The 228,733-nt window shown below is 39.3% G+C and overlaps 26 protein-coding genes, 2 long non-coding RNA genes and 1 pseudogene across 58 annotated transcripts in view; 18 read left to right on the forward strand and 11 right to left on the reverse strand.

Annotated features, from left to right (window-relative positions):
• The window catches only part of LOC103991008 (ABC transporter B family member 25), an 11,000-nt gene extending 4,033 nt beyond the window's left edge, over positions 1-6,967 (forward strand). Inside the window, exons 5-17 of the mRNA XM_009410354.3 lie at positions 208-332; positions 600-699; positions 787-958; positions 1,757-1,875; positions 2,531-2,641; positions 2,727-2,871; positions 3,239-3,371; positions 3,462-3,537; positions 4,992-5,057; positions 5,193-5,300; positions 5,882-5,989; positions 6,068-6,265; positions 6,506-6,967. Coding sequence (XP_009408629.2) covers positions 208-332; positions 600-699; positions 787-958; positions 1,757-1,875; positions 2,531-2,641; positions 2,727-2,871; positions 3,239-3,371; positions 3,462-3,537; positions 4,992-5,057; positions 5,193-5,300; positions 5,882-5,989; positions 6,068-6,265; positions 6,506-6,742 — 1,698 coding nt within the window. The 3' untranslated portion in view covers positions 6,743-6,967. The remainder of the gene's footprint in view (positions 1-207; positions 333-599; positions 700-786; positions 959-1,756; positions 1,876-2,530; positions 2,642-2,726; positions 2,872-3,238; positions 3,372-3,461; positions 3,538-4,991; positions 5,058-5,192; positions 5,301-5,881; positions 5,990-6,067; positions 6,266-6,505) is intronic.
• A 1,922-nt stretch (positions 6,968-8,889) lies between these two features.
• On the reverse strand, positions 8,890-11,359 carry LOC135679802 (transcription factor TCP5-like). Its single transcript, XM_065193783.1, has 2 exons — positions 11,136-11,359; positions 8,890-10,370 (listed from the first exon to the last, which is right to left on the reverse strand). Exon 2 carries the CDS (start codon positions 10,213-10,215, stop codon positions 9,160-9,162), a length of 1,056 nt encoding a protein of 351 aa, XP_065049855.1. The 5' UTR covers positions 10,216-10,370; positions 11,136-11,359; the 3' UTR covers positions 8,890-9,159.
• A 5,281-nt stretch (positions 11,360-16,640) lies between these two features.
• LOC135581971 (LRR receptor-like serine/threonine-protein kinase RPK2) lies at positions 16,641-26,520 on the reverse strand. 2 transcript variants are annotated; one of them, XM_065190396.1, is made up of 5 exons: positions 22,874-26,520; positions 22,365-22,408; positions 22,209-22,281; positions 21,108-21,391; positions 16,641-17,456 (listed from the first exon to the last, which is right to left on the reverse strand). In XM_065190396.1, the coding sequence occupies exon 1, from the start codon at positions 26,235-26,237 to the stop codon at positions 22,878-22,880; it is 3,360 nt and encodes a 1,119-aa protein (XP_065046468.1). In that variant the 5' UTR covers positions 26,238-26,520; the 3' UTR covers positions 16,641-17,456; positions 21,108-21,391; positions 22,209-22,281; positions 22,365-22,408; positions 22,874-22,877. The 2 variants fall into 2 exon arrangements, with proteins under 2 accessions (XP_065046468.1, XP_065046467.1); XM_065190395.1 differs by lacking the exon at positions 21,108-21,391.
• Positions 26,521-29,048: 2,528 nt separating this feature from the next.
• Positions 29,049-33,253, forward strand: LOC103991005 (exocyst complex component EXO70E2). 5 transcript variants are annotated; one of them, XM_009410346.3, is made up of 2 exons: positions 29,049-32,076; positions 32,886-33,253. In XM_009410346.3, the coding sequence occupies exon 1, from the start codon at positions 30,155-30,157 to the stop codon at positions 32,069-32,071; it is 1,917 nt and encodes a 638-aa protein (XP_009408621.2). In that variant the 5' UTR covers positions 29,049-30,154; the 3' UTR covers positions 32,072-32,076; positions 32,886-33,253. The 5 variants fall into 5 exon arrangements, with proteins under 5 accessions (XP_009408621.2, XP_009408620.2, XP_009408623.2 ...); XM_009410345.3 differs by lacking the exon at positions 32,886-33,253 and adding an exon at positions 32,633-32,858; XM_009410348.3 differs by lacking the exon at positions 32,886-33,253 and having other exon boundaries at positions 29,049-29,854; positions 29,972-32,364.
• A 3,284-nt stretch (positions 33,254-36,537) lies between these two features.
• Positions 36,538-39,277, reverse strand: LOC103991004 (14-3-3-like protein GF14 iota). The gene is made up of 6 exons (XM_009410343.3): positions 39,177-39,277; positions 38,614-38,998; positions 37,764-38,070; positions 37,283-37,370; positions 37,089-37,198; positions 36,538-36,970 (listed from the first exon to the last, which is right to left on the reverse strand). The coding sequence occupies exons 2-6, from the start codon at positions 38,684-38,686 to the stop codon at positions 36,748-36,750; spliced, it is 801 nt and encodes a 266-aa protein (XP_009408618.2). The 5' UTR covers positions 38,687-38,998; positions 39,177-39,277; the 3' UTR covers positions 36,538-36,747.
• Positions 39,278-39,329: 52 nt separating this feature from the next.
• Positions 39,330-46,845, reverse strand: LOC135678066 (probable mitochondrial-processing peptidase subunit beta, mitochondrial). Of its 2 annotated transcripts, XM_065190398.1 has the most exons (9): positions 46,159-46,844; positions 43,182-43,346; positions 42,899-43,036; positions 42,646-42,797; positions 42,443-42,551; positions 40,577-40,675; positions 40,312-40,377; positions 40,065-40,172; positions 39,330-39,692 (listed from the first exon to the last, which is right to left on the reverse strand). In XM_065190398.1, the coding sequence occupies exons 1-9, from the start codon at positions 46,801-46,803 to the stop codon at positions 39,606-39,608; spliced, it is 1,569 nt and encodes a 522-aa protein (XP_065046470.1). In that variant the 5' UTR covers positions 46,804-46,844; the 3' UTR covers positions 39,330-39,605. The 2 variants fall into 2 exon arrangements, with proteins under 2 accessions (XP_065046470.1, XP_065046471.1); XM_065190399.1 differs by lacking the exon at positions 43,182-43,346 and having other exon boundaries at positions 46,159-46,845.
• A 1,937-nt stretch (positions 46,846-48,782) lies between these two features.
• LOC135582126 (microtubule-destabilizing protein 60-like) lies at positions 48,783-53,046 on the reverse strand. 5 transcript variants are annotated; one of them, XM_018828885.2, is made up of 7 exons: positions 52,191-53,046; positions 52,062-52,101; positions 51,836-51,910; positions 50,913-51,029; positions 49,890-49,997; positions 49,706-49,810; positions 48,783-49,281 (listed from the first exon to the last, which is right to left on the reverse strand). In XM_018828885.2, the coding sequence occupies exons 1-6, from the start codon at positions 52,898-52,900 to the stop codon at positions 49,727-49,729; spliced, it is 1,134 nt and encodes a 377-aa protein (XP_018684430.2). In that variant the 5' UTR covers positions 52,901-53,046; the 3' UTR covers positions 48,783-49,281; positions 49,706-49,726. The 5 variants fall into 5 exon arrangements, with proteins under 5 accessions (XP_018684430.2, XP_065049859.1, XP_065049858.1 ...); XM_065193785.1 differs by having other exon boundaries at positions 48,784-49,281; positions 49,890-49,967; positions 51,836-51,913; XM_065193784.1 differs by having other exon boundaries at positions 48,784-49,281; positions 51,836-51,913.
• A 2,524-nt stretch (positions 53,047-55,570) lies between these two features.
• Positions 55,571-60,872, forward strand: LOC135678068 (uncharacterized). The gene is made up of 5 exons (XM_065190400.1): positions 55,571-55,952; positions 58,493-58,669; positions 58,777-58,950; positions 59,054-59,227; positions 60,026-60,872. Exons 1-5 carry the CDS (start codon positions 55,614-55,616, stop codon positions 60,515-60,517), a joined length of 1,356 nt encoding a protein of 451 aa, XP_065046472.1. The 5' UTR covers positions 55,571-55,613; the 3' UTR covers positions 60,518-60,872.
• A 949-nt stretch (positions 60,873-61,821) lies between these two features.
• On the reverse strand, positions 61,822-64,667 carry LOC135678069 (probable WRKY transcription factor 57). Its single transcript, XM_065190401.1, has 4 exons — positions 64,180-64,667; positions 63,512-63,655; positions 62,786-63,159; positions 61,822-62,490 (listed from the first exon to the last, which is right to left on the reverse strand). The coding sequence occupies exons 1-3, from the start codon at positions 64,458-64,460 to the stop codon at positions 62,799-62,801; spliced, it is 786 nt and encodes a 261-aa protein (XP_065046473.1). The 5' UTR covers positions 64,461-64,667; the 3' UTR covers positions 61,822-62,490; positions 62,786-62,798.
• A 7,496-nt stretch (positions 64,668-72,163) lies between these two features.
• Positions 72,164-80,001, forward strand: LOC103990998 (probable galacturonosyltransferase 13; annotated as a pseudogene).
• A 1,229-nt stretch (positions 80,002-81,230) lies between these two features.
• On the forward strand, positions 81,231-91,391 carry LOC135678070 (uncharacterized). Of its 7 annotated transcripts, XM_065190403.1 has the most exons (6): positions 81,231-82,252; positions 82,347-82,934; positions 83,597-83,909; positions 84,537-85,644; positions 87,116-87,908; positions 88,932-91,391. In XM_065190403.1, exons 4-6 carry the CDS (start codon positions 85,327-85,329, stop codon positions 91,172-91,174), a joined length of 3,354 nt encoding a protein of 1,117 aa, XP_065046475.1. In that variant the 5' UTR covers positions 81,231-82,252; positions 82,347-82,934; positions 83,597-83,909; positions 84,537-85,326; the 3' UTR covers positions 91,175-91,391. The 7 variants fall into 7 exon arrangements, with proteins under 7 accessions (XP_065046475.1, XP_065046474.1, XP_065046481.1 ...); XM_065190402.1 differs by having other exon boundaries at positions 81,231-82,934; positions 84,541-85,644; XM_065190409.1 differs by having other exon boundaries at positions 81,233-82,934; positions 83,597-83,940; positions 85,480-85,644.
• A 1,145-nt stretch (positions 91,392-92,536) lies between these two features.
• LOC135679804 (probable WRKY transcription factor 3) lies at positions 92,537-96,247 on the forward strand. The gene is made up of 4 exons (XM_065193788.1): positions 92,537-93,052; positions 93,781-94,466; positions 94,545-94,700; positions 95,655-96,247. The coding sequence occupies exons 1-4, from the start codon at positions 92,669-92,671 to the stop codon at positions 95,947-95,949; spliced, it is 1,521 nt and encodes a 506-aa protein (XP_065049860.1). The 5' UTR covers positions 92,537-92,668; the 3' UTR covers positions 95,950-96,247.
• Positions 96,248-105,562: 9,315 nt separating this feature from the next.
• LOC103991164 (uncharacterized) lies at positions 105,563-107,945 on the forward strand. The gene is made up of 3 exons (XM_009410523.3): positions 105,563-106,113; positions 106,355-106,702; positions 106,790-107,945. The coding sequence occupies exons 1-3, from the start codon at positions 105,730-105,732 to the stop codon at positions 107,417-107,419; spliced, it is 1,362 nt and encodes a 453-aa protein (XP_009408798.2). The 5' UTR covers positions 105,563-105,729; the 3' UTR covers positions 107,420-107,945.
• A 2,667-nt stretch (positions 107,946-110,612) lies between these two features.
• Positions 110,613-111,239, forward strand: LOC103990995 (uncharacterized). Its single transcript, XR_010515337.1, has 2 exons — positions 110,613-110,835; positions 110,907-111,239. It is a non-coding gene; the product is annotated as an uncharacterized LOC103990995 (long non-coding RNA).
• A 217-nt stretch (positions 111,240-111,456) lies between these two features.
• LOC135678072 (mitogen-activated protein kinase kinase kinase 5-like) lies at positions 111,457-121,637 on the reverse strand. Of its 3 annotated transcripts, none has more exons than XM_065190411.1 (11): positions 120,887-121,637; positions 118,509-119,096; positions 118,345-118,432; positions 117,839-117,901; positions 117,591-117,754; positions 116,863-116,938; positions 115,853-115,912; positions 114,317-114,436; positions 112,253-112,459; positions 112,087-112,163; positions 111,457-111,998 (listed from the first exon to the last, which is right to left on the reverse strand). In XM_065190411.1, exons 1-11 carry the CDS (start codon positions 121,357-121,359, stop codon positions 111,779-111,781), a joined length of 2,136 nt encoding a protein of 711 aa, XP_065046483.1. In that variant the 5' UTR covers positions 121,360-121,637; the 3' UTR covers positions 111,457-111,778. The 3 variants fall into 3 exon arrangements, with proteins under 3 accessions (XP_065046483.1, XP_065046482.1, XP_065046484.1); XM_065190410.1 differs by having other exon boundaries at positions 118,509-119,099; positions 120,887-121,636; XM_065190412.1 differs by lacking the exon at positions 115,853-115,912 and having other exon boundaries at positions 118,509-119,099.
• Positions 121,638-125,011: 3,374 nt separating this feature from the next.
• Positions 125,012-128,225, forward strand: LOC135678073 (protein OSB1, mitochondrial-like). Of its 4 annotated transcripts, none has more exons than XR_010514799.1 (5): positions 125,012-125,326; positions 126,105-126,246; positions 126,313-126,415; positions 126,598-127,413; positions 127,760-128,225. XR_010514799.1 is itself a non-coding variant. In XM_065190413.1 (4 exons), exons 1-4 carry the CDS (start codon positions 125,046-125,048, stop codon positions 126,861-126,863), a joined length of 792 nt encoding a protein of 263 aa, XP_065046485.1. In that variant the 5' UTR covers positions 125,012-125,045; the 3' UTR covers positions 126,864-127,667. The 4 variants fall into 4 exon arrangements, 2 of the variants coding, with proteins under 2 accessions (XP_065046485.1, XP_065046486.1); XR_010514800.1 differs by having other exon boundaries at positions 127,847-128,225; XM_065190413.1 differs by lacking the exon at positions 127,760-128,225 and having other exon boundaries at positions 126,598-127,667.
• Positions 128,226-129,555: 1,330 nt separating this feature from the next.
• LOC103990992 (transcription factor HHO5) lies at positions 129,556-131,770 on the reverse strand. The gene is made up of 5 exons (XM_009410326.3): positions 131,489-131,770; positions 131,137-131,366; positions 130,663-131,035; positions 130,297-130,373; positions 129,556-130,190 (listed from the first exon to the last, which is right to left on the reverse strand). The coding sequence occupies exons 1-5, from the start codon at positions 131,697-131,699 to the stop codon at positions 129,951-129,953; spliced, it is 1,131 nt and encodes a 376-aa protein (XP_009408601.2). The 5' UTR covers positions 131,700-131,770; the 3' UTR covers positions 129,556-129,950.
• A 5,285-nt stretch (positions 131,771-137,055) lies between these two features.
• On the reverse strand, positions 137,056-140,765 carry LOC103990990 (uncharacterized). Of its 7 annotated transcripts, none has more exons than XR_010514801.1 (4): positions 139,292-140,758; positions 139,052-139,201; positions 138,783-138,851; positions 137,056-137,308 (listed from the first exon to the last, which is right to left on the reverse strand). XR_010514801.1 is itself a non-coding variant. In XM_065190417.1 (4 exons), coding segments are annotated over exons 2-4 (300 nt in total). In that variant the 5' UTR covers positions 139,441-139,605; positions 140,649-140,765; the 3' UTR covers positions 137,056-137,307. The 7 variants fall into 7 exon arrangements, 6 of the variants coding, with proteins under 6 accessions (XP_065046489.1, XP_065046491.1, XP_065046490.1 ...); XM_065190417.1 differs by lacking the exon at positions 138,783-138,851 and having other exon boundaries at positions 139,292-139,605; positions 140,649-140,765; XM_065190419.1 differs by lacking the exon at positions 138,783-138,851 and having other exon boundaries at positions 139,292-139,588; positions 140,649-140,764.
• Positions 140,766-145,385: 4,620 nt separating this feature from the next.
• LOC135678074 (probable transcription factor KAN4) lies at positions 145,386-150,214 on the forward strand. Its single transcript, XM_065190422.1, has 6 exons — positions 145,386-146,259; positions 146,363-146,439; positions 146,648-146,687; positions 146,907-147,060; positions 148,621-148,687; positions 149,093-150,214. Exons 1-6 carry the CDS (start codon positions 145,824-145,826, stop codon positions 149,252-149,254), a joined length of 936 nt encoding a protein of 311 aa, XP_065046494.1. The 5' UTR covers positions 145,386-145,823; the 3' UTR covers positions 149,255-150,214.
• Positions 150,215-157,589: 7,375 nt separating this feature from the next.
• LOC135678075 (protein DA1-related 1-like) lies at positions 157,590-165,954 on the forward strand. The gene is made up of 12 exons (XM_065190423.1): positions 157,590-158,194; positions 158,788-158,934; positions 160,433-160,520; positions 161,287-161,419; positions 162,549-162,669; positions 162,740-162,823; positions 163,539-163,658; positions 163,850-164,062; positions 164,155-164,217; positions 164,318-164,436; positions 164,747-164,805; positions 165,410-165,954. Exons 2-12 carry the CDS (start codon positions 158,824-158,826, stop codon positions 165,712-165,714), a joined length of 1,416 nt encoding a protein of 471 aa, XP_065046495.1. The 5' UTR covers positions 157,590-158,194; positions 158,788-158,823; the 3' UTR covers positions 165,715-165,954.
• A 10,158-nt stretch (positions 165,955-176,112) lies between these two features.
• Positions 176,113-176,858, reverse strand: LOC135678076 (putative glycine-rich cell wall structural protein 1). The gene has a single exon (XM_065190424.1). It carries the CDS (start codon positions 176,732-176,734, stop codon positions 176,300-176,302), a length of 435 nt encoding a protein of 144 aa, XP_065046496.1. The 5' UTR covers positions 176,735-176,858; the 3' UTR covers positions 176,113-176,299.
• A 2,645-nt stretch (positions 176,859-179,503) lies between these two features.
• LOC108953325 (uncharacterized) lies at positions 179,504-180,172 on the forward strand. Its single transcript, XR_001978954.2, has 2 exons — positions 179,504-179,673; positions 179,758-180,172. It is a non-coding gene; the product is annotated as an uncharacterized LOC108953325 (long non-coding RNA).
• Positions 180,173-182,312: 2,140 nt separating this feature from the next.
• LOC103990986 (ocs element-binding factor 1) lies at positions 182,313-183,031 on the forward strand. Its single transcript, XM_009410318.3, has one exon. It carries the CDS (start codon positions 182,409-182,411, stop codon positions 182,838-182,840), a length of 432 nt encoding a protein of 143 aa, XP_009408593.2. The 5' UTR covers positions 182,313-182,408; the 3' UTR covers positions 182,841-183,031.
• Positions 183,032-185,825: 2,794 nt separating this feature from the next.
• Positions 185,826-187,100, forward strand: LOC135679805 (uncharacterized). The gene is made up of 2 exons (XM_065193789.1): positions 185,826-186,507; positions 186,619-187,100. The coding sequence occupies exons 1-2, from the start codon at positions 186,027-186,029 to the stop codon at positions 187,062-187,064; spliced, it is 927 nt and encodes a 308-aa protein (XP_065049861.1). The 5' UTR covers positions 185,826-186,026; the 3' UTR covers positions 187,065-187,100.
• A 2,492-nt stretch (positions 187,101-189,592) lies between these two features.
• Positions 189,593-193,289, forward strand: LOC135679806 (uncharacterized). The gene is made up of 3 exons (XM_065193790.1): positions 189,593-190,046; positions 190,565-191,295; positions 193,051-193,289. Exons 1-2 carry the CDS (start codon positions 189,648-189,650, stop codon positions 191,237-191,239), a joined length of 1,074 nt encoding a protein of 357 aa, XP_065049862.1. The 5' UTR covers positions 189,593-189,647; the 3' UTR covers positions 191,240-191,295; positions 193,051-193,289.
• A 5,544-nt stretch (positions 193,290-198,833) lies between these two features.
• On the forward strand, positions 198,834-200,424 carry LOC135680080 (heterogeneous nuclear ribonucleoprotein 1-like). Its single transcript, XM_065194071.1, has 2 exons — positions 198,834-199,229; positions 199,750-200,424. Exons 1-2 carry the CDS (start codon positions 198,834-198,836, stop codon positions 200,422-200,424), a joined length of 1,071 nt encoding a protein of 356 aa, XP_065050143.1.
• Positions 200,425-207,709: 7,285 nt separating this feature from the next.
• On the forward strand, positions 207,710-211,004 carry LOC135679807 (AP2-like ethylene-responsive transcription factor CRL5). Its single transcript, XM_065193791.1, has 9 exons — positions 207,710-208,236; positions 208,342-208,924; positions 209,033-209,115; positions 209,292-209,300; positions 209,385-209,473; positions 209,550-209,623; positions 209,707-209,757; positions 209,843-209,919; positions 210,284-211,004. Exons 1-9 carry the CDS (start codon positions 207,912-207,914, stop codon positions 210,742-210,744), a joined length of 1,752 nt encoding a protein of 583 aa, XP_065049863.1. The 5' UTR covers positions 207,710-207,911; the 3' UTR covers positions 210,745-211,004.
• Positions 211,005-212,741: 1,737 nt separating this feature from the next.
• Positions 212,742-217,507, reverse strand: LOC103990985 (probable xyloglucan glycosyltransferase 9). 4 transcript variants are annotated; one of them, XM_065190425.1, is made up of 7 exons: positions 217,392-217,507; positions 216,006-217,130; positions 215,614-215,922; positions 215,234-215,524; positions 215,021-215,134; positions 213,462-213,933; positions 212,742-213,366 (listed from the first exon to the last, which is right to left on the reverse strand). In XM_065190425.1, exons 2-7 carry the CDS (start codon positions 216,789-216,791, stop codon positions 213,326-213,328), a joined length of 2,013 nt encoding a protein of 670 aa, XP_065046497.1. In that variant the 5' UTR covers positions 216,792-217,130; positions 217,392-217,507; the 3' UTR covers positions 212,742-213,325. The 4 variants fall into 4 exon arrangements, with proteins under 4 accessions (XP_065046497.1, XP_018684094.2, XP_009408589.2 ...); XM_018828549.2 differs by having other exon boundaries at positions 212,742-213,933; positions 216,006-216,877; positions 216,958-217,130; positions 217,392-217,506; XM_009410314.3 differs by having other exon boundaries at positions 212,742-213,933; positions 216,006-216,880; positions 216,958-217,130; positions 217,392-217,506.
• A 6,861-nt stretch (positions 217,508-224,368) lies between these two features.
• LOC103990984 (EPIDERMAL PATTERNING FACTOR-like protein 2) lies at positions 224,369-225,520 on the forward strand. The gene is made up of 3 exons (XM_009410311.3): positions 224,369-224,534; positions 224,605-224,639; positions 224,715-225,520. The coding sequence occupies exons 1-3, from the start codon at positions 224,435-224,437 to the stop codon at positions 224,949-224,951; spliced, it is 372 nt and encodes a 123-aa protein (XP_009408586.2). The 5' UTR covers positions 224,369-224,434; the 3' UTR covers positions 224,952-225,520.
• Positions 225,521-228,733: the final 3,213 nt, after the last annotated feature.

Below are 228,733 nucleotides of genomic sequence, written 5' to 3' on the forward strand. Positions count from 1 at the left end.
GCATCTAGATTCTTGGCCTTTGATCAATTAATCCTCTGTTATAATATCCTTCTAAAATCAAAGGCTGTGGGTAAAATAGAATGGAAGAAAAAGCAATTTCATTGAATGCTTACCAAAAAATAACCATAAGTGGAATTCTATTTTTTTTACAATTTTTTTTATGAAAGACATATCATGCTTTATTCCGAATTTTTTTTTATGTTGCAGCCTAAATTTGGTGGGAAGATAATAGACATCGTATCAAGAGGGATCCAAGCGCCTGACCAGAAAGCTGAAGCTTTGGATGCTGTTAAAAATACCGTGCTGGAGATCATGGTGATTGTTGTCATAGGGTATGTGTAAATGTTCTCAAATCTTGAATTTCTTATGCTTATTGTGGATGCTTGTCATGAATTGAAAGTTCTGGTGGTGATCGCTACATATTATATTAGCCTTTTCTTTTCTTTTATGTTTAGAAGTTTATGTAACTCATTCTAACACAAATTTTTGTTTGGTGACTTCTTCAATTCTTTTGTATGGACCTTAGAAGTGTTGATAAAGCTGAAATGTTGAAACATATATGTTAATTGCTAAATGATAATTTTGATTTTATCTTTTAGTTCGATATGTACTACTTTGCGAGCATGGATGTTCAATTCTGCCAGTGAAAGGGTAGTTGCTCGATTGAGAAAAGACTTGTTTAGTCATCTTATGAACCAAGTGAGTAACAATTGTCTGTTCATATCATGTATAATGCTATACCCATCAAATGAATATTTGAGTGATCTTTTGATTTTGTTATGCTAGGAAATAGCCTTCTACGATGTAACTCGAACTGGGGAACTTCTAAGCAGACTATCTGAAGACACACAAATTATAAAAAATGCTGCAACAACCAATTTGTCAGAGGCTTTGCGTAATCTTACCACCACATTTATTGGTCTCGGTTTTATGTTCTCCACATCATGGAAATTAACACGTAAGTTCTTTAAATGCTTGATAATTAAGAATTGCTGCTTCTTACTTAATAATCACATCATAATTTCTTATCATAATAATTGCAATTGATTAATTTATAAATTCACTTTTTCTTTAATATTCCTCTTATCAGTAGCAAGAAATAAACAGCTATAGACATATTCATATGTCATTAATGATGAAAGCCAAAGTAATTTTATCATAAACTGCATGCTATAGACAAAAAAAAAGAAATAAACAGCTAAGGTATCAAGGAACTATAAAAGTGTCAATTGTATTCTGTATTTAAATAGCAAAAAATTTCAATTTGCATAAGAAAACTTTTCTGTTTAAAGACTATTTAAAAGAACCATACAAAATTTCAAGATTCTTGCCTGTCACATGGAAGGCTCTATTGTCTTGCAGAAGTTGCAAGCTTCAGCAGCAAAGACAATGGAATCCTGTATATGGATTTCAACTTCTACATATATCTTTATTACTCATGCTACTAGCATCTTGTGTTTGTTCCTGATAAGATTGCTACTTGTCATGGAGCAGTTCTGTTTGATTAGGAAAATTGTTCAGCAAGAAATGATACAATAAATCTCATTTAGACTCTAGCATTCACTTATTAACTGTTTTCCTAATGAATATTGTGTTAGATTTTTCTCTATAATTTCATATTTGTTCTTTACATCTTCACAAATTTCTTATGAAATCTCTTATCTGTTCTTGACAACTGTTATTCTTTAATTTTAATGAGGTAAATCTTATAGTTCTTTGCATGAATATAAAATCCAATGATATCTTCTTGGAGCAGTTTTGGCACTTGTTATTGTTCCTGTTGTCTCTGTCGCTGTCCGACAGTTTGGGCGTTATCTTCGTGAACTTTCCCACAAGACTCAAGCTGCAGCAGCTGTTGCAGCATCAATTGCTGAGGTTTGTTGGATCCTTATAACTGGTTCTTTAGGTAATTGTAGTAAAAGAAGTCATGATTCTATTAAAACCTCCTTTTTTCCTAAGTTTCCATGAGAGACTGCATCCAGGTTTACAATTGATTCTTTTGAGTAATGGTGGTAAACGAGTCATGATTTTATTAAAATCACCTTTTCCCTGAAGTTTCCTTGAGAGATTGTTGGTATCTGAAGCAAGCCATATATCCTGTTTCTGCGTCGATATTTTCATAAAATTAATTAAAAAGGCATAAAAATGATAAGTAACCTAAATCTCTTTCCATTTACTTGAGTTTGTAATGCTATGTGGTTTGATTATTTTTACCATTCTTTTTATTGTTCTCAAACAAATTCACATCTGATGATCATTACTTTTATTTGCTATGGTTGAGTTATGGTTATAACTTATAATACTACACAATGATATGGTAAAAGCTGACATGGATTTTTTAAAAAATAAAAGTGGATTTCTCCACCATAATTCTGTTTATGAAAGTGGATATGACGTTTAGAACTTTAGATAGTATTTTTCATATGACTCTATGGGTTTGCTTCTGTCAATCTGTCTATTTGTTTCATTCACTTTATCTGGTCTTTGACAAACAAAACCATAAAATCTAAAAATTGAATGTCCAATTCAGGAATCTTTTGGAGCCATTCGCACTGTGAGGTCCTTCGCTCAAGAAGATTATGAAATATCACGCTATTCTGTAAAAGTAGATGAAACTTTGAAGCTTGGACTCAACCAGGCTGTAAGATTCTTTTCTTTGCTTTATTTCTTAATAGTATGAAAATGATATTGTATTCCTAAATAATGAATTTTGCACACCTTGCCAGAAAGTTGTTGGTCTCTTTGCTGGAGGACTGAATGCAGCATCAACATTATCAGTTGTTATTGTTGTTATATATGGAGCTAACCTAACCATAAATGGATCTATGACAACTGGTGCTCTTACATCTTTCATTCTTTATAGTCTTACAGGTACTCCTTGAAGGTCTTACATTTATTTTAAAAAAGAATTAATAGTTCTGAGAAAAAGGATCTGATAATTTTTTTCTATTTTTAATCCATTTATAACTTATGCATTTTTGTTCTGTTATCCAGGAACTGATTAACCCATCATTCCTAATTAATCTGTAAATTTTTCCCTACTTTTAGGGAAGAAAGTAAATCTCTCAACTTGATAACTTCTCATGTATGACAAAATACAAGTGGCAAAACTGATTCCTATTAGATCTCAGCCATCAAATAAATATAAAATGGATGGCTAGAAAATTTTGCTTTTATTAAGCATCTGTATTACTTGAGAACCTTTGGAAAAGTTTTATCTATTCTTGCCCACCTGCAGTTGGCTCGTCAGTATCCGCCCTATCAGGATTATACACAACAGCAATGAAAGCTGCCGGTGCAAGCAGAAGAGTATTTCAGCTTCTGGATCGTGTCTCCTCTATGCCAAAATCTGGGGACTTGTGCCCCCTCAGGTCAGTTGTAGATGTTGAAAACATCTTTGTATCATACTTGAAGCAAGTTTGATAACTATTCTTGTGATAACGATATGACTTTTCGGACAGTGAGCAAGATGGAGATGTTGAGATAGATGATGTCTGGTTTGCTTATCCTTCTCGTCCGACTCATATGGTGCTTAAGGTATGATCAAAAATGTATTTTTAACACACTTTAAATTAATTCTTAGTTTAGTTGTTTATTCTAATTTAACCTCGATTTCAATTTTACCTATCTAGTTAACTATCAGCAGGTTCATTAAAATAGAAATATATAACTAATATGTTGTTTGTTTGGTAAAGTTTGTAAATATGTATTGCAAGCAAGGAGAGTGCACGCTGATTTCTGTAAAGGGTGGAGCTCCTTGCATTTCTTGACAACTAATTATGTCTTTGAGTGTGATACACCAACAGCCCAGGTTTACTTCCACAAAGGATGTGTTTTTGAGTTAGTTTATAAGGCTAGAGAGAATCTACTTGGATTTAAATATTTTTTACCAATGTTCAGACTCATCAAGTTAATGGGTTAGTTAATCCATTGGGTCAAATCATGACAAGTGGTATCAAAATGGACCTAGTATTTAGCATTGTAAGGGACCAAAGTAGGAAAGAACTATCCATGAATGAGGCTTCTTGAGGGGCTTAGGTTGGAATGAATTGCTCATGGATAAGGTTGAAGGCATATCATGGTTTGCGACACCAATAGGCAGGCCTCTCATGCACTATATTGGAACTATTCTAGGTTATGTTGGACCTTGAGAAGGAAGTTTAATCTAACATTGAATATGTGGCCAATTGAGTTAATTTATAGGGCTAGATTAAGTTTATTAATGTTAGCTTGGGCTTAATCATTTTGGACAACTAGTTCAAATTCATCAAGTTAATGAGTCACTTATCCGTCACGTTGGGTTATAACACTGAGTCAATATAAACTATTGTCATTGGTTAGAAACTCAGTATTATGCTAAAAGCTAAGGCAAAATTTTGTCTTTATCTGGTATAAGGAATTCTTGTAGAAGGTAAAGCCTTTTTGATGTTACTATGTTATTATAGTTACTTGAATAAACTATCAGTATAATTTTACAAGGAAAACTTGCATGTGTGCTCCTGCAAAAAAAAAAATCATGTGCCCCTATGAAACTTGAAACACATCTGCCACTTAAATATTAGATTCTAGAATTTGCAGCCTAATGGTGGTATGTTGATGTGCTTTGAAATGTTATATTCTTACATAAATATATATACATGATGTACAAAATTTCTAGGGCAATATGAAAAAGCCTTGTCCTAAAATGAATTCATGACCTAATTAGTGCATTCGGACTACTTTATCTCACATTGGTAGGAACCTCATGCATTAGGCCATTCTTTTTTCCAATATGAATAAAATCTTGCAGAGTTATGTACAATTTTTCATTTTAAAATGACATCACAATTTTTTGTTGTAATGTAGACTATTATTGTTCTAATTGTGTTCAGATGTTGTTTTATAAAATCCTAGTCAGCTGAAGCATGAGAAGGGCATCTGCATATATTATATACAAGTGGTGAAGTTTCATTAGAGGTTGAACTAAACCTGGGACTTTTCACAATTTGCAGGGTATTCAACTAAAGTTGAGGCCTGGTTCAAAGGTTGCACTTGTTGGGCCAAGCGGTGGTGGAAAAGTAATTTTCTGATAAGCACTAAATTTTAGATGTTTCTCTACCTATTTGTTTAACCCTGCCATTTGAGTTAGGTTGCTCGAGTCTTTTACTACCTGTGTGACATTTCTAATCATGCAAATTACATTCCTGATGCAGACTACAATAGCAAATTTAATTGAACGGTTCTATGACCCTCTTAAGGGAAAGATCTTACTAAATGGTGTTTCGTTGGTCGATATATCACATCGCTATCTCCACAGACAGGTAATTATTATTTATCATTGATAGATAGCCTGAAAATGTACAGATGTTTGTGATATCAAATACATAAGCGATATAGCATATTTTAGTCATGCAAACCAATTCTAGCATATGGCAGATGATGGCCATTTCAATGATTGTAATGTGTTTGTTATTAGTTTATGGCTATTCCTTATGTGATCTGTAGTGAACTTAAACATTTTTATAAGATTAATGACAGTGTCTCTGAATTTCTATCAGTTAGTTCTTCTTTTGAGTTCATTAGACTGACTACCTCCCATTTTTTGTATCAGAAAGAATAGTTAATAAACTGGGAGTCTATGATTTACAAGTCTATGTAACTACAGCAGTATTTTGTGTTTTCATAATCAATCACACAAATGAGAAGGGATTAAATAAAAGAAGTTCTAGCATTTTTGGTTACTGTGCTTTATAAACTATAACACATGCCATTCATGTAATAATACCTAATTCAGTTATCAGAAGAAAACTAAGAATTTTTATTTATGAATGATAATTTTAATGGATACGTATTGGATGAGTACTTATTGTATATGTTTTCACCATTAGTTACCAAATTGCAGGTTAGCATAGTTAGTCAAGAACCTGTTCTCTTCAATTGTTCTATTGAAGAAAATATTGCTTATGGTTACGATGGAAAAGCCACTAGCAGTGAGATAGAAAATGTTGCTGTAAGTTTTTATTCTTGGGCCAACTATCTTTTCAAGTGTTATAAGTTGCTAACTAAAGCTTTTTTGCTGAAATGACAGAAAATGGCAAATGCACATGAGTTCATTTCCAATTTTCCTGATAAATATCAGACAGTTGTTGGTGAACGAGGCATAAGGCTCTCTGGAGGCCAGAAACAGAGAGTTGCCATAGCAAGAGCCTTACTGATGAACCCACGAGTTCTTCTGTTGGATGAGGCCACAAGTGCTTTAGATGCTGAGAGTGAATATCTAGTGCAGGTAGATCAAACGAACTGCCTCTCTTCCATCTTTCTTCCAAGTTCTCTTATAAAATGATCAGAACAACCTTTGTTCCATTTGAAGAAATTTCTTCTTTCCTGCATGGGCCTCACAGTAAGCCCCAGTACAGGAATTTCTGTTGACCATGGTTTCTGGATTCATCAAAGAACCCAGTGGCAGAAATCTAGCTCGAGATTGATAAGTACAAACTTTGTCAAATAATTTTTCAAACTGGTGCAGGACGCAATGGATTCTCTAATGAAAGGAAGGACCGTTCTTGTGATAGCTCACAGGCTCTCGACCGTTAAAACCGCAGATACAGTTGCCGTCATATCTGATGGTCAGATAGCTGAGAGAGGTACTCACGATGAGCTTCTTAGCAAAAATGGCATTTATACTGCACTAGTGAAGAGGCAATTGCAAGGACCACGATTTGAAGATGAGACAGGTGACAAATCGAATGGAACCCAGGGCTGATTTTGCCCCATTTTAGATCACAAGCAATGCCAACAGTGCATTGCTGAAGATTCAGTCTTGCTTATCTTGATGTAATGGTGGTGATGATGATGATGAGGGCAATTGTCACCCGCGCTGTTTCAAAGCTTAGAACTTTTGCTTTTTGAAGTAACGGAAAAATATATGGTAATCCTGGTAGTCATTAACTGAGATGCTTTAATATCAGTTTGTCTGCAAGATTTGTTGTGGAGGGTGTTCAATACTGTGAATGCTTCTCGGATAAATCTAAGTTGGCACTTCCACCTTCAAAGTAAATTGATATATTTTTATTTTTTTGAAATTGTTCTAGGAATTTTTTTATCCTCTTTTTTTTTTTGAGGTAAGGCTTTAAGAATCATTAGTTGCCAATATTTCATTGCGCTCAATATAATTGGATTGGTTATTTTAGTATATGCTTTAATGGTATTAAAAAAGACTTTCCTGCATGTTCTTTTTTTTCTTATGTGTTTTTGACTATTGGTTCATAGGGTTATTTATTCTCATGATTATAGTTTTGTTTTCTTTAATATGCTAAATATGTTACTCATTTTTCTAAATGTGTAGATCTCTCCTTTTTCGTTTAGGATTTTGTTCTGAGGTGAGTAGGAGGGGAGTCAAAACATTTTATTTTTTCCAGACACGTGAAGTTTGTTAATTTTAAATTTTTAAGGAAAATGAGTAAGAATTATTTTGGTTTATCAAAATTCTGTCTTCAAAATCACGCTTTGAAAGATGTTGGTATTTCTGGGAGATCAGAAGGAACATTACACAAAAAAACAAAAAAAAGTTCTTCAGATGCATATCATTAATATGAGCCTGAGGTGCTTAAGCCAATGGATGCATTACTTTTATATTTGCTTAAGATGGAAGGATTTTAGTTTTAGAACATTCTAAAAGGAGGTACAGAGCATGAGTCAAATAAGGAATAAAAAGAAAAAAAGACAAAGATTGAGGTAATTTCTAGTCTAATTCTCTATATGATCTTTTGTTTTTCATATTTTTCTACTGTTATCTTTAAATTATTTTTCTGTTGTAAAAATCTTCATAATTTTTTTCTTAAGGAATAAAACAGAAAATTAACAAATACAAAACTAAACAAATATGAAGATGTAGTTTCTTTTCCTTCATCTAGAAGTTGTTTTTATGACTCCATACTTTTTTTTTAATTATTTAAAACAGAAGTAAATCGGATGGGTTTGAATAGTAAGATCGTGAGCTTACGTTCAATCTCATTTCTCAAGTTCCAGGTTGTAATGAAAAATAATGAATGTCGTGAACAATTTTATTATTATTATTATTATTATTATTATTATTATTATAAAAGAAAATTAGAATCACTCTGAGATCAAAAATTATTATTATAATTTATACCCATTAATCATCTTGTCCTATTTTTATCTAAAAAATTGATAATTCTCTCTTCTTCTTCTTCTTCTTCTTCTTCTTCTTCTTCTTCTTCTTCTTCTTTTTTTTGTCGACAAAAATATCGATGCTGCGTCGGCCAACAAGTAGTGGCCACGTTTGGCCACAGGTAAATGGAGGCCAGGTAGACACTGTCATGCCCTCGGACATAATGCCAATGCCCCCACCAGAATAAAGATACGATGCCAATGGCTCGAGGACTTGTTTCGAGAAAGATGGATGGCTACAATGGAAGCTCGTCTTGGGACCGTGTAAGAAAGCTTTGCCCTTCTGAAACAAAGTGGACCACCAAACCATGCAAAACCCTACAGGCCTATGCATGCATCTTTTTCCTCCATGGGACCATAAAAATCTGCCATCTTTCTGTGCTGTGCTGTGCTGTGCTGTGCTACACTGAGACCTCCACCAACAGCAGACTTTAGCTCCAGCTTTGGTATTTACTGCAAACTCCACCATGTCCCATTCCAACAGGCGCCTCCTCATCTCTCCATGCTTCCCCTCGATCTACACGGCGGCTTTCCACCGAGCATCATCCGGTCAGTAGCGATGCCTATAGCTGTCCTAAAAAAAGAGGTTGAAAGAAAGCAAGAAAAGAGGAGATGATTTGACAGTGCTGCGAGGAAACCAGTAATGCAAAGCTCAAAGTTTGCAGCAACAAGTTCTTTCGATCGAGTGGCTCGAGCAATCACATATGGTAGAGCAGGACCTTCCCATAAAAATCATTCTGCATAATGCATGTGGACATGGAGTTGTCCTTGATTTGAGCGAAGAACACTAAATAGCAAATGGGATACATCTAGAATATCCACACTCGAGATCTACCGGTTATGAAAGACAAAAGTAACTGGGTTGGATATGACAACCACACAGAGGAACAAAATGCCTGACATCTGAAGCCGTTCTTATCGACAGTTCGTTTGCATGACATGCTTGACATGGATCGCCTGGCTGCTCTCGCTTGCACCGAAAGATATCAGCTAGTTTGTTTGATGATTGTAAGGATTGTGGTGATCGGATGACGGCCTTGGGTGTGAAGGTCTCACCATTATTGGGCTGCCACTCTGAAGAAGATTGGCCGAACTCGATTGTGAAGCTGCCGCCTGAAAGTGGTTCAACTGCACCGGATTTAAGCCATTTAGAGTGGTCATATACGGTGAAAACACTGATGGCATTCCTCCGGATGCATAAAAGACTAGCTGAGATCCCGAAGACAGTGACAGCGGAGATGGCACGGAATGACCTCCGAGCTGATGGTCGTAGTATCCATCTAAGCTTGCAGAATCCAAGTGATAGCAGGAATCGTATGAGATCACATTACTTCCCAAGCCGGCGAGTGAAGAATCATTAGGCCTCGGAAGAGAGACATCAGCTGAAACTCGTGCATGATACCTTCCGACCCCATCGTTTTCCGACTCTATAACCCTGATGGAATTGCCTCCTTCCGTAGCATCTGTTCCGGCACGCGAGCTCAACGCAAAACTTGCAACTTTCACTGGCTCAAATACCTTATTCCCTATACCTTCATCGTTTGTCTTTGAAGAGAACAATGCCAGGTGACAGTCTCCGATTTCATCTGCTGCACACTTGACATTTCTATGAGTCGTACATGCAACATCCTCCGCCATCGTACATGCACCACTCAGATTCGCACCTTGAGAGATCGGCAGTGATCCACAGAACCGTGTGAAGCTCGCTGGTGGAAATGGAAGCGGAGGAAGCTTATCGATCTCATGCTGTGCAGCGTTCAGCAGCCAATCCACCACCTTACTGGGTTGGTTAACCCCGAGCTTATCTTGGAGATCATACAATTGGATTGCAGTCGGGACCGAAAGCCGAACACGCCGGTCTCTCAATCCTCTGATGGTGCTGACTTTGCTGTGCCGATCTTTTCCTCCGAACGCACGAGGAACACGCACGATTCTCGATTCCTTCAGTCCCGGCCATAGCCTTGATGAAGTGGCTGAGAGTATGTCATCGCTCGGAACACCTTCTTGTTTAGTCGTAATTTCCTTTTCTCTCGATCTATTTATCATCTTAAGCCTTTCATCATCCCTTCTTCGTTACTCAAAAGTTCGCAATAGAAGTCGCAGACGGATGCAATCCACCCAAATCTTCTTCGGCAGGATGAACTTCATCTACCGGTATTCCGAAATCAACATCTTGTTTGTTTATCGGCCGAGCTTGTGTTCTTTCATTAACAAAAAAATAAAAAGAAAAAAAAAAGGAGAGGTGAGATTTTTAGCAACAATCGTCTTTCATTCGTGAGAGGAGAATATAAAACATAGAAAAGATGCAATAACAAGTTGGAGAAATCGTTTCTATTCTTTTTTGTTAGTTTGATTAACATGGTGTATGTTCTACCGAAAGAAGAGTGGCAAATATGCATGCAACAAGAGCACGAACCGTATGCATATGTCGGTCATGGTAGCCATGTGAGAGCTCAGGATCGTGAGATGAACAACAAAATTTTGTGTTCATGCTTCTCAGATAAATATGAAATAGCAATTGCTTCGTAGAGTACGACAAGCTTTGTGTTCGCATCTCATGGTGTGGTGTGTTTAATGGAATGAAAAAAAAAGGAAAGGAAAAGAAAAGAAAAATGACTGAGTAAAACAATTAAAGATCCAGATATCATCAGTATCCGACTATAACAAAATTGGAGAAAATTAGATGACCTAAATAAATACTAGTCCAAAACAACATTGATAGATATCATCATATGTTCAAGAAATACACCAAAAATACTAGAAAACTGATACTGCCGTGGATCTCCCCCTCTTTCTGGTGCTTGCTTTTTTTTTTTGTTTGGCTTGCTTGCTTCGAGTCTTGGCTCGGAAACAATTCAAAGACCAGCAATCAGGAACCACAACGTTGTCGTCTTAATGGGATTAAGCATTCGAGAAAGATGGAACACGAAGAACACACTTGGGAAAGAGCACGGGCAGAGTTCTACCTTCGATTCGCGCCGAACCGTTTCGGAAATGATGAACGACGAGGAGAAAGGAGAGAGATGCTCGGTTTGTGCAAGCCCTAAGCAAAAGCCAGGGATTTCTCGCATCGATCGCCGAAGATGATGAACCCTAGTATATGCATGCTTGGTGAGGCAATAACATGTTGATGGACTGAATCGGCTAATTAAAGGGGAACGCTTTAGCACCTTCAGGAAAGGAAGCCACGAGGACATATTCTGGTGGTTGATGATCGACAGCAGTAAAATAATGGAGGTAGTACCCATTCAAGATGGGACCATCTTCATCGGTGTCTCGCGATGGCGTTGTCATCTCTTGAAATATCTCGACTTATTGCATTTTTTTTGTCTTGATCACAATCGAGGAAGATAAATGCAAACAAATACAGATGCCATCTGATGGTTCTAATCGTCGGTAAAAACCTTGCGAGTTTAACTGATTCACCCAGCTGAAAGCTCACGTTAGATAGATGAAGATCCTGAAAAGCCAAAGAGGAAAGAACTGGAATTTTAGCTCATTTATTTGATTTAAATCGACACAAAGATGCCGTCCCGTGCTTAAACCCTAGGGAGCTACCACATGTGTAGCACGAGGACCAATACGCCTTTCGAGCATCCTCTAGGTTTGGAGGACCACGCAACTTTGTGTCCTCATCGTGCTACATATCCTCGAAGCAGTGTGAGTACCAAAGATTTGCCGCTAAGCCGAACGCAGAATAAGAATATATGAAAGATCTAACGGTTCTCGTGCCGAAACACTTATCTCAAGCTGCTACGTACATGATGTTGCTCGGGGGGGACTTCGATCTTGAAGAACCATGTCATTTTGTGGTTGGCACTCTCGCTCTCCCTCTCCGGTGCTGCTGGTCCAAACAAAGAGTCGAATCCATTACCTGGGAAAGGAAAAGTCAACAACAAGACAGGTAATCTTCTTTGGTTATGAAATCTACTGCAGATGGACAGTGCTTTTTTCTTACTTTGATTGCAAAGAGCCAAGGAGAATATTCTTTCATGAGTTCGGTTGGAGCACACTAACCCAAACCCAGCAGCGTTCGAGTGCAGAAGGACAAGCAATATGTTTCCTCGGACATGCTGCGACATAAATGAAATCTTCTTGTGTTTCCTTCTTTTAGAGAAGCATGGGAGAATAGACCAAAGCCAACAACTCATACCTTTTCGTCGTTATAAACACAAGCCAAAAGAAGAACACAAAACCACCAAACGCGGCCTCTTTTCTTGATGTTGGATCGCAAAATCGCTCCTCCGAGATATTCTATGGTTCTATGATTGCGTAAATCCCCCTTGTGCACCTTTCATTCAGTCTTCTTGGATCACGGTTACCAAGCAGCGAAATCCCTACTGAACATCTCATATCAAGGACGTCAGGAACTAATTCCACCAGCTTGTTCACCGACTTCTTACCATCCTTGTCTCTTACGTTTTGGTTGTTGGATTAAAGTGCATGAAGGCCATAACACCATCACCTTCGGGGGGAGACGAAGAAGCGTGGTCGAGTAGGCTTTTCCATGGAAAGAGATGGTCGTAGAGGAAAAAGAAACGAGAGCCGTTCGTGGGAAACACCATTTATGTGTTCACTATCATTGAGCTTGAATCGGTTATAGGCAGTACAGCTGCAGGCATAGGCATTCATTCTGATGGCCGAATCTGGTGCAGCAGAGGAAGAGCTGTTGTGATCCAAGTAGCCACCCGATCACTGTGGATCATGAGACTACCGTGTAGGGTTTCGGTCCAGAGATTGGGCTGTGCTTGCGACATGGCACATTGTGTGTGATGTTAGCAGGTAAAGGGAACAAGGCATGCCAAAAAAGCAGCGGAGGATGTGCGATCCAAATCAGCAAGGAAAGTGACCCAGCCAGGCATGTAAGCAAACAAGTCTAGATTTCTAAGTTCGTCTTTTTTTTCTTTGACTCTCACATCAAAGTTACAACTTTAAATTGCACAAGGAGAAGCAGAAAAATCTGCGACTCGAAAGTTAGCTCGCGAGGAGCAATAACTGATGTCTTCAATTACATCAGCAAGCATGACAACAGATTTAGATTTTGATGCAAACTAAGTTTACGAGGCAAGGAAGTTCCCTCCAAGACTAGGATGATCTTGTGTGGGGGTTTTCATTCTGTGAGTCTTCTCATCATGGTTTACCAAGGATCATGCTTTCATCAATTTCTACCCTTCCCCCTCCTCTCTCTCTCTCTCTCTCTTTTCTTTTGATGGAAAACATGTTTCATCTTGTAATCTGAATCGGCTCGGCCAGACTTAAATCGACCACGAATTATATGAAAAATTAAAAATTGACTGATCAGTTCGGATCAGGTTTACGTGATATATTCCATGCGAACTCAACCCAAACATCACTGTTTACCTATAAATCTCAAATAAACTGATTCCAACAAACTTCAACCTCCCCTTCTTTAGAGGTGATCAATAACAGTGTCAATCCGAGAGAGCATATTATAATTTTTTATATCTAAATATTATTGTATGGTACTTCAAATGTCCTGATGTGTCACTCTTTTTTAATCATATTAAGAAGCCCAATATGAGAATAGTATACTTGACTAAAGTCACTCGACATGGTACCGACATCCTAAAAGCACTTGATAAGGCACTTCAATCCTTAACCATGGAACTCGACGAACCACACCACACTCTACTTTGCTTAAATCGGAGGCTAGGCCGATGAAGGATTCTTTGTAGACTGACGTTTAGAGGAGATGTGACGAGAGTTCCAATAATCAAAAGGGAAAACACTGGTTGACCACACCTCGAGTTGATCACCGTTCACTTAGAAAATCTAAGAGGAATTGATTCCAACGAACTTCAACCTCCTGTCCTTAGAGGTGTTCAATGACAATGCCAACCCAAGAAAGCACATTGCAGCATTTTGTACCTAAATGTCATTGTACAATATTTCAAATGCCCTTATGTGTCACACCTTTCTACCATGCTAAGAGGCCCAACACAAGACTAGTATACTTGCCTAAAGTCACTTTCCATTAATTCTTTTGCCCAGCTCACAAAGGAATTCAAATTTTACTTCCTCGAGAATATATTCCCATGGCCATTAGCAGCAATGCTCCTTAGACTCAAGCAGGGGGAGGAAGAAGCATTCGTAGACTTAGTCATTTGGTTCATGAGTAAGATCCAAGACGTACTAGATGCCCATCCGTTACTCATAGTATAGACCTTCATGATGGGGCTAAAGCCCTCGTTTTTTCTAGTCTTTGATAGAGAGACCATTGGTAATTATATTAGAGGCATTTCAAAGTACTCATCGAGTTTCGTCCAAGACCCCTTCTAATTCTTAAACACGTGTCCAAGTAGTCATGTGCATCGCAGGTGCATCCCGCGAGCTTTCCTCCATGAATTATATGGAAAATCGGCCCATTAGCAGATCAGTTCAAGTCAGGTTTGCATGATATATTCCATGTGGAACTCAATTCGAATGGCTCACATCTGATAGGGAATATTTTGGTATCACCCCCATAGCGATAGCCTATTAGCCACCTTAGAATCGACGTGACATCTCAAAGACAATGTGACGCACACGTGTGGTACAACCTTGACATGACGTAGCAAACTCAGAAGTAACACATAACTGCAACCGTGCCACTCGGGATCATACAAAGGTGTCTCCGCATGGCACGAAATCAGAAGAGTTATCTTATGTCATTCAAAGCAGACGAACCAACCGCCTGGAGTGTCGACGGTCATTAACAACTTGCGTAAGACCGATCGCTGAGGAGAGGTATAAACATCGATCCTTTGGCCATTGCTAGCAAGGAGGAAGCAATCAATAGCCTTTCCACTCTCTACTATCTTATTACACACTCTCATACTGTTGTCTTCCTCCCCCTCTATCTTTTACTAACCTAAACATCGAAGGGGTCGAGCCGAGAAGCTCCTAGCGCAGATCTATTGTGCAAGACTACCAACGGCCAAAAGACGACTACATAGCATAGAGGCGACCTCATGGCCTGAGAACCACCCATCCGCTAGGAGATTACTCGGCAGCAAGGAAGATCCTCGTTCCTCTACCTAACCTCTCCGTTTCTGTGACTTATCAACACTCGTGACGAATATATGAGGCCGGATATCTGAGTGTAAGGGTAAGCAAGGCGGGTTATGCTACGGCTGACGGTGAAAGCGTGTGTCCTTCCGTCGTCCAACCTAACCAAATCAAACGGGGCAGTTTCAGAAAGATTCTACGCGTAGATACGCGCCGTCGCTGACCCTTTCTAATTTTTGGACACGTGTTCAAGTAATCCTGGCCATCGCTGACGCTTTCCTCCACGAAGATCGATCGAGGAATCCCACAGCCAGACGTGGCCGCAAAACACGCGAATTCTAGGCCGCCCAAAGGACGACGCAGTTAGCGGTCGACCTCAGGCACGATAAGATTATGTGGACCCCCCACACTTCTCGGTACAGTCCAGTAGTGGCTGGTAGAATGTCGCGGTTGCGAACACCCAACTCATTCTGCTCGGGAGAATAATTCCCAGGACTCGGCAACATGTGGGACCCATCAGTTGTTATCTGCGACCGATTCGAAGTCGGGCGGTAACTTCTGCTTCGCAGGTCTCGAAGACGGAGGAGTCACGTTCGCAGGTCTCGAAGCACAGAATGATGTCAGGGGGATTAGTCTAAGACTCGGAATGTAGCGCTAATTCCTCCTAAAAGATTGGGCAGAACTGAAGGAAAATGGCGAAGGGAATACCTGAAAATTCGATGAAAGAATAGCAGGCAGGGGGGCAACGGTGATCGTCGATGTCCACCCGAGAAACAATTCCTGTCCAACTAAATTACAGAATCAAGTATGAGCCGCCATTAACATTAAAGAAATATTATGGCCGAGCAATCCAATAGAAGGATTTTAAGCACCGGTAGAAGTCAGCAGAACAAGGTAACAAAGGATCACCTCATAAAATTGGCCAAGCGATGTTCTACTGATAGAACATCTTAACATTTCAAGTGGTCTAAAATCAGGAAGCAGTAATGTTGATATAATCTTCTGTTTCTCTTTGACCTGCACCAACATTGAAATCTCCCATACAAAATTTAGCTGGATAATCTAGTCATTGAGGCATAGAAACTCCACAGTCATGTTGATATAATCTTCTGTTTCTCTTTGACCTGCACCAACATCTAGATATAAAAAATACCATGTGCCTCATCTCAAACTATCCTATTTACTTCTTCAAGGATATAAATACCCCACACATAAACTCTCATTCTATGCCCATGACAATGACTTTGAAAAATGAGTGCTAATAAAGTTAGCACGACATAAAATTTTAAGGCAACTTAAGACTGTACAAAATACTTACAATTTTCGCAGGGGCAATAAAACATGAGATTTGAATACACCACCCCGTCATGTCCACAAACCAACTCCATAACGATAATAGTAGCTTCAGACAATTTTAAATTTATAGTTACGACTGAAGAATCCTGAGAAAGGCAAATATGATCTAAGGTAATCAAACTTAAAGCAAATCAACTAATTGTTATCAGAAGTTACAGTTAATTATAACCCTGCATGATAGCAAGGTTTACAATCTTGGTTTCGCACTAGTCGATATGATTCTTATAAACTGGGTGATATATTGATCTGTACCAATGGAAATCGCCAAAAAATGATACACTGGTCAAGAACCTATGAGTACAATGGTAAGTATCAGTTTGGCCAACCCGATATTTGATGTGGTAGGCCTTGGTTGCAATATAATACCATCAGCTTAATGATAAAAAATGCAGCTATACTTGCACTTTCAAATTGACACTTCTTGCCGGATCAAAATGGAGGAAAGATCTACACCCTTACAATGAGATTTTCTTACATTAAGATTCTTTTGGTCTTTCAATGAGATCATGGTTTCATTATTTACAGATGCTGCAGCATTAGACCAACCTAGGTAGCCTTCTGTGCCAAAACCTGATACGGAGATTGACATGCCGCACAACCACTTGCACGATAAATCCAGAATCCATCTGCAATAAGCCAAGACTTCCATAAGCAACATAAAGCTTGCTGACCTGACTGGATTTGTGGAAAAGCATAATAGGCTTTGTCTCCTTTGTGCATTCCAAGATACAAGCCACTTAAATACTGTGGCTATGGTCCTAGAGAAGTTCCTCATTCATCTTCGACAGAGAAAACTTCTCTCAGTACAGGAACCAAAACCTGATATCAGGGAAATTGACCTGTAAAAGCATGACAAAGGATATGTACGCTGCTACACGCAAGAAAATGGCCACATTTGTCCCTTCAAAGAACTCTCAGATCATCTGCAGGAAGGAAGAACAAATAAGTATTGATTCATTATTTAATCAATTCAGTTTAAATGATAATTCTGTTTGTTACAACGAAGCATCACTGCCACTACTGGTTACTAAAATTTGCTAAAAGAAACAATCTGTAAGTCCATTGCACGGTTGCCTTTTCAATGTATATTCCCTGCAACATTACAAAATGCTTGCATATCACATTCAAAACAACCTACAAACATGAGTTTTACACCTTTGCTGTAGGTACAAAAATTGAATGAAAAGTCAAAAACATGGTCCCATATAATTTCTTTTAACAAACAAGATGGTAAGGGCAATTCACAACCTCACCTGTTTGTTTACTTATGATCTAATGAAACTATAGTTAATTCTAGGATATTGAATGTGAGGTAAATGCAGGGTTTTGCTCGCAATAAACAAGATTTATACGGTACAAAGTACAAACATTGTGAATTTGCAAGGTATCAAGCTAATAAGAAACTTTATAGAGATACATTTATAGAACACCCACTACAAATATCAATTAAAGAAATCTGTCCACGTTTCCAGATTATTATATGTTATAATATCTCAGTCTACCTTAGTCACAGGTCCTTTATCATTTCTCATCTCAATTTCAGCCCAACAACCCAAATCCACTCCCATTTCCATTTTATTATATACGAAGAGAATTAATTATGATAAGCAGCATCCATAGTAATGAGCTTCTAAAAGAATTTTAACAGGATCTGCTAATAGAAAAGATGCAGTTTACATAATATCTAATGTCAGAAGCTGCTTGTAAGATTGATATGATTGGCAGATCTTGTTTATTGATATAGCAAATCTAGTAACTAGGTCAAATACCAAAAGAATATTCATACTTTGCAATTGTAACATTCTCCCAGAATATTTTATAAGTAGGTTAGGCTACAGATTCTATACTGCCATGGCCACATGATGTAGGATGAGCTCATAATCAACAGATTAAGGTTTTTTCTGTGATAATACAAGACAAAAAATAGAGAAGAAAGATAATAACAAGAAGATAATAAGAACAGAAACCTGATAACTATCATACTATTTCTATCTCAATGAGAGAATTCTTGGAATGTAGATCTCACATCTTTGCACTTCTCATACGTTGATAATGGATTTATGTCATGAAATATGATCTAACACCACTAACATATAACGTGAGAAAAGGACTCATATTTCATTGATTCATCTCCCCGATGTTTCCATTATAATCTTTTGACTCTGTTTTTATTGACAAAAAAGAAAAAACAATCATATTAGTGCTAATCAAATAAACTATTTTTTACCTGCTTGAAGAAAAGTTTCCAGATTGGCTGGCCAAGTAATCTTCTTTCTCGATGTTTGATATTTTTCTTCTTAAAACTAAATAATTCTTTTTCTTTTTTCTTCATTTACTTTCATTTTCTTCTTACTAATCAATTTAGGAAACAAAATTAGAAATATTCTACGTGTTGCCACATGCCAAAGATTCCTTAAACTATAAAAAATCTTATTTAAATAAGAAAGGACTAAGAATATCCTGCATCATTCATTTTCGCTATGTAGGAATTGAACTGGCCATTTCAATTATGTGAACTTGGGGTGAATTTCTATGGAGTGAAAGCCCAAGATACAAAACATATTGCAGTACAGTTTTTATTAGTTTAAGGAATCTTGCAAATTCTACAAGTTGTTATGTGGCAATATCTAGGATACTTTAGTTTTATTTCTTAAATTGATTAAAGAGAAGAAAATGAAAGAAAATAAAAAAGAAAAGAATTATCTAGTTACAAAAAAGGAAAACTATCAACCAAGAAAAAAAAATTTGACATGGTGAATCTAAAAATTTATCTTCTATGGGGAAGATAAAGAATTATTTATTTGATTTACATTAATACGATTATATTTTATTCTTATTTTTTCTTCTTACACTTGTGTTGCAAAAAAAGGATAAGGTGATTGTAATGAGAACAATAACAATATGAATTAATGAAGAATAAATTATTTTCTCATGTTATTTATGAGCAGTGCAAGGTCATATATGTTTTCTCGATGAATCTATCGTACACATGCAATATGTATAAAGGTATGAGATCTTCATCCATGGAGTTCTCTCCTCGAGATAGAGCAAGGATTATAATTATCCTTTTGTTATTATCTTCTTCTTCCTCTATTTTTTTCATCTTTATTTAAATAGAAGAATCTTTCTTTGTCAAAGGTTATTTTATATCACCATGATTATAACCAAGGTTCACCACGCCACGGTATACCGCCTGATACGGGCAATATGTATCAGTCCAACAAGAGACCAATATAAGCGGTACATACCGGTCTATCAGTATGCCCCACCATACTGTGTGTCGATACGCTGATATGAATTGGTACATACCATACCGATGGTTGGTTGGTGCATCAGTAAGGATCAATAAAGCGAACCACAATTAGAACCTTGTCTTCCATGTCATAAAGTCTTACTATTGGACCAAAGCCCGCTACTTAGCTGGAATAATATATGCAACCAGAATTCCCATGGTTGGAAATGTTATAATTGCATATTAAATAGAAGAAAGAAAAGAAAGATTGTAGGGTAAACAAATCCATAGATCTTAACATCCTAAGTGTTCAGATTAGGGAGAAGAAATCCATAGATTTATAGAGTAAAATGCAGGCCACAATGATTAACTTCCACATGAAGTCTAGATAGATGGATTTCTTGATGCAGACTTTCCAACCTTGTGGAATTGGTAACCCTTCTTCCTATAAGCCCAATAGGCGAACCAATGGCTAGAGGGGCAGTATACTGTTAGTCAGTGAGCAGCACAATCATGTAACGGTTTTGTTTCCAAATTGGTAATAATTTCTATAGGTAATTGTCATTATTCAATGATACTGCAACAGAAGTTTCCCACACACTAATTTACAAGTTTCATATCTGGACTTTCCCGCTCAGTAATTGTCATTATTCAATGATACTCCACTAACAGCCTCTTGAAACCTTATGCACCATTATGAACTTCTGAAAAGTCCTGTCTTGATGATTCCCTTAATCATTACTTACTTCCTCTGGCTCCTATTACTCGCAACTCCTTTGTAAATTCCTATGCAGCAGGCAACTGAAAAATATATGGGGCATATTCATGATGACTCTTTTGTAAATTCCTAAGAAGCAGGCAACTGAAAAAATATATGGGGCATATTCATGATAAACCATCATAACCTAGGAAGCTTGACATCTTTAGACAAGATGTATGTATGTATGTATAATAATATGGGATTACGCAAGGAAGGCAACACCACCATGGCCAAACTTTTATCTCCCTGAGCTAATAGGGTCATAGGCTACCCAAGGTCATGATAATAGTTACTGTAGCAGCTTTGTGAGCCTCTTATGTGCACAAAAATGTTAGAATGGAGATTACCTTGTGTACTTCTGCAAAGAATGATTCTCAAGCCATGGACCAAAGAGATTGCAATATCTGAATAATCCCATTACAGGAGATTGTTCTCTGAGGGATGATTTTAAGTTTAAGCATTTATGACTTTTTAAATATGATTCTTGGTCTACATTAGTTAATGGACCAACAGGCTCCTTGGTCTAACAACTACACATTTAGGAGTAATAAACAACTGGCAGGAATCCTTCTTGCCACCCACCTTTTTAAATATGCTTCATTTGTCGAATTAGATGATTGTTGGAATCAAAATCATCATGGTTGGTGTACGTGGTTGCCATACTAACCAATCACTGCAGGTATCCAGCTGGGACCAATAGCTTTGTTACAATGCACACCTGTTGTCCAGGGGTATGCTATCAGGTCACAACCTGAAGTAGTCACCCATAGTCATTGACCATTTCAGATCATAGTCTATTCAGTGGTCGCTAATAGATTTTACATGATGCACATCTGCTGTCCAGAGGTATAGTATCAAATTGGGACCTGAATAAATAAAAAATAAACTGAATTGGACTGGAAAGTGCTCGTAATGTGTCGTGGGAAATGTCCAATAGCAAAAACTTAATATGATTTCAGAAGATTCAAGAAAATAGAGAAGTGAGAAATAGAAGAGAACAAAAAAGATAAGAGCTTGCTGACTAGTGAGCTTTAGATCATCAAAATATCATGCGCCGGACATGGTATAGTTTGTATATTAGATGTACATTAGTTTCAAAAAAACCTTGAGATGATGCTTGAATTCCATATAATATTAGCATGCTCAGATTTGTAAGAATACAATGGTAATGTTGCAAGCAATTCCCTACCTATGTTGATTTTATGGATCAGTCATGCTAGGGTAAAGAATTTTTTTAATCAAACAACATATGGTGTAACTAGATCAGAGAGCTTAAAAAAAGTGATTAGATTTTTAGAAATTAAAATTTAATTTTTACAATATATCAGAGAATGAAAAATCAAAACTTATGTAATATGCATAGGAGAGAATATAGAAATATATGAAGGTAAAAGTTACGGTTTGATTAAAGAAAGGTAGCACAAATGCATAAGATATAATGACAATTTAACTGTATAAATTAAGTGCATTTACATACATTTTCACATTTTTATCTATTTATAAGAGAACACGATCTTTTCACCACTTTCTCTGTAGAAAATATTTGAATAATGACTATTATAGCCCTTGTTACCAAGTAAATGTAGAGAAAGAAAAAAATGCACCCCACTCTGACAGGTTATATGAAGAAAAAACATCTGCAAGATGGTGACTATACCAGCAATATCATATAAAGAAACTTACTTGGACAAAACTCCTTGGTGTTGCAACCTTAAAACAGCTCAATTACTTCAGTGTGGAGAATGTCTCATATCACCTGTTATTGAATTTTAAGACACTTTTACTACTGATGAGAAACAAGAAGTAGAAATGGTGAAAAGTTTCCAGACAGATACGAACCATTACCCTCCCATATTATGCAGGACCCATCTTTGAAGTAGAGACTGCAAAAAAATATAAAAAATATATAGGCCATCATAATTCTTCATCAGTTTCATCTTCAAACTCTGCCTATATGTTCACTACCGATTGTACAAGTTGTCTAGATTTTATAGAATAAAAATAAGAGTTGTAATCATAAAAGCATTACAAAAATCTGTTTTCTTTTCTTCTTTGACAAAGTCTAATATCATCCACATATTTTTCCTGCGCATAAAGCTACACAGGGGAAAATTCTTTTTTACCTGCAAGAATTAAGAGTATAGTATCTCTAAAGCATGTATGATTTGGAAGTATGAAAATACACAAGCTTAATAATCGGTCTAGATAAAACATGGCTGCCCTATTTTCTAGTAATAGCCAAATGTAACAACAGTCGTCAGCACAGAATCAGCAACTGAAAAGATATATCATATGGTACACAAACTGTAGCTAAATCTTCGTATCCAAGAATATATAGCATGTCATACCTCTCTAAGTATGTTGATTGTGCCCAAAATGTGGAGGTTGGATTTCCTTCAAACGTTGAACAACTTGCTTCATAGTGGGTCTAATAGATAGTGAGTCAACAGTACACTTGACACCCAAGTGTAGGGTCTCTACCAAATCATCATGGGGAGCCACATCCCAAAGCCCCTCGGTGAAAAACTCACGAGCCCGGCCTTTTTGCAGCAGCATGCATGCCCAAGTAACTATGTTGAAACCATTACCATATGGAGAGAAGGAAGGATCTAGTGCTTTTTTATCTGAAATTAATTCCAGCAGTACCACACCGTAGCTATATACATCTGCTTTATCAGAAACACGACACGTCATGGCATACTCAGGAGCAACATAACCAAATGTTCCAGCGACACCAGTGGTTGCATGGGTCTCAGAATTTCCTAGAAGCCTAGCCAGTCCAAAGTCAGAGAGATAAGCATTGAATTCATTATCCAGCAATATATTGCTAGGTTTAACATCCCGGTGGAGGATACGAGGCACACATGTGTCATGCAGATAAGCAAGTGCACACGCCACGTCTAAAGCAATCTTGTGAAGCATCCTCCAATCCACAGGCCTTCTTGACCTTTCTTGTATAAATCTCTCCAAATTACCTCCAGGGAGATAATTATATATCAAAAACATCTCAGTGTCACTAATGTGATAACCTATTAGTGTCACAAGATTAGGATGCCGCCATCTTCCAAGTGTTTTGATCTCTGCATGGAACTGTTGAGCACCTTGAAATCTCCCTACTGCAAGCCTCTTTATAGCCACCAAGACCCCTGGTGAAATCTCAGCCTTGTATGTGGCCCCAAAACCTCCACTTCCAATGCAATTGCTTGCATTGAAACCCCCAGTGGCTCGCACAACACTCTCATAATTCAAAGGAACCCCAATATCGACAAAAACAGTCACTTCTTTTCTTCCAGAAGACCGAGTGGTGGACCTAGGTGCACACTTCCTTGTGTAAATATAGAGGACTATCAGAGCTAGGAGGACTGAGACTATAGCTGATGCTGATGCGATTGAAGCAATTTCGATAGAACTAAATCCACCACCACTGCTATCATTTGGTGAGCCGTTTGGTGGTGACTCAGAATATGATTGTGAGTTCTGGCTGCTTCCTTGCAAATCAGATGACGGAACAGAGAGAGAGTATATATGACAAGATTGGAGTAAAGGGTTGCCGAGGACACTATCACATCTCAGTGTACTGGCATTTAAAGGCAATGGTCCAGATAAATTATTATATGAAACATTGAACTTAGTAAGCGATGTCACATTAGCAAAAGCAGAAGGGATATTCCCAAAAAGTTTATTGTTGTTGAGTAACAGAGTAGTAAGATTTGACATCTTCACAAGGTCACTAGGAATATCACCTGTAAGGGAATTTGATGAGAGATCCAAAACCTTCAGTGATTGCAACTGATCAATGCCAGAAGGAATGCGGCCACTCAAATTGTTATCAGATAACGACAGATAAGTCAAGCTTTTTAATTGTTTAATGGTGGCAGGAATCTCACCCTGCATCTGATTCCTACTTAGATCCAGGCTAACAAGATTCCACAATAACCCAATAGTTGCAGGGATTGTTCCCGATATCTGATTATTGGCAACATCCAGAACCACAAGAGACTTGCATGTTGTACCTATTTCTTGTGTAAACCCACCACGCACCATGTTGTTGCTTAAGTCGATTATCAAATGATTCACTTTGTTGCACTTTTCTACAATAATGCCATTCAGCGACCCAAAAAGGTGGTTGTCATTAGCCAAAAATGCATAAACAGTCTGGTTAGCATACCCATTAGTGGCCAATGGTAAAGAAAGTAGACTACCCGTAAAATTGTTCTTTCCAAAATTATGATATATAGCAGATTCACCACCAGATTCAAATATGGGCAAGTCAAGTCCTGTGCGGCTCTTATACGCAAAAAATGAAAAATAAGCTGAGGATAGGTCATCTCTAGGGAACTGATATAAGAAGCATTCCTTGTAAGCAAACCTTGGGATGGAGGCAGACAACTGATTTCCACTGACATTAAAGAAATCCATACATGGCACAGGAAGATCCTCCTCAAGCCAACCTGTCAAACTGTTTGAGCTCAGATCAAGAAATCTAAGATTTCTGCACTGACCATAAGCTTTAGGTATTGGTCCTATAAAAAGATTCTGGCCCAAATTAACCATTTCCAAGTTCTCACAGGTACCCCAATTGCTAGGAATCTTGCCTTGAAATTTTGCCCTTGGGGCCCAAAGCACCCTAAGCTTTGGCAGAACAGTGATGTTTTCAGCAAGTCTCCCTTGGAAACAATTGAATTCATCTATATCAACAGAAGTCGAAGCTACCTCCTCCGGAATTGGATCATAAAGATTAAGAAGAACAATGACAGTCAATTCTAGGCAGTTCCCTAGGTCCTCAGGTACGAATCCACTCAAACTGTTCCTCGAGACATCCAAAACTTGAAGCTTATTCAATCGACCAAGATCAGAAGGAATGAGACCATCCAAAAGGTTGGAGAATAGCAATAGGACTCGCAACTCGGTGCAGTTGCCTAAATTGGACGGAATGCTTCCAAACAAGGAATTTCCAGACAAGTCCAAGATTTGGAGATTTCGGCACCCATCTCCAATCTCATCAGGAATTGACCCATCAAGCCGATTAAAAGCGAGATACAGTTCTTCAAGTTTGGAGAAACCACCAAGAAATCCTGGAATCGTTCCGTTGATCTGGTTGCCTGAGAGGTCTAGGGTTTCTAAATCTACACATCTCGAGAGGGAGGGAGGAATCTCACCTTTGATCAAATTGGAAGCCAGACTTAGCTCACGCAACCGGCGAGGGAAACGCGAGGGCAGGCCACCCGAGAGCGAGTTTCCTTCGAGATCAATCACTTCCAGCTTCTCCAAACCCCAGATCTCGTCAGGGATCTCGCCATCAAAACCATGGAAGGGCAAGGAGAACACCCTGAGCTCGGATAGGCTCCCGACGGCTGCGCTCAGCCTTCCGGCCATCCTCCGGCCGGGATCGCCGCAACTCAGCCGATAAGGACCGGATCGGGAGCAAGGGAGCGGGGAAGAGCCACCTTTCGCGGAGATGTTAAGGGAGACGACTCGGAATCGGCCGTCGCAGGAAACGCCGGGCCAGGAGCAGTGGTCCGCGGAGGAGCCCCATCCGTGGAGGAGACCAGCGGGGTCTGCCAGGACGGAGCTCTTGAACTGGAGAAGGGCGGATCTCTCCGCCTGGCGAGCGTCCAGATCCCCGCCGCCACCGGAGGCGGAGATCGAGACCAAGAGGAGGACTAGGTAGGACAAGGAGGATGAGGCGAGGGTTATCCGGCGGGACTTCATCTGCGTTGGGCAGCCAAGGATACGTCGCCAGAAATCGCAGGGAGACAAGAAGGTCGTCGTAGTCTCACAGAACTCCAACTCTAGCCTTACATGGGAGAGGAGGAGGAAAGCTCGGAAGAACCAAATTAAATCGAAGAAATCTTGGGTTTCTTTGAAGGAAGAAGCAGAAGGAGAGAAGTAGAAGAAGAAAGACGAGATTTTTCCCCTTTTTTTTTCTCACAGTTTCTTTTCTTTCTCCTCCCTCCCTGTCGAGTTTTCAATATAATAATAAGCTTCTTCGTTATTCTACTGACACAGACTTTACCGGCTGTGAAAATATTTTCTATTTCCGTTTTGGCGACTCGAATTTTATACATATTTATTTGATTTCGTTATTACCACTCTCATGATCGGCTGTAATCATCGAACGACGATGAGAACACGTGCCCGGATGAAGAACAGAGTTGCTACATGGGACCCACTCAAGTGCGTCGCGAGCGGAGGGAATCCGGTGTTTTTGGTGCTCTTGGAGATAAAAAAAGAGGGGAGGATGGGGCGCCGGGCGGCTCGGGGCACGTGGGGGCCGCTCTCGCACGTGTCCACGGGACCCAAGATGAGCCGTGTGGAGCCCGCGTCAACTCTCGAAATAAAATATATCCACCAGAGTGTGGTTTTTCCGCCTGTAAATGGTCCTCCGAAGAACACTTGCTAGTTTCGAATGATTTGGAGTTGATCAAGAACCATTTAATCTTTCTCGTGAGCTTCATATGGTAAGTGCAGCGTCGAGATTCCTCGTATCCAATTCACCTTCAAACCTAATTGATCGATCTTTTATATGACTAAATAAAATATCATAGACGTAGGTAGTATCTACAAATCAGGTAAATACAGATCCACCACGAAAATGAACCTTAATAATGAAGTCGATCAAAATGGAGAAGAAATATTAAATTTGCCCAAAAAGCGTCAGAGTTATCAAAAAAAATATTTGATAATTCCTTAGACAACTCAGAACAAAATTTTCCTCCCATGTTTTTTTTTTTTTTTTATACTTGTATATATATATTTCATCAACCAGGCAATAAATCTTATATTTTCTTTTCTTTCTATATTTTATATATATCTTTCACATGAAAAGAGGGGAGGGGGTATTTTGACATAATATGTTTCCATGTCATAATTGAGCATGCTGGACAACGAATGATGATCGAGCTACTACTACTCGAGCACATAGTGTAGCTGAAACATTTTATGAGGTTAACAAATAATAGACAGTGTTCTACCATCCACGATGCAGAGGGGAAGCTTATCATCTGAGTATTTGGACAGGTGGAAAGTTCAAGATGTAGCAGGAAACCAGCACCGGTCATCTAGTTGTTAGTCTTGCCGGAACTCTTTCTCTGGTCAACGTCAATCCCATAAATCAACCTTGAATGTTGCCCACTTTAGGTGTCCCACGATTGTTTGTCAGTGAAATGATATATGCCCAGCCAACCCCCATAACACTACTCTTCGTTATCCATTTGAGTTATTATATAAGAGTAGAGACACAAGGACAAGGTAGGGAGGAAGAGTGCTCCTCTTTAAGTAGTATCGAAGATGTCCTCTTAAGCAGAAAGAGATCGAGGAATATGCTTCTCAACCGGACAAGCTTTGGGTGTCCATGAGCCCCCTCGATACAGCTTGTTTTTGGTTGGTCATTCTAGTTAATTAAACAAGGGTTGTTGTAGAGCTAGAAGAGAACCTTTTACCAGGAGGAGTTCCTTATCTTCAATGGTTCCTTACACTGTTAACTTGCTCAAGGGGGTGGCATAATGCTCGTACACACAAGTCAAAACAACTGCAGTATTACTGCAACATGTGAGAACCAAGAGAGGAAGTCAGTCGTTCAAAGCAATCTTGTAAGATCTTTTTCCATGCTTGAATATTACTTCTTCCCCAGTCGAGATACATGCAGAGAGAGAGAGAGAGAGAGAGAGAGAGAGAGAGAGAGACAGAGAGAGTAGCTTTCTGACAGACCAATGAAGGTCATGGAAGATTTGTGGTGGAGAGAGAGAGAGAGAGACAGAGAGAGTAGCTTCTTGTAGAGGAAATTAGTGCTGGGTTGAGGTGATAGGGGATGCATCTGCGCTGTGCGCATCTTGGAAAGTTTCAGAGTGGTCTCATCTAAAGCACAAAAATAACGACGGATCAAAGAAGTTGCTTCGATCTAATTGGAACACACTGGAGATGGATTGGATCAACATCAATATATCATCCCTGATCTCAGATTGTCAACCCTAAATAGAAAGATAAAAGGACATTTGCCTGTCACAGACAGAGAGAGAGAGAGAGGTGTTCCGGTGACACAGGGCGGCCATACCGCCATTGGGCCCATCAGCACCCCGAATAACGACGAAGGTAGCCATGCGAGTAACTTAGTCAGGTAGGCCAAGAATATTCTCTTATTTGAGAGACGAAAGTATTTGGCCGAGTCAACGTTCCCTCCCGCGGTGGTCGCGACAACTCGCCACCACCAAACCGGTCGTCATGGTCCAACCGCGTCAGGCTCCGCGGCTGCCCGATCGGACGGTTAGATTTCTCCAACACGTCGACGGCTGTGATGGGAGCCTGCTGTTTCATCCTTTGTCCTCTTCTTCCCCATCCTTCATGCTTTCCATCCTTAAAACATTCTTATTACCACGAACATGAAGCTCTGTGAAAAAGGAGGGCCCGCTGTTCCAGCCAGTAAAAGGATTGGTAAAGTTGGAGTAGATATTGAACTGGTTGGCAAAACTACGATATTGTTCTTTTGTTTGTTATTTTTCTCTCCGTCGTCATAGTGATTGCGAGAGCCACAGAATCTAACGCGAAGGGAAGAGAAAGGCAAGAAGAGAGGAGAGAGGCCATCTTTTAGAGCAGTGGGAAGCTTCGTATCACCTTCCTCATCCCTCCTAAGTTCTCTCTAGGTTCTCCGCCATATTCCTCCGACAGAAAGCTAATTTTTTTGTGGGGGGGGTCTTTTTCATCTGATCACTCTCTCTCGGTTCGTGAAAAGGAGGGATTTTTAGTTCCATAGCTGTTTGCTCCACCTTTTCTTTTAATCTGATCACGATTTTCGAACGAAGAGTATAATCTTCCCGTCTCGTTGTTTGATTGACTTCCAGTCTTGCTGTTGCTACTTGTCCGAGTTGATCTTCGCTTTAGGAGGAGGAGGGAGGGTTTCGTTGCCCTAGAATACAGAAGATTCGATTTTTGAGTTGGAAATCATCTGTTCGATTCCGGTCTCTTGTTTGCTACTTTTTGTTTCTGTTGATAATTTCGCAACTCCATGTCTTCTTCCTTGTTTGCTTCTGATTATAAGTGACAGGATCGCATAATGATCGAACCTAAAAGAGAAGAACGGAGATGGGGAGTTTACGATCTATTCTGGCTTAAAATCTCATGAAACCCTCTTCCGGTTGTTGCTACAGTTACCACTTAGCTACAATTTCCATACGGTCTGCTACGGTTAGGGTTAGATGCTGTATTTGCTTATGTCCTGTCAGATTTCTTCTCCCTTTTCATTTGTTCGTGAGTTCATATGAGGTTGAAGATATCTAATCTTAAGTGCAATCCGATGAAGGTGTCAGTCAGCTTAACTGGTAAAGAATCGCAAGGTCCTCTTGCTACAATATCAATATTTCTCTTGTTATGCTCTAATATGAATTCTTGAAAATTTTCTTCAAGGTTCCTTTTTCATTGTGTCATTATTTCTTGTTGATCTGTGCAAATAGTGCCTCAATTTTGCATCAGTGGTACAAAGGATAAGACTCAGAAAAAAGTTTAGGATTTTGATTATGACAGCACGTTAAGGTGCTAAATGACATAGAAGAAGGATCTCAGAGGGGTTTTACTTTGCTGTTATCCTCTTTTCATGTTACTGTGGTGAAGTAGTGGGATCATAGCAACATCATTCTATGGAAGGTCAGGTCTCTGTAGGAACAGCTCAGGTGGAAGGAAGATGTGTTGTGGCGCAGAAAGAGACTCAAAATCTTACTGATGAAATGGTAGAAATGATTGCTGATATTGGCATCCGATACTCGGACTTGACAATTGCAGAAGAGGTGGGAACTGGTGACATTGAAGAGCAGCTGAAGGAACTGGAGAAGAAGATTCTGTTACGTGATTCTGATACGTTACCGATACAGGATCAAGTTCTGCCACAAGTATCCGAGTACTTAAAGGATGTGAATGAAGTCTGGGAACTTGGTGGAGTCTTAAGATTACTATGTTTGAGCAATGAAGATGAGAAACATAATGAACTCCTGAATTTTGCCGAAATCACTCTTCAGATGGCCATGGAAAGACTTGAGGATGAGTTTGTCCAACTTCTCACTCAATGCTGCAAACCTTTGGAACCTGACAGCATGTCTCTTCATTCTGCAGAAGAAGACAGCATGGACAACTTCTCAAACAGTTCTTTTGATGAGGAATCAGTTGAGGCCATGTCTCACAGTGATACCGCCAGAGAGTCAGAGAATGTTGTCATTGATTTGATCAATCATGGTTTAATTTCTGATATCACAGCCATTGCCAATTTCATGTGTCTATGCAATTATGAGAAGGAGTGTTGTCAGGCATATGTAATAGTCAGAAAAGATGCAGTCGAGGAGTGCCTGTCGGTTCTCCAATTCGATAGATTCAATATTGAAGAAGTTCTCAAAATGGGGTGGAATGTCTTGCATCGCACGATAGAGAAGTGGAAGCAAGCAATGCAGGTGTTTGTTCGGGTCTGTCTTGCTAGGGAAAGACATCTTTGTGATCTTGTCTTTGGAGAACTTCCAGGATCAATCAGAGAACCTTGTTTCGTCGATATCTCAAATAGTTCAATTCTTCAACTTCTCAGTATTGCTATGGCCATAGCCCTTGCACCTCGAAAGCCAGAAAGGCTATTTCAGACACTCAATACATACGAGGTTTTAAGTGATCTTCTTGTGGACATGGAGCATTTCCTCCCGGAAGACTATGGATCTGGCATACTAACTGAATGCCATGAAGTTTTACTGAGATTGAAAGAATCTGTGAGTGGGACTCTAGAGGAGTTCAAATATAATATTCAGTCAAGCATATCATATACTGCATTTCCTGGAGGCGGAGTCCATCATCTTACAAAGTATGTCATGAATTATATCAAAGCCCTTTCTGCTTATGCGGAGACACTTGGTTCTGTTCTTGAGGGCCAACAGGGCACAGACCAATCTTCAGTGATGGAAGATGGTGACAGAGAAACTTCTTCGAATCAATCCCCACTGGTTTGGCATCTGAAGTCAGTGACCAAAATTTTGGAAGCAAACCTTGCTCACAAGTCCCAGCTATACAGTGATGTCTCTCTGCAAAGCATTTTTATGATGAACAATGTCTGTTACATGGTTGACAAAGTTAAACAGTCTGACCTTAGAAACTTCTTTGGTGATGAATGGATTCGGGCGCACATTGTGATGTTCCAAAAGCATGCACGGGACTATGAGAGGGCCTCATGGACTTCTGTCCTCTCGTTCCTGAAGGAAGAGGGGATTCGCAGGACAAGTTCTAGAAATCCTTCCTCGACAGTCCTTAAGGACAGATTCAGAGGTTTCAACCATGCATTCGAAGAGGTTTACAATGCACAGACAGCATGGTCAGTTCCGAATGCTGGACTCCGGGATGATCTGAGGATCTCTGTATCCACCAAGTTGATACAAGCATATCGGATTTTTGAAAGTAGGCATGCTGGCTATCTGGATGGTGAGAGACATCGAGAAAAGTACATCAAGTACTCCCCAGATGAATTGGAGGAATACTTGCTGGATCTTTTTGCAGGGTCCCCAAGGTCATTGCAGAGCCAACGAAGGTGATATAGGTACATTCTTGAAGTCTCTGCCACTTGTTTTCTGTACAGCGTGTGAGATATGTGACCAAGTAGTTGTAGACAAAGTGTCTTATGGTGTTGGATGCCCGATATTGATGCTAGTAATATTTGTCCTTATATCCTAAGGATTCCTGGTTATCCAGACTGTCTTCACCTTTGAGGTGAAAGGTTTGTGACTTGACAAGTGCAATCACTTTCTAAATAGGTCGGTTGCCGAGTTACAGATGATTGACATAGACTAGACTCGTTATGCAACAATATTTCTATTTTGCTTGAGCAGCATTTGGCATCATTCATGTAGAAGAGACAATGGTATCAATAGGTGCATCATGTTTTTACCATGTTTATTGCTCTTCGTGTAGTAGAGACAACGGTATCATTCATGTGGAAGAGACTGATGATAATTATGGACAAAATTTTCGGACTCTTTGCTCTGTTTTAAGGTTAATTTGTACCGAACAATTTCAATACCCATGTATCTTTCTCTCCGATCCTAGTGAGGAAAGTTCAAGTCGAGTCAATAATATTGATCACTTTATATCGGCAGCCTATGACCCATTCATCAGCTCCGCTCCTTTCTTGGTTTATGGCCCCCTTGCGACCACCGCATGAAGAGATTTCATGGTAGCTTCCTCAACAACAATGTATCGATGTTTTCCTGCTTCTGGACAGCAACTGTAGTTCTAGCTCCTATCATAGAGCTAACTAACATTTCAACACCCCCCATTAAGTATATTTGCTTTATCCTAATGAGAAGCTTAAGTTTAGTCAAATTTGAGTATATCTGTATCTGTCGGCAGGCATGGACGGACAAACAGTTCCATCCATCTTTGTGCATTTTATCTTGGCTTGTGACACAGCAAGCACCAAGCGAAGAGAGCATGCATGCATCACCCACCACACCAAGGTAATGCCAACAAGAACTTGCATGTGAAGTTGTTCCAGTTAATTGCTCTCTTCGATCGTCATTGAAAGAAGAAAAAAACTATGATCGACAGTGATTCTAATCAGATGATGAAATCAAATTTGCCAACTTTGTCATCTGCATGTAGGCATGCTGAGTGGTGAAACTAGGCACCACCAACATGCTTCTTCTCTTGGTACTTTTTCATGTACATCATACTTGGATGTTTCGAAGAAGCTGCTCTCCATTTGCTGTTGATGTTTATTTAGCTGTATCTATCTTTAGAACATTCCAGAAGGAATTTTATAGGGATGCATGACACGATCGAAATGAAGAATAAAACAGGGTTGGTCGATTTGACAGTAAGAACAGCTCATCAGTGACAACAGAGAAGAGAACCCATGTGGCCCGGAATAGAAGAAGAAGAAGAAGAAGAAGAAGAAGAAGAAGAAGGAGAGACAAACCATTCCAGGGTTCCCCCAAGCACACTAACCTCTTACGAGAAGATATGCTTCTGCATCAACATCAGCAGAATCACATCTGTAGCGTCGAAGCCAATTCCCGAGCAAATGAGAGAGAGGAGGAGCCAACCTATCCCCGGCCTGAGGAGGAAACCACCGTGGTTAACGTCACTGGTCAAGCTACCGGACGGCCCCAATCCTCCCAGTACCCCATTGGTCGGAGTGAAGGTGGTGGGTGGGGTGCTTGTTGCCGGTGTCGAACTTGTGCCAGAAGCACTGGAGGAAGAAGAGCGAGCAGAGAGAAGAAGACATCGTAAAAGAGATGCTGGATTACGTTCCACAGCAAAGAAAATGGTCAGAGATGAACCTGGAAGATGCAGGGTAAGCGCAGCCACTGCTACCTGCGGTCAAACAGATGAAGATTATTGCTGCACTCGTTAGGGAATCAAGAAGATGCTGGTGACTTACTTGGATCCGTAGTGGTAAGGGTGGCGGTGCCTGAGAAATCACAAGCCCCCCTGTGCCTGCCCCTTCCTCTGGTAGTAGCTGTTAGCAGCATAAGAGCAGTGGGCTCTCACAGTGTTGGGATTGTAACAAGCTCCTCCGTTCTGGAGAATGGGGGTGCAATCAGCCCCAGCTCCACATGCATAGACCAGTGTTCTGCTGACCCAATAACTCGAGAAATTTCCTGCCCATAAAAAAACCTGATGCAGTGTATTATGATCTTCCAATATGAACTGCTCCTCTCTCTTATTAGCATTTATTCAGAAAACTAAGACGAATCACAAGTAAAAATCCTATCAACCCTTATGGTTATTACAAAACTTGAAATTATTTTCATAGATAATACTAGATTTCTCATCATGAGCCTAACAATAATGCTTACTTACAACAAGTCGGGATATCTGCCTGCGAAGTTAGTTATCACTCTAATTCATCATGAGCCTAACATTGCCATCTCTTGTAATACCTGATCTCCAAGTCCAAGTTCTTACACTACGATGAGTGTTCGTTGCTTACTCGATTGCCATTTTTATAATTTATAAGTGTTGGGATGTTAGATTATAAGATCATATCTAATTAAATTTTAATTATGATTATCGATCGATCAATTATGATAGAATTCATCTTTATACGAAGGACTTTTCTAATTACCTCTATGTTCTCATCAATAAAAGAATAAGATCTTTTAGAGATAAAATAATAAAATATTATAAATCTTTTTTAATCTTTTCTTTGTCCATAATCCATGATCAAAACGATTTTGTGAAGGAGAAAAATAAGACAAATCTAGTTCTTATTATAGATCGGCATCGTTGAAGTCTTTGCATCTAACAACGATATATCTGCAGATCGGATAAAAGCGTTCTAAATGATATCGAAAGCTACGTTTTGTATATTTAATTCGTTATTTGATTTCAGCTTTTGATATTACAGTTTTTATATTTACATGCAAATCTCAAACTCGTACGAAATATGAAATGATAATAACAAACGGAGATGGTTGAAGCTTAATGGCTCACATTTCTTTTTCCATTGTCATCACATACAAGAGGTATCTCATCGTTGTTCACGTGTCGTTCCAACAAATGTGCTTGACGAGGTTGTAGCATTTCCTTCGCCAGCTATCGCTCTATTTTCCGGTCATGACATTGACATTTGGGAGGTGGCATACAGTTCGAAAGATATATACATATATATGACGGATCGGAGACGACTCAAAATAAAATAAAATAAAACATCAAACGGCATAGAAAAATTTCTCGTATATCCGAATTAGATCTATTTGTGTGCCTGACCGGCGTTCCATAATTCGACCTCTTCGTTTGCATGTGGATTACTGGAATGAATCTGCTAACAGGTTGATTTTAACTTTTGATTGATTAGTAGGCAGAGACTTTAAACAAAGAATACCTTTTTTTAATTAGTAACGATGAACGATGTCGGGACGACAAACATCGTCAAGGCCCGCATGTGACTGTTGTGGATGAAGAGAAAGAGTAACGACGAGAGGTGATGGTCACTTTGTATTGGCGCTAACACAGTTATCAAGAAACCCTTTCGTCGCTTTGCAACTATATTGGTGTCGATGCAAGTGCAAAGATGCTTTGTATCTATGTCGGCGATGAAAGGATCGCTCTACATTGCATCATAACTACATTGATATATCGCTTAACAATTGTGTCGGCATCAATGCAGATACAAAGCAATCCTCACATCTCCTTATCGCTCTCACTTCTCATCCACAATAGTCACCCACACCCCCAACAGTATCATCGATCATCACCACTAATTAGAATATTGAAATTATATTTTTATTTATTATTTTTATATTTTTATCAGTAAAATCGATGAATAAATAAAATTAGATTTTTTTTACTTTCATAATTATAGAAATATTAATATGATTTTTTAAAAAAATTTAAAAACTGAAATACTAAAAAAATATCTGAGTGTATAATTAACAGTGGATTTATTTGCCAGCACAGGGAGGAGCAATTTTTTTTCCTTTCCTTTTTTTCCTTTTTTTATAATAAAAAAAATTCATTTGTCACCATCAATCAATGCATTCAGAATTGTAAGGATCGATTGGAAAATGGGTGTGGGCTCATCCTCCCTTTCCTTAAATGATCTTAGAAGTTGCTCAATCCAGTAGGTTCCCATTCGTAAGATGTTCTGTTGCAGGGAGGAGGAGGAGGTAAACCAGATATAAAAATTCTATGGCCTCGTCAAAGATAAAAATTGTTTTTAGGGATGTGTAGGATGTCCCATGATCGAGTTAACCCCAAGTGATGACATCCCATACATAACATCACCGACCGGGTGTTGTCATGTTTACGAATCTCCACAACAGGACGTGATAAGATTCGTAACGAGAATACGAATGATCCACTGCAGAGTTTTGGTGATTCATGAATAATACTTCAACAAAAAAAAAGAACCTCGGCAGAACAAAGCGAGAGCAGCAGCAGCAGCACAACCTCTTTTGGAGATTACGTACGTACGGATCGCTGCCAATGGTTTTGCAGCTGAACTGATGAAAGGGAAGTGATGGATGATGCAGCAAAAGACAAAAAGGGAAGAAGATAGCCAAACAAACAGAGGCTCGATTATTACATCAAACTTTATGCCTCCGTTCATGCATATAAATAAATGTAGCATCAAAGAAATAAATCACCGTCAGTGCTGAGAAGAGGATGGATGGATGGATGGATGGATGGTAGGTTAACAATAATTGGATTCTTCTGTGTCTCTAAATGGATAGATAATGCCATGGAAATGGATAGCCACAAAACATTAGGATCGAGCATCTTGTACCTCAGGCTTAGCAGCAGCTGCTACGCCCGCTTCATTCTTGACTGCACCATCACCTCCGTCCTCAGGTAACTCAGAAGTCCAAAGAGTAAGGTTGTCCCTCAGCAATTGCATGATCAAGGTGCTATCCTTGTATGACTCCTCGCTAAGGGTGTCTAATTCTGCAATCGCTTCATCGAAAGCTTGTTTTGCCAATTGACATGCCCTGAGATGAGATCCCACACACACACACACACCCACACACACAAAAAGAAAAAGGTTCCGAGCGCTTTAATTTTTTCGCACATCAAACAAAACAGAGAAATCGGAAGGAACGACTGTACCTCTCAGGAGAATTCAGGATTTCGTAGTAGAAAACTGAAAAGTTGAGAGCAAGACCGAGTCGAATTGGATGGGTTGGGGGCAGCTCAGTGTTGGCTTTTTCAGAGGCATCCTACAAAAATAATAAAAGAAGATAATAATAATAATAAAGAACAACACGATCAGAACCAAGAGAACAAACAAACACTGGACGTGCCTGATAGCCCTTCAAAGACTGATCGGCTGCTTCTTTCCTTTCTTCTTCGGTCTTGAACTCTGCAATGTAGCGGTAATAATCACCCTTCCTGTAAACAGAGTTGTTGTGCATGTTAAATAACAGGAAAGAGGACTCCGGAGACGATCACCACCAAATCAGCTATTCCATATCGTGATGAAACCGAGACAAGATTCGAATAGGCTACGACTCGGTCCAAGAACCAATAATACATAAATACCACTAGGAAAACCAGAGAAAGTGAATGATAGATATACCAGACGCATAACCAGAAAGCTAGAGATTATGTTTAGTTTTGATCTAGCACAAGGAAAATATTTATGTTTGTAACATATTGATACCATTGGCTTAACGATAAAGATGAACGAGTGAGCAATCAACACAAAAGTTCAAAAAGATACGAGACGGATGTAATAAACAGCATAAAATAGAAGAAACGTAAGCGAGCAGAAAAATCTCTTACATTTTGGCATAAAATACTTTAGATTCGACGCTGCTGGAGAACGGGATGAGATGCTGATCGATGATGGCCAAGATGTCATCACACATCTGGGTGAGTTCTTCCTCTATCTTCTGCCGATAGTCCTTGATCAGCTTAACATTCTGCTCGTTTCCCTTTGACTCTTCCTTCTGCTCGATGGACGACATGATGCGCCAGGACGCCCGGCGAGCCCCGATCACATTTTTGTAGCCCACCGAGAGGAGGTTTCTTTCTTCGGCTGTCAGCTCCACATCAAGCTTCGCAACTTTCTTCATGCTTTCAGCCATTTCTGGGTGGAGATCGTGACAAGCACCGGATCATTATTGTTACAATTCTCATCACCATCATTTTTTAATGCTTCGGGCATCAAAGAAAACCAAAGAAATCGTTTTCCCAGAAATAAATCCAAAATGAATTGCCTAAAATGGATATAGGGACGTGGACCTAAAGCAATCGATCCACCTGGTTAGGTATGATCGCCAGAAGAATCGCAAACCGCATGAGTCTTGCATGCAACAACCAAAAAATTAAAAGGCAAATGAGGGCTCGATGATCCAAATAATAATAATAATAACGTATTATTATAATCCATCAACGACTTACTAGATTTCAAAGAACAAAATTAAAGACGGAAGATGAAGATTAGAATAATCCCAAGGGACGAAATCTAACTGAAACCCTCAAAGTCTGTGGAGAAACGATCGTCTTTATCATCGGAAAACACACTTGTCAAGCTCTCATCTTTGGGATCGAAAAGAACAAGCTTTACAGGTAAAATCGAGGTAAGAAAAATAAATGAAGGGGAGGGGGGGGAGAAAGAAAGGTCTCTCACCTTCGTAGCGCTCGGCTTGCTCGGCGAGCTTGGCCATATAGACATGGCTCTCCCTCACCTTCTCCGTCGACATGGATTTTCTAGGGTGGAAGAGGAAAAGAAGAGAACGGGAAACTTCGAACCAGAGAAGGAGAACCAAAGGATCCGAGGAGGGAGGAGGGAAGAGGGAAGAGGGAAGAGGGAGAGGGAGGAGAGGCGGGTATTTATAGGTGCGGGTCGAGCGGGCGACGCGATAAAAGAGGCGGAGAAATGCTCCGGGGCTGCGGCTCGCCTGTATCGGCGGAGACAGGGAACGGAACCAGACCACCAATCACAGCATACTAACGTCATGGACCCCTCTATTTATCCTTGCCCCTGTTTCACGTGACGCACACCATCCAATAGGCTGTAAAGAGTCATGTTAGTAGCAATTTAAATACTACATCACGATATATATATATATATATATATATATAATAGTGTGATCTCGAAAACAGCTCAAGTTTATTACGAGATGTTAAGATGTAGTATTTACTCTTCCGCATAGAGAACAACTATTTATCAGGGGAGTATAATTAGCTCACCATTTAATCAGCAGATTTTTTTTGCTTGATCTCATCCTCAAGGCAGCAACGGCAATGATCCACGCGTGATCCTGTCGCGTGTCAGAGGCCTGATAAATAAGACCGGTGAATTATAATGACAAACAGGTTTATTTACCAAAGACTGCAGGAGGATCAAGGAATCCATTCTCCAATAAGATAGTAGTAACACGAAACATGATCCAAACTTGGAACAGGTTTTACAGGCAAAAAGAAAACGAATTCATGTATCTGGCATTCATTATTTCACTTGATCTTGGAATGTTACATCACAAGTACTGTGAACGGAAAGCAAAATCCTTCCAGACATCTGAAACTTTCATGGTGATTATGATAAACAGCAAAACAGGAAGGGCCAGTGAAGATCCCATTCTGAAGATCTAAAGAATAATTAAGAACTAGTGCCCACCATCAATAGCGGAGCAAATATGTGTGGCGCCTGAACCAGTTGTAATCTGGAAGGCTCTGGATTGGTCCCATGGCTGCAATTGCAACATCCTGCAAGGCCAAAGTCGCACCAGAGTTACATGATGATAATACAAAGGGTACCACAGACTGGAAAAGAATATAGACCTGTGGTGTTACACATTCTCACTATATCAGATTAGTGAAATATACAAGGGAGACTTTTTCAAGAAAAACTTCAAGGCTCACCAACTAGTAACACAAATCTTAAAAATTGGACATGATTCTAACACAAAACTTGCAGACAAAACTCCAATCACAGATGTTACCTAACACTGAAATGCAGGCTTGATTCTAGCATCATTTATGATACCACTCAAGTCCCCTACATCTATCTCGGTATCACTGACTTTTTTTTTATCAATCATAAAGCATCGCTTTGTAAATAAGAAAAGTAAGCTATACCTGATCAAATATAAAACGATTGGCAACACGCTTAACAGTGCTAGCATCGACTGCATCTATCCTTGCAAAGAGTTCAGCAACTGGGACTCTTCGTCTATATGTAAGCATCTGCAAGCATAAAAAAGTATTAATAAAGATATGAAAGAGAGCAGGGTACATGATGTAAGACTTATTGTGACCAAGTAAGCATTTTTTTATGAGAGAGTAACAGAAAAAAGCATGTTAACAAAATAAAACAACTCATTACCTGACGGCCAATATCCTCGGCAACAGGGCTGGTTCCATCGATGTGAAGTTGAAGAGAAGATTTGAGCTGTAAATAACCATCGATTGATTGTGGCTTATACTTATAGACCAGCTAAGAAATTCAATAGAACATTCTACCAGTATGTAATTTTTGCTTATTCATCATAGTTTGGACATATTCTTTAACATAAGATTCTCTGGTTATACTCCCGAGTCTCCATAGTACCACCATAATGGAAAATAAAGCACATGTGTCAATTAATTACCTGATTACGTGCACGAGTAACATCAGCCTCCGAAACTCTGTAAGACAGCTTGCTTATCTCAGACATAATTGCATAAGCCAAATCATCCAAACAATCCGGCTGCTCATGAAAGGTGGAGAAATTTTAGCCAACAAATTTTAACTTGCACAAACAAAATCATGATTCCTATATTTAAAGCCACTGTAAAACAGAATCCATATTCCAATGCTTTGATGTAATCACCATCTGGCCATTAATACCATTAGAACTGAGCCCATGTATACCACTAACAAACAGCATATTCTCATAAATAAGGCAAAGGTAAGATTCATGCTATTGAAATATCATGTGGTATCTATATGATGAACAGTATGAAATACTATGCATTTAAAAGAAATTCATTCTGAAAGACTGCTGCACAACTAAGGATGACACAAAGTTTAAGACTAGAAATTCAGGTAAAACTTGCATCAAGCTATCAAATAGAATTTGCATGACACATTTCAGTATGGGTAAAGCCAAATTGATTCATTTTCTACATAATGTCAACACATGCTTTAAACAGTTTCCTCATAGCAGTGATTCCGTACAAGCAATGTGAAAACTACCTTCTCAATGACTCATCATTGCAAAGTCAACTTGTTCAGAGACAAAGAACAATTCCTTTGTCATCCGCAAACAAACTACTTTAGTATCACAATTCCCATTGTACGGCCATATTTCATCAGTGCATATCATATACCATCTTATAGTGAAAAAAAGATTAAGTACACCTCAAAGTTCGGCAAGAACTAAGAAGCAGGTTTAACAGGAGGCTCTGGTAAGATTACTATAAATAACAACAATTTTTTTGAACAAAAACTTGCCAGCTACAAGGATCCATCCTTACATGCAATTTAGCGCTGACAGTGGAGCAGGTGTCATCCAAGAGCAAACATGTACATTGTGTAATTGATTGTGTCAAGTCTTACCCGATTTCATTCCTCACAAGGACACCTCAAGTTTCAATTACTCTTCCAACCAAAAATAAATCATGGCCATCCTACGTGGTGAAGAAGCAACCTTGTAGTTGCCCTCTATATCAGAACTAAACAATTGCAAGTCAAAATGTACAGGACTTTAATATTGTTGCCAGTATCTTTTGATGATTAAGGCAAATAAAACTACAGAATAGATACAGACTCATTTTTTTCCAGAGATATGATAAGGTGTTAGGATACTGTTCGTTCTTTAATTCACAGATTCACTTTGCTAAGAGCTTATTCAACATATTGTGGTTTTAAGATTTGACAAATTAGGATCAAGATCGAATTATGTAGACCACTTCAGAAACTTGTTATCTTACAATTTGTTCTCCCAACAGAAATTCGTAAAACTATTACTTGTTCTCAGTAATACTAGACAGCACAGGTGTATATATTGCTCAATATACTAGTCCAACCAGTTACCCAGACTGATACTGCTTCAAAATTTAAATCCTTGGAGTAAATATCTTCAAACTTAAATGATAAGCTAGAATCTTAATCATCGTTTGAATTATAAATGGTCAAAGTATTTATAAGCTTATTCAAATAAAAAGAACTCAAAATTAGACCATAAACTGCCTCTAACTGCTCCAATTAGATAACAGTAAAAATCAACAAATTGAAAGCAACTCTACTGAAATTGCAAGTTTCTGGACATAATCCTGTGCTTAATTTTCACAATTCACAAATCACCAAAAGCAATGAAACCTGAGGCGAAACTTTTAGACATCAGGCTGTATACATCTTTGAAAATGAAAATATGCTAGAAATATCGCTTTTAATGAACCAATCACCATTTATCAATATCCACTATCAACTTCAGCATTTCCTATCTGGATAAAAACATAAAAAGATCACTAACCTTGGCAACTGCATAAACACCAAACAGACCAGTGTCTTTATAGTTTGTATTGAAAGCCATCATGCTTTCAGCAATCTCATTAATGGCTATTCTTTGGGACAGCTCTGAACTGCTTAAAATCGGGCATGCGATCAATACAGGTCAAAACTTGGATTTAAATATTAATATCATCTGAGCCTATGAAGAAGACTATAACAACCCACCCCATGTGCTTTCCACCACCAGCGTTCTTGTTCCAAGAACCTAGCATAGACTGCATGACCATTAATGCGATAGAATCTGGGTCTGTCCAAGATGCTCCACTAAATGCAACCGCAAATTGCGCAAGTGGAATATCATCATCTATTATCCTAACCTGGACATGGCAAACTTTAGAGGCAAGAAAGAATATTGTAATAAAAAAAACAACATATCTAAGAGAGAATAATGGCCAAACATTTAAAATTGGGTTCCCACCTCAGAACCCGTGAAAATAGCTGGTTCCTTCGCGACCAATTCGGATGCTGTAGTAGGATCATTTGAAAGCTTTGTGAACACCTTTTTAACGTGCTCAACTATGTCCTCATGTTTAACAGCACCAGCAGCTGAGATGACCTAAACCATCATAAACAAAAACTAAAAGTTACACCAGCTAAAACTAGGGAAATTTGTAAAAAAAAAAAAAAAAGCAGGTGGCTGGGTCAGTCTAATACAATGATCACACAGAAAATCAAGAATGGTAATCCGAATAAAAACACACCATTCTAGGGGCTGTGTAATGAGTGGAAATGTAGTTCTTAAGGTGCTCTTTAGTAATAGTCTTGATGTTCTGAGCAGGTCCTAGAATGGTTCTGCCAAGTGGCGTATACTGGAATGCAGTTGCATGCAAATGATCAAAAATAACTTCTTCAGTTTGTCCCTCAACCTACATGACAGAGAAAGATGATATTAACATACAGTACCAACTAACAGTTCATATAAAAGTAATCATCAACAAGTTTACTGAGGTTTTCCTAAAACAAATGTTTAATGTGATGTCAAAAACACAAATCTGGGAGATCAGTATATCCAATGAACTCCATAAAATTAAAATGTGTTTCACTTTAAAAGTTTATATAAGGAAAATGGTATGCAAGTGATGACATGTTAAGATAAAATAACCTTAGGTTATCCTGGATAGCATGTTTACCTGACAAAAGGGAAGAAAAAAAAAAACAGGAACACAGCTTCCGGATCATTTTTCAAACTGCTAATATTAAACCAGCTACAGTAACATAACACAAGAAGCAGCAGCAACAACAAAGTCATAACACCCAACTACTTGGGATCAACTACGTAAATCTTTTGCTGCCATAACACAAGCAAACCAAAGTTTATGCATAGAGTAAGAAAATATTATACTGCTAAAAATTGTGGGCAGGACACATTTGGGTTACAAGCAATATAAATTACATAAGTTGCATCAAAGTTATATGCAAATAATTTATCACAAAGAACACATGAAGATGAACTCAATCAAATATTCCTCAGCTAAACCAACCAACAGGATTCAAAACAGAAATTGAAACAGACAGAAACAAGTAGTAAAAGAAATTCCAGGACTATAAATCATCATACTCAACTCATATTCAGTTCAAAATCTACAGACAGTATCCACGATTACAGGGACCAAATCTCAAATTTAAAGCAAGAACATTTCACTTGTTCGCTTTTGAACAGACTTCCTTTTTCTTGGGATTGGACAGACAGTTAAAATGATCAAATAATAGGCATAAATAGGCAGAATTATAACATCAATATAATTGTATATTTTGTACACCATGTTACCCATTATAAAAAAATATAAGCCGATAGAATCAACATCCTTCAACATTGACTTTAAAAACAGAAGACACATTTGACTACTAACAGATTTATGTTATAACAACACCAATAAATTAATGAAATAAGAAACATCAACAAGCAAATGTTTGAGTGAACCATTACAATAGATGATATGAAGATTAATAAAGAACAATAGGCACTTCTCCAATTGCTTATCCATAAACTACTTTGTCATTAATATCCATGTCAATAATAGCCATCAGACCCCTCTTCACTATTATATATCCATTTGCTGATATAGATACAAACAAACAGATATATGTACGCCAGAAAAAAAAGATACTGAATCAACAGAATCTTTTCCCAGCACCTCCCATGTCTACATTGTAGTGTACATTAAAACTCATAATTTATTTTGATGCACTAATTGATAGGTCATGTAAGACAAAACTTAAGATCGAGTAAAAGGCTCTGACCATACAAACACAGTAGCAACAGAGTCTGGTTTTTTAACTGAAAATTGTAAGATATCAATTAAATTACACTATTCACTCCACTCAATTTCAAAGACCATGCTCAAACCAACTTCTACTATTGGCAGCAGTTCTCCAATATATTTTTAATTGTCAGTATTACTTCATGACATGTTATCTACTGAAAATAAAAAAGGTCATTCCTCCTATGTAGCCCAAATAAGCACAAACAACAAATAGCATATAACTGACAACATTGTTGCTTCTTATGCATCTGTTGACTAAGTGTAAACATTTCTTAATCTTCCACATTAATTGCGTAACCTACTGGATAATTTTTGAACCCACATTCTCATCATGAATAAAAGAGTTTTTGAAGAGGGAACACTTCTTTAACATCAGTCATCTAATACAGTACCAGAATGGACACAAAGTTTGACACTATAATGCTTCTCATCCATTAATCTTGTAACATAAACATGAAAAATTCATTTATAAAGAAACAGCTACCAGAATATGCAACCTTCACAGCCACAGTTTATTGTTTTTACAAAAATTAATATAACCATAAACCCCTTGCAACATATTATTCATGTTTTCATTAATAACGTTATCGTAAATGCCAAACATGATGAACATGCAACTCTTTCATCTCCTTGGGTTGAAAAAAATATATATCCAGTGTGATTTTCTTGTTAGCTTCCTGTCATAACCTACTAAATTATTTTCACCAGAAAGCTAAGTGGTATCTAGACAGTAGATGTCTGACAGAAACGTAAGAAGATGCTAAATCACCAAGAACAGAGGCTTTTTAGGAACCCACTGTATCGTGTATTACCAACAACATACTATCGATGGACTTTCACTTATATTTCCTCAGTTGTATGATGATGCATGTAAAACCTCTAACACACACTGCTTATAAGTACCTAGCATCTTGATGCAGCAACATATTCAAAGTGTTTTATCTTAGCCAATTACTCATGTAAACTAATTATCTTCACCCTCAAGTTATTGCCTACAGTATCCAAATCTGTTTGCTAACAACTAATGGATCAGCGAATATATAAAATATAGATCAAATGTCTAAAAAATTAATATAAAATAACAACGCAATGAAAGCAGAAAGTATAATAAGAGACTGCCAGAACTGATGTCATCAATTTCAAGGTTAGTATAACTCATCAATTCAGTCTCTTGACCTACCTACTTTTGTTTTTTCTTTAAGCCATAAGATCTCTGATACAAATTAGTAACTGGCTGATATACAATCAAACTATAAACAAGAAGCAATCATAGTTGGATTAAAAGAGTAACTGTGAACTTTGTTCGAGGAAAAAAGTGTAATTAACAATGTTCATCGACTTTGAAGTGGATATTTTAGAAAAAGTTGGTCTTTTACAACCGAGGAGGTACAAGATACTAAATTCTGAATTATACCTCTTCCATCTCCCTGAGGATGACATCCCGCTCCCTCTCAATGCGCTTCTCATCGAAGCATGAATTCTGAAGTATGTCCGCAAGGATCTCGAGCGCCTTGGGCACATCCTTATCCAACACCTTGGCATAGTAGGTGGTCTGCTCCCTCGAGGTGTAAGCATTCAGATGCCCCCCCATGTTCTCGATCTCCTCCTCCAGCTGCCGCACCGTCCGTGACTGCGTGCCCTTGAAGATCATGTGCTCCAAGAAGTGCGCGGTCCCGTTGGTCTCGTCGGTCTCGAATCGGCTGCCGGCGTCGATCCACACGCCGACGGTGGCGGTGCGGGAGGAAAGGGTGGACTCGGTGGCGATGCGGAGACCGTTAGGGAGGGTGGTGACGCGGGTCTGCGGCGCGGCGAGCACGGACGTGTGGTCGGCGAGGGCGGGGTGGGGGGAGGCGTAGCGAAGGAAGCGGGGGTCGGGGTCGTCGAGGCGCTTGATCTTGGACCGGACGGCCTCGGCGAGGCGGTCGTAATGCATGACGGGGGGCCTGGCCGGGGCTGGGGCGGCCAGGTCTGGGAAGGCTAGGGCAGCGGCGGTGGAGGCGGATCGGCTGGAGAGGAGGAGGGGGCGGCGAGAGAGGGTGAGGAGCTTACGGATCGCCATGGCTAGGGTTAGGGGAAGGGAGAATGGGAAGAGAGAGAGAGGGAGAGAGAGAGAGCTTAATAGATTTCTCAGTGGCAGGTTCCTCATAGCCCACTGACTTCACCGGCCCAAAATTCTAAAAGTTGGGGAGCAAGGTCTCACTTGATGGATCTGACCCGAGACCATCGTGTGCCGATTAACCGCAGATCCTGGAATCGAAGGCCGGCCCAAAATTCTAGGCCCAAATTCTCACTAGATGGATCTGATCTGATTCATCGTTTGCCTGTAAATAGCCAGTCCTCACCGTTGTTTGATTTTGATTCCGGATCAATCGTTTTTTTATTTTTTTTTCTCAAAAACAAGAATCAGAGTGATTTTTTTAAATTAAAATTAAATTTTTTTTAATTATTATTTTATTATTTGAATCATCGATTTTTATTATTTTTAATTAAAAATAATTTTAAGTATGAAACAAAATTTATAAATTTATTTTTAAATTTAGATAAATATGTATAACTGTAATGAGTGTAATGACATGAAAAAAAAATTGATATAAAAAATAAAGGACGAATTCAAACTCCTAACTTTGAGAAATTCAAGTAGAGATTTTTTTTTTTTTCAAAATACTCATTCTACCCCTTTTGGCTATTGCCCTCGTGTCTTCACCCCATCAATCACCTCTCTCTGTCATACTAGTTATTCCTTTCTTATCACAAACAAATCTATACGAAGGGTATTCGATATAGTATTTGTATATATTTATATTTTTTATTTTGTTTATGCTTTATACAAAATGTAAAGAGCTTATAGTAGGCTTAACATCCCTATTTTAATTAGTTTTTATATTCATCTTAGTCATATAAGTATAAATTGTATAAAAATTGTTAACTCGATGAATTCAATACTTATGCAACGGCTTATACATGGACAATAGTCTATCCATGGCTATACTAAGGTAATCAAAATTGAATGCCATGAAGTATAAAGATTTTCTCTTCCGTATAGGAATGATGCATGTTTAACATATTACTAAGCCTTGAGGGATAGTAGTGCCGAAGAGTTGTAATATAGTAAGTGTGTTCATGGTGGAAGAACAATGCATAGTTTGTTTAAGAAGACAGAAAATAGTCTAAGAGGATAGTAGTATTGAAACTTCTAAAGAGAAAGATAATAAAAGAAAAACTGCTCCAATGGGACAGATATCCAAGAGTGATAAGTTTCAATTTTCTAAAGGGAGGATTATATGTAATAGACTGCACATGTTGATTAGGTACCTCAAGACAACAGCTCCATAAAGCTCAATAGATTTAGCGAGTGATGAGAAGTCATTGTATGATCTCGCACGAGGTAATACGTTGATAGACATTATAAGACACACTTAAAGCCAATGTAAGAATCAGACTTAACGGAGGGCTGACATGTGGAATAGTAAGCACGAGGACTACTATCAACTCAATGCAAACCGATTAGTGAAGCAACTTGTGTGAAACTTAGTGAAATACTCAAACCATATGAAGAGAGTCGATATATAAAACGAAATATAGAGTATATATATTAAGTTTTTCTTGGATAGAGGTTAACGCCATGAACTATTACAGAGATAAAAAAATAAAATTATATCATTATCATAACTATTTTAATTTTATTCTCCATAGATTATAACATTTTTTTTTGTCTCCCTATCCAACGTGAGACAAAGTAATTTATAAGAATTAGATGAGTATAATTTTGAGGATGATATCCTCTATATATGGGTAATTTAGTCATTCGATAGATGGAGGTGTTATTATTTTTCATTGGGTGGCACAAACTTTTGTATGTCATTCAGAAATCCCATTGTGGCATTATTATAGTCATCAAGTCAGGGGGGAACATATGCTCTATAAAATGTAGGAAAGCTTGGCTTCACTGTCTTGGCTTTTGACCTTCTGGCTTTGTGCATTACAGCTGAGCTCAATGTCTACAATCCTTCTTATTCTCTCCATAATAAAAGTTGTGATACAAATGACATTGTTCCTTACAATGATGCATAAAAATCTGGGCAATTGTGCTCAGTCGCAAGAGGTTTTCATGTAGTTCTGCTTACAAGCTCATAAGTTTATGCCAAGTGAGGCGAGAAACAATGAATGCATTTTAACCCTCTTCTAGGAACAAGGCTTGTCATTTGCCGTACAGTTGTTACAGTTATTTCTAATCGCAAGCAGTCAAATGTGCCAACATAAAGTTTTCACATTTGCTCAGACAAATATGTAAATGGATTATTCTTTGCATCGCAAACTGAAAAAACAAAGATCAAGGCAAAAAAAATAGAAGCTTCAAACGTTGCTTAGTCAGGCAAACAAAAGGGTCAGCTCCAAATGCTGAGAATTTTAGCTGAGAGTGCATCCTGCAATTTGAACTTGAGCCCTCACAAGTGCTAGAAGAATTTAGTTTACCAACGACAGTTGGGTATTTAAAAGAATTGGTCTGTCAGATACATCCACGCTTCGATTCATTTACCTGGCATTAGAACATGAACAAATGAGTGAGAACATACCATCATCGATAAATCTCAAGTGTTTGCTGATCATCAAATAGAATTTGTCTACATGCTAAACAAATGAATTGTATTAGCATCTCTTGTGGCTATCATCATATCCAGCCAGAAATTATTTTCTGACAAGCAAAGACTCAAAATAATCAATATCCACACGTTATTAGTCCTCCTTGATTGACTTGAGACACTGAGCTTACTGGTTCAAAGACGCTAATTGTTCCTTCACAATGCATATGATTAAATCTCGACTCTTTCGGAACTACCGTGCAGGGTTTTGTTGATCTCTATTACAAAAATGAAACATATAACGAAGGAGCTAAATAGGTTCCGTAAGAGTAGTAAGGTTTCAGAATACAGTGAAGAGCAAGAAACAAGTTAGATGCTTACTTTCTCGGGTTGAAGGGTTGATCAAAGTACAGCATGGGCTGGTCTCACAGTACTACATCTCTTTTGGATTCTGATTCTTCCTATTTCCTTGTCTTGATCTTTAAACTTTCAAACAGAACTCATATTAGCTAAGTGAGAAAAGGGAAACTGTAATGACACATGACAATGAAGAAAGGAAACGTACTTTATGTTCGGAAGCTATTCTGAGGTCTTCTGAATTTAGATCGTATACCTTATCCTGCCTCTCTCTCTCTAACGTTGTCTGCTTGATAAAATCCACATGCTCAGCAGCCTTTCACATTAATCACAATGTAATAATGAGGAAAATACAATTTTAAACCAAAGTGGCATTTGTTTGAACAAAAATTCTGTAGAAGCCTACGTGAAGATCAAACTCAACATGTTCACTATGAAGAACGAGATTAATTGGTTCAGTTAGCTCCTTTATGCCAGGCTTTGGCGGGCACCATTGCATCAAAGATCAATGTCACTATCGGTAGTTGATCTTGAGTTGAACTATCAGTGATGGAATATGTAAATACAATCAGATTGGCCAATTTTCAATATAAAACAGACCATATGTATCAATCCAGTAGCGTTTAAATCAGAATTTCCTATAAAATTTTGATCCATTTTAGTTCTTACAAAATCTAGGTTGAAACTAAATTGCACTCATATTTAAAATTCATTAGATTGTGTGTGTGTGTGTGTGTATATATATGCATATATACTTTCAGTTATTGCAAACTACATTTGGTTTGGTTGTGTGTGATCATTTCTTTTATGTTCTGAGATGTTTCAAGGTTGTTATTGTGATAATTTGCTAGCATAATTTCTTGTCACAATTAACTCTAACCAGACATCTTATGATGGTTTTGTTCAATCGTCACTGATCTAAATATGTATTGCATGAATATAATTCTTCAGTCTGCCGAATAATCAAATTGAAGATTAGTCATGTTCAATCGTCACTGATCTAAATATGTATTGCATGATGGTTTTGCTCAATCGTCACTGATCTAAATATGTATTGCATGAATATAATTCTTCAATCTGCCGAATAATCAAATTGAAGATAGGTAAAAAAAATTAGTCATGTTGTTATAGGACCTCTATTAGTGCCACTGAATATTCTACTAAATACTGCCTTCTGTTCTATGATATGCATGCAACTGATTAGAATTAAGAATGTGATTAAACGTGAAACCTCAGGTTCTTCCATATTCCATGTGAGCCTTTGCGTGAAGGGTTTTCTTTTCTCCTCCTCCAAAAGCACCCCTCTTATTTTCTTGGTAAAGTTCTCCTCTTTGCATCTTCCTCTTTGCTGTCAAAGAAAATTTTCAAACTGTTCAGATTCATTGAACAGTAATAAGCTTATAACCAAATCTATCTTGAAACTTCATATTAGCTGAGGCTGATTAGAAATTATGTACAGAATTTTAATTTTCAGGCATTACTAACCCTGATCTCGAGGAAGAGAAAAGGAACAAGGACAGATACGAAAGAAATTAGACACTTGTCTAGTAAATCCTTGCAACAGAAATAGCATGTTAAATGAACACAGATTTTGCATAATGCCTATCCAAGAAATGTGTAAAATTCTTGTATACATTTTTTATGACAAGGTGGATTTGAAGCAGGCGATATTGAGACTGAATATCCGACGAATTTCCAGATTACTTTCTGCTCCTTGCCAAGAAGAAGGAAGCCTCTTTGCACGATTGATTTACCACTACTTGAGGTTCAAATTCAAATGAATTACCTTGTTTCTCAAGGCTTTGTCATCAGTGATCTAAGCAGAGTAAACAACCCATGCAGATCCATAAAATTGAGGCCATGACATGTGCGCATGCAGCAAGCACCCACATTAGTCTCCTGCCTTTCATCTTTCTTAGACTAAAAGAATTCCAGGAAAAGAAAGGTCTCCTATGCATTTCATTCTTTCTTAAACTAAAAAGAGTACAAATAACTTTTAATCGGAAAAGAAGAATTGATTCTCTCAATACCGTGTTCGGATGAAATGTCAGATTCTAGGACCTCATTTCCATAAACTAATTTCAAACCCACTATATTCTCTATCATTTTCTATGTACAAAAAGAGAAGATATCAGTATCTAAACGTCGGAATACCTCAGTCCTCAGCTTGAGTGGTTGGTGTGTCACTTTAGGCTTCTTATTCAGGCTACTTCCCGGAGAACCAGTTCTCTTCTAGAATGCATAAATAGTTAATGCCAAAGAAACGAAACCTTACTTATCTACTAAAAAACATGATATAAAGAAGCAACACAAATTTGATATGCCAAACAGGATCTACACAATAGGAGATATAAAAGATTATGCATGGAAGAATTCATACATTGCATCTGTTAGCTCGGCCATCTGATTCACTATTCCATCTGTTGGCAACATTAAGAAGGCAACAAAATTAAATCGATGGTTACCGACAATAATCAGAAAGAAAAGATGTCTTGATAGTATCACTGACCTATCACCGTTGCTGTTCACCGAAGACTGCATGGTGGAATCTCCGTCGTCGTCCTCACCATGGAAAGAGGATGAGAAAGAGGCAACTGGGGAACAGGAGACCCCAGTGACATCCACCTTCGTCGGAAGCTGCAAAGCTGGCAGGGCCCAAGTCATCACCTTCCGCTTGCTCTGGCCTCCGCCGTCGACCTTGGTCTCCTTGGAGATTGAAAAGAGCCTCTCGAATGTCTTCACCAGATACATCACGCGCCCGGCCCCCGGCTCTGGTAAGCTACTCATGGCTTCTTCCAGCATCATTCTCCTCATCATCCTCATCTTCGAACTCCCCTCCAATTCTCCAGTCCCTGGTTCTTCCGCCAGCGAACACCAGATTTCTTCGCGATTCTTCTTCATTTTCTCTGTTCCATCTGCCTGAATTCTCGCAAAGGGCTTCTCCTGCGGTGTGCCGAGGCCATCGCTGGCGACTTGTCGACGTTTCGTGGACTTGAAATCCCTGTTTCCTTTCACCGAATCCTTCTCACCAGCAGCCGTTCGCTTCGCATTTGCTAGGGAAGGAGACGACGACATCTTCGGCACCGATTTCTTCGTTTTTGCGGACAGGATCGCCGGAGACTTGATTGATCTCGGCGGAGTGGAAGCGGCAACATTTGGATCGATGTTCTCCGAGAGAAAACATCTCGGGGCACGGTACTTCTTGACAGGGGTCGTCATGCTGCCGTTCCGGTCCCCGGAATCGATCACAGAGCTAGTCGGAAGCGGAAGAAGTGAATCTAAACACGAAGCTCGACGATCTGGAGATGGGTTTAAGTAGGCAGAGAGGAGCGGGAGATAGAAAAAGGTGGGAGTTTTGAGGTTGGATTGGGGCGGAGGGATTATAACGTTGTGGGTGCGGAGGCGTCGACCTCGCAACGGCTAGTTGGTGATGATTTAAGGTAAGTATTTAACATACGATTTAGCCGTTGGATTAAGCATCGTATTAAAGGTTTTTGCACATTTTAATTACTCAAGTTTTTAAGATATAAATAAATAAATAAATATATATATATATATGTATGATTTCACCTTTTGTATTTTAAATAGAAAAAAAAAACTATTGATCAAATGCTGAATTGCTTTTTTTTCATTTTTAACCCGTGCCACTAATTATAATGATTCATAAACTTTAGACAAGCTTTAATATCTCAATTGAGTAAAAAAAAAAAAATTCAATCATCATGTCCTACTTTCACTCTCAATACTTTATACTTTGTACTTTTGTTCCAACCATTTATACTTTTGTTCTTTTGAAGAGTTAGAGAATGTTACAATACTCTTGTTTTTCAACAAAGAATAACTCATATAAACAAGTTAAAGAGTTGGAACTCTTACCTTCACTCACCAACCTAAGGCCTCAACCACCCAAAATATGAAATATATAAAGGAAAATATCTGAAAGCATGGCTCTAAGCAATACTATACTAGTACGATTACGAAATTGTCAAAACGACATCGCTTGGGCTCTTCGGGATGATGCCACTATCAGAGTGTTAGATAGTACCATCGTTTGGAATAGGTTGCTAAACCCAATAAAACAATATATAATTCCTCGATACAATAATCTTTCACTATTCTCCAACTCGACATTTGGCTTTTTGATGGTCCGAATCTATAATACAAATATTTCTTGCATTATTCATAAGTTTATCTATTGATCTTATTATCTAAGGGGTCTATCAATAGATATCTATTGCTCATTTCATGCCGTGGACATGATGAAAAGGTGTTTATTAATAAAAACTCAAGATGTATGCACCGAAGAAAGAATCATTAGAAATAGAATATTTCTGAGCAGTGCAATTTTGATACAATATTTTTTGAAGTGCTGATTGGATCCAAAATCTACTTAAAAAGATATAATCTTTTAAATATAGTCAAAAGGATTATCGATTAATGAACCACGATACTCTAACTCGTTTTAAAAAAGTATTATAACCAATTTAATTTGACACTGAACCAATTTGTTTGGTTCAATTAGCTGAGATGGTGTGAATTCCTCGCTGTCAACAAGATAATTTTGTTATTTTGGAGAAAATTAGGTGTTTTACCTTAAAAAAATTATTATTATTGGGGGCTTTTAGCACAACGGTGAACCCTTTTTTATATTATTAATTTGATGAAAATACGCCTCCGTCTTTGACCAATTGCTCTTGATCGTTATCATTATCACTTCTCCTGACCATCATCGCCTTCGTCATTGTTGCCCCTGCTTCTACTACGAGAAACGTCTTTATTCTATCTTCTCTTTCTTTCTAGGGAAGGACAGCGGAGAGAGAGGACACAAAAGATAAGGAAAAGACAAAAGAGAAGAAATGAGGGGGACGAGGCAACAAATGATACGGAAGGGCAAGAAACGAGGGAAGAGGAGCATGAGAAGAAGAGGAATGGCGAAGGTGAGAAGATTCAACGGATGACATCGCTCGTGAAGAGAGTGAGGATAATGGTGGCAAAAGCAGACAAAAGTTAGGACTAATGACAAGGGAGGTGATAATGGTTGAGGAGGGGTTGGTAGAGGATGGAGAGTCATTTTTATCAAATTAACAAAAAAGACATGCTAAAGCAATTACGGGGATGTCATTTGGTAAAAGCAGGTAAAATATCTTAATTTTAAAAAAATAAAAACTTTTTGAAGAAAAACTTATATATTGTTATCTTAGAAAATTTAGGGAAAAAAAAAGACTTATTTAGGAAAGACTCAAAATTGGAGGTTTTTTTTTTTAATCATCCATATCTAGAATGTTAAAAAATATATTAAATAAGTAAATAATAAATTTTATTAATTATAAAAATGGAGGGAGGAGGAAAAAGGCGATAGATGACGGGGAAGGGCAAGCGACAAGAGAGGAGGAGGAGAAGAGAAATGAGTGAGGGAAGAAGGTTCGACGGGTGACATCGCCCCTGATCGGATCAGTGGTGACAGTGATAAAGGCAACGAAGGTTAAGACTAGGAATAGGTGAAGCGATAGTGGTCGAGAGCGATTGGTGAAGGATGGAGGAATATTTTCATCAAATTAATGATCAAGGATATCATTTTAAAAGCCCTGGTTAGATAAAATATTTTAAAAAATAAAAAAATATTAAAGAAAGACTCTTTTCTTGTTATCATAGAAAATAAAAAAAATTATTTAAGAAAGACTCATGGATTTTTTTTAAAAAATCATCCATATAAAGCATGTTAAAAATATATTAAGTGAGTAAATAATAAATTTTATTAATTTATGGGATTACATGTAATACTTTGGATGATTTAGTGTTCTTGGAGTGCTTTAGTGTTATACATACATACATACATACATAAATATATATATATATATAATGTGAAACAAATATAATATAATTGTGATGAGATCTCCTTTACTTCTCTTGGTCTATTGGTTTGTCCCGTCGAATGGATCGCCAATCCCAAGTTCCGGTTCCGGCAGCCGACCAGAACGATCAGCGCCGCCTCCACCACCTTCTCTACGAAGCGGCTCCGGTGTCGTACCAACCCCAATCCTACGCTTCCCCTCCGCTGTCTTACTTCACGTGCCCTAACCCCAATCCGAGCGCCGCCGATGCTGCGGCGGGGGTGAACCCCTTCGACGTCCGCGATCACCGGATCGCCACGCCCTATGCGATGACGGTTGCTGGTGGGATTGGCTTGGCGCCTTACTATAACATGGCCGGAGGGCAGGCGCAGGAGTTCCCCGCTCTGCCGTTTCATGTGGATCCCTCGAGCTATGGTCCCGTGAGTTGCCTCTTGCCTCGTCTCATTTTTTCGAGCTTGAGCCGTTCATTAATCTTCTTTTATGGGTTGGCCTTCGATTCGTCTTCTTTTCCTTATTGATAGATTGAAGTTCGTGCTGTTAAAAGAGGGTGATTTCTATCTGGAATTGGCAGAAATTGCACAATATTGGCCGTCATTCTAAGTCTTGCGTGGTGGCAAGAGGATCAAACAATTCCGTGTCTTGAAATATTAGAAATCCAAAGGGAAGGGAGTTCTGAAAGTTTTAGTGCTGAACTCCATCCTTGCTTGAGCTTTTAGCTGTTCCTTGTGGATCCTGGTCCTGAAACAAAACTTACTGACAGAAGTTCTCTTTTCACGTCAACTTCATCTTTGCTTCTTGAACATAGACAGATATTAATTTGTCTTGAATTAGGGTGGCAACTGCTGTCTGGAACACAAAACTTGGCTCGACTCTTTTTTTAGTTGATCGAGTCAAATTGAATTCTTGATTTAGTTTTTTTATTGCATTTTGAGTTTTACACTGTGAATTACATGAATTTGACTTAGTTTATTCATGCATGAGCGTCTTCGTTTTTTAATTTATATAGTGCCAATTTACCATATGTTAAGCACGTGGCATTTTAGAAAATATCAAGTTAAGTTGAATTTGAGATGCCACACAACCAAATTAAGTTGAGCTCATATATTGTTCCACTTGGTCTTATCAATGTAGATGCTTTTGTGCAACCAAGCTATTATTATAACAACAATAAAGTCGTAAAGCACAACTATTTGGGATTGGCTACATAGATTTTTTGCCACCATCGAGATATGTAAACAGTCATATGTTTAGTTAAATTCAGAATACTTAGATATTTATTTATGGTTTCTATTAAAGGCTTTTTAGGTCTTTCTCTATCTCTCCTTGTATCACTAACATTAATCATTTCATCTCTTCTATCTACCGCATCTGAAGGTCTCCTAAGCATATGTGCATACCATTCTAAATAATTCTTTCTCATCTTAATTTTTATCGTACCGATATATAGTTGTTCACGAATAAAAATATTTTTTTCCTATCTTTCCTAGTAAATCCACACATCTATCATAGCATTCTCATCTCAACAAGACAAAATTTTTGTATATGTTATTTTTTAATTATCCAACACTCGGATCCATAAAGTATTGTCAGTCTCACAACTCGTCTTGTTATTTTAACCATCATGTTTTTACTATATGAATAATATCTTTATCAATCTCTCTATCTTGTTGAATAATTGATTAAATATACCTAGAGCTTTTACCTAAAGGAACTTCTTGTCTATCCAACTAAATTATATTCTCTTGTCTATTCCTAGTATCACTAAAATTGCATCTCATATATTCAGTTTTAATCATACTTAATCTAAAACCTTTAGTTTCTAAGGATTGTCTCCATGGCTCAAGTTTATAATTAATTTCGCTTCGGTTTTTATCAACTAGGATAATATCATTGGAAAATAACATCATATTACTTGTTGTCAACTATAAAATGATAAAATTGACATCATATTACTTATTTTTCACTACAAAACAAAAAGATAAGTTCCTAAAATGAACGAAAGATAAAGCACTTTCGCATTGATGCACATCAGGTATGAGTCTGCTTTCAAACTTGAACTAGGGGATTGGGGGGTCTCTCCCATATGAAAGGCTACTTCAACTAGTAGTTTGATAGACTTTTCACCTTGGGCTCTAGTTTCATGATTAACTACTACATTTTCATTTATTACCATCATGGTTCACAGGAGTAAGGAAGTGAATGTTGGAGAAACATGGATGCAGGTAAGTGGAAACTGTTCCTATAGAGTTGGGAGGTCCAACTCACTGTAAATGCAGATAAGACTAATTGCTTTGATGAGTGTTGAGCTTTTCTCTATAGCTTTGCCCTTCTTCCACAAATATTCATTTTTTACTTCTCTCCTATGCCCCTCCATTTTCAATGGTTTTCTCATGAATTATTGCAAGTGATGGCATGGCCATCACTATTGGAGGATAAACCTTATTCTTGATGATTGTCTCCATGTGGACTTAAGAAGAAAAGGAGCATCTCGCTCTGTAAACTTGTTGTGGCTGCAATGGCTCTTTTCAGGGTTGGTGTTTGGACACCACATCACTGCATATGCTAGAAGGATGAGGGTACATGGAGACAGGTTGCACTTGGGAACTCAAACCTTTATGTACTTTTGGACTGAATATAATGCATCCTTTAGGTTTACAAAATGTGATATGTAGCAATGTAATTAACTGACTGCTCAATTGGCTTCTTCAAAGTTTTGAGGAATGCTTTTTATCAAGTAAAGCTAGGTTAGAGAACTGGCAATACTATGTGCTTTAATTCTGGGTACTTTCTTGTTCAGGCATTTGATTGCTCTAGTAATGATCTCTAAAATAGTTTATTAGCAAGGACAGACACAATTCTTGTTACACAGAACCTGCTAGCTTACAGCCACTTAGTTTTAGCTGGTAATGTGCATTATATCCAAAGTCACGTGCTTAGATATCATTATAATATCTACCAGATAAGAGTAGCCATTGATACCAAGGTAAAGGTCAAAGACTTGGAGATGAAGAAATCAAAAGTTATTCAAGGAGGCGCAGCTGCAGAATCTGTTAAAATTTGCACAGTATGCAATGTTGTTTGCAACAGTGACAAGGTTTTTACCTCCCATCTTGCAGGAGAAAAGCACGCCATCAAGGTAACAGATAATCAATAAAATTGAGTCGAATGCATTCTTATATGTATTGATGTGCATTATGTCAAAAGTGACATACTCCGATGTACATTTTGATATGTACATACCAGATGAAAGCCACTGGTACCATTCCGAAGGTCAAAGATGTCGAGACGAAGAAATCAAAAGTTATTCAAGGAGGCGCAGCAGCTGAATCTGTTAGAATTTGCAAATTGTGCAATGTTGTCTGCAACAGTGACAAGGTCTTTGCCTCGCATCTTGCAGGAGAAAAGCACATCATGAAGGTAAATAGATGCTCGACTGTACTTAAATACATTCTTGTCTGTGTTGACGTGCATTATATCAAAAGTTACATGTTCAGATATATATTTGATATGTATGTTCCAGATGAGTGCCACTGGTACCAAGACAAAGTTCAAAGATCTGGAGACTAAGAAATCAAAAGTAATTCAAGGAGGTGTAGCAGCTGAATCTGTTAGAGTTTGCACATTGTGTGATGTTGTATGCAACAGCGACAAGGCCTTTGCCTCCCATCTTGCAGGAGAAAAGCACGTCCTTAAGGTAACAGATGCTCAACCAATTTAATTGACTATAGTGGATCACAATCTATTTACATTGATATGCATGGAAATATGATGGTGCGTCTAGAATATCGAGCCTATACATGAGGAGGTTTCTGCATTCTTGTATATGATGTGTAAAGAAATTGGCATGATTTGTGTACTTATTTTTCTCTCAGCTTATATTCTTTGCTGACTGTTTTAATTTACAGCATATTTAGGATTTTTAATGCAGTAACATTTTTCTGTCCTTAACCAAGTCAGCAATAGCAGCACTTGTTCCTGTCATGATGTTATGGAAAAATAAAATTGACTGAGGGCCATATTTGGGTATACATTCTTGCTAAACTTACATGGAGCATTGAATACGGACATTGCAGAAGAGTGTTAGAAAGGTTGTTGACAGTCCCTAAAGTTGAAACTTGCATTAGGAGGTCTTCCTATGTATCAGAAAGGGATTGTGTTTCAAAAATATCATTATATTATGTACCAGAAGGAATCATCATTCCTCAGAAATGCTGTTTAAAAGTCTGGTAAGCATGGCTTAGTTTTTCTGTAAACTTCTCACAATTGTGGTCGTGGCTTAGACCAACTATTGAACCATAAGAGTGTGAATGAGCAGGCCTTTTGTATCTCGCTTTACATGTATCATGTGTTGCCTGCAAATATTACCTATCTGATTTACATAATCTTTTTATTCTCGATTTACAGCAATTAACTGTATCTTTTAACAATTCATGTTCGGTTCAAGATATAATGACTTTGTGACAACTGATTTCCTTAGCATTGCACGTTACAGGCCCAGGGAAGACTTTCCAATTCACCATCTATGGTTTCCCCCAATGAGACAATTTTTCCAGCCTGTACAAGTGGCTCACACACTGCCCCCTGGATTGTACAGCCTCTGTATTGTGAAATTTGTAATATCAGCTGTAATAGTGAAGATGTCCTTAACAAGCACAAAATGGGGAAAAAACATAAGAAAAACTTGGAAAAACTACAAGAGACCTTCACAGAAAAGCCTACAAATGATCAAGTTGTAGATTTACAGATGGAAAACCCAGCTGCTTTTGAGGAAGCAGAGAATAAGACCGGACCAGCATTGGAGCAGGATTTGGAGACCAAGAGACGGAAAGTCTTGGAACAAGGGGCGGCTGCAGATGCAATTAGAGGCTGTTATCTATGCAACGTTGTGTGCAACAGCCAAAAAGTCCTTGACATTCATATTGCTGGGCAGAAACACAAAGCCATGGTGAAGAAACAGCAGGAGATCTTAACTAGCAAGAGCTGATGGCAATAAGAATGCCCTTGCTCAATTCTGGGGTTATCGAACAACTTTGTTGCAACATGTTGACTTTTGTTATATATGGAAACACCAATCAATTTGGTCTGCAAAACCAGTGACGGGGTTATCGAACAACTTAGTTTCTGTTTTCTAAATGTAGGAAAGTGTTTTAGATAGTAATCTGTGCTTCAGACTTGTCGTGAGTTGATTTTGTTCTGAAACTGTCTTTTGTATGAACACCTGCCTGATCTGCTGCTATGCTTTATGCCTCCATTAACCAAGTGATGTATAGAGTTGTATGGTGATCGAATAGAGTGGTTGGCTCTTCTGAAATGATTCAGAGAAGCTTTTTATGTTTTAATGTGTTTTCCGTTAAATCGTATTTTATTCTTGTTCTATGTCATGTTTCCTTGGAGCTGGAATTTTCATCTGCAGCTGAAGGAACAAAAGAGCAAAACCCCGAATAATTTTTATGGGGCATATTGATCGGATACAAGACCTCATGTGGATGTTGATCTGCAAGTGGTAGCATTGCTTATTGAACGAGTGACATAGTGAAATTAGGAATTTATTTGTATCTGCTTTGTGACATATCTAACGCACGATGCTAATGAACTGAAATCCTAACATATGATTAGAATTCGAGACGCAACAGTTGATTTAGGATTTATTAGTTTGTCACATCAATGATCTTATTTCAACGGAAACAGTAAAATACGGATGATTTTCTTTATAAAAAACTCTCTTTTTTGGGTTTTTCACGGAAGGAATGGCTCTGTTTTTATTTTTATTTCATATGGTGCTCTTAAATCTAGTAATATCGTAAATGTCTTTTGTTCATTGTTCGGTGATTATTTCCTCCGCCCTGTCACCTTCATCATCTCGCCCTCCCTACCGAACACCCTTTTCTATCCGTTGTCCTTCCCCCTCATCTTGCCCCGTAGGGCCTCCTCCCTATAGCTGCTTGCTTGCCCTACCATCTCTTCTATTCTTATGGTGTTGTCGTGAATCTGTCGCCTACTTCCAATGTCACTTCCGCACTCACACTATCGAGAAGACAATAGTGAGCGGACACGCCGACGGCAATGAGGACGAGAGATATATTTATAGAATTATAAAAAAAAATAAACATACCGTTCCTTGAAAAAACACAGAGGTACTTTTACAATAAAAAACCTAAAAGGAAATTGCTCCATAGGATTGATTTAATAATTCGATATGGTGTCAGAAAATATCTCGTTTGAAGAAATGATGAATTGGTCACGTCATTAATCGTCCCATATGACTGTGAGCTAGATCGGACCAAATGTAGGTGCTATATTTATTGTTCTTTATATCTATCTAGGTTTCATATAATGTAACTGAAGCTAAAAGGAAGAGAGAGAATAGATAGGCAAAAGGCCCCAATTCCCTGTGATCTGCTTTAGATCTCTATTGGCTCTTCAAAAGGGCACATGACGTGCATGCCATGCAAATTGGTTCTGACGTACAACTCTTCCACGAAGGACAGTTCCTGTTCCCGAGGAAGCCAGCGTATTCTTTTCTCTCTCTCTCTCACTCTCACTTTTATCTGACCTTTAGATCAAGTTCAAAACGCCTATGAGAGAGAGGAGAAAGGAAAGAAACCGATGAGACAAGACAAGAAAAGTCGCCGTCATCATTGAGAACGCGGTTGTTTACCTTCTTTCTCTTCTCAGGTGCCGCAGGACCGGAGACGAACGAGGTAGGAAACAAAGAGGTTGAGATCTCGTTCTTCCCATGAATAGCTATGAGTTCTCTTTTTCTCCGACATGAACTCTTACAACAACAGAAGAAGATCTAGAAATTAAATGAGAAGAGCTACAAATGATTAGGAGAGGGAAGGAGCAGAGTCCGGATGGCAACACCTAAAACCTGCCAAGCATCAGTATGTCTAATAACCGAAAGAGGAGCCACGTAGATGAATATATATTTCCATGCTTCGATTTCTTCCGAAGAACCTGCAAGAAAGATCGTTGCCACGAAGAGAAGCAAACTTATGAGGACGAACATAGATAGATAGAAAAGGTGATCAGCTTGTGACATTAAAGAATCTACACATAGTGAATAAGATTTCATGTAGATCGAGTAAAATGTCCTAGAGATCCATGTTGCCACAACGAGTTCCTAAACTCATGCATCTTTCATCATGGATTCGCTGCTTTAGATTTATGCAGAATAATGAGGATAATATCGGTGATGTGTTGTAGCAGAACATAAACATGTATACCATAAGCAAGTTTAAAGTTTCGATACCAGATTACTTTCGTCATCTCCTTCTCATTCCAGATGGCACGACGTCATCCAGCAGGCCTTCGTCCGTGGGAGCCGGCGAGGTTCTCTCCATCGCCATCGGCGTTCGCTCCTCGTACCGTGGACCGATTACTTGGCCCGGACGGATGACAGGAAGCACGGGAGGGTTCCGATGGAACTGAATCGCCGGCAGACAAATCTGCGGTGCCGATGAGGCAAGCTGTTGAGATGGCGACGCGTCGGTGCGAGGGGAGGCGGAGACGGTGTGGTGACAGTGTTGGCCTTCGTAGGTGGTGATGACGATGCTGGGATCTTGCGAACAGCGCTCGACTCTCTTCTTTACATTGCACTTGCTGTGTGTGCACCGGTAGTAGCTCCTGCATGAGCGACGGCCAGTCGTGAGATCGGTTGTGATGTTTTCATCATCGCACATATTCATCGGCCATCGTCATCATAAATTCGTTGCAATCTTTGACTGTGTACTCCAACACGATCGAACGACTTTAGAAGAAAGAGAAAACCATTTGGAACTTCCTACTCGTGCGATCGAATGAGAACATGAAACTGCTTCAGCTGTGACAGCTACTTCAGCAGAAGGAATAAATAATATTGGATTGCTTTTACTTCTGAAAACAACAACTAGTCAAAGTTTACGACCGGAGCAAAAAACGACCATGCAACGAGGAACATATGATGATGAGCTTCTGCAGTAGGAGGACGTCGACTGACCTCGGAAATGGGCTGTTCTTGACGACTTTCTGTCCGTACTTTCTCCACCGATAGCCATCTTCCAGGTGATCCACTTCAGACTTGGTCATGAATGCAAACCTCGGTTGACGAGTTCCCGTTTGCACCCTTTCGGCACTTGTGTTCCTACAGCCGAGATGAGTTGACGTTTGACGCAAGTCTAAACAGATACAGTAGATAAAGAAAACGAAGATAAAAATTAATTGGCTTTTCTCATCATCGGTCTTCTCCGCCCACACGTCACTAAAATTGACTTCATAACCCAAAAAATGCTTATTATTCTATAAATTAATTACTTCGGAAAGAAAGTATTTATTATTATAAAAAAGAAAATCGCGTAATCTTCGAAATATTAAGTAATAAAACACGGAATTCCCGCCGCCATGGCGGCTTCGTTGCGATCCCAACCATGCCCCCGACACTTTACTTTATTTACGCGGTTGCCCCTCACCGTCACACGTCTCTACTTTTCTTCGTCTGAAACGAACCCTAAAAAGCGAAAAGGAGGCGAATTCCGATCGCCTTCGATTCCTTCCGCCGCTTGAATTCGCCCCCCTCTGAGTGCGACATAATCACGAGTCTGCCATTCGGAGGAGAGAGAGAGAGAGAGAGACGGGGGGGGGGTTCGGTTATGAAACGGAGCGACTCACGCTTTCTCGGCGGGCTTCCCGCCGGGACGCTCGTCGCTCGAGCTCGACGCCGCCACTGCCGCGGCTGCGTCGCTGGATCTCGGCTCCTCCGTCACCCATGACGGCAGATCGAACGCCGGCGTGAGTCCGTCCCCGATCCCGCCGGGCAGGCCCCAGTCGAGGCCCTCCCCGACGCAGAGGTCGTGGAGGGAGGCGATCGAGATGGAGGCGCCGTCGGCCGAGGATTTCCAGCTGGAAGACGCGTCGGATAGCGGCGGGAGGCCTTCCTCCTGTTCTTCCATGCGTTCCGATCGGCTGGCGCCGCCTCAGGGTTCCAATACCTATTGTTAAGGTAAGTGTTTCAGCCTCTCTCTTTCTCTCTCTCTCCTCCCCTCCCCCTCCCACCGCCAAAGTACTAAGAGCACGCTCGTCTTCCTTATTACGTTCTTTTGATCTTTTTAAGACGCGTTGAGGCTTTTGGGGTGTCCTTTTCGGAAGCTTCTCTACCGCCAAAGCAATCTCTCTGGACACAGTTTACTTTTTTTCTTGGCTGTCAGTTCGCGGCCGACCCGTCACAACTACCCGCTTCGTCATGGGGCTTGGAATAGTGGCCTCACGTGGGTCCGCGTGGGCCCAACAATACGTACTGGAAGTTTACTGTAACCGGGGAAGAAGAATATATATATATATATATATATATATATATATATATATATATATATATATATATATATATATATATATATATATATATATATATATATATATATATATATATATATGATACAAATTATGGTTGGAGCCAACACCAGTTCAGGACTTGATCTTGTCACAAGCTTTCGGGTAAAGGATAAGATAGTTCGGTGAAATTTTATATAAAATTATATTAGGGATGTGCTCCCTAAAATCTCTTTTGATATTTAAATGATTAAAAGAATAAAAAAAGTGTTGTATATTAATTATTTGGGAGTCTTGGAATCATGCTTAGGATCTTTTTATATGATTTTTTTTTATAATAGTTAGAATTAAGTAAGAAATTAATAGGATATTTATGTGGAATAGTTGGTCGATCAGAAAAAAAATCTATTAAAAATCTATTAACCTAATCTAACGTGTCGAGAGAATTGAATGCTCGAAGTTACATCAAGTAGATGCCAATGTGGATGTGACAGGAGGACCTAATTGACATGATGATGGTGTTGAATCATTTATATATCCTCTTATCGAGTTAAAATAACATAATTATCATTAATAAAAGAAAAATATTTTTAGCCACGAATAAAATTAATTTATTTGAGACTCATCATCGTAAAAAACTCCAGGATAGTACGAGGATCCCAGGCAGTAGTAGCAGGACGGTGGTGCACCATGAACTATTTATTATTTGAGACTCAGCATCTTGAAATCCCACTGTGACATGAGTTTGACTGTGTAGTACCATATACTTCACTCCCGGTTTGCTCGCCTATCACATTGTCGTTGCTCCAAAACCTTTAAGCGAAGAGGGTTTCATTAAATGAACTACTATTACCATGCGGATGGCGATTGATTACGGAATAAATGGTGTTGATGTGGAGGCTTCATTCTGCACCGTATATGTATGTTTGGGGGTGAAAGAAGGGAAAGGTAGGTGAGATGTGTCTAAAGATATCCTAACAACACAAAAAAATTCCTACTAATCTTTTAGACGAGTAATGATTCTTTCGTTCTATCCGTGCTCTATTCGATGACTACAAGGTAATCTAAGTATGTATGTATACACCTTCAGGCTAAGGTGGACTTGGTCAAGACAAAAAAGAAGTCTTTGTTGGATGGGTATATGCCCTGTAGATTTCTCGACAACTGGTTGATGCGATCTTCTTATCAGCTTGTCTCCTTCGTGTGCACCACATATTTGAAGAAAGACCTTTTAGCAATTTATGCGTGGCATGATGTGGGAAGGGAACATGTAAGCCATGCAAAAATCCTCAAGATCACAACCTAAGAAATCCTTGAGCATTTTATCTATCGAGTTTTACTTGGACAAATGGATGTTTTTCTGAGGAACAAATAGCATTTGTGTCACCTCCCAGTAGTGCAGCATCGTGAAATGTTCACAAAATTCCAACACATCATCGAGTATTCCTTTTTCTTTCTGATAACAAGTAAGGCGAGTTTAATACTGTCGAGTACAGTTTCTTTGGATATCTTCATTGGAAGGAAGATATCTTCTCCTCTTTGGTTAGTCGAGGATTTGGTGGGATTTGTAGCGATCTTATCATCGATTTGTTGCCGTGAAGGGGACAGTGGAGGAGATATCGTGGGGCCACAGCTCGAATCTTTCGAAACCTAACTTGGATCGCATTAAAGCACGTTCTCATTGGAGCCCCTTGACACAGTGCATCACCTCCATTGATGATGATTGACCTGCTCAGATGTTCCAAACGGTACACGTATTAGTATATACAAGTGCGGGCTCTTTTCCGTCTGGAGTATCATTAATATGGTTCGCATATGATGACTTCAGCGACGGCACTAATACTCCAGCAATAAGCTCCTACACTGTCGCCATTTCCCGTGGAGCGACTGCTTTCTCTCTGGCCATTTCTTTTAGTGGTGATGCTGCCTTGCTCTGGAAGATATCCCGCAATCTTGTCCGAAAGCAACATCAGGAGCCGTTTGGAAACCCTACACAGCGTGATGCACTGTTGGCCTGATTCAGGTCTCTCCGATTTAATTCTGATATCATAAAAATAAAAAAAAGACGAAGAGATATTTTATCTGTTAAAGCCGAAGAAGAAGAAGAAGACCATCTAAAATTCAATAGAAATGCATTCTTATTCTTTATGTTAGAATGCTTTCGCATCACATGCACCAGTCTTGAGATGATAATGAGGCCACAAAATCGTGTTACTCATTCTGCTTTCTTCCATTTCCGTTTTATTTGCCGCTGCAGCCCCACCATGGCCTAGAAAGAGAATGCTAAGGATAGAGTAAGAGGAGGACATCAATATGTTACAATTAATTATGTGACAACAAAGAAGAAGAGGAAAAAGGAAAAGAAAAGAAACAGTACATGCCGTGTTCTCATGTTCTTTACTCGTACCGCAGGTAAGCACTATATTTAGTGCTGTCGATGATGCAACAGTGTCTACGACAGAACATTGTCTGATTGATTTGGGCGAGTAAAAGGATAAGCTTAGAATCCCCTGTCAAGATTACTGAGCTTATCGAGTATAAACCCTTTTCTCATTAGGGTTTGACGTATCAGTTCCGGTGCTATTACACCGCTAGGAGTTTATGGAACTTACAAGGTAATTTTTCTCACTCGGGTTCTTGTCACTCAATCAACTTTTCTGTGGCTTGGTACTGCATAAATGCTGACATGATTGATATATACAGCATTCATCCGAACAAGAGTCTCTCTTTCATCACCCAGTGTGATGGAATGGAACCATGTTCTAGGGTTCTACTCTCCACCCTCACAGTCATGCCGACATGATGTATCAGTCAGCCAATCATCTGAGGCCATCAACACTCTTTCTAAAGATCAGATTTCATGAGAAGTAATTAAAATTAAAATTTAATCCTGAAACTTGATGAAACACCTCGCACTCAGTCCATCCCTTTCCATGTCTTCATCATCTCGTCTCAAGTAAGTTCAATTAAAATTTATCGACCCACTTCATCACAGGAGAAGAACTACATCCGATTATTTTAAATGATAATAATAATAATAATAATAATAATAATAATCATAATAATAATAATAATCATAATCATAATCATAATCATAATCATTTAAGGTTGGTTACATAAATATTTTTTCAACATATAATTTTGTAGAATGCGATATCATTAAAATATCGCATTCTTTTTAGCAAAATTTTTAAGGTCAATTATGATATCAATAATGAAATGTATTTGGAAATAACCCATTTTAATTTACAAATATTAATAAAATATATATCATGTACATGACCCTCTTATAAATAATATCTATCTAGAGAACTCATCGATCACGTCTAACTGTACATAGTTTGAATTTTATTAAATAAAATGATAACAATCTCTAATAATTTTATCACGATAACAAAAATTAAGTTTTTGTTTCAAGAATAAATACGAAAATAATTGACTTGGAAGAATTCACACGCAATTTTGTCTAATAGGAACTCCAACCTCGGATCATATCCACCACACGGAATCCGTCCAATCTGAATACAGTGGTACGGATCTCTTCCTCGGATCGAGGAGTAGCAATATTGCAATACTATTCCCCACGAAACTATTGACTTAGAAAGGACTCGTACCTAATTTTGCCCGATAATAATGGGAGATCACTATTTACTGTCTCAATTAAAAAAATATGAATATTTTTAAATTACTCTTTGTAAATAGACATAAATAATTTTTTTTCTTATTCACCGAATGATACCAATAATAAGTAGGGTCGATAACAATGACATCAACGTCGATAGAGAGAGGTGTTAACACTGAGGATGAAATTAAGGATGACAAGAAGGAAAAAAAGACAAAAGCAATAATATTAAGGTTATAAAATAATAAAATAATATTATATTATTTTCTTAAAGGGATTATCAATAGCGAGGGGTTATCCATAGTAATAAAAGAACTACTAATGATAACCTTCTAATATTAAGGGTGAGTTTTTTTAAAATTAATCTTTTTAAATTTGAAATACCTTTTTCCTTTCATTTTCTTATGTATTGATCTATAGAATGAGTTGATATAGTTATAATATTTTTTACATTGTGTTACAATATTTTTAGTAATAAATTTTATAAAAATATTATGTTTATAATGTATTTACACAACATCATAATATTTTCAATAATTTTAAGTTATAAGGTCATTTAGTCCAACATTGATCGAGGAGTATGAGAGCGAAGGGCTCATAACTTTGCCATGTCTCTTTTACTCTCAAAAGTATTTTTTGAAACTCAAATATTTTGAAAAGGATAAAATTGTGCGAGTACACTCATCGTCCAAAGCGGATAATTTCTTATAAACCTAATAAGTAGCTTAAGATACTTCTTGTATTAGAAAAAAAAAAGAAAAAAGAAAAAAAAGCGAGCTTTAGGGATTCAGGGGTGCCTTTAAAAAAGAAAAATCCCAAAAAAGAAGTTTTTCCTGCGAATTCGCCCTAATAATAACTCCAACCTGAGAGCCACCGAGATAGACTCATTCTTGGCCGTCCGATCTAAAAACAGCGGTACGGATCCCGTCACCAACAGGTTACGGAAAGGTAACTTTTGGAAATGGGCTACACATTTTGTTGTTTCTTTCGTTGGCCGATTCGTTTGTGTCTCCGAATTAGTGCTATAGAAATTTTTAACCAACTTTAAAGCTTGATCGTATGATTATCCAAATATTGAGTGCAAGTAAGGATTACGAGAAAAGTGAGTAATAATAAGTTTGGCTTTCTAATAGGCTCAATGGCTTTCTTGACAAGTAGGCCTTGTTTCGATCTAATATCAACTCAAATTGACCCAAAATGATCTCAATCAAGACTTTAACAAATCAACCATATATCCTGCACATTTACGAAGCTTTCGGCACGTTGTACTCTCTTTTGTTATCTCGTCCGATCTTTCAGCACTTCGTCCGAACCATCAGCACATCGCCCATTCTATCGTTATGCCGACTTTTTCACGACATCTAATCTTTCGATGCAATATCCGATGCTTACGACACGATGCCTAAGCCTATAGCATGAAGTTTGATCTCCGACACATTGACCAATCCTTTGGCTCGATAGTTGGCCCTTCGATGTTCCAAGTCCATGATCGAAGTATTTTCTGCGTCACTCATCTCAAAAACATATTTAGTCCAATAAACTCATCAATTGATTTCATTATCAGAATTCGTGATTCAACAAAGTCATACTTCTTACTCGTAAAGGTAAGACTACGTAGATTGACCCTTCCGAAATCCTGCATTAGAAGGAGCCTCAGCGCATTACTTTAGGTTTACTGTTATATCTTATCTGATAGAGTTCTAGTTCTTTTTCATCACCATTTGTTTTATGATTTACTTCCTATTCGTTTGCTATCATTAGTTTTATGGCATGCTTCTTGTACTTGTGCTCATAGTTCAACAAAAAAAAAAAAAAATATTGATGAATCATTTATACTTGTATTTTTCTCCCCTAGTTCAACATCATGTTGTCCAGGTTTTAATACTGCTTGTGTTGATATCTCTGTCTTCTTCATTCGATCACTGATTCCTTTTGAAGGTGAGCACTAGGACTCCTTTACCAGGCAATAGGCAACATCATGTGAAGCCTGGACTTTCTGGCTAAAACCCTTTGGATTCTGTTTCTGACTCGGAACTTGACCTAAACAGCAAGCCCACTAAATCTTTGCGGTCAACAAGTCAAAATTTAAGAACCATCAATTTGGCGATAATGAAGATCAAGGAATAGGGACAGCTTCTGCACCATCCTGGGGATTCTCAGATGCAAAAGACAGATACAAGTATGACTTTCGTGATTCAGGTGGCATTGAGAACCAATCAGTTCATGAATCGGAACATTATGCTGTGTACAAGGCTGAGGAGACCACAAATAAACTAAATGGCTGTCTGTCTAAGAATTGCTGAAGAAATTAGAGAAGATGCTTCAAAAACTCTTGTTATCTTGCATCAAACAAGGCGAGCGGATTACTACGACTCATCGAACTGCTGCCGACATTGAGCATGACCTTAGTAGGGTATGCTTTTCCCTGGTCGCATATTTAGTCACCATGATGCTAAATTAATTTAATGTAGGCATACCTAAATTAACTTGTAACTTGTGTTACATGATGTTGTAGATAAATTAATTTGCAGCACTACGGCAGCAATATTAGAATTAAACTGATATGTAGGTTGTGTTAGATGATCTTGTATGCTTTGCTTGCTCATAACCATCAAGTTATAAGGTCAATCGTTGAATTTAAGTTGATAATCACAGAACAAAGTGCCATTTTCTGTGGAAGGTTGTCACACACTTGTGGGATAAGAAGATATGCAGACAGAGTTCATTGTCCTGTTGGGGATGTAACAAAGCATCCACCTACTAAATTACAAAAAAGCAAAAAAATAAGATAATGATAACCTTCTCATTGGGTGAGCTAAATAAAATTCACTGATTTTTCTGAGAAGAAGCAATGGGTCATTTGAGCATACTGCAAATGTGTCGCTTGGATCTTGTCGTACAAGTTAAGAGGTGGCATGGAAGTGTTCTTGCTCCCTTCTCACCGCTTCACCCTCTCTTGTTCTCTCTTCCCAAGATTCTTGTTATGCTTCTCGAAGAGCATATGGTCTTCTTCTTCTTCTTCTTCTTCTTCTTCTTCTTCTTCTTCTTCTTCTTCTTCTTCTTCTTCTTGCCTTGGTTGTTTTAATATCACAATGGAGAAAATCTCAACAAACAATACTTTTTTGTTTTCATACAATAATATTATATAAAATTAAAATGCTGAGAGGGTTATGGTGGAATTATTTTTGAGATACTATACCAACAACAACAAAGTTATAACTTCCAACGAAAGAGTCAAACAGAAGAAAAAACAAAAACATGAGAAAATTGGGATTAGAGTCGAATATAATTTCACATTACAGATTGTCTCGCTACCGTCTTCCATTACAGTGACGATGGGATTTGCATGAGCTAGTAGTGCCAGAGCTAAAGCTAGCTGCATTCATGTTCGATGGACGTAGATTGCAACTACAGATGATAATGATCTTTAAATTCTATTCTAAGTAGATCCTGCATGGCATGGACCCCATTGGAGAATTAGAAATGCGATCTCTCAGTGCATGTTTGACCTCTCATACATGCATGTATACATACACATACTGTATGAAATTTATCCATTTTTTTAATAATATTAAAATAAGAGGGAAAATAATATTATATATATATATATATATATATATATATATATATATATATATATATATATATATATATATCCAAGGAACAGAAATTGGAATTTGTTACGAGACGCTCCAATTCCTTCCCCTCACCTCTCTCTCTCTCTCGCTCTCTCTCTCTCTCTCCATTTCTTGGACACCAAAGATCTCGGTGCAATATTTCTTGGACACCAAAGCCAAGAACGAGCACCGATTCTTCTCTTCTCGTCCTGATTCCGATCCGAAACCCAATGCCGGATCATGAACAGCTCCTACGATCAAATCTTGTAGCTGCCGGTAGCGCGATCTCCGCCTCTGAATCCCTCGGCGATTTGGTAGCGCGTTCTTTTGCTTAGAGGCGTCGGAATCTGGTGTCGCCGGCGCTGCCACGTGGACGGAGGCAGCTGGCGCGGCGGCGTCGGCTACGACGACGATGCAGGTTAGGTTCTCTCTTGGCACGAGAGGCATCAAGGTATTGAGCAGCAATGGTTCCTCGACTTGATGAAGGTGAAAGCTGCCGCGCGTTACTTCTCCAACCGGACCATCTTTTACACCGTCCTCGCCCTGGCCTTCCTCTTGCCGTTTGTCTTCATCCTTACCGCCGTCGACACTCTCGAGGGCGTCAACGATTGCTCTTCCTCGGGTAGGTTTCGGAAACCCCTTCTCGTGGGTCTTGAATTGGTTGCATTTCGATATCTTGGATTGGTTACGCCGGCGCTAAAGGATCTGACGTCGCAAGATTGGATGATTTGCATTTGGAATACTGAAAACACGTCATTCACATGATTCTATATTATACTTGCTGATTGCTAATCTGATTATTGGTGATTGTTGCCCCTTTGATCCGTTTTGGTCAATCTTGAAATTTTATTGCCTGTTGTTACGCTGACATATATATTTTCCCACCTTTCTCTCTGATTGACAAGTTAGTAATTCCGATACCTCACTCCATATCCAGGATTCGGTATAGGTCTAATGGTGGTGTTGCTTCGTGATATAGTTTCTTAGGTTGAACATTAGGTTTATTACATTGTCAATTTTAGGCTCTTTTTATACTTGACCTGATTAAATCTTTTCAACGATCCTTTAGTCGAATTTTGATGGGAATTGCTTATCCTTTTACCAGAACACAATTGATTGTTATAGGTGTTTTTACTTTCTAAGATCTCGCGAATTGATTTTTATACTAGTTTAGCAGTTGTGCATATGCATGGTTTTCTTTTCTTTTCTTTTTCACTTTTTGTGTGTGCATGGGCATAGTTTTCTTATTTTTCTTTTTTTTTCGTGCGTTTGGTGGAGCTCCCTTCTTCCCAGCTGAACAGTTGAGACTGTTCCATATCTTTCCTTTCTCCATATTTTTCTTCTTTTATGTATTTTCGTATTAGTTTTTGCAGGGTTAGCGTGGTCCCAATCAGGAACTTTTTTTGTACTCCCTACATATTTCTGAACTGTCACTGGATTAGCTATGTATGTTTTTCGTTAACTTCATGAGCTAATAGCTTGTCCATTTTCTTATTTCTTTGATGATTTTGTTAAGTAGCACCTATGGAGGTGCATGCCCTTTTAGTTTCAATTGTTTATTCTCAATTGATTTTTTGTTATGTTGTTTAAATTTTTTTTGTCTTCTCGATAGCATTCCTTTATAGCCAATTTTTTGCTATATTTTAGTTTCCATTACCAGTGCAATTTTAACATTGTGCTCTCTTTTAATTTTCATTTAAACATCTACCTTGCTGTCTTAGTTATCAAACTTATGCGTGCTGCTGTTTGTTTGAGATATTACTTTTTGCATTGATCTTTCCTCAACTGTCACTTTAAAGGAAATTCCACACGGAAACTCTGTTAACTTTGTTAGAAGTAAGGCTTGCTTGGATATTTTGTTCGTTCAGCATTATCCTTCATCATATGTGGCATCTTATCAGATTTTAAATCTGTGTTTCATATATATATGTTTTTCCTTATCTAAATTCTGCAGTGCTTACCAGCATTTCCTCATCCTTTTTTTTTTCTTTCAGCCGCCTGGATTTTGCCATGAAGTTGGTTACCATACTTCATTTGAAATTCAGACAATATTCACAAATGATGTTAATCGTGCTCTTAAGCAATCTGACAATGTTTGCATTGGAGCATCTTGTTTCGTTCTCCTATCATATCTACATAATTACTTGTATTGATATTTGGATTTCTATGTTTTGCAATTAGCTGTTGTCTCCACCTGTTTGCTATGGATTTCTCTTTAACCTGCTACTTGCAACATCTCTACTGCTTTACTCCAGCTGGGTTTCCTTGAAGATATGCCACAAGCATGTCCATATAGTGAATGGACACAAAAATTTAAGAAGATTATACCAAGCACCTAATTAGTTCCACTTTTCTGATTCTAATTTTTTGTTGCTGAAGAACATAATTTGAATGCAACGCTTATAGCTTTGACAAATATACATCAATTTTGTTGGTAATATTTTGTTTGTTTCAGATTGTTTGAGGAGGCGGCTAGGTCCGAGTTTTCTTGGTTGGAGTGGTGATGATTCCACGGTAGTGTTTTCTATTCTTTGCGATTTGAGTTGATGATTCATGGATAATTATCTCTTTCGTGAAGACGACGTCTTACATAGAATCACATGAATGCATTTACAGAAGCTTGTTAAAGAATTGTACAAGATACTTGAACAAGTAAACTCTCTGGATATTCCGGACAGTGAGAAATTTCCAGAATCTTTCAGTGAGTTTCTGTCTGACATGAAAGACAAAGAGTATGATGCCAAGAAATTTGCCATAAGACTAAAAGCGATGGTATGCTATTCATTATTCCTTTGTTTGTTACATTCCTTCCCAGAACAAAACTAAAGATGTTCAGCAAATCTAATCTTGCTGGATTAATTGGCCATTGAACTTTTGTGCTTTTAGATTCATCATATTAATGTAATTTTTATGAGATTATCCAGAGGAAAGTTATACTGCTTGTCATTCTTTGCAGGATTATCAGAACTATTCTTTGTTTCATTTTTCTTCTTTTGAAGATTTTATATTTTTGTCTTTTGTTTCTTCTTTAGATGTTGGGGTTCTCATTAGCCCTTGTGAATCTCTTCCTTGTTTATCTTTATTTAGTATGAGATACCTCCTCAATACCTATTTTGTAATGGACCTTCAAGCATGGATTCTTTGGATGATTTTTCATATTATATTCCCATATTGGTATTCATAAAATGTTTCTATGTTTAAGGTACAAATTTAAACGAAATAGTCTTTTTGTCATATTTCAAGAATGAATTTTTCGTATATTCTATATTCTGAATAAACTGTTTCTCTGTGTGTTTATTTTCTTTCAAGTCATTGAATGGAATATTAGCAATGTTTTTGTTATGGGCAGACAGTCTCTACTAGTTTTTACCTTTGAGATGTCCATCAATAATATATGTTTAGATGATCTTTGCATTAATTCTCCTCATGAACTACTAGATCAACCCTACCCTACCTATATAAACATACATGAAATGTACAAGAATAGATAAGAGTACGTAAAAAATGCATTTGCATTTTACAAGTGTCAACTGACTTGATATATAATACTGAATATTATCATCAATTTACTGCTATCATCCAACACAATGTTGAAACTTACATGATCATTGCATAAGTCCATGATCTTTGAAGGTACTTATGTGATTCTTATTTTAGAATTTATTGTCTAATCCAGCACAACTAAAAACTACCAGATCTACCTTCTTCAAGTTAGATGTTGTCTGTTCATAAGAAAAGTTACATGGTGTCTGCATTTTTGTCACAGGCACCAACAATGTGAGAGTTAGGTGAATCCTCTGTAGGGCCTTAGTGGATTGGGTTTGAAACCGAGCAGATCTGGGATGGAGAAGTCCTGTGTATATCCATGTCAACTGTTTACATATAATTGATATTCCTGTCAAGACTGAACTGGCATGCCTTTAACATCCATGTGACTGCATTTAATATTCTTTAGCATATCCATAATAAAAGTGATGTTTTTTTTAGATTTAGTTTAGAAAATATTGCAATTCTCAGAGCCAGAAAAAGTTCAAAGTTTCTTTCATTAATTGAGTTATTAGATTTAGAAATCCTAATAAAGACTTTTCTTTTCATCTGACTAAATAATATTTTTATCTGATCAGGTATTATTTTCTTTTTATTTTCACATAAATGTGGTCATTTTCATCTATTTTTATTTTGTAGATAAAAATGCTAGTCCTTCTCCGATCCAATCATTAAGAACTTATTTTGGGTGGTTTTCTAATTCTGACTTGTATGTCCTTTGCAGATTGAAAATATGGACAAAGAAGTTAAAAGATCAAGACTGGCAGAACAACTGCACAAACATTTTGTAGCAACTTCTATTCCAAAAGGCATACATTGTCTCACATTACGCTTGACTGATGAGTATTCATCCAATTCCCGAGCACGTAAACAGTTGCCAGCGCCAGAGTTGCTATCTTTGCTCTCTGATAACTCTTGTCACCATTTTGTTCTAGCCACTGATAACATTCTTGCAGCCTCTGTTGTGGTCACCTCGGTCGTAAGATCTTCATTGAATCCTGGAAGGGTTGTTTTCCATGTCATAACTGACAAGAAAACCTATCCGGGTATGCATGCATGGTTTGCCTTGAATCCTCTTTCCCCTGCTATAATTGAGGTGAAAGGTGTTCACCAGTTTCACTGGTTAAGGAGAGAAAGTATACCTATTCTTAAAGCTATTGCAAATTACCATGGTGTTAGAAATCACTATCATGGAAATCATATCGTGGGAACCAATGTTAGTGAAAATCCAAGGGTCTTCGCTTCTAAACTGCAGGCAAGGAGTCCAAAATATATATCTCTGCTCAACCATTTGCGCATATATCTGCCCGAGGTAAATTAGTCTATGTTTCTGAGATCCTTTTACTTTGATATATTTTCTACGGTTGAACCAATGATTCTGGAGAACCAATGTTGTAGTAAAGGAAAAAAGAAAGCTTTTCTACAGTTCAAAACTTAAAGCGATTTTATGAAAAATGTTAATAATATGCTCTTTCTAACCTTTTAAACAGATATTTCCAAACCTAAACAAGGTGGTGTTTCTGGATGATGATGTCGTTGTTCAACGTGACTTGTCACCACTATGGCTGATTGATCTTTCTGGAAAAGTAAATGGTGCTGTAGAAACTTGTAAAGGTGAAGATACGTGGGTGATGGCTAAGAGCTTCAGGACGTATTTCAACTTCTCTCATCCCCTCATAGCTGATGAATTGGATCCTGATGAATGTCCATGGGCATATGGGATGAATATTTTTGATTTGAATGCTTGGAGGAAGACGAACATCAGAGAGACATACCTTTTATGGGTGATGGAGGTAGTATTTGAACTCCATTGCCATCTCATCGTTTGTCTTCATCTGTCTTACTTTCCTTATACAAAGGAACATTAAGATTCTTTCTCTTTTCATATCTCATTGAATTTTACTCCATGTTGCTCACCAAACAAGTCTATAAATTTAGTTTAATTAACATTATGATTATTCTTGTTATCCTTCATAGAATGTCGACTAAATTTGGTTATCTTGGTACATATGGTTGGTGCTAATTTTGCAAGAAAGCATTTTATGGTAAGTGAAGACAAATGATCCTAGTAACATGTTGATATAAACATAAGGAGTTATTGACAGTTATATGGTCCGCCATGCTTTAGTTGGAATATTAGACAGTTAAGAAACAACATGTATAAAAAAGTTAGTATTATTGGGATGTGGAGATTGAGATGGATTATCAGAAAGGAAAAAAATATATAGGAAATTCACATTTATGAACAATTGGGTGTAGCTCCAAAAGAAAATAAGAAAAAATATTTTAAATGATATAGACATGACCAAGACGGATATATGGAAGTCCTAGTTAGACAAGATGAATCAATTAAGATTAGTGATATGTGCGGAGATCATGAGAGATGTTAAAATGGCCCCTTAATTTTTTTAAAAAATATGCTCTTAGTTTTAGTACATTGGCCCCAAATAGGGCTCAATGGGTGAGAAGATTCATGTAGTCGATCACAATTTAATGTGACATCATGACTAGTTATATGTAGGTTGATATAATGAGCCAATAGTAAGGTGACACTTGTTTATCAAACTTCTTACAGTTGTAAAGAAATTTATGGGAACTTGTACAAAGTATCATATGTCCTTCAGTTCTCTTCCAACTTTGGTTGAGCACTATGCTTTCTCTACCTTGCTGTAGGCTGCAGGCCTACATTTATATATGTTGTTCTCTATGTACTATCTGCCCCTTCCTTCAATTAGTTAATGACTGTATGGTGCATGGTTCTGTTATGTACCACTTGATTGTGCCGGTCTGTTGACCTATCGGCTCGACAATATGAACTCACTCCCGATACCATGTATACTCAAGTCTTAAAAAAATTCTATAATATATGCTGGCATACTGTGTGTATCGGTATGTACCGGACTCGTACTGGTCCTTACAGTATTCTGGCACATACAGGATCCACACCGGTCACTACAATACACCGGCACATAATGGACTTGTATAAATCCAATACAAGGTCAAATCATGATATAGTGGATATGCCAAGTTATTGATGTAAACCCAGAGATATTATTATTATGAAGGATGAACAAAGATGTTATGCAAAATTATATTTGATTTATCCCCCACTAGGAATTGCCAAAACATTTGACTGTTGACTCAATCCTAATGCAGGTTTTGATTTTAATTTTTATAACTGGGATAGGTTTGGGGCCTGCCTTAGCTGCTACTTTCCATAAAATTTCTGTGTTGGCCAGCTAGGATCAGTACAAGTAAAAAAAAAGCAGATTATCAATATGCTATATGATGGAACTACTTGAGGTGTTCCATGATTGCCCATGTATTTATCGTCCGATACAATTTTTGAATGCTTGATTGCTCTTTGTCAGTATTGGCAATACCCAATTCGTATTTTCCCTTCTGACCTGCAGTATATAAATGATCAAATGCTTAAACTGATTATTTTCATAAGTAAAGGCTTTCTAGATGTGTCAATGGCATATAAGTTACTGTTTTATCGGGCATCGCTGCTAACTTTTATCTCCTTTTTTTTTTTTTTTGGCAGAATCTAAAATCCAGTGTGACGCTGTGGAAGCTTGGAACACTGCCACCAGCCCTGATAGCATTCAGAGGTTATGTGCATCCTATAGACTCATCATGGCATATGTTAGGTTTGGGCTATCAGGAGATGACAAACACAGATAGTGTGAGGAAGGCTGCTGTAATTCACTACAATGGACAGTGCAAACCATGGCTAGAGATTGGATATAAGCACCTCCAGCCATTTTGGACGAGGCATGTAAACTATACCAATGACTTCATAAGGAGCTGTCATATCTTGGAGCCTCAAGAACGACACGAAAACTGGATGGCATAAACAATATCCGAAGACAACGTGATGACTCATAATTCACTCAAGATATTAGCAACCACTGATTAAATCAAGAATTCAGTTACCTTAGCAACGCAATCAAAATGGGATATACTTCTCATTGGCCTGTTTGAGTTACTTCTGCAACATGGAAGATTCTAACTATTTTTCAGGATAGTAATCAGTATTTCTCATATTGAAGGTGCTTCTTCAAAGTACTCTGGAGGGTGTATTACCCTGTTTTGGAACAAATGATGCTCTTATAGTGGTGGAACATCTGATTGCATGACCAGTACATACTGAAACCAGGATTATTTTGTCCTGTGAGGCATGCAGATTTTCTTTTCCTCTCTCTTTTTTTTTTTCAAGTCTTTGTATTAGTTTTTCTCAACCTTTTCTGGTTCTTTACTTGTCCTCTAAATTTAGAGGACATGCATATTAACTACACAGTAACCCATTTTCCATATTGGGAAACTTTAGGATGTCTTCATGAGATATTGAAATGTGCAGTTAATTCTTTTTGCATATATTCCGTTGACTATATTGTCCACTTATCTTAATGTCAGTTGTCTGTTAAAATGCGATCAATCCATATTTTTCTTCTTCCAAATTGATCAGATTTAGGATTGCAGCCTCCTAAATCTGTTTCTTACCAAATGATATCCAAACAAAAATGATGGAAAAGAAAATAAGAATGTTGACAATTAAAAAAAAAAAAGACAGGGATCAATTATTCTATAGAAGCATAAGAACAATGATATCCATCTAATAATAATAATAGATACCATCAACCAAAACAAAGAGAGTCATGTAACTCCTGAGAAGTTCAATGATTAGGAATAGCTGGTGAATAATTCAACCTCTTATTGCTACTCTAATACATGGAATCCAATTTTAGGCAGAAACATAGATCTGAAGTAGAGCCAAAGCGCTGCATGTTCTTATACTCTCATTTGACTCGATTGTTTTCTAATTTGAACTCCCATTAGAAATGGATTGTTTTAGGGTCCATTGATCATTGATGAAGTTTTCTTTTTCTTTTTTCTTTTTTCTTTTTTTAATACAAAGGAAGGAATATAGGTATGAAATTTTCCATGTTAATTCATAATGGGCCATCAAAACAATATACTGACCTGACCTTGTAAAACAATATAGTCACCATCTCTCACATCTATCGAAACCAGTGATCATAATAAAAATGCCTGTTGTAGTATTGTAAAGAGAAATTTAATGTTTTCATATGATTGATTAATCATTCTTCTTTGCTTACTAGTTCATGAACTCCTAAAATTAATGTGCAGGTCATTCAAGTTATTAAAGCACATATACTATATAATCCTTCAGCTATTCACATCCTTTTTAGATTCAAAAGGATACTATGATGTAAAGGATCAAAGAGAATCCTTCCGCCTATAATTTGAAGTATGCTGCTCAGTGCCACAGTCTTGAAGAAGAGATGGTTGAATGCTTTGGATGCAACACAGCCTTGGATTTCTGGCAAAACCAAAACAAGTATTATCACGCTTGAAATCGCAAACATGAGAATGGTAAACATAATTGCACTCCATCTACTCGTATGAGCACATCCCCAACCCTTTTGAAGTCACTTTTCCAGATCGACTTTTAACAGTCAGGACCGAAGACAGTAAATAAAGAATGGTTGCAGATGCTACTGCCTCGGTGGTCGTAGTAGAAGAATGAGAGGTGGGGGCAGTCGCTCGCCATTGTACCTCGGAGAGCTTCTGTTGCTCTCTCTCTCTCTCTCTCTCACATGCGGGCCAAAGGACTGTGAAATCATAAATAGAGCTTTTATGGTGGGTGGCCTGTGTGCCATCAGTGCCCGGCGCCATTCTGCTTCCTTCTGTGCCATGTCCACCACCACCACCATGTACATTATCCTTCCTCCGGTAGACCATCTAAAAGCTGGTGACCCATCCCTGAAATAAAGGCCCAACAACAATAGTTTCATGGCCGTGGCCAAGATTGCATGCCACTCTCTACCCACCTCCAACTCTCAACCATAAATTCCCGGAACGCAGCAGCCGGTTAAGAGCTTCATGCCTTCTCCGTGACTAGATTCGAGCATCGGGACCACTACTTCATGCTCTTACATCTAACGAGTTTGATCAGGGAACGCTGGTAAGAATGATCCAAGCTTTCAAGCCGATGCAGGCACCCACAAGAAGAAGAAGAAGAAGAAGAAGAAGATGATGAAGAACAGAGCTGTTGGATCTGAGAAATAATTCAGATGATTTTATATCACGCCTGAGAGATGGATAAATCGTGCCAATCTTTGGTTTCCAGTAAGATGAAGCAGCTGTTTGTGGTCCAGAGAGCAGTGCTTTTTCAGATGGCAAACCCACAGTGGCTGCATCATGTGCTTTCTGAGGACCTAAACAAGAGGCCTAAACCAAGTGTCAGTGTCAGATCACAGGCGAAGGAACCTCCATCAAACCTAGGATTTAAATCCAGCTTCGCTCTTACTCCATCAAAGATTTCCCGTCTTCCAATACCGGCTCCCCTGTGTAAACCGGAAGCAGGGTGGAAAAGACTCCGTTTTGGAGTCGCCACCAAGTTCTTGACTCGTTCGGCTGTCCTCGACTCTCCTCGAGATCTTTCTCTTCTTACGAAATCTGGGCCGCGCACAAATGGCATTCCCAGCATCCACCCAATCTCAGTGGCCCCCACACCAGTCCACAAATTGTCCGCTGGAAGGAACATGGGAGCCAACAAAGATGATCTTGTCAAAGATCCAGCGCTAGATCGCCTCACCTTCCAGTGAGAATAAGATTTGTTTGCAATAGGAAAAGAAAGGTAGAAGGATTTGTAGGTGTGTTCTCTGGGAATCTCGTTTGCTTGCTCGCAATTGCAGGGTTCGAGTGGCAGCGCGACTCGAGTGTCTCCATTCCCCCACACCCCAAGGCAACAAGGGAAGGAGAGAATCTCTGAGCCTATAAAGAAGGGAAATAAAAATGCCATCGTGACCGCTGCTGCCGAAACCCAATAAAGGATACTCACTGGAAGAGTACGAGAAGCCAATCACAGGAGAGAGAAATAGAGAGCGAAGGAATCAAAAGACCAGATGTTGACAAATTTCCTGTCACTGTTCTTAGAAAGTCGTTCGTTGTTGTGAGAGATTTTTCCTTTTATCTCGGATCTCTCTCCTCTCCCTTTCTTTGTGGCCCAGGGGGGATCGATATCCTTCGATCTGCGGCAGCGTCTCCTGCCAATGGCCAATTCCGGATGCCCGTCTCTTCACCTTTAGCGCCTTTTGATCCCAAAAATCCGGTCTTTTTGGCTGAGACCCTTGGCGCTTGTCGTCTCCTGTCGCTGGTACTGGTGCGGTACGACGAAAGTTGACGTTTACCATGGCGGAAGGCCCGCGGCCGCTTGGATTTTTGATGTTCCGCGTTCTGATGCTGAATCCACTGCAGCGATGTTCGCGGCGATGCGGGCGGAGGTAATTTTTCCTTCATCGTCGAAAAATTCCTGTTCTGTTCCTTATTTGGTTTCTTGATTTGGATTCCGATAGGTGGTCATTTGGCTTTTGTTAAAAATTTCTTCTGGTGGATTTGATTTCTGATGAGGGTTTTGATGTCTTCGAGAACATGCTTGACTCCAATTCTATTCTCAAAGAAATGGTTTTGTTGTTCTTATGTGATTGTATCGCAGTCTATGACCATGGAGTTTTAAGTCCTTTTTCCATTGAATGAAACCAAAAAGTTTCCCTTCGTGTCGATTAGTCATGTCTTCTTCTTCTTTCTTGTTCTTTTTCCCTCGGTGAACTTTGGACTCAGGGAAGAAGGGCTTATTCAGCTTCAGTTGCTGACCTTAAGGTTGGTAACTCTTGCACCCCTTCTGAGATTTTACAGATATCTTCTTTGTGCTTCCACTGGGCTAACCAATGCACCTCTTAGTGTTGATTCACATGATGTGCATGCCAGATTTCATTCTACTCTTTCTTTGGTGGATTTTCTATTTTTCAGTTTCTAGTCATGTGGGGACTGCAAGTTTCCAAATTCTGGCCTCGAGACTTATGATTCTTGTCACTGCTTTGACATATTATGTTTTAGCTTAATGCTTCTTATATGTTCCTTAATTCACTTGATACCGCATGGTTAGGTCTCTCCGTGACTGGGAAAGCTGAGGCTTTCTTCTGACTACAGTCTTCAAGAGCATGTTTTTGACCAAATTGATCAGCTTTGGTTGTGAAGTCGGGCATCAACTTGAGGGCGTTGAAGCCTAAACTCCAATTCGATTTTCGAAATCGTACTTTCTTCTAGCTAACGTGCTTCAGATAATTCGCTTGCTGATTGCTGCAGCCATGTTGAACAACTCTATCCAGGATTTAATGGGAATCACATTCAAGTGGCTGTAACCTGTTTTGCTAACTGGATTCGTATTCCCTCTTTCCAGTTCTCCAAGTAATACTCTGGTAACTACAACATCCTACATTAACTATTCATGTAAGTAAATTTTTTTTTTAATATTACAAATGTTGGTCTTGATGAAGCTGATGATTGCTATAAGTTCCCATTGGAACTATGATGATGATAGAAGATTAATGAAGTCCTGTTTTATTCTTTGCTATAGATATCATATTGATTTGTGCTTGTGATAGCCATTCAAGACAGCGATTTGTGTAGGCCGATTCGTCGACCTATCTTCTACCATTCATTTTCATCATGAAATAATGATCTTCAGTTACAAATGGAAAGCTTGTTGATTATTATGTTTTCAGTAAAAAAAAGCCTTTATGTGCATAGTTAAACCCTTTTTAGAAAACCCATGAATACGAGGGTTGCATTAGTTGCAGACAACTGGTATACATAATCTTATGAAATCCAGTATGGCTATAGATCTCTATTATTCGGCTTGTTTGTGGAGAAAAGACCATGTAGTGGACCCCAAATAGTCAGGGATTTTGTCATGCTGTTGTGTTGTTATTATATTGGAGAACTCAACATAGGAGTTCTAATTTTTTAGAGTTTAGTACCATTACTTCTGTGTACAATCTTTTCCATTTAAAATTATGCTATGATTGATATTCTTAATTTTTTAGGCAGATTCGAAATAGTTTGGATCTATTGCGATGGAGTTATTGCTGATGTTCTAGAGGCCTTTTCTCCTCCTTGAATAAGAGAACCAGGAACTACTTCTAATACAAAGACCCCTTCCTAATTTTTGCACAAGCGTGGACCTAGTTAACAGAATCTGCAGAAGCTCATGGTTCCAGCATTCCGTCTCACTGTGACTTCTTCTTTTATTTTATAAATAGATTTGTATGTTCCATTTCAGTGGAAACTATCCATCTTTTCATGCGTTTCTTGTGCCGTAACCTTTTTAGCGATCTTTAGTTGTGCCATTCCTGCTTTGGCAACATTTGTAAATTTGGAAGTCCCACATTGTTTCCTTGGCTACATATCTTTTCCATAGAGTCACACATTTTTATGTTCAATACTAAGTTAGTGACAGTTATTGGAGGCATAAATACCATATAGTCAATATTAAATCATGATATATGTACCCTGTCTTGTATCTTCTTTCTTGTTGAACAGACACTTGGTGAAGATATGTAAGCAATGTGATTGTTATCAACCTCATTTTCTATTTTAAGAAGAAATTACTAACTAATATTACTTTAGTTTGATGCTATTGCTACTGGTGGTGGCGGTGGTCCATCTCAACTGCAAATATCATTCTTGTTAACCACCAGCAGACGTTCCTTAAGGAGCGAGGAAAATCTTTTTATGTTGAACGTTAATTAATTCTAGAATTTGCATATAGGCATTACTTTGCTACTTCATATAGGGAAAATGAAAGCCCTTCTGACATTGCAGTGTACATGATTCATGTATTATCCATGTGTTTCCATAGATAGGAAATTTGTTGAGTCCCTTTGGCATCATATTCTTACTTTTCTTTGCCGACTATCTTTACAACTTTCTGGAATGGCAACAAAAGTGCAGATAAAAAGTTACCTTCCAGGCTATTATCCTTTGCAGGATGTTAAGGAGGATGCAAGTAGTTGGACTAGTTGCTATCAGGATGAGAAATTAAGTGAGCATCTCTATAATAGTTATATGCCAAAGTCAGTGAACGATTCAGCACAGGATAAAGAAATGTTGAAGCGGACAATGCTTGAACATGAAGCTATTTTTAGGAGGCAGGTAAAGGTTGAATGTTCTCAATTACAATTTTAGAGAGAAATTACCTTAGAGTTGAATTAATTTTTTTCATTTCAATTTTATCATTCTTGGGTGCACCTCATCTCTTTCCTGGGTGAAATAGCTTGGCTATTACATCCCATCTGTGCTTAATGGTTTTGATGACCAAGTAGTCCCAACAAAATTTAGTTGATTGTATCAAATTGTGTTTAAATACATGTCAACTGTCTTGTACTTTGGTTGATTTGGATCCCCAGAGCTCTAATATGTGACCCATGGATGAGATTTATCACATTTATTCTGAAGTTCTTTGTGGAAGTTGCCAAGTGACGAATTTCAACATCAAACACTTTTTCGATCACAATTGTTGATCACAAGGGAGGCATCTTTTTTAGCTACCAATATGCAATGAAAATCCTTCTCGATGTAATCTTAAATTGGTTTTTAGCCAGAAAATTTTCATTTACATGTCAAATAGATTTTGAGATTGTATTGTACCTTTAAAATCTTGATCCAATTTCTTCTAAAGCAAGAGGAGTTTACCATCATTTACATGAATTTGCTAAAGTTAATGCAGTTTGCTTAAATAATATTTTGATTGACATACCTTCCTCCATTTTGGCTTTTTGTCATCTGCAACTTTTGACCTCTTAATAACTTATATCTTGTAGATTATCTTGAATAGTTTTGATAAAATAATTTTCATTTCAAATTGAATCCTTTTCTAAAGATTTATAGTAATTTGAAAATTATAAGTTTCTTCAGTACTTCTTTGTTTGGAAGTTTTTTATAAACTCAAAAAGGCAGGAGTGTCCCCTGCTTTTTTTTATAAGTTAAACGATTAATTAAGGTTCAGAAGCTCAGACTTCAATGTGTAGGTCACTTGATTTAAAATTGATGATCTTCGAGTCTTTCTTACTGTGAAACTTTTATATTCTCAAGTTTCAGAAATAGTATGGACTCCTGCATATGCTGCTTCTGATTCCAAAATGGAGTAGAATGACTTTGTAATTTTTAATCTCATTGAAATTTGTTTTCCAGGTTATTATTAAGTTCAATTTAATTGAAAATTCTGCTAATTTCCCCTGGTCACTGCACTTAGAAACTGACAAAGAAAGGCCCAGGTTTTTTTTTGAAGGATAAGCAGTTAAGATATGATTTAACCCAAGACCTTGCTAATAACAGTCAAGGCTCTTACCAACCAAGCTAGTTGACATCTTTGGAAGGCTCAGCTTATCGGACAGTTTTTGTTCTGCCTTTTGTCCAAATATGGGACCAAGTTTAATCAATAAGGAAATCCAAGCCAAAATAATCTATGCTAGGGAACATGGAAAATGAGATTTGTTTGGGAAGAAGTAGGCTCTTCTTGTTGCATTTGTCAACTGCATTGAATTATTGTTGAATTTGTCTGTCTTGTTAATTTCAAGCCTTCCATGCAGTTTTTGTAATAATTATTGTTGCCTTTGTCATTCAGGTCTATGAACTTCATCGTCTTTATAGAATTCAGAAGGACCTAATGAATGAATATCAAACTAGAGGGTTTGATGGATCATCCATACTGGCAGAAGCATCACACTCAAACTCTTTTTCATCTCAAATGCATTACGAATGCAACAAAAAGATGTCATCACAGAAGTCTCACTTCCCTATAGGAAGGATCAGTTGCAGAAAGACACCTTTTGGGGGCACTGAGAAGAACCATTTTTGTTTCACAAGGGAAGGTAGCATTCGATCTGATCAGATCCCAGTATTGAATGAAGCTTCTCGAAAGGACACCAAGACGCTAGACTGCCAGTCTCTGAGAAGGAGAATGTTTGACCTTCAACTTCCAGCTGACGAGTATATAGATATTGAAGATACTGATGGATACGGTCTGACGAATATTGCTGAGGTATCACCTAGTGCTAGTATTCTCAAGAATGGAACTTGCTCTCTGTATTCTGAGAATGATGTGAAGCTCAGTCTAGGAAGCAATCACAGAGAAGACTGTCACATCTCGAACTCACCAACACAAATCTGTAAATCAGCCTACAGCATAGTTGATTTAAATAAACTTAAAACAGAAGTATGCTTTGAAGCACCAGTAAACTTGGAATCTGTTCAATTACTTGTCTTGAAGAATCACAGTTCACAGAATCAAGAGCATCATTTATCGATTGGATCAAATACTAGTTTCTTGGATGGGACAGGTGATCAACAGGCTATGTCGGACTTGGATGCAGATGTACACACAAAAAGAGAATGGCCATTCTTTATTGATGACTCTGGTAATTCTTCGATTCCTTGTCTTGTTTATGTAGTCCTATTCATCGACTTGGTCTAAACCATTATTTACTTGTCAGGTGTCTCATTAAAGATGGCACGATTACAAACATTTATCAATAAATATGATGTCCTTGTATTATTTGATGCTCATTAAGATGGCATGATTACATCTTCAGTATTAGATGTTCATTATCGTGCATTTGATTGAATGCTTACTTAACACCGTCTGTTTTGTATACATATAAGTTTTCATAATCAATCACAATTCGGAAGGATTTCACTAGTTAGCTGACAACCAGCTTAGGTTTTCATGAACATATTATTAACATGGATATATTTGTGGTGCATATCTGTTGGAGTATTGTATCTTACCCCCATTTGGCTTTTTGACAAATAGGAAGCAAGGTACCCAAAGTTTTAATTTTGCCAACACGGCACATGTCATGATGTGCTGGCATGATAAAGCATGAATTCCATGCTGGCTGCACAAGCCAGAAGTGTGCTAAATGTTGCAATCCTTTGGTATGACAAAAACATGCCTACACCATGCTGGCACAATAAGGCATGGATCAATTTTCCGAAACTCAAATCCATGATCATATGAACACCGAGATTGAGATGTGATGACAATTATTTCTTTTTTGCTGACGAGGCCAAGAGGTTCCGAGAATGTAAGATAAATTGATGGCTTGAATATAAGGACAGTATATCTCATGATTCAACTGGTTTCTTAGAATATCCACTGCAGAATGTTAAGAAAATATATATTTCAACCATAGAATTTTCAAGCAAATTATAAGGTTATCAACTGCACAATCATTTAATTTCTCTTATTAAACCACTATAATAACTTGTAAATTCTGCCTTACCTACCTTTTAGTTGCTTCAAATTTCTTTTATTGTCCTTTTTCTTTGTGTTATGCATGGTATAACTCCTGCTTTCAGAATTTGGATGGTTATACTTCTCTGACCTGTTCAAACTTCCTTTTTTTTCTCATCATTATTTCTTGGTTTTTGATATACAGGTAAGAAAAGGAGCACTGTAGAATTTTTTGCTCAGACCTGGAACAACGGAAATGTGGGAACATCATGTGAAACATTACAATCGAACATTAAGAAATGTCCAAAAATATTTTCACTTGATCATAGTAACCCAGTGACATGTTTTGGACAAGAGCCAACTCATAGTATCCAGACATCCGTAGGAGTCCCTCATTGCACCTGCTCAAATTCCACTTTGTTGTCTCCTTTAGTGTCTTCTTCAATCACAGCTAGTGAGATCGACTTAACCAGCCATGCATCTTCATTTGTTTCATCTTGGAGAAAACCTGCCACCGGCATAAACAACAAACTCATTGCGCTTCAAGCACTTCCATGCTTCAGCGGATCATCAAATCCTAGTAATGAGAACTTGAATTCCAAGATAGATGCTCCAACTCCCATTGATTGTGAAAAGTGGCAGAGTGATGGGTACCAGAACACAACCCTCCTTTCTGGTACTGGGGTGTCTCATACAAATGGATTTCACCATTATCTTCATCTGGATTCTAATTCAGCATCAGCACCACATCCAAAACTTGCATCCAAGCCAGACCAGATTGATGGCAGCAACAAAGATCTCCATGGTCATTTACCTGGAAGACATGTAAAGAGTTTCCTGAGCAGGGATATAGGCACTCCAATAAACATTAACCTAAACCAAGCATTTGCAACCGGTGTTGAAGCAAGGCTTGCTGTCAGACAGGATGCAGTTATTTGTGATGTTGACAGAAAATATGACAATTTGTCAGGGGGTCTATCTTGTCTTAGAATGAAACCATCTTCTAATGAGTCTGTTTACTTGAAGAAACATGCTGCCAAAGTGGATCTTAGCATCTGTGATAGACATCCTCCACTTAGTTCCAGCTTGATGGTTGTTGCACCGCAAATTGAGAGGAAAGGAGAAATGGAGCTAGATTTTTCTCTATGCAAACAACAGGATGTGGCATCAAATTCTCAGTTTAAGGATAACAAGATGCAGCAAAATCAAGTTTCTGATAGCTATGGGAAAAGAATTATTATTGATAATACAAGTCAGCAAAGCAGCATGCTTGCTTCTGTTCAACATATGAAACAACGACATTTAACTGACAATGCTAAGTCTATGGAAAATTATAACATGATTTTTTCAGACTTGGGACATGAAACAAAAGTTCTGAATTCACAGGAAAAGATTCACATTGGTTGTTCGTTTACAGAAATATGTTCTGGAAAAAACTGTGCAAGCTTTAGGAAACACATAAATGTGAATGCTGAGTTTGCACGTACTGATGATCCTGTATCTCCAGATATATTAACTCAAGGTGAGATCACAGTTCAGTCATCACACTACACACCAAGATTTGGTGTAAAAATTCCTTCTGGCATTGATTTGGAAGTACCCATATCTCAGGCTGAAACTGTTATTTATAATCAGCATAAATACATTCCTTTAAGCAAGAATGATGGTTCACAGGGAAAGGACTACTCTTGTGATATACTCGTTAGATTTGCTGCAGAGAATTTAGTTTCTATCTCTATGGATTGCAGGGGTCGTTCAGATGAAATCAGTTCCCACCAGTTATCTCTGCCTGGACTTGACACCTTGTCGTGGTTTGCAGAGGTTGTATCATTCAGTGCAGAAAATCCAAAGCTGCTGAGTGATGGAGGAGATTTCGGTACTCAATCTTCAGATGATCATGGTTATGATTTCTTTGAAGTCATGACGCTGAATCTTGAAGAGATTAAGATGGATAAGCATTCCTCTAGACCTAAGGAGCTTGAGAACAAAAATGAAAAAGAAGACAAAGACGATATAGGTGCAGCTTCACTGCTTTTCACAAAGCCTCGGCGTGGTCAGGCAAGAAAGAGGCGGCAGCGAAGGGACTTCCAGAAAGATATCCTGCCTGGTCTTGCATCACTGTCGAGACATGAAGTATCGGAGGACCTTCAAACCATTGGGGGGATGTTGAAAGCATCAGGTAGGCCTTGTCAGACAGGTTTAACTAGACGAAACACAAGTCGAAATGGCATGAACCCCCAAACAAAGGGAAGGAGGCAGCCTAGAAGTTTGGCCATTACCACTGAGGAGATTCAAGTCAGCCCCTCTACACATTCACAACCCAGCAATTGTGAGATAGGAGTCAGCGAAAGGTGTATGATCGGATGGGGAAGGACAACAAGGCGATGTCGTAGGCAGAGGTGCCCCCCGGCAGTCTCCCTGCTCCATAAGGTAGAAAGCAAGCACTAAATTTGTCATGATTGTTCTATAGAGGAATTCGGACCGAGTTCTTTGTAGTGCAGGTGGAAGATGCTTGCACTGGTGAAATGTGGTTTACATATGTTCTTGATAACAGCTTGTACATTTCATAATAAATGCTGCATTTTTACCTGAAACTGAGAAGAATTTGACTGTAAAGAACTTCATTAAAACAGTTAATTCCAGGAAGTCTAAGCTCATTAAATCAGTGCCGGTGAGGTCTGAACTGCTGGTATATATATATATATATATATATATATATATATATATATACACACACACACACACACCTATTTTTGTCTATAAGGTCTCATTGCAAAGCATCAGAAAGCTTTTCATGGTGGTCTTCATGATTCTTTGAGACTGTAATTTGATACCCAAGTATCTTAAAGATTGCATTCTGTTCAAAGATTCCTTACTGATATGATCTCCAGCGTGTGTATATGCATGCTTGCAGGATGAGACTATCTTAATGGAAAGAAGGTGATTGTTTTCAGAAATAAATCCCAGATTTTTGATACAGGCTTCAAAAATTGTTCTCCTAAAATTCAGCAATTTATTGCCATATAATAATCTGTCTTTTTTTTTTTGTATAATGTACAGAAACCAATTAGTATGGCTGATTGTTCAAACATCATCATCATCATCATCGATTGTTTGTACGATCCAATCTCAAAAGTTTGAACAACAACACGTCGTGATCATGTAGATTATTAATCTAAAAATACTCAACTTAGATGGCAAGGCACTAAATGTGATGTCAATGGCAGCAGAGTTTTGAAGCTGCAAATACGAAAAAACAAAGCGGAAACTTCACATCCAAGTAAATTAAACCCATTAATAACTAAATCATTCAATTCGACCATTGGCTAAATTTATCATGTGATCGATTTGAAAGAGAGTTGGCGAGAGTGTTTGATGAGCATGACTTTGGATCTTTATTTTATGGCTAGTCATCCAGCTTCATGGCATGCTCATATGAGCTAAGCATATATTTAAGGGAGAAAATATATTTTCCATCTTGCACTTTTACAAGGCTATATGATAGATATTATTGTGCATTCTTTGTTTCCATTATAATTATATTTTTATCTTATTGTTAACCCCCTTAAAGAAAAAAAAAGAGGAAATTATTATGAACGAGGTGTTAAACACTTCAGGCCGTAATAATCGTATTTTGTATTTTCGTCACCTGTTCTTAAAACACAAAACAGACAAATTTGATCCTAAAAAATCTAAAGTCAACGACTGCAATCACTGTCGTAGGGCCGGCATTTTCAAAGTCAACGAACGGGCATGCGTTTGACTTGACTTCGAAAGGGGAGGGTAGACCTTTCCCCCCGACCAAGAACTACCACGGCGTCGGCCGCCTCCCAGGATCTCCAACTGCCGATTCCACAACCGAATTTGTCGTAACGCCATCTCGATCGACGCACCGGTGAAGAGTCGAGGCCCAAAAGGTCGTTCCTTTTCCACTCAGCTGCCATGGCGGAGCCCGAAGGCGGGGCTCAGCGGCCTCCGCCACGGCCGGCGATAGCCCTCCCTTCACGCTCCTCCATGGAGAGCCTGTTCCGCCCCGCCGACGTCAGCCCCGGCCTGTCGAGCCTCTTAGCGGACCCCGACCTGGAGTATCCGTCCTTCTCGCAGCTCCTCGCCGGCGCCATAGGGCCTCTGGCGTCGGCGCCGCCGCCATTCTGGCACGAGGCGAGAAGGGAGTCCGGAGGAGGAGCAAATGAAGTGGCTTTGAGCCTCGGACAAAGCCGACCGGTAAATCTTACGGCAACGCGGCTGCCGCTCATCACGTTCCCTCCGGGGATCAGCCCATCGAGCTTGTTCCAATCTCCTCCTTCACTCTTCTCCCCTGTGCAGGTGAGTATTCGAAGCTTTTCCTGCAACAATTGTTGTTGCAGGTGAAGGATTGTTTGGATTAATGCTTTAGTTAAAGAAGAAGAATCTGTGCGTGGTTTTGCAAATCAGAATTGACTTTTTACTTTTGTCACTTCACAAGTTCTTAAGGGCGATCATATACTATTAAGTTAAAGAGACAGTCTAATAAATTTAACACGAAGATGGAGATGAAGTCCTCCTCATCCTTCATCTGTTCAGGTCACTTTTGGGTCTGATTAAAGTAGGCTTTAATAGGATTACTTGTTCTTTCTTCTTTTGGTTAGAGGATCTTTGACAGTTTGAGATCAGCAAAGACTGGTCTGATTCTGGAGGATGACAATGGCATGGACATTATCGAACAAAAAATTTGTGTTTTCCTCTGAAACGGGCAAATCATTAGCAAAGCCTAACCTGTGAATGTTGTTTGATGCTTTTTATGGATATTGTCAAACATACATACACTTTTTACATGAACAATATATTGAAGATGTTGTAAGATGTTTGAAATAGTCAGTATAATCATGTCATATATGAACATCAATTTTTTGGAACTACATGCATATTTGAGATACGAATGTGCTTGTATACATCATATTAACTTGCGAGATTGTTGTAGTTTAATCCATTGGTGTAGGATGAATATTATTTATGCTCATTTGGAAAAACAATGGCGAATAATTACATCTTGTTTGGATAATGAACTCATGCAGGGACAGTATGGAATATTGAATCAGCAGAACCAACCCCAAGCTACAGTTCAGGCTGCACGGTCTCATGCATATGATCCAACTTCATATTCTTCTACTCTCTCTGCAGCACCAGCAACAACAGCAGTAGCCTCCTTGAGACACCTGCCGACACCTTTTAATCTCTCCTCAGCGCAGCAGATGACCCAATATAACTCCACTTCTGAATCTGCACATGGTGATAGAAGATCTCAACCTTCAACCCTTGTTGTTGACAAACCTGCTGATGATGGCTACAATTGGCGAAAATATGGGCAGAAGCAGGTGAAAGGTGGTGAATATCCTCGGAGCTACTACAAATGTACGCATCAGAAATGCCCAGTTAAGAAGAAGGTCGAGCGTTCTTTTGATGGGCAAGTGACTGAAATAGTTTACAAGGGACAGCACAATCATCAGCCACCTCAGCAGAATCGGCATGCAAAGGAAGGTGGTAGCTTGGCAAGCGGGTCTAATGGTTCAAAACCTGAACCTGCTTCACAAGGTCTCTATGAAAGTTTCGGCAAATCAAGCGAGACTACATACAAGAGAAACTTGGAATCTGATCATGACTCAAGCAAGTATATATCGGATTCTAGTGATGATGAAGTAGCTGGAGAAATTGCAATGAGGACAGATGAATTGGGTGAAAATCAGCCAGATTTAAAGAGGAGGTAAGATTTGTGACTATATGATCTGATTGTGTGTATTTTCCAGTTCAATCCATGACAGCTTCTTGTTTAATTTGGCAGGAAAATGGACATCAGAAACAACCAATCAGCATCATACTGTACAGTGACAGAGCCTAAAGTTATTTTTCAAACAACAAGTGAAGTTGATCTTTTGGATGATGGTTATAGGTGGAGGAAATATGGGCAGAAAGTGGTGAAAGGAAATCCTCATCCCAGGTGATACATCCTCTCTGACACATGATATCTTTCCACTATAAACATTGTGGTTGGTGTGGAGAATGGAGTTCAGAATTCAGAATGTCTAAATCGATGCAGCTTTCTACAATAATTTTTAGGAATAATTGTCTCTTTCTTGTTTGATCAATCTACTGCTACCAAATGTTGAATCAAATATTATAATTTACTCTTGATGTAACCTTACCTTTTAGATTTTACTTTTATCAGGAAATTTTTCTTTCCATCTTGATATAACCTTAGCAACCTTCTCAAATACATTCCTTCTCATGATTTACCTTTTTTGTATAATCACATTTGTATCACATGTATGCTAATGCATTTTTTATCTTATGAAACTTCAATCTTTCAATTTATACTGCTTGATGGGACATCCTACCATGAAGAATCTCCTCTTTTTTGAATTAGCTTCAAAACCATTAACCTCCTCTGCATCTTTTACATGAAATCTATCTGTAGCTGCTATTACTTGAATTAATTTAGAATTTGATGGACGATCAATCAGCTAGATTACAGTTAAGCACAGGGGACAACCGCACAGCTATTTTCAAAACCATGGACTATTGCTTCTTCAGTTTCCTCTGTTTAATTTTGTAGAATGATTATTTCTTGGCATTAAGGTCTATTTTGCTGAAAACCGTCTCAGAACTTGTTTTCTGAGTCACCATAATCACAAGATTTGTGTAAATTTCATCATCTTTCAGTTGGCTTATCATGACACTCAAACTTTCTGATTGATCAAGATGGAGAGCAAATTGTCACATCCAACTAACTTTTCAGAAGGATTTCATGGACTAATGATCTTGAGGAGTCTTTTGAAATGATTGTTACTGTGCATGGCTCTGGCAACTGAACCACTATGGCGATGTGCCGGTTTCAAGTAGACTATATCTTGTAGTCCTCAGACTTCATCTAAAACTTCTGATGCAAATGCAGGAGCTACTACAAGTGCACTAATTCTGGATGCAACGTAAGGAAGCATGTCGAAAGAGCTTCAACGGATCCTAAAGCGGTTATAACAACATACGAGGGGAAACATAACCATGATGTGCCAGCAGCAAGAAGCAGCAACCACAGCATGCTGAATGCCAATGCTTCTGCAAGCATCATCTCTCCAAACACTCTTCATAACTATTCTAGAAATCAGATTTCCCTTGGTAGCACAGATTTAGGACACAATATCGAACGGCCAGTGGCGATCCAGCTGAAAAAAGAACGTGATGGTGTCTAGTTTTCCAAGTGACTTGCGTGAATACTTGTAGGATTATTATTGTCTTCCATTTTTTTTCTGAAGTGATGGACATCACGGGACGACCTCAATCATCATCCGCATCGAGGCATGTTTGAAAAACGAACATCAATCATCATCTAAATGGCGGCGGGGTTGGAAAACTTGATAAGATCTGCGTTTGAGAGTTGTGCAGCCTGTAACCAAAAAGTACAATATGTGTTGTTTGTACTAGTTGTTGTATTATTCTTGCCTTATATATCTTTTATCAGTATCGAGTTCAGAATACTAGTTTAGCATTTTTGTACAGCTTGCATGTTCTACACAGAAAAGTAATGGCATGTAAGTGAAGAATTCCTGAATCACTTGTCATCAGATATAAGACATGGATGATTGATTTATTTTTCTTCCTAGAATGGATGCATTTTAGGTTTTCCACTGACCCTATTTCTGAATATTGATCAGGATGTCAAGAATCCGTTTGTTTGGGTAACAGATGGCATTTTCTTTACTGTAACCCAATGGTTCCAGTATATATATATATACATATATATATATATATATACATATATATATATATACATATATATATATATATACATATATATAACATTATTGGGTAAATAAAATAAAAAGAACTCTTCATTTTGACTTTTTTTTCTTTTTTTATTCTTCCCAATAATCTCAAAAAATATCCCGATATCCAAAAGCAATCTCCTATCCTTTGCATTGGATTGACCCATAAGGGAAGCCAATCATAGTCCCTTTACAGTATTTAAAGATTAATCCTTGGATAAGTGAGTTGACGTGGCACTCACTACCTACCTCCATGGACGGCACAAGTACAGAATCTTGTGGCTGCCCCGTCTCTATCGCGGATTCGCTCGGCCCCTCCAGCAATTTGTTTGTTTGCTCGTCTCAGGCTCGCGACCTTCTTCTCGGCTGCGCTGCGGAACATCTTCTTTTGGTGGAACGATTTCCCGGCTTACCCGCTTGTCTGGTACCGAAGAAGAGGACTCGACCATCCATAAGATTCGTTTCCCAAAAGCTTCTTCGATCCCTCTGCTGTGGGCTGACCTCTCGTGATAGCCGAGAATGGTGGAAGAAACAAAATGTTCGGTGAGGTCACCTGAAGGTGAAAGAAGCCATCATTGCAGACCATGCCTTGATATTTTTTTGTTCTATCTCACACTCGTGTTTCCATGAGAAACAGTGTGTCAATTCGTCAAAACTTGCGTCGAGATGGCAGTGTGGTCGAAACATAATATGAGGGACTACTAAAAAGAAAGAGCACATGAACAACACTAGCCTTCATATCTCAAGTCGAATATAGTGTGCTACAACATTATACCAAGTTTTCTAATTTCTAATTCTCATTCCTATTTCCCACTCGCTGTTCGACATACAACACATGGCAATAACTTGTTTCTCTATGTTCTGGGGTGACTTGTATCAGCATCGTTTTCCTGAACTATTTTCATGTTTTCCCTTCTTTTCCTTCTCTTGATATAGTGGCATACTGCCAACAATGCCAGACCACATATTTGTGTAGAGGCCATGCTGTAGACAAAAATGTCACAAACTCGGTTCCAGCCTCCAGAAAACGAAAGATCCAAAGTCCAGTTCAAACCATACTTTTTATGTGGGAATATCATAGAGTTGGAAGCTTCAACTGAGAGAGTGAGAGAGAAGAAACACAGAGTCAAAGAGACAGACGGAGAAGACCTCGACCACTGCTCCTGAGAAGGCTTCGACACCCTTCTCTTGAACACTTTCCGAGTGTTCAGTGTTTGTTCAGTTGGATGATGCGAAGGCGAGGCGGTGGGTGAGAAGACCAGGACACTGTCCACTGATTGAGTTGACAACGCCGCTTTCATCTTTCATCTTTCATCTCTTCCGAGGTTGAAGTGTTCCTGCGGGGGAAGGAAGAAGAGGGGTTTTGACCACGTGGAGGAAAGAAGCTTTGTGGAGTTGTGGAGCTCGGGATGGAAAGAGGGAATCCTCTTTGACTCGCAGCTTTTTTTCCCATCTTATTCTTCTCCGACACCAGCGCAGATGCCGTTGTTTTGATTGGAAACCGAGTCACACTTGCTTTGTCTCGTCACTCTCCTCTTCGCCCATCCTCCGCCATCATTAATACCGCCAGCGGCAGTTGGAAGACATCAATGGTGTTTAAGCTCGCCCTTGTCGATCAACACTACAAATATGGTATTTAAGTTTGGTGGTGGGAAGAGCGGATGGGAAAGAAGCCGTAACCATGAGAAAGAAACCGAGGATAGTGAGTGGCATCTGCTTCTACTGGTCACGGCAGGTGCCTGGGATTCAATTGGTCCCGCTAACTCTTTCTTAACCTTACTGCTTCCATTTGATAAAACTGTGTTGACGAACACAGGTGAAGAAGGAGAAGCTGATGTCTCCCTCTGGCAAGGTAAGCTAATCGATCGATTGTCTCTTGCATCGATCCTCTTTCATATTCTTCCCTTCTCGAGGCCTGCCTGCCACAACCGAGCGTTGAAGGTCTTGAGCTCCACCTTGCTAGCTTTTGGTGCAATCATGCTGTGGTCTCAGTTTGACTTCAACGGTCAGAACGGAATGCAACAGTCTGACACGACCTCAGTTCTCAGTTCTCTATCTTTGTGGTGGTATAAACTCACTGGGTGTTCGAATTACCGGTTCACAGAAATTATCCGTTCCGTTTTGGGATAGAATTTATGAATCTTTGATTCGTCTACTTTTCAATCTGATTAAACGTATTTATTTAGACCTGTATTTTCATCTGATTTTTTATTATTATTTATTTCTCGAATTTGAGATGATGTCATACATAATTTTGTGTAATCCACTTGAGAGTTTGCTACTAAAATTTTTTCTCTTTAATTCAAATCTAAATTTACATGGAAAAGTCTGATGCAGCCACAGTTCGATTTCAGTTTAATTTACTGTTCTAACACCTACGAACAGAGGGGTTTCATGTAGCCTCTTTGACTTGGTGATCCAGAGATCTCTTTCGTTTGCCTGAGAACAGCTTCCGTCGTTTCTTCGAGGTATGTTCCATGGCCGAGATCTCAGCAATGCTATCCCACGAGAAGAAGGCAACCCACCCTCATATCTGAGGCACACCGACAACCCAGAAGAACCCATCTTTCTCTCACTCGGAAGGCTTGGGTTTGCGGACGACGCCGCTTCCTGCGCTCGACCTGTTTGTTTATTTGCCGCAACGGAACAACATGAGACACGAGCGGCGCCATAGGCCAAGGCTGGCGTTCCCATGCTGGAGGCCGGATGACGGGCTTTAGGCCCAACCGTCATCGACACAACGCTCGCCTTCGCTGCACGTAGGAATGGCAGCAGGTTGGATGCTTTCAGCAAGTCGGAATTTTTCAGGTAATTGCATCGATCTAACCCCATTTTTTATGTTGAATTATAGGATACCTCTGTTAATTGGGTTCATGACAGTAATGGATAGAGAAATAAGAACCCATGTCGGATTTGACACTAGTTGTTCGATGTTGTACATGACCGACCCAACACTATTATGATTGTACATTAGAACACTGAGCAAAATTCACATCTATGGCTGTAGTTCTAAACGAAACATATTTTCTTTTCAAAATCATTTTCTTTTTGGTGATGAAATTGTTTGTGTATATCGAAGGTCTTTATGAAGTAGGTAGCAAGATATTCATAAATGACTTGGTCCAGTTTTAGTTTTATGTTAGTAACTTGACTTTGAGATGTTGTCATTTGTCAGTGAACCCCATCCATTGGCAGATATGATGAGATATTGCGAACAAGAGTTTATCTCTTGTTGAAAGAAGAAAAAGTTTGGTGAATCCTCTATTACTATTATCGTATCTCCATCACCTGCTTTTGTTCATAAGCTTCCTGTGTACGACGGGCTACCCTGGAATGCCTCATTAGGCCCATCCAATTTTGCCACACCCTGTCCTCCTCCTCCTCCTCCTCCTCCTCCAATGCTGCTGCAAGATGCTTTCTGCTCGCTCTTCTTTACAAGAGCATCTGCAGCTTTGTGCACCTCTTTACACTCGAGACTCACACATGATGAGTGGGCAAAAGTGCACAGTATCTCTGACACGGTCACATTCCCAATCTTCTTTACCGGATTTCTTTTCCCTGTCAATTCCTGCTGAAAGTTGTTCTTCTGCTCGATATGATGCAGCACGCTCTTTATTTCTGCTTGTTGCTCTCGAGCAAGATTATGTGCGGTCACTGTACCTCCTTCTTTTCCAGACCAATTCATGCTGAAAGTTGTACTGCAAGTACAACCTTCCTATGATCCGTCTTAACACCGTGCTCCGAAAGAAGTACAGCCCAGTAGGACTTTGTTACGCTTCCACTCCAAGCATCATCAAAGCAGCACACAGTGGTGTGACACGGCAAACAACATGCATCTTGTTCATGCCCTTTGGGTACTTGTGCTTTCCCTGCAACAGTGTCTCTGGTCGATGGACTTGATGGCAAATGGCACAAAGGAAAGAGGGGTGGGATAAAGACTATGAGCATAGTAAATTCATGTGAAAGTGGTAGCCGGGGATGGTAGCATCTGATCTCCCACCCCGCTCGGGCCGACTCCCATGTGCTTCAAAGATAAGGGAGTCCATGCATCATCCATCATGAATGCTTTGTTTGTTACTCCCTCTCCCTTCCCTTTTCTTAGAGTAGAAGGTAGGGATGGTTTCTGAGAGAGGGGAATGACTGACTTGTATATTATTAAGTGAATATAAATTTTTAGAAAAAATTTATTTTGAGTTGAGAATGTATTTGATTTTAGTTAGTGGTCTGAACTGAGAGCACAAATAGGGTTGTAAAGGTGCTAGTCCTGTATGGGTTAATAGTTAGTTAATACAAGCTCAAATGCTAACATTTTTACTATTCTGTATGTACACTGAATCACCCCCGCAAAAAGAGGCTTGATCTAAAGTCGTAAGCAAATCGAATATGATCGATCAGCTCTGCAACAGTGTCATGTGCTGGTAATTTGTAGTGGAGAATTTTTATTTTGTTATTTACACTGACTGGATGCTTTGACTATTGGCGCTCCATTTAAGATAAAGACGCGGATGGTTTGACTGCTTGACATGTGATCGGAACTGATTCCACTGCCGATCGATCTATCTTATCGACGTGATGACCGGTGGCCACTGGAGGAGCTTCACTTAAAATTCTGGGATTCTCTTCATCCGACTCGAAGAGGAGAGTAAACCATCATCATCATAAATGGCATTCTCTCCTTTGGGGCCGTGTCTTGGATACAGCACGACTCATGAATCAGCGTCGTTGGGGCTGTCTGTCATTATAATTAGAGAGACCACTTGATGATTGACACAGGCCACTTGCTCACGAAGCCCCCACCCGACTCGTACGTCTTGGAAACCCATAGTTTCTTTCTGGGAGCAATGTCAGGTTGTGAGATTTCAAGTACATGGTTTCAGTCAGCAAGCCAGCTGGAAAAGTTGTACAGAAACAAACACTTGATGCAACTTGTCCATTATGATTTGTTGCTTCCTTAAGGTTTTATGCTGTTGCCTTCTGGGCACTGCTTTTTGACAGTGTGATTAAAGGAGCAAATGCATGTCCAGCATACATGCACAAACATTCACCACCCCTCTCTCTCTCTCTCTCTCTCTCTCTCTCTCTCGTAATGAGTGGATAACAGTCAGTGTGTCTAACTTGGTCTGTTGTTGTGATATTCCTCTACTTTTGACTCTTAACTAGAATTTGACTACGCATGGTTTGTATCTGGACTTTCTCGCTTCGTTCCGACTTCTGATTGCCAATCTTTTTCCTCCTTTTAATTTGAGTTGTCGATTTTCCATGTTAGAAAAATTAATCCTATAATTCTTAATCTGGTCGAGACGCATATGATCCATTGCATGTACTTTTTAGATAGATAGATACAACTGTTGCCAAATTATGTTGTTTATCCCCCTTTTTATCTCTCGAGGGTCCTTTTCGAATCTACTGCTCCTACTCTCTTAGGCTATACTTTGTTTCATTGACCGCAGCTTTGTCGGTTGTTTAAGAGACCACACAATGAGGGATGTCATTTTGCTTGGCTAGAAGATTAGGTTTTCGCACAGGATAAAGATGGCACTCCCTCCTTGATGTTAACTGCTGCTCTCTGCAGGAACTCTGGATGTTTGTTATTTCCTCACATTCTGGGTTTCCTAGTATAACACTGTGTGAAAGCTCCCTCGGCTCATCTTTAGAATGCAGCTGAGGAGCACACATTTGATCATGGACACTAAGAAAATTTACATCATTCGATCCTCGTTCCCTACTACTGTGAGATAGGCGTACCCGTTCTAACTTCATCTGTTCTCTCGATACTTGATATTTAGCATTGCAGACTTCCTGTTCATCGTAGATCTGTAGCAGTAACTTCAACCTTAGAACTGCCTCTATGCAGTCTCATGGATAGTATCTTATAACGATGTGATCGAGTACGTAAGGATGGCACGTCGCATTTCTGTCCATGTTTAAATGCTCATTGTGGTGTGTGCTTTGAGTAGGGGAATGATGGAAGAAGACACTCCAACAAGACAGCTATCCCCGCGAAACACGGCGAGATGCCACCTGAGGCTTCTGAACACCAAGGAAAGCTCTTCATGGAGGAGCAGGAGATCACAGAGGACCCAGCTTTGCAACTCAAAAGTACCCACCAGTGCAGCACTTCTTCTTCTTCTTCTGAGCTAGCATCCCATTGTTCCCGTGAAGCAACTCGATCAAGATTAACATCACATCTTTCTTCCAGACATGAGAGGCACAGAGCACCAAGAAATTTCACCGGTGAAAAGGATTTCTTTTAATGCCTCGATGTCTAATTTGATGGGGATTTGCGTAGAGGCAGGCAGACAAAAGGCATGACGTTGTTAGGTCATTCACCTACTACGGTCCTATCCATGGCATGTTGGGCAATAATTTCCACGTGTTAGTCCAACATATGCCATCACACTGTTCCTATCCGGATGAAAATAACATTTCAACCATATCAACAGTCAATGCGATTAGCTGATTTCTCTTTTATTAGCTCAAAAATGGGAGATGTTTGATATTGTTGTGCAAATTGGTTCAGATGATACATAAAATGGTTGAGATTTTTACCATATGTTTCTAATTGATAATAGATCATTTGATCAATCGACTATTGGTGTGACCCGTATGCTCACAAAAAATTATCTGCTTTTGCTTTGGGAGACGAGTGTATCAACACGATTTTATCCATTTGGAACTCGTAAACTCTAAAAGGCATATTTGAGGATAAGGAAGATCCAACGGTGGAGTAATACGTCTATCTATTATTTAAAATAAAAAATATATATAATAAATTTCATTCTCATTCGATCTTGGTACTTGATTTTCTGCATGTGATATAGGTAGCATGTATTAAACTGGATTCCTTTTTATTTTCAACTTATACATGTTACCTAGAATTCAAACTCTACATTCATAATGATTTATTTGTTAATTTAATTTTTTATTCAATTTAATCTTAGGCCTTGACTTTTTCTTAATGGTCGATGATCCTTATGGAGAAATCCTTAGATTTTTAGGGTATCACGTTATCGTTACTATTTACACGATTCAAATTGACATTTTCACTTTCGGACAAATAGGACTCCATAAATTTAAATATTACGATTTCAACAAATCGCATAACCCTGTTCATCTTTTGTATATTGTCCGAGAGCTTTCATTAAGTTTCTACCATTAATATATAAAACATCAAAAATAAGATGGTCCATCGTAATAGTATAGCCTACATTCTTTAAATTCTTAAATTCACCTAACATTTACCTATCCTATATCCGGGCTAATTACATATTACCCTTTGTAATTAGTTACTTTTAGCACAACGATCCCTATATTTTCAAAAATTATATTGTGATCCCTATACTTAGGAAAGTAAAATATTGAGATATCTTCTATACAGAATTAAAAAATATAATTTCATAAGATCAAAAATCAAGAAAGAAATATTTTATTGGAGTAACGAGATTAAATATTTCAAAAATACTAAAGATGACTAATTACAAAAGTAATAATTAACCCCCTATATCCTATTAATTATTTCAACCGAAGTTTCTCTTTATCTGTACCATAATAAATATACTGGTCCCCAATCTATTCTTTATTTTCTTCTATAAGAACAGATCCACCGATAGTAAAATACTTGTACCTTTCACGAAGTAAAATACGCTATATTCCACCAACGTATAGGTAATAATATATCTTTTTCGCACCTCGTATGTGCATGCATTTTCCACTGTGTCCGACCATCACTGCATACAAAGTTTTTTCTCTGGGAGTGTAGAGTGTAGAGACTTCAAATCATCCATATTCCCCTAATATGCAGTATGTTCCAGCGAAAGAAACCCTAGTTTAATATCACTCGGAGAAGATAGGACGAGAGATGGATGACGAAGACAAATGCACACAGGTTGGCCACCGCCCGCAGGGCCATCGGTTGTCTTCACACCCATAACCCTCGGGGCTGCATGAGGACAAGACTAATGAAAGCAGCAACTCGGACGGTCGATCCGGCCTCGGACGAGCACATGGCGTGGAGTTAATGGCGTTGATGGCGACGGATCACATGCGTGGAACCGATCCACTCGCACGAGTGCTCCCCCGATCCGATCGGTGGCATTTCGCATCATGGGCCATCCATCCCTTTTCGGACCGCCATGGATTGAAATAATTCTAACATATACATATATATATATATATATAGATAATTCTTTATAATCAAAAGTAATCAACAAATTAGCAACTCTTCATGGATTTTATAGTTTGTAGCCGAATAATCCAGAATTAGAGAAATTACTGCTTAAAATAAAAATATTAGGCTTTTAAATATGAAATTTGTATAGGAATGAATATCCAAATTTGCGCGAAATGAGAATTTACGATACTCTTAAATATTGTTCTAAAGCACTCAAAAATTCTAAATAAGATTTTAACTATCAATTTTAGTCTTAAATTCCTTTGAATGATTAAATATAATTTTGAGTTAATCGAATGGAATAGATCATGCTATCTTATGATAAATTCATCGTATAATAAAGATATAAATTAATTTAATTAATAAAGATCTTCATAATTCATGATAAAATCTTAAAAATCATTCAATCCGAGTTCATCTTCATAATTCAATTTTATTGTGCTTTCAATTTATATGAAAAGGAACAAGCGAAACAAATTAGTCTAAATTTGATATAATCGGATCATTTCCTCCATAAATTGTGTTCCTATATTATGTTTTTTTTATATTTTCAAATCAAACTAGGAAAGAGAAAAAATCAATGAGTTATCTTTTATGACTAAATGCTTCTTACAAAGTACAAAAGCATGTTGAATATGCGAGACCTCCAAAAAAATCGGCAAAATTTAATCCAACTTTGGCTATAGAATTCATTTCATCTTATAGTGCATATTAACTTTATTTACACTCCAATGCCAATAATTTGCATAAATAGGCCTAAAGTTGATCGAATTAGCCAAAGGAGAATAAAATTTAATCAAAAAGTTATATATATATATATATATATATATATATAATTTCTTTGGATTCGTTTCGGCTTTCATTCGAGACGTACATAGCCGCCTTCTCTCTCTATATCTCAACCAACCCACACGGTCGAAGTCACTGCAATCCCACTTCTTCTTCTTCTTCCTCTTCCTCGTCTCCCCACCCAACAGAAGAACGGTTCTTCGTTCTCTTTATCAGTGTTGCTCGAGGAGGAGGGAGGAGGGAGGGGAATGGAGAAGAAGCATGGTGTGCTTTCGGCGCGGGGGAGGTCCAGATCGGAAAGCCCCCGGCGGATGGCGGAGCTCTTCCTCTCGCCACGGCGGTGGAAGCGGCTCGGGCGTGCTGCTGATCCCGTGGCCCCGAGGTCTGGGAGCCTGGCGCCGTTGATGGAGGGTCCGGACCCCGGGGAGGCGGAAGCCGCGCGGAAGGACCGGGGGTGGGGGCAGTGGGTGAGGGGCCAGCTGTCGCGGGCGCCGTCCATCTCCGCTGCGACTGCCGCCTTCCGACGGACTGACCTCCGGCTGCTGCTCGGAGTCATGGCCGCGCCTCTCGCCCCCGTCCACGTCTGCTCCACCGAGCCGCTTCCGCACCTTAGCATCAAGGATACACCCATCGTGAGCATTCTTCTTCTCTTCCTCTGTTCTTTACATAAGCCTTCTACACGTGAACACTGCATATTACGTAGCGGTAATGGTAATTGTATTTGATGAAGCGCCTCATCACTCTTCCCGTCATGTATTTCATCTTTGTTCCGTTTATGGCTTCGTGATCGAGAGCATCTCTAAAAACTAAAAAAAAGATCATGTCTTTTGCTTTCGATTGTGACCAACTCTCTATGTCGATTTGTTGCGGCAGGAGACTTCGTCGGCGCAGTACATACTGCAGCAGTACATCGCCGCATCAGGAGGTTTGACGTTGTTGAGCTCCATCAGGAACGCGTACGCGATGGGGAAGGTGAAGATGGTAGCGACCGAGTTTGAGACGGCGACCAGGGTCATCAAGTACAGAAATGCAACCAGGGATGCCGAGGCCGGTGGCTTCGTGCTCTGGCAGATGGCGCCTGACATGTGGTACATTGAGCTCGCTGTCGGTGGCAGTAAGGTCCATGCCGGTTGCAATGGCGAACTAGTTTGGCGCCACGCACCATGGCTCGGCGCCCATGCTGCCAAGGGCCCCGTCCGACCCCTTCGCAGAGCTCTGCAGGTATAGAGCCGATCGATAGAGCGTCATACCCTGTTTCATGTTTCTACTGTATTAGTTGCTTGATGGTTCGGTGTTTGCCGTATGTAGGGGCTCGATCCATTGACCACAGCGAGCATGTTTACCAACGCACGGTGCATCGGGGAGAAGAAGGTCGATGGGGAAGATTGCTTCATCCTCAAGCTCTGTGCAGACCCGCAGACGCTCAAGGCAAACAGCGAAACACCTGCGGAGGTCATTAGGCACGTCTTATTTGGTTACTTTAGCCAGAGAAGTGGGCTTCTCGTCCACCTCGAGGATTCGCATCTAACTCGAATCCAGTCCGGTGCTGGTGGTGATGCGGTCTACTGGGAAACCTCCATCGACTCCTCCATCGATGATTACCGCCCGGTCGAGGGTACGATGATTGCTCACTCCGGCCATTCGGTCGTCACTCTTTTCCGGTTTGGGGAAGCAGCCCTGAGCCACAAGAAAACCAGGATGGAGGAGGCTTGGACCATAGAGGAGGTGGCTTTCAATGTCCCCGGACTCTCCATGGATTGTTTCATCCCTCCGTCTGATTTGAAGCGTGGGTCCATCAGCGAAGCCTTGGAGCTACCTCAAGGGGAGAGGGGGAAGAACGCCGTGGCCGGCGGTCTTCACGCTAAGGTCGCAGCTCTGAATAAGTCACACGACGACGACGTCATGTGGAGGTGGAAGTCTGATGCTAATACGATATAAGATTTGAAGTGGATTGAATTGAATTGTCGATACCGACGAATTCCCACTGACCGACTGACCACGAAAGATTGGTCTGTAGAAGCTAATTATTCAGGGATTACTCTGTAAATAGAGTCATAATGGTTCGGTGGTCTTTTAATATAGCAGCATTTATAGAAGAGTGCTCCATGAACAGTGCAGTTCCACCTCCTTGCCTCGATGACTGGTTTGGTCTGGCTCACCAGCTCCGATGGGATGGGGGACAGAGGGCTTCTTCCACCTCCTTGTTTTAGCATGGTGCTGCTGCTTCCATTCATGAAAGAAGCTGATTGTTATGGTGTCTGCAACAACTCGTGTATCGATCAGCATGTCATGTGTGCTTTTTCTTGTTTATTGGTGTGGAAACCATTCGGGTCGTATGAAGCTGATAGATGTAACAACACGATGCTCTTTTGTCTTAAGCTGATAGATGTAACCTTCCAATCCACTTCATCCATATTAAGATGATGTGAACCAAACCTATGCTCTTCTTATGCATTATTATTATTGCCTTTTGTCACCTTCCGAAGCACCTAACTCTTCTTTTCCTACTGTGTGACATGACACATCATCAACTTTACTGTCTTGATGTAGCTGGGTCCGGGATTCATTAAGAGGAGCCCTGCTGCCTCTCTCTCTCTCTCTCTCTCTCTATCTTGGTGATGTTAATTATGTCTTATTGGTAGCTAGAAAACTGGGGCCAGGAAGAATGGTAGATAGATAACTGGGGCCTGCTCTGCATCTCCTTTGACTCCAGGAAACGTGAAGATATCATTCATTACCTCGAAGCATGTGTGGGCTCTTCATCACTCTCACTCTCACCCTCTCTCTCTTTAATTCAGGTACCGATGGGTGGGAATTTGATATCTACCTGTCGACGCTAGCAGCAGTGCATCTCACCACCTACTGCTGTTATTAATTCTCAGAAACTTCCTCATCATGATGCGGCTTCCCAGCCGTGCTCATTGAAGACCATGCTCACCTTTTTCCTCACAGGTCGATTGATATAATGCTCGACGGGAGGTGTGTCCTGAGAGACAAAGGCTCCATGATTTAAGGAGCACAAGGATGTACGTACCATCACCCTTCACGTGAGCTTTAATATCCTTCTTCTCATCAGTAGGTTGCGCGACACCAAGACTAATAATGTCTCGAATCCATTCTACTTGTACGCTATACTTATTGACATGCTTGGCTGCCATAAACTTACTAGTGGGATACTAATCTCTGGTACTAGAGAAATGGACATCACACAAAGCATGCATGCATGCATGCATGCATGCCTTCTCTTCTGCTAACTTGACTGCTTTAGATGAAACAAGCGTGAGATTATTTATCAAGGCAATAAAGTGGGTAGAAATTGGGATATTATTTTTTATGCCATAATCTTAGTTAAACCATCTCATAGGCATGTATGTGTATTTGTTTGTCCATCCAGCTTGGGGATGCAATAAAGCAAACAAGATGCAGAAAATGGGTTTGGTAAAATGCTAAAGCAATTATTATTGGAAATTATTATTGTCCATTTTACATTAACTATCAACTGTGATGGAAGGAAGATTCATGAAGCTCTGAAGCATCAAAATAGTGGCCATCAGACAACAAAAGTGATTCCCTCTCAGTGGAGACTCAGCGTGGAGGTATTGAAAGTGATAAAACATGACATGCTGCCGAGACACCTTCGTATTAGGCAATATTTCATGGAAGATTCACATCGATACATGAAGCGATATATGATGTCATGAGTAAATCATGCAGAAAGAAATTTGCGTGTTGTTTATTGCCGAAACCCGAAATCTGATCACATGAACTTTTGATTAGTGAAAATACCATAATCTGATGGAAAATATGATGCAAAATAAGGCTCGAGGAAAGAATTATTTATTTATTAAGATATTAAAATCATGAGCCATACTATAAAACTTGAGGAAAGAATTATCAAAAGTAAAATAAGGCTTGAAATAAATATTTTTAGAAATTAATTTTATTTTATACTTGAAAGATTAATCATACAAGCTATTTATTTATTAAGATATTAAATAAAATATATATATAAGAAAGATTGGCATATAATTTTTATTGAATTAGAGAAAGCATATAATAGGGTTCCTAGAAATTTATTATAGTAAATTTTAGAAAAAAATGATGCATTTGATACTTCTAAAGATATATATGATAATATGGTTACTGTTGTTAGAACTACGGGGAGTATGTCTAGTGAGTTTCTATTAATATAAGGTTACATCAGGGATCCACGGCGAGTCTTTATCTTTTCACATATGTAATTGATAAATTTATTAATCACTTATATGATAGATCTCTTTGGTGCATATTATTTACTGATAATATTATCTTAATTGATAAAAGCTTAAGAAGAATTAATTATAAACTTGAGATATGGAAGCAAGTCTTAGAAATTAAAGGTTTTAAATTAAGTAGGAGAATATATAAAATATAATTTTAATAATTATAAAAATATAAAAAATAATTAAATTAGATGATCAAGAAGTTCATTTAAGTAAAGGCCTTAAGTATTTTAAATCAATTATTCAATAGAGAGATCGATGAAAATATTATTCATAAAATAAAAATATGATGATTAAAATGACGAGATACAGTCTTATGTGATCATTGGATACCTTTGAGATTGAAAAAAAATTTATAAGATAATTGTGAGACCAATAATACTTAATAGATTTGAGTGTTGGATAGTTTATATATATATATATATATATATATATATATATATATATATATATCGAGATAAAAAATATTGAAATAGATGTGTGGAATTAATAGATAAAAAATGAAATACTTTTATTTGTAAATAACTATGTATCGTTAAGATAAGATGAAAAAAATCTTTTAAAATGATATGGATATATGTTGAGAAAATCTTCGGATATAATATTCGTAAAATAATTAATAGCAGTGATATGGTAAAATATATTAAATTTTTTTTGATAAAAATTTAAATATTTTAAACTTAATCAAACATACGGCTATATATATATATATATATATATATATATATATATAGAGAGAGAGAGAGAGAGAGAGAGAGAGCGAGAAGAACCCCATAGAAGCCGCTCTGTCGGCTACAGCGACGTCACACAGTAATATCCATGCGTCGCGTGACGACCGACGTCGCGTCGTAAGTCGGCGTCACGCGGTCTTGGCAACCGGTCTCGCAGCGGAGTAAGAGACGCTTCTACCACAATCCAACTCTTCTCTCTCTCCGTCATCGGAGATGGATACGTGCTGCGTAACAAAGACGAGAGAGGAAGGGCATCGAGAGGCGCGCGCGTCGATGATTAAGTGGTGGGAGCGCGTGGTGGTGTTCCCAGCGCGGCGAGTCTGGATCGGCGTTGCCACCCGTCTCGGCATCCGAAGGACCGGTAAGATCGCAACCCGGCACTCCGGGCTACAAGCCTGTTGTCGGCTTCTTCTTATTGTCGCCTTGGAACAGGGCTGAGGAAGCTGAGGAAGGAGGTGAGGTCGTGCGACTACGAGGACGTGCACGTCATGTGGGAGTTGCTGCGAAAGGCCGACACCGAAATCGGAGGGCGTCCGTTCGGTTGCAGGGCGATCCAACGGGGGAGGCGGAGATGGAGGCGAGGTGGTGGCGAGCTGTGGGCCTCCCTCTGCCACTGGGCTCCTTGTAACCTGTGTCGCAACTTGTAATTCATTCCCCGTGTAATCTCTTCTCTTGCTTCCCAAGTATATACTCTCCTGTCAGGGCAAAAGTTGTAGTGGACTCCGTTTCTTGTACATATATAGTAACAATCCATCATCATCATCATCATCATCGTCTCTCAATTCTATGGCTCCATGCTTCGAGTTCACAAACATCTTCCTTGAAAACTTAAGCAGAGGGGATTAAGCAGATTCCAAACCCGATTAACACAGACCCTAATGGTGTCCGTCGATTCGTTCAAGATGACTTCCAAATTTCCTCCAGTTTTTCTCACCGATAAACAAGACAGAGTCGAGCACTTTTAAGATGCAACTATCAGTCGGACATAATTTTATGACTTCATAACCACAACATGTCAACAAAATGTATTAAGTATACATCATGATGTACAACAAATAATGTCAGATCTACATCTACAACTGAATTTGATGTTGACATTCAGTGTTAAAACGGCATAAATGTCATCGATGGAGTTGGAGAACACACAGAAAATAAGGCTATTGTGATTGCACGAGGTCGATTACGTCAACTATACATCTGAGCTCCACAAATGCCCAAATAATTGTAGTTACTTGTCTGTTAGTCTTCTAAATCCACGGATCCTTCAAACTAGATTAGCCTCGTGAGTGAACAGCCACTCTGTATCAGAAGAAATTTACCTCTTTTTTGTCATAAGGTCTGGGAAATGCACTGAGTGAAAAATAGTCCCCTCCACTGAATTGCACAACATCCTCAGTGTTCACCGAGGAGCAAAGTTGACTTGAGTGAGGGGATAGACTAGGAGAAACTTCGACGGTGAAACGTGATGAATAATGGGAGGAGGCTGCTGACTCAGAAACTTCAGGATGAGATTGCTTGTTCCCACTGTTGATAAAACCAAATAAAATTTAACTCCTTTGCGGTATGGAACCATAAAGAAACAATAGGACGTGCCCTAACTTAACAAACTTACTGGTCCGACGTATACTTCCTTTTCACGCTTGGCTCACTTTCAAATTTACCTTTATCTCTTGGGCTAAAAGCACTATCCTGTCATCATGAACATATTTTTCAGCCTTTCTAAACATATAAAGCTAGAATTACTTGGGAAAGAAAATAAAAGAGAACCTAACGCTTACAAATTTGATCCCCGCAAAAGTCTGAAGAGAACCATGAAAATTATGGTAGTGGCAGTTTCGTACGAATGGATGCTCAAGCAACATGCCAGCAGTTGGCCTCTCTGCAGGGTTCCTACAAAAGCAACGCTGGAGGAAGTCCTTGCCCTCAATGGACAATGTTTCAGGTATTGGTGGATCTTTATTCAATACCTTAAACATAGCTTGAGTCTGTGATCATCACAAATAAAATCAAATCAGATGCACAAGGAAAAGGAAACTACATCTTTATTTAAAAAAGTAAAGCAATAAGGACCGATTAAATATTTACATGCCAAGTTATATAGACATCTACCGTTTAGCAATAGGATTAAGAAAACACATCTAAAGTCTTGATACAGAAGGCATGGAAAAACACATGAGACAGAAAACTGGGATAACTGTGAATTGGAAGGGTTAAAAGTCACCTAGTAGTGATTTGAACAATGGGTAACACCAACCTCAAGAATAAATTATATTCAACTTATTTTTTTGTAATTATCTGGAAATGGAAAGCAACTGAAGTGGACAAAAGGAAACAAAACTTCTGCATGGCACTACAAAAGATAAATCTAGTTGGACACATAACATGTATGTGCCACATAATCATGCATAAATCTTTATGCACAACACCAGTGGTTCATTGTAACAGTATATCCATTGTCTATGGCTTCAAATGTTTGGAATCTGCAAACACAACTAAAATTGATGAGTACATATTATACTTAAGACAGCTTTGGCAGAGAAGTGTGATCAGAGTCAATCCAGCCCACCTTGACGCTGACTCAACTAATTTTCTTCCATGTATCAACAATAATTTATATATCCTAATGACGTTGAGTATATTATGGCTACCACTGTCGGGCAAGAGGGAAATTTCATGGTGATCCTTGCAGTATATGCACTTTGCTTCTTTTTTGTGGCAGGGCCTTCCATTAACTGCAAAAGAGGCTACAATTGTCACCATGCAACTTTAAACTAGATCTGCAGATCTCAAATTTGCAATTACTTCAATATTCGAGTAAGGTAACCCATCCTTCCTCAATCATAAATGTGACACAAACACTAGACCACAGCCTTACTCTGGCGCCTTGTTAAAATGGTGCCTTCTCTTTTTCTCTTTGTTCTCTCTTTGGAATGTGAACATTTTAACTGACATATGATCCAGATCTTTCCATTTGATATCCAAAAATCCACTTTGAATTATCTCCTCAAAGTTCCGAAGTCTACGCTTCCTCTTATTCATAAAGATCTCATAATCCTCCATTCTTCTTATTCAAGCACACTGAACTTCATAGATTTCAGGCAGCAGCGATGTTGGTGTCCCATGTCTGCTCAACCTGATTAGCCAAGCTGACCTTCAGATGATAAGCTCATTTAGGAGTTGGGTTGCATCCAGTTATGAGCATATGAGCATTAATCTGATCCCACTTGCCCAAATTGCATACCTTATTCCTCACCACTAAGTTAGTTTGCAAAGTGGTGTTCATCTAGTTGAAGCTAGACCACAAATAATTGCAAAAGCATTTAATTTTTAAAAAGCTGTGTCCCTTAATCTTCCATGAGGCAGGACATTTGCAGCATACACCATTTTCAAGCTAAAAGAAAAGATCTCATTTCCTTGAAATAAACACCATCTATGTCCAAGAAACAGAGCTGTTCCTGAGAGACTCTCGTATTAGGAGTGTTTCATATACCATTTTTGTATTTTGTTCCATCATAGTGTGGCTCCTTGTCATGATAACCTGTGACTGTAAGCGGATTGGTCAAATCACATTAATCTTTTATTGTGATGTGTGTTATTCTTCCTCCTATCCTCTTTACCCTACTCCATATTTTCTTTATGATACCTTCCTCTTTAGGCCCATTGCTATAGCAAACTAAGGGTATTTTTTATGACTAAGAGGCTAAAGAAACAGCAGGCATCCTTTTTCATATAATCAACATTTTGGGAAGCGGAGAATAGAACTTTTATATATAGCTAGAAAATTACAACTTAAATTGAAAGACCGCAAGATGTCAACAACTTTAATAAAAAAGCTTACGGACCCCTTCTAGGCCACTCCATGGGTGCTTCGCTGTGAACATCTCGATGATGGTACAACCCAAACTCCAAATGTCAACAGAAAGATCATAACCAGTTTCTTTGTTCATTGTAGCCTGCAACATCTGCAATTGAAAAGTAGATTGGTTACTAAAATGATATGAATATGACACAAAATGGCTGGACAACTATTTTAAACTTTCAGATACAAACCATATATACATTTGAAAGGTGCTTCTACTTGGTTTGGTTTCTAGGTGCTGTCAACATAAGATATGGGCCTGGATCAATTTCTTAAAAAGTTATTTTACCTCTTAGGAAGAAAGAACTTAGCTAATCAAGGAGCTGCTATATTTGCTACATTGTTGAATCAGTCAAGAAGAAATATCATCTACAGGTAATATAGAAAAGGATAAGGACCATCTACAGCTTTGTGATTCTATCTACAACCTATATTTTGATGGATTACGTAAGATAAGGAACTTTAACTAATGTTTTCAGGAATTGACATACATACACCTCCCTTTTTGAGATCTTCTGGACTAGCACCTCACTGTAGGAAGATTTAATTTCAACAAAAACTAGCTTTTAGTACAAAAAAGAAACACCTTATATTTACTACTATTAGATTATTTGAAATTATTAATTTTCAACTGTATATGATATAAAAAATTGAATGTCAAAATTGCTATCCCATCCCTTTCTCTCTTTGTATTCATGACACTGCAGAAACCGCAGACCGATCTTTTGCAACTACCACCTTAGGCAGCTACTTACTTCCTCTTCCAGTCCTTTTGCTGCCATCATAGGCCTTGTCACAAAGGTCTTATATCAATTTTTCTCTCTTTTGCAACCACCACCATGAGCCAATAATCATGACACTGCTTCCCCATATCATAAGGTTCCTTTTTGTGATTATTTGTCAATCTGGCAGCAGGCTTGATGAGGGACCACCATATGATGGATCGACATGACGAAAGCATAGACAAGGAAGAAAGTATAAGAGATATGAGGAGTCATCTCATCAATTAGGGCAAGAGAGGAACCTTAATATCCAAATGGAGAAATTAGGGAGAGAGAGTTACTTTGACTGATTATGACATCACAGGTTGATTAGGAAGGAAGATTTAAGGGATAGGAGACTTATCAATTAAAGCAAGAGAGAGGCTTGAATCTTAGATAGCAAAATTAGAGAGAGAGAGAGAGAGAGAGAGAGAGAGAGAGAGATTTGACTGAATATAACATCATATAGTCTTAAGTACCTCTTTTTTCCCCTTAACTACAGAAATCTCACAAAGTGCTACCTGATTAAGATAACCAGAACTGTTTCTCAATGAAAGGAGACCAGTAGATAATAATAACTAGTATCTAAATTTTTTGCAACTATACTAATTCTCAATAGGCAAACATGTCTAACCTCGTTGCTTATATAAGCATGATTATATCACCAAACAAACAAAAAAAAGAACAAAACACTCAGCCTATGAACAACAATTTATGTCAAAGGAGATAATGTAATGTTAACTAGAAGTGAAAAATACCTCTGGGGCCATCCAAAATGGTGAACCCTTTAATGAATTAGCAGGTGCTGCTCCACTTAACTGTTTGATAACAAGATCAAATTGATCACTAGTCAACTTGATACACTTAAGAAGTCGTGTAATTGTGTGTCTAACAGAACATATATGCATATTGAAAAATACAAGGGTCTCCTAAACAACAGGCTCATGATGTTGGGCAGAACTCATTCTGAAAATGATGATTCACAATCTAATCCAGTCCAAGGAATCAAGTTCTAATCATAGTTTGGACTTTGGATTGGTTGAGCCTACATCAAACTTTTCAAATTATTCATACATTTTCAGTTTTCTTCATATTTTTATGTTCTAATTTTGGGATTTTGTACTGTGTAGAATAAATTTCATCTCATCATTACTTTGGATTTCAGTTCCTATTTAGAAAAAATGATAAAAATAAGATTTCTACCTTATCATCTAGTAATTTGGGTAAAAGTAGTAGGTATCTAAGATGCAGTTAGAATAACCAATCTGGCAGAAGTGGCCAGTTTAAGTCTAGATCATGGTCCTTATCCAGCAAAGATTTGTAAAAGTTCAAACTACTGGTTCTAAGAGCCTGCAGGTCTTTTAAAAGTGGCTTATACAATAATTAGAGAAGAAAAGTTGTAAACAGACTCAAATGACACTCTTTCTCTTGCTTTTGTATTATCTATTTGACAATTCTTGATATTTTTTTCTGTTTTCTGCTGCAGAGCTGGTTATCTATTCTTTTCAACCCTATTTCAGTAAGTTGTTGACTGCTTTGAACTTCCACAGAATGGATGGCAGCTCTGAAAGAAAAGATTGCAAATTAAACTTTGATTGAAGCAATTTGGTGGAATGCACAGACTGCATAGCTACCAGGTGGTCACCTTAGAACTGTCCTACTCAATGAGAACAAAAAATTCAGATAGAACAGTTTACTATGGCAATAATTTTGTTAAAAAATACTTTGTGTGAGTTGGGGCAAATTTCAAATTAACAGACAAACTTACATGCTTTGCCATTCCAAAATCAGCCAGTTTAACAACACCATTCACGTCAACAAGCAAATTTGCTCCTTTGATATCCCTGCAGGAATCAATCACTGCTTTAAAATCCCACGCCACAAAAATAAATAAATAAATTCACTTCACAAATACATAAATAAATAAATCAATCATTGTTTACTATTTGTATCCTGCAAAGTCAATAATTGCTAATGGACCTCCTAAATTTTGATTCCTTTTTTCCTACAACTCCAATTTGGTCAACCATCAAAGTTTGTTTTTTAAATGAAATCCTAAATGGGGTTCAACAACAAGAATAACAAGTCATAATGTTCTGCGGTCAGTTATTTTCTCCATTATTGAGCTAGTTATCTTTACTGTTCCAACTTTAAGGAAATGTTTTCCTTTCCTTCATTAATCATCAAACTCCACCACCTTCTCATCTTCCTCATGCCACCCAACTTTATCCCCATTTTACTCAGCTAGGGTCGTTAATAATGTCTAGATTGAGTCCACCTTTGATTCCTCCTGACATCAAAATATATTTGCTTTTTCTTAGTAATTCTTAGACTAAATACCCAATGCTTCTTCCTCTTCAAGTGCAAAGGAAAACATTTTACTAAGCAAGAAATCACTGAATGGAATAAAATGATTATATACAATAATTAGTGCAAGGGAAAACATTTTCAAACAACAATATAACTAAATATATCTGCTTGCTTCCAAATACTGACCTGTGCATGATTTGTTTGCTATGCAAGTAAATCAGCCCATTAAGAATATGACGAGTAAAATTGCGCACCACCGATTCTGAAATAGCTCCGCAGTACTGACGAACATATTTATTAATCGAACCAGGATGAACATATTCTAGATATATGTAAAGCCGATTCGCAATCTGCATATACAAAAGTGAATGCATTTACAAAGTTGCAAATAGAAGAAACATAAGAGCTTCAGTATAATCCTAGATAACACTCACTGTTTCACTCCCATAGTATTGGACAATATTTGGATGCTTAAATTGACTAAGGAACCTTATTTCCTGTAGGACAGAGAACAAAGACCAATCAGATTAAAACAAAATAACAAATGCATAACTTTGCATTTACAGAAGGTGGAACAGCTAATATGAAGATAGTCATAGATGACATTTGTGTAATTTTAAATTATGAATTGTGCCACAGTTAGGACTTAGGACAAAGTTATATAATATAGACAGATAGAATTTTGCCATTAATATTAACTAAGACTCATGTTTATGGATCTGATCAAAAGCAAACCTAACCAATTATATAAAAAGAGTAAAGAAAGAGTGGTTATTAGCAACAAAAATACAGTATATTTTATAATTTATTAATTTATGTTGTCTGACCTTTTATCTATCTTTCAGGATTGGAAAATAATTAAGACAGAAGATCTTTTACATGAAATGGAAATTAAGCATTACTCACTTGACAGTGTCAGCTGTTGATATCAAGAACTAACCTGTTCCAACTGCTTCAAACATTCTGCTGATTTGGCATCATCAGGAATTATATTAACTTCTTTCATTGCACATAAAGCACCATTATGTCTGTTAAATGGAATCAATCATTATTAAGCATAAGGAAGTGAACTAAATCCTACCTATAAACAGTACATTTATATACCTGTTCGTGGCTTCATAAACATTTCCAAATGTTCCACTTCCGATAAGTTTTCCTTTCTTCCACTGATTTGCCTTCAGTGATGCCTCAGCTTTTGCTGCACTTTGGGGAGCAAAAGCTGACTGTGAACAAGGTGTGGCTCCAGGTGGGAGAGGAAGTGGATGGACGTTTATGTTACCACCATTGCCATGCCATGCAGCCGAGTTCTCTGGGAACATCTTTGCATGCAAGGGGGATGAAGGTGCACTAGGATTTCTAGATCTTAAGATAGGGCTTCTAGTTGTTGGACTACAAAGTGGAGAATGTTCAGGACTGGGAATCATTTTTCCAGGTAAAGTCTGTGAAGAGAAGATTGTCATCATACTCGGGGAAGGGCTTTTTGGTGCTGGCCAGAACTGAAGCCCTGAAGGGCTACGTACAGGACTTGATAACTTGCTGATTGGAATACTTCTGGCAGGAATTTTCAACCTGAAGTTTATAGTTTCAGAAGAATTTGAGTCTTGGAGCACCTTTCTCCTGTGACTAATAGTTGATTTATCCAATGATATGTTAACTTGCCCTGGACTTTTGCAATTTGTCTGGGAAGCTAACCTACTGCAACAGCACAATTGCAACTTATCAATATATCCTCATGTACCAAAACCAAAAATAAACCTAGCTGTCTTAGAGAACTATTGCCTGGCCAATCTAAAAGTAAATCAAATGGCTTCCTTCATTTATCGAAAATCATAAGCTGCCCTTGAAATAGCAAAAGTAGGCTAAGAGTTTACACAAACTATAAGGTGCATGAAAAAGAATAATAATAGTAACACTTTCTAGGTTCATACCACCACTCGCAGCCTCCCTCTACTGTCAGCAAAAGGTGAGGCCACAGCGATGCCGAATGAGCAAGGACCTAGAGAAAATTAAGGAGAAGGTATGTACTATGTAGTATATATCTTTTGCTTTGTCACCACATATTTTTCATTTTGTTCTTCCTCTTTTCTCTCTATTCTGTTGGTACACCAGCAGTACCAACTGACACAGCATATAGCTCCACCATGACAGCAAACCAGCACATAATGCTGCTAAAACTATCCTAAACAGCCACCAGTGCCTAAATGGTGGTTAGTAAGCAATTCACCCATCTATATAACCTACAATTTCTAAATAAATATTGCACCAGTGCCCAAATGGTGGTTAGTAAGCAACTCGCCCATCTAGAGCCTACAATTTCTAAATAAATATTGTAAGAATCAAAGCTATGATTGGTAAATTTATTACTTCAAAAGCATGGTAAACAAGGGATCATTGGACGACAGAGACAAGTTGAAGATAGAAACAGCTAGAACATAAAATTGTTAAAATGGCAACTTTTAGGGAAAATAGAACCAGTAGAAATTTTATTTGGTTCCTCAAAGTCACAGGAAATTAACAAAATTGAGCATCAAATGTCAATATGATCTATTTTATGTTATCATGCCTCAAAATATGGAAGATAAATGTGCTAAGGAACTTCATTCGATACGGATGCTTTCTCCTAGAAGCCTTAGGGAGAGAGATTTCATTATGCTCTGAACCAGCACTTGATTTGTACTTCATGCATCACCCGTTCATAGAGTTTTGTTTTGAAATATGAATTAGACTGACCCCTTGAGAATGGCTTTCTTACTCTAAATTTTGCATCAACCAGTTACTCTTGGGTTTTTGAGTGTTTTATTCCTTGCCAATAAATATTTCCTTTGTTATTCTCTAGTTTTCATCATACCAAGGCACTTCCCCCAGAGTGTGTAACTGTATGTACAATGCAATAACACCAGAATGAAGATGCTGCAATACAAACATTCTAACTCGAATTTGGTATGTAAACTGGAATAAAATTTATTGGATAAATAAAATAAAAAAGAGAATCACTAAACCATATCAAGTTTGTTCTTGTAACAGCAGTAACCACCATAACCACAACCAAGACAGTGCATTAAATACTGCAAGAAACCATCACAATTAAAGAATAATCAGGAAATGTTGTAAGATTAACAGAAAGCAGACAGTTACTCTACTCAAGCTTGTTATACTGCAATTGTGGAACATAATGGATAAAAGAAATGATATACCACCAGTATAGAGAAGCAGAAGATGGTGGAAAATATAATAAGAAAAATTCCATCAATTACCTATGCCAAGAATCTAAAGAATTATGGACAAGGTAAGCATTCACAAAAGTTACTTCCTTTATGAATTATTAGGAAACAGAAAGAGAATAATGACCATTTCTGACAGAGGATAAATAGGTCTTGTATAAAATGATGAAAGTGAGACATGATGGCATGTGATTAGGTTTATAATTACAACTTCCAAGCATGGATGTGTAGTTCAAGAAAGCTGAGAATAAGAATCTATACCTCCCTAGCGCAGATACTGGAGATGTGGGCGCAGCAGCTACTCCATTCCCTTGATCATCCTCCACCTTGTTCGAAGCCCCCGATGGCGAGGGCAAAGGGAAGCCCACGGAGTTCGGCGGCGAGAAACCGAGCCCTCGGCCCGAGACCGACTCTCGATGCGGCGAGGCCGCGGCGGCCTCCGGCAGGGGGAGTGGGCGCGGTAGCAGCATGGGCGATGACGCAGACCGCGAGGGCGTGGCGTCGAGGTTGCTGTGGGACCGGGACACCGGGGTGGAACTTGAGGTGGTGGCGACGGGGTCTTCGAGGGACAACGCCTCGATCTGGAGGTCGGTGAGGTGGCGCAGCTTGCGCTGGCGGGTGAGGCGGGGCTGGGGCTCCCGGCGGCTCCAGGGGAAGAAGCGGACGCCGCTGCTTGGGGAAGCAGAGGACGAGGAGAGAAGATGGTTGGTGCTTCTGCTCTTCCACCAAGGCATGTCGAGGAGGACATTGGCAATAGAGGGAGGCTTACAGTAGTATAAATGAAAGGGGGGGGGGGGGGGGGGGGGACACTTAACCCTAAGCGTCGAGGGGTGAGGTGGGATCGCCCGTGGGACGAGGACGGACGAAGAAGAAGGTCGAGGTCGCCGTCGAAGGAGGGTAGAAACGGAAGGAGCTCGATGCTCTCTCTCTCTCTCGATCTCTCGATCACTAGACACGCGGCATTCAGGCGAGCGGGGAAGGGCTGCGAGCAGAGTGAACAAGGTTTGCTTCTGTTTTGGCTTTTGTGTTTTTGACTTGGACCGTTGCGAGGAGTCTGACTTCAGAGACTGTTAGCAGAAGATATATCACACGGCAACATATCACCCGATATATTGACACATAGGGCCGAGAAGGATCACATTATATCGCGATATGCAGATATTATTAAAAGAGTAAAATTTTGATTTTATTCCTATTTTTTAAGCTGTAAACAAAAATTATTTTTTAAAAAAATGAAAAAAATTCAAAAGTCAACAACACCATTTTGTAGAAAAAAAAATTCAAACTATCCATGCAATCGATCAAACTATTACTGTATTACTGTATTTAAAATTACACAAATTCCATGATGGATGGAGTGAGTTTGATACACATAAATTAGATTAAAACATCATGAAATCGGATCATTAATAGAGAAGATTGACACTATGCTTCTTTTAGATTTAGATAGGATAAAATTTTCTCCACGGACACCGACACGGAGAAGAGGCGACCGTTTAATTGCAGTGGCATCATCGTCGACTTGGAAGTTTGGGGCACCCCAAACAAACATGCTTGACGGATGCCATCGTATCGCCAGCTGGAGATGTAGAATTGTGTGCGTGCCCATTGACTTCTCGGGTCAGACTTTATTTTTTTTTTTTTGTCTATTAATCCTCAAATATTTTGATTTTGATTTTTTTTGCATTCTTTTCTTCGATTATTCTTCCTCTCTCTACACACCCAAAATAACTCAAAATGTTTCACGACATGACGGAATACATATCACAACCGACTCCCTTTTGAAGGTTTTATTTTTTCGACATGACATTTATGTGTTCCTTCAGAAGACTGTGACATACTCTCTTCTCTAATGTGAGCTACAATGCTCAAAGTTGCACCCACAAAAAACAAAAATACTTGTCATCACCTGTCCTTAAACTCACTATTTGTATGATCGAGGCATATTTGACACTTGAAAAGAAATCAATAGAAAACATTTTCCACATGTTCTTGAAATTTGGGATGGAACTTTTGGGGAAGAGAGAGAGTCCCCCCAACAGAGACTGAAGACTTGAGATTTGACAACAAGATGTTTGAAAGTTTCATGGGACTTGGTCATTCACTCCTTGGGAGCAGATTTGGTCAGCCTTCAACATATGGATAAAGGAAGCGACAAATGGAGGAGATCTTGCTGTGGACTGCTTCAAGAAAGCTATTAGCTACTGAATCCATGGAGGATGATGATCCCATGGAGACCAAGTCTCTCACAACCTTTCACTGTTTTTGAGAACAGGTCAAGCTCAAAGATACATGTTTATTCTCTTTTGTCAGTAAGAACAGTCCATCTTAAAATCCCTTCTTTCATTGGACTCAATGGTTTGACAGGAGAAGAGAAAAAGGAATATTGACGTATTTAAATGAGCTCATACCTATGTGGGTCCATAAGCTGATATATCACCTCAAGGAGACACAATTGATGTCATTAAGTTAAGCAATTGTCATGCCAATTTAATGTTACCATCTTAAGCATTTATTTACGAGACTAGTTTATAGAGTGTGTAAAATAGCTTGAATATATTTCACGAGCTAATTACATATAGTCCATCTTTAAACATTTAATGTTTTTAGTATTTGGATCCTTATATTTTTAAAATTTATATTGAAATCTTTATAAATATTGATAGGAAAAATATCAGTACTACCAACTCATCCCGCCGTTCGAACCAAAGAGATCATCTAAGCAAAAGTATGAGAGTCCCCACCAATTCTTTGCAACCGTCGACAGGGATCAACCCATCATCCCCGTTTGTCTCGGCTTTCCAAAAAAAGCCTATAAAACCCACTCACCACTAACACCATGACTCAAGAAAAGGCCACGCTCCCGCACTAATGGTTGACAGCATGGTTCACCTCCCCTTTGGACGACTAAAGGAGGGACCACTCTCTACCTAACTAAAACTGGCTAAAAGGTCAGACATGGAACGTCATCTCGATCGCCTATCGTCGATGCTGGCCTTAGGACGATGCGTCAATAAGCCACCTCCATTAATAGCCCATGACGAGCAGCGTAGGGGGGACCTTCACCAATCCCCATCCTCGCCGTCAGGCGCCTAGGTATAAAAATCGAGCCCTAAGCCAAACAGGGGCAAGCGGGTGAATACTATATTTTCTTGAATACTGCTAACTCTCTCCTCCCCCATCCCTCTGACTTAAGCATCAGAGCATCCCCCTGCACTAACCTATTGTGTATGACCCCTAGGGCGACAAAGGAGATACTGCGAGATGACTCCCCCATGGGCAAGGCAGCCCGTCCTCCTAAACAAGTTCACTCCCTCTATAGGCAGAAAGCTCTCAACATTAGCTCTTTACATCGACACCCTACGCCAACTCTTTATGCCCATGCCTCACACCAACTCTCCACAACAGTTCTCCACATCAGCTCTCCAAGATGGACTTGCACTTTCGATGTTGAACCAAGTTGAGTTGACTCGTCGGTCATCGACCTTAGTGTAATAACATTTTGGTGTTAGAAGGAGGGTCGAATGTCGTAGGAACGTCCATCCATAATTCCTCCTAACGAGCGCTCCAACGATGAGGTTCTACCCTTAGTGCCCATCTCCTTCGAGCAAGGAGAGCACTTGCCCCCCTTTCAGCAAATCGATGTCTCCACTTCAACGCATTCACTAGCACGCTATTGGCGCCTGCTCAACAATCTAGGTCTTTCCCCCCCCCAGATCGAATGCGGGCTTCCTGCTCATCCTACCTAAGTCCTTCTTAGGCCTCGCCCAATGGGTCCATGCTCACACCAGTATGATGCAAGCCATCCCCCCACTCCTCCCCCAATTAACACAAACAGCGACCCTAGGATAGCCACCCGCTCTTCAATCATCATTCGCGCCCTCTCCTCCCGAACCTCGACCGACAAGCCCTTGCCGGGTGTCCCAAGGGTCCCCTTGGCAAGCCGGAGCGAATGTCGCAACATCACGGTCCTCGACGGCAAAATGCAGCACCCCGCCAAGCCGTGTCGTGACCCTATCCAAATCAGAAGCATAGTCCGTTGATTCGACATAAGACTCCTTCAAGGCGCGATTCCAAGCCATGAATCAACGGTTGGATGAGGTTCAATGGGAGATCCGACGCTCCCACGGTGAACTACTAATAGGTTCAATGGGAGATCCGCCGCCCCTTAATGGGCCCCGTTGGACTACTAATAGGTCCATTTAATAGTTATGTGGGGTCTAATGGGCCGGTACGTGGCCTAAGTTAGGGGAGTCAGAACACTACGTACAACAATATCATACTATCTCAATAATAATAATAATAATAATAATAATAATAATAATAATAATAATAATAATAATATACGCACGGAGATACTGCTCGGCTAAAACCCTAGTTTCTGACTATAAAGAACATACTGGTTTTGTGCCAAGTGGCCATGGAGTCGCGGAGTCTGTTCTTTCTGAAGAGATTTCTTCGTCCCTTCTCCGCTTACCGTTCGGCGAGCACCGGAGTTGGCGACGAGAGCTTCGTCTACCGGCGGTCGATGCTCCGCCGGCCGTCGACGGTGAGGCGAGAATCGGTGCCATGGAATTCGTGCAGCTTCATCGGGACGGTGATTTTCCCTGTGAAGAGGTACGTTAGTGACTTACCGCCGGCGGTTTACACTGTTATCGAGGTGAAGTGGCCTTCCTGCGATTCGAGTTCGTCGTCTTTCTGGTGAGATACTTGACCTTTCCCTCTCAATTTTTGATCGATCGACTGTCTTTGGGTGCTCCTGTTCAGTAATCGTTAACGTGCATGGTTAGTTCTTCAGCATCGCTGCAAAAACGTTAATTTTACTGTCTATGCTATCTATTATTCGATCTCACCGATGATGTTACTGCCGCTTTAGGAGATTTCAAGGAACCCTATGAAGCTTCCTACATTTCTTCTTATGGGTGCCTTACCATATATGAATGTGAATCATGACTTGTTAGGCCAACAAAAGAATTTACTAAGGCCAAAACTATGAATGCAGTGGACTTGATGAGGTGTTGTGAATAAACCACATCAATTTTACACTATCAGCAATACTGAGCTTGTGGAATTTTCAGCTAATGTCATTTTCTTCATATCTCATATTCCATGAAGTTTCTGCTTGGTGCAATTAACATTCTTCTCTAAGCACCTAATTAGATTTTTAATTTAGGGAACCCTATAACAAATCATTTCTGTGATCCCTGCATTCCATCTGTTTCCATCCATTTTTATGTTTAATACAAATTGCTCTTTTATTAGTTTGGGTTGTCATTACTGTCATATACATCAAACTACAAGCTTTCTTGGGGAATGTTAAATTTGGGAGCTAATCCTGCAATTTGCACAGCAATTGAGGTGTTCTTTCCACTTTTTTAGCTTTCACGTTGATGTATTTTTGTGGCTCTTGCAAGATTATCTGCTTAATTTTCCTTTATCACATTGTTCTGTCGGTTACTAAAAGTTTGTAATTCTGTAGCAGGATACACTTGCATTTGTCGGACAAGCTAGAAAAAGTATCACTAAAATACGTGAAACCAAATGATATAATTTATGTTCGTGGTCGTTTAGGTTCTTACAAGAAACACTTTGAAGATGGAAGTCATGCAATCTTTTACAAGGTTCGGAGGCCTTAAAAGCTACTTCTAACTTGCCCTTGATACATATTTAATACTTGTTCCTTTCAGGTTCACGTTGTAGATTTGAATTTCGTTAAACGTGATAGACAAATTCAGAAGTCCACGGAGATGGAGATTTCAGTAGTAGATGAGTTAACAGTACCCGTTTCCAGTAAGCTCTTTTATCCTTGATAAAGGAAACTTAGTCTAGCGGTATTGTAGCAAATAATTGAGTCATACTGGTCTCTATCTTTTGGTGCATTTGAATAGGAAGAACATATTCATCTTATCCGTGTCTTTGTATAATTAAAATCACATTGATATTATTCTTACTAGTCTCTCCTGCTTGAGTAGGTACAGCGGATGATGATAAAGAGTTGCGAGACCGCCTGCACTTATGGCAGGTGTTCTTTGCGAATCCATATGAATGGTGGGATAATAGGCAAAGGAAGTTATTTCCAGGTTCAGCAGATTTTAGACACAAGCATACTCATGATGGCCTGTGGCTCAGGCCGGATGACCCTTCTTGGGTAAGAAGGCAGCTGCAACTCTATGACTCGAATATTACAATGAATCATCACTCAAAGGTGCATGAATGGGAAATGAAGGATTTGTTGTGAAGTTTGTACTAAGCAGTAGATGCGTAATTATGGAGTTTATGTTGGTGGAACTGAATATTAAAACCATCGATCTGCCTGATACAAGTGGGGAAGGCTTTGATCTCCTTCCCAAAGTTGGAGATGAAATATTGAAAGCACCAACAAGGTCCAAAATACCGATGAAAATGAACTTCTGCAGAAATCCATAGAAGAACAGAAAGAGCTCATATGCCATAGTTACTGATAAGATAAAAGGGGGTAGCTTCTAATAGTAACCATCACATTTTTGGCTGCAAGTAGATGGTGAACTGACCAAAGTGGACTTATCAGGAGATGTATTGGTTGCCTATGGTTGGATAGCATAATATTGGGGATAGATATGGAGAATCTGGAGTTTAGCAAGTACTGAGGATGACACAGGTTTTAACATCATTATATATCTGATTAGACACGATGTACAAGTTCCAACTTTACATGCCTGCTACAGTATATCTTGATTGGTGGAATTAGACGGGATCAGAAGCAATAGTGGATTCTACAGATCTTCTGCACTGGCTAGCTGAAATCGCTGGTACACTCCCTTTTAAGCTCTTCTTTCTTTTGTTCCAGGATCTAGCTGTGGACAGACTGGTACTGCTAGTAGCAACGAGCGGTAGAGAATTTTTTTTTGTCATACAGAAGACAAACTGATCCTGTATATTTTCTGATGTTGAGATCTTTTTAATGAATTTCTTCAAGACCTAAGTTGCTACCTGGATGTATCATTTAAGTGGTTTTAGATGGTTCCTTCAATTATAGTTATCAGGAATTTATGCTGAAGTTTCATTTCTACTTAGAATCTGACAATAATTTCATCCGACCAATGTAATTTTTGATTTGAAACTATTTTTAGCTGACTTAGTAATCTAACTGCACAGTTTTTTAAGTTTTGTGCTGAGAGGAGGCAGAAACATGATGCAAACATGATTTGAAACATGTTAATCGTGTTTCATCTATCCTTGAAGCTATCACACGGGCAACTTTTCACTTTGAATGAGTTGAGGAGACACAACACAGTAGCTGCAGTGGGACTAGAAGCTTCATTGCAAAGATGTGATAGAACCAATGAAGGTCAGCTGGTGATATGTATCTTCTTTTTCATTTACCAAGAAAAGGCAAAGGAGGAGGATTATTATGTATGGTGAGGTTCATTCCCCAATGACACTGTTCGCCTGCATCTGAAGTGGATAGATAATGTATGCCCTTTGGCCCTTTGGACAGTAGCTATAAGCATGTTCCCAATGTGTGTGATGTAACTCTCAATGTGTTCAACATACATACAAGTGTGAAATCAAAGAACAGTGGGTGCCAATTTGCTCATTTTAATATGGTTGTCATTGTTTTATTCTTCGACTGTCCGGTTCCTTGTTACCATGGCACTTTTTTGCCTAGAACATCAATGTGAAAGTTGACGCTCCAGTTTTCTTGTGTTCAATCTACAATATTTGAATCAAACATGTAGCGTGCACATAAAGCTAAACACTACAAGTATTGTGACCTTGATAACAAGGTCAAATCGAGGATCAAAGTAAAAATAAATAATAATAATAATAATAATCAGAGGGGCATACATGCTCAATATCTGAATTTTCAGGCCTCATCAAATTCAAGTAAAGATGGAGGAGACAGCTTCAAAGTTTCCTTGCATCTAAACGGGGATCTGTTTCGCACCCAACATGTCTGAGAGGGAAAACTTTCCCGAGGTTGGACGGCAACATGAGGCCAAGAACAAGGTTGGAGGATCACTGATAGCGGACCATGAGATGCAGCCAAAACAAGTATTCGAGAAGGCAGCAGTGAATAAGGGAGACCGCTTTATGAAATCCAATTTCAGGAGTTGGATTTATCTGGCAAGTCGACCCAATTTAAACTCGTCTTCCTCGGTGTTGATAATGATTCGGTACCCCTCACGACTTTCTACTATAGCTGTAAAGATTTTTGATATTTGGTTTTTGTTTCAGGTGCAGAGAAAGGGACAATATGCTATCTATATGGATTCAGATGCAGCAGTCCACAATAACAAAGCCGAAAGCGCCCGTAAGACAAAGATGAAGTTAGATCCGGAGATGATGAAAATAATCCAGCTATGCTAGATTTTCGGATTTTGAATCTAGATATGGAGATACAGAACAAAGCATCCATCTAACCGAGGTTTTTGGTGGACTTGGATTCTCACAGGAAGGGCAACATGGGAAAAATGCCATGGAGGAAGGAAGCCTCTCTCTCATCTATTTACCAACGCCCACCTAACACTCTGATGCCGGTCAGTATGGAAAATAAAGCAGCATCTCCAAGTGATCCGGTGAAATCTACCTTCATGAATGCACAACAGAGTTGCAGCAACAGGAAGTCGGAACGATAAGGTGGTCCCTCAAAACAATAGCAACAACAGGACAGTGAACTCATGGATGAATGAAGCTCTCGATCGTAAACAGCAAAACGTGGGCAAAGCAGGAAGGCGAGTTCCAGCAATTGAATTTGAAGATGAGTTCCAGCAAGGTCCATAGTGGACCACTGATTCAGATGATAGATACACTGTTGGTCGTGCCCTGAGCCTCAGTGGTTGGTCGATGATCTATCCAGTGTTCCTTCGTGTGTCCTGCATATATATCCTGTGTCGGACGGATTACTCACAGGATGGTAAGAAAAAGATGTCAAATTTGAACTCCCCATGTTGTCGAAGAAAGAAAGAGGAACAACTACTTTATCATAGAAGAAATGATGACACTTTGATCGAACAGTGCCAAGATAACCCTCACGATGTCCAGAGATTGAAATGCAAGAACAAAAAAGAAAGAAACATATAATCCCAGAGGAGTTTCAATAATACTCCTCTCGTCAGCATAAGCTACACATCTTTTTTTGTATATATATATAACCTAGTATTACTACTACTGCTGCTACTACTAGGCAGCGGTCGTTCCCGGCGGTTGTATCAGCAAAATTGTTGTTCTCTCTTTACAATCGATCTCTTCTCATCACGTAGGCACCCACCCACCTAAAAGCCTCACTTCAGATTACTACACCTCTCCGACTTGAAGATCAACTGCCTGTACCCATAAATTTCCTTCATTTCCAGCTACAGCTCTCTGATTTGCCATCCTCCTCCGAGCTATCTCCGGCAGTAATTGAAAGTGCGTGAGCCGAGCCAGCTAAATGAAGCGGGCTTTGCGGAGAACCAGATCGTGACGCACTCCGCCGTGAGGAACCAGCGTATTGCTTCTGAGGAATCCATAGGCCTTCTCCGACGACTGGTCGGTCCGCTGTAGCTGAAGCATTATGCACCCTTCGAGCGTGCAGCCGATACTTCTGAAATAGCAGAATCGGAAGATGACATAAAAGCCATCTAACAACAAACAGATGAAAACTGGGATTAAGAAACCGTATGGCAATCCACACGGATTTCAGAACTCACCTGCAGATGGCTTTTCACTTCGTCGTTGGTGAGCCCATCCACCTTCATCTGTTCTCGTATCTGCTTGGGAGTAGCCACTGCATCGACAAACACAAGAGCCAAATCCAAGTAAAACAAGTGTTTCCTGCTAATATGGATCTTATTCTCCATCCAGGATTTAACAAGAAAGTTCAATTCCATTCAGAAAGAACGTGCACCCATATTCTGATTCCACTTCTACTGAACCAAATTTCTTCGACTCTTTTCATCCATCCACTTCGAATCAAAAGGTAAAACAACAAAGCTCACAAGCTTTTACAGATTCAACATCAAAAGGCAACTTCTTCTTTACTCCTACAGGAATTCAAATAGCAGCGATCGGCTCACCTTGAGCACCGCCGAGCTGTTGGATAGCGAGCACGAACCGACGATGCAGCTCCTGCGACCAGCACCTCCTCGCCTTCCTCGGTGGCTGCACGTTAAGGTGGGTGTTGGCGGTCGCCGGAGATGACTCCGATGCTTCGTCAACGGCTTTAGAGCCACATCCTCCGACACGGTGATCCTCGGCAGCACAGGTTACAAGGCCAGGGGTGTTCTCGATCGCAGGCGACTGCAGCGACAGGTCCGGCAGAGCGGGTGGAGGCTTCTCCTCTTCCTTGGAGCTCGCAGCAAACGACGACAGACGTTTGAAAGGCACAAATGCGCCCCCGCCGTTGCGATTCTTGCATTCCGAGAAGAAGTTGCGATGATAGCCTCCGTCCTTGTGCGATCAGAGACAGAGGCGACGCGTTTCAAAGATCTCGCAAAGGTATACACAAAAACCCATTTTTTCACCATAAAGATTCCTCCTTTTTTTTTTACCTCTTCGGAGATTATGTTGGCGTGGGCTTTGTCATCATCATCGTTGTCGCTGTGATTATCGTTCCAGAGTTGGGCGGAGCTCATCCAGTTCTTTTTATCTTTGCAGTCCGTTTCCGCTTTTACCCTTCCATCCTCCTCAACTTTACTCTTCATGGGTATGAATTCTTCGAAGACACACCCGAACCTGTCGCCGCGGCATCGCTGGATCTCCTTATTCAACCCCTCGATCACTGCAACCGACAAGAAATGACATCGAGATCGTAAAAAAAAATCGGATTTTTACATAACAGTAAGCCCCCCAAAAAAAAAAGATGAAGAAGAAAACGATGGAGAAAGGAGGCATCCAACGGACCCTCGCTGAGGAGAAGCATGCAGAGAGGGAGCTCGCGTTTGAAAGCTTCGATCTTTCTCTTCTCCTCCTCCAAGCTCTTGATAGACTCCTCGAGCCTCGCAGCCCGCCCGCCGTCCCCGCTCCCGCTCCCGATCGCTGACGCCTCCTTCACGAAGCCACCCACGATCCGCATGGCGCACAGCTTCAACTCCAGCCCCATCTCCTCCAGCATCGGCGCTCCACTTATCTTCTCCGAGATCTATCAGACGAGCACAAAGCCAGAGAGGAGAGGAGAGGAGAGGAGAGGAGACGAGCGGCGAGCATTATATATAGCCCAACGCGAAAGAAAGATGGGAACAGGGGCATCGGTCCGGTTCGAGCGAACCGGAGATTCGCGAGGTCGACTCGTCGCGAATCTGGACGCCACGCGACCGAACCGGGCGGGATGGAGATACCGTCTCCCACAGGGTGCTCTTTTATGGTTTTGTCGTGGTCAAAAAGACCACAAGATCCTTGCTAGAGGTCATTGTTACAATAAATCAATATTAAATTATGTAATTAAGATGATAAAAAAATCATTAATTTTGGACTATACAACAAATTAATTATTGCCAGTTTTATGATTATGATTGGTTGTGGGCATCAGAAACTAACTATAAAGATCCCAAGTAATTTCGTATCATCTCATGCAATGCATGGTCTTCAGAAGAAAGGAACCTTCCTTCAACGGCTGAGATGCAATCTTTCCTGCCGTACGTAATTGCATCACGAAAAGAGAGATGGTCGTATTTATCATCAACCATGCTAAATACCATGGCTCATCATCCTACAGCAGCCGTAATTGCGTACCCGTCCGTACTCGAAAGCATTCGTCGGTGGGAATTTGGGATCTGGTGTTTGGCACGTTGCAAGATGAAACAGCGCACTGAACCCTTAGACGAGGCATCCACGTTCTTTTGACCGACCAAAACTTACAATTCCATCCAGAGCTCGATACGTGGAGGGAAAAAAAAAGTAGAGGAAAAATTGGGACTCTATCGTCCCTTGGCTGCACAAATGTCTTACTTACTTTCACCGCATGTAGCCATTTTTCTTTCTTTTTCTTTTTCTTTTTTTCTCATATGATAGATACTTCGTATGAGAATCTTGGAACAAGACAAGCTTATTCCCACGTGAGCTAATCTAATGGAGATCAGAATCAATCCCTGCCGACGAGGACATTGGAGGATCATGGAGTGGATAACATTTTGTGGCTTCCTGTTAGCTCATCATCTTGTTGATACCCTTGGGGAACATGAAAGGTCACATCCAAGTACCTTTCTTCTGAATGCAAATTTAGGTAGGCACAGAGAGAGAGAGAGAGAGAGAGAGAGAGAGATTCCATGGCATCACAGGGGCTGGACAAACACCCCTCCCTTTCTCAAAAGCCAATTCAATGTGATTCAGGACCAAAAGATTCACAAAGAAAAAACATACACGTATATAAAGAGGAGGTGTTTTGATTCCATGGATTAGGTGGTTGAAGGAGAAGTAAAGAATTTCCACTTCTGCATGACTTTGATCGTTGTCCTTGTAAACTATCGAATCCGCTTTTCTTAATCAGAGATTTAGTAGAACTGCAAGCTCAGTTTACAGCCTGCACTGACTAATCTGCAAAGGCATACTCTTATCCTCGCAAGGCACCGACCGGATAATGTGGAAGTTTCTCGTGGGTGAGGAGGACAAAAGATTTCTGCAATCTATCGTGTGAGACATGTCTGATTTAATGATTGGGCATTGGATGCTGAATTAGATTCCAGCCAGCCCCCACAAAACCTGAAGCAGTGGTTAGGAAAGGAGAAAGCATTGCACGGAATGGAGTAGAGAGATAAGAACAGGAGATACCCAAGCAACCACCCCACGAAGATGTGCTCAGATTCCCTGGTTTGTATGCTTGTCATCTTTCATGTGATTCCAGGTGTAATGTTGGACTATTAGATTGGGACAACAGTGACCATATCGTGTGCTGTGCTGTGCTGTGCTGTGCTGTGGGATCATCACAAGGCTTCAGAAGGAAGGGAGTCTTCTTCTTCCTTGGAAAGAGTGGCCTTTTGAGTTTCTCATACTTGGTTTCTATAGAAGACTGAATTGTGTATTCTATGCCAACTTTGATCCACTGCTACCCTAAAGTATTCGTATTTTGATACAAAGTATGGAATCTGTGCCTTTGGAATACTTCCAAGGAAAGATTTGTATGGTCTCACCATCCATCGTACTCCAGCAACAATCCACAAGGCTTATTGTTTGTTTGCCGCTCGATGGCTTGAGCTGGGGACACAGTTGAAATGTGTATGTATGAAGTTGTAAACCTCTTCTACGAGCAAGTTTGCCACTGAACTAAACCTGATTTGTGTCCATGAATCACAAATATACTATGATCATGCATCATCATTTCTCTTGAATCCTGAATACAACTAACATTAATTAAAGAGTGGTGCAAGAAATTTGAGGGAATTAAATAGACACTTTTTCAGATTTTTCTCACAATGCAAATGGCAAATACAGAGGGCTTCTTCATGATTTGCAATATTAAAGAATAACTAAATCTACTCTCAAGAAAATAAATCACAGTGAAATTTTTTTTTTACATGATTCTACAAAGTCAACTTAATTACTGCAAATATATGCAAGTCTCAGTCAATTTATCATCACTGTAAAAGCAGAAACTTTTCCAGTGTCCGTCCACAGGAGGAGGACTGGGCGGGCCCATTTGGCAACACAAGATGAAGCAAATCTATATCAGATATTAATGTGTCTGAGAACATTTCCACCCTCTCCTCTCCTGCCCTTTTCCTCGTTCCACCACATCTAAGAGAAGTAGACATCATTTTTCCCACTTCCATTCTGGCACAAACGCAGATCATAATCAGAATCAAATGAGGCTCCATAGCAATCTTGCTTATATGTGCCAGAATCCTATCTTGGCTTTTGTGTTTCTGGAGTAGCACTTGTTTACCATTGTGGTCAACAATGGCGGCACAAGCGTTGCAGAGTCCATCGTCGCGTTACAGGTAGTAGTTCATGGGAAGGATGAAGTTGGCATGACCTGTGAGGGGACAGGATTCTTTGCTCGTAAAATGCTAGATTCTGCGTACTGGTTGGTTCCCCTCGTCCAGAGGGGAATATTAAAATCTGTCCAAGATGAGAAGGACATGTTTAAAGCACAGCCTGCTCGAACACAGCAACAACAACAACAACAACAGGGAATCCCATTGGATATTTTATCGTTTACTTTGGTTGCTGGATTCTAAACCAAGCGACACACCTGGTTGAAGATTAAGGAATAAACAGCTTGAAGGGACAGAAAGGTAACCCCATTCACAGACTGGTGCGTGTGGATTCATTCCATGGATGATTAGGTTGATTACATCTGCCAAAGGAGCGATAGGGTTTTTTCTTTTTTTGTTTTTAATCACTAGAGATGCTCTGCATGGAAAGATGGGATCGATTGTTCATCAGAATAATGTCTCCATCAGTTTGGCTCACAAATTAATCTTGTGCCATGAGATATCCTTCAAGATAGAGACTTAGGGCCAAATAACCTCAACATCAGCTTTTTCCGTCATGTCGTTTAGAGTGGGGGGTCTCTGCAAAAGTTGATGTTCTTGTGTAATCCTCAGAAAAGCTTGATCTCAAGAGACTCGGTGCTTAGGCATGTCCGTCCCTGATCAAAAGAATCCAAAGCCTCACTTTCCATGTTGTTTATAGGCGTCTTGTACCTTTCAAGACTTGGAACACGGTCCGTCCTTCCAATTCATTCATGACTCCTGGGCACTACTACCCAACTAACCATCTCCTTGGGGAAATCTGTCATCTCAGACGACCACAGCTGCTGCCATAGATTCCTCTCCTTTGACTTTGACAAAGACAAGGCCGAAAAGAGAGAGACAGAGAGTCTGACCATGATAGAAATAGCTGCAGGATTACATAAAAACACTGATGCCCACCCACCAATCTGATAGAAATTAGCTTCTTTGAGCTGTAATAATTGTTGTGCATCCGTCGATCACCCTGTGTCAGATATCCGAGTCTTCAAATGATGTCTTCACAAAATCTACTGCTCTAGTTTCGGTGTGCACAAATCAGTCCCTCATGGCTGGATGATCAAGTAGCCTAACCACAAACCCAATATGCTTCGACCTAAAAGACAGTCGATAAGGTTAGAGTATACAGAGACTGCAACTCGAGAAATGTTGGTGACGGGTAGGTAGGCCATGCACGATCTTGTGTGACAGTGGAGTTGTGATTCATTTGCTTTTTGACTTGTGAAGCACCGTTCGGCTTTTGGAGCAGGCAAAAGCCATCGATCCTTGAAGGACAAGCAGTCAGATCCGCACACAAACTTCAAGATTGTTTTCTGTACTGGTATAACTGGCTTGCTTCACCTTCAAGCTTGTTTTCTCTCTCTTCTGTCTCTTTCTTTAGTTGTTTTCTGTATTGGAATAACCTTTCTTTCTTTCTCCTTCTCTTCCTCATCCTCTATGGGATGCGTTTGTTAAACTGACATCATCTTGCAAAAAAAATATTGCCGAGTTGGAAACTTGGATGTTGCCATTATCAAATTCAGTTCAAAGGCTGGTGTGTGATCATGATGCTGACTCCTTCATTTATTCTTGGATGTCACACTTTTTCTTTTCGAGAGTATGCAAAGTACATTTAGATTTGCTCAAGTCAGCATATAAAAGGCATTCCGCACCAAGTTCATCACTGTCGTCATCTTAGACCTACGACTTAGAGCAATGCAAAACATGAGCATTCGGAGTGGAAAGCTCATGGTAATAATCCATTACTGCACCCACAGGAAACAAATTATTTCATTCGATGCAAACAAATATTATTTCGTATGATTAGTGGTTGAGACCATTTGCTCCATTATTAGAGATCAAAAGCTCGGATCTTTTCGAACAAAATATATTTAACAAGTCTTCTTTCTAACTTGGATATATTACCGTATTCTTCCGATAGTTTTTTCTCACATGAATCCTTCGTCATGCCAAGCAATAATATTAGATCGGTTTTGATATTAATTAATTGTTATGATATGAACGGGTAAGATAATTGATCAAGGCAAACACTAATCTCCATCAAGTTTGGACTTCTTTATGGGCCTTCACAATCGGAAACTTAGAACTATATATTGAACAAAACTCAACAGCTTCCTTGATTGATTCATACATAAATAAACCTGCTATTGTTGTCATGCAAATGAATAAAAGAAACATTAAAGCAAAAGGGACACCTCTTGATCGGGTGAATGGACGATGCTACCAAACATCAACGAGGAAGAATTTTGGGGAAAGTGCATGTAATTGCTGTTTCAGAAAATGTTGTTGCAAAGACTGGTTTTCAGAGAAGATCAAAAAAAAAAAAAAAAAAGTGTCCGTGAATACTACTCCGATGTCAACTGGTGATGATGACCTTCACAATGTCAGATCTTGCCGGCTGGGGCGGACAGGACGAAGGCAACACTGTCTCGTGACATGGTTAGCAGTTGACAAAGGTAATTGGGGGAGGAGGCAGCATACACATTCAGACATTTTAATAACAGATGATGAAAGCAGCCACTGAAAACCCGAGTGGAATGAACATGACATAATAATCCCAGAGGATTGTCTACCAGAAGCACAAGTGACACTTATTCTTGAACTCCTGGAAAATAAAACTCAAAACTGGTGAAACAATCAAAAAGCACTTGCAGTATCTCCTCATCTTCCAGTCAATCCTTAAGCAGGTTCTTGTTCTACACGTACCAAGAGTCATCCATTTACCATCCATGCAATTGATCCTTATTTCTTCAAGTACCTGCAAAAAATTATAATGTAACATGTTTTCAGGGACCAATTGGACCATAATAATGCCTAAAGACTAGTTTTATGCAACAATGTAACAGTTAATATCATTTGACCGGAGACAAAATAATATGCAGAAGATTAATCCTCAGATTGAAGGCATAAATGCAATCTAAAACGACAAGCATTCATGATCTGCACTTCAGGGGCAAGCTCCTGAGAAAAATGAATTCGAATTCTTGGTCCGGCGCTAAGCCCAGGATCCGAATTCTGGTTATTCAATTCAATTTTAAGTAATGGACCACAAGCACTCATCACAAGTTGAGGACTACCACTCAGTAGGAGAATTGAATTAGCCGGATTGCTCCCAAGCCCATGGATTCTCTTTCTTCCGGTTAGACATCGTAGAGAATTGAGAATTCTAATTTGTTTCAACTCTCATGATTGTCAACTATTTCATGACTTGAACACAATTACAAGATGTTTCGTAGGATCCATCTTGCTAGTAAAAATAAAAGTGCTGTGTTTATGTTTTAACTAGATTGGTCTAGGATTTCTTCTCAAACATTCATGCCAATCATAGAAATGCACTTTTTCCATACAGTAACCTTATGGATATAACTGAATTTGATAAAGTGGTTTTTCTGACTGTGAAAACGTGATATAACTGAATTTGATGGTCACAGATCAAGTTTTTTTCTGAGAGTAGCTGTTATCTCTTCTCACATAATACTAATGTCCTCATTGCATTCCCTGCGATCTAAGCTTCCCTTATGTGTTCTCGGTTATCATATTCCCCTACTACTTCCTATACCCTATAAAAGTATCTTGTGTACAAACTATTTCCTTGTTTCCCAACATCGTAGCACTATCCTTGCAAATTTTTGTCAAATTGATCTTTCGGTCCTAATGTTCAAAGATTGTCACCAGACTGATTGGGTAGATTTGCATCCAAAACCATCTGAAACAACCAAAAAAGAGTTTTAACAGAGAAAAGACATAAGCATTCTGACTCTAATGAAACCCATCTTAAAGGCATTAACAGATGCACGATGACAATGAGCAAGCTTAAGTTGACTTAGGAGACATCATATCAAAAGATGTAGGAGGGATCTTGAAAGAAAACAGTAGCTAATTTCATTAACTGTATAAACTGTAAAAAATGTTTCATAGGTCACCAAATCGTAACTAACTAAATGCGATGCATTAAAGAAGAATTAATGAGTCATCCCTTCATATTCAAAATGGAGTCAGAACAAATATTGCCTATATAAAGAAATAGGCAAAACCTAACTGTTACATTAGATTTCAAAGCACTATTTTGTAATACATACACTATCGTTAAAAACATATTTTGACCTATGTTATATAACATTGAGGTTTTCGTATTCATCAAATTATTCAATTTGATATCTTTCCTCTCCAATATAGCTCTCCTATTTATTAATTCACTACGGGAAGATCAACTGGGGAAAGAAGAAACCTACATCAGCTTAAACAGTGCTTCCCACTGAACGACGCCCTGTCTCTTCATCAACCATCTTTTCCATTTTTCCCTATCAAATCCCAATTCCAATTTTCTTATATCAACCGGATCTCGAAATCCAAATAGCGGAAAGAAACATGCACGATAAAGAATCAACAAAAAACAATTAAAACCCTAGTCATCGAACCACGGATCCTATGATGCATCGATCAATCTAAAGCGAAAAAAGTAGCATTTTTCCAATAAGAACTTCACAGCGAGAGGACTAACTAGCGATCTTGACAAATGCGACAGAAGGTACCCTGAGAGAGCTCACAGCACGCTCTCGCGCTGACCGACAGGTGAGAGGTGAGGCACGGAGCGGCCACCACGCTGTAAAGCGGAAGGAAGGACTGCGCGCATCCTAATGCTCCAAGAGATCTACGAAGCAATGCACGAACCAAGGAGATTAAAAAAAAAAGAGGAAAAATAACCGTGAAAATTAAAGGCTCTTAAGTTTGAGGTTCTTACCTGGGAGGGCCGAAGGAGAGGCGGTGGCGCTGGACGCGGGGACCGGAAACAAGCGCAGGGCGGAGGCGGGTTACCGGAGGCGGCGATCGGGGGGACGAGGACCGCGCAGCGGCAAGCATCGATCTCGAGATCGATCCGCGCCACGCCATTCGGAGCAACGGGAGAGAGATGGCGTGCAAGCACTGCGACTGAGGCGGCGAGCGTTAGGGCTTTAGAAAGGGCCGAGAGAACCGAAGGCGGAGCGCGGTAAGTGGCGGCGCAAGCTACGTCGCTTCAAGATTGAGGATACGATCCGACCTGGAAAGAATACAAATCTGGACCGTCCAGATAAGACCAAGGATCCTCTTCATATGATGTACAACGTTGAAGCGAATTAAGGCCTTGACATGCAATATAAATTGGTAGGAGTTAATGGGCCGAGTCATCGAAACTGAGGCCCATTACCAAGTCGGACGATGTGCATCATCATGGCTCTGTAGATCTCGGATACGTGTGACTCTTAAAGCATCAAGATGAGCCCTTTCGACGGATGCATTGTCGGTGTATCGTTTCAACTCCTACCTACGTGTTCCTTAACTCTAGTGGAGTGGGATTACATTACATGTGCTAAGCCAAAATAAAAAAATTCATTCTATTTACATGTGGATGTATCTTCTATTAACTTTGGTCGATGATTATTTTATTTATCTTTATTATTATTATCATTATTATTATTTAGATATACTAGTATATAAATAAAAAATATGAAGGGATCCTAAATTTGAACCGATATATTTACTTGTGATACGAATAAAGTATACTAGTAGACTAACACATGTAATACAATCGACTCCACCAACCCAAAGGAACACGTAGGTAGAAGTGAAACGATATACCCACCATGCATCCGTTGAATATAAAAAGAAATAAGAAAGCCTAATGAACAACTTAATTACTGACCTTGCCACGTGTTTCTCGGTTCATCCGATCCCATCATTGGACACATTATATTGTGAGTCGTATTATTCAATTTTTCTTGATAAAAACAGAAACCTACGTTTCTTAATTTTGCAACTTCAGAAATGCAGAAAGAGGTGGTTTTGACGACTGCACCTCCAACTCATCAAAACTCCTTTTTTTTTTTTTCTTTTCATTAGTGTCAGCGGTATAGATTTTAGAGTTGAGTTTTTGATAATAATAATAATACTAATAATAATAATAATAAAACACTAACATAATTAAAATGAAAAGACTAAAATAAAGTTTACAAAGACCCAAGGAAAGCTAAAAAAATCTTATGTTAGAGCAGAATTTAAAAAACTAACATGATTAAAATAAAATGAAAAACTAAATAAAAATTTGGAAGAAAGTTACATGCCGTTCTAAGACTAAATCTCGATCGGGAGCTGTCCTCCTATACCCACGAACGTAGGGATACTAAAAATAAATATAATTTAAATTTGGTAGGAGAGAAAAAAGGAAGCATAATCTTCAATCCTTTACTTTAGCCTATCAAGTTTGGTTAATATATAGGGGAGAGTACGGTAAGCAAATTCTAAATTGGCAATGTGGGACTAAAGAAACAATTAAGTTTTTTCCACCTTAGGTTCCAATAATCCGTCACAAAAGCTTAAAATTTTCTTTAAATAAATAATTAATTAAAACAAAAATAAGCAAATTGTGGGCTTAATGACATGTCTTTTCAAAAAATTAATCTCATTAAATGAAGTAAATATTCATATGAAAAAGATGAAGTGAATTAGATGTTGAGCTAAGTTACGGATCATATGTAATATATCTTTGTAGATTTGCACATTAATGATCATGCATGAATGAATATTTTATTTATTCATAATCATAATTATCTATACATTCTCTTATATACCAGAGTTTTACTATAGGAAAGTGTATAGAGTTACATCTTATGTGTTTTTTCAAAGTTATACTATTTTTATACCTCTATAAAAGAATAGTAAAAATAATCATCAAAGGGTTTGGGCCAAAGTTCAACTTTATTTATACTCTAATATATATTTTTTATTTTGTATTCTTTAATATGTTCATTGGTGAACTTATCAACTTATTATTACCACATAAACCACTTGTTGGAAATTATACAGAATTAAAATAAAAGAAACCAAAAAGACAAACCAGAGTATCATACTTGTTGGAAATTTGAAATAGCAAAGGGTCTGTTCCCTCTTGCCTTAAATAATGATGCCTAGGATTTTAATAGAAAGACATGCATGGATCACCATCAAAAAGCAAATGAAAGTGAGTGCCTAAAACTTCGGATTATAATGATAGATACATCTGTGGTTTCCACTGTTGTCCTCGCCAGTTCATGAAAACACTCATGTTAATCCTCATGAACACAAATAAATAAGATCGGAAAAACCCAGGCTGCTGCAGATGCTCCCAAGAACAAAACATCAACCGTCTACAAAGATATTGAGCTAAGGTATCGATGTATGTTAGTCAAGTAAAGTGCAGTGCAGGACAAGGGTAGTACAGGACGTGTTCGTGCAGTGACATTAACTTTACCTAAAGTCCAACGACAACTGCAAGAACATTGAGCTTTGCACCCTACAAAATTAATTACTTATTCTGCTCCAACCTTCGAGGCGGCAGATTGGCATGGAAACGAACGCATGCACCTTTGTTTTTACCCTATAAAAAGAAATAATAATATAGCAGATATATAAGTAGTCTGTTCCTTGCATTCGTAGGGTGTATGACTTCAGTGTTCGTAGCCATAGATTTCCGTGAGGCTTTTCAGGGCTAAGTTGAGGCAGGTAGAACGCATGGGATCTCCTTGTTTGGAGAGAAGACGAAGGTGGGGGTGGTGCAAAAAGGAGGCAACCTTTTGAGCTCAATTATTGAGTGCTTGATGTGTTCTAATTTGAAAAAAAAGATTTTTTTTATACGTTATGCTAAAAATATAAAATATATAGATAACATTAAAATATAGTACAAGGTTGATAAAGGATGACAAGAAGATGAGAGAGTAACGAGTCTGATAGGATGTCCATATCTTTCATTCTTACGGCGAAGAGACTTTGGACTTAAATACCATAGAGAAAAAAATATAAATATTTACAATAATAAAATAAAAGATTGGAACAGTTTGGTTGAGTGTCCGGTTCTTCAGTTGGTCCGGTCTGCACCTAATCATGCAAATGTTGTTTTTCTTCCTGTCTACATCTTATTTAGATTATGTTGTTCTCGAATATGCCTTGTGGTGGACCATTCTGTAGTCAAGACTCTCTCTCTCTCTCTCTCTCTCTCTCTCTCTCTCTCTCTCACTATTTGTGTTTTTGATTGCACCAAAAAGTTACAGAAAACCTGTTCTCCAATGTCTTGATACGAGAATAAAAGAATCTTCGAATAGATAATTCTCTGTTCTTTTAATTTGAGCTCTGGTCACAGAAAAACCACCAAATAGTTCTCCAGCTTAGTGCTTCAATGGAACTGTCAAATGCTTCCTTTGCATGGCCACAGCAGGGCATCTTAGATCTTTCCCAAGGGGCCAAACGATGCCTCAGCAGTTCCAACTGTGTCAGCAACTCAGCGCACCACTCAGCACCCCAAAGAGAGAGGATTCTTGTGCTGGTCTAAGAGTTAAAGGCTTGGTAAAAGAAACAGTAGGATTCCATCGAGCAAAAGAATCAGTGAAATCCTTGGAAGGGAGATTCACAACATCACCAGCTCTATGCACGACCACATGGTGAAACCAAAACGATGTGACAGCTTTAAAGATTCTACCTCCAACTTCACTCCAGGAAGCTTCGTATTCTCCGCAAGCTGAACGACTCATTCATGCACAACTTCCTCCTGTGTCAATACAGGATTAATCTTCCTCTGAAGGAGAATAATACTGCCACAAATCCACATGCCTCGTGGTAAATCAAAGCTGCATCTGACCACCTTTTCAAAAGCTCCCTTGTTGGTCTCTGACAAGGGCTAATGGGTAGAACCTTACACTGGATGGTCAGGCATGATGGTTCTGCACGTTGTACCAGTAATTTCCATCAATGGTACTTGGTAGAACTATTGATGGAATCATCTGATCCAATCCATGGTGCAATCTGTTTGCTATGAAGTTTGTAATTACAAAGTGAAGGAGGCTGCAGCTTTCTATCTTCAAAACTTTTGATGGGAGATATTCTTTATCTTTCACATTGATGTATCCAAACCTTATATGTTGCAATGAACAAGCTGGTCATGGAAACAGCCAATCTACTTATATCGATGAGATTGTACATGTACTGGTCCTTGCTGAATCCCATATCGACAGGGTTTCATGAACCTGCACTTATAATATTCTGATGTGAGGTGGAGAACCGAATCATTGTGTTGTAAAGAGCACTCTGCAAACCTGGAGATGGTATGATCCGTGCCAGTTCTCTGCGACTAAAGACATCTATCTCCATTTGCACAGGAAATCTGTCAAAACATGTTCTTACCATCAGCAGGCGTCACACTCCACTGGCTTTTTGTCAGTTGTTACGCTGGTCGCACTCTGATGTGTTCCCGGCGCCGGGACCCGGGGGGGGGGGGGGAGGGGGCGCGCGGTTGGGTCTCTGTCATGTCCCTCTCACATCCCTGAAGCGCAAACACATACCATCATTTCTCCTCGTGGGTTCTTATCCTGTTCACTGTAGAAAGTCCCAAAGCATAATGATAAGCTGAGACTAACGCGGTTCTTTATTTGCTCTTCCGGTGAATCTCATTCTACGTTCTTTTTCTTCCCTTAATATCATAAAAGGCAACCATGAAGAAGAAGGAGAAGAGAAAGAGTCAGAGTTCAAGCGAAAGGACGTAGTGCTGCCAACAAGGCATCGATCAATTAATGGCAGGCTTGTACTTGGTGACGGTGGTAATAAAGTTTGGATTTCCCGAGGAGATCACCGCGTCTGGCGCTGACCACAGCTTCGAAATCCATTAACAAATGATGCCACCTTTTGCTTGTTTAATCCCCACCACTCTGCTCGAAAAGTTCTTCCTCCATGCCTGCTACCCTCCCACTGCGGCAATGGAATAAAACAATACTACGATTGCCACCTTGTACAAGCCTGCAACCTTGCCACTTTGTGCTGGTCACCGAGGGATCATTGCTCTCAACCCCTAACAGTGCCTAAAGCCTCGGATTACGAAGTGGATTTATCGAGCCTTCAACTCGATCTGTATCACGTTTTGATGAGATCCATCTGTATCACGTGCGTGGGGCATGTGGGCCTCGAGAATATTGGGACAGGATGAGGGAATACAGGAGGAGAGGGAACGACGACGAATGCTAGCCGTCAGAGGGGCCGAGCGTAGGGCCCGGATCGACCGAGCCCCATGCACGTGGAGAAGCAGCTCCGGTGTCGCCGGGCATCCCAACCCGGTGTCAGCCATGGCGACAGGAAGATGAGCTGTGAAGCCATTGCCGTTGCCGATACCTCCAGGCTTCTCCTCCGCTTCTCCTGTCTCCACACACGTGTAGCCAGAACATGAATGGCGTCCATGCATGGGAGGAGATTAGAACAAGAAACTTAGACTCCCTTTTGATCTTAATGATGTTCTTCAATGAGTATATCAAGACTGCAAAACATCATGTACAAAAATGGCTGTGCCAGTGCGGGAAAACTGTAACTCAGGAAGATGATACATGCCCTTCATGTCACCAGGCGATCGAATAAGCTTGAAATAGATCACAGACCAGTTGGCTTTGGCTTTGGCTTGATGTCCCTGGTGATCGAAACGTTGCTAATACTTGCTTGATATCAGTTGTGGTGGAGGCTTCTTCACTTCTTTCTTTAATGTTCAGCTTAATGGCAGTTTCCCAATCCCTTCCACCATATCCCAACTCACGCAGCGCACCTCAAGAGACAAAGTGGGCAAATAAGGTCCAGTCTGTTGTTGTCAAATGAACAGTTCTCCTGCACTGTTCTCAAATACCAAGCACAGGAAAACCCCCTCTCTCTCTCTCTCTCTCTCTCTCTCTCTCTCCATTAATTACCTGCAACGCCCCTTCACAACCCTTTCCATGAAAGAGGAAAGAGATCTTACATTCTCTCTCTCTAGGTATCATACCTCTGCATCCTTCAAATATATACTCTCTTTCTCCCACTGGGTCAGTCTCTCTCATCTCATGCCTAGCTATCTGGGAACCCTGCAATTCCTTCGCCTCTTCCTGCCATCCTACAGCATTTATTATCCTCTTGCTAGCTCCTAGACATTTGCCATTCTCCTACCACCATCCTAGTCTTGTCACTCTCTCTCTCTAGCTTCTTTGTAGTTTATAGTCTGTAAACACAACACCTATGGAAATCATAACCCACTCATGACCTAATAATCACCCAAAAGCTTCTATTTATTCCACCATTCCACACCATCTCCTTTTCATTCGCCACTCTAGTCCACCACCTATCTCTGTCTCCCTTTCCCAGTATCAACCCTTCCTCGTTCTTCCAAAACGCTCTTCACCTAAACTTTAATTCTCAGCAGAAGAAAGACTCTCTTCATATTGGTTGTCTTGATCTTCCCGTGCCTGCTCCGTTGAGCTTAAATGGCAACCATCTTTCCTGATCTCTCACTCCACATCAGTCCACCAGCGATCTCCGTAGACGGAAGCTCGGTGACGGGGGTTTTCTTTGGGGAAGCAGCGACGTCCATCTCCGGCAGAAGCGAGGGCGACATGGGCCATGATCAAGCCTTCTTGCACCACGACCAAGGTCGGGAGTTCGACCATGCCGAACCGACGCTGAGCCTAGGGCTGGAGGCGCCGGGGTCAAGTGTCGCTGATCGCCATGACCTACACCACCGCGATCACCACCACCATCATCACCATGACCAACTTCGTCACCCTCAGACCTATGGATTTAAGAGGAACTCACGATCGGCTCAAGGAGGGAAGAGGAGCGTCAGGGCTCCAAGAATGAGGTGGACTACCACCCTCCACGCTCATTTTGTCCATGCGGTGGAGCTCCTCGGCGGCCACGAGAGTGAGCACACCAACTCAAGCTTCCTCACCGTAGAAGAAATCGTTCTTGTTATGGTTAGGAATAAGTAATGATATGACCCTCCTCGAAACATCGATCTTGTCAGGAGCTACGCCAAAATCGGTCTTGGAGCTGATGAACGTGAAGGACCTCACGCTAGCTCATGTAAAGAGCCATCTGCAGGTAGTTGCCTGCTGATCAATTATTCCCTTAATGTCCTGCACAAGACCTGATCATGCTACTAGGGTTAGGGTTTTGTGTTGGGTCGGGACATCCCTACAAGTGAAAAAGGACAAAATGGCATTTCTCGAAGTAAACTTAGCATGGTGGTCTGTTTGATCCTTTCCCTTTGGTTAGTCTGACATTAATCTTCATGTGCATGTGGTTGCAGATGTATAGAACAGTGAAGAGCACTGACAGGGGAGCGGCAGGTACTTGCATATTCCTTCTCTTTCACAAGAAACCTCCTACAAAATGTCTTTGGTGTTTGTTCTATAAGGGAGTCCGATACCATCACTCAGTCATCTCACTGATATCACAACCTCACTGGTGGTTGTGTTGGCCTTTCCTTGCTTGAATTATTAGTCTGCTGTCTGTCCCAGAAAGCACAACCATTTTGGATCTTAGTGGTGGGTAAAATTGTTTTGCAGGCCAAGGTCAGGCAGAAATGTGCTTCAACCAGAGGAGAGGGATGGAGGAAGTGGAGGGAGGACTGTCATTTGATAAAGCTGGGAATGAGATCACCCCTCCTTGTAGTTCCCTCAGCACGCCAACCCCACCAACACCACAATCCAAGTCTCCTAGGTCTGTCCACTCCATCCATCTCCTCCTTACTGCATCAATCTATCTATCTATCTATTTGTCGGATTTAAGTGTTTTCATGAATAGTTTCTTATTTTAGTTTGCCTGCGTCGGCAATGTGCTAACATAGTTTGTTTGGTGCATTGGAAGTAAACTTAGATCGAGTACCATTTCCTTGGTTTAATCAGATGGGTAAGGAGGTAGAGCAGTAAATAATGACAGGTTTCAGAAGCCTGTGTCTGTAGTTATTAGTTAATAGCTGTAGTCAAACAAAGTTGTCTTGATCCAGTTACCCTTGTATTCTTTTACTGAGGTTGTGGTGATTTAAGGACCAAGGAACAGAAGTGTATCATGTGTTTGACCATTGGATTTGGGCCCTATTGTTTTTGTCTTGCACTCATAGGGGGTTGCTTTCAATAATTTTAGCAAAGGTCATTTTTTGACCTTTAAGGAAGAGAGAGAATTTGACTGCGTTGTTCTAAATGTTCTGGACCCATTTATCCCTTAACCAGAATGAGAATCCAAGAATTAATTATCCTCTAGCTAACATTAAAAGGATATATTTATATATATTACGTAGTCAATGAAGAATGAGAATTTGTTCCAGAACTTTTCTCAGAATATCACTAAAACAAATGCAACTTCTGGCATACCAATAGAGAGAGAGAGAGAGAGAGAACAACAGTGCCTTCGAAGGAAGAAATGGACTTTAGCAAGTAAAAAGAGAGCAATGTAGTAACATATATGTCATCTCATCTCATGGAATTTCAATAAAAGGAAGAAAGAGTTCCAAGAATTGCCCAAGAAAACATAGTAAATATTGTTATACATTGCATCACACATTCCTTTTGAATGAATAACCAATTACACATGAATTAGACCTAACATTTCTGTGGAAATTCTAATACAAAATGAGGTTTTTTTACCTCATTTTCTATTATATAATTGTTCTATCTTGCCACTTGAATGTAATATCAGGTTTTCTGACCTTAAGTCTGAAAGTAGGAAATAGAATCTTATTTTGACCTTTTTTTTTTGGTGTGTTTTTCTGAGGCAAGGCTGATACTCATGTCTCACATATTTCTTATCTATGAGGTGCTTAGGATGCCGGATTGTCCCTGTCCCATTTGGATCGAATGTTGATTGTTGTAGCTAAAAACAATGACAAAAGACAAACACATGAATTGGTAACTTCCTGAGAGGGTGATGCAGATTCAACAGTGAATACTGTGCACACTGTTGCTGTTGAAATTGGATGTATCTGTCATAGCAACAAGCTCATTTATATATCACATCTTTTTCTATTTAACAAAAGCAGCAACTTGCCTGCCAATTAATTAAAAAGGTCTTAAAATAGTATAACCCAAAAGATCTGCTGAGTGTAACAGAGAAGAAAGCTCAGATTATTCCAAGTGAAATTAGTTCTACTGGTTCTCTGTTCCCCTCACGAAAGACTTGATTGAGAGAGTAAGCAACAAAAGTATAATCCAAAAGTCTTTATTGCCATATGGCATTTATCTTTGCCCACTATATTTCTGATTCGATTGTCTACTTTGTGTGCAGAAAGCTAAATCCATCTGGAGAGGGGTGTGCTTGGAACATTGCACGCTTGCTAAACAATGACAATAAGGTAAATAGACAAAAGTTTCAGAGTTTTTTTGGAGGAAATTATAATTCCACAGTCGATTCAAGCTTCAAGATACACAAAATTTTCTAGGGCTGAGTACTTCATATATAGAGCGAAGAAGAAGGGCTTGCCTTGTAAGTGTCTGAGTGCACACCAAACTCGGTGAGATAGTCTTTACATATACTAGTTTAGTGGAGGTGGTGGAGAACTTGTTTCAAATCAATAGTAAATCATGAGCTCATAAAGCATCAAAGAAACATAATTTTTTCTAGGTTATGAAGTCACAGGATGCAATTTCATCGTGTTTCAGCATATATGTATATATATATATATATATATATATATATCAATCACTATAGAATTAATCTCAAACAAGAAGATGCAATCTATTTTTTTTCCTGTGATTAGGTACTACTGATGGAGGATCAACCACAAGAACTGAGACCAACTCTGGTGCCACCCTCCATGCCTCCCCGGATGCCTAACCTTGAAATCACATTGGGCCGCCAGAGTTGGCAGATGCCGTACGCTGAAACTTCAAACGAGATGACTCTTCTCAGGTGTTTGTGAAGTTAGGAGGTGTCCAACTACATCATTTTTCATGTCGACGAAAAATGGAAAGAGAAAAAGGAAAGAAAGAGAAGAAATCCTGCTGTTTTTGAGCTTTCATCGAGGCTGGAGAACTTAGTGATGTGGATGTAAAATACTTTGGATAGCATTTGAGTCGACTACCGTGTGCTGCGAATGCTGGTTGGAGATTGCGCAGATCATTTTGAAAACATTTCACATCCCAAATAGTAGAAAAAAGATCTTCCAGATTAATCTGCGGATTTCCGATTACCAACAGAAGTCAAACCTCCTACCCTACAAGAAGACGACAGAAGTCAACCTTCCAATTCGCTGACGCAGTCATCGTTCAGCCGCAGGTTCCGAAAAAGAAAAGCCCACAGAAAAACGATGCAGGATTGAACTTCCGATATCATATCCATGAGAAAAGTAGATCATGGAAAAGAAGACTGTGGGCGAGTGAGAGCACACAGAAGGAACAGCGAAAGGCAAGCAGCATATCGTGTCCCTTGGTTTTCCTCCTGAAGCCGAGAGCTCTTTTTATACAAGAGCTCTCCAGCTTGTTTCTAGCTCAGGTCTCTCGTCTGCTACCTTGGCCATGTCGAGCTTGATAGAGATTTGGGGTGCAGGGCTCGAAAAGCTTCGCAAGAAACGCCATGAAGGCGTCTTCTCGTCCGGGGGTCGAGGCAGCGTCAAGAAAGAGGGGGAGACATCTCTTCTTGGCTTCCCACGCCTGAGTCAGGCCGTGAAAAGCAAGTTGCTGCAGCAATCAGAGGAATGCATCGACTCCGAAACCACTCTGTCGATTCTTGTAGATTGCTTTGGCCTTTAGATTCAGTTCTTGAGGCATGTTCAGCTAACAAAAGTTTTGTATGCATGTATCTGTCTCAGTACGCTCCCGTATGTACTCATGCTGTTATATTGGCGAACATTTGCAATCATCCGATCTCTTTCTCTGCAGAACACTATCTTTTAAACTTACCAGAAACATTACACTCCTGTGAAGTAGAAGGCGTTCTTGTTTTATACCCAGAAACATCATAACCGAGAATTTACATCACAATAAATCCTTGTTTTGAGAAGATACGATAGGCATCATGTTATTCAAAGTATTTCTAGTTCTACTATTATCTTCTTTCTTCATGAAGTTTGCAGAAAGTCAACAATCAGGACAAAAGTTTGCGTAAAGTCAACAAGAAAGACAAGGGAATCAAAGAGTGCCCATGCACACAAAAAGGAAGAAGAAGATGCGGTAGATCCTTGCCAAACAAGAAAAACCCTCCAACTCAGCCCAAATCGCCATCAATCATCTAGATCATTTCTAATCCGTGTCAAATTGTTTAGGCGTTGATGTGACACCTACGCGGTTCACCGAGCAATTCCCTGCAGCGGAAGCCAATGGGCTGGGAAAACCATTGCGTGACGCAGCCAATGTGGGGGGCAACAGAGATAAGAAGAGACGACCGTGGAGCTCAACCCCTGCTTTCTTCCTCCTCCTCTCGATATATACTTAGCGAAACCTGTGTAACTTTGAACAGGAGCATTCTGAGAAGAAGTAGCAGAGATGTCAGGCTTTGTGGGAATGTGGATGGGTGGAGTCATTGCCAAGCTCGGAAGTAAACAGCAGAGCACCGGGACTTGCAGCTCCGCCAGGCAGGAGGAAGACGAGGTGAAGGGAAACGAAGTACTGCTTACAGCGGAGGAGGAAGCTGTTCGGGAGAAGCGGCGGCAGAGGAGGACGACCACGCTCTCGGAAGCCACCGTTTGCATGCTCATGGATCGGTTCGCGCCCAGTTGATCCTTAAAACATGTATGTAAGTGAGGGCAGACTGCTTCCTACTGTTCTGCATCTGCTGCAACTGCAGAGCAGGAGATATACTCCCAAATCTGTGTGAAATATATAGGGAAATATTGATATTATGATCACAAGGTATAAAAATCTTGTCTACTGCGCACGATTGATGATGAAACAGAAGAGATCAGTACAAGCTAATGAACTCCTCTCTGCTGTCCTGATAAAAGGATTATTAGAAGAGATGACGAGGAACAGACCACACACACACCTCCCCTGCAACTCGAGCATCATCGCATTCCTCCGGTAACCCTGTCAAAGTCGGGGATTGCTGCCTGAATTCTTCTTATGTACGTAATTTTTGTTTGAATCCACGGACTTGACTCTTCAACTGTCCAATCAATATGTCACCAAACACAATTTCAAAAGTGCACTAAGATCTTTTCGGGAATGCCATTTAATATATACGAGGAATTATTGTTCACTCTGGGATGAACTCTTGTATAATTCTATTCTTCAGGATAAACCCGAAAAAGCACTTCTAGGAGAGAAGTAATTTTTTTACTGCTTATTAAAGCCTGAATCTTCAACTGTCCTTGTATCATCATATTTTAATCTCCAAGAGAAAGAAACCTACTACGCATGAAAACTCAACAGCGAGACCTCTTCCCACTCTTCTTTTCTTCTTGCCCACGCACAGTGAGACCTCTTCTTACCCATGCACCACTGGCTCCATTGCCGGACGACGAGCCGATCCACGTTCCCACTAGCACCTCGATGCCATCGATCTCCAGTGCTCCATGGCGCCTCTGTTGGGCTGATGGCCCATATTCAGCCCATGTGGGCTTTATCAGCCCACAGCTCACACCCCCTCTTAACCTAACCCTAATTAAGATTACGGGGGTGTGGTGGCTGCGTTTTAGAGGCAGATTAAAGCTATAAAAAGGCAGCAACGAGGCAGATCTTTGTAGCGACGAGATTCCAAAGAGAAGAAGGAGAACAAGGCAGAAGAGGAAGAGAAAGAAAGGGAAGAAGACAAGGACAACGCAGAGAGACTGTTCACAATCATCTAGCAGTGTTCTCATCTCAGGTTAGATCAAATCTACAGTATGCTCTTGCTGTGATTACTTAGGAGGTTTTAGATATTGTGGGCAGTAACGTGATCCTTGTATCCCAGTTATTCTCTTGTGGTTGTTGCTTGGGTTTTGGGCAAGAGATTGAGATTTGTATATTCATTATTCTCATAGTGGATTATCTCTAGTTTGCCCCGTGGTTTTTACCCTTCACATTGAAGGGGTTTTCCACGTATATCTTGGTGTTCTGTTTGATTGTGTTTCCATTTTATTCCGCTGCGTATTTTGGTCTTCTAGTATTTGTTCCTATACAAAGGTTATTCCTGTTTATATCCCCATCAACTGGTATCAGAGCAGGGTTTTGGTGATTTAATTTTTGTATTTGAACATGGAGGCCAGTAATATTTCTCGCATGATTAGTTTGAATGGAAATAATTGGATGATATGGAAACCAAGAATGGAAGATCTCTTGTATTGCAAAGATTTGTATGAACCTTTGCAAGGGGATAATGCAAAACCTACAACTATGATAGATGATGAGTGGAAGAGGTTAGATCGAAAAACAATTGGATTTATTAGACAGTGGCTTGATGATAGTGTATTTCACCATATTTCTACTGAAATTTCTGCATATTCTCTTTGGAAAAAATTGGAAAGTCTCTACGAAAGAAAAACAGCTGGCAACAAAGCTTTTTTGATCAGAAAACTTGTGAACCTAAAATATAGAGAGGGTGCTTCTATTGCTGAGCATTTGAATGAAATGCAGAGTATTACTAACCAGTTATCCTCTATGAGAATGTCTCTTGATGATGAGTTGCAGGCATTGTTACTTCTCAGTTCATTACCAGAAAGTTGGGAGACACTGGTGGTTTCCTTTAGTAATTCTGCGCTAGATGGTATTGTCACTATGAGTCAAGTAACAAGCAGTTTGTTGAATGAGGAGTTGAGAAAAAAGAGTTCGGCAACATCTCAGAATGATTCACAGGCACTTATCTCAGAGAACAAAGGAAGGTCAAAGTCTAGAAGCAGTTCACGTATGGGTAGGAGCAAGTCAAGATCAAGAAAAGATATTGTTTGCTATAACTGTGGTGAGAAAGGACATTACAAGAACCAATGTAAGCAACCTAAGAAAAACAAGAAAAAGGGAAAAGAAGTGGAGTCTACAGAGTCCAAGGATAATACTACAGCTACAGTGCAGGGTGGTGATTATTTGATTTTGTCTCCTTCTGATGATATTTTTTCTTGTGTGTGTCAGGATCTTGAGTGGGTGATTGACACAGGTGCTTCTTATCATGCTACACCACGGAGGGAGTTTTTTGCTACATACAGGTCTGGAAACTTTGGTGTTGTCAAGATGGGCAACTATGGCATAGCAGACATCATTGGCATGGGTGATATCCATTTAAAGACCAACCTTGGCTGTAAGTTGGTACTTAAGGATGTGAGGCATGTGGTTGACTTGAGGCTAAATTTAATTTCAGTTGGAAGACTAGATGATGAAGAGTATGAAAGCAGATTTCACAGAGGGCAATGGAAGCTTAGTAAGGGTTCTCTTGTTATAGCTAATGGAAAGAAATGTCATACTTTATACAGGTTGCAGGCTAAAGATTATGGTGAGCAGTTAAATGCTACAGAGAAAGACTTCAGTATGGAGTTGTGGCATAGGCGATTGGGACACATGAGCGAGAAGGAGCTGCAAGCTCTTTCCAAGAGAGAGGTATTACCAGATCTCAGAGGTATACATCTGAACCCTTGTATTGATTGTTTGGCTGGTAAACAACATAGAGTTTCATTTGCTAGTGCTGCTTTGTCTAGAAAAATGCATGCCTTAGACCGTGTTTATACAGATGTATGTGGTCCTTTGAGGACAAAAACTCCTGGTGGATCTGTTGATGTTCTTGGTATAAGTGGTGCACTTTATTTTGTCACTTTTATAGATGATTTTTCCAGGAAAGTTTGAGCTTATGCTTTGAAGACCAAAGATCAGGTTATTAATGTCTTCAAAGAGTTTCATGCCAGGGTTGAAAGGGAGACAGAAAGGAAATTGAAATGCATAAGATCAGATAATGGTGGTGAGTATATGGGATTGTTTAATGACTATTGCAGGTCGCATGGGATCCAACATGAGATGACAGTTCCTGGTACACCTCAGCATAATGCAATTGCAGAGAGGATGAACCGCACCATCATGGAAAAGATCAGATGTATGCTTTCACAGGCCAAGCTACCCAAAAGGTTTTGGGATGAGGCTTTGAGGACTGCAGTTGATGTGATCAACTTATCACCATGTACAGCCCTAGATGGTGATGTTGCAGAGCATGTATGGTCAGGAAAAGATGTTTCCTACAGGCATTTGAGAGTGTTTGGTTGTCGTGCATTTGCACATATTCCAGATAATGAGAGGTCCAAGCTAGATGGTAAGTCTAAAGAATGTATTTTTCTTGGTTACTCGCATGATCAGTTTGGTTACAGGCTTTGGGATCCAGAAAAGCAGAAGGTGTTCAGGAGTAGAGATGTGGTCTTCTTTGAGGATCAAACCTTTGAGGATTTGAAGAAGAAGGCACCAGCCAAGACTTCTGTAGAAGGATTAGCAGATTGTGACCCAGTTATTCCTCCAGTATATCAGGGTGATGGGGGAGATGTGCAGGAAAATAGTGTAGAGCCTGATATTGATTTACCTGCAGGACATGTTGAGCAAGAAGAAGTAGGAGAGCAAGTTCCCGCAGAACCTCAATTGAGAAGATCTTCTAGACAACGTCAACCTTCCAGAAGATACTCTACAGATGAGTATGTGATGCTTACTGATGCAGGTGAACCAGAGAGTTACCAGGAAGCAGTTGAGAGTGAGCAGAAAGAGAAGTGGTTAGTTGCTATGCAGGAAGAGATGGATGCTCTTCAGAAGAACCACACTTATGATTTGGTGCTGCTACCAAATGGAATGAAGGCCTTGAAGAACAAGTGGGTTTTTAGGTTGAAGACTCAAGAATATTGTTCTCAACCAAAGTACAAAGCTAGATTGGTTGTGAAAGGCTTTGGTCAAAAGAAAGGTATTGACTTTGAAGAGATATTTTCTCCTGTTGTTAAAATGTCTTCTATTCGTGTTGCTCTTGGTATTGCTGCTAGCCAGGACTTGGAGGTTGAGCAGTTAGATGTGAAGACTGCTTTCCTTCATGGTGATTTGGAGGAGGAAATTTATATGGAGCAACCAGAAGGCTTCAAAGTTAAAGGTAAAGATAATTTTGTCTGCAAGTTGAAGAAGAGCTTGTATGGGCTAAAGCAAGCTCCAAGACAGTGGTACAGAAAGTTTGATTCATTTATGACAGAAAATGGATACAAAAGAACGGCTTCAGATCATTGTGTGTACATCAAATGGTTTGGTGAGAATTTTATTATAAATTGACAAGTTGAAGAAGGAACTGAGTGAGTCTTTTGCAATGAAGGACATGGGGCCAGCAAAGCAAATACTAGGCATGCATATTTCTCGTGACAGGAAAAACAAGAAGATTTGGTTGTCACAGGAGAAATACATCGAGAAGGTATTGGAAAGATTTAGTATGAGCAATGCTAAGCCAGTTGGTTCTCCTCTTGCAGGTCACTTCAAGTTGTGCTCAGAACAGAGTCCGTCAAGTGATGAGGAGAAGGAGAAAATGCAAAAGGTTCCTTATGCTTCAGCAGTTGGAAGTTTAATGTATGCAATGGTATGTACGAGGCCGGACATCGCATATGCAGTGGGTGTTACTAGCAGATTTCTTGTAAATCCAGGCAAAGAGCACTGGGCAGCAGTGAAGTGGATTTTTAGATATCTCAGAGGGAGCTCTAAGGTTTGTTTAAGCTTTGGAGGTGGACCACCTGCGTTAACAGGTTACACAGATGCAGATATGGCAAAAGATATAGATACGAGGAAGTCTACTTCAGGTTATGTACTTACTTTTGCAGGGGGAGCTGTGTCATGGCAATCCAGGTTACAAAGGTGTATTGCTCTCTCCACCACAGAAGCAGAATATATTGCTGCTACAGAGGTATGCAAAGAAATGTTATGGATGAAAGAATTCTTACAATAATTGGGGCTGAAACAGGAAAATTATGTGATGCATTGTGACAGCCAGAGTGCCATCCATTTGTGTAAGAACCCAATGTTTCATTCCAAGTCAAAGCATATAGATGTCATATACCACTGGATTCGAAATGTATTTGAAGAGAAGCAGTTGCAGCTTCAGAAAATTCATACAGATGACAACGGAGCAGACATGTTGACGAAGACCTTAACAAAAGAAAGACAAGAGATATGCCGACAGTTGGTCGGTATGGCTTCACATTGAGGAGTCATGGGACAGCCTCCCTTATGGGCTAAAGGGGGAGGTTGTTGGGCTGATGGCCCATATTCAGCCCATGTGGGCTTTATCAGCCCACAGCTCACACCCCCTCTTAACCTAACCCTAATTAAGATTAGGGGGGTGTGGTGGCTACGTTTTAGAGACAGATTAAAGCTATAAAAAGGCAGCAACGAGGCAGATCTTTGTAGCGACGAGATTCCAAAGAGAAGAAGGAGAACAAGGCAGAAGAGGAAGAGAAAGAAAGGGAAGAAGACAAGGACAACGCAGAGAGACTGTTCACAATCATCTAGCAGTGTTCTCATCTCAGGTTAGATCAAATCTACAGTAGACTCTTGCTGTGATTACTTGGGAGGTTTTAGATATTGTGGGCAGTAACGTGATCCTTGTATCCCAGTTATTCTCTTGTGGTTGTTGCTTGGGTTTTGGGCAAGAGATTGAGATTTGTATATTCATTATTCTCATAGTGGATTATCTCTAGTTTGCCCCGTGGTTTTTACCCTTCACATTGAAGGGGTTTTCCACGTATATCTTGGTGTTCTGTTTGATTGTGTTTCCATTTTATTTCGCTACGTATTTTGGTCTTCTAGTATTTGTTCCTATACAAAGGTTATTCCTGTTTATATCCCCATCAGCCTCAGATTTAGGGAGGGAGACCAACCTCTGGAGCTTGTCGGAGCTTAAGCTGGAGCAGCCAGGGAACTCCTACGAGATCTCGAGGAGCTTGAAGTAGACGACGAAGTCGGTCAGGTTCTCAAACGGCGACGGAGGAGGAGGGGGCCGGGGCTGGGGCCGGGGCCAGGTCCAGGGCGAGCGGGGCGCTAGCGGAGGGATAGTGGTGGAAGAGGTAGGAGCGCAGTGTGTGCATGGGTGGCAGGGGGGAGTCAACGGTAATATCGTCTTTCAGAAACTATAGAAAATTATCTAAAAATATATTAATCAATTTATAAATAAATTGTACTTTTTTTTAAAATTAAAATGCTTCGGAGCTATAAAAAAAAAAAGAAAAGAAAAAGAAAAGTCGAGAAGAAAGTATGTGCGGGGAGGAGCATCGGCGAAATCCACCCGAGGCTGCGACATTAATTATTCTTCTCCGAAAGAATCGAATAGGAAGCCAACGATCAATTAAGCGCCGGAATGCAAACGGACGGGATGCTTGAGGCCGTGAAAGTGCTTTGATGCCGCCGCGTGCGGTAGTGGTCGGGAGGAGGGAGAGCGAGGCCCCACCTCCGACGCAGCTCCAGATCTGCGAAGGAGACGCCGCACCCTTTTCCGGACCACCCGAGACGTCTCTCCTACCCGGTTCTTCTCGCCCGAAAGCTACCTGCCCTACGATTGGAGGTGCCACACTTGTCACCGTCCCATCCTGCAGTCGCGAGGCGGGTGGACGCGCTGGTGTTCTGCAGTCACAAGCGTTGCTCTTTGGAACTTTCGACTAATTAGTCCAACGTCGTCTTCCCCAACCAAATCCCTTTCCTTTGGCACACTCTGACGCGGGTGATGGAGAAAGAAAAGCTAGAAAACAAAAAGGAATCGTCTTTCTTTTTTACTTAAGTCTGGATTGCCAATTAGAGAATTAGGTTTCACGGCCACCTTTCGATACTTTAGAACCTTCATGGTTGCCAGCAACAGAAAAGCACCTCCTTTTCGGTAGATGAGGAATATAAACAGGGGGATATGAGACTGGAACGAATTGATCTGGGCTTCGATTCTAACTATTTTTTTGCTCGATTGCCATCTTCCTGAGGTATTGATCACATCAACAATAAGTTCTTGGAATTCCTTTTTTGGTTTTGATTGCTTGGTTACCCAATCAAGGAATTGCAGGAAATCTTCTTTCGTCTTTCGGGTTCCTGTTTCATCGTGAAGGCTTGTGAATCTTAGATTATTTTCTTTTTTTGTTAGCATACTATTACGGATTTCAGTAAATCATTTATGCGATCAGTCGTGTCCTTCGCTCTATTGGATTTGGGGCAAGTGCTGTTGATGGAGCCGTCATGTATGGTTGATCTTGTTGATCGTGGTTCTATAAATGTGTTATGAGGTTTCATTCTGCGGGATATGATGTCTTTTTGTCCTCCTCTTGTAATTAATAAGCTTTTTTTCCTACCATCAGGCACAATTTTTAGATATGAGAGGCTTGTTGTTTAGGAGAGTTTGTTTTTGTAAATTATTTTGCTTCCTTCTTTCATTTATGGGTCTGCAATTTATGAAGCAAGGCTTTTGTTGCCTAAAAGATGAACCAATGCTTTGTTAAATTGCCCTACATATCAAAATTGTGATACCCATTTATTATTTTATTCTCAAATTTGTTTGCTAAGTTTGACTTACTTTGTGCAGGAAAAATCTGCTGGTGACAATTAAAAATCTAGCTTGATGGTTTGGTTAAACAAAATCTTTAAAGGTTCCAATCTTAAAATTTCAGCTGGTCAGAGTCATGGCAGTCATGCAGATGATGTCTTTTGGACCGAACCCTCTAGTTCGATAGTAATCCCTTTTACTTAAACTTTCCTCCCTTATGCTTTACTGAATTTCTCCATTATGTAATCTGATGTTTTGCGATACATAATAAATTCATTATGCAGTCATAGACACTTGTTATTTCTTTTTGAAAATGAGAATCTATGAAATTGCATACTTAGATCAAGCATTTGCAATGGAATTAATGCATAGATATTTTTTTGCGGCAGAAATAGGGATTGGTTGGTTAAGATTTAGAACTGCATTTCGGTTGATTTAATAATTTGAAGCATGGAGGTGGAAGTACTGTGACCTATATTGACCATAGCCAATAATGAAAATGTGGTTCATCCTTTCACGATCCACTAAATTCATCAATTCTTGTGATTACCTTTGAGATTTATCTCAAAGACTCTTCTATCTAAATTTAGGCACTTCTGTATATTGTATCCGTACCTGAGCCCATCTTTGATTTTCTTTATCTTTGTTAAGAGTAGAAAGAAAGAAGAAAAGCAAATAAATCATGTACTAATTTATAAAGATAAACAAGTAGGCAGAAAGGTACGACATGTCTATGGCTTGGTGCTGCTTCTTCAATATTGCAGAACTATTATCTTGTGAAGTCCCTCTCAATTAGTAACTTTAAGTTGCCGTGGTTAACAGTCCATGTAATATACAAACACCAGAAATAAAAAGTTGCATCATTACTTCAGATGAAATATCCATTACTTGTTCCCTAGTTAATGATAATATACCTAAATAATAGAGAAGAATAAAGAGGTTTGCATATAATTTTTAAATATGCAAAAGGATGTTGTATAAAACTACTTTGTTAATATGCCGAAGGATGTTGTATACAGTCAAAACATGAATCCTTAAAGTGCCAGCTGTAGCTGTGTTGGGATGTACCAATGACTCATTGGTTGCTTTTTACATATGTGTCAAGTACTTCAAGGAAGCATCTGATTCTTTGAGTTATATTAGTAAATATATATATTTTAATGTTTGGAATGAACTTCATGAGAACTTCTTGAAAAAAATAATTCTATGAATAATATTGGAAAAATTGATTGTTTGAAATATACTTTATTGGTACTTCTTAAAAAATATTGTTTTTCTTTAATGTTGATACCAAAAACAAACAAGATGAATAGTTAATTTCAGATAGATTGTTCACTGTTCTTCGATAATATCGTTAATGAAATGTTAATTTTGTTTTACTTCATTAAGGTTATTGTTAATTTTGTGGTGTTGATCCATGTTGGTAAGTGAATTTGTTCTTGATGAAAGTTCTTCAGGGTTGCTTGTGAAGCTAATGGTGTCAGATATAGAGTATGCAATTTCTATAGATTTTTGGAATATTGCACTTCTTCATAATTTGTGGGGTTCTTTACCTAAGTGAAATCAACTTCCACTCCTTACCTTTCTCCTTACCTTCCACTGCTGCATGTATTAATGATCTGAGTAGGCTATTTGTTCTATATCTTTGCTTGTTTATCTCACTTTATGAAATCCTGGATGTTAGGATGGCAGGCAGGGGTATGAAGATGAAGATGTTGATCATGCTATAGCAGTTTCACTATCAGAAGAAGACCAGAGGGGCAAAGCTGTTGGTAAGTACTCTCACTGCTATAGTAATCCAGCTATTCATTTGTATTTAGAAAGTTGTCTGTGTCAGTTAATTGTCCCCGTTTCTTATGGATGTGACATAAAGACAACTAGATTATCATGGAAGATCTTATCATTATAAGAGACTCCTTGATTTTATCCAACTTTGGGCCTTAACATTCTTAAGCATTTCTTCTGTTTTATTTTTAACTTTGAGGGGAGTGGATATGTTATTTATTGATTAGTCAACCAAGGGGAAGTAAAATCTGGATGTTTGTTACCGACATACCATACTCTGCAGAAATAGGAAATGTTGTAGGAATGTGGAGAATTCATTGGAGCTTAGCATCCTTTGGTCAAAAAAGGGAACATGATGGCTAGTCAGCAACTGATAAGTGGTAGCATAATTCATCAACCACTATGGTTTATACTTTATAGCTTAGGGACCCTTTTTTTTTCTTATTCTTTGGAAAACTATTGATTTTTGTTTAACAAGGACTTCTAGTTGCGAGCCTTCATCTACTGCATCACTACCGATGATTTTAGTCGTGACATCTCAAAATTAGTTCATATACAATATTTTTGTTTCTCAGCATTTACAGATCGGCAACTTGGTACTGAAATTCCATTATCCTTTTGCATTTATCTTTTTGCATTTACAGATCTGCGACTTGTTTCATTTATCTTTGTGCATGAGGCCATGGTATAATCTTAGTTTACTTATCTTTGATAGATAATTTTCTTCAAACACCATACGTTTCTTTTCTTTAGACAATAAATCTCATCTGGAGGAAGATGAACAGCTTGCAAGGGCTATGCAAGAGAGTTTATTTACAGAATCTCCTCCCCATCGAAATGGCCAAGTTTATCAACCTTATCCTTTTTTCTTTCCTTCATTCTCCAGGTACTTGTTTCAGAGCTGTTTGCCTACTTCTCTTATCATTTCATTAGTTTCACAATAAATCATGACAGTTATAAATCTCTGTGCTATAATGTTTTTGTAAGAATCAACCTTTAAAAAAGTTACTACCAGGAGTGCGCTAAAATTTTAGCCTCTTCGATTCCATTCAGAAGCTTAAGCCCCTAATAAAGGGTCCAACATGAATGACAACTTTTTTACAACCCCAATCTGATAGATGAGTCAGGATTTATTTGGTTGTGATGTTAGATTTTTTACCACTGCCAATCCATTTAAAACCTTAAGCCGTTAGAAAAGAGCCGTCAAACAGTGCATAAATGCCAATATGTTCTCAATTCTACTTCAACTAAAACTTGTCATCTTGAATGTTTAATTCAGCTGTTTGATGCAAACTCAACATGTGGCATGATAATTAAGGTTTAGAATTTCAGAATATACTGTTGAATGAATCACAACAACTGATTTTTGAGCCTTTTCTATTCTACCCACAATCTTGAAGGCCATTTTCAGGTCAAAGCATGGGATTCGGGATTCTCTACCAAGTCTATTGTAAAATGATCTATGATATTTCCTGCTTGCAAGGAAATGTATCACTAAGAGCAGAAATTTTGAAAACCCATCCTGAAACACATGAAATTAATCCTGAACAAGTATTAGGATTATTATCGCTTCTTATAGTTGATGATGTTGTTAACATTTTACTTGTTAAGACAGGATTTGACACCTAAATAACATTCTCATCCTGAAGACTGCTCTAAAAGTGTAAGCACCCAAATTGTTCTTATGGTGCTAGAACTGCTAAGTGGAAATCAAACTAAATAGTGTAAGATATTAAGTTGCAATTCAATTAATGTTCTTATGCATTCAATTAAGTTGCAAATCGACAAGTCACCAACTTGACCATCCAAGAAATGGCACCTATAGCTTTAAGCAAGATATATCATGCTATGTAATTTCCAGTTGAAATACACTCAATAGCAATTTGCATTCATCCTTGACAAACTCCTCTTGGCTTAGGATTGATTAAAGAAAGATAGTGCTTCATTATTTTGAGAAGTAGTAACCTTAGATTTTTAAGGTGCTAAATAATTGCTTTGATATATTTTTGGTTTAGGAGATGTGCGGGATGTAACAAAGAAGTTGGTCATGGTCGCTATTTGAGTGTTATGGGTGCTGTTTGGCATCCAGAGTGCTTTCGTTGCCATGAGTGTAATAAACCAATATATGACCATGAGGTGAAAAATTGGATATTTTATTGTTGTCATCTTTGGGTTAGATTACGTCTCACTGGCTTTTTTGATGCAGTTTTCTATGTACGAGAATCATCCTTATCACAAGTCTTGCTACAGGAAACTGTTCCACCCAAAATGTGATGTCTGCAAGCAATTTGTAAGTATTTATCTGGTTATTGAGAAGAGCATTCCATAGTGAATATAGGTAATTATCTATATAAAATGGAAGCAGATACAACCTATATATAAAATTATGATGTATATCATGTTTCAAGCATGTTCTAAAATACCAATCGGACTGCTATCTACCATGGGCAGTCCGGCCTAGTATTGGTAATGGAACATATGTCTTGGTTTGGCTTGATTCTTTTCACTTGTTATCTTGATACTGTACTAGCCCAACATGTTGAAATTGGTACAAATTAGTATTCAAGACCTTTATTTTATGTAATTTAGACATCTGATGATCATCACTGAAAAAACAATTTTACAGTACTTTTGTGGAATGAGAATTATATTCAACCACGAGAAATATTAGGTCATCCATGCATTCAAGGGACGTATATTTACAAGCAATTAGAACTATGCAAGTGATGTATGGACCAAAAGTTGCTCCTAATTGTCTAATTGTTGGATCCTTATGTTTCTTGAAGGTGTGATCAGTGAGCAAGGCATCTAATTGCTTTTATGAAAAAAAGATCTTTTATCCTAGGTCAAATGTCTCTCCAATTATCTATCTACCCAATTAAATAGGGTCCTGTCAAGCGGTTAAGGAAGCATGCCCATTAAATATTGTTCATGCTATTTATGCCAGTATTTATTTTTTTCTGAATTTATTTTTTCTGGATCTATTGTCATAAATGTTTCTGCAGATTCCAGAAATTAGAGATGGCCGAATTGAATACCGAGCTCATCCTTTTTGGGGACAAAAGTACTGTCCTTTGCATGAGCGTGATGGCACTCCTAGGTGCTGCAGTTGTGAAAGGATGGAGGTTGGTACAGATAGTCATTCTGAGATAGTCCTCCACTTCACAATAATTCATCTTTCTCCAAGATTTGTTATATTTTTTACATAATAATAGCTGTTGCTGAATGCCAATTTCATTATGCTTTATTTATTTTAACAGATGTTCCTTAACATCCTCATACAGTGTTACTTTCTTTTCCTTATGTTGAGTTTCAGTCAATGGACGCAAAATATGTGACTTTAGACGATGGCCGTAAGCTTTGTCTTGAGTGTCTTAATTTTTCAATAATGGATACAAGCGAGTGCCAACCCCTTTACCTTGATATACAAGAATTCTATGAAGGTTTAAATATGAAAGTGGAACAGCAGATTCCATTGCTTCTAGTTGAGAGACTAGCTCTTAATGAAGCCATGGAAGGTGAAAAGAATGTAAGTCAAAGAACAAAACCTTTGAGTTACAGAACATGAACTTTAGTTTCTTAGACTATTGCTAACAATTTTCTATGTGCTTTTGAGTGCAGGGGCATCATCACCTCCCTGAAACTAGAGGTCTTTGTCTTTCTGAAGAACAAATTGTTAGAACTGTAAGAATCTTAGGCATTTTTCTTGTCAATTTTCCAGTCGTTTTACAAGTTAGATATGATAGTTTTGTTTAATTTCATTGATGAAAGAAATGTCCATTAGATTTTGAGGAGGCCAATAATTGGACCTGGAAACAGACTCATAGATATGATAACAGGGCCATATAGACTGGTACGACGGTGTGAAGTAACAGCAATTCTTATACTCTATGGGCTACCAAGGTAATGTTTATTTATTTTCCACTGTTCAATATGATATTGTTAGCTTAATCACATCTCACAGTCATTTTCAAAAGATTATCACGTTTTGGCTGTAGTACCATAACTCTACTTACATATTCAACACTGAGCCTTTTCTTTTATCAAATTCTAAAACAATATTTACCAAGAGATTGTTGTCATACTCATATTGAAAAATGGTGGAATTTATAGAGATAATAATACTACACCAGCAAAACTAGTGAATGATGACATCTGTTTTTTTTTTCCTTGCAAATTTTGCTTTAATATTTGGATTTGTCTTCACATGCAGATTGCTAACAGGGTCAATACTGGCTCATGAGATGATGCATGCATGGTTACGCCTTAAAGGTATGTACCTCATTCTGGTTAAGCCATAGAATGGCAAATCATGCCATTCTAATTCTAGATATTAATTGAGCATGAGGATCAGACAATATAGCAGACAAATACATAGATATGAATGACTTAGCCAAAATGTTTGTGAGAGGCGTTGTTTCTTCTTGGGCTTCTGGCCTCACCTTGGTCCAGGGAAAGGATTTTATGAGGCCTACATTAGGAGGAGAAACCATACATTAGTTCCTGGCATAGTACTACATTTATCTCGTTCTCTCTCTCTCTCCCCCTCCCCACCCCAACATCAGAATTATTAGAGGAGGATACAGAAGCAGTAACAGTTAGGAAATCTTGAAAACCATGGTGATGATCCTAGCCATATGAACTTTTACTTACTGAGCAGTAACAGTTAGGAAATCTTGAAAACCATGGTGATGATCCTAGCCATATGAACTTTTACTTACTGTTATTCATCTTTCCTTGCTTGTTTTCTTGTTCCTCGTCTTAACAGTTAAATACCAGCAAGCTATTTCCGTTGTCTATCTTCATGAGTATACGTACTGGAAACATAAATCTGCTACTGCAATTTGTCCGAGGTTACTGCACTGTGAGTTTGCAGGATATCGAAATCTTGATCCTGACGTTGAAGAAGGCATCTGCCAGGTGCTGGCTCATATGTGGCTGGACTCTGAAATAATATCAGGGTCAGGTAGTAATGCTGCCTCCACTTCGTCCACCAGGCCCTCGAAAAAAGGTGCCCGAACTCAGTCCGAGAGAAAGCTAGGGGAATTTTTCAAACACCAAATTGAATCGGATGTTTCACCGGAATATGGAGATGGGTTCAGAGCAGCCAATAGAGCAGTCGATCAATACGGCCTCAGACGTACTCTCGACCATATTAGCTTAACAGGGAGATTTCCATAGTAACAAGCCTGATTTCGGTTGGTGACATCGGTCTCTTTACTGCTACGGAATTTGACAGATCAAAGCTACATATGATAAAAGCAAATGAATGTGACTCCAGCCAGATAAAAAGAAAGAGAGAAATACAAAGGTACAAAGTAAAGCAGTATGTTCCATTTGGAATTATGAGATCTTGATGGGTTGAGTGTTGTTTTCAACAATTCGCTAAATTATGCAAGTTTTATATACTCGTTTTTTACATTTGAGGTTTGTATCTTCTCAAGTTGTGTGTGCAATGATCATAGCAAGTTGTGGATGCAAGTATAAACATCTGCACCTGAGTTGAGTTTAGCAAGGAGAAGATTCTTTGCATCAAAAACATCGGCAAATTCTTGACTTGCGTGGTCTAAGTGTAAGCATAAAACTCTGTAATTATGCTATGTCAATAATGCGGAATTAACCTATATGCTAGGATTGAAATCAATACATAGATCTAATTATACGATGCATACCTTTTGATGTCATCCGTTCAGAGATCTTGTTTGATCTGCTCAACACTGTGATCCAAGATTGCTGCAGGCTCCGTCTTTAATCTGATCGCGCTGCGGAATCTGCAGGGAGTGCGAAGAGTGATCCTTTCTCCTCTCTTCCTGAGAGGGTTTTGGGGAGAGAGTCGAGGAGAATAACTGAATTCCTCAACGGAAAGATGCGTCTATCCGTGTTAAACGCTCTAACACACTAGGGACTTAGTTTATATTGGCTAAAATATCGCAACGGAACCCATTAGTTATTCTTTTATATATCTTATTCAATTATTAAAAAGGGCCACATATTCTAACATATCGCAACGGAACCCATTAGTTATTCTTTTATATATCTTATTCAATTATTAAAAAGGGTCACATATTCTAACATTCTCCCACTTGGCCCATTAATTGATAAGATATAAAAGAGATACAAAATCAAAACAAACAAAACAAAAATTTGTTTGAAAACAATTTTACCTAATTGGATTCCAAAAAAAAAATTGAAAAAAATTTTATACATGGCCATGTTTTTTTAAAAATAAGCCAATAAGTCCAATAAACACAATAATACTATATTAAGTCCAACTATCAATGCGAGTCATAGAGGTTGTATTTCATCAATGTTATACTCCCTTCTATGTACCACAACATTGTTAGTCTTTCCTAACATAGTCCATAATGACCCCTGTAATTTGTCTTGTCAAGACAATCCTGTTATTACATTCAACCATAATATGCATAAACATAAATGTAAACAGGATAGCAGAAACAGATAACTTTTATTAAAAATGTCAATAATAGCATCCACATAAACATGCATCACCATATCCTTTATGACTTGCTCACAAGCCCCATTCTAAGAACATATTCTTTGAATATTTTGCACTGTAAGGCTTTTGTCAATGGATCAGCAATCATCATAGTGGTGCTCAAGTTCTCAATAGACACTTGCTGTTTCTGGACTCTTTCTCTAACCACCAAGTACTTTAACTCAATGTGCTTGGAACCACTAGAGTACTTGCCATTCTTAGAGAAGAAAACTGCTGCGGTGTTATCACAAAATATCTTCAGCGGCTTGGCAATTGAGTCGACCACACCAAGTCCTGAGATAAAATTTCGCAGCCATAAAGCTTGATTTGTGGCCTCAAAACATGCCACAAATTCAGCTTCCATTGTTGATGATGCAATAAGCGATTGCTTTGCACTTTTCCAAGAAATTGCCCCACCAGCTAACATAAATACAAATCCTGAAGTGGACTTCCTGCTGTCGAGGCAATTTGCAAAATCAGCATCTGAATATCCAGTTACTTTAAGCTGATCAGATCTCCTGTATGTGAGCATATAATCTTTTGTCCCTTGTAGATATCTCATTACTTTCTTTGCAGCTTTCCAATGTTCCATTCCTGGGTTGCTTTGATATCTTCCCAGCATTGCAACTGCAAAACTGATATATGGTCTTGTATAGGTTTGAGCATATAGTAGACTTCCAACTGCGCATCCATAAGGAATATTCTTCATTTGATTCTTTTCTAAGTCATTTCTTGGGCACTGGTTTTGACTGAATTTTTCACCTTTAGTAATAGGTACATCATTGGTTGAGCAAAGCTGCATATTAAATCTCTCCAAGATACGATCAATATATCCTTTCTGAGACAATCCTAATAATCCTTGAGATTTATCCCTGAATATCTCAATGCCAATGACATAGGATGCCTCATTCATATCAACCATCTTAAAGTTCTTGTTGAGAAATATCTTGGTTTCGTGCAATAAACCAAGAACACTACTGGCAAGTAAAATATCATCCACATATAAGACCAATATAATAAACTTGCTCCCACTTACCTTCAGGTATATACACTGATCAACAGTGTTTTCCTTAAATCCGAAGGAAGTAATGGTATTATGAAACTTTATATACCATTGTCTGGAAGCTTGTTTAAGGCCATAAATGGATTTCTTAAGTTTACAAGCCCAACTTTCTTTTCCCTTTTCTATGAATCCTTCGGGTTGTTCCATATAGATTTCCTCATCCAGATCCCCATTTAGAAATGCTGTTTTCACATCCATCTGATGCAACTCAAGATCATAATGAGCTACTAATGCCATAACGATTCTCAACGAGTCCTTTTTAGAAATAGGAGAAAAAGTCTCATTATAGTCGATGCCTTCCTTCTGAGAAAAACCTTTGGCCACAAGTTTGGCTTTATATCGTTCGATATTGCCCGTTGAGTCGCGTTTTGTCTTAAAGACCTATTTACAACCGACTCTTTTACAATCATTGGGCAATTCAACGAGATCCCAGACATCATTCTATACCATTGATTTTAACTCTTCTTTCATTGCATCATACCATTTTTCAGAATCGTTACTTTCTATGGCTTGTGAAAACGATAAGGGGTCTCTTTTTATTCCTATATCATAATCTGATTCTTGTAGATATACAACATAATCATCAGAAATGGCATGTTTCCTTTTCCTTTGAGATCTTCTCAAATCTGCCAATTGTGATTGTTCTACAAGATCATCAGCGGCGACATCAACATCATGTGAGAGTTCTTGGATGTTATTTTGTTGTTCACTCTCATCAATACTCTCATTGATTTGAGGAACAACAATCTCTCGGACAGGAGATGATATGGGAGAATTAACCTGAATCTCCTCAATATCAAAATTAACCCTTTGAGATTTTTCACTCCCACTGATTTCGCCATTTTCTAGGAATTTTGCATTACCAGATTCTACTATTCTCATACTATGATTAGGGCAATAAAATCTATATCCCTTGGATTTTTCTGGATAACCAATAAAATATCTTGAAATAGTTCTTGGATCCAATTTCTTTTCATGTGGATTGAATACTCTTATCTCTGCAGGACATCCCCAAATATGTAAATGTCTCAGACTGGGCTTCCTACCAGTCCATAACTCAAATGGAGTCGATGAAACTGACTTGCTAGGAACCCTGTTCAAGATGTACATAGCTGTCCTAAGAGCTTCACCCCACATCGACTCAGGTACAGAGGAATAACTCATCATGCTCCTAACCATATCCATCAGAGTACGATTTCGCCTTTCAGCAACACCGTTCTGCTGTGGCACACCTGGTAATGTATATTGAGCACAAATACCCCGTTGTTCTAGGAATCTAGCAAAAGAACCAATATTCTGACTAGATCCATCATATCTGCCATAAAATTCACCACCTCTATCAGATCTGACAATTTTAACTTTTCTATCTAATTGTCTCTCAACCTCATTTATGTATACTTCAAGAGTATCAACGGCTTGAGACTTTTTATGTATTAGATAAACTTTGCCATATCTGGACAGATCATCTATAAATGTGATGAAATATTTTTCTCCACTAAAACAAGGAATATGGAGTGGTCCGCAGATATCAGTATGAATAATCTCAAGGAGTTCTTTACTTCTTGTGGCATTTTTCTTTATTTGTTTAGTTTGCTTTCCCTTAATGCAATCTATGCAAATATCAAAATCAGTGAAGTCTAAATGTTCCAAAATATTATCCTTCACTAATCTTTCAATTCTTTCCTTGGAGATATGCCCCAATTGTCTATGCCACAATATGGAAGATCTTTCATTATTGAAACTACGTTTCAATCCAACATTTGATTGCAGGGTCATTAGTGTCTTTGCAAACTCAAGATCCAAATTAATTCGGTACAAACCATCACACAGAATTCCAGAACTAACTTTTATTGAATCGTAAAATATGCTGAGTTTGCCACTACCAAAAGAAATATAATATCCCAACTCATCAATTCTAGAAAGAGAAATCAAATTTCTAGAAATTGTAGGGACATAACATGTGTCAACAAGATCCATCAAGTGACCCGTCTCTAAGCGTAGACGATAAGTTCCCATTGATATCACTTTCGCTTTAAGACGATTTCCTATAATGATGAATCTTTCATGTTCTTTTGGTTTCCGAATTGAAAGGAATCCCTGCATGTTATTTGTAATGTTTGATTCGAAACATACAGAGGTCGAGTTAATACCTTTCTTTTCGAACCAAATCTTACGTTTAATGCAATCCTTCTTCACATGTCCTTTCTTGCCACAAAAGAAGCACTTTACAGTAAAGGCTTTCTTTTCATTAGTCTGTTTAACATTTCCAGACTCAGCAAATCTCTTTGATGGATGATGCTTCAACTTTCTTTTCTTATTACCACCTCCTTGAGTAGTCGTTATGACATTATATGAATTTTCCTGCCTTAATCTCAATTCTTCCTGAACACACATGCTAATCAACTCATTCAAGTCCCATTTATCTTTATTTGTATTGTAGTGAATCTTGAATGAGCCAAACTGAGAAGGAAGAGAATTGAGAATAAATTGCACGAGGAAAGATTCATCAACATTCATGCCTAATGTTTTAAGTTTTGCAGCTTTGTCAGTCATATTGAGGATATGATCCTGAATTCCTCGAGTACCATCATACTGAGCTGTAGTCAGTTCTTTCATCAATGTGCCAGCCAATGACTTATCAGCAGATTTAAATCTGTCTTCAATAACCTTTAAATATTTCTTTGCACTAGTTGCAATCGGTAATGAAGTCTTTATATTATTTGCAATTGTCATTCTTATGAACATTAAACTAAGCCTATCAGATCTTTCCCAAGCCTTTATTTCATTAACTTGTTCTGCAATACTTTCATCAGTCAAGTCTGCAGGCTTTTCAACAAGTAATGCTAGATCAAGATCTAATACACCCAGTGTGAATTGCACATGCTCTAACCATTCTGAATAATTTGATCCAGATAGTACAGGGATACTTGAAGCATATGAATATATATGCGGAAGTACCATTGCAAAAAGATATATAACAACATTAATGCTTTGAGTTTGTCATAAAATTGATGAACTATTGATATCATCTATATTACACCTTTGGGTGAAATATTGACATATCTAGTGTTCACTCAAGAATATTTTGGAGGACTGATACCATCCTTGAGGAATAGGTATTGTTACCTTTGGGTATACAACCCTAAACTGCAAGGATATCTAAAATAGTATCATCTTACCCCATCACATAATTATTTGAATTAGATTCTCCTTTGGGATTATCTAAATCTTATAATTATATGTGTCATTATGAATATTATTTCTTTAATATCATTTAGGACTCATTCTTTAATATTATTTTATAAGTAATTAGTCTAGGTCACTTTGGTGACTTCAAGACTAATGCAATGATATAAAATAAAAATGTCCTGTAAATGACAAAACTTTTATTGTAATTCATATCACAAAAGTTTATCATCCTAGGCCACTTTGGCAGCTACTAGTCAGATAAAATTTAGGGAAATAAATTACAAATAAAATTCATCAATATTTTTTTAATTTTGCTAAACAGTTCAATAATAAAATAAAAATAATAATTATTGAACATTTATGTAAAGCAGTTCAATAATAAATAACCATAACAATTATTGAACATTTATGTAAAGTAATTCAATAAATAACCATAATAATTATTGAACATTTATGTAAAGCAGTTCAATAATAAATAACCATAACAATTATTGAACATTAAAGCAAAGTAATTCAATAATAAATAACAATAATAATTATTAAAATTTAATGTTAAGCAGTTCAATAATAAATAACCATAACAATTATTGAATATTAAAGCAAAACAATTCAATAATAAATAACAATAATAATTATTGAAATTTAATGCTAAGCAGTTCAATAATAAATAACCATAACAATTATTGAACTTTAATAAAACTCATATGATAATTTCAAGCATATACATGTGAATAAATAAATAAAAATTCCAAAAAAATAATAATTGGATTTTAATTTTATTTACCACATATATAATGAATAATTCATATGAGAAAACTATAAAATAAGCCATAATTTATAGTTTTTTTTAAAATCAAAATTAAATCCAATCAAATAATCAAAAAATATAATCATGATTAAAATTAATCATAATTATAATAAATGATATTTATCAATTTTATAATTGAGAATATAACCTAAATTTCTCAATTTCATAATGATAAAAAACGAAAATATTTGATAGGAAATAAATCGAAAATATGCGAATGGCAGAACTGTAATTTGGCAGAAATTAGACCCGAGGGCAAAACCGTAAATATGTTGACAGAACATAAACTGTAATTACGATATTTGCAAAGGGTAAAACTGTAAATTTTTTTAAACCCTAGCCTCGAGGACAAAAATGTAAATATGCCAAAACCCTAATCTGTCATCGCCGCCGCCGTTGCCTGCGCGAGCGGCGCTGCCGCTACAGCCTGCGGCCCGGCCGCCTGTGCGCGGCTGCGGGTTGCCGCCTGTACGCGGCTGCGGGCTACCGCCTGTGCGCGGCTGCCAGCGGTAGATCTAGCCTGTGCGCGGCCACTGCCGTCACGGCGCTGCCGCCGCGGGGCTGCTACTGCTCATGCGCGGCCGGTGCCGCTGCGGCGGTTCTTGCCCGCGGGTGGCTGCTGCCAGCACGCGGCCGCCGCCTGTGCACGGCCAACTCACTCATGGCCGCCACCTGGGCTGTCTGCCTGCGTGCGGCCGACCGTCGCATGGACGGATTCTGGCCGTGTGCGACCGGGATTCTGTGATGCCGTCGCACGGACGGAGTTCTGTGATGCCGTCACGTGGACGGGGTTATGTGATGCCGTCACGTGGACGGGGTTCTGTAATGTCCGTATATGGGACAGGTTCTGTGATGTCCGCATATGGGACAGGTTCTGTGATGTGCACGCTACTCGGCGTAACCGTAGATTTGCAGCGAGGTCGACGGTGACCATTACTGCTTAGCAGTTCTTAGAAAATAAAGGTAATTATGCATCGTAAATTAATTTACAGATCTAATGCATGATTTCAAAAACCGGGCTCTGATACCAATTGTAAGCATAAAACTCTGTAATTATGCTATGTCAATAATGCAGAATTAACCTATATGCCAGGATTGAAATCAATACATCGATCTAATTATACGATGCGTACCTTTTGATGTCATCCGTTCAGAGATCACACAGATTGATGGATTTGGGGAGAGGGTTTTGGGGAGAGAGTCGAGGAGAATAACTGAATTCCTCAACGGAAAGATGCGCTAACACCCCCTCAACCCGTAGATCCGAATCGTTCCGTAGTGGACTTAGTCCATAGGCTAAAATATCGCAACGGAACCCAATTAGTTATTCTTTTATATATCTTATTCAATTATTAAAAAGGGCCACATATTCTAACACTAAGGTTATAAAAAAATTCACTTGTACAATTTCATCTTATATCAAATTTAAATTATTAGAATAGCCATCCTTCATCCACTAAAAGTAAAAAAGCTAGCCCTCGAAACTAGGCAAGCGAGCTTTATTTAAACTCTTCTGAACTCTACTAAACTCTCTTCACCCATTTTATTAACTTAAATATCGGAGGGATCAGGTTAGGACATCCCCCGATACTGTTCGCTTATACATGACTCCAATAGATCTAAATAGCTCCTCGGGGTGATACTGAATGCTTCTAGGCAAGGCTAAGGTACACCTTGGGATGACCTCAAGCTTCCTTCAATAGACAAGTCTCTCCTCGAGATGATCGCAGGTCAGTCGTTGAGAACTTGTAATATTTCGGGAGTCCACTTATTAGCTCAGTGGCTCTCTCGGGTCGCACTCCAACCCAGGCTTGGGCCCCTAGGATGGATATGTGCCTTCGGGATCAAATCAGGTTGTGTTGACTCCCCGATCAATAGCACCAAGGTAATAACATTTTAGCATTGGCGATAGAACGAGGGCCATGAGCCCTTGGCTCCCTTATCGAGGGAGCAATGATAAGAATATTTAGTCCCATATTGGTTGAGGAATAGAGGAACCAAGGGTTATTAGTCCGTCGGATCACTCTTACTCTAATTTGGTACATTCTTTCTTTTTTTTTTCTAAATCTCTCAGCTTTTGCTCTCAAAAGATTGCCATATATATTATAGACCTTCCATATCGATATATCGGTGTATGTTTAATTGATGATTATAAGATTGGCAAGTCATTACGAAGAAAGTTTCTAAGTATAAAAATATGGTTATTTTACTCTCACGTAAAAAACTTTAATGTTAGAATCGAAATAAATCAAATAATAATATATGAATAGCATATCTTTCAATGTCATTTAAAAAATCTTTATTTGATTTACAAATGTGTTGTCATCAAATCTAAAAAGTATAGTGATGTCGATCATCAAGGAGAACTAAACGTATAATCTGATTCAGTTTCTTTAGTAACTATCATGTAATTATCAAAGTGGTCCTAAGGTTCTTAATTGATACTTATTGTTTCTATATTTTATCTTTAATCACTAAATGTTTTATCTCAATATGCTTGAAACTATTAGATACTTATCATTTAGAGAATAAAACTATAGGAGTATTATTACAAAATATCTTTAATGATCTATAATTGAGTTAACCACACTAAGTATTAAAATAAAATTTTGTAATCATAATGCTTGATTTATAGTCTCAAAATATGTTACAAATTCAACTTTCGTTATTGATGATGTAATAAATAATTACTTTGTATTTTTTAAAAAAATTACCCCTTTAGCTAATATGAATATTAATCCTAAGCTATCGATATAATTTGTAAAATCAACATTTGAATATACCGTTACATCAAGCTAATATGAGTTTTTTATGTCAGCATGTAGTATTTATTTTCTTTGCTTGTTTTTGTAGTGCCTGATTCTCACGTTGAACTAAAACTAGTATGTCAATAAAAGCTATATATATATATATATATATATATATATGAAACTTTAAATTTATTTTAAATTTTTGAATATGTTTTGTATGATTCTCTTATGGTACTAAGGCCTTAAGTATGATTTTAATTTGAGAGTAGTTCATAGAATAATTAATGTCCTAATTTGAGATACTTAGAATCCCTTATTTTCTAAAAATGAGTTTTATTCGAGTTAATTAACCCCCTTACAGGTTCAGTGAAATTTAGAATTGAGTAAATACCATCTTTGTACACCAACATATGAGGTTTATAAGTTCAGATTGTCACAATCTAGTTTCAACATAATAGAATAGGTATCAGTAATTAAATTATGAGGATAGTTTAGCTTCCAAATTATTCTATTTTAAGCTAAAATTTAATATGTATTTAGTTTTATATATTTTTATATTTTTATAAAATTTCATAACAATTCAAGATCATTTGGACAGTTAAAATAATCAAATAAAATTTCTTCACAAAATCATGCGATGGTTTGATTGATACTAACTAGTTTATTTTTTATTAGAGTGAATTATCAAAAAATTAATAATGAAATTTAGATGAATTTTTAGGTTAAGTATAATTTATTTTATAAGGGATTTTATAATATTTTTCTATGAATTATTACTATGAATTATTATAAATCAATAATTCGAGAGACAATGTTCTTAATTAAAACATATGATGCTTCCTAACATATTGGATTATTAAGGGGTCTGATCCATTCATAGCATATTTGTTCTTAATTTTAATTATAAGAGGTGAGATCATCAAGTCTAGCACCAAATTAGTGTTTGAATCCAATCATACCTCTCTGCCGATCTAGCATTATAGAGAGGATGATACAGCCAATTTATCGAGGATACAAAATGAATCTAAAAATGGACCGTTCTCGAAAACGCTTGCTTCACCAGAAATAATATATAGGAAAAGAAAACATTAGGAACAGTAAATGTTGCAGCAAGATGAAGCTATTTATTCTCATCACCATTAACAAAGCCTCACAAGATAAACGAAAGCCAATGATTTGTCGATCTGCTTCAGTTTATTAGTGGAGACTCGATGAAACTAAGGACACTTGTCTTCTATCATCCATCATATATGTATAAATATGTAATAATCCATACATAACTATTGTCTTCATAATTAAGAACCAACCTGAAGTGATAACACAGAGTACATGCCATTACCATATTACTAGTCTCACGTACCAATACAATATGCTGCAGCGAAGGGAAGATAACGTTCGATGTAATACATACGGACTACATACTGCAGAGAAGGGGGGAAACGCGTGAAGGCAGCAAACGCTCAGCAGTAGGCGACGCACCGCTTCTTGCAGTCGATGGTGCACCCGCCACCACCGCCGCCGCCGCCGTAGCCCTTGCCGGACCGGCTGAAGGAGGAGAAGCACTTCGCGGGGCACGTCACCCGCTTCTTGTAGCAGGGACCCTTGTCGGAGCACACGACGGAGGGCCGCACCACCCCGCCGCGCGCGTGCCCGCCGGAGGGACCGCCGAAGCCCGCGCCCCACCCGCCACCGAACCCTGGGACGTTGAACCCGCCGCCGGGGCCAAAGAACCCGCCCGGATCGGAGCCGAACCCAGGGATGCCCGCTCCGCCACCGCCGCCGCCACCGTGGCCCTTGCCCTTGGCTAGCTCCGCGTCCAGGTCGCGTGCAGCAAAGCAGAACCTGGCGGCGGCAGCGAGGAAGAGAAGGGAGAAGAGAAGGCTAGTTTTCTTCATGGTTCACACACACACACACTCTCTCTCTCTCTCGGCTTTTCTACTATATATTTGTGGTTTTAGCTTGGCTATGGAATCTGATACGGGAGTTCATGTTCTAGAGTAGAAAGTGATGGTTTATAGTGGGGGGGAGAGAGAGAGAGAGAGAGAGAGAGAGAGAGAATGTTGAATGCGCATTCGAAGGAAGAACTGTTGTTGACATTGACAAAGATCTACTATGGTTCAGACATGTAAATCTATCTCACAATGGCATTACTTTGTCTTTAATATTATAAGTATATATATTGCAATTTTTAAAGAGATATATATATAAGTACTATAATTTTAATAGGGAGCAACCACTTAAGCTTGATTATTTTTGTGTCCCACTGATCACAGAGATTATCTTATAAATCTTTTATGGTACACTGCAAACCTACTATTCCTTTCCCCCACACGCCCTCCCTCCCTATGAATAAAAGAACTGATTGGCAATCTTCTATTCCTCTCACTTTATGTATGTGTAAGCGAATCTAGAAAGTAGATTGACCATTGTTTTGTTGAAAGCAAGCACCCAATGGTACTTGAAGGAGCTCGGTGTCACACAATCTATGTGCTGTTCTACGAGAACCGGTTAGTCAAAGTTATATGGCTTAAGCTTATTAGGCTTATAGATTAAGCCTAATCTATAAGCTTAAGCTCGTGTGATAGGTATCTGAATGAACTCAATTTATGTGCTGTTCTACAAGAACCGGTATCACACAATCTATGTGCTGTTCTACAATTTAGTCCACAGCCTAATTAATCTCGATACATAGGTATGTGGATGAACTCAATAGCTTAAGCTTATTAGGCTGTGGACTAAATTCAATATATAGTCGGTTGACTCTTCTAGTCGTTAGTAACGTAAGATTATTATTTAATCATCTATGAATCTCTTATAAATAAATATTATCCTAACAATTAATTTATTATCATGAATAAGCGACCATTAAATAATTTTCATAATATTTTTTACGTACAATATAAATAATAATATTATATTGGTTGATATTTTTTCTCGTGTAATTTGGCCAACCATGCCAAGCAGTAATCCTCTCTCTCTTCCTCTTCCTCTTCCTCGAGTGGAGAGACAACTTTGTCTACTTTCTTTCTAATTTGTTGACTTACTTTTTTTCCTTTGGATTCCACGTAAAATATAGACCTCATCTCCAAGTGTTTGTCAAAAAGACACATCCAATCTTGCAATGCTTTTGTGATTGATGCCTTTCTTTCTTCTTGAATTGTGGTGGTTGGGAATCAACCACCCACATCTAATTCCAGGCTGCCACACCTTGCTGTATCCCACCCATTCTCACTTCACAAGTGGATGACAGAAAGAGGGACACAGATTAAAGGTGTTCACATTCTTGCCAGGACTAGTTGATCACTGGTCTCATAAATGCATCATGATCCCCTCTTCCTATCCATCCCAATTAAGATCTATATCTGCCCAAAGAAAATGAATATAATTGCACCCTTTTTTTTTGGTATATTACATTGCCATCCATGTAGTATTTGTTTCATTTTTTTTTGGTGGTTCTGCTGCTACATGCAATGCTCAAGGCTGGTTTATGAGGGAGGATAACAAATTGGACAACACTGATTCAAGCAGCAGATAGGAAGGATCATGGAATGCTTTTAACACATTTGTTGCCTTATAATTGTGATAGTATGAATATTAGCAAATTGTAAGAGGAATTCTTAAGTAGAGCAGATAGGTCTATAACTTTGTGTTTCATTGCCAAACCCAAGGGAAACTTTTCGGAGATCTTCGATCTTCTCATGTTGTAAGGAATATAAATGAAAGTACCAGATAGAGAACATAACTTTGTGTTTCATTACCGTCCATCGGTTTGATGTTTGCTTTTCCTTCTCCACTAAGCCTGAAAGTGCTGATGGAGTCATTCTCTCTGCTTCCACAGATGGCCTTGTCTGATGGACCTGACAAATAGATTTGTAGCCCAATCCTGTGCCTTCACACATCTCAACAAAGTACTTATACTTACGGAGGGTCGATGCCTATATCTTTGGTATCTGTTGTAAAGCTCAAGATACGCTGAGGCACTACGCCCTCGCAGGCTGCGGTTCTTTGCTTGGTCGACACATGAAGGCATCCTCCATACTGTGGTAATGCAGAAGATATCAGTGATCACATCCTTGCTGCATGTCTACTTGCAGTTTTTTATTGGCTGGTCTGCGCTGCTCTCCATGCGGGAGGCGCAGAGCCCTGGCAGAATGCAGCATGGCGAGGTTGGCTTCTTCTTGGATGGGATCTTTTGCCTGGAGAAGCTTATCGTCTTCGGCTATTAAGAGATTTCACGTGTTTAGAAGATATGCATGTGAGATGTAGTAGTATTCGATGCGTGTGTATGTATATTTTGAACCCGTCGACCTCTACTTTTGCTGTCCTTTCCACCTCGATCTCTGTAAGCTTAGCTGCCCTCTTTCCTCCGACGAATTATAAAACCGATCAGTATTGGGGACGGCACGATGACCGGAACAAGTCCTCGATGTTGACGAAGTCAAACCTCGAGGGTGCAGCAACGGTGTCTCGGCCGCGCGACCAACCACGGAAAGGTCTCTTTCCGTTGGATGTAAGCCATGGGTCCCACGAACAATAAGCCACCTGTCGCGTGCATGTTGAGCTCCTCCTTGTGAGGGACCCACGGCGAAGTCATCGATGCCCGTCAACTCGGTACGATTTTAGAGCAGAGGAAGACGCACCGAAGTCGCGTCGCTGCAGCTATTAATGGCTGTTCTCGTCGCTTCGGTTGAGCCATTCACTATTACAAGTAAACATCCACTCCTGTTCAATGTCCTCATTCCCTCTTCTTCTCGGTAGCTCTTTGAGATGGCTGGCTCTAGGACGAAATGCATCGACTTCCTCCTCAGTATCCTTCTGCTAACCCTAGTTTTGAGTCAGTATCTTCTGCACATGTTGTAAGATTTAGACTGATTCTTCGGTGACTGGTTGAAACATTGGCGAGTTTTGTGGGTGTCAGATGATGTTGGAAAGGCATCAGCCAAAGCTGAAGATGATGGAAGAGGGCGAGAGCTCGAGGAATATTCCATTCGCCGCCTGACAGGGTCATGGACCCAAAGCTGGAGGAGGCTGTATCTTCCACCACCGCCTGCCGGAAACACGTTCAAGGCACAAGTTGTCCCTTCGCCCCCTCCGCCGTCGCTTGAACGGAGGCCAGAAGCGCCACCACCTTCAGCTATGGCATGATGAGCGCCCACTCTGACTCTGATATGTTCATCAGCCTCGTTGCACTCCTGCACAATCCTCTTTTGGACAAATAGACATGGATGCATGCATGTTTCATAAGTGATTCTAAAGCATCATAGCAGCCAAGTAGATGCTCTAAATCACTCTTTCCTCATGATAATATCACGATACTAAGCTTTCGTCTACAAGTTGGCTCCTCTTTCGTGCTGGGATTCTTGATTTGACTTATATAAATTTCAAGAGTATCCCAAGAAATTCTTCCATGGATATTTCTCATGCTGCAAACGTTTCGCTTTTACAAGACTATGACCTCGACGGAAAAAGAAATCTAGGTTTCAGTACTATAAGGCACGCATAGTCAAAAATAATTAGGTGCCGGTCCTTTTCTTGCTCGTCACAACATGGTTGTCACATCGCTTTCAGCGCCATTAGATACATGTTGAATCAGACTGTCTTCCGTCGACATGCTTCACAAGTTGTCCATTCCCTACAGGAATTTTGAAGGTGACAATTCACCGAACTCTGTTTTGAGTCACTTGTTTTTATTCCCTTTCTCTTCCTGAAGTATATAATGCATGCCATATTGAAGACTTCAATCGTCGTACTCAACCTTGGTTGTCGACTTATGAAGGAGGAAAGATTTTGGCAGCTCGTCTGGTCAAGTGATTGGAGGTGTTGGTGATTGGGATGGATTTTTCCATTCCAGCATTTTAATCGTCTTACTCTTAAGGAAGCACTCTTTTGGACCGAATTCTTGATGTTAAAGAATAATGTATCCTTCCAATTCGTTCGATGATCTTTTGATCTTACAAAGATCATCTGATGCACCTACATAATTAGGCTCACAGAATAATGGCCATTCTGGATTTCATGAATATATACATCAGCCAAAGTACATGAACCTACTTCTTTTACTCATCATCTGATTTATCTGAATTGAAATTTAGTTAACACCATACAATTAGGTTCAGCATAGATGCTTATAAACAGCATGACATACCTAATTATATGCAAATAGGAGGAGAAAAGAATCAGGTCCTCATTTTAGAAACGAAAGAAAGCTCCTCTGAAGACATTATTTTCTTCAGTGACATGTATCTGTTGCAAGGGTTTCTAATAATAATAAAAAAAGAGAGAGTAAAAGAGTGATGTATTCAGCATCCCATGTTTATCTTGCTTTCGTAAACATCAAACACCTGTCCCTTCTCGCTCTAGAAGAGTGGAGATTCCATGGAAAACGTGGAGTATGCCTTCGAAGGATGCTTAAAGATAACTACTGTTCCTATAATAATCTCACCTAAAGGACAGCAGAATGATCCAACGTGCTTCGGATCGGTACTTTTCGTTCTCGTCTCCTTCCCTCTAGTACTGCAATGGCAGCTAGTTTATAGTGCTCCGTTCTGCATGGGTGTGGTTGGCATGCCTTCTAGCAGGGAAAAGAGAGGCCTCGGTACCGAAAGCAAGTTCTTTCTAATCCTCAGAAACTAAAGCAAATCGTTTCGGTGATGTCCTCGCATCTTTCATGTTGATCTCGTGTGAGTAATGGAATCTTTCTGTGTTAATTATGAGAGTTCTTCTTGTGTAGCTTTATGGTGTACCTGCGAGGTGCAGTTTTCAGGTTAAGATAAAAGTTGGAATCGACTCATTTTCTTTTACTTTTTTTTTTGGTGAATAAATTAAGATAAATATATAGGAATATTAGGCAATTTTATTCAGCTTAATTCACTCCTGGGTTTGATGATAACTATCATGAGTTTTGGATGACAGACGACGCATGAGAAGGCGATCTCTGCAGTACACCTTGTGCAGCAGCAATCGCTCTCTCTCTCTCTCTCTCCCCGTCAGTAGCTCTTTGGAGTATAAAGAGGACTTGAGAACCTAGCTTCATCAGTGAGGGGACAAGAAGCACCAAAGGTAGATTAGACAAAATGTGTAGAAGGATTAATGGATGAGTGCACGGGTTTGTCCAAATAATTGCTAAACGAAGTGTTCATGTTGCTCGCAAAACATAGTCGTCGGATGATCTATAGATCATTTTGGAAAATAGAAAGATATTAGAGTAACATAAGCAAGCTTACTTTCTCGGCTATTACGTAGTCAAAATTTGGTGCTTATGCCTTACTTAGCCGTCGGTCGCATCCGAGCCCTTCTTACCCAAGACTCACGAATCACGACGCGCTAAAACCTTCCTTTCCCCATAACCCACTGTGCGCATCATGACATGCGAATGACACCCGCATCAGTACTCAGCCCCACCCACCGCCCACCACGTCACATTCCCTGCACCAATCCTCTGGGTCACCTTCCTTTTGGCCTTTTAAATCTCGACCCACGCATCTGCCTTTCTTCCCTTTTCTCGCTCGTTCTCTCTCTCTCCTCTCCTCTTGCTGCTGTTGTTAGCACCCGTCGGTTGCCGAGATCACGATGCTGCCGCTCGTAAACCAAGCGTCCGTGCTCGTCGGCTTCAGGCCATCGTGGTCTGGTCCAGCGGAGCCCGAGCAGAACCTATCGGCCGTCTCCCCGGACGAGCGGCGGCGGCTCCGCCGCATGATCTCCAACCGCGAGTCCGCCCGCCGCTCCCGAGCGCGGAAGCAACGCCACCTAGAGGAACTCCGCGGCCAGGCGGGCCGACTCCGGTCCCAGAACCACGAGCTAGCGGACCGCCTCGGCGGCCTCGCTCGCCGCTGTCTCCTTCTCCGACAGGACAACGACCTCCTCCGCGCCGAGGCCTCCGCCCTGTGCCGGCGGCTCGCGGATCTCCGCCGCGAGGTGGCCCTCCGCCAGTTTCACCGCCTGGTTGCGCCGCCTCCTCTCGGCGCCCACCACGAGCTAGCTTGGGCATCGTTGATTGTCTAAGCCGTACGATGACGTATTTGCATGAGGAGCCGGCATCGATTTCCCGGTTCTTTTTCTTCTTCAGTGGCTAGCAGAGGGCGATGTCTTCCCTTCTCAAGGAACGATGAGAGTTGCTTCCACTAAATTTAATTTACTTCCTCCTCCTCCTCCTCCTGTTCCTAGAAATCAAATCATATCGCCATTAAGCCGAAGTGAAACTCCAAAATCACATCACGAGTGGACCGGCGACGTACTTGACGAACTTTCTTTTTTCTCTTTTTTTTTAATGCTGGAAGTCAACGACGGGGCCCGCATCGACGAGCACAACTTACTCTCACGCCGGAGGTGGATGGTGCCGTAACGAGGTAGAGCGGCTTCCCGTTGGCTAAACGACGTGAGTCCCACATCAATTGTAGCCTCGCATGGCCCCGCATGAACGAAGCCCACCTCACTCTTTCGCCGCAGTGGCTGATCCCCGTGCCACCCGACGCAGCAGAGCGGCCTCCCCGGCCGGGAAGACCATCCCCGCGTTGGGTGGTGGTCGATCATACGTCTTGGCGGACAATAATTAATCAGTTCTATCTGGTGATATAATAATAATAATAATAATAATAATAATAATAATAATAATAATAATAATAATAATAATAATAATAATAATAAATTATTACTGAATGGATTGCTTCACAATCCAACTTTGGTTTTTTGTTGATCGGCCATCGCAATTGCCACGTCGAAAGAAGAGGAGCATGCCAAATTGTAAATTGAGCTACTCGGCACCATGTTTGTCTTCGATGGTGGTGAAAGCAATGTCCATTTTCCACTTGAAGTCGACATTTTTGGCAGTTTAGAGACCAGTCTAGCTTATTGATGTGATTAAAGTTGGGGTTCTGATATGAATCCCCCTTCTCGTTCCCATTTCATGGCTCCTCTCGTAGCATAAGTCGCAACAGTTCCGATGATTCGATTAACCCACCGTCGTTTAACCGATCATCTCACTTGAATCTAGTAGTATTTTCACTCATTAAAAAATAACATAATATATAATATTCTTCGATATGAGAATGAATGAATGATGACGTGTGGAAGATTATTGATACATCATCAATGTGATCGACTTATTATCCTCCCTGAGCCAAGTCGATGGCATGGAATCAGACGTGTCACCGCAACATAACACTCTCTTTCGGATGACCTGTTGTGAAGCCAACAATGAATGAATGCCGAGTCTGAAGGATAGATATTAAGTTGATGGCAAGAAATCAGACGTGTCACAGATTGATTCGGTCGAACTTTGTGTTACCAGATGACCCGTCAAAGATTAATGTGTGAAAATAATTCGGTGATGTATTATTCACTGCAGGTTTACATCAGCAAAGTGTTTTGCTGTCTCTGTGCATCAAAAAGTGGCTTCTTTTGCTACACTCGATTCTTGCTGAAGTTGTTCTTTCTGCTTCCAATGATAGTTCTTGTTGCTTGTCTCGAAAAAGAACCATTTAATTCACAAGTTTTCCAACATGTATCAGAAGAGAAGTTCCTCTTGTCCAAGCTTTGAAGTCTTTTAGCAAGTTGTGGGAAAAAAAGAAAGATCATCTTTTTGACATAAGAGCAGAGTCCATCTTAATGAGATCTCCTCGATCTATTATTATACTTTTGCAATCCAATAAGATTTCTATATCCTGTTTTCTCTATATTCTATTTCCTCAAGTCGAACCGCATTTGAATACAATCTTCAAGAAGCCTGGTGGTGGGGCAGTGACACACACAAAAGTCAATTGCCATCTTCCATGGCTAGACTCGAACAAGTAATACACAACAATCCACATGGTTTTTGGATGTTGGTGTTAACAATGGTTCTTTCATTTTCTGATCTATCCATACAGAATATAATTCCCAAAATAATTCCTGGATGTGTATATATATATGTGAGCTATAATTTCCATATTTCTGGTGGACGATCAAATAAGATACCGCTACCTAATGCCGGTGGCATAGCCCAGCTATGTTTGAGGGGACAAAGCAATTAACTTTCTAGCATTAATTAGCTAATGGGTTTTGCTTCTATTAATAGTTCTTGTGGAACTGAGATGGTCTGCTTGCTGGTGGCCACCATGTCAAACTTGTAGATACGCAAAAGCTTCGAGAAGCCAAGCAGCACAGGTATATGCTATGAGAAATGTTGCTATCAGAAGCAACTTCAACTCAACAATCATCATTGCCCTTCAATATCCGATGAGCAGCTATATACCTGAGCATGTCAATGGTGAATCCACTGTGAACTCATGAAAAGAAGCTCGACTTGACAAAAAAAAGATATCTCACGACTTTCATCATGCAGAGGTTTTGATCTATCATGACTTCCGGAAAATTTGTTCTTGCAAGGACAGATTCAGGGTATCCTTGGATGATCAATATGTTGGCCGCTTTAGGGTCGTGTTGTATCCCAAGTAGTTCTTTTTAGCTGTTCCTCCACTTTTTGGTTGACCAACACGAGGATCGGTCAGTGAAGTATGCAAGCTGATCGTGCACCTCCTCGCTCATTCTCTTCATTGATCGGCTTCTAACCTTTGTTGAAAGATTGGAGATTCAAAATATATATGAAGAAAGGTTGAAGGCAGAAACAGTAGTATCTGGGAGAAATGCTATCGAGACCTTGAACAAGACTCACCCCATGACATGCGTAGGAGGAGAAGCCAAGCCAGGCCAAGCCAAGCCACCACCACCACCACCCAAACACAAATCCCAACAACAAATCGGTTCAATCTTTCCTACTCCACACTCTCTTGTCATGGACACATGGTTGCTCCTACAACCCAACAACAAGGTATGGACAAAGGAACAGGTGGGGACAATCGATACTTGCCAAAACTCTCTTTTGGCCAGGTTTTGGGCAATTTGGTGATCCTGTATTCATCAGAGCAGCAGCCTTCCAATCACTGCCTGTGAGCTGGTTTTTAGAGAAGAGAATGATGCTTTCGTTTCAAGGCTTGGTGCAGAATGTTCAGATTTTAATGCATATTATCTGACAGCAGTCCCAGGCTCTGAAAGGCTTGTGAGTCCTTCCAGGTTTGGCTGGTTTCTTTGGGTCACATACACAACAGGGAATGGTTACTTGTTTCTTCTTCCTCTCCATCTGTCTTCCCTTTGGATGCATAGGTCATTCCTCTCACCTTTCTTCTAAGTCTGTAGTAGTAAATCTGGAGGGAAATGGCTTCTGTTTCCAAGCCTATGCATCACGGTATGAGGCTCTTTGAGCTGTTGGAAGAGCAACAAGAGCCTTTTCTGCTGGATGTGTACCTTTTGGAGCATGGATACTCGGATAGAGCAGTGAAGACCGATGCTGCTGCGTTCATGTGCTGGCCTGCTGGTGCTTGTAGGAGGCTAAGAAGGCTTAGCACCCATGGGTTCAAGAGGAAGAGAGCTGGGTTTCTCAGGTGTCTGCTGAACAAAGTTGTCTGCAGCAGAAAAGCTTGGAGATGGGATGCTGCAGCTACCGGCAATGGAAGATGGAGACTCTTTGGATCGTTCTTTGAGATGAAAGGCAAAGACGACGCAGCGGACTTCCGCCGGTTATCGTGTTCCGGTGGCACCGACGGAGCTGAACCGGACAGGGAGGAGCAGTGGAGAGCTTTCTGCTCCTCCAATCAGCTTAGTCCTGTGTCAGTCCTGGAGCTGCATTCTGACGAAGGTGGTCTATAAGAAGTTCTTCTCCTTCGCATTACCTTTTGGGTACCTTGTTATAGATTTCAGATACATTGGTGTGGTCTTGTGTTCATGCTATTGCTCCTGATTTCTGCAGTTGGGGATGAGGAGCCATCGATCTCATGCGTTAATTCTTCGAAAGAGACAACGGAAGCTCCATGGATGGGCTTCGAAGAGCAGCTCCACTCTAATCGCCATGACCCTCGACAGGCCAACTACTCAGAATGCCACTTCTTTGAACCACACTATTTTCTACTAGACTGCCGCAAAGAGGCACAAGGAAAGCTTTCGACTTCTCGTGGATGCTCAAGTCCGGAGATCATTCAGGAGGAGTTCTTGTCATGGGAGGATCAGAGAGGTGGTTCGGGCAACATATCCCGGTTGATTGATTTCGACTTCTCCAAGTCCAGGGAGGAGTGGAGCCATTTCCAGCATGAGATAGGAGAGGTTGGGATCGAGATGGAACACATCATCTTTGACGAGATCAGAGAAGAAACTGTACTTGATGTTCTACATTGTCACTGTGCACTGGCAAGGTGTTGATTCTAATGAATAGCATCTAAGAATTTTACTTGCTTACATTAAACCTCTAAGCATGATGCCACAGGCAGAGACAAAATCCTTGCTTGACTCCAGGTGTTGATTCTATGCTGAGTTGAAGGTTATTGTGAAAAATTTGTACTTTATTTAGGTGACAATAATAAGAAAGACTTGCTGGTGTTTCAGTTCATCAGAAGGATGCCTATTTAGTAGTTCCTGACGAAGAGATTAATAAATTTGGAGCTGGACACTGAAATGTCAGCATCTGGTGTCAGAACAAAAGCAATGTAATCGGCGGCACTGAGGACCGCAAAGTGACTCAACAACATTAGATCACTGTAGTAACAAGAGGCAGGATCGAAGAACCGAAACAAGTTGCTGAAAGATGAAGCTCAGGGAGGAGAATGGCGGAGACATGAGAGTTTCCATTGGAGTGCCATGTTGTACTGGTGCAGCAATGGTTGGTTGGTGGAACAGAGTTATTCGGACACTGGATGGTCCATGGTTCCATCAGATCATGTGCATATCGATTACATGAGATAGATGAAAGATGCATGACGATGTTGATGCCTTGGACCAGTGCTTCTGTTGCCACTGTTCTGAGGACATTTGTGGTGATACCAAGCTCGCGCTTCATTCCTTGATCTCGAAAAATAGATAGTTAAGGTGGTGGCGCATGTCTACTTGATAAGGAACCATTTGGTTGATCGATTATTGATGCGACCTGTAGGCTCATAAGGAATTATTTATCTCTAAGGATAAGGGATACTCCATGAATTTATGGGTCATTGGTTATCATACTTCTCGATCAATGTAAAACTAAATGATATTATAGACAAACAGTCAGAATCCATAAAACTATCTTTCATCCTCATCACACTGAAGAAGCAGAGAAAACTAAAGAAAGACTGACACCAACTAAAGCATAAAACTATACTATGGCATGCATGAGCACGCATGAATCCAACAGACATGTGATGACAACCAGAAAAAGAAATCTTGATTGTTGAACTCTATTTCTGTCTTCTCTCGAGTCTCCTCCCTCAAACGGCTGATCCAATGTCAGTTGATTCTCTGTGGCTCATCCAGATTTCTTCTGTATTTATTCTCACAAGAGAGTGTAGTCTTAAACAAGTGTTGAGTGATCGAAACAACATAAAAGGACAAAGTTAACTTTGGTAGAGCAAATCAGCTGGTTAGCTTCGAAGAACACCACCTTCTTCAAGCTTGTCACTGTCTCTTCTGCAATGCAAATCAAAGACTAACTAAAAACATCTCAAACAAGAATAATTTAACAATTTAACTAAAAAAAGATTAAATAATTGCAATGAGAAGAAAGAGGTGAAGAATGATTTTTCTTTTTATTTAAAAAAAAATGCTACTGTTCCATCATGAGTAAAGGGTGTTAAAATTTAATTATTAAATTAATGCAATTTTATGGTGCAAGATTCATTGAAGTTTTTGGCAGCATGGACAATGAAGATGGTTGTTTAAGGGACTGGAGAAGTAACAAAAAATAAAATAAAATCTCTCATCTAGTGTTGCAATTACTAGAATTTAGAATATTGTGGATATGGCTTAAACTTCTTAGGATAAATGATTACCTAATTAAAAATATTTATTATGGTATCAGAACAAGTTATTTGTTTGAATTATACACTTACTTCTCTTTATTTGTTCAGGATAAATATCTAATTAAGATATTTGATGAGCAAGTTAGGGAAGAACATGATAGAAAGGTCTCGAGTTCATATTTATATATATTTATATGATATTCAAATCTAATTGATGATGTCCTCACAAAGATTCTATGAATTATTTGATAATACAGGATGACAAAAGTCCCTCTTAATCTAATTTCTTACCTAATCGTATAATCTATCCTAAATTCTTGGATCTCATCTTATCTTCAGAATTTTTCATTATATCGTCAATATTATCTCTCTCTCTCTCTCTCTCTCTCTCTCTCTCTCTATTTATAAATATAAATGTATATATATATATATATATATATATATATATATATATATATATATTATTGTTTCAATCTCCTCCATTTAAATTATTTTGATTCGACTAGAAATCAATTAGTGAAAAGAAAAAATATTCAAAAAAATACAGCAAAAAATGTGAAGATTTTTCTTGAAAATAAAAAAAAGTATTTTGAATCTCATATGATTTAGATGGGAAGTTTAATCTTTTGTTATTAGTATACAAATTATATAAAAAAAATTAGATTAGGAAACCAAATTAAAAAAAAATAAAAATAAATAAATTATAACATTCGTAGCGCGTGTGGTGTGGTGGTTAAACAGTTAGTTTTAGACTCGACAACTGTGAACCATAATTTATTTAATTAAAATTGTTTTATAGTTACACATTAAAATTCAACATCAACAAACATATATTTTTTTTAAGATAAAAAATAATTTTTTTGGATTAAGTTGCAATTCAAAAACAGATAAGGAAGAGTTTGAGTCGGATTCTGCTTCGTTCACTTCCTCTATTTAATGATGCCTGCTTTCGCTGGATCTATTTGTGCGGAAGATCGAGCGAACAAACCCCATCCCGGTGCGGTCGCGAGCGATGGAGTCGTTGTCGTCGTCGTCGTGTCCGCCGAGGGAGGTCGCCGCTGAGTCGCCCTTGTCGTCGGGGCCAGAATCGAGCGAGCATTGCCCGGGCAGACAAGAAGAATTGATGTCACTGCCGCCGTCGTCTCCGCCGGTAGAGGTCGCCTCTGGGCTTCCCTCGTCGTCGGCGGCGTTGACGGTGCAGGGGAAGCTTTTCGTCGGCGGCATCTCATCGGAAACGGGGGAGGCGTTGCTGGTGGAGCACTTCGCTGAGTATGGCGAGTTGAGGGAGGTGACCGTGATACGGGACCGCATCACGGGCAACTCGAGGGGGTTCGGCTTCGTTCGGTTCGTCAATCCGGATGATGCCGAGAGCGCGCTCAATGAGGCGATGCATGTCATCGATGGAAAGACGGTTCGTATCCCGACACACCCACCCTTCCTTTCCTTTTGCTCCGTTTCTACTTGGTGGTGTTCTTCTGCGTCGAGAAATACAAATCTTTTATTTACTTGCTATGGTTGAATTGGGTTTTAGAACGTACTGCTGGGGAAAAGGGTGTTCTGTTAACTGCAATTTGAGTATGTTTCTTGGTAATTTTTCAAAGATATCGTTGAACTGTGCCTCATTCAATGCAGAAGGAAACTAGAAAAGATCATGGTGTTCATATTTATTGTGCAATTTGCAAGTTGATAGAGGATTATTCACGCAAATTTGATTACCCAAGAAAAGTCAAAGAAGATTCTTTTTTCCTCTGTTAGTTCAGAACAGAAATTAATTAATTACTGTTTTTTCGGCAGTATATCTTTGCTTTTATCCTTGCTCTATCTTAACATCAAGTTCAATTTTGTCTAATTGAACAGTTGGTTTTTAGAAAGAGTAATTACAAAAGTATCCTTAATTGTGTTCTCTTGGGTTCTCTATGTCATTTTTAGGTTGATGTAAAAAGAGCTAGGCGTTATCCGTCGTGCCATCCTGCAGGGGAGTTCAGCAGTTACAGTTTTTTTAACAATGGCAGTATCACTAACCCAAAGAAGATCTTTATAGGAGGTTTACCTGACAGCATCGATCAACATGAACTCAAGAATTATTTTGAGAACTTTGGTTCTGTCATGGACGCTGTGGTGATGTACAATAATATAACTCGAAGGCCAAGGGGTTTTGGTTTTGTCACATTTTCCTCCGAAGACTCTGTAGCAATGGTATTGAAGAACAACAACCATGAGCTGAAAGGGAAATTTGTAGATGTCAAGGTAGCAATACCCAAGAATGATAATAATTATACCAATAACAGAAATAACAACAATTATGGTAGTTCAAGCATTGGAGGTGGTGGAGGTCGAATGTGGCCGATTTATGACGCCTATCAAGGCTGTTATCATGCAACACATGGATATTGTGGACCTGGTTCATGTGGTATTACTCTATATGGATACCAATTTGTGAGCCCTTTGAATGATCCAAGGTGGATACCAACGCTTGTGACCTACTACCCTTATGTCATGGGAGGCTCTGGGAGCAACATGCCTGCGCATGATCATCTTCTGTTTCATGCATCTGATGACAGTAATGGAGACTACTGCTATACAAATGGAGACACCTTGAAGTAGAGAGAAATCACAAGTTGAAGGAGGCCATAATTGTGGTGCAAAGTAAATGCTGATTGGTATGTCCTTGTTTTGTTTTATTCTTTTTTGCATTGAACTGCTATTCATGTTTATGCTATACATAGTAATTCACTGGTTCTTTATGTTTACAATCTTACATCCTTATAAAATTGCTTAGGAAGAATATTTTGTTTTTGCAATTGGCATCCTGACAATGGGGTTCGATCTGCTAAGATGGCTATATTTTTCATTGTGAAAGGGTGATGTTGTTTGCCTGTGTCTTTTGTAATTTCCTTGTATGACCTTTGATTTCAAAATTTTAACCTTAAGGTTGCGATGGAGGTGATAGAGGGCTGGTGTAAGAACTTATTGACTTGATTGTTCATTCTTCGATAGAACTTGCATAGATCTGTCTTCTGAAAATGTGGAACCTTTTATGGAATGAGAACTCTAGCAGTTGCTTAGTCTTTTTTACTCATAGCAATTACTTATTTTGTTTTCTATCAGCCTCGTATGATCTGTGTGAGAATTCTATTGATTACTGAAGCCAACAACTAGTACAGTTGACTGATCTTAAGCCTGTCGAAGCTTGTCTCAGAATTATCCTGATTTCATCCTAATATAGGAAACTAAACCAACTCAGTTAATTCATCTGATTCGGTCTTCCCTTGCCTTGATGCGGCTTACCTTAGGATTCAGTAGGCTAAACATTTAACACCCTTTTGGTGACGATCAATCTGCCTAAAAATTTGATGAGGTAAGAATAACATCAGCAAAATAAATTAAACATTAAGCACTAAACAATATGGGTATGGTCTTGTAGATTCTGTTCTTCTTCAGTGCATATTCTTTATAATGATCATTTATCAATAGATGCAGTGTCAACCGGAAAAGTGTAATGAGTGTATGGCAATGTAAGATTTTTTTATATCTGACAGAAATCTGTGGAGAAGCTGAAATCTTTCTGGATCAACAGAAATTGACATAGTATATTTACATGTTTTTACTTTAACTAAGCGTATAAACAAAACAAAAGTGTGACTATTGAAGCTCTAAACAATTGCACAAACAACAGCTATATATCTTCACTAATAGAGGAGATGATGATTATTTCCAGATTGAGGAATCTGATATTCCTAACCTTCAATTAGGTTAATAAAAAGGGTGATTGGAGGAGAGGACTGATGGATACACCCATGGGGCATGCATCATTTTCTATGATTTTTTTTTTGTGTGTGTTTTGTGTGTATGGCACTCTGTTGATACAAATGATTACTTCGATCCATGCATGCTAGTATATTTGACAGATTATGCTGCGGATGATTTATAATGCGCTTGCTTGTTGTATAAACATGGTCTTCCAAATCCACTTTATTTTGAAGTGCTTGTCTCCATCAAGGAACATCCAAGTTGTGTTGTGAATTTTCACTCACAAACATTTTCCTATAAGAGAACGTCCTTTTTTTTTTGTTGTTGTTGTTATGCTATAATGTTCAAGTACATGTTGCCTCTGGCTCTTAAAGACTTCATTGCTGGTAGTTTCTATCCTAAAGGACTTAGGCTTAGGATCAAAACTGGACTCTGGAAAATTGCTTCATACCCTGTTGATCATGTTGTTATTTATCTCTTCAATTTTCTCTGATACGTCATTTATGTCATCATTGTAGGTCAACACATCACGAGATTCTCTGTTAGTGCTCTAACATTAGCTGTTAGAATTTACTTAAGGAAATTTTATTGTTACTGTTTGTTGTTTCTTGGTTATATGACGTTAAGACATCAATTGACATGTTTTATTTTTTTTATTTTAATAGGTAAGTGACGAAGACTTGATTTGAGCGTAGGATCTTACTATAATCTATAATACAATAATGTTTCGCGATACCCAGAGAGTACTGTTCGAACAGATTGAAGCTTTATGATACATAATCACCATGTTTTATTTAGCATCATGCTCTATTGTGGCAAAAAGAAGAAAAAAAATCTCAAAAAATAGTAGGGAATGAAACCTGTAATTTCAAAAATATTGAAGGAAAAACTGTTGTTGACATTGAGAAAGACAAACTTTGGTTCAGACATGTAAATTTATCTCATTATGGCATTACTTTGTCTTTAATATTATATATATATATATATATATATATATATATATATATATATAGCCACTATAATTCTAACAGGATGGCAACCACTTTAAATATGGAGCTTCATTTTTTTGTTTTATTGCACATATATATCTACCATTATGATAAATGATCCTTTATTTATATCTACCAGCACAGTTTTTGTGCTGGTGTCTTTTGAACAAGCTTGATTATTTTTGTGTTTAATCTCATAAATCTTTTATGGTACATTGCAAACCTAGTATTCTGTTCTCCCACACCCCCCCCCCAAAAAAAACAAAATGCAGTATGTACTTGTTCTTGTACAATTTAATTCTAGAATGCTAGTGACAAATTATAAAACAAGTATTTGTTATAAACAAAACTTATTTTATTAAAAGTATTTTACAATGTAAAAGAACTGATTGGCAATCCTCTATTCTTCTCTCATGTGTATGTGTATGTGAATCTAGAAATTAGATTGACCATTGATTTGAGAGCAAGCACCCAATGGTACTTGAAGGAGCTCGGTATCACAGAATCTGTGCTGTTCTACGAGAACCGGTTAGTAAAAGTTATGGTTTCCAACTTCTCGTCCAAATCTGCACATTGCACATCAACATGTTAGTGGGGGGTCTAAAAAATATTATATCAATATTTAAGATCAATAATTTTTTTTATTAATCTCGATAGATAGGCATCCAGACGAACTCATCAACTTCAGCTTAAGCCTTTTAGATATGTCCATTGATTCTTCTGGTCATCAGTAACATAAGACTATTATTTAGTCATCTATGAATCTCTTACAAAATTATCACCCCACTCATAGTTCATCCATAACGAAAAATATGCTATCTTAAAAATAAAATATGTTAATGTACTAAACAAAATGATAGAATTTTCTGTAGGTCCAAAATCTATAACATTTAATCAAAAGAAAAAACTAAATATAATATGCCAGCATGATACAATATGTCCAGAATTTTTATACACAAATTATCTACATGTTATCATTAGTTTTTGCCCATGCTTAACCTAATCACTTGGGTGAGGTGCTTGTATCCTTACATACAAAATATGATCTATAATAAGTAATTTACTTAGTAAGGATAAATCTACATAATTCAATCACTCATAGCATGTACAAAATAAGGGCATAAATTTTTTTTTTATCAAAATAATTCAAAATACTAATATGAACATATAGAAAACATAGTCACTCATAAAACTTTTGTACCTCGTTTTATAATATATACGTGTATTCCCATATCGTACTTAATTATAATATATACATACAAACGTCATAATATATATATATATATATATATATATATATATATATATATATATATATATATATATATATATATATATATATATATACTCCCATAACACACTATCATGAATAAAGTTGTAAACTGAGTGTTTAATATAATACTCATATATGTCAGTGTTGAAAAACACTCGGGAGCATCACATGCGTAGTAGAAAAAAAAAAAAAACTAGTTTCTCAATCAATTTTATTGAATCGTTGTATGAGAGCGTAAAACTCGAAGCGATAAAATTGCATTAACTATATAAAGTGGTTGAGACAATGTCACATAAGAGAGATTGTTTATCTCTAAATCTACAAATCCTAATCCATAGATGAAGAAGCTCTCAAAAACTCCTCTCGTGATCCACACAGTAAATGTGGTGATGACGTATCTCTTCGCATTTACGCATCATCACACCGCAACAACCAAGGAGGGATCAATCCCTTTTGCTATCCTTTCACACCAGAGAAAGAGAGAGAGAGAGAGAGAAGTTAACTAGAGGAAGGGGGTAGAGAGGAGATTAAAGAGGTGGCGATAATAAGAGTCTTACCTATGATCCCTTTTAGTCTTAACTCATATTTATAGAGAGCCTCTTTTAATTAATCCTAATGGATCTTTTCTTTTGGGTATCAGATCTCTATCCAATAACACATAGCTTAATAGATATTATATCCTCATCCAGTAATCATTCTAAGCTCTATTGAGTCTCCCCCAAGGATCTATTAAAACAGAGACTTATTGTATATCCCATATCCGATCGTATATTCGTCGCGTTGTCCACCAAATATATGTGACCCTCTAGGCCTAATATCAAGGTGGCCATGAGTTATACATTTCAGAACTCCTTCTGGCTTAATGAATTATTATCTCTATAATAATTCACTCAACTTATCGATTATGAATATACTAGGCCACTACGTCATAGTCCCCAAATGGTATGGGAGATCTAATCCATTGGATTTGTCTGCCCTCAATTATCATATATCTATAGTCCTTTATCCATCTAATATCTCAGAGATCGTATATCGGACATGGTGCTGTTAAGCTTATACGAAATCTATCCGAGTCTCACTCTAATCAGATTCTCCTAGAGAACTTTTATCTCAATCTGAATCTTATGCTTATCGAATTTATTACGATTTGATTGATCCTAGCTAGAGATTTGTCCGAGTAAGAATATACAAGATATTTCTCTCATTATACCAAGTATAAATGATCATCTATTAACACTCAATTGCTTTTGTAAGGTTAGCTATCATTTTCAATATTCGTTTGTACTAGATCTAGAACTTCTAAACCTATAAGTATGGTATCAAAGAATGAAATACTCAAATAAAGTATTATTGATGTCTGAAGTCTAAGGACTAGATACACAATAGAGATTGTGGAATCACTGTCTTACAATGAGGTATCGTTAACTATTTAACATTTTGTAAGCGGATCATTCAGTGAACTCATTCTCTAATAAGCACCTACACTATATCCCTACTATCCCCACATAAGCAGCTACGAGACTAGTTGTCTCCATCATATGCATGGGTATATAGCATACCGGTCTATCCGGTTATCTTGATGTCCCTCTTGAGTAACATATGACTGGGAATATTTAGGGTCTGTGTTTATAAATGAATTGGTCCATTATTATGATCTCATCATCATTCAATTCTCATTACATAAATCCAGAGAGATTACAATATATATTTATCATCAATATAAAGTAATAAAATATCATAATAAAAAAAAAAAAAAAGATTGTATAACGTATCACATGTGTCATTACTCATGTGATTGGCTTGTAGAGTACTTGTAACTAGCACATTGCACAACATGGAGAGGGCTAGTCATAGGCTTAACAGCCCTATTTTGATTAGCTTCGGTAGCTATTTTTGGCTTGTAAACAAAAGTTATATCATATGGGCACTTGTGGCCATTTCAGTTTGTAGTGGACCATCTTGGACCCTTTATTGTGTGATCGTTTAGAGTTTACGAAATCTATGTTTATAATTTACATTGGTTATATAGTATTTGCTAAAATTATTGCTTATGAATCCCGATTGAAATACTTTCTCTAACCCGATTTCTCTTTTGTAGGTCATAAGATACCATAGGAGGTTTCGAGAATGTTGACCTTTGCGGATGGATATGCGAGGGTGATGCATGACCAAAGTAAACCCAACTAAATTCATAACGTTTGGTATCAAAGTGGGACAAGCATACATAGAAACATTTAGCATACAAATGTAGGGGACCTAATGGGGCTATGTTGAGGGTAGCCAATATGCACAACCGTTTAGTGAAGCAGACATTGAAATATAGGGAAATGAGTCACTTGGAGGAGTGAGCATCTGATATTAACATTAAGAAGAATGACCAATCTTTCATGCGAGAGGCACCACGAGGACAAACAAGTTGGGAAGAATGCATAGCGCACCAAAAGTTGGGATGACTAAGTTTGAGCTATGACTCAATGTTAGCAACCAAACTTGACGGTGATTAAGGCAAGTGAAGCACTTGGTAAAGGATGAGACCATGTAAAATGGGATGGATTGCTTAGCGATCAAAAGAGTTATGCAAAGCTCACATAGGTGAGAGAATTACTAACTCGAAGAATTTAGTACTCATGTAAGAGTTTGTATATATACGATAGAATATTCATGACCATCCCAAGGTGACAGAAACGTGATGTCATGGAGCATTGAAACTTTCTCTTCAGCTGAGAAAGATACATCCATAGGAGGCTGATATGTGTAACAGGTTTAGTATGTTACTAGGCCTTGAGGGGTGCAGCAGGGGCAGAATAATGCAAAGTTTGTTTGGCAAAGCGGAGTAGACCAAGGGGATAGTAGACTTCAAAACTTCCAGAGGAAAGGATGTGAAGAAAGAAGTTGCTCTAACAGGATAGATATCTAGGAGGATTAAGTCCTAGCTCTCTAGAGGGAGAATTATATGTAATAGATCGCATATATTAAGGAAAAATACTTCAAGACAATAACTCCACAAAACTAAACGAAATGAACGAGCGATGAGGAGTCGTTGCATGATGTCATATGAGGTAACTAAATTGGCCGATTTTCTACTCAATGTATCAGTAACTATATTTATTTTCCTATGATGGCAATTGGTTATACAATCATAATCTTTTGCTAACTCGAACATTCTCCTCTACCTTATTCAGATCCTTTTGAGTAAAGAAATACTTCAACTCTTATGATCAATATATATTTCATATTTCTCACCATAAAGATAATATCGTCAAATTTTTAAGGCAAACACTATTGTTAATTCTAAATCATGGGTTGAATAGTTCATCACATTATATTTTAACTATCTCGAGGCATAAGCTATAACACTGTCATTCTAAATCATGAGTCTAATAGTTCATCACATTATTTTTTATATAATTTTTATAATTTAGTCCCTATAATATTTATATTTATAAATAGGTCCTCAAAAACATAAAAGCATTATATTCTTCTTTTTAAATGAAGATTCTAACCCTATAAACTTCACGTATCGAATCTAAAAAATAATCAAGATTAATATATCTTTATGACATCAATCATATCATAACATCATATATAATTAAATATTTTAAAATATATAAAAATTTAAGATATTTTTCATCTCAAATATTGTTTGTTGAACAAAAATATTCCCGCTTCACCCTAAATATTAAGATAAATTAATCTCATGTCAAAGTATGCTAGTATATTTTGGCTCGTTGTATTATACTTAATGTAAACTTTAATACTTATACGTGCTCAACTAATATTTGATAGAATAATAAAAATAATATATTTTAAAAGGTATATATCTCAATTTTATAAATTAAAAATATGAGCATATCATTTATTATATTTATGAAAAATAATCACCATAAATCATATCAAAGATAATGTACACATTATTTATATTTTTATTGACATAATAATTATATAGTAATTCAAATGTATGAGACGTGGGGCTTCATAATATTATCCTAACAGTTAATTTATTATCATGAATAAGCGATCGTCAAATAATTTTCATAAAATTTTTTACGTATAATATGAATATTATATTATACGTAATATATTATATTATAGATTCTGTTTCATATAGCATAATATTCTGTTACACTTCATCTATTTAATGTGGAGGATCGAACGAACAAACCCCATCCCGGTGCGGTCGCGAGCGATGGAGACATTGTCGTCGTCGTGTCCGCCGAGGGAGGTCTCCGTTGGGCCCTCGTTGTCGTCGGGGCCAGGATCGAGCAAGCATTGCCCGGGCAGACAAGAAGAATTGGTGTCACTGCCGTCGTCGTCTCCGCCGGTGGAGGTCGCCTCTGGGCTTTACTCGTCGTCGGCGGCGTTGACGGTGCAGGGGAAGCTTTTCGTCGGCGGCATATCATCGGAAACGGGGGAGGCGTTGCTGGTGGAGCACTTCGCTGAGTATGGCGAGTTGAGGGAGGTGACCGTGATACGGGACCGCATCACGGGCAACTCGAGGGGGTTCGGCTTCGTTCGGTTCGTCAATCCGGATGATGCCGAGAGCGCGCTCAATGAGGCGATGCATGTCATCGATGGAAAGACGGTTCGTATCCCGACACACCCACCCTTCCTTTCCTTTTGCTCCGTTTCTACTTGGTGGTGTTCTTCTGCGTCGAGAAATACAAATCTTTTATTTACTTGCTATGGTTGAATTGGGTTTTAGAACGTACTGCTGGGGAAAAGGGTGTTCTGTTAACTGCAATTTGAGTATGTTTCTTGGTAATTTTTCAAAGATATCGTTGAACTGTGCCTCATTCAATGCAGAAGGAAACTAGAAAAGATCATGGTGTTCATATTTATTGTGCAATTTGCAAGTTGATAGAGGATTATTCACGCAAATTTGATTACCCAAGAAAAGTCAAAGAAGATTCTTTTTTCCTCTGTTAGTTCAGAACAGAAATTAATTAATTACTGTTTTTTCGGCAGTATATCTTTGCTTTTATCCTTGCTCTATCTTAACATCAAGTTCAATTTTGTCTAATTGAACAGTTGGTTTTTAGAAAGAGTAATTACAAAAGTATCCTTAATTGTGTTGTCTCTTGGGTTTTCTTTGTCATTTTTAGGTTGATGTAACAAGAGCTAGGCGTTATCCGTCGTGCCATCCTGCAGGGGAGTTCAGCAGTTACAGTTTTTTTAACAATGGCAGTATCACTAACCCAAAGAAGATCTTTATAGGAGGTTTACCTGACAGCATCGATCAACATGAACTCAAGAATTATTTTGAGAACTTTGGTTCTGTCATGGACGCTGTGGTGATGTACAATAATATAACTCAACGGCCAAGGGGTTTTGGTTTTGTCACATTTTCCTCTGAAGACTCTGTAGCAATGGTATTGAAGAACAACTACCATGAGCTGAAAGGGAAATTTGTAGATGTCAAGGTAGCAATACCCAAGAATGATAATAATTATACCAATAACAGAAATAACAACAATTATCATAGTTCAAGCATTGGAGGTGGTGGAGATCGAAGGTGGCCGATTTATGACGCCTATCAAGGCTGTTATCATGCAACACATGGATATTGTGGACCTGGTTCATGTGGTATTAGTCTATATGGATATCAATTTGTGAGCCCTTTGAATGATCCAAGGTGGATACCAACGCTTGTGACCTACTACCCTTATGTCATGGGAGGCTCTGGGAGCAACATGCCTGTGCATGATCATCATCTGTTTCATGCATCTGATGACAGTAATAGAGACTACTGCTGTACAAATGGAGACACCTTGAAGTAGAGAGAAATCACAAGTTGAAGGAGGTGATAATTGTGGTGCAAAGTAAATGCTGATTGGTATGTCCTTTTTTTGTTTTATTCTTTTTTGCATTGAACTGCTATTCATGTTTAAGCTATACATAGTAATTCACTGGTTTTTTATGTTTACAATCTTACATCCTTATAAAATTGCTTAGGAAGAATACTTTGTTTTTGCAATTGGCATCCTGACAATGGGGTTCCATCTGCTAAGATGGTTATATTTTTCATTGTGAAACGGTAATGTTGTTTGCCTTTTATTTTGTAATTTCCTTGTACGGCCTAAGATTTCAAAAATTTAACCTTAAGGTTGAGATGGAGGTGATAGAGGGCTGGGGTAAGAACTTATTGACTTGATTGTTCATTCTTCGATAGAACTTGCATAGATCTGTCTTCTGCAAATGTGGAACCTTTTATGGAGTGAGAACTCTAGCAGTTGCTTAGTCTTTTTTACTCATAGCAATTACTTATTTTGTTTTCTATCAGCCTCGTACAATCTGTGTGAGAATTCTATTGGTTACTGAAGCCAACAACTAGGACAGTTGACTGGTCTTAAGCCTGTCGAAGCTTGTCTCAGAATTATCCTGATTTCATCCTAATATAGGAAACTAAACCAACTCAGTTAATTCATCTGATTCAGTCTTCACTTGGCTTGATTCGGCTCACCTTAGGATTCAGTAGGCTAAACATTTAACACCCTTCTGGTGACGATCAATCTGCCTAAAATTTGATGAGGTAAGAATAACATCAGCGAAATAAATTAAACATTAAGCACTAAACAATATGGGGATGGTATTGTAGATTCTGTTGTTCTTCAGTGCATATTCTTTATAATGATCGTTTATCAATAGATGCAGTGTCAACCGGAAAAGTATAATGAGTGTATGGCAATTTAAATACGAGTTGGCATTTTACAGAGCCAACACCAGGCAGTTCTGGAAGCAGAACGTGATAATATAAATGTTAATAGGAGTCTGGAATTTATTATATTCTGTAACCATATGTGATTTATATTAGGAATGCTATAATATGCAATCTGTACCACTTCAGCATGATTTACTAGGGAGTAGGGGAGTTGGTGTTGGGTTTGTTGCATGTCAGATTGATCTGGCCAGGCCGCCTTTGCTTGATTTTGATTGTTCTGTTTGTTTTGTTTTCACAAAATATACTAGGATTTGAGACATTACTAACACCAGTAAGATGCAATTTTCTACATCAAAGTGTAGTTCCAGTTTGACATTGAACTAATAGATATCGGACTAATGGTCTAGATTTTTCAGACTTTTCTATATCTGACAGAAATCTGTGGAGAAGCTTAAATCTTTACAGATCAACAGAAATTGACATAGTATATTTACAAGTTTTTACTTGAACTAAGGGTGTAAACAAAACAAAAGTATGACTATTAAAGCTCTAAATAATTGCACAAACAACAGCTATATATCTTCACTAATAGAGGAGACAATGATTATTTCCAGATTTAGGAATCTTATATTCCTAACCTTCAATTAGGTTAATAAAAAGGATGATTGGAGGAGAGGACTGATGGATACACCCATGGGGCATGCATCATTTTCTATGATTTTTTTTTTGTGTGTGTTTTGTGTGTATGGCAATCTATGTTGATACAAATGGTTACTTCAATCCATGCATGCTAGTATATTTGACAGATTATGCTGTGGCTAATTTATAATGCGCTTGCTTGTTGTATAAACATGGTCTTCCAAATCCACTTTATTTGGAAGTGCTTGTCTCCTATTTGGAAGTGCTTGTCTCCATCATGGAACATCAAAGTTGTGTTGTGAATTTTCACTCACAAACATTTTCCTATAGGAGAACGTCCTTTTTGTTGTTGTTGTTGTTGTTATGCTATAATGTTCAGGTACATGTTGCCTCTGGATCTTAAAGATTTCATTGCTGCTAGTTTCTATCCAAAAGGACTTCACAGCTTAGGATCAAAGCTGGACTCTGGAAAATTGCTTCATACCCTGTTGATCATGTTGTTATTTATCTCTTCAATTTTCTCTGATACGTCATTTATGTCATCATTGTAGGTCAACACATCACGAGATTCTCTCTTACTGCTCTAACATTAACTGTTAGAACTTACAGTAGGAAATTTTATTATTACTGTTTGTTATTTCTTGGTTATATGATGATGCTAAGGCATCAATTGACATGTTTTATTTTAATTTTATTTTAATAGGTAATTGACGTTGACTGGATTTGAGCGCAGGATGTGGCTATAATCTACAATACTATGATGTCTCACGATACCTAGAGAGCGTCGTTCGAACAGCTTATCTGACTGAAGATTTATGATACCATAATCACCAAGTTTTATTTAGCATCATGCTCTATTGTAGCAAAAAAAAAGTGTAGGGGATGAAACCTGTAATTTCCTTTAGTTCTTGATCGAGATTAGTTTCTTCTTTTTTTATATTAAATATTAGTTTTTAGTTCATTGTCTCTACTCATTGCAACGAATTAGAGCTTGTCAATCAAACTTAGTTTGTTTACTGCTTTATGTCTTTTTATTTTAATCTGAAATCGACATGGATAATGGAGAATCTGAAACTGTGGAAGAAGCATGACGCAGCCTTGTCGTTGTGGGGCATTCGATGCGACGAGTCTCCTCACTTGAAGCTGCCATTCATCTCGAAGACTATACTACAAAATCTTATATCTACTAACTAAACTTGCTCAGACATCAGCCGTTGAGCCTGTAAAGGGATAATTGATGGGTTATATTTGGTTGATGTTGCGGTCTCATCAATAAATAGAGGTCCCATCACATATCATTCCATGTTGATGGAGACGAAAGCTCAACTCCATATTTTCCTCTTGTTCATCTCACATCCAGGTCAATTCATCCATCTCCATTAGGGATCGATCATAAAGTTTGTGCCCTCAGTGGCGTCTTGTTCGTGAACCCGGAAAAAGAAGGCGAAAAAGCTCGCTTAGAATTGACCCCCCCCCTCGCCGTCCTCGTGTGTCGTCTCGTCTCGTCTCGTCTCGTCTCCTGAATCATCTACAGCCAAGCCCATATTGTTGAGCATGAGATGCATTGCGAGGGGTGCATGCAACATGGAGTTGCTGCCGTTTCGGTGGCATCATAAACGAAGCGGCAGGAATGATTAGTTCGTGTTTGAGAATGTTTGATCTTTTATCGCCTACTCGAATGTCCCAAAGCTTGTGCAAAATGCATGGCTTCTTTTCCCCTTTCAGTTTCAATTCCAGACCAGGTGAAGAAAAGCAAAAGCAGAAAGCAAAAAAAAAATGGCTTCTTTTCAGGCTTGCAGCACAGCTCTGAGGAACTTCTGCATTGAGCGCTTTCTCTTTCTCTGTGTTCCTCTCTCTGATCACGCTCAGGAGAGCGAGAATGTGGAAGCACGCACATAATTCAACTTGGGAGTGAACCCCACCGTTGCAGCAGGGAGACTGCCACGACTTGGGTTTAAGGTTTGAGATTTCTGTAGCCTGCAGCTTAATGAATGGCATCATCTCTGCATCGAGTTTAACATCCCCACCATCGTTGCCCTCAAGCCAAGCTGCTTTGCCCATAGGTTTTTGGAATCTTGTGCGTCGCCTCCTCAGATAAACCCTACATTTCATGCTGACCAATGCTTTTCCTAGTATAAAAGCAAGTGTTCAAGAAGCACATGTGTTGATCAGGGAACATGGCCGATCGCCTATCGGATGTTGACCTCTCATGCATAGTGGCGAATGGTCTTAGGGGAGTAAGAGCACTAGGAGACAATATGGTTGTGAGCAGGAAAATTGCAGAGACAGTGCGTGAGAGAGAGAGAGAGAGAGAGAGAGAGAGAGAGAGAGAGAGAGAATAAGAAGATTTAGTTGAGAGTTTTTATATGGAACGGCAAGAAAGTTACTCTCTCTCACTCTCTCGCTCGCTCTCTCGTGACTTCTTTACATGCCTGTTTGTTCTTCCTGGTTGCTTTGGTGCTTGTTTAGTTGCTGTCGAGGGACTCTTTACTCCCTTTCCTTCTGGGGCCTATGCACACTTTATTAGGGTATGCTTGCTTGGATTTTGTTTGAATCTTGTGCTTCATTCCCTCGTGAAGGATACAACCAGCATTTAACTCCATTATTGCTGTGGACTGCATGGCTGCAGAAGGTTTGAATGGAGTAAGCTTTTACTTTATTTCTTATGAGCTTTTATCCTCCTTTTACTTTGTCAGTCCACATACTGCAATGGTTATTTGCCTGTCCTGGGCTTTAAAGATCGCACTGTGGGACAACAGGGATGGAGGGAAAAGGTTGAAAGAAAGATATGTCTCCTTCCATATAAGAACAAATTACTAGATCTTCTCCTGTCTTGTTTCCCTTGTTGTCTATTCATCTCAAATTTCATGTTCTAGGTTCAGTTCTTCTCATAAGTTCAACCAAGGGGTTTTCCGTTTGTCAATGTTTCTGCCTATAGATTTGAGGTGGAGAAAGAAAATTTGTTTATCTATAGATTCCTCATATTATCTAGGGCTTGGATTTACCTGATATCCAACAAAAATCTGATGCTGCCTAATGTACAGTTCCTCACATTGTTTCGTATTAGACAGCAGATGCTCACATGCCTGACCAGGTTGCAGACAAAAGTTCAACATTTTGGGCTGTGTTCAGTACTGACTACATTTAGTTTGTTCTCATACCACAAAGGCAAGACAGAGAAGCCAAACCGTGGCTGTCAATTGAACTCAAACCAATATATAGCGTAATGTTAATAAGTTGAGCTTGAAAAGCATTTAATTAAAGCTCTTGTACTGCCATAATCTAAATGATATCCGGAGGATAAAGCTCCTGAAACATTCCTTCCAAGCTTGTTGCTAAAGAAAATGTCACGACTTTGGCTTAGCCTGGCATCGACAACTGTTATAAATGCCATGCTTCTTCTGTCACGGCAAGCGAGACAGGTGAGCTCAAAATGCTGATGGGCCCTCCTCAGCTTTGTCCATAAATAAAATAGTAAGGTCAATGATGGATGAGTTGCTCCAACCCCTTGCAAGGTACTGTTGTAAGCTTTATGCCTTTTTCTTTTATTATTAATATTAATATTATTATTATTATTTGTCTCTCTTTTGATTTCAGCTCCTCTTCTTCTTCTTCTTTGACATGCACACAAGAGGGTCTTGCTCCATCGACTTGTCTTGTCAAAGGGTGTAGGCCTGTGGCCCCTCTTATGTCCATGCATGACCGGTGCTCATGCCATCTTGGTACTAAGAACCCAAACATATCTATTCTGGATCGGAGGGACAGATGGGTTTGTCTTTTGCTCTCCTCTTGTCACAGAATGTTTCTGAGGAGAAATGTCTGCCAATTAGGTTTTGGATCTGATAGTGCTGTTGCCTGAGGCTGCTCTTGCAGTGCTCAGAGAGAGCAACACCACCGTCTCCAAGGGACTCTGGTCAGTGAACTGCGTCCCACTTGTGAATCTTTTGAAATACCAGTGACCCACCTCTGAATAAAGTACTTCTTGCTCCATGAACATAAAACATTGCTGCTTTCCTCCTCCTCCTCCTTTTTTTTTTTTTTCTTTCTTTCTTTTTTGCATTCAATTTCTGAAAAATAAAGCCTCCAAAAAGGATGTGGTGGAACGACTTTACTTAATGTTTTATGGAAGAACTAATCATGACTTGATGTCGAGCACCATGTGGTCACTAGCTCCACAGCCTGCAGGTCCATCCGTATCTGTTGCTGAGGATGATGGAAAAGACAACCTGGTTGGTACAACTTCTGTGGTTGTGAACTTGATATGGACCGATATTTTGTGAAAGCTCACGCTCTCATTACATGCACAAAGAAAAGCATCAACCATGGCTTCACTGTAGACAAACATCACCAAAAAAGTATGCAGGAAATGTTGTTTGGAATACAAGCAAACAGTTGATATTTAGTTTACAACCTGGTTATTTGTGGATGAGTCTTTGTCACAAGCACATACAAGTACGCATGGGAACTTGAACTGTTTTGGCATAGCTCATGGCATCCCTTTTCATTTGCCTGGATCAGATGCATCATGTGATCTCACACTCGAGCAGAGGAGTATATTATCGTGGATTTTTATGGCGAGATTAGCTGTCTTAGGACTCCTCCCTTTAAATTTTTATGGCGACCTTGGGGTCGACAACTTCGCCGGCGTCGCTCAGCTGGGACGCCGTTCGACGTGCATGGGCTGTGAACGGTGGCACAGCCGGTGCTGTTCACACCGACCATTATCGACTTGAAGAAACGTGGCGTGGCGTGGCGTGGCGTGGCTTGACCGGAGAGACAGGTTTTCTCTTGCCATGCTCATTGTTAGCATGGTGGCCAACAAAGACACCGAGAATTATGACGTGAATTGGCAAGAAAAAGCAAAGTACGTCATCACAACATGCTCGTCTCTGCCACTTGAAAGGGACTACTGGAACAAGAGGTGATGGGCTGGAGCAGCAGCATGAGGTGAAGCATCGCAGTGCAATAATTCGCAGGCAAAAGCGTTCTTGTGGGATGTAGTCGTAGTTGCTGCTCTCGACCATCATTACAGTAATCAAGACAGATGGGAAGGCGGGGGTGGAGGGAGATGCAAAGCAATGCACGTCTGTCTGCATGCATTACATGTTGCTGTACTCAAAATAATATATAATAATATTATTGTGTGCAACTTTTCCGCCTAAGTATTAGACCATGTGTCTGATGATGCTATTATATTGGTGCAGTCATGTAAAGAGCTTTCTTTTCCTTGGTTTCCGATTGACCCACCTGCTTCTTTGGGTTGAAGAAGAAGGATTATGAAATGGCTTAAAATATATGTTCCCAAGTGGATCCGTCACTTGCAGTGTAGAGTAGTAGAGAGCTAGCCAGAACTGTGGCGAAGTGACAAGTTGGGACAGTCGTCCTCCCTGTCGGTATGCGACTCTGAACAAAAGCACTTGTTTTGGCCATCGGATCACCACAAACCCTCGATGACAAGCGCCAGCCTCCCCCATAAATTCTATGGGTTTTTCGAAAGCTTTTCCTTTGGGTAATAGAACTCCCATTTTGGGTGCAGCTCTGCTTGGGGTTTTAAGCCTTGTTAGGAGAGGGTTTAGTAGGGTTCAGTGGGCTGAAGAAAAAGTGATGGTCCGTCTCAGAACACAGATCCCAATGGAACGCACGCAGGAGGAGAGTGGAATTTTATCCGGCATTTGCTTGTTGGACCTCATTCTTTTTGCTTAGTTTAAAGGGGCCTGTGGTGCTCTCTCATGCTCCTTCCTTTGCTTTGCTTTGTGTGTGCGTAGAGAACACACAGGGACGCGCTTTAGGTATCCCACCATGAGAGCGAGCTCACTTGGAGTGAGGTTTGAACACATAAACCCAAGTTCAAATGGTGGGCAGCTACAAGGGGGGTAGAATGATGACACTGTGTACTATCCAATGATTGAGCTGCCTCGCCTTGGGTCTTGTTAAAAATGCCCTAGTGCAAGGAAGGAAGGAAGGAAGATGAAGTCCATGGACAACCATAATAGCTGGCTGGGCTTCTCGCTCTCCCCTCACATGAGCATGGAGCTTTCTGTCGACTCACACCACCAACCGCATAACCACAGCCATCATCACCAATCTCAGCCCACTCCTGATGCTGTCTCTGCACTCACTGGCAGTTTCTTCCTCTCTGCTACTCATCAGTTAAGCAGCTCCGGTTTCAGCTTCGGGGTCAGCGAGAATGGAGGAGGCCATGGATACTACTCACAGTTGTCTTCCATGCCACTGAAGTCTGATGGGTCTCTCTACCTCGTGGAAGCCCTCAGCAGATCACAACAACAAGAAGGTCTGTCTCGCAACACTCACTTTGTTTAGCTTCCACACTCGCGAACTAGCAGGTGTATCTCAAACACTCGCCGCATCTTTTCCTCATGTTTTGTTTCATGTGAAGCAATGGTGCCATCTCCATCCCCCAAACTGGAAGACTTCTTAGGCTGTGGTCCAAATATGGGGACCCATCATCAGTATGGGAACAATGATAGGGGAGCGATGGCTTTAAGCTTGGACAGCATGTACTACCAGCAGAACCCAGAGCCTGAGGGTAGCAGAAGCCATCCTTCGGACATCCTCCATGAACAACTCCCATACTTGCAGCCACTGCAGCAAGGGATCTGCTCCCTGCTCACCAGCCATGAGATGTACCAGGCTCCATTACAAGGTCATGCCGTGAGGAATGAAGCCGTGCCAAGGCTCAAAACCTGGGTGCCCATGGATTATAATGGTGGCAACGCCGGTCCGGTGGGTGCCATGGGATATGGGGAGTTGCAGTCCTTGAGCTTGTCCATGAGCTCTGTTTCACAGTCCAGTTGTGTCACAGCACCACAGCACGCCTCTTCTGCTACAGCGAATGACTACGTCACCTTGGATCCAACAAAGAAGAGAGGAACCGGGAAAGGAGGCCAGAAGCAGCCAGTTCACCGCAAGTCGATCGATACATTTGGCCAGAGAACATCCCAGTACAGGGGTGTCACCAGGTGAGCGTCGAGGTTCTCTTGGCACCTACCTTACGTTTTGGCTCTTCTCTTAGATCTTTCATAGCTTTCCTCTTAAACAATTTCCCAAGAGTCATGTTTCTTCATCAGGCATAGATGGACCGGCAGATATGAAGCTCATCTTTGGGATAACAGTTGCAAGAAGGAAGGACAAACAAGGAAAGGAAGACAAGGTTGGTAGAACAAACTTAATACATCATCAACATCTTATTCCTAACAGCAGACTTCGTTACTGTTGTTTGTTCATCTTGGAAGCATCCATAGCTGACTATTTTATCATATCTGATTCGTTATCTTCCTGCCTGGGATAATCCTGAATGGCAAAAAAAAAACACTTGTTTGGACACAGTTTATTTGGGTATGCTTCTATCTCTTCATCTTATCATCACTCGATTCATTCATAGAACAATCTTATGTAGCAGTTTTAATCTATGGGTTCCAGGGGGTTATGATATGGAAGAGAAAGCTGCGAGAGCCTATGACTTGGCGGCACTCAAATACTGGGGAACAAGCACACACATCAACTTCCCGGTACATGTTTGAAACCATCAGTTCTTGAAGAACTTGGTATCTGTCTATCCACTAACGGTAGGTAGGTTGGAAGCAGTTGGAAGATTACCAGGAAGAGCTCGAAGAAATGAAGAACATGAGTCGGCAGGAATATGTTGCCCATCTGAGAAGGTGGCTCGGCTTGCTTTCTCACGAGGCCTGCCATTCATGTCGTTGTTCATAACATCCGATCCATTTTGTTATCTCGTGTGCAGGAAGAGCAGTGGGTTCTCGCGAGGAGCCTCGATGTACCGAGGAGTGACGAGGTTTTGACTGACTCTCTCTGAAATCACAGCAGCGAGCACATCCATCAACATGTTAATTTGTTCTTGGTACATGTGCATTTTCCAGGCATCACCAGCACGGAAGGTGGCAAGCTCGCATCGGGAGGGTCTCCGGAAACAAAGATCTTTATCTTGGAACCTTCAGTGAGTTTGTAATGATCTTGATGTGGCTCGTTGGGCTCGGTGTCATCTGCATGCATGGTTCTATCATCAACGCGTGACCATCCATATCCTCGACTCCTCGAGTCAGAAACCCAATCATGATGCTTCCACCAAATCCTACACACTTTGAGCTCCTTTCTTCTTTCCGGCGACGCATGCTTTCCACAGCACGACTTACTTTGTTGGCTAACAGTAATGCATTACTCCGCAAGGCTGATCACCGCTCAGTGCCTCCCATGTCTTTGTTTGACCGATTCATTCTCTTTCTTTAATGATGAAAGTGAAAACAAAAAAAGCATTTACCTCCCCAAAAGCTGATGGTTTAGCATTTGACATCAAATCTCAGGCACCCAGGAGGAAGCAGCCGAGGCGTATGACATCGCTGCCATCAAGTTCCGTGGATCCAACGCCGTCACCAACTTCGACATGTCGAGATACGATGTGGAGAAGATAATGGCGAGCAGCACTCTGCTGTCGGGTGAACATGCAAGAAAAAACAAGAACATGGACGCCCCGGGTGTCGTCCCTGTAGCAGAGCAGCCAGCGCCGATCTCGGAAGAGCAAACGCAGAGACTGGAATTCGAGCCCGAGATCTTCACGACGAATCTTGATGGTCTGGTCGGCGGTGATCCGGGGAATGGTCAGGGCATGGATTCTGAGAGGACCGAGGTTTCCATGCTCTTCGGAAAGGCCCCATCAAGGTTCATCAGCACTCCAGCATCAAACACATGGATGGCACCAGCCCAGATGAGGTCGGCACTGCCTCTGGCTCACATGCCAGTTTTTGCTGCTTGGACAGATGCGTAAGCATCATCATCTCTGAGGTCTCAGCAAGCACAGCTGCAGATAGCAGCAACCAGGTTGTGACAGGGAAAGCTGGGGAGGGAAATGGTGTGGTCATGTTAAGCTGGTTCTAGTGGAGATTGGTGATCCATCCATGAGATCAGGCCTCAGGCCTTCCTCAGTGGACTGCAAGTGTTTTGTATCTACTCATTTGGTCCATTTGGGGGAGAATTTTGCAGTGTTGAGGCTTGCGAGCTTGTGGAGATACTAGTTATCTTTGATGATGATTTGGTTTGGTTCATTCTAATCTTTTGGTATTTGAGCAGCATCTAAGTTTCTTTCTTTCTTTCTTTCTTTTTTGTGTTATTTTCCAAAAAAAAGATGCCTCTAATCCCTATCTTAGAGGTATAACACCATCTTTAATCACAATTAACACTTGGTGTGATGTTGACCTTATCATTTTTCTTCATTATTATTAGATGCTATATATACATATCCACAGCGGTCAATCTATTCCCTAGATCTTGTCTCACTTGCCACGTAAGCAGGTGCGGCCGCGCGCCGCTCCGGGAGCGTTGATCGCCGGAGTTTGACCTGTGTCGGCGGCGCGAATCTGCGGCATCTGATCTCATGCGGTCCTGTGAGGTGAAGAATTACTATATTGCCGCTGGCTCTAAATGCCTCGCAGTAGTTTCAACTGCTACCAAGCAAAAAGATGAGCCAATGTAACAATGGAGAAGCATCCACCCCAGTAAGTAGTAAGCGGGAACACATGCTTTAAACTCTCGCAATGCATCAGCGTGTAGAAATAAGATGAATCTACCCATGATGATATCTCCTGCTTGTACAAAGAGTATTAACAAGCATATCTATAACTCGGTTGCTGGTTTTCTTTTTGGTGACCATTATGGCTTGAACAGAATCTACCAATCACAAAAACATATCTCTCGGTTGAATAATGATCCATTATTAATGTCATAAGGAATTTGGAGTGTGCCAGTTATGCACTGTGATAAGTAGTAGACTGTGAAACCTTAGAATACTTTCAGCATTTCCTCGAGCATTAGAATTAGCTCCGTCTTCTTCATGCCTCAGAATGGGCAGGAGTTGGTAATGCACTCAGCCTGGCAGTCCGAGAAGGTTGTGAGGCTGGACTCCATATCAGATCACAAAATAGCACGCTCGTCGAGAGCTCCAAACAATGTAGCGAATGATGCTGAACATTGATTCTCAATTATTGATGGATAAGAAGAAGATGATGAAGAAGAAGAAGAATGTCATTCTTCTTCTTGTCTCACAATGTAAGCCAATTTGTTGGTCCTTTTCTTCTTTGGGAAAAAAACTTCATTAGCTTCCTTGCTTAATATAGTGATTCCTCTTCTTGTCATAATGTAAGCCAATTTGTTGGTCTTTTTCTACTTTTGAGAAAAAAAAATTTTCATTAGCTTCCTTACTTAATATAGTGATATCACTGTAGGAACAGAGAATTAATGATAAAACACTTAATCAGAAAATAATGAATATAAAATTTATCTGACCAATATTGTCTCATGTGATACATTCAGTAAAGAACTACCATCATTCTAACAATTGTCCCCTCTATTATGCTATTGTTGGCACAAGTTAAGCTTACTGCTCATTTTTCACCAAAGGTATTATGCAGAACACTACTCTGCAACTTTAAGCTGCAAAAATTACAGCATCATACTTTTGGACTGCAGAATTGTCCATGTAAACATCCAGGTAAGCCACTGTGAGAAGGCAAACTGGACTATTTGTTGACAGTAATGCATGGGCTATAACAGAGGCTGCAATTTGATGGTGTATAGCTTCCCTTCAATGCTTGAAGGATTTAGGAAAGCAGTGTCAAAAGTATGGAACATGGCTTACCACCCCAAAAAGACTTGAGAAAAGATAAAATTTTCTGCAGAATGCTCTGAGGTTCCACTATGTGAATTCAGAATATGATGCATATTTGGTAAAACAGTGACCCTTGCAAAATCCAGTTTAGGTCATGCTAGTTCGAGTCCAGACTGCACAACATTTTTGCATTGCTGCACTAATTTTACACAGTTCAGTAACACACTCTTCGATAATGTTTAAGAACAAGTTAAAACGTTAAAACACACTTTAGACACAAGTATAGTTTGACCATAATATTGAGAAGACAGGACAAAAATCATATAGTTTTATACTTGGATGAACAAATCTGTAAAGGTAGATTCACAGCTGTTACATGTCCTTGCTGGAGGTCATCGAGCTCCTTTTGAAACACACAATGCAGCTATTCACCAAAGTTTATTTTGCTATAAGTTTATGTAGCTGTTGAAAGATGAAATTGGTCTTGCTATAACTGAATTCCCCTCTTATCATCATCCTTTTCTTGCAAATTAAATGGCTCCTGAAAGATTGGAGAATTCGACGGGCTGAGACTGACTATCTACTTCTCCACGGAGAGGAAGTGTTGTTACTTGGATCTCTCATTGGGAGGGCAATTTAGTTGCACACCCTTCTCCAAACTAATATATTCTTCAATATCATGTGGTCCCTGTGATCGTTGCCAATACTAATAAGCCTTTCTTACCTACTCTTTCAATCAATCTGCTCACCTATCAGATCGAGACCCACCAACAAAAACGAGATCCCCTGGAAAAGGAGAAAGTAGAAATGGATACCCTGGGCCGACAGCAAGCTTCGAGCTGATGCAGTTAGAAGAAGGAAAGCAAGTGCTAGCTCCTTACGGTAAATCCTGTTGTGCTTTTTCTTCGACACCTTTTGTGGTCGGGGTTCCTCCTTTGCAATTGCTTCAAAATTCGGTACAGAAGCACCTCGTTGCTGCATGGGTTCCTTCTTCATGAGAGAAATAAGATCACCCTCAGAGGAACGGCCAGACTTCTTAGTTACTACCCACTCATAGGCACTCCCGAGCTGGAAGAGACCTGAGATCATTGCATTGAACTTGGTCACTGACATGGTGTTCTCGAAAAGAAGATACGGGACGATAAAGGGGAAGGATTTCGGGGCTGGGAGGATATTGAGGAACGACATGGTTGCGGGAACGTAACAAACCACCCATGCAGGGAGCTCAGCTTCTGGAACAAACATTGTCAACGGGAGGATAATGCAGAATAGGGTAAAAGAGTAGAAAGGTAATATGAGTTTCCGAAGGAGGAAGAAGAGAAATATCAAGTTGGACTTCTTCCAGAACCCAATCTGAAATAGGAACAGCACAGGTTAGTGCAAAGAATATCATTAACCTACATTTCAACAAGAAACATCAAGTAATAACATAATCGAGACTTCAGTGAACCGCTCAAGTTTAAGTAGCTTTAGCTCTTTTAAGTATCACTAATAATTGCTATGGCAGTCACAGTGAAGCATGTTCAAAGGCAACCAAAAAAGGGAAACAAAGGGCCCCAGTTGTTCTATTCTTGTTAATTGCCGACCACATGTATGCATTTTGGACATTATTATAATTAAATTGCAAAATTCTGTCCATTCATCCATGCATGACATAATTTCCACCAAAGATATGGCATCAAACAGATAAGAAATGACCAGAATATTTACACTAGATAAAGCAGTTTCCTTTAGTTGCAGTGCTAAAATATTTTCCATCTTCTGCTATGCCCTGACAATCATACAATGGCTTACCATGAGGTCCATAAATATAGCATGAATTTGAATAAGATAGTGAATGCACATGTAAACTTGCACCACCTTTTCATAATTTCAACCCCTATTTAACACATCTAATTGTTCAATCGATCCTTTGATGCAAAGAGTACATCGTCATTAGGTTGATACACTGAGAAAAAGGCTTATATGCTGAGATCGTATCTTCTTTCTGACATGCCATGATGATCCAATACAACTGAAAATATAGAGAATGTGTATATCAAGCTTCTCCCATATATTTTAAGCTTCACGGGCCACTTTGTTAACTATCCAATTTTTAGCTAGTTTATGTTATGATGCCGATGTATGTCATATCACAGAAATGTAGGACAATCCATTTCCATTATGAGATAGTGGTATTAAGCCGGATATTTCCTCTTACCAAACAGTTTATTAGCTTGTTATTTCTCAGACAAGATAACTGACAAAACTGGAAGAGATAAGAGAAGCTTTAATGCGCTGAAGTAAAGTTTCTCATGTTCCATTAAGAAGAATTTAATTAAGCCAGTTATTTCCTCTATCCCGACAGTTAACCAGCTGGTTATTTCTATGACAAGGTATTTTATAGACAAGCTTCAATGCATTGGATAAAACTTCTTATGTTTAGGTTTATGAATGGTACCTCAGATCGGATGATGTCTGGCAAACAGAGCCTGAACAGCTGCATAGGGCCAGAGTGCCAACGATGCTGCTGCTTCCTGTAAGCCTCGTAGCATTCCGGCAGCTCGCATTGACACTGAACATAGTATTCATACATGAAAGAGAAACACTTCAATATCTACATGCAGTACTGTAAATTCAAGAAATTTCAGGCAATTCAAAGACCTTGTCATACCTCCACATCATTAAGGTATACGAACTTCCATCCTTTTAGGTGAGCTCGCACTGCAATGTCCATGTCCTCGACTGTGGTCCTCTCCAGCCACCCTCCGGCATCCTCCAGTGCCTTGATCCTCCAAACTCCTGCGGTGCCATTGAACCCGAAGAAGTTGATGAACACCCCATTCACCTGCTGCTCCACCTCAAAGTGGAAGCAGAGATTAATGTTCTGAAGCCGGGTCAGCAAATTCTCATCTTTGTTCACAAACGACCACCTTGCCTGCACCAATCCCAGCTCCTCGTTGTCCTGTAAATATACCAGCAAATCAAAATTGCCATCAAATGTCAAGTTTTAGCACTAAAATGGAGAAAAAAAAGCTCAAGGCAAACACATACCTTGAAATGAGGCACAGTCCGTTTCAAGAAATCCGGAGCAGGCTGGAAGTCGGCATCAAAAATGGCGACAAACTCGTAGTCGTTGACATAGCTACAATTCATTGCCGACTTGAGGTTGCCGGCCTTGTAACCATCTCGAATAACCCGGTGACGATACATGATCCGAGCGCCATTCTGCTGCCACTTCTCCACCTCCGCCTTGATCAGAGTTTGCGTCGTGGGGTCATCCGAGTCATCCAACACCTGAATCAGAATGTTGGACCTCGGCCAATCCAAATTACACACTGCGGCAATCGATTGCTGATAGACCTGCCAAATGCCAGCGAAAGTGCGCAAAGATGGTCATTTTGGCTCACAAGCCTCGTATCCAACTTGCAGATATCCAAGCTTACCTCTTTCTCATTGCACATGGGCATCTGGACTAGAACCATAGGGTAGTCCTCACCGCCGGATTCGAGGTCCTCGGAAGCTCCAATGGCGCCTTTCGGCGTGGGTTTGATCCCCTTGAAGCGGATCCAGAAGCAGCCGAGGCAGAGGATGAGACGGTCGGCGCTTTGGACGAGGAAGAGGATGACGCAGGCGTTGGCGAGGAACTGGAGCGGCGGAGCGACGTATTCCACCCGGAAGCGCACCCACCCGGTGTAGAGCGACTCGAGGAAACCCCGGACGCCGAAGGACGAAGGAAGAACCAAGGGCTGAATCTCCCAGGCGGTCATATGCCAGCCTTTGAGGTAAGCGGCGATCTCCAAAGAAAGCAAAACGACGGAGATCCAGAGGAAGGCCTTGATGCAGGAATAGAACCGCGACCGCAGAACGGGGCTCTCCTCGTCCGACGAGGAGGTCGTGTCGGAGTCCGTCCGCCCGGACGCTACGCGCCGGCGCACGGCGGACGCGAGGCCAACGGCGGCGGAGGCGAGAAACGTGAGGCACCCTGCGGCGCGGTGAGCCTTAAGGAGAAGCACCCAAGTAATCTGCTTTGCGTTCTTCACCCGGGCACCCTTCCGCGGCCCTCTCCCGGCGGCGGCAAACTCCTCGCCGGCGCCGGCGCCGATGCCGTACTCATCCTCGTCGTCAGGCGACGATATCTCCGAGATGGACCAGTTGGGGTTCTCCATTTTGACGATCACCGGCGTCCCTCGGTGGGCCTTTTTGTCCCACCACCCGAACGGCGGCGACATTACTTCCACCACCTTCCGAACACGATCAAGATCCAACCTTTCCGATTAATCCGGCGTCGGAGGCCGATTTCCACCTCCGATCCAAGCTTCTGGCGGTCGAAAGGGAGGGTTACGACGGCAATGCGGCTTCCTCGGGCGAGAGAGAGCGAAAAGGTGGGATTTTTACCTCAGAAGGAGAGGGAGGAGAGTGAGTCGAATGCGAGCAGGCGTCTTCTTCTTTAAAGCGTTCAGCTTTGAGGCAGGCGAGCTTGCCGCTCTCCTTCCCCGCGATATGAAGGGCACGACAAAGGCCACCGGAAGAGGAGAAGGGAAGAGCAGCTCAGCACGTCTACCGCCGACCTCCACAGAAGAGAAGAGAAAATTTAAAGAAAAAGGAAAGAGAGAGAGAGAGAGCATAAAAAAAGGCAGGTTTTTTAATGCGTTTCCCACATTGCTACGGCGAATTACGAGAGATAAAGATGGAGTTAATAAAAGTAATTAATCTCAGAAGAAGAATTCGGGAACCATAATAGAATGAATTCCAGCTGAAGAATTTTGAGCAAACAAACTTGATTTCCTTGTATTCCTACCACAAAAGATGAAAAAACTCGAGAATGGTACCTTCTCGCTCGCCTACGATCGATGCTAATGCCACGATGATTCGTTCTCTCCCAGTTGGGATGTCTATTATAGTAATACTGTGGATAAGGACTTGTTTTCCAGTTTGATGATGGAAGCAAAAAATAGTAAATGGAGTCGACAACCTCAAACAGATCAATCCGAATTATATATCCACCGAATTCGATCGATCATATGTCCGCTAAAAATAAACAAATGGGAATCACAGTTGGTTACAGAAACGGAGAAAACGTTGCCGTGGCAAAGCACCGACACATATTAGTAAAACATGGTTTGCCTCACCCAAATCATAGATCCACTGCACTAATTGCGGAATTCAAGCCGTCACTTCCAATGATTTCCTAATCTTGCACTCGTCTTCTCACGCCACCACCTCATCCAATAATACATTTAAAGATGTCATGTAAGCATGTTTCGATTGGCCATCAGGAATACAACATTGTCCGTGGGGGCCCACTCTTTGGTAAGCTCGGGGGCACGTATTGGGGGTAATAAAAGAGAAGAAGGTAAGCTTCCCCGTTTCGTGCCGTGTGCCGATCGGGCTTCTCTCACCCATCGGGTAAGCTAGTGGGTTGGTGAGCGGCAGCGGGTCTTGCAAAACCAGTTCTGCCGAGACGAGCGGGGTTGGGGGGGGACGAGGACGCGTGGCGGTGTTGTGTCCGAGATCACGGCATTCGGCGCGGCCGCCGGTTCGAGCCGGCCGCACGTCGTGGCTCCGAGTTAAACGCGGAATCCACGGAACCGCCGCGGTCATCTCGTTCTCTACGTTGACCTTTTTGTTGTGCTCGTTTGAAGGCGCTCGTGAGACGATGAATCAATCCATCGCTGAGACCTATTGCATCGTTATCGTAAGGATGGATGGATGGATGGATGAATGGATGAAGTCTTCCTCGTTTGTACCTTCCTTTGACTTCGATGTGTTCTTCTTTCTGTTGACTAGCATCGTGAATGTGCATGCCACGCATTCGGATCCCCTTGTATTGTTGGTGACGAATGCATGATGCATCCATCCCTTGTGGACTCATTGCGGTAGATTTCTCTTTCACATGGTAATGTGACATTAGTTTTGCATGTTGATCTACGTTAAGCTCTCGTATATTTGATTCTTCTTGTTTCACCGAGAGATAATGATATTTCTTTTTTTCATTATTACCCATAATTATTTAAAGTAACTAAATCATAAGAATCATTAAAAATGGGATGAATATTTTATATTTACGGACCATGCTAGCTTCCAAAAGGTTGCCATGTGTTGTTGGACATGCTTGTTCATAATATGATGTTTGACTCGATGATGAAGATGCCAAATCTAATGCAGCAAAACTAGCATTGTTATAAGGTGCTTCTCTCTCTCTCTCTCTCTCTCTCTCTCTCTCTCTCTCTCTCTCTCTCTCTCTCTCTCTCTCTCTCTCTCTCTCTCTCTTCCATATTTATCTACATATCCATCTCTTTATATATGTGTACATGTATTATTAACCTATTTGACCTAATAGTATAGAGTTGTCTCAGAGTTGAAAGTCAACTTAAGAGAGCCTCTATTACGACGTGCTATGCTAAAACAATTTAGTTGAATAAAAAATGTTCTTTATCAAAATGTATTGGAGTGGTCAAATCTTGCCAAGTGGAATTATCGACCAAAGATGGCGAATTTGAGCTCAAGTTTCATAATTTACATTTTGGTGAAACAAGTGAAGAAAATCCAAGTTTGTCACTATGATATGATGCTTGATCGTTTGCATTATTTGCCCCCTACAATTATGTGCCATGTGTATAACATCACTCCTTAAGAAAAATCACTTAATTATTATCAATCATAGAGTGTAGAACACACATTTTCGGAAATAAAGCACGCCAAAATCAAACTCATATTTTATGTGTTGACTTTGATTGTAATGTAATCATTATATAATGTTCGTAATGTAACGAGTTGTACTTGGTTCAAAGTCCATCTATTTAAGAACAATTTGGATCACGTTTTGAAATAGACAATGATGAGTTATACTTACTTTAGACATATTGGATCATACTCACTTTTGAAGAAATTAAATACATCTATTATAATTCCCAATAATTAGATATTTTAAGAATTAATCACCGACAAGTTCTTATTAAAAAAATCAATTAGAAAGAATGTCAAATGGAAGGTCTTAAAAAATTTATTTTGGTTGGTGGTGGGGGGGTCAGAATTGGGTGGGTCAAACAATGTTGGGGCACCACCTCCATAATGATTTAAGATTTAGAACCCCTTCAACTCAAAATGAAGAAAGAAATTAAAAGAAGAAAGCCAAGATGCAATTGGTTAGTATGGTGACAAGAGTAAAGCAGAATCCATTGTCTTACACTTGTTATTATCCTTATGTATTTACTAAGCGTTACAATCGAAATGATAAAAACAAAAAACTTTTGTAAAACATCTTAATTTTTTTATAATTCATTTATATATTTAGTAATATTATAATTTACTTAAAATTGTTAGTCATATGCCCTACAAGCCAATCACATGAGTGATGACACGTGTGACTTCGTATGTAGTCTTTTTATTTATTATTATATTTTGATATTTTATCACTTTATATGTCTATTGCTTTAATATATTGTGATGTCAATGGATATACAATGGGAATTGGATCGTGATGAGATCACGATAATGAGACTGATTCGTCTTTAAATATAGATCCTAAATAATCCCGGTCATAGATTACTCGAAAGGGATATCGAGATAACCGAATAGACTGATGTGCTGTACATCCGTCCATATGATGGATATAGTTAATCTCATAGCTGCTCGTGTGAGGACACTAGGGATATAGTACAAGTGCTCATTGGAGAATAAGTTCACTAATTGATCCGCTTACGGAATGCTGGATGATTGATAATGCCTTATTGTCAAACAATGATTTCGTAGTTCCAATAGTGTATATGGTCCTTAGACTTAAGATACCAAGGATGTCTTGTATGAGTATTACATTCTTTGATACTAGACTTATATGTCTTGAAGTTTTATCTCTAGCACAGTCGGTTATCGGGAGTGATAGCTAACCTTACGAGGACTATTGAGTGTCGATAGAGGATCATCCACTGTCGGTGTCATGAAAGGAATATCTCATGTATTCTTGCTCAAACAAATCCTTGATCAAGGTCATTCGAATTAAGAGAAAAATAGTTCTCTAAGAGAATCCGATTGGAGCAAGACTCGAGTAGAAATTATATAAGTTTGACAGCACTATGCCCGGTATACGATCTCTGGAATATTAGATGGATAAGGGACTATAGGTACACGGTAACTGAGGATAGACAGGTCCGATGGATTGGATTCTCTTATATTATCTGGGGACTATGACGTAGTGGCCTAGTACATCCACAATCGATGAGTTGAGTGAATTATTACGATGATAATAATTCACTAAGTCAGAAGGAGTTCTAACAGGTATGACTCACGGCCAGCTCGATATTGGGCCTAAAGGGTCACACACATATGGTAGGCATTGCGATAAGTAGAGGTTCAGATATGAGATATCCGCTAGAGCCTCTATCTTATTAGATATTCAATAAGCTTCTAAATTATTGGATCCTCTGGATGAGATCCAATAAGAGCCCATGAGAGATTATTGGATAGAGATCCACTAATATACGAGGCTTGGGTAGTTGGATGAAGATCCAATACTCAATATGACATAATATATTATGGTTAAGTTGATAGCGGATCTCTATAAATAGGAGGGAATCAATGGTTCATGGGCGAGAGCTTTTTAGTTGTCTCTTCTAGTCTCCTCCCCTTCTCCTCCTCAAAGCAAGCATGAAGTTTTGAGGAGCATCATCGCAGCCCTATTGTGTGGATCACCACTAGAGAGGAGGGCACTTGACCTCCTTCATCCTCTCCTAGAGATCTATAGGGATTCAAGGATATATGATCTCCCTAGGTAACATAATCTTTAATATACGTAGTTTTATATTTTGTAAATTTTTTTCACACGATAACAAACATATATTTGAGAATTTAGAGATTTTGGTTTTATGCTCTTTGCTGCTATACATATGCAATATGGCTTCCCAAGATTTTTCAACAAAAATTTACTTTAAAACTAATAAAAGAAATTTGACTTCTTGATATTAGTTGAGACATTCTAACTTAAATATATATGGTCATCTATTATTGAGTTAGCTGAATATCAACTTGAATAAACAACTTAGATGTTAAGAAGTATCCTAATAATATGCAATATGATCTCTTCATATTTATAGCATGTGAATTTAAATTACTCAAATTTATAAAATAAAAATATTATCGAAGGCATCAATCACTGTATCCGTGGCACTTTCGTCAAATGTCCACGATGAATTCACGACACTTTGATGTAGACTTGGCTATAAAAATAAAGAAATTATTAGAAACACTCTAGACATGTATCGATCCTACCCCCAATAGACGTGTAGCATGCTAGGAACAACCGGAAACTCTACTTGTAGTCATCCGAGCGAAACTCTCATCCCTTTGGGAGCTACAGTTATCCCTCTAAATCATCAACCTCATCGGTGGGTTCCTATGCTTTCGTTTCTACAATGAGCAAGACATGATAAATATATTCACTGATAGTCCTTGGTTCATAAAAGAGTAGCATTAAACATCTTCCCATGAAGATTTTTAACCCCTTACAGAGACCATGACTACTATGCCTCCTTCGATTCAGCTACCCAACCTTCTTATTAAGCTAATGTTTTGTAGAATTCTTTTCGAAATCATTGTCTGCATTGAAAATATGTTGAAGGCGCATGTCGCTAGAGCTTCAAGTGATAGGGGAAGATATGCTTGCATCTGTATAATATTTTATTACTCCCTTTCCCTACCTTACGAAATGTAAGTTAAAACAGGAGATACTAATTTTTTCTAAGCCATAACTCATGAAATTATACTCAACTTATATTTTGCATATGATATTGTGGGGCACAATATCAGTGTAGTCGGAGTAAGCTGTTATTGTGGGGCACAATAAAGATGAGAAGTCGGGCGAGCTTCAAATCAAAGTCCAAAGAAGGACCTATTACAATAATCACACCACACACAATGGCTATACTCCTTCAACCAATCCTAATAAGGCCTCCACTCTTGCTTCTGATATAGATTTTATGAATGAAGCTTTAACGATGGCCCAGGAGTCTCAAGTTTAATCCCACTCAATGGCATCGAAGCTTTAGTGCACTCAAACTCGATCAGACTAGCTCATCTCCCTCATTAATGTAGTTATACCCATAGCTATTGACCTTCGAGGTGGAAGGTAGGATGGGCAGCGGGTATCTCCTCGTAAAGGTGCTCGCTGAGGTCATTTGCTGGCGTATGCTCTTGCGATATCGGGCCCTCATTCTAGCATCAAAAAATATTATGATTCTTTATGTCGTGACTCGGGAAGGGGCACAACTTGGTTCAGTCCCGATTGTGTAAGGTCACCCACGGGATTTCTCTAAATGAAGGCTTCAAGGAGAAAGGGCGGAGAGCGGTAATCGTCTTCTCTTATGGTGTTCTCTTAGTGAATTCACGAGGGGTTTCTGGTCTCGAGTCCCTGCATAATAGGTCAATGTCAGAGAGGGGAGTTCTGGCATGATCCCTCCGAAGCTTAAATCAGATTTTTGTGGATAGTAAATCTTGTCCCCTAGCATTTACCTGGGGCGATTTTTATTCCTTATTGGCATCCGTTGATATTTTCGGTGGGCGGTTTGTCTGTTCTGGGGCCATCCTCTCGAGCCTATGCTTTACGGGGTCATATTCTTGTTGGCTGGCCTTACTTAATTCTTGTTGGCATGGATTTATAGTGCATTGTTTCGGACTTGAGATGTGGTGTCATTTCTAAGTTAAGCTACGTGGTGATCTAAGGTGGTTGCCAGCTAGACGGAGTAGCACCACGTGTGATTTAAGGTGGTTGCTAGTTGGACGGTGCGAAAATATACTCTATCACGTCTGTATGAATTTTTGTTAATCTAATGTATTTTTTTATTTAAAAAAATCAATTTGGGGTGGAGCATACAATAGAAAACAATTGGGCTTAATTGGGCCGTGGCCCAATTGGCTATACTATAAAATGACTTTTTGAATTAGTAACAACTAAAAAAAAGAGAATAGTACAATAAACATGATGAGGATCCTTCTAAACCATTTAGGCTTAGAGAGTTCATCCGTGAGCATCATGTATGTACGTCATTTGATGTATTAAAAATATCTTTCAAATCTTGTTTTAAAAAATTACTCTGCACATAAGTAACTCAATCATATCTCTTCCAAAATGTAATGAGTGTAATTTTTAGATGGATGTCGCCCTACTCATCCACTTAGTAAGGTAGTGGCGAGATAAATGCATTCATATGTTCATGTCAACTTTAATGCACACCAGAATCCAACCAAAAAAGGACGCTAATTCGCGTCTGGTTGCAGTGCTTGCAGTCAGGTTCTCCTCGTTTGTCCTAAAGAGGATGAAGAGGGAGAGCGAGAGAGAGAGAGAGAGAGAGAGAGAGGGACCAAATCTGTACCAAGAACACACCTGATCATCGTCTTCTTTGCAGCGTTTGTTTCAGGTCCTTTATTCTATCTTCTATCAGGCATGTGGTTTTCTTCCTCCTCTTTTGTACCGCGACAACCTTTCCTCGCCGTTCACTTTACTCTCTGGGTGGGTGCCGCTGCTTTTCTTGCCGTTGGGCGAAGGTGTTTCAACCACGTACCTATTTGTTCCATTACTGCTCCACAGATGGGACATGGTAGATGGAGATCGCACTGCCCATTTCCAACAAGAATTGAGAGAACAGCTTGCCAACCTAATCTTTTTCTGAGGAAGGATTTAGTGCACGTTCCTTGTCTCGGATCAGTCCAATTGCCTGGTTGAACTATCATCTCTCTCTCTCTCACTCATACACACACCCCACCCCCACCCCCTCCCCCTATAAAAGCAGAAGCAAGGCAAAGCACTGCCTCTCTCTCCCTCTCCTTCTAAATTCCTCTCCCTGCATAAGTCCTCGTATACTCGGTTCAACTACATCAAGTAATGGGACTTCTCCACCCTATCGACAGTCAGAGACCATTCCATCTTCTCCTCTTGGTGCTCATCCTCTTGAGTTCATCTCATGTCAAGCTTTTGGTCGAAGGTAAGCTTGTTCCGACTTGGTTCTCAGCTTCTACATCAAGGTTTGAAAGTTTTCGGTGCCTCGGTTGCAGGTAGATCGGTGTTCAGGCTTCTCGAGTATGCAGATGTAAGTCTTCATGGCGAGAACTCATTTCATCTCTACACCTGGTAACATGTTAGTACTGTATATATGGTGATGCAGGGGAGAGGAGAGGAGAAGCTGATGGTGAGAGCTTTGATTGGATCGAGACCACCAATCTGTGAGAGGAGGTGCATGACCTGCGGCCACTGTGAAGCAGTCCAAGTGCCAGTAATCCCACGAGAGAGGAATCCAACTCGGCGATTCTGGGGTATAGCCACTTTGAGGGGCGATTACAGCTCCAACTACAAGCCCCTCAGCTGGAAATGCAAATGTGGGAACAGGATATTTAATCCATGACCCATTGAACCCAGTCAACACCAGATTGAATTGTGGATAATACTCTTCACTTCTGTTTCTTCTTTATGGATCTCCTTCTTGCCATTTGTTTATCCTCCAGGCTTTGCTCAATCAACCTTTCTAAGTTTTGGCTATCGGACATCATCATGTACTTACTACATTTGACATAAAAGACTGCCCTGCTTGGCCTCTGGTTGCGCTGGTGTTGAAGACGGGACACAAAGGAAGCTGCTCCCTTGGCACATCATGCACAGATTTTGCGCTGCCGCGGGACGCCATTCCACCTCCATGAAACATCACGTCCACTAAGCAGTATCCAGCTGAAGTATCTGATCTGATCTGACCTGATCTCAAGGTATATATTGCAAGCAAATGATTGATGAGGACAAGATTCTGCCATCTAGTTTCTCTGCTCTTCCGAGTTCATCCTGGATTTTATGCTCTCTCTTGTTTCGATCTGTTGTTGGGTTGGCTGCTGTGTCCTACCCCGAATTGTATCTGCTACAGCAAGCACATGATGTATACCGTCACAATATTCTCTGTTCATGATCTACTGCATGTTGGCCTCATCCAACTCTTACTTGAATCAGCTAAAAAACAGGGGTCTGCAAATAGAGAGACTTCGATGATAAAGCAAGTCAGAAAGTTTAATCCTTAAAGGGATGAAATAAAATAAAGCTGGTATCAGCTCACACATTCCGTTTTCTGCTTGAGATCATGTGCTGATTCATATGTGGAGTACATCACTAGCATAAATTTAGATGAGCCTGTTGCAAATGCACGCATGTTGTGTGGTAGAGAAAGAAGACACCTGCACATCCAATGGCTCCCTTGGGATCACTGAAGAAATCAGTCTTATACTCTTCTGAGCTCCTTACCATCAAGAATCTGCAGCAGAAGTTTTAAAGATCTGTTAAAACATACCCAATATAGTGAACGCATTAAAATCATTACAATTTATTTCTCCGAGTCCAGCAAACAAGTGTCAATATTCAATTTATTTTTCTAAAATTCTCACTTATATCGCTAAACTAGCATTGTTGATCAGATCACTGGTCCAAAAACCTAAAAAGATATTGTTTGGCAAACAATAATACTCTCCTTGATCATTGACAATATTAGTAGCCCATCTGATGAATAGTTACAGAACTCAATAACAGCCAATACTCTAATTAATGATGACTATTATACAGAAAACACAGCTTACTGCTACATACAAACATAATGGGTTTCTTTAGAGACTGATGTAAACAGAAATTATCTCAAACAATGATCCACATACAAAGAGTAAATAAAATGTAGTCCGAGAAAGTAGATCGAAGTTTCATTAAACTGTAAACATCAAAATTACGTCTTCACAGGCTTCATTTTTATGATGACCATCAGTTGAAGCCATCAATCATTTGCCAGCCTCATATTGTGACATATTTTCTTTTTGCAGGTCCACAATTTTTTTGACCAAAGAAAAGGAAGAAAATGGATGTGCTAGTCTTAGTTCAATGCAGAAAAACAGGATCCAGTTACTACTTTCCAGAGAGGTCCATGTGACTACTACAGCTGGTGTTCAGACCTTCTTTGCATCATAGAGATTACCTGCTATAATTTTCATTAATATATACACATGTTAGATAAAATCATAACATAGACCTTTTATGAGAACTCTATTGTAAAGATAAGAAAATAGCAGAATCTTAGAAGGAACTAAACTCCAAATGAATGTTCAGATAAAATGGTGGGCTATGTCATGTGTACCTTCATCAATTATAGCACAGCTACCATGAACTTCATAACCAGTACTAGAAGAAAGATGTGCAAGATTTTTAGCACATTATAGAAAAACACTTGTAAAACTGTAATGCGACAACAGGCATAGGCCCAAAACCAACATTTTTGGTTTCAAGGATGCAATACTGATTTAAAATCAATCTGACGGAAACAATATAAGAAAAGCTGCTAACACAGTAATTTGCAATACGATGCCAAAATAATTGCTTTCATGTCATTCCACTTACACTTCATCTTTGACTACAAATGTGGCAGATAGCTGGTCAGCTAGATATGATAACGAACCAGCAATAAAGCTTCCCATCATAGCTTTCAGGTTGTGTGTCTCAATCCAACCCCACAATATTCATGTAATCTGTACTATTGCAGAGACACGCTAAAAGTTCAACAAGGGCTCCACAGACTCAAAAGAAAGCATGTGCCCACAAGCCTAATTAGAATGATTCAGTGCTCCTGCCAAATTCCATAAAACAAGGTACAAACTGAACACAAAAGTGATTATGGATCTGAATTATTGTTGGGATAATAAGCCAATGTGACTTGCATCTGTAGGAAAGGTATTGCTTATAAATAAAGCATCATTAGCTATTTCAATCCATGACTCCTAAAAATTTGACTTTATGTTCAGTTTCTGCACTCTGTTCTTATCAAGACTAAGAATCACCAAGATCTAGAATCAACATTGGCATTTATTCAATTCTTTTTTCTTAAGGAGCAACATTTAGTTTCACATTGTTCATCATATGCAGTGGAAAACTAAACATTTCAAATGACATATTTTAACCAACAGAGTGCATCAGACAGCAATGAATTTTATCTTTATGCAGGCACAAGGATCCTTCAAGTTGTAAAATGACTTCTCATCCAAAATTATGAAAAGATGTATCTAAATTTGCATCAACAATCTGCTTCCCAGATACTGATGCAAGGTATATCACTTCATATCATCCCAACTGACAAACATCCCCCTTTTTCCTTTTCTCTCCAAATACAAAAACCAAAAGGAGGTGCAATATGGTTTAGAAAGAAAAATTAGAAGCTTGTTATCACAAAGCTCACATGTATTAGATGAACGCTGGCACCAAATATGTAAACCCCACCTGAAATACCACACTTTATTAAATGCAGAAACAGCCAATGATTGGCAAGTTAGCTAAATCAATCTGAGATGTGAAAATCTTAGTAGATGAGAACTTATGTTTCATCTCGATTCTTGATTTCTACTATAAATATATTGTCTTAGCTTACTGTCCTTCCAGCAGTTTCAGCACCGAATAGGACATCAAATATGTCCTAGAATTTTCGGTGGATAAACGATTAGGCCATATCTTGCTAACCTACATGGCCCCCATCTATCTTAATTTAACAATTCAGAGCAGCTTAAGAAGTGGAATATGTTTTTTTTAATTTTTTATTCACGATTAGAAGCCTGAACTTGCGGTTTCAAACAGAATTCCAATGACCCTTATAAACTTTGAAGTAAAATAATAGTTGAATTGTAATTATAGAGAAAAAAACAGAATGTATATGTATGTGCAAGAATTAAGTATTGAGATATACATATTGAAATAATATTTCATCACAAACTTATCTAAAGCAGAAACAAGTAGAGCTGAAAGCATAAACAAGTTCAATTATCAGAGTTTTCCTCAACAGAAGACTGATTGGAAAAAAAAAATCACTAAAAAATGTGCCTGGAGTACAACAATTGAGCTTTAAACTCTAAAACATCATACCTTTCAAGGTTCAAAGACCTCTGACCATGCCTTAGAAGCCATAAGGATTTCACTTTCATGTCCTGGCTACCCACAAAGATGCAATGTGACTTCTTTAGTGGGTAGGACACTACTAGAAATTCAACAAAATATGAAGTAAAAGCATTTTGATAGCAGAAACATATAATAAACACAAAAGTTTCTGTGAAATAATTAACATCAGTTTACAAATCAATCAGCAACATTAGCATACAAATCAATCAGCAAAAACCAGGGGCAAGA

This window comes from Musa acuminata, chromosome BXJ1-7 (genome assembly GCF_036884655.1).
Source record: "Musa acuminata AAA Group cultivar baxijiao chromosome BXJ1-7, Cavendish_Baxijiao_AAA, whole genome shotgun sequence".
In the NCBI taxonomy this organism is placed as follows: domain Eukaryota; kingdom Viridiplantae; phylum Streptophyta; class Magnoliopsida; order Zingiberales; family Musaceae; genus Musa; species Musa acuminata.

Bases quoted from the DNA above. Each gene is read 5' to 3' on its own strand.
- LOC135679802 (XM_065193783.1), bottom strand. From the start codon at position 10,215: ATGATAAATAGATCGAGAGAAAAGGAAATTACGACTAAACAAGAAGGT.
- LOC135581971 (XM_065190395.1), bottom strand. From the start codon at position 26,237: ATGAAGTCCCGCCGGATAACCCTCGCCTCATCCTCCTTGTCCTACCTA.
- LOC103991005 (XM_009410346.3), top strand. From the start codon at position 30,155: ATGGAAGGTCAGGTCTCTGTAGGAACAGCTCAGGTGGAAGGAAGATGT.
- LOC103991004 (XM_009410343.3), bottom strand. From the start codon at position 38,686: ATGTCGACGGAGAAGGTGAGGGAGAGCCATGTCTATATGGCCAAGCTC. The intron at 37,371-37,763 runs GTAAGAGATTTT...CTCTGTTTACAG, and splicing joins AAAGTATTTTATGCCAAAAT to GAAGGGTGATTATTACCGCT. The intron at 36,971-37,088 runs GTACAGTCGTTC...ATCTCATCTCAG, and splicing joins ATCCTGAATTCTCCTGAGAG to GGCATGTCAATTGGCAAAAC.
- LOC135678066 (XM_065190398.1), bottom strand. From the start codon at position 46,803: ATGGCGATCCGTAAGCTCCTCACCCTCTCTCGCCGCCCCCTCCTCCTC. The intron at 43,347-46,158 runs GTATAATTCAGA...TCTGTCATGTAG, and splicing joins TCCTCAGGGAGATGGAAGAG to GTTGAGGGACAAACTGAAGA. The intron at 40,378-40,576 runs GTAATTAATTGA...GGTTATTTACAG, and splicing joins TTACTCGTGCACGTAATCAG to CTCAAATCTTCTCTTCAACT.
- LOC135582126 (XM_065193784.1), bottom strand. From the start codon at position 52,900: ATGACGACCCCTGTCAAGAAGTACCGTGCCCCGAGATGTTTTCTCTCG. The intron at 52,102-52,190 runs GTCAGTGATACT...TGTTGCCAACAG, and splicing joins GTGAACAGCAACGGTGATAG to ATGGAATAGTGAATCAGATG. The intron at 49,811-49,889 runs GTACGTTTCCTT...TCTGTTTGAAAG, and splicing joins GAATAGCTTCCGAACATAAA to TTTAAAGATCAAGACAAGGA.
- LOC135678068 (XM_065190400.1), top strand. From the start codon at position 55,614: ATGGATCGCCAATCCCAAGTTCCGGTTCCGGCAGCCGACCAGAACGAT. The intron at 55,953-58,492 runs GTGAGTTGCCTC...AATATCTACCAG, and splicing joins ATCCCTCGAGCTATGGTCCC to ATAAGAGTAGCCATTGATAC. The intron at 59,228-60,025 runs GTAACAGATGCT...TGCACGTTACAG, and splicing joins GAGAAAAGCACGTCCTTAAG to GCCCAGGGAAGACTTTCCAA.
- LOC135678069 (XM_065190401.1), bottom strand. From the start codon at position 64,460: ATGGAAGAACAGGAGGAAGGCCTCCCGCCGCTATCCGACGCGTCTTCC. The intron at 63,656-64,179 runs GTGAGTCGCTCC...TCTCGGCTGTAG, and splicing joins GGGAAGCCCGCCGAGAAAGC to GAACACAAGTGCCGAAAGGG. The intron at 63,160-63,511 runs GTCAGTCGACGT...TCGCTCATGCAG, and splicing joins AAGAACAGCCCATTTCCGAG to GAGCTACTACCGGTGCACAC.
- LOC135678070 (XM_065190402.1), top strand. From the start codon at position 85,327: ATGTATTATCCATGTGTTTCCATAGATAGGAAATTTGTTGAGTCCCTT. The intron at 85,645-87,115 runs GTAAAGGTTGAA...TTTGTCATTCAG, and splicing joins AAGCTATTTTTAGGAGGCAG to GTCTATGAACTTCATCGTCT. The intron at 87,909-88,931 runs GTAATTCTTCGA...TTTGATATACAG, and splicing joins ATTCTTTATTGATGACTCTG to GTAAGAAAAGGAGCACTGTA.
- LOC135679804 (XM_065193788.1), top strand. From the start codon at position 92,669: ATGGCGGAGCCCGAAGGCGGGGCTCAGCGGCCTCCGCCACGGCCGGCG. The intron at 93,053-93,780 runs GTGAGTATTCGA...GAACTCATGCAG, and splicing joins CACTCTTCTCCCCTGTGCAG to GGACAGTATGGAATATTGAA. The intron at 94,701-95,654 runs GTGATACATCCT...ATGCAAATGCAG, and splicing joins AAAGGAAATCCTCATCCCAG to GAGCTACTACAAGTGCACTA.
- LOC103991164 (XM_009410523.3), top strand. From the start codon at position 105,730: ATGGAGAAGAAGCATGGTGTGCTTTCGGCGCGGGGGAGGTCCAGATCG. The intron at 106,114-106,354 runs GTGAGCATTCTT...TTGTTGCGGCAG, and splicing joins GCATCAAGGATACACCCATC to GAGACTTCGTCGGCGCAGTA. The intron at 106,703-106,789 runs GTATAGAGCCGA...TGCCGTATGTAG, and splicing joins CCCTTCGCAGAGCTCTGCAG to GGGCTCGATCCATTGACCAC.
- LOC135678072 (XM_065190410.1), bottom strand. From the start codon at position 121,359: ATGCCTTGGTGGAAGAGCAGAAGCACCAACCATCTTCTCTCCTCGTCC. The intron at 116,939-117,590 runs GTCAGTATTTGG...TGATTCCTGCAG, and splicing joins AGCAAACAAATCATGCACAG to GGATATCAAAGGAGCAAATT. The intron at 111,999-112,086 runs GTAAGTTTGTTA...TTTTATCAACAG, and splicing joins AGGAAGTATACGTCGGACCA to TGGGAACAAGCAATCTCATC.
- LOC135678073 (XM_065190413.1), top strand. From the start codon at position 125,046: ATGGAGTCGCGGAGTCTGTTCTTTCTGAAGAGATTTCTTCGTCCCTTC. The intron at 126,247-126,312 runs GTTCGGAGGCCT...TGTTCCTTTCAG, and splicing joins GTCATGCAATCTTTTACAAG to GTTCACGTTGTAGATTTGAA. The intron at 126,416-126,597 runs GTAAGCTCTTTT...CTGCTTGAGTAG, and splicing joins GTTAACAGTACCCGTTTCCA to GTACAGCGGATGATGATAAA.
- LOC103990992 (XM_009410326.3), bottom strand. From the start codon at position 131,699: ATGCTGGAGGAGATGGGGCTGGAGTTGAAGCTGTGCGCCATGCGGATC. The intron at 131,367-131,488 runs GTCCGTTGGATG...TGTCGGTTGCAG, and splicing joins CATGCTTCTCCTCAGCGAGG to TGATCGAGGGGTTGAATAAG. The intron at 130,374-130,662 runs GTGAGCCGATCG...TTGTCGATGCAG, and splicing joins ACAGCTCGGCGGTGCTCAAG to TGGCTACTCCCAAGCAGATA.
- LOC103990990 (XM_065190417.1), bottom strand. From the start codon at position 139,440: ATGGCGTGGCGCGGATCGATCTCGAGATCGATGCTTGCCGCTGCGCGG. The intron at 139,202-139,291 runs GTAAGAACCTCA...ATTGCTTCGTAG, and splicing joins CTCTCCTTCGGCCCTCCCAG to ATCTCTTGGAGCATTAGGAT.
- LOC135678074 (XM_065190422.1), top strand. From the start codon at position 145,824: ATGGCAACCATCTTTCCTGATCTCTCACTCCACATCAGTCCACCAGCG. The intron at 146,440-146,647 runs GTAGTTGCCTGC...ATGTGGTTGCAG, and splicing joins ATGTAAAGAGCCATCTGCAG to ATGTATAGAACAGTGAAGAG. The intron at 146,688-146,906 runs GTACTTGCATAT...ATTGTTTTGCAG, and splicing joins CACTGACAGGGGAGCGGCAG to GCCAAGGTCAGGCAGAAATG.
- LOC135678075 (XM_065190423.1), top strand. From the start codon at position 158,824: ATGGTTTGGTTAAACAAAATCTTTAAAGGTTCCAATCTTAAAATTTCA. The intron at 160,521-161,286 runs GTAAGTACTCTC...TCTTTTCTTTAG, and splicing joins CCAGAGGGGCAAAGCTGTTG to ACAATAAATCTCATCTGGAG. The intron at 162,670-162,739 runs GTGAAAAATTGG...TTTTTGATGCAG, and splicing joins AACCAATATATGACCATGAG to TTTTCTATGTACGAGAATCA.
- LOC135678076 (XM_065190424.1), bottom strand. From the start codon at position 176,734: ATGAAGAAAACTAGCCTTCTCTTCTCCCTTCTCTTCCTCGCTGCCGCC.
- LOC103990986 (XM_009410318.3), top strand. From the start codon at position 182,409: ATGCTGCCGCTCGTAAACCAAGCGTCCGTGCTCGTCGGCTTCAGGCCA.
- LOC135679805 (XM_065193789.1), top strand. From the start codon at position 186,027: ATGGCTTCTGTTTCCAAGCCTATGCATCACGGTATGAGGCTCTTTGAG. The intron at 186,508-186,618 runs GTGGTCTATAAG...TGATTTCTGCAG, and splicing joins GGAGCTGCATTCTGACGAAG to TTGGGGATGAGGAGCCATCG.
- LOC135679806 (XM_065193790.1), top strand. From the start codon at position 189,648: ATGGAGTCGTTGTCGTCGTCGTCGTGTCCGCCGAGGGAGGTCGCCGCT. The intron at 190,047-190,564 runs GTTCGTATCCCG...TGTCATTTTTAG, and splicing joins ATGTCATCGATGGAAAGACG to GTTGATGTAAAAAGAGCTAG.
- LOC135680080 (XM_065194071.1), top strand. From the start codon at position 198,834: ATGGAGACATTGTCGTCGTCGTGTCCGCCGAGGGAGGTCTCCGTTGGG. The intron at 199,230-199,749 runs GTTCGTATCCCG...TGTCATTTTTAG, and splicing joins ATGTCATCGATGGAAAGACG to GTTGATGTAACAAGAGCTAG.
- LOC135679807 (XM_065193791.1), top strand. From the start codon at position 207,912: ATGAAGTCCATGGACAACCATAATAGCTGGCTGGGCTTCTCGCTCTCC. The intron at 208,237-208,341 runs GTCTGTCTCGCA...TTTCATGTGAAG, and splicing joins CAGATCACAACAACAAGAAG to CAATGGTGCCATCTCCATCC. The intron at 209,758-209,842 runs GTTTTGACTGAC...TGCATTTTCCAG, and splicing joins ATGTACCGAGGAGTGACGAG to GCATCACCAGCACGGAAGGT.
- LOC103990985 (XM_018828549.2), bottom strand. From the start codon at position 216,791: ATGTCGCCGCCGTTCGGGTGGTGGGACAAAAAGGCCCACCGAGGGACG. The intron at 215,135-215,233 runs GTATGACAAGGT...TACTATGTTCAG, and splicing joins TATACCTTAATGATGTGGAG to TGTCAATGCGAGCTGCCGGA. The intron at 213,934-215,020 runs GTACCATTCATA...TTCCTATTTCAG, and splicing joins CAGACATCATCCGATCTGAG to ATTGGGTTCTGGAAGAAGTC.
- LOC103990984 (XM_009410311.3), top strand. From the start codon at position 224,435: ATGGGACTTCTCCACCCTATCGACAGTCAGAGACCATTCCATCTTCTC. The intron at 224,535-224,604 runs GTAAGCTTGTTC...CCTCGGTTGCAG, and splicing joins TGTCAAGCTTTTGGTCGAAG to GTAGATCGGTGTTCAGGCTT. The intron at 224,640-224,714 runs GTAAGTCTTCAT...ATGGTGATGCAG, and splicing joins GGCTTCTCGAGTATGCAGAT to GGGAGAGGAGAGGAGAAGCT.